The following is a 214765-nucleotide window of genomic DNA, read 5'->3' on the forward strand; positions in this document are numbered from 1 at the left end:
GATCACTGTTTTATCTGTACATACCGTATTGTATCTTTGACATGTATTGACCACAGTACACCCATACAATTTCTATATTTCTCTTCAGAGTTAACACTAGCATGTCTGAGAGGTCATTTTGACCGTTTTGTTGATTATCTTGGGCCATGAAGCTTTCAGAAGGTTCTCCTTCCATGACCATCATCATTCATCACCATTCTATCATCTCCGAAATTTTTGACATCTGAAACATTTTCTAAATATGAATTTTTGTCTTCAGTCCTGCTAGTGTGAATGTGGGTTATGGTTTGTTTTAGGCTGTGCTCAGTGGTGTAAAGTAAGTACATTTACTTAAAGGTGCAGTGCAACGGAAATGGTGGACATTTTATTTTGAAGCTTCAAACGGTTTCAAGTTGAAATACCGGTCTGAAGTTTCTGAACCAATCAGAGCGTCGCATCCATTCAGGCGGTGGGACGTTAGCTAGGGAGGGTTGCTATGCTATACGCAGCAGCATGCTGTGTGTGTTTGTTTACAAATCAGATAGACGGCCAGCTGTACCAGTTTACTGTTATGTGGCTTATTTCTACCCTATAATGTTTTCAGATACATATTTTAGCGTGATGATTAAGTTGAAACCGAGTAATACACTGTCTAATACAGCTGTGCTGCTATTGATTGTTTTATTGGCTTTTATCGATGTGGGCCTCGACACGTCATCACGCAGCACGTTTTCGTTTTCAGGAAGTAAACTTTTGATATAAAAACACACAAAAATTAGAATTTGCCCATTTTTTTGGCATCAATTGTTAGGTATGCCCATATGATGACCACGGATATGGTCTAAAAGTGTGAAAAACGTATTTTTAATACACCTTTAAGTACTGTACTTAGGTACAATTTTGATGTACTTTTCAAATTCCAATACTTTCACTTCTACTCCACTACATCTCTCTACTTTTAATCCACTACAATTATTTGAATTGTTTAGTTACTAGTTACTTTGAAATTTTAATTAGAAAAACATACATTTACCACTTCAACCCTACAGTATATAGTCTACATTTCGACCATTTGAAAATAGCCGATCTACAAGCTGACACTGCGTCGCATCATGACGCATTGTGAGCTTGTATACTTTAAGAACATTATAATGCCGATACTTTTACTCAAGTACATTTTTAATACAGGACGTCTACTTGTACATCTACATTGGTAAATTGTGCATTTATATAGCACTTTTATCCAAGGCGCTTGCGGCTTTACAGATTGTGCATTACATTCACCCATTCACGCACACATTCATACACCGATGGCGCCGGAAACCATGCAAGGCAATGATGGCAATTTGGGGTTCAGAGTCTTGCTCAAGGACACTTCGACACTAACTCTGAGGGAGCCCGGGTTTGAACTGGGAACCTTGTGGTTCCCATCCGGCCACTCTACCCCTGAGCCACCTCCGCCCCGCCACATTGCAGTATTAATACTTTCACTTAAGTAACATTTTTGAGTACCTTTTCCACCACTGGCTGTGCTGTAGCTGGAGTGCCAGGTGTGCCAGTAGATACTCACGCAATTTACGGGGTTGATTGGCTGCATAGTATCAGCCTCGTCTTTCTGTTCTTGTCTTTTACAGTGGGACTGGGGCTACACCACATGGCTGTGCGGCCTCGTCTTTCTGTTCTTGTCTTTTACAGTGGGACTGGGGCTACACCACATGGCTGTGTCTTCTACAGTGGGACTGGGGCTACACCACATGGCTGTGCCAAAGTTGTTTATTATACATACACATATACAATGCCGTTTGTTGCAGCACCATCTGTACTGTGTAGAGCCTTGCTTTGTACTGTGTTTTGAGCATCTTCCGTACTAGGCAGTAATGAGTTGCAAAGTATCCTGGAAGAAGAGCCATAGAGCTGCACAGTGTCGGAAGAGAAAATCCCATTCAACTTCTCCATAGAGAATCGTGTTATCATCTATAATGCTCTAATAATCCAATGTACAGTAGACTTACCAAAAGGGTCCTAGTTGTAAAACAAACAATTCTATATTCTCCTGTAGAAGCTATACGTCTCTATGCAATCAAGCTAATGTTTAATTCAGGTGTCAAATAATTCACTACACACAATCGCTATGTGTAGCTGCAGCGACGTCACCCCTGCGAATGTCACATGAGCTAGATCCCACAGCCCGGAGGTCACATGAGCTAGATCCCACAGCAGCTAGATCCCACAGCCCGGAGGTCACATGAGCTAGATCCCACAGCCCGGAGGTCACATGAGCTAGATCCCACAGCCCGGAGACGAACATATTATGTGAATCCAAGAACTTGTTGCGGCTTATACTCTCTCCACTTTGGTCTTACTATAGCTCCGTTTGAAACCTCACTCTACACTCTTATCTTGGAGAAGAGGTTCAGTATCAGGATAGATGGAAACCATCCAGGATATAAACCGATGGATTGTACAGTCCAAGTAGGGAATGAGACCCCAGGTGAATGAGTTTAAGTATCTCAGGGTCTTGTTCACAAGTGAGGGGAGGACTGAGAAGTACAAGTCAAGTCAAGTCAATTGTATTTATAAAGCACATTTAAAAACAGCCAAGGCTGACCAAAGTGCTGTACCCCAAGAGAAAAAACAAATAACTACACATTGCACAATATAAAAACTCAGTTCGCAAAAATAACACATATTGCACAACACATCATGGTTATAAAAAACATCAAAAAACCCAAAGAATAAGGGAAGCAAATACAATAAAAATGAAGGCATCAGGTAAGGCAGTAAAAAAGTGTACAACCAATTTCCAGATAAGGATGAAAAGGCCTGGGAGAACAGGTGTGTTTTCAGTCTGCTTTTAAACGTGTCTAGAGAGGGTGCAGATCTAATCGTTAATGGTAGGTTGTTCCACAGATTGGAGTGGCGACTGAAAAGGCTCGGTCACCTTTTGACTTGAGCTTAGTATGTGGAACCTTGAGGAGGAGGATCAGTTGACCTAAGTGGCCTATAGGGTTATCCGGGGGAGGAAGCAGCTCACAGGAGGAGGAGGATCAGTTGACCTAAGTGGCCTATAGGGTTATCCGGGGGAGGATCAGTTGACCTAAGTGGCCTATTATAGGGTTATCCGGGGGAGGATCAGTTGACCTAAGTGGCCTATAGGGTTATCCGGGGGAGGATCAGTTGACCTAAGTGGCCAATAGGGTTATCCGGGGGAGGAAGCGGCTCACAGGAGGAGGAGGATCAGTTGACCTAAGTGGCCTATAGGGTTATCCGGGGGAGGAAGCGGCTCACAGGAGGAGGAGGATCAGTTGACCTAAGTGGCCTATAGGGTTATCCGGAGGAGGAGGAAGCTCACAGATGTAAATGGTGCCAGCCAATGGTGGGCTTTATAAACAATTGTTTTTGTTGATTTGACTGAGAGCCTGCCATCACACAAATTCCAGCTTTTCACCAGAGAGTTATTTTTTGCAGTGTATTTAAACAGGACGGGAATCCGTCATTTTGTGATGAACTTGTGGCAGCAATGCCACAAGTTCATGCCAATTATAAGACAACACGTGTTCCTTGTGCCATTTTATACAGTCTTTTAGGATTGCATTGGACCTCTCCTCTTCCCTGAAATGCATTGACATTCTCTGATGTACAGTATTATGACAATATGAATTGTGATATAGCTTGCTTATATTACAATACAGGCGACATTGCATTGCATTGTAACAACAACACCCGTAGCCGTGATATGATCAGGATGTACCATAGCTTTTCATATGTGAAACAAATAGCTTAATAATTTGGAGAAAACAAATACAGTAGCGGGTCATAAACTCTCACAGAAGTAAACACATATTTTAAATTACTACGATGCTTCATATACAGTATTTTCAAGGCAAATATTCACAATCAAATATTGAATTATAGATTGAGTGTGCAAACAAGAGAGAGTGAAAATAAAGAGAGACATTACACACGCACACATATGTGCAAATGTATTGTGAATGTGGAACATAGAGCCTGCAGCAAAAGCTAACAGGAAGAAAGCCAGAACATCTAGAAGGACTGCTGTATGGATGAAATTATTTGCATAAGCTTCCTTTCATCTGAAAGCTTGGCTGGGGAGAAGTTTGTGTATTTACTAGTTTCCTGTGCCAAAGACCTCATTTTGTTCAAATACAATGGTTTCTGAAACTGAAAATTTACACTGCATTTGCAATTGCCAGCATTCAACATCTCTCCCTTGGATCAAATTACACGATAAAATCCTCAGTGTCTATTTATTCTTTTGTAGCTCTGAGAGTGTAATTTGGTTACATATGAGTTAAATTAACTCTCAGGATTTTAACGGGAGCGTCAACTTGATGTGCTTGTGGGAGAAAGGCCTGAGCCATAGAGAATTACCTTGACAACCCTGCTAACAATAATGATTACCGTAGCAACATAATGCAAATAGTCAGGTTTTCAATGACTCATACTCACATTCAGAGGGATTCCTGTTTTTAATGTATAGCAAATATTGGTTCCCATATATTGGTAATGATTACGTGGATGCCATGAAAGCCAAGCTCATTAAAAACATGCAGCACTGATAACAGTTTCATGAGCCGAAGCATACACTCATCATTCTTTTATTCCATTCAGAAACACACATTTCAAAAATTTCACATTTGTACCGCATTACATCATGTCTAAATAGCATTGTCTCAGTGTTACACAGTGTTTAATGAGCAGTGGACTGGAGGGTATACTAACAAGGGTGTAATAAAACAAGGGTTCACCCTTGTTTTATAAAATGAATAAATAATGCTATAGTATAAAGATAGGGTAAATACGGTAGATATGCAGGAAATAATAATGGTAATTGTGTACAATCATAACACAAGTTATTTTGCCTATAGGTTATGTGGCAAGCAATCAGGTGTGTGTGTGTGTGTGTGTGTGTGTGTGTGTGTGTGTGTGTGTGTGTGTGTGTGTGTGTGTGTGTGTGTGTGTGTGTGTGTGTGTGTGTGTGTGTGTGTGTGTGTGTGTGTGTGTGTGTGCGCGCGTGTGCATGTGCGTGCGCGTGTGTGTGCGTGCGTATGTTTGTACTAAAACATTAATATTCAAGATTCTAAATCAAAGATACAAAGTGGTATATTTGTCACTCACTATAAAGGTATACAAGCAGCAAGATGTTGGACTAGCAGTGCTCACAATGACAAGATATGGGTATCAAATGTACTGTACAGGTCAGTTTCAAAAGCATATTTTACCGCATTACATCATGTCTAAATAGCATTGTCTCAGTGTTACACAGTGTTTAATGAGCAGTGGACTGGAGGGTATACTAACAAGTGTGTAATAAAACAAGGGTGAAATAAAATGAATAAATCATGCTATAGTATAAAGATAGGGTAAATACGGTAGATATGCAGGAAATAATAATGGTAATTGTGTACAATCATAACAAGTTATTTTGCCTATAGGTTATGTGGCAAGCAATCAGGTGTGTGTGTGTGTGTGTGTGTGTGTGTGTGTGTGTGTGTGTGTGTGTGTGTGTGTGTGTGCGTGTGCGCGTGTGCGTGCATGCGCATGTTTGTACTAAAACATTAATATTCAAGATTCTAAATCAAACAAAGATACAAAGTGGTATATTTGTCACTCACTATAAAGGTATACAAGCAGCAAGATGTTGGACTAGCAGTGCTCACAATGACAAGATATGGGTATACAATTTACTGTACAGGTTAAAGATGTTAACATTACTCTAATAGACCACCAGGTGTGGTTATACTATTCAAATATGTCTTCCCTGTGTATTTTTGGTTTCTTCCTGAAAGCTGAAAGCCTTTGAGTCAAAAGACCCAATCGAAGTAACACAATTTTAGTGACATCTTAACCCTAACCCCTCCCACAACAAGCTCCAACAACAGCTGTGGGCGAGGCTTAAGTTCAGGTTGGTGGTGCTAAGGTGAAAACCAGGTATACTTAACACCAGGTATACTTACTGGTGGGTGCACCAGTTCAGGTGGGTGTGGCCACATAAAACATAATTTTAACACTTTCTGTACAGTTTTTTGAAAGAAATCCTCCTCATAGTACCTGATGATCATGCTTTAGGGGGAGGAAAAGACTCAGCAATGGAGAATGGGCAGAAATGAAGCCACCAAGATACCGAATATTATATTGTCAAACTAGGAAGGGTATGGCCTGGTCAGCCTGCAATGACATGCATAAGATCTGGTCATCCCAGCTTAGTAAGATGTTAAAAGTAAAAATATTTAGGACGACCGTTGAGCCGATTCTACTCTGTGGGCAGTATTATGCGTGTCTTAAGTACCAGGTCTTATGACTTAACTTAAGACCTGGAGGCGTGGTCAATGCTGTTTGGCCACTCAGAATAGCCAAATGGCATTGATCACGCCTCCAGGTCTTAAGTTAAGTAATAAGACCTGGTACTTAAGACACGCATATTACTGCCCTATGGCTCCGAGACATGGACACTTTCAAAGAAACTAGAGAAACGGCACTTGGATGGCCTTCTAATTAGAGCGCAAAATCTGTCTTGGAAGAGCCACCCATCGACTAATCTAATATACGGAAACCTTCCCCATGTTTCTTCCCTAGTCCGATCCAGAAGAACACAGTTTGCCGGCCACTGCTACAGAGCTGACAATGAGGTTATATCTTCCCTTCTTCTCTGGAGTCCTGCCTCAAACCAGACCAGAGGTAGAAAACTGTCGTTCCCTGATGTCATCGCTAGGGACACTTGCATCAGTAAGCAGGAACTGGGGATGGCAATGAAGAACCGGGAAGTCTGGCATGGCATTGTGAAATCCATGATCTCGACCGCGGTCGAAAAATGATGATGATGATTATATTGTCACTGTCGGCGGAAACTGTCATCCAAGGCACCTGAATTACATTGTTACTTTATAGAACCATATACATTTCCCCCCAAGATACACTATTTGTCACAAGTAACACTTGAGAGAATAGTAGTTTCCATTACAACAGATTGAAATTAACTTGACATTTAACCACTTGAACCCCAGCATCCTATATTCCGGGGGGAATGTCCACCAAAAATAGCAAATCTACAAGCTCGCAACGCAAACAAACTCAGTGGCCTTGTGGTTAGAGTGTCCGCCCTGAGACTGGGGATTCGATCCCCAGCCGGGTCATACCAAAGACTCTAAAAATGGGACCCAGTGCCTTGATACTGAGTGCTTGGCACTCAGCATCAAGGGTTGGATTGGGGGTTAGTCCCTGCGACATGCATGTTCAGGGGGTGTACTTGTACATCAAGCTGCCTCACGCTACAGATACAGGAGATAGACTCCTGAGCTATGGGCCTCATGTCTTGGCAAATTGCCTATTTTTGGCAAGGAGGTTTGGTGGTCCGTCTTATAGAGGGTTTCAGAGGTTAAACTGAAGTGATATTGATACATTCCAAATATTATCAAAGTAGTAAAAAAAATAGTATCAAAGCACCCACTTTGAGACACCCTGCAGTAAGGTAAGCTGTATGATTCACAAAATCATGGCATATGTCTTCATGACACAATTAGTGTTCACACATGCAAAGATACAGTCTACGATTCATTTTCAATGGAAGCCAGCGACGTGAAGCTACGAAGCAAAGCTGCCGCTTAGAATAGATATAGATACAAAGATGCAATGGCTCTTAATGGTATGACCAGTGTGTGGAAATCCAACCTCCCCCGACATATCAAGATCAGTTTCTTCTCTGCGACCGTGGAGTCTGTTCTCCTCTATGGCTGTGAATGCTGGACACTAACACAAGCCCTACAGAAATCCCTGGATGGATGCTACACCAGAATGTTACGTGTGGTACTGAACATCAACCAGGACGAGCACATCACCAACAAGCGTCTGTATGGAGCATTACCTAGTGTATCAGAGAAGATAGCAGTAAGGAGGATGAGACTAGCTGGCCACTGCCACCGACACCAAGAACTCCCGGCCAAAAATCTTGTACTGTGGGAACCAACACACAGGCATCGATCGAGAGGACGTCCCACTGACTCCCACACCTACCTATGTGGACGTACTAAAGAAAGATGCTGGTGCAGAAAGCACAAATGAGCTGGCCAGATGTATGGTGAACCGAGATGACTGGAGACGCCGATGGAGGGCTCGTCTGAGGACGACGTAGAGAGAGAGAATGGGAAGTTGAACTTCCAGATGCAAAGATACAAATTAACTATAGCTGCAATAACGCAGTGAAACGCGAACCAATCAAATTGATTTTGTTTTTTGTGCTTCAACCCATGCTTCAAACGAGCATAAAAATCAGCTGTGCTGATGAGACTGAGCAGAGCCGGCTGAGAGGCTAGGCTAGAACTTTGCATGGGACATTGTGGTCCTAGTAGCTAAATATGGGTTAACATGTTTTTTTGTAAGGGTAACTGTTGTATAATATTACACTCAAGGGTGAGCTTTACTGTGATTATTGGCATTTCAGTACACCTATAGCCTATAGCTCTGAGATGGTATGTTGGTGTAGTGGATATTTAATGATTTTGGTCATAAAGACTTCCTCTAGACTGGGGTTGAAGGCTATCTCTAATACAGACACTTCCCTGGACTCTTCATCAACCACAACATCAGGTGTATTAGCTGTCAAAGATGTTAAAATCCTGGGTTGTAACCTGTAGTGTTCCGCATCAGCACAACATCCACTGTTGTGCTGATGACACCCATGAGCTGTACATTAAAACTGCCTCCAGTCCCTCTGCAGTCATGTTATGTCTCACCACCTGTCTTGAGGAGATAAAGGCATGGATGAGCAACAACTTCCTTCAGTTAAACTGAAGCTCGCCTTAATCTTGGCACACCACACCAGGTTCAGTCATGCCCCATATCTCGATATCTCACCTTTGACAGTAGGGTCATCCCCTTCTCTTCCTCAGTCACAAACTTGGGTCTTAAGTTCAATCCTCACCTGACTTTCAATGACCAAAAGCATATCTGTGCAAAACCGCCTATCTCAAAAACGTCTCCAAACCTTCTAACCCTGTTGGATGCAGAGAAGCTTGTCCATGCCTTTACGGGCATTATTTTACTGTATCTCCTCTAGACTGGAGTAATGATAATGATAATGAACTTTATTTATATAGCGCCTTTCAGACAAGGTTAGAAAGTGCTGCACAGAGAAAGGTTAAAAAAAAAACATAACAAATCAAATCAAGAGTAATGCAACGCACTCTTCATTGGGATTCCTAGCTAGACTATTCAGAAGCTCAAAATGTAATATTATTAAAAAAGTAGATTAAATACTAGGTAAGGCAAGGCATAGAAAAAGGCCCAAGGATAAGTACGAAAATGCTTAGTTAAAAAGGTTTTAGTCCATTTTTAAAAGTGTCAGTGTTAATTAAGATGACACGCACGCACGCACGCACGCACGCACGCACGCACGCACGCACGCACGCACGCACGCACACACACACACACACACACACACACACACACATACACTATTTAATCTCAATCCTTGTCACCGTAATTGTTGCCTACATAGCAAAATCCTGTAATATTGACAATTCTGATCATCAGCGTATGATCTGCTTTGCTTTAATGCTATCGTACTGGAGGTGTTGCATTATGTATCCGATTTCTCAAACCGTCGATAACTTATCGTATTCAGCAATTTATCTCTCATCACTCAACTACAGCAATGGTTCAGGTTGCCACGGTGAAATGCTTGCTGCTGACACTTCATATCACCTTCATATCACTTGCAGTGCATCGGATGAGTGTCCAATTAATGCCTAATTTATGTTCTGTCACACTCCACCCATGTGACGTGGCGACTATTTTCGGTGTACAAGTATAAATCGGGAATAAGGGAGACAGAGTATAATGGTACGTGTGTTGTATTGTCCCCACAGCATACTGTGTCATGCTTCCTCTGCAAAGCCAGTTAAAATATAATAAAAATAAATATATAGCTGAAAACAGCGATAAGAAGGGACCAAGCAATAAGAAAAATCACACGCGTGTGAACTGAGCAGTGCAGGCTGCTCAACAACACCACTGGCTGGCTGCATGTTATACTGTAGTTATAGTGCTCAGTGTGAATGGCCCTTTTAGGTTGTGCCACTTTAGGTCACCCAGCGATACTGCTGCTGTTCGTATCCCAAACATATATACAGACAGTCGGACGGACGGACGGACGGACGGACGGACGGAGCATGAGTTATGTCTGTTCAAAGTGCCTGTTATCATCACTGGTCAAAGTGACAGATGTGTTCCGCATGAGTCAAAAGAAATGTGTAAACAAGATACATAGCATGACTTTCAGGCAAAGTCAGAACACGTTCGTGTTATGTGCCTGTGCGTATCGAAGTTTTATTGCTGAAGGTCAAACGGTTCACCTTTTGGCATAGCCCTCTGCCATATGGCCGCGTTTCGCGAAAACCGACTGCACGGTTAAGCCAGACCTCCTATTTTTGACGGAAGAAGAAGAAAAATCCAGGCAGGTTGGTGTCACAGGCTAGCTGTGCCATATGCAGTCACAAACTTTTGCAAGTCTGTAGTTGAGATCATAATGAGTTCGAAGATGGGTCTGTGCATGGCCAGAGCAAGGGCACCAGAAGTAGTTCCGCTAGGAAGTAGGGAAGGCAAGTACAAGTAGGCCTATACTGTAGGTAGTGTTGGAGTGGGTCAGTGGTGTGGCGACACAAATGGATGTGTTGACACAAGGCACTAGCTGAGTGGTGCGATAGTTACCCTGTCCTCTCAGGGCCGTCCGAGATGCATACCGATAGGGTGGAAACCAGTTATAATCTGTTTCAATATTGCACATTTAGAATGAAAGTAAATAATACTAAGCCAAGGCCTGGGCTGTGGCTCAGCGGTCCAGGCACCTTGGCCAGTAGCCCGAGCCTGGCAGTGTGCCGCGGGTTCGACTCCCGATCCCCGACGGCCCTTACTGCATGTCACTCCCCCATCTCTCTCCCCCATTTCCTGTCAGCCTACTGTCTGTCTCTCTATAAAAAATATAAAATAAAGCCGCAAAAAGAAAAACATTTAAAAAAATAAAATAATACTAAGCCATAGAGCGTCCCATTCCCGACCCCTTTCAGAACGACGAGAGGCCCAGGAAATAATTCCTCATTCATTTTCCCCATAGGCTTTTCAAAAAGTATTTATTTAAAGACGTTTACGCCTCAGACAAAGCCAACTCAAGTTGTGACAAATCATGACAATAAACACATGTATTGGGCCGATCAAATAATTAGAAAGAAGAAAATAATCAGAATCAGAATCACATTATTTGTCATTTTCCCATGTACTTGCATACATAAAGAACATGAAATACCGTTTCCCCTCAGTTATTGGCAGTGCAACATAAAACATAGAACATAATAAGCAAAAAACTAAAACAAAACATGGACAAACAGAGCCGCAGTATGTATGATGGCAATTCATATAGAAAAGTTAAAAGTTACCAACACCACGCACAGCCTATGAATAAAGAAAGTGGCATGGTGCAATCCTTAAAATAAACGTTACCAGCACAGTTTTATAAAGTGCTGTTTTACATTCCAAAGTGCAATTTTGTCCAGTTTAGTCAAACGCTTCATTCAGTTTGCTGGGGGGTGGATTGGCAGGGGGCGCAGTTCATTTACAAGCCTCACTGCGCTTGGGAAAAAACTGTTTTTCATCCTAGTTGTCCTTGCCCTAATGCTCAATGCTGTAAATAAAGGCAGGGTACAACACTTTTTGTTTGGTTTTCTTCTTACTAATTATTTGATCGGCCCAAAACATTGTGATTATTGTCATGATTTGTCACAACTCGATTTGGCTTTGTCCGCAGCGTAAACGCCTTTAAATAAATACTTTTTGAAAAGCCTATGGGGAAAATGAATGGGGAATTATTTCCTGGGCCTCTCATCGTTCTGAAAGGGGCAAATCGACTGCGACGCTCAGCGTTGGATCCTATACTATAAATGGTGGAAGTTCCATATGGAACAAAAATATCAGAACTGACCATTATTCATGAGTTTGGAATTGACCAGTCGCAGCTTTCTGTCAATCCTACTTGTAGACACGTCCTATTGTTCAAAGGGCGTGTGCCATGTTCGTCATGTTCGTGTGCCATGTTCGTGTGTCATGTTCGTGTGCCATGTTCGTCATGTTCGTGTGCCATGTTCGTCATGTTCGTGTGCCATGTTCGTCATGTTCGTGTGTCATGTTCGTCATGTTCGTGTGTCATGTTCGTCATGTTCGTGTGCCATGTTCGTCATGTTCGTGTGCCATGTTCGTCATGTTCGTGTGTCATGTTCGTCATGTTCGTGTGTCATGTTCGTCATGTTCGTGTGCCATGTTCGTCATGTTCGTGTGTCATGTTCGTCATGTTCGTGTGCCATGTTCGTCATGTTCGTGTGCCATGTTCGTCATGTTCGTGTGCCATGTTCGTCATGTTCGTGTGTCATGTTCGTCATGTTCGTGTGCCATGTTCGTCATGTTCGTGTGCCATGTTCGTCATGTTCGTGTGCCATGTTCGTCATGTTCGTCATGTTCGTGTGTCATGTTCGTCATGTTCGTGTGTCATGTTCGTCATGTTCGTGTGCCATGTTCGTCATGTTCGTGTGCCATGTTCGTCATGTTCGTGTGCCATGTTCGTCATGTTCGTGTGCCATGTTCGTCATGTTCGTGTGTCATGTTCGTCATGTTCGTGTGCCATGTTCGTCATGTTCGTGTGCCATGTTCGTCATGTTCGTGTGCCATGTTCGTCATGTTCGTGTGCCATGTTCGTCATGTTCGTGTGCCATGTTCGTCATGTTCGTGTGTCATGTTCGTCATGTTCGTGTGCCATGTTTGTCATGTTCGTGTGCCATGTTCGTCATGTTCGTGTGCCATGTTCGTGTGCCATGTTCGTCATGTTCGTGTGCCATGTTCGTCATGTTCGTGTGCCATGTTTGTCATGTTCGTGTGCCATGTTCGTCATGTTCGTGTGCCATGTTCGTCATGTTCGTGTGCCATGTTCGTCAGTAGTTATATCCATTACTCAGGGAATTGGGTCCATTGGGTCCATTGACCCTCTCAGTTTACACCCCTGACCCCTGAAGGGAGTAAATTAGACCCCGGCAACTACCGCCCTATTTCTATTCTTAGTTCCATCTCGAAAGTGATGGAAAAAATAGTCTATGAACAGGTTGAAAAGTATCTTACCACTAATAAATTATTGTACGAGTTCCAATCTGGCTTCAGAACATCCCACTCCACTGACACATGCCTCCTCTATTTGAGCGACCACATCAAACAAGAGGTGGACGCTGGCAAATACTGCGGCATGGTCATGCTGGACCTCCAAAAGGCTTTTGACACCGTGAACCACTCCATACTGGTTAACAAGCTAAAAGCAATTGGTTTCGATAGCACATCAGTGAGCTGGATGCAATCCTACCTGGAGGGGAGAGAACAGATGGTGGAAGTGAACGGAACACTGTCCCCCCCCCTCCCAGTGAGCTGTGGCGTTCCACAAGGAAGCATACTAGGGCCTCTACTGTTCCTAATATATGTAAACGACATGACTTCAGCCTGTGACTGCAACTTGTTCCTGTTCGCAGATGACTCAGCACTGCTGGTCTCGGACAGGGACAAACTGCAGGTTGAAAATGCCCTCAGCTCTGAACTCGGTAGAATCTGCACCTGGCTCGCTGATAACAAACTATCTTTACACCTGGGAAAAACTGAATCCATTCTCTTTGGCTCTATTAGTAATCTCAGCAAGGCAAATGGCTTCTTGGTTAGAGTGGGTGACAATGTTATCACACGTAAAGATGAAATTACCTACCTAGGTTCCATCCTGGAGGCTAATCTTTCCGGTGATAAAATGGCCACCAACGTAATCAAAAAAGTCAACCATAGAACAAGATTCCTCTACAGGATCTCCTCACTGGTCAACAAAAACACCTTGAAGACCTTAACAGGAGCCCTTGTACAGGGTTTCTTTGACTATGCATGCACCTCCTGGTACCACAGCACCTCAAAGGCCCTTAAAACCAGGCTCCAGACTTCCCAAAACAAACTGGTCAGGCTCCTACTTGATCTAGCCCCCCGAACCCACCTCACCCCTGCCCACTTCGACAGGCTGGAATGGCTTAGGGTCGACGACAGAGTACAGCATCTTGCAATGGGTCTGGTCCACAAGATTCGATACACCACCAAGATACCCATGTACCTGTCTAGATACTTCCTTAATGTTAACGAAGTCCACACCCACAACACCAGAGGGAGTGCAACGAACCATGTACAACCCAGATTCGGCACAAACAAGGGACTAAATTCTTTTCGCTCCTATGCCACCAAAATGTGGAACGCCCTACCAACTGTCATTAAGACATGCGAATCCCTTGACTCCTTCAAAACCGCTCTCAAAGGGCACCTACGGATGGCTGCAATTCGAAACTGGCCCCCGTAAAATCTGAATCCCCCCCCCCCCGCCCCCCCCTTTTTTTCCCCTCACTGTATATATTTCTTTTCCCTTTTTACCTCCTTTTTGATGAATTCTTTTTTGATGAATTCCTGTTCTGTCTATAGAAGTGTCTATTTGTACGTCTCTAAATGTTTTGATGATTTGAACATGGTGGACCCTGTTGGAAACAAGTGTAATGCTTAATTGGGTCGTCCACTCACAGTTAACAGCCTTTGTATTGAGTTTGTGCTTGAAATGTACTGTAATTCTGCAAACTGTTAATAAATTCTTCAATCAATCAATCAATCAATCAATGGTGTGAACCCCAGTTTGTTTTGAAGCAGCTTTTCAACATTGCCAAAGAAAAAGCAGCTCAAAGCAGCTCATGGAGCCCATAAACTGTACCACAAATACAGTAATCATTTACTGGGTATTCTCTGCTACAGTATATTTAAATAAATGTGCCAGAACAACTTCATTTTACACTGAAATAAAGCTGATAGTGGCTTCTTCTCTCTCTGATGTCAAACATGTTTTGGCTAAAAGTTAGATTGTCTGAAGCTTCCAAATCCTTTCAAGGCATTTATAAAGCAATGTACTGCTGCCACTGTCATTTTAGTTTGGTTCAAATGGGGTTATTAGTTTCACAAGGTCTAGTCACTTGACCATAGCTTCAAAGCTGCTTCTCAAACAACAACAACACAACGGCAACAAAAAGCATTACTGTAGGAGAGGTTATGCAACAATTAGCCATAATAGACAGAAAATCCTCTGTGTATATTAAAGTCTTAAAGTTCCTGTATATTGTCTGTATAGACTGCAGTGTGCACATTTCTAAAAGGATCAATAAATCATCAATCAGGAATTGTACTGTAGCAGAGGGATATCATATTGATGCAAATCATGCAATAAGTAATCAGGGATTTATATAGAATTTTTGTCAAGCAGAATCTTTGCATCTCTATATATTTTTTTTTAATTGATGGCCTTTGTCATTCTACAACCTCACAATGTGTCGCATCACGGTTGTGAGCTTGTAGATCTGCCATTAATTTGTGATGGTGAAAGTGGTTATGTGCGTGTGTGAGTTTCATAAATATTTAACCAATAAAAAGTATTACCACATGTGTGGGACTAACATTTTCTTAATAATAATATAATTGTATCCATTGGAACACCGGTTATTTTTTTCACCGGTTTTGGACATACATGGTTTCTATACCCAACAGCAACAACATATCCTTTTAAACAAAGTCCCATCTCTTGAGTCACTCTACATATTGTGTGTTACCTCATCCATATTATGTATTTATGCCTCCATGCTGGCGAAAGTGGCTGGAGACATGTTTTACTGTTGTCTCTCTTTGTCCCTCTTCAGTATGCCTGTACCATTCTCCTGAATGCAATATTTCAGGAACGCTTTGAGGAAATTTCTTCACATTTGGTACAAAGATTTCCACTTGGACTCAAGGAAGAAACTGATTACATTTTGGTGGTCAAAGGTCACTCTGACCTCACGTCCGTCCCATTCTCATGAAGGCAATTTGTCAGGAACACCTGGAGGGAATTTCATTGCATTTGTCCGCCCAGGGATGAACGTTTTTAGGTCAAGATCAAGGTCACTTTGATCTTTTCTCTCTAGGTCGTCCTCAGATGAGCCCTCCATAATGACTTCCAGTCATCCCGGTTCTCCATACATCTGGCCAGCTTGTTGGTGTTTTGCGCTAGTTGTTGGTGCTTTGAGCTTTTCTTGAGTACATGCACATAGTTATTGTGGGACGGCCTTGTGACCGATGTCCGTGTTGGTTCACAGCACCAATTTGCTGGCTGGCAGCTCAATTAAAGTACTGCACGCAACATCTGGTGTAGCACCCGTCTAAAGACTTTATCTGCAGGGTTGGTTTCAGGGTCCAGCATTCATATACAGTAGGAGAACTGACTCTACCGTTGCATAGAAGTAGCTGAGTTTGTCGGGGGAGGTTGGATTTCCGTACACTGGCCATGCCGTTCACATTAATATCTTGCTCGGTTGAGTTGAGCCTTGAACATTGATTGATTGATTGATTGAAGAATTTATTAACAGTTTGCAGAATTACAGTACATTTCAAGCACAAACTCAATACAAAGGCTGTTAACTGTGAGTGGACGACCCAATTAAGCATTACACTTGTTTCCAATAGGGTCCACCATGTTCAAATCATCAAAACATTTAGAGACGTACAAATAGACACTTCTATAGACAGAACAGGAATTCATCATAAAGGCGGTAAAAAGGGAAAAGAAACATATACAGTGAGGGAAAAAAAGGGGTGGGCGGTGGGGGGGATTCACGTTCAGCTCCGTTAATTTGTTTGTTTTCCTGGGAGGAGCTGCGTTGGGTCCCCAAGTCGGCTCCGTGGCCGTACCTTGAGTTGGCTGTGTGGCCGTGATACATTTCACGAATACACTAAAACCTTTTGTCAAAGTCTTCACTCTTCACTATCTTAGGTATATTACTCTCTGGACAGACGTGGATGTAAACTGCAACTGGTTGTCGGAGGCAAACAAACACAATGTGGTATTTATAGTTATTTATACTACAGCACTGGCCTGAGAGAGTAGTTACAGTCAGCTGGAACAGTTTACATAGCCTACCTACACAGTACATGCATTCACACCTGGGAGTTTCCCAGTGGAACCACTTGTTCTGCTTACTGTTGAGCAACTCCAGTGGACCAGGGGTTATGGGTTAGGCGCCTTGCTTGAGGGCACCTTGACAGCAGGTGCAGAGAGAGGGCTGAATGGGCACATACTCATTTTCATTCGGACACGCTTGTTTTTCTGTCAGAAAGTTCTTTTTTTTGGCCCCCACATACAAACAAAGACCACACACATGCACGCACCCACGCAGGCACGCACGCACGCACGTCGCACGCACGCACACACACACACACACACACACACACACACACACACACACACACACACACACACACACACACACACACACACACACACACACTCACAAGGTCATATAAAGAATAGCTGTTTTCTTCAGCGCAGCCAGTATAATGAGGAATGCAAATTAACAAAAAAAAATGTGTTATGGGTCTATTACTGTCACCAGCACTATAGAAAACATTGCTCACGGATAAACAAGTAGCCTAGGCTATAGCCTAGTTGGACTTTGGGCATCTGAGTCAGTAAATGAAAATGCCCGTAATAATTGCAGGAATTAGCAAACAAGTCTTTTTTTTGGTAAATGTTTGTTGTGAGTAGGGGAAATTATGGCTTCCACGTAGCCTATCGTGGAAACAGCTGGTCCCCAAAGCCTTGTTGCGACTGCAGGTTGCATTTACTATGAAATCGTACATTTCCCGTCAGTCAGTCACTCAAAATCCCCATACATGGAAATGCCCCCATATATGGTGCCCAGGTCTCGTGACATCACATGACATCATCAGGGATGGAGATCCCTGATTTCATAGTAAATGTGACGTGCTGTCACAATTATGCCCATACAGTATATGGAGATCCCTGATGTCATCAGTATTGGCCAGCAACTCTACATCTGATCTCAAACCTCAACCCTTAGATCTCCATATATGGATATATGTCAGAACCTGTTCTGACATTGCATATGTTGATCCTTCCCAGGATCCCCATCCATCCTTCCTCTTTGATGTCTCCCTTTTGACTGATTGATACCTGTCCATTCAAACTCTAGACGGGCCTGCCCCAAAGTTATTAGTGCAGCCGCGCCCGGCGAAAGCTAGAGTTCCCAACAGGCCCGAAAATTAAGGCCTGGCCCTCATCAAAGAGAGAGACACTCAAGAGAATGTCTCCACTACCACCCTTAGATCTCCATATATGGAGCTGACGACATTCCATATGTTGATCTGACCTCATCAAACCGTGTACACTTAAGACATGCTCCTTATATAGCCAGTACATAATTAATTCCATGTTGATCTGACCCCCCATGCCAAAGCGCCAGTGCTCTTCCAGCAGTATTCCGTCAACGAGGCAGATGCGTGCACGCGACCTCGCCCTTTAGGCGTCTTACATGGTTAATTGATTCATTCCATGAAACCGGTACGATTTGCAGTCCCTCTGACCTTTTCAGGTGCAATTGAGTCACCACAATCTTTAAAGCTTTTAAAAATTTGAAAAGCTTTTTTCATCAATTGAAATGTTCCCTTTAATATTGTGTACAAATTACATGGATTTTATCTTCATATCAGAAATTATCTTTCTTTCTTTCAGTAGGCCTATTTTGTCCATATTTTCATGTCTCCAATGGCCTAAGATGAAAGTGGACTTGAGATATGACTATTATCACCCGTGTGAAGTGAGGGGCACTAACATATTACAGTCTATCTCATGTTGATTAGGTGATGTAAAAGTGATGTAAAACAAACGGTGCAAACACAAACATTAAACGCCATTAACAATAAAGAGACAATATGACGTAAATGACACATGACTACATTTTTCCTTTATTGTCAATGTGTTTACAAAACAAACATTGAACTAAAGACAAACATTAAACCTGTGTATAGGAGGGGCTGGCGCCCCTCAAAAATGTACAAAAATGCATAAATTATGCCATTCACATTTACATTTATCTGTGCTTTATTGCTGGTCATGTTTAGTTTTTGAATAAATAGATGATTAATAATTAAAATAGCATTATATAGCTCTGTCCCGCAGTCGCACTCAACCCCGTTACACAAGTCATTCTCCCCTCCATAACAATAATGAACTGGCCCTTTTGTGACATCACCAACAGGAAGTGGCATTGGCATTCTACAAGTCTTCTGAACAACATGCTACAGAAAGGGGCAATTTCATACCTTATTGTCTCCACCAGGCCGAAGGCATGGGGAGAGAGTATGTTTTGCACTCCGTCCGTGTGTCCGTCCTTCCGTCCGTCTGTGAACAGCTAATCTCCGGCACCGTTAACCCAGTCGATACCAAACTTTGCACACACACTCCCTGGATGCCAACGATGAACCTCTGCCCCGCATTTTCCAGAACGGCCTGTTATAGCGCCACCATGAGGCAGCTTTTCACATTTTTTACCTAAAACTGCACCGATCTGCGTGAAACGTTGCATGCACACTCCCTAGAGGCCAAGGACAAACCTTTGACCTGCATTTTCCGCATCTGCCTTTTATAGCGCCACCAGGAGGCCGACTTTTGTAAAACACATCTTTTGATATTACTCCTCCAGATTCTGTCCAAAAATCTCACAAATCGTTACACAGTATCTCTATGGTCATGTGCTCAAGTCAGATCTTTCCGATATTTCATATTCCATCCTAATTGGCTATAATTGGCTTTTACAGTTTGCAAGATTGCCCCGTTTTGAACAAAAGCCTCAAATCAGGAACGCAGCATGCAATTTACGTGAAATCTTTCACACATTTTCTTACTAGGCTGAGGAATATATCCCACCCTTTTCACATTGGCCTGTTATAGCGCCACCAACAGGTTGATTTTTGCAAAACACATTTTTGGAACAAAATGCCTCAAATCATCCAATTGCCATCAAAGGCAAACATGTTTATATTACTCCTAAACATTTTGCCAAACATCTCACACAGTCCTATCCTCCTGGTGGAGACCTGTGCCCAGAAGGGCACTTTTTCTAGTTTTACAATGTTTTGGAGTAATTTATACTCTCACATGTGGTCTTAAATCATAACAGCTCAACTCCGTTACATGGAATAAAGATAGAAAACTATTATTTGTGAAAATTATGTTTGTTATTTCAACAATATATCAGATTTCTTAATATCATGCCATGTGGTCTCCTCTTAATCACCATAGGTAGGGTAGTGGCCATCTTGAGTAAAGAATCACAACCCCGTTAATAATGGGGTTGACACAACCCTGTTATCATTTACATTTTCAACCCTGTTATTATTTATTCTATAGGCTATAAAAATATATAAAAATATCAATTGAATGCCTGAGATGGGATTTTTTCTTCTTCTGATAGTTAAAGATGTCCTTAATATTGGGTATTCAGAAAAGTATAATCTTTCGGTAAAAAAAGAAAGAAAAAAAAGCCAAATGTACTGGTTTTGTGGAATGACTCAATTGTTCACTTAAATTAACATTCAGGTTTAGGTTTTTAGCCGTCCACTGTTTGTTTGTTCGTGCGTGTGTCACTGTGTGCGCGTGTGTGTGTGTGTGTGTGTCAGAGTGTGTATGTGTTGTGTGTGTGTGTGTGTGTGTGTGTGTGTGTGTGTGTGTGTGCGTGCGTGCGTGCGTGCGTTGACTTTGGGCCCGTCACCGTGCGACAGACGTCGGGGTTTTGAAATCTCTCCACCGCGTTTGCTTCTCCTGACCAGCACCAATCTGCGATGCTTAGAGCTAGGGGGCGGGAAGGTTATAGTTTGAAGAGGGCAGAGCTTTGCTGAGAAGACGCTGATCTCTGTCATTATAATCGCTGGGAATATTTATTCATGCCCAGTGGACAGGACAATATCGGCTAACTATCGGAAAGAAATCAAGCAGACGTCAAAAGCCGTCAGTATTAACTCCAAGGAAACCGAAAGTCGGAAGACATCAAGGCAACGCTTTCTGCTGGTGAGATTTTCTTTCTTTTTCTTTTCGTTTGTTCTAGTTAATATTGCATATAGACTAGCCTACAGCACCGATCAGGGATGTTTTACAAATGGTTTTATTGACTGTCGTGGGGGAAATGTTGTAAACGTGTTTGACTGCGGTGTTTCATTCATATGCAACAACTGCTGTTTGTGTATACCGCATAATTGATGGTTTAACAGGTCCCCTCGGTCTGTGAAGTGGCTTTAGGAACGCTGCATGTCACACGCTGCAATGATAAACATTTACCTGGATATTTAACTGGGCTAATGTGGACCGTGCCATCATACGCAGCATTACGCATGTATCTCACAAGGCAACACCAGACGATGGCGCGGTGTGAATGATTTCCTAGTATGAGTCGACTTGTCAGGACAGTTCTCGTCGAAAGGCAATGCGACACTACGGCTGAGGCGATAATTGTTACTTTTCCTTAATTGCTCATTTGGCAATAGCCTGTGCAATGTCTCTGTTAATATATGCGGGGCTCTGCTTAACTCTACTAGGCATGTGCTTTAATCTCCCCCTGGCTATAGCCTATTAGAAATTGGCTGCCGCAACCAGTGACAACACTGTTGAGCAGAGACAATTATATATGCTGCTAACTTAACCTTGGAAATGGAATATAAAAGCCCGTTATGGCCAGGTTAACCGCTGTCTGGTTTTACTACTCCCTAAAAACGGCCAAAATGAGAACCAAATCTGTATAGTTTTTTTTTGTTCTTTTTTTTCCCATTGTTGTTTTGTATAGGGCTGTTAGCTTTAGACTATCAAAACATGCAAATTATCAAGTCTATTGATGCCAATTAAACTATTGATGCCAATTAAACACTTCAATGTACGTAACCATAAAAACTTAGGCTAATCCAAATTGAGCTGTGGAAACTGTTTATTTTTATTTAGGATTTATTTTATTTCCCCTTACCATTATTTCCTATTATGTTGTTTTGGATTATTAGGCTACAGACTCGGGCTTGTTATGGCACAGGGCAGGGATAGCTATAGGGCACAATAAGTGCAGTTCATTCTCGCTATATAGGCCTGTTTTGTCTGCCTTTTTCTTGCTCACTGAGTGCGTGGCATGCTTGATGAAGCTTTCCAATGTCCACTAATTCGTAAACAATGACGTTTCAACGATGAACCCCAAAAACGAGTTTATTGAAATCTGCTCCATCCATTACAGAAGTACAGCAAGCCTACAACCCAACAAGTCAGGTAAAAATTGGATCAGATGGGATTACAGAAAGAGGTTTTCCAGGTAGGCCTACACCTTAGGTTTTATTTTTTGATGATAATAGTTTTCCATGGCAAACAAGCTATCCTGCTCAAAGGCAAAAGAAGCAGGTCGGTGGTCAACATGTTATTCAATTTAATGGATTGTGGTCCTATAGGCTACTTATTAAAAGTGTGCATGTCATGCATTTCTGTGTTGAGTTTAGAGCATCAAACATTTGTATTACTTTTGAGCATAACATTTAGCTATCATCCTATTAGTTTAGTAGGGCCGGGTGACAAAATCAAATATAACAATGTGTTTTTTATGAAAGACCTCATCACCTCAATATTGATATTGTGACGAATGATGACAATATCATATTGCAATGATATCAGTTTTTTCAAATTAGAAGCTCATGACACGTTGCATTGCACTGTGCTGTGAGCTTGTAGATCGGCTATTTTTGCCATTTTTGTGAAGGTATACTGTACAATAAGGCTGAATAGATTCAAGCAGGAGAATACAACCCTTATGCCATATGACGATATTACCATATGTAAAACACCAGACGGTCTAGTCTTATGTTGCCCATCCCCACATGTCAGTTCTGTCTGTAGGTTAAAGGTGACATTACAAAGAGGAGGAGAGTGGACAGTCAGCAAAATGGCATAGGAGAGGCACAGGTGGAGTATTTGATCCTGTGCTAGCAGGGGTACATGTGGATCTATTCTGTAGGCAATAAAAAAGACATGCCTGTTAAGGACAGGGTGTTGCTGTAAAAGAGCACAGTGAGTCATACAGTAGCCTACCTTATATCAGTCATTCTCAACGTTTTTGTGTCAAGGACTCTCAAATTATGTATTTGGCCACGGACCCCCATCTGAAAATAATGATTTGTGTTGACAAAAAAGAGATCTACAAGCCCTCAACATGTCACGATGTGAACTTGTAGATCTTCCCCTTTAACCCAAATTTGAGAACAAACCACTATGCACTACCATACTGTATAAATAAATGTTAAAGATGGAGTGCCGATATTTTTTCCACCCTAAAACATGATCATCAGGTATTATTATTATGTAAGGAAGAAGATTTTTTTCAAAAAGTGTACAGTATTTATTAAAATGTCTTTTTTTATGTGGACACGCCCACCAGTTCATTAAGTATGCCTGGTTTTCCTGGTGGGTGATGATGGGTGGTGATCCACCTGAACTGAAGCTGCACCCACAGCTGTTGTTGTATGATAAAGGGGGAGGCGTTAGCTGATATTGTGCTGTCACTATATCACTGTTTTTTTCTTTTTTATACATTTTTATCCCACGATTTTGCAACACATTTTTTCACCCAGTGTCAATCATCTAATGTAATCTACATGTAAACTACACTTTTGCCAACATGAGGAGAGCAGCGGACTGACCTCATGCTTCCTTCTATGCATGAGGAGTTCAACCTGCTTCTTTTCACCTGACAGGGGGGAGTTTTCCCCGGCCGGACGTAGTTTGTAAGGAACACGTTATTCCGACCAGTTCCTTTCCCCTCCATCAGGCGCCCAGGCGGGCCAGAGGGAGGTAGTTTAGAGACCAGGATTTCTGCATGTTTTTTGTATGTACCCTAGGGGACACAGGGAGAACATGCAAATTCCACACAGAAAGGCCCTTTCGCCAACCCCGCCTCGGGTATGGGCACGCCCCCAACACCCACAGCATCTCCAGTGGGAATCGAACCCAGGACCATCTAGCTTTGAGGCAACAGCACTAGTACCGGCTGTGCCCTAAATACAAAGGGAAGACATCCTTGCACATAACAACCACACCAAGAGGTCTATGAAGTACTGTCACCTCATAAAGACATGAAAAACTGGAGAAAATACAAAAATCACGGCACTTTAATAATAAATCATGCATATTAACCGTTTGCGTGTGTGTGTGTGTGTGTGTGTGTGTGTGTGTGTGTGTGTGTGTGTGTGTGTGTGTGTGTGTGTGTGTGTGTGTGTGTGTGTGTGTGTGTGTGTGTGTGTGTGTGTGTGTGTGTGTGTGTGTGTCGAGACACCAGGGACCTCATAATGATTTTGTTAATTTGTACACCAGCAATCGTTTGTAAGTGTGGACAAACTGGACATCAAGTTGCCATACAGTAAGAGTCAAATGATGGATGTCTTAGTCTGGTATGGAACTCATTGTCTCCTTTATCTGACAAAGCTGCATGTACTTTAGCCCATCTGCCTTTCAGATGTTTCACCCTTCATGCTGTAGCCTATGTCATCCAGTGGATGCTTTCATCCAAAACACCTACAAAACCACAAGTACATCCATTTTTAGCACATGCACGCAATGGGAGTGGAAACCCTTAACCACATTAACTCTGGCATCCCTATTTTGGTGAAAAAAAAAGAAAAGATAATAAAAAGCCTAGGCCTATTGCTTAATTTACACTGTAGTTTACCGATGTCGCATTTCAAACATGGCAGAAAGCTCACAACAGATCCACACATTGTATGACAAAATGTAAATCAGGCTTAAGTGGTTGTTAATGCTGGCAACATTAGTGCTGTGTTCTTCCCATTGAGCTCACCAGCCCTCTACCTCCACCACTCTTAGTTCATTGGACAGGCTGTATAGGCTCATCTGTAGTGCCACGCAGCTTTCTCCTCCTGCCATAATTCACTCCGCATGTAGCAGGTCTCATAATGCGATGGCGCCCTGGACTCGAGAGTGTGACCACAAGAAAATGACTTTCCTCAGCCAGTTTGTTCATCTGCTGAGACATATGGAACACAGATGCTGTCTCGCAATAAATGGCTGTGTGGTCGGGGATCAGGGAAATTCAGATTTATGTGTCCAGGGCCGAGAAATGTGGCAAGGAAACCAGGTTTTATTGAGGGAAAGAAATGCACCACAATATTTTGTCCAATATCTGTTTACTATCATGGTGTAAACATACTCTGTCTCCATGCATGCTCCATCATTTGTAGTTTCATGAGACTCATGAGGTCCACTACTTGAGGTCCTCATCAATGCGTATGCAGATGAAGATTGTTCTCCTGACACATTTTTGTTGCAATTTAGCATTTTCTTTCAACATATATTTTGCTGCTACTCCTGCAGTTTTAGTCCAAAAATAGTGGCAATGCATCCTAAAATGTTTGAGAAATCCCAAGAGGAAAGGTTATGCATTCGCTCATCATACAATAATTCCTTTTCTCGTTTAGTGTTATTTTTACTCGGCGAGAAAAATACTTTCCACTCTCAGAAAATGAATTTGACTGTGTTCTAGTCAGATGTCAGTATCGGACATGGGTCCCGCCACAGACGTAAAAGGAAGGCAAATAGCATGACGCATTGATAACGGTGATAGTGATTATAGCTGACAGGAAGTAATCTAGAAAGCCTTCTCAGGAGGTTGAAGCCTCACCTGTGATCATGTCAGGAGCAAAACCTTTGAAGGGGGAAATTACGTCTGGGGACCAGAGTGGAAAGAGGAAGAGGGTACTGGAGCCCAGGACTGGATAAGAGTGTTTGCTAAATGCCTATGGTGTAAATTGGGTGAGCCATGATACTTTACATGTGAACTTCTCATATCACTGTCATTGTGCTGTTATCTTAGTAAGTGGGTGTCAGTGTACTGCACCAGCCTTAACTAAAGGTGTCTACAGTCTGTATGATTTTGGCTGTCTTTTATGTTTATTATCTGTCAGAGCAGTCGATGAGACTGAGCTACAATCTAACTCATTATGAGCCATTTCTTTTTCACTGTCATATTGTGCGATCGTTTGAACAAGGTGTCAAGACAAATTCCTGTACAGCTGAGCTACCTGTACTTGGCAGATAGTACACTGGTTTTGCTACAGTAGAAGAAGCTACAGTAGTAGACACAACATCTTGTGAATTTCCAAAAAACAACTCAGCAGTTGCAATTGGAGGCAGACCTAATTATTGGATAGTCTGTCCTATTACAGAAAGGAAAATGTCCCAATCCCCACTCTGTCCTCACTGCAGTGAGTGAGCATCCATCAACAGCCACGTTGAAGTGTCCTTGAGCAAGACAGTGAAACCCCTCGCTGATTTCAAGTCACTCCAGATAAGAGCAATTTAAATGGCTGCAGTACATGTCTAAAATTAAACATGTGCGGTAAGTAACTTTCAAGGCACAATACACTAATTCAGTGGTTCTCAACCTTTTTCTGGCTCTGGAGGACCACTAGGATCATTCAAACTAGAAAAGTGCACTCCTCACTGCAGGTCACCGCCAGAGTGCTGCACGATTGTTGCTCAAATGTGAATCACACGATTCTCACATGATTCTCATTTTTTCCATGAAAATATTTATTAAAAAAACATAAGAGCAACTCAAATGAATTGGACAGCCAACTAGTGCTGCACGGTTTACAGAATAAGATTGCATAGGTGTCTGAATCTGTGGATCTCGATCTTTTTTCGATTAATTGTGCAGCACTACGGCCAGGCCAGGTTGCCTACTCGGGGCCAGCTAATTTTGGAGGGGAATTGTGGAATTGTGGACGAAATCTTATCCAACGATAAACAAAATACAAAATATATTCTACGTCTTGGTTCTGAGGCTAAATCTCATCAAATTGATATGAGATTTCATTGATATGAAAATGGTTGAAAACCAATGGTATACAGTAGGAGAAATCCAACCATTTCATTATATCAGCTTGATTGACAGCAAGCTGTGGCCAGTCAGATGAGACACCACCCCACATCTGTCTGAACAAGTGCCTATAGGACAGCAGGTGAAACGAATCCCAATCAATAACAGAGGAGCCACTTCAGAACCCTCTCCTTTTCTCTGGCGCCAGTAAATGTCAGCTTAACCCATTCAGGGCGGGAACCCCTTTTGGTGTTTTAACCATTATGTTACACTTTAGCTATTGAAAAATAGCAGATCTACAAGCTCATAGCGCCAAGTGCCACGCTACGAGCTTGTAGATCTGCTATTTTTGAAAATGTGGCGCAAATCTTTGCATATATATTCTTTCAGAGCGAACATTTTAAACTCAAATCTTTGCTTATAGGAGGTCCCTGGAACAACATGGAGATGGGGGTCGGCAGCCAATTACATAAAATGTTTGAGCACCACTGACATAGAAACATAGGTTTTTCAGAAAACTGTTAGGACTTAGAAGACTTTTTTTTTTAAGAATCTACCAACCATAGAATGACTTTAACCTGTTGTGTGGACTGGAGCAACATTGAGTCATCCAAGCAGTACGGATGTGCTGATTTCATTTGCAAGCCTTGGTGAGTGAGTTAGTTGCTAGGTGGCTAACATGTAACATGAAGTCAGCTAAAATCATTTTTGTACTAACGTGTATTATAATTTAATTTAGCAAAATAAAAAATGTGTTCCCAATCAATGTCACTCATTTTTGAGTGGCTCACAGCCTGAGGACTCAAAAGTCTAATATCTCCTCTGAGTCATAGGGATATCCCTTCGGCTTAGTGTTAAGATATTGGCTTTCCATGCAGGAGAACTGGGTTAGATTCCCAGGTGTTACAAAAACATTTTACAATGGACCACCTGTAATTATGCCATATGGACCACTAGTGATCCGTGGACCACTGTTTGAGAAACCTTAGCATTTAATTCTTCAAGCTGTGCTGGGGTGTCTAGTGTCTACATTGAAGGCTGCTTGAAAATCACTGTTCTGCTCACATCCACACCATAGAGCCTTCTCCTCATGTGGCCACTTGGCCTCAGCTATTATCAAAACGATATGCTGTAGCTAGAGCCATTAATCACTAATGCCCTGTTCACACAGGAATGGTATTAGCAGAGGACGTCCCGTGATTTGTTGGGATTGCTGAAGGTGTGGGTAATTCTAGTCTTCCATATACAGTAGGTACAGTCTGTGTAGTTTATCAAAAGTTCAAAACTAGTGCAGTTGTCAGAGTACAGTATCCCTTATCAGAGTACTTGTAGGGCAGTTTATGGTGTCAGTCATCTATGACAGTTTCTCAACATCAGGTTGGGTTCCAAAAAATGAGAAATCTCTGTTGGTGGACCAAGGAAATTGTTGCTTACCTTTGCTCCAAACCAGCTCAGTGGACTTGGTTGGAGTTTCTGCCCATGAGATTGGGAGGTCAGAGTTGTACGTGTCCCTGGCTGAGTCACACCAAAAACAATTAAAAAAAAAGCTTTAATCTCATGTTATTCGCGCTTCAGGTAGTGTAGTGCATTTGGTGTTGTTATTAATTCCTGTTTTTAATTCCCTTACCCATCATCCATTTTCAGCTTCACAGGACACTACTGTGAAAGAACATTTAGGTCATTTTGTAGACCTTGAGGCTGACATACACGTTTCTCAGAATAGCACGACAGGCAGCAGTCTTGTTAAAAGCCTCATTGTCATTGCATTTGGATTAGGGTAGGGGACATTTTACTTTGTTCATCAGTATTTAGCACTCGGATCACTCTCATTACCTATTTGTCATGTAACAGTCTATGTTGTGTTGGGTTTTCAAATTGTGCTCTGCTGCTTGGGGGAAAAAAACTGTGTGTGTGTGTGTGTGTGTGTGTGTGTGTGTGTGTGTGTGTGTGTGTGTGTGTGTGTGTGTGTGTGTGTGTGTGTGTGTGTGTGTGTGTGTGTGTGTGTGTGTGTGTGTGTGTGTGTGTGTGTGTGTGTGTGTGTGTGTGTGTGTGTGTGTGTGTGTGTGTGTGTGTGTGTGTGTGTGTGTGTGTGTGTGTGTGTGAGTGATATAATAGCACACACACAGAGAGAATATTGGCTGATATATTGATATCTGAATTTTCTTACTACCCTATATCAGTATCAGCCCCAAATATCCAGCATGGATTGGGCTTTACATGTCCTCCTCTTTTGAGCATCAGGGTGAAATGTAGCCTCTCCTGTATTTAGACAGACTATTGTTGCTGCTGAAGGCTAGGAGGTGAACTTTTTTAAGGTCACTGTTCATTTAATTAAGGCCCAAGGGATATTGTATAGAAATACAATAAGTTGCATGACTGACAGGGATTTCTACCGGACCATACTGCATGTCGTTGTCTATTCACAGCTTCTTATAATACTGAATACTTGCAATTCTTTTCCCGTAGGCTTTGAGGCTTTGCATTTGTTTATATTTTGTCCATAAAATGTCACTAAGCTTACCTTATTATTTGACTAAATGTTGGATAAACATCATTGCACATTCGTAGGGTCATGGATGTTTAAATTTACTTTGGGAATCAATAGTTGTTTTAATTTTCTTATTATTGTATGCTATTAATAAATGTTGCACAACATATTTCACAGTTCAGTGTCCAAGAGAATAACAACATTTATTCCAGAGACTATTACGAGTTGGATAAGTAATTATCTCAAGTCTCCTGGCAACTGTTTATAAGAGGAAAATCTGTTGCCTATATGTGCTTTGTTAGTTTGAGATGAATGAAAAATGAAAGTGATTAAAGTAAAAAACTGCATCGAAGACAGTGGATGCCAATTCAGCTGTCAGTCAAATATGTTAGGCCTAATATTTGTACTGCACTCTAATATATCTGCAACTGGATGAAGTTTAAATCATAATGCTGTTGACTTTCATCTGTCTAAAACTATAAACATGCATTGCAGATGAAGTTGATGAAAGATGAATTGATTGATGTGCAGAAACTATCTGCAAAGGGAACTTAAATTTGTATCAATAAAAAAGCAAAGCATGTTTAATCATCTTAATTATGTAATCTATACTTTATCGAAGTTTTTATCTTTTTCATTTTTTTGTGTTCAATCCCACTTGGTTGAGAAACGGTGATTTATCTTCTAATTTGTTACTGCCCTTCAGCATACCTGCATGTACGTGTATGCTACCAATATTCTATCCATCTTTGTTAAGGAGTCTCAGTAACTCTGATAAGCGATAGCACGGTTGCAAGAAGGTCAATTATTTTGACATTAATTGCCTAATCTAGATGCTTATCTATATTTCACCCCATGAGAAACCTTTTGGAAGATAATATACATTTTATTATATCATTATCTCCCAAAATGTGCATAAATTACACCTAATAGTCCTTCACAAATTAGAAAATTAGAAGTGGAACCTTTCAGTGGAGCTTTCTTCTCTAGTAGACTGACAAAATATAAGCCTATTGTCCTGGCTTCTTATGGTTTTGGATAAGACATGACACAATGCAGCACACTACTGGTGTTCTTGTTCATGACCCCCTAGTTTCAGGGTGTCAAATATGTATGAAATGTGTAGAAATGCTGACACTTGGATTTTATTCCCATGCACTCCAGCCATGTGTCACAGATGAAATATTATACACATACTATGTACTCTGTTTGTATGTATGTAATATATATACGCGCGCACGCGCACACACACGCACACGCACACGCACACACACATGCACTGTGTTATATTCATGTATTCCCAGTATTGGCTTTTCCAACTGTCACTAGTCATGCCACTGGTGCAGTTTCATTCTGATCTTAAAAAAAGAAGCTTGTGCTCAGCGTTAGCTTTTTTTTGCCTTACGTCAGTGTTCCAGAATTACATTTGCCCTTTTTAAAGAATGGATAAACAAAGTTCAGCAAACACCTCAGGGGTGATGAATGCATACTCAAGTGGAAGTTAATAGAGGTTAACTGCACTTGAAGTTATATCAAAGAATATGCATTAAAAGATGAACATCAGCACTGACATGGTGAAAAGGTGATTCTTGTCAAAACAAAGGCTTGTCATGGCTTAGAATACTGTAGGTTTAAGCTCTCAGACAAAGACGAGATTAAGGTTCAAAGACAACTGTAGTGTGTGTAGAGATGTAAGCATTACAAGCCAGAGTGCTTACAGATTGGGATGGTCAGGGTGCCCTGCATGAGGTAGCCATGATAATGAAGGATTATCGGATATGACTACAATTCTATGCTGTTGGACTGGAATGCAATACTGGCCTTTTCAGTACAGAAACCTCAGGTGGAATGCATACAATTTAATCATGACTAAGGAGTTCACAGTCCACAGGCTGTATGTCTATCTGATTGGTCAAAAGACATGTTCTGCCTCACATTATTGTTATATTTAACCAAATATCTTGGATGTAGTAGCCTATGAATGTTTTGTGATTTGACTGTGAATCATCACTTTTTAGGTGCTATGAGTAGTCTGTACATCAACGTTTTTTTTATTGAATAGTTTATTAGACAGAAAAGTAAAATCACACCCGTGTGAAGTGAGTGGTGCAAGAACGCACCCAGGGTGCCGGCCGATTCCGGCGAGCCACTCCGCGTCCGAAACGGTTGAGAAATGACGGTGTTACCGTGTGGGGGTCCCTCTACTGTACCCTCTACTGTACTGTACTGTACTGTCACTGTACTGACCCACAGGAATGCACCCAGGGTGCCGGCCCGATTCCGGCGAGCCGCCCCGCATCCGAAACGGTTGAGAAATGACGGTGTTACCGTGTGGGGGTCCCTCTACTGTACACTCTACTGTACTGTACTGTCACTGTACTGACCCACAGGAATGCACCCAGGGTGCCGGCCCGATTCCGGCGAGCCGCCCCGCATCCGAAACGGTTGAGAAATGACGGTGTTACCGCGTGGGGGTCCCTCTACTGTACACTCTACTGTACTGTACTGTACTGTCACTCTACTGTACTGGCACACCCAAAATCACCATATATACAGTTAATAAGTGCGTGTGTGTTTGTGTGTGTGTTAGGTTGCGCACAGGTGGTGAAAAACAACCATGCTGTTTTCGTGCTCAGACGCACCCACCCAGCCACCCAGCCAGCCACCCACCCACCCACACACATAGCTCCGTAAGGGAGTGGTTGCACCACTCAAAAACAGCAACAGAGTACAGTCACAGTCAAACACAACAGTCCTTGCGGTCTTGTTTCCATTTAGGCCCTATGCACTCAATTCATAGACATGGCATGAAGAATAACAACAAAATTCAATATCATCACAGGTAAAAAAAAATCACACCTGTGTGAAGTGAGCAGTACAACTGTACCGTGTGGGGGTCCACGGGGGTCCCCGCAACATCCAGACCCCCAGGAACGCGCCCAGGGGGGCAGCCCGGTTCCGGCGAGCCTTCCCGCGTCCAAAACGGTCGAGAAATGACAGTTACCGTGTTGCAGCTTTCCGTGCTCGGACATACAGGGACAGGGACAGACATACATACATACATTGCTACGTAATGGAGCGGTTAGGCACTGCTCAAAAATATAATAATTAAAATCAAATCAACATCATCACAGGAAAAATAAAACACTATGTACAGGGAGAGGACAAAAGGATGAGAGGGGGGTGATCATTTCCTCCATCTTGGGCTGAAAGGTGGAATTTCAGTCCTGTTTTAAAAGATGCAAGTGATCTGCATTTTTTGAGGGATGGAATTTACCCATATTTGTTTTGAACGTGGATGGTACCACCAGATTGTTGTTCTCGCTCCCTCTAGTATTGTGGCTGTCGCTCATGTTTTTGAGGTAGTCGGGTACTGTATTTATACATGTACAGTATACTGTATTTGTATGTACTGAGGGCGTTGAGGGCAAGGCTGCATTTACAATTTTGAAAAGGAGGGCTGAATTAGAGCACCCACAAGGGTCTTGAGAGCACTTTTGTTGACAAAAGAGGAAATTCTGCCCAGGAATCATGTTCTTTGATTTACTTTTTTGGATCACGTTTGTTGCCATGCTTTCACCTGTCAGCTTGTTGTCAAGAATACAGCCCAAATATGTAATCTCTTCTTTGATGGAGATTACTGTGTCATCAACTTTTACCTTGAAATCATTTATGTTGACTTTACTGAGGGAATGTTTGGATCTGAATAGAATAGATTCTGTTTTACCAAGGTGTCAAGTCTGTTTTGTCTCTTTGTAGTAGCTCTGTTATTGTTTATTGTCTTCACCAGGCAGACGGGTTCGGAGGAGAGCCAAAAGCAATTTCACTTACACCCATAGAGGCCTCCAACTGTTACGTTGGAGGTCTGGATGCTTTTCCGGTTGTTAAGCCACCATATCATACCATATAACCATGTAATAAACATGGGCTAATCAACGGGGTCATTGCTGAAAGGGTGATTTAGAGGCAGACGTGAACCACGTCCCCCTGAAGGGGTTTATTTCTCAGTGATGACCGGCTCCCTTGGATTGATTATCCTACTTGTTACACTGCTAATTAATAAAGAAATGTATATATTGACCCGAAAGTAACTGATTTTTAAAAGGATGTCATTGTTTGCGGTAATGCAAGTAGTCTATTCATTTCTGGCAGATGACAGTGCAGATGCCAGTGCAACACATCCGAATTGGAAATCACAAATATGAATCAATATTCTGTTATTGAAATGTCTATTTCTCTCCTCAAACATTCTTGAGTTACTGTTTAGCTGTACAGGTACAGTATATGACATTGTGTGTGTTTATATCTGGCTTCCATGGCAAAAATCAAGCACTGCAGAATGATATGAGCCAGTCTGTGATTGAACAGCGGTCTGTAAGTGCTATTGAGTGCTATTGAGTTCAGCAGTCATTATTGAAAATATCACACCCGTGTGAACTGAGGGGCGCTCTTATCATCGTACATCATCATGACATAACATGTCGATTTGCTCAGACACATATGTGACCGAGCCTGGCAAAATGGTCCTCATCTCGCCAATAATGAAAAGGCAGAAAATCGCTAAATAAACTAGATTTTTTTTTTGTGTGATTTTCGTTTTTTTCGTTTCGTTTCGTTTTTTTCATATTAACACAGTTTGAATGTTGAAGAAGGTTTTCAACAGATTATTGATTTGGGTAAATTAAATGTATACATTTATAAGTCCAAAGTATGCTTGTTTTTTCGGTAACTTTACCTCTGTTTTTGGGGCGGAGAAGAGCAGTTCCAAGATTTGCATGTAGCTTTCGATTGGCCTTTGGAATGTCTTTGTCCTCAGGTTTCAGGCTCTCAGCTCATTAGCGTGCTTGTGTGTTTGTAAACTTTAACATGGCTATAGTGCGAGGGGTTATACTTTACAGAAAATACTTACTTAATACTAGTACGCATGCATGGCACATGATGCGCTGTGTGTGTGTGTGTGTGTGTGTGTTGCTGTTGCTGCCCACTGCGCAGTGAACACAGGCTCGGCGCGCGGCTCAGCTCCAACACGAGCCATATCGGTCCCAGGCAATGGTTTCCCCCGCCGTCAGACTCCCCAGTCCCGACATATCATATTATATTATATTTCATTATATAGTGCTGTGATCTGTAACCAGCGGACAATATCTGTAGGCTACTGTACCTGGGGAGGAGGCGCCGCGTCGGGGTGGACTGACGTAAATTCTCCATTCATTGTCAATGAGAATGTAATCTTTGTGTAAGACGAAAATGGACGATTTGCTCGTCTACTTATGACGTTGTCGTAATTCTCCATTGATTGTCAATGGCATTTAATGTTTGTGTTAGGACAAAAATCTGCACTATAGCTGAATATAGGAGGGGCTAGCAGCCTAGCACCCCTCAAAAATAACAGAGAGATGAATTCAGTGGTTGACTAATCAGAATCAAGCTTTCAACCAAGCTGTGTAGTATGTAATGAATAGCCTATTTGTGATATATACCAGCTATATACCAAAAAAAAATCACACCACAGATGCTACAAATCAGTCAGTTTGTTGCAGGTGGTTTCACCAAATTCGGTATAAATCGTCTTGTGACTGAGTCATATAATAAGTATCAAAGACGATTTTCATATTCCATATTGTTTACCTGTAATTGCCTTCACTTACTAGTGGGCAGGGCCTATTTCTTATGAAAAATCAGACCAGTTTGAACTGAGCGGTGCAACTACTTTTTATGCGTGCGTGCGTGCGTGCGTGCGTGCGTGCGTGCGTGCGTGCGTGCGTGCGTGCGTGTGTTGGGGACACACACACATAGCTGTTAGTTGGAGTGGTTAGGCACCGCTCAAAAATGGCACAATATCATGAACGTAACCCTGAATATGGAATTACCTGTTAAGGGATCTCTATTAGAGTGCACCTCCAAAATAACTTTCACTTCTGCCCATAGGGGGTGAAACAAAATGTGAAAGAACCATATGTTATAGAAACTTGATTTCCCCCGAGCTTTCTCTTATCCTGCCAGCTGCAACCCACGACTGCCAGAACTCTGGGTCGGTCACCAGGCCTGGCGAATACCTGTGCTCCAAGGAGTGCCCTTTTCTTCTGTGAAGTTCTGCCACCTCAACACATTGGGCTACACTCATACACTACATTCTCAGTGGAGCATAGGTAGCTAGTCTGCATGGTAGTGCTGCCGGAATTGTCCAAAAATTACATTCGGATATTCGTTTTAAAAACCCACGTGGATTCGACCAATTCGACCCATTCGGATTTCGATTCTGATTCGGGGCCATTCGGATTTTTTAATAATTATATTTACACCAATACAACCTGAGACATAACATTTAAGATCGCATTGCTGGCGCAACTCTCTCTCTCCGCGCATTGGTGCTGCTGAAAACCGAGTTGGAACACAACGCATGCATTCTCCCTTCTCCCATAAAACTTCACGGCACGGAGGCAGTATTAATTCACAGAACAGAACACGGCATTGCTGCTGCTGCCGCATTTTATTTATCTTTTTATAATTTCCTGAAGGATAAAGTCGCTGATTGAAGATTGATGAGTGATAGATCTGTGTGTTGTCTAAAAATATACTCTCCCGTCCGTCCGAAACAACACAACACAACACAACACAACAAAATAAGTTTCGGTGTAGGCCAGGCCTGTCTCTGATTCTGATCACTAGGTACGCTGTTGACGGAAGATTTCACCCTTCTGAGCAGCGTACACTCACTGCGCAAATAACGTAAAAGGCCCCGCCCGCCCTGTGCTCACCGTTATTTGCGCACCGTCCGTACGCAAATAACGTAGTGCGCTCTTTGCCGACTTTGCGCAGGGCGGGAGGGGGCCTTTTGTGAATAGGAACTACGCAGCCTGCGTAGTCTGCGTTTAGGAAGAGTGCGAGGCAGCTGATTTATTCTTCAATGTATGCCGGTGTCGGCGTGTCGCGTGGCAAATATAACTAATCTACAAGCTCACAACGCTTACCCACGGAACCGTCTCGCGAAAACTTGCACAGCATTTTTTTTTTTTTATTCGAATCTTAATTTTATATATTCAGTTATTCATTTATTTTTTTGATTAGAAAATTCGTTCGAATATGGAATATTCGTTGGCAGCTCTACTGCATGGTTTTGTCAAAACTAGCACTTGAAATTTCTGTTTAATACTCAGACTCACTCATTTCAAGGCGTTCATTGGGCAAGCCGAGGGTCAAACCAGTGACCTTCCGTTTCTCAAACAGCCTCTCTTGATACGGCCACCCCAATCGAATATAAATGAAGCTTTAGAGCATCTGTTAAATGCTTAAACTCTCTGCGATCATCACAAGTGGAACCACCTTGTGATGATTGGTGGGCATGCTATAATTAAGTTATGCCAGTATCTTCTGGCTTTCATCAGAAACTAACATACTGTAGTACATTAAATCTGTATGAAATCCTGGTTCAGGCTTTCTCTGTTATTGGCTCTTGGTTTATCGTGTTGTGTTTATAACTTTGCGAGAAGAAGGTCGAACTCTCCGTTGGGAATATGACCTGAAATCCAATGTACATATTATCAAGGGTAGTGCTTCGAGCTCCATATAATAACAATCCTCTTTTATTGATCGTAAATATTTGCAGGCTGTTGAAGATGCAGTTGTGATTCTGCATAAAGTGGAGCACAAGGATTGCAGGAAACTGCTCAGTTCACTTTATACTTTACCACAGAGACCTGAGTTGCAACTGGAGTTGGACTACTTTTTGCCAAAAGACCTACAAGCTCACAGCATTGCGTTGTGACACGTTGTGACCTTGTGGATCTGCTATTTTTGGCCAGTGTTCCCCCCCAGAATAGGGATGCTGAGGTTCAAGTGGTGTAGCGTGTTAGTGTCACATACGTCTACAATGCTTTTTACACATTTCTATTGGTTTTCCACTATGCACTAGCTTTGTTTGCCAAGTAGGACATTCCCTTAGCATGGGATCCATGAGGTACTGGCTACTCTCCTCATGAGCACTCTAGTCACCCGTGGTGTTTAGCTAAACAGCACATGCGGCATGTGCACAAGCACACACGAGCACATGCACACATTGTGCACAGTGCACACACTCAATCAGCGGTTTCCTCCATCCAGGATGTACTTCGCTCCGCCTCTTTCTGATCCATGCCTGCATTACAAGGTCGTCAGTGACGCACCAACCTTGTGGAATGCTCACCAGACACAGTTAGCTAAAATCGCTTTCCTGCATAACACTCACCAGTGCAATTGGTTGGTTGTAATAAAATGTGACATACAGCCTAATGGTCTGTAATGCAATAGATACAATAAACTTAAAATGTATAGAAGCTTCCATGCATAGAATGGAAGGGCTTTATGCGAACCTCTGCAGGGGTCCATCCATACAGGTCAATTATCACTGTATAGGACAAACCCTGTGTAATCGGATTATGGTAATCTCTAATTGTACATGTAATTAGTTACAATCCATGTTGTAATCATATTACAGACATGAACAAATTAGAAAAAAAGTTGCAAGATTACTTAGGTTGTTTGATGTTTGAAGGAGCAATTTTATTATGACATAATGGCTGGGAGTGCAAAGTAATACACAATATTAAACGGTTTAATTTGTTTAGGATTGTAGTGAATCAGTTAATGTCGGTATAACCTGCAATAAGCTTAATATTCTGACAATCTTGAAGGCAATTCTTCCTGGAAGTAGGCAGAAGTAATCACAGAACTCATGCATGAAACATACAGCTATTTCAAATAAGGATAGATATTTTACAACTATATTTTGGTTCAACAGTCAAGGAAAAATAAAAAAAAGTCTGGCACTGCTGATGCCCGTTGCATGCAAGATAGATGCGTGAAAGGAGGGGGGATGTCGTGCTCAACCGTTACCACTGGATGCTTACCGGAGAGCTGTTCACATCAAGTACATCAGGCCCAACCAGCTGGCGCTGCCCAGAGAGATATTTCGCTTCAGCAGTAGCAACAGCAGCCAAAGCAACCCCCGTTATAGAGTCACTTTTGCCAGAGGCACCCTTACAGCTGTCATCATTCACACTTGCATGAATCTTACTAGCCACAGAGACAGCCCCAGTAAACATCTCTTCCTCCATAGATTCTGCCCACACCACACGGCAGGCAGCCCCGGCACATTTCCAGTCAGTGGCTGTCAGGATCTCATACTGTTGGCTCGGCTCGGCTCTGCCATTGTGTGAGCAGCTACAGCAGAGGGTCTGGAACAAACGTTGGTTCAGCACCCACTTTGCGGCCGTAGATGTATTTTTATGGGTCGTGAATACACCCATTTGTTTCACGTTTAGTGAAACTTTGTAGTAGTGAAACTATCGGATCTACAAGCTCACAACTTGTCGCATCAATAATTACTATTTTATATTTATAGAATGTGTTTTGTATTTTCCTCTGAGATGTAGCTGAGTAGAAGTATCAAAATATGGAAATACAATACTTGAGTAAATGTGCTTACTTACGTTCCACCACTGGTGTGTTTCCATCTCTTGCTGTGTGGGTGAGTGTTTATCTCTGCGTGCGGCCATTGTCCTCTTTGTGTGTGCACGTGTGAATGAGACATATAGTGCATATTTACAGTAGTATAATGGAACAGGGAAAGTATTTGCTGGTCCCCAGGGGCAAAGGAAAGTTGGGTTGAGTTGAGTTGGGTATGTCACCGTATACTGTCCAATCAGATGAGGACAAAGCGCACAAATGCTTTGCGAAGAGTTCCGAATCGCTGGCCAATCGGAGGAGAGAATAGTATAGTTATTGCACGATTTTAAACGATTTAAACGGTTTCAGCGATTTAAGCACTGGAGTGCAATAACAATAGTCTATCTGCAACCACACTAATTACCTTTACTGCTTCACCCAGTGGATGGCTGCTCAGACGGCTGTGAGCTGAGGGTCGTATCGGTACCGGGGACCATCCAATTCCCAGACACACTACACACTCGGCTACGGCCTCCCATATGTATTAGTACATGCATGCGTGTGTGTGCGCAGAAGAATTGCAATGCACATAGCGTCACAGCCGGGTCCAAAACCGTTACTTAAACAATTTATTTTTTTAAATAACCTGTGTTCTAATTAAATAGCTTAGTCACAAGCTCTTGTTAATACTTTTAAATGAAAAGTTTTCATTGGTTCAATATGTATAAAACCCACACATTTAACCACTTGCACTTTCATTTTATTATTATTATTTAATTGTGCCAATAGCTCTTTTCGCTACTTTTGTGAGACACTCATGATGTTGTTGGGCATTCATTTACAAAGTAGAGATACCTCTGTTGCTAAGATGTCACTGTCCACCTCGACAATAGTATTATAGCCATATCCAATTATTTATTGCAGAACACAATTTCAGGTACTGGCTAGGAATAATAATAACAGTGATGTATGGTGGCCTTAGACACGTTTACAATTTGCATAACAGAAACCTTGTATCTCCATATATATATATACATACACAGGAGTTCAATAATTCTTTTTTTAAAGTATTAACAAGTGCTTCTGAGTTGTGATTAAATACTGCAATATTTTTGGACATACAAGGTTTCTGCCCAACAGCGATGGTAAGTTATAATGCATCTCTGCATCTACAGGAAAACACTTTGGAGGAAACAACATGTTTTGCCTCTGGGTTTCATCAGGCGTCCTCATCAACTGTCAATAGATAACAAGTACAGGAGCCTGGATGTGAATTGAAACTGTAAATGCTGCAGGCTCCTATTAAGCCATGAGCTGGCATCATTTATCATATTGCTACATAGCCTTTAAGCTGTTTTGTATATCATTGGATAGCACACACAGGAAATGCAGCCAATACTATTTTTTGCCAAAGATATGCCAACAGTACTCAACAGTGAACAGTAGTTTGGGGCCGGAATATGATTTATGATTTCATTGATTTGGAATCATTCTGCCGGGATCATTCTGCTGGACCTGGTTCACGACGTTCAAGTTTTGCAGTACATGTCTTATATAAATTGTGCTTGTTAGCCATTTCTTTTCACACAGCAGTGTGCACTCGCGCATTCATTTATCATTATTTCTGGCTGAATTCTGCAGCTCTATTTTTATGGATATTTCCAGAGAGCCAAACCATGTGTTCCAGTTGAACTGTTGGCTATATAGGTGTCATTTATTTAAGTAATGGCTAGAGTTTCCTCAGGGTGGACTCCATTGCCAGTTTTGGAACCCAAGGCTGTCAGCATGATAAACAACTGCTCTTTTGATGGAGCTAATTCAAATATACACCGTTCGTACCGTCGAGGGATATTACCGCAGACTTTCTTCAACTTCATTACTGACAGACTCCTCCGGAGCCCAAGACCTGTTTGACTGTCACATGAAAAATTAAGCAGGCAGCGGACAGTCATGTCCTGTGGGCCTGCAAACAGCGTGACTCATGCAGACGTCCTTGTAACTAATGCAAATACGATACGCATGTTCAGAAAATGATGGTCCAAATTCGCTTTGAGGCACAGGCTAGTGTTTTACCACACAATAAGATACGGAGTGTTCATTTTAATTTTGAAAAGTGCTGAAAGCAACATTCAGAGTCCAGAAAAGAGAGAATTCCCATAAACAATTGTAGCTATTCATTTCAGTCCTTACCAGTTACTGTAAATTGTTCCTTTTCTAGATCAGGGGTTCTCAAGCCGTGGGTCGCGACCCCCCGGGGGGTCGCCAAATTATTTTGGGGGGTCCCCAAATTATTTTGGGGGGTCCCCAAATTATATATATATATTTTTTTTTTTTTGCAACTGAATGGCTGGAAAAGAGAAATGAAGAGTTTACATAGTACACATAGTACATGCATAAACTTTCCTTAATGATTATATCTGGTTTCAGTATTTATTCATGATGTATTTTCATTATTATTATGGTTATTGTAGCGGTCAATTTGTATTGGGGCGGGGGTCACGAGACACGGCCAAAGCATTTCTGGGGGTCCCCGGCCAAAAACGTTGAGAACCCCTGTTCTAGATCATAGCTCACTTGAAAATCTCAAAAGTGTTCACGGCCCAGCCACAGGGTGGCAGTGGCTCAGGAGGTGGAGGGGGGGGGGGGGGGGGACCAGGCTATGAATGTAATGCACATTGTAAAGTGGCCACGTGTATTTTCAGACTAGACTCGCGTGTTCCAACTTGTATCAATGGAACTATAGAAAGCGTGTGATGAGTTAAGTCTTTAAGTCATCACAATGAAAATATTTTTCAAGGTTTTAAAGAAGTGTTTTAGGGTTAGTGGGATGGCCACACAAGCAGCCACACATTAAGTTGGTAAACATGGTGGAAAACTGGAAACATATATATTTTTATTTTATTTGATGTGTTCTTTTTATTAATTCAGTTTATTGCAAGTTTGACAGAAAGGTTGCTTATTGGAGAGCACATACAATTGGTTAACCTTTGTTAGTGTCAATGTTGCTTTATTTGCTTTAAGTTCAATTTGTTTTCTTTGAGGTATCAGTTCTGAGGTTTGCAGCTGGAGTTGCTTTGGCTGGCCAAGGACAGTATAGGCATAGGGGGACCAGCTGCTCCAGATCTGCTTATATAGAGCTGATTCTTCTGCATTATGGGGAAGGGCAGGGGTGTATTAGTTTGAATTTAGTGTCAGGTTTTTGAACAAACACGATATTTCAGTTGCATTATGTTTTCATAAGTTAATATGACGTAGTGTTGTATTGGTTTATGTTGTTAGTTATTGTGTAGTCGTGTATCCCCCTTTGTGTTAGGAGTGGACTCTCACCCACTATATGTTCCCCTCATGTTTCATCTAGGTTAAGTCAGTCGTGCTGTGCAGTTGAGTTCTGTTTAGTTTGTTTAAGTTGACCTCATTTGTTTTGGGCCCAGTATTGTTTATTGCATTTTTGTTTAAACTGAAAAAAGAATACATACTTATTAAAGGGATTGTGACATTAAAAAAAAGTTTTTGTAATTTTTATTTCTAGGTTTTCTGAGCTCAATTGCACCCAACAAACCTGAACTTTTAAAATTCAGTAGATTTTCTGTGATCTGGGGTTTTCTGGCTCAAACAAGTGCAATTCCCATATATGACAATGGGATTTGCCAGCAGATGTCACTGTTTTCACTGTTTTGCCTGTTTTCATTGCAGCTCAAAAGGCTACACAGACACAGAAAAAATCCCACACCACAGAAAATCCACTGAATGTTCAAAGTTCAGGTTGTTTGGGTGTAATAAAACCTAAAAGTAAAAACGAAAATTCATGTACAAAAACCTGTCATGAAAATGTGGTCTCACTTAATTCTTCCTGGACTACAAAATCACACTCTCCACAAGGAGGGGAAGTGCACTAAAGCATTATGGGCATTGTAAGAATTCAGCAATGCAGTCAAACCCTAGTCAAACACACAGACTTTATTATTTTTCTGGCCATAGGGTGCACATTTCAAATTGTGCTACTGTTATCTACTACAAAATACTATTAACATTGAGTGACTGCAGTTTCTTCCAGCGGTGAAATGTCCCTTTAAGTCCCCCTATGTCTCTTTGCCAACCAACTGGGTTGCTGCATGCCTTCTTAGACCTTCATCAGGTCAGACAGACACTATACAACCTCCACAGTGTCAAATGTGAGGCATTGTTTCTTGCCAGTGGATATTTCCTCCTACGCACCTGTCTACAAGAAACTGAAGGTGTGATTGAGCCTTTGCAGTCAAATTAACACTCTTATTTTTACAGTGGAAAGCCACTTTCATTGAAAAAAACAAACAAACAAAAAATAAGCAAGCTTTGGTTCGGTTAAGCGGCTAAAGGTAGGAGTTGGGATAATCTTAGGTGGTGAATTGCATCAATGCCTCACTTTTTCAGTGTGATTACTAAGAGAAAGATTAGCAGCTGGCGATGCGGGCTCATGAAAAAGGCTTTGGAAAATTCTCATATGAATCGAAGCCTGCCAGTATTATACAGGAATGTGGGCCTTATCTTAGATGTATTATATATGACATTCAATATTATGCTTCTGGTATGTATGACATGCACGCAAAGGTGTTGCATTCTACTGTATAGAAACACACACACACACACACACACACACACACACACACACACACACACACACACACACACACACACACACACACACACACAGATTGTGTACAAAACAATCTGTGGATTTATATTTTGTCCTATGATAGTGTCGCATGCAGAAAATAGGCAATCTATAAGCTCTCAACGCACCATGGATGCATCACGTTGTGAGTTTGTAGATTGTCTATTTTCAGCATGCGACACCGTCGTACAACAGAGCATTATATTGGCCAATAGGGGCCAGTGAGGGCCAGTGCAGACGACAGTCCAGAGATTACCTGTCATGTTCGTGCACAGCGTGTGTTTGTCCCAGCATTAATGCAAAGTGACACATGGGCCACTTGAATGATGCCATGGCCAGGCTGGGTGTCTCAGCAGAGTAAAAAGCATCCACTGGTGTCTAGAAGATCGTGTGTGTGTGTGTGTGTGTGTGTGTGTGTGTGTGTGTGTGTGTGTGTGTGTGTGTGTGTGTGTGTGTGTGTGTGTGTGTGTGTGTGTGTGTGTGTGTGTGTGTGTGTGTGTGTGTGTGTGTGTGTGTGTGTGTGTGTGTGTGTGTGTGTGTGTGTGTGTGTGTGTGTGTGTGATACATACAGAGTACATACAGTATGTGTATAATATTTCATCTGTGACACATGGCTGGAGTGCATGGGAATAAAATCCCTTTTCTCCCCAATTTAGTTGTTGCAATTTCTCTCCCCACACACATTTGTGTGTTGTCACTGCTATTGTATCCTACTGATTCACCTGTCATCAAGGAGCCTCCACCGGGAGCATATAGACTTGTAGCATCTCTTCTCCATCCTACTCCTCCCGCCCAACACTCCCTGCTGACAGTCCCCTTTCTTTTCATCTTCTTTTTCCCCCTCTGGTTTGGACATCTGTCTCCGTTAGTCTTTCAGAGTCTCATTACAATAGTTTTCAATAAAGCCCATGAATTTTGTAAGCTTCCGTTTTAGCTATAAACTTGATTTGCAGCTCTCCCTGAATTAGGTTTACACCCCCGACAATACAATGATGCTGGTGTTTGGCTCTGTCTGTTGTTCAGTAAAAAGATCATAGTCACTTTGTCTGCTTATGCCCTCATAATTCCCCCTTGCTGTATATCTTTGGGTCAGACCTGACAGACTGAACAAGAGACCAAATCAAATCAAACTTTATTTATTTTATCAAATAAAATCAAATTATGGTCACTGTCAGGTGGAAACCTTGTACTGTATGTCCAAAACGTTACTTTCCAGGAAATGGAAAATGTAATTATTTAGTCACAAGCTATAGCTCTTGATAAGACCTTTGGTTGAAATATACTAGAGCGGTGTCCGTTGGGCACTGCCTACTTGCCTACTGCCCCACCATATATATATATATACACACACAGTATATAATTTTTTGTTCAATCGTTATAAAACCCACAGACAGACTTAACCACGACTTTCACTTTGTCAAAATAGCAGATCTAAGCTTCTTTTGTGTGACATGAGCATGACGAAGTAGGGCATCCGTTTTAAAGTTGGATAATGGAGATACAAGGTTTCTGCCTGACAGTGACGATATGCACATCGGCTGTTGACAGACCTTCATTTGACTTCTACACCTTCACAGCAGTTGTTCATTCAGTTGTTTATAAGGAGAAGGGACTCTTATTCATTGTTGATGTAGAGGAAAAGGTGAGAAGGAGGCACAGGCTAAAGGCTCTGCAGGGATTCAGGGGCAGTGTTTGATTTATAAAGTTGGCCGACAGTGAACTGGCATGTGTTGCCCATTGACTTTGCACCCGGGAGACATGACTGCCGCCCATTTCCTGAAGCATAAGCCTACTGTGGTTTTCACTTTCAGTTAATCCGTACAAAAAAAACAACATCTGTGCAGAGAAACAGAACAATGTATACTGTATGCCCATTGCCTTCCCATTCAGTGTGGAAGCTGCACATGTGTATGTTCATAAATAATGGCCCCAGGCCTTTACACTGTCTGTGGGAGTCCCAGACACTGGGAAGTGCTCTGCCAGTGTCCTTATCTCAGCATCCGCATACTCTGCAGAGTTCGTCCCAATCTGTCTGGGAGAGAACACACTGAAGAAAGACAAAACCTGTTTTGGAATAGTCTCTGTGTTAGTCAGCAACGGCTATACTGTACCTTCACCTGTAGAAGACTTGAACACATTTCAATAAATAAAATATAAATGTGTCTACATTAACTACTTGTTCATTAACTACTTTACTTCATGGGGACAGTTTCCATCCGGGACACCTTATTAAGAGTCTCCCTATAAGTCAGTTCCGTAGGGCCAGAAGAGTGTGTAGTACTGATGAGTTATCAGAGGCAATCAGCTCATTTGACCAATAGATTTGCAACACTACTTTAGTACTTACTATAAACCGGAGTGGATTGACATCGCAGCCACACGTTTTGAGTCAGTGAACGCCAGTTGGCGAGAAATCCATGATGCGGTCCAAATGTTTTTGTTTTTAAAATAAAAAACAAAACAAAAAAAACAGTCAAGCTCACAACGCGTCACTTTGTAAATCTGCTATTTTCACTGTTTGTCATACTACGAAGTATACTGTGTATAATAAGTCGCTACTAAAATGTAAAACCTTTTTTTTTAACCCTCTTCACAGAATATTACTGTACGTACAGTATACTACAATACTTCCAGTGTTCATGAACATCATCTCATTCCACAGTCTGGGGCTTCGGGCCAGCATCTGATTGGAGCCATGCCTGCCAGCGGTCCTTGACTTTGCTGCTCAGCTGTGTCAGGGATGTCTTCAGCGTTGTGACCTAAGGTCAAACATGACAGCCCCGCTAGGAATAGCATTCAATTAACACGAAAGCCAAGGACTGGTGGTATTGATCTCATACATCCTTTCTCCACTTGGGAGAAGAAAAGGTTTCACATTTTGGAAAAACCTAAAAAACTTCTCATCATGCTCAGGTTGCATTACAGGCACAGGGCAGGGAGAAGAACCCATTCTTTACAAAGGATTACAGTCCTTGAGCTGTCGGCTCATTCCAGGGTTGGAGCGAGAGGTCTGCAATGAGAGCAGACAGAATACAGAATGTAGGGCATCACATTTGGTGCTTCCTTATCTGACTCTCACTGGTGTTTCCTCCCTATTAGATAAATCAATGACAAAATGTAAATGTGAGAATAATCTGGTGCTGAATAATACTCTTAACCTGCAGTTTGATTTGGGGGAGTTGCAAAAAGCCTGTCCATTTCCTCAACCACTTGTACTCTCGCCTATACTTTGTTGTAGAGATGGACGATTATCTGGACGATATCGATATCTGAGATAATTAATTATAACCGATATCTATATAATATCAGTCTGTATTAAAAATAGAATCATAATTTTGTCCATTCTGAAAAATTGATATAAATACTGAATACGAAAAAGCAATGGCTCTTTATTCCAAAACTAGGGATGCACTGCATATCCACAACATAAACGGCTTGAATGTAGTATTTTTATTTATAGATGTTCCAACTTGTCAACCCGTTTGAAAGCTTCCCCAGAAAACACTGATAGAATCTGCAGCCTTCATCATCACATTTTTCAACATCATTATTATAAAATAACGACTATAACCGATATTTTGATATTTTTATTTTTGTTATCTGTTCGATACCGATATCTGTTGATACCGATTATGCAATTTAAGGCCAACATTGGTTGATTAATTGCCCATCCCTACTTTGTTGTAAGAAAAATGGAGAAAATAGCAGATCTACATTCTCACGATCTAAATCTACGTTATGATACGACACGTGAGATTATGGATGTGATATTTTTGCACATTTTGACATTTCAGAAAATAATTGCACATATTTATTCATACATTTATGTATTTGTGTAATCTTTGCATATGACCAAAATAGGATTGCCAGGTTGAAAGTGCTTAAGACTTCTGGCCCTGTAGCAGGAAGCCTTCTAGAACCAGAAGATTGTTCCAACAGCAGTCCTGGCATATTTTATGAGGTACATAATCTTGCATGTTACTCCCCTTTGCCCCAGTCTGACACGGACAGATTGAGGCCATGGGCCACACACACGCAGTGCATGCTTATCAGGCCAGGGAATGAGTCCTGGATTCTCTTTTCAATTGCAGTGTTTCTCCTTAAACAACTCCAAATGATCATGGACAATTTCATTAAATACCTAAACTAAATGTAAAAGCAAAAAAGACACCATCATTATTTGAATTAGGCCTATAGTGAAAATAGCCGATCTAGAAGCTTGTAAATCTGCAATTTTCACAATTATTTCAATTTTTTGAGTGGTGTAAACCACTCCTACAACTGGCTTTGTTAGTGCAGAAAAAATGAGCATGGTTGCTATGTTCACCCTGTTCACCCGGGTGTGATTTCATTACGTCAGACATGATTTTTGAGTGGTGTAAACCACTCCTACAACTGGCTTTGTTAGTCTGTGCAGAAAAAATGAGCATGGTTGCTATGTTCACCCTGTTCACCCGGGTGTGATTTCATTACGTCAGACATGATTTCACTACGTCAGACAGGCTATATTACACCACTCAGTTCACACGGGTGTGATTTTTTGGAAAACATGTGCTTTTTTTGGGGGGGGGGGGGGGGGGGGGGGGTGGTCTCCATTTTAATACAGTCCGTGGTCTTATCACCCATTAATGCCCCCACACTGGGAATTTGTGAATTCAACCACCAGCTGGTCATCCAGAATCTGGCCAATGGTCTCCCTGCACCATATCATCAATGATGTGACTGCTTGTATATGTGCTGTTGGCAGTTGGCACTGACCTACAGTAGGGACAGAAAAGTAATTAAGTTGGCCTACTTGACACTAATTATGTGGAGATGTTCAATTTACATAATTACAGTGGCTGCCAAAATCTCTCAGTAGGGGGCAAATGTTACGATGGCTGCTATTGCTCTTCTGGGCAGGTCTTTTCGAACTTTTTATATCAAGCCTGAAGCCTTATTCTCAGGCCTGAGGAAGGTCTCACGGCCGAAACGTTATATGAGTGAATATGAATATTCTGTCAATATCTGTGACTACTTAAATGTGAGTAAGAATACATGGACGTTAATTATGGCAGTATATTACTTACTTACTTACACCTTACACCCCTACTGGGGTATAGACCGTCGACAAGGGGCATTAAAGTAATCTCTTGAAACTGCAAGTGGCAGTGTGCAGGTCCAATCTGTCTAGATTCTTCCTATCTATACTGTCTTGTTGCCTATGCACCTCATAACCTGACTCCGCCAGATGGGGCAGCAGAGTGCTTGGAAAGGAACTGTGTGTGCGGAAGTCATGGACCCCACACTTGTTGCTGGATTTAGGAAAAGATAATCTCTCTGAACATGGAAGTCTATGAGAGCAGCCTGGGGCGATTTTCAACCTGACAGAAGTTGCCCTAAAGGTGCTGTACCCCTGACACTAATTGGACATTCAGTGGTGTGACTGTTTTAAACGGACTCAACTTTCTGTGTAACATTCTTGAACGACCAGACACAGCTTTTAGTCAGTCTGAAACTGTGATAGATCTTTTGTGATAGAAACTGTTTCTCGCTTCCACCCATTGGGGGGCCATCACCCTATAATGAACAAACTGCCACTGCATAATGAAATCTGTGCAGAACATTGAAACGCTCAAAAATAAGCGTAGCCCAATTTCTTGCATAAGCAAATAAAGAGCTCATAGCTGGTGTGGTGAATCCACTTTAGCTTGAGGCAGGCATATGTTATTTTGAAACCACATCACTCAAGAGTGTTTCATGTCCACTTGTGCAGCTATGGTAGACTGTATAGTGCCCCCCTAACCTGACTCTGCCAGAAGGCAGGACTGTGTATGCCTTGATCCCGCCTCTAGCTGCCGCTGATTGGCCAGGCCGTTTGGTGGCCGGAGCATCGAGTCTGCCTGAGAGTTCCCAGATGAGAGCAGGAGGGGGGGAACCCAGTGTACTCTCTGCTGCCCCATCTGGCGGAGTCAGGTTAGTGCCCCCCCCCCAGGTGGACAGGTACATAAAACTTGTTTTGGTTTGGCTTCCTTCAGACAGTGCAGCAGCATAGACGAGCTATACAGTTACAGCTAAGTTATACAGTCACAGCTGCACACTGGTTGCAGGCTGATAAATTCAGGTTGTGTATGGCCACCTGTTTTGTGCAGCCATCGCAGCCTAAAAAATGGAGTAGCTTGCCGTGCCCTGTCTTGACTGTTGCCAGGCCGTTATGCCTTCGACTCATCCGATTGGACAGAGGGGGAAAAGCAGCAACGGTCTCAAGCATTTATCTGCTTCAAAATGTTTCTCTATTTGAGGTGCCCTGGTCTATCATAGAACACATAAACGCAAGGTGTGTGCAACACACAGAAAGCTGTGCATTGAAAACCATTGCAAAAAGATGGCCACATACTGTATGCAGACACAAAGTTAGGTGTGAACGTGGCTTAAGGCTTAAGGGCTACCTTCTGTCTTTGTCCTTATTCTGCCGCTTTATGGATAGCCGTTTAAAGGTATCCAGGCTGTAGTTTACTAGTAGTTAGCAGTGTTGTCAAGTAAAAGTAATATATTACTTTCAGTAATATTATTACTTTTTTCCAGTAACTAGTAACGTAACTAGTTGCTTTCACATTTTGAGTAATAATATTACATTTACTTTTTTCCAAAAGTAACTAGTTACTATTTTCACGAGCCTTAGTGGTATTGTGGGCTTGAGTGTTTATTTATAATGGTAGACTGGGTTGGGGTCGAGTTGCAGGCTGCTGATCCGGTCTAGATCTAGTCTCTAGAGCAGATACGGAAATGATACTCGTCTGTGCGTGTTAACTATCAGATGCAGAAGGGCGGGCATTAAACATCTGTAATGTGGAACAAACTAGTGTGTGGCTCGTGTTAGACTGCAAGAGACGTAAACAAACTAAACATAGAGGAGGTGGAGGACTGGAGGAGACACCGGCACGACACAGCGTTAGACTTACGTTCACTACTTGGAAGTATTGTCATTATTTTGATTATGTCCGCAATAAAGACGAGAAGAACATTATTGTCTGCTGCAAGTTGTGTATAGGGAAGAAGGAACTTTCCACGGCGAAAAACTCAACTTCAAACCATGAAACACCTGGAAAAAAGTCTTAGTGTTCATTTAATTCAAATGAGTGTAAAAATGGAACCAAATGGACCCATCATGATGTGTACACTATACACTTTTCAGTGTTAAATAAACACTGAAAACATTGATTGATTTATTAACAGTTTGCAGAATTACAGTACATTTCAAGTACAACTCAATACAAAAACTGTTAACAGTGAGTGGACGACACCATAAAGCATTACACTTATGGCCCACCATTTTCAATTCATCAAAACATTTAGAGACGTACGAATATACACAACTAATTATAGTCAAAAGGAAATCATCATAGGAGGTAAAAGGGAAAAGAAACATATACAGTGAGGGGGAACAGGGGTGGGTGGGGGATTCAGATATTATGGGGGCCAGTTTTGAATTGCAGCCGTCCGTAGGTTCCCTTTGAGAGCCGTTTTGAAGGAGTCAAGGGATTTGCATTTCTTAATGACTTGGTAGGGCGTTCCACATTTTGGTGGCATAGGAGCAAAATTAATTTAGTCCCTCGTTTGTGCCGAATCTGGGTTGCACATGGTTTGTTGAACTCCCTCTGGTGTTGTGGGTGTGGACTTCGTTGACATTAAGGAAGTATTTAGACAGGTACATGGGTATCTTGGGGGTGTAGCGAATCTTGTGGACCAGACCCATTGCAAGGTGCTGTACTCTGTCGTCAACCCTAAGCCATTCCAGCCTGTCAAAGTGGGCAGGGGTGAGGTGGGTTCGGGGAGTGAGGCCAAGTAGTAGCCTGACCAGTTTGTTTTGGGAAGTCTGGAGCCTTGTTTTAAGGGCCTTAGAGGTGCTGTGGTAACAGGAGGTGCAAAGTCGAAGAAACCTTGTATGAGGGCTCCTGTTACGGTCTTCAAGGTGTTTTTGTTGACCAGTGAGGAGATCCTGTATAGGAATCTTGTTCTTTGGTTGACCTTTTTGATTACGTTGGTGGTCATTTTATCACCGGAAAGATTTGCCTCCAGGATGGAACCTAGGTAGGTAATTTCATCTTTTCGTGTGATAATATTGTCACCCACTCTAACCAAGAAGCCATCTGCCTTTCTGAGGTTACTATTTGATCCAAATAAAATGGATTCAGTTTTTCCCAGGTGTAAAGATAGTTTGTTATCAGTGAACACTGCAGACAAAGATGCAATTACTGGGGTCGAGGAATAGCCTAAGTAAAGTAATAAGTAACTAGTTACTTTTGGCATGGAGTATTAAGTAACGTAAGTATATTACTGTTTTTTAAAGTAATAAGTAATAATATTATTATTATTAACACTGGTATAGTGACCGCTGTCTCACAAAGCCAGCAGCCATGAAGCTGCATTTGTTCAGCCATTGTGGGTCTAAACCACTGTTTGGGAAATATTGGGAAGATTAATAAAAAGTTGCATTAAAATGATGTAAACATCAGCTTTTCATTAATACCCTCTTAATGACTTGGTAACTGAATACTCTCACCTGACTCCTCCCCTTGATCCTCCACTTCTACAAGTCCCTTCCACATGGCTGTGACACTACTTCAGACCTGACTCATTTACCACATCTCGTCAGTAACATAATTTATGACAATTTAACTGCCTGTAATAATTAGATGATGTCTGCACCGTTTCACCTGCCCTTGTGATTCTCCTCACAAACTCACCTTGTAAATTAATCGCTGATTTGATGAGCCATATCTGCAGTGATGAATGCATTACAATGGCGGGATTTAACGTTATTCTAAGAAACAGTTTCAGCAAATTGAACATGCTTGAATGCAAAAGAAACCATATTCATCTCTTTGAATAGCCACAAAATATCAGGGCCTGATAAACATACTCCTGCTGTAGGGGGGGGGGGAGAAAACAGTAGCTATTTTCTTTCTCTTTGGTAGTTTTAGCAGCGCCTTTCACTGCACTGTGCCGATTACAATTCTACCACCGTCACCGTATGGTGTAGGGTACGGTCACATCAAACTTTGATTCTGCCTATGTGGCCCGCCGGATTTTGTTGCCATTGCGCGGCTTTCTGTGTGAAAAAGCTCCGTTACCATCCAAAACAATTGCAAAAAACAGCCTTATGGGCAGACACAAAGTTAGGTGTCGTCGCCTGATGCTGCAATTGCAATTACAAATGACAGAAATATGCAACACAGGATAGTGTTTTCCATGAACACTCATCAGAGTTTTGACGAGAGCTAGAGGAGGCATGAAATGTGACAGAAGTGGCCGCCTTCACAGTTCACAGAGAAGATTGTGTGCACATCTCAATGCATCAAGGCAAACATCAAGGAAGAGGAAGAACATCCACACACCATTTTGTAGAGCTCTGAGACTTACTTTATTTTAAGGCAACAATTAAATGCAACGTTTCGACCGACTATGCAAATATTACAAATGACAGAAAAAAGAGCAAATATATACAAAAATCTTTGATTAATGATCATGCATAACACCTGGGAGTGGGAAGGAGCACAGCAACCTAGACCAATCCCAGGGCTAGAGCCTGTCAGTCCACCCATCAGAGGAGAATTTACCTGAGCAAAAAAACTTTACACACTTAAAACAATCAATAGAAAAATCAAGTTCATGAGAGCCTAGGGTTTCTGTTAGTGTGCCTGGTGAGCTTTGAACGAGGGATGTTCTGCACTGGGTAACAGGTAGGCTACCCCCTAGACCAGCGGTTCCCAAACCTTTTTGGCCATGCATTACCACACATTACCTCCTGACCTACACTAGCTGACGCACCCCCCCCACATGGAAATAACATTCTATCTATGTCCCAAAAAGGGAACAGAAAAACAATAAACTAATGAACCTTATTCTAAAGGAAAGGCTTTATATCAAATTCCTCATTTAGACCACCAGGAGACATGGTATTGAGGAAATAAATCCAATGAGTTTCACGTTGGAGAAGTAACCTTTCAAGATCACCACCTCTGGGTGGTTTTTCAAACTTCTCAATACCAACATAGCGCAAATTATTAAGATTAATATGCAGATGCCCTGCCTTTTTAAAATGAGCTGCAACAGAAGTGGCCGCCTTGGAATTCTCTATGCAGGAAAAACCCTGTTTTTTGTGCATGAGGAGTTGTGGATTTGACTACCTGACCAACTCCGGTGGGAAGTGTTGAACAAATATTAATTATTATGTTTCGGCATTGTCTATTTCTCACCTTTAGTGTAACTGTTTAGCTGTAAAATTACATTGTGTGTGTTGTTCACTTGCCTTGTTGAATTATGGTAAAAACCAAGCACCACAAATTGATTCATGTGTGTTGGCTGCAGTGGTCTGGTCTGTTATTGATTACAGTGGTCATTATTGATAAATAACAGACCACTGAATTCAGTGATTGACGAATCAGAAACACACATTCAACACACATTCAACACACATTCAACACACATTCAACCCTGTAGCATGAGCTGTGCTCATGCTACAGGGTTGACAGGTTACTCAATGCAAGGTAGAAATGTCATCCTCTACTGTAATTCTGGGTTTCAGGCCATTTTAAGTGTGTGTGTGTGTGTGTGTGTGTGTGTGTGTGTGTGTGTGTGTGTGTGTGTGTGTGTGTGTGTGTGTGTGTGTGTGTGTGTGTGTGTGTGTGTGTGTGTGTGTGTGTGTGTGTGTGTGTGTGTGTGTGTGTGTGTGTGTGTGTGTGTGTGTGTGTGTGTGTGTGTGTGTGTGTGTGTGTGTGTGTGTGTGTGTGTGTGTGGCGCGCAGTCATTCTCACCTGGCTTTGCACTGAGACCCACATTTTAAATTACATAACATACTTTACCTGCAACCCCGAGAGGACAATGTTCACCATAAGCCAGTTTTAGGTCTCAACATTGATATTAAACCACAGATATAAAGGGCCGTATTGGGGTGGCCACAGCTGAGTAGGTACAGCTGAGTAGGTACAGCTGAGTAGTTACAGGGGCCATCTGGGAATCAAAAGGTCACTGCTTTAACCCTCAGTCCAAGTGTCAGAGTGTACCTGAGAAACTCACTTAACCCTTTACTGGCCCTCCTGTGTGCAAGTCGAAGAAATTCCCCCTCCCCAGGGATCATAAAAGGTTCCATTTCCCCTTCTTTAACCTATTGTGCCCCCTTGAAAAGCTCTGAACATACTGAATAATTTCCCTTTCATGTCCTGCAATGTTCTGCCACAGTGGCTCTCAACACGTTATTCATAATAATAATAATAATAATAATAATAATAATAACAAATTATAACAAAGTGCCCGTCGGGGCACAGGTCTCCACCCTGCCAGGTCAGGTTATTGTGGCCTCCTGGTGGCGCTATAATAGGCCAATGTGAAAAGGGTGCGATTTCTTCTTGCGGCTTTGATAGCAATTAAATGATTTGAGGCATTTTGTTCCAAAAATGTGTTTTGCTAAAATCCCCCTGTTGGTGGCGCTATAACAGGCCAATGTGAAAATGGTGGGATTTATTCCTCAGCCTAGTAGGAAAGTGTGTGAAAAAGGTCATGTAAATTGCATGATGCGTTCATGATTTGAGGCTTTTTGTTCAAAACGGCCAATCCTGCAAACTTTGGAAGCCAATGTTAGCCAAGGATGAATATGAAATATCGGACAGATCGTCTTGAGCACATGAATATAGCACATACATGACTGTGTAACAATTTGTGGGATTTTTGGACAGAATCTGGAGGAGTAATATATATATATATATATTTTTTTACAAAAGTCGGCCTCCTGGTGGCACTATAAAAGGCATGTGAAAAATGCCTTGGCCTCTAGGGAGTGTGCATAGCTGGTAACAGACGGACGGACGGACGGACACACACACACACACACACGCGCGGGCGGACGGACGGACGGACGGACGTACGGACGGACAGGGTGCAAAATATACTCTCCCCATGCCTTCGGCCTGGTGGAGACAATAATAATAGTAAGTACAGAAAGTGGTGACGGTCCATGCAGTGTCTATGAGGAGCTACCACTGCCTTCCCTGCTGCAGCAGGAGGTGGAGTCAGCTAAAAGTGGTGCAGCAACTAAAAGTAAAACTTTTTGCTGCCACTGTGCAGCAAGACATAAGGGAAACACACGCAGAGTTTTGAGGTCGTTTGGTCAGACAGCGCCCGCGTAATGCATTGCCCGAGTTATTCAAGTCTCAGAGGCGGATGTTGTGGGTTCGGAGCTGACTTTGGGTATGAGTACCTCAGTTAACAGGAGTATTGCACAACTGGTGGAGTTATTCCCGACTTGCATCGTTCTCGACTTGCATGGTGCCGATGAGGCCTCCATATATCCAGAGATAATCAGATCAATAGAAACTGAACACTCAATGGTGTTATTCTATAATGACCAAAGAAAAATATTGTTGTATTTTCTCTTTTCTGTTGTGGGAGGCTGCATTTGAACCCAGAGGAAGATACAGAAATGCTAGTGGATGAGTAGGATCCATTGAACATCATTAGGCAACATCATTTTTCCCCAGCCTCTTTCCTCCCTTTGACTTGAGCAAGCAGTGTTACTCATTCCTGCTGTAAGCCCTGAGACTTGTCATTACAGTCTCTCAAGTTGTTTGTTGCTGCTTCCTGGGATGATGTTGGCGAACTTGCATGACCTTGACAATGAATTCCTATACACATGACTCATTCTTATATGTTTTTCATCCTTTTTCATTACAGTAAAGGTTCATTTTTACACTGAGTTAAATTTCCACTCAGGCTTTTACTGTGTAGCATCGACAGCACGTACAATACACACGTGTGTACTGTTTGTGCCTGAATGATGAAAAAAGCACTTTGTGCAGTTTACGGAGCATTGCCTGGTTCCCTCCGGATAGCACAAGGCACAGAGGTGCCCTGCTTAAATTGACCTCCTTTCACCCAAATCTCGCCTTATGAAGCTTATAGTTTATGTGAGATCTCTCGGGTCTGACCCAGGCCTTCTGGCAGCCCCGAAAGCTGGGTTATAAACTAAGGCTGAACAAGCCTTTGCAGTGGTTTTGTAGCCCCCATCCTCTAAAAAAAAAGAAAACAAAAAAACAAACAAATGCAGAGTCAGTGAATTGTTTTAAGACGTTGTTCTCTGGTTCTATAAGCACTTTGTTTTATGGTGGTTGTTTAGCCTTCTGTGTACTTTTTTTATTATGTTGTTTTGCTTTTAACACTTATTTATTTTCCATTTTTGCAATGTTTTTGTTCATTGTACCGCACACTGTAACACTTGTTTTGAATGTTGTTTTAATAAATACGAGTTAAGTTGACTTACTTATTTAAAGCGTCATGAAACTGCTCATCGGGGAAATCTAACAGGGAAATTAAACAATGCAAGTTTAAAAAGTTAAAGACTACGAGCCTGCCAGTGAGAAATAGTTCAAACATAGTGTAACAAAGCCTCAGGTGATACACGTACACAGGTGGTTTTTGGTCTTCACCAGGAGTAAAGCAAAAGCAAAGCAAAGTTACTATATTTACCCAGGGTAACTGGACTAAGCATCAGATACTTGTTTACAGCCAGGCCCTGCTCATAGAACATTTCATGGTAGTGGTGCAATGCCTTGCTCAAGGGCACTTCAGCGGTGGTAATTTTAACGTGCCGGTCCGGGGATACGAACTGGCGACCTTCCGGTATCAAGACCGCTCCGCAAACCGTTCGGCCACCGCTGCCAAAGTAGAGGCCTTAATGCGCTCTGACAGGTCTGGCCTACAAGGCAACCCATATCCTTAGTTAAACATCTGGCTTCCCTCTGGAAAAAAAATAGCATGTATAATTGATTGCTGCCAATGATTTCTTTTTTTGTTGCAGAATTGGAGTCAGTGTTCAGTGTTTTGCAGGTGTAATTACTGTAAATGATTAGAGACGATGGCCTTGTTGAGCCCAATTCATACTACAGCGCACCGAAAATAGCAGATCTACAAGCTCAGAGCACATCAGTTACGACGTGTTGTGAGCTTGTAGACGTACCGTACGACGGAGCACTTATTAGGCAGTAAAGCCATTAAAGCCATTTCATCCATCCTTCCATCCATCCATCCATCCATTCATCCATCCATCCATCCATCCCTGCTGCCTACAGTGTAATTCATTCTCCAGAAGAGGTTTCCACTAGAGTCACTAGTTCACTGCATTAAGTTGTAATGCTTTGTATTCAAGACAAATACAACATGCGTATGAAATAGGGCTGGGAAAAATCTAAAAGAAAAGGAAAATCTAATTTGAGGCATTGAAATTAATTAATCAAACTTAATCGCATATCAATATTTGACCTGATACGCATTATTATTATTTTTTTTTTCAAATTAAAACGGATTCTGGTATACGAGTTTTACATAAAGATTTCCAATCCACTGGGCCAAGCAAAGTGGTCTGATCGGCTTCTTCTCCCATTGATTGCGTGCACCGGTATGATCGGTACGCCTGAAATTCGTCCAGTGAGGAAGGTTCTGTGGTGCGAAAAGTAAGCATGAATAAAATGCGTTAATTCATTTAATCACGCTATTGTTTCTGTAATTAATTCATCAAAATGAATCAGTTTAAAGGCACAGCCCTAGTATAAAACAAAACAGGAACACTGCACATTCTCAATACTATGCTACAGTATACGATAGTGAGTGAGGTTGTGCAACATTTTCAGTGTAAAGATGGGTCCAAATGTATCTTTGGTGCAATTTCATGATGATTTTACTGTTCAGTTTTAGAATGATGTGAATGTGTGTTGAAGTAAGGCAAGACACGTTTATTTGCCGTAAGCAATTCTAAGTGCTGTAGTAGCCCTTTAAGTTTGCAGTTTTGTATAATTTTAACTTTTGGAATGACGACTTTGATTCCTAGTCTAGAATAGATTGCAGTACTGTAGTTTGTGAAACCAGTTAGAATTGTTTTGATCTGTTACAGTGCTACTGTATGCCTATGCACGGAAAACAGGAACAGATTGTGAGTCATCGTACACATTTCTGAAATGAGGCTGCCGTGGATGAGAGGCCGTCTCAGAATCGGAAGGTCAGCGGTGAGCGGTTTCACCCTCGGCTCACAGTCTACAGTACGTGTCCAAGTGTCCCTGAGCAAGACATTTAACCCCTTCACCATAATGAGCATATGAGCCATCTAAGCACTAAGCAGCCATCTGCAAGTTGAAGCAACCACCCCCCACTTCCATTCCCTTCCTCATATCACCCCGCCCCCTGCTGGGCCTGCTCTGTTTATGTAATGTCTCCACTGGGCCGAAGGCGTTTTTGATATTACTCTTCCAGATTCAGTCCAAAAATCCCGCAAATCGTTACGCCAGTATCTCTATAGTCATGTGTTCAAGACGGATCTGACCGATATTTCATATTCCATCCTAATTGGCTTTCAAAGTTTGCAGGATTGGCCTGTTTTGAACAAAAAGCCTCAAATCATGAACGCAGTGTGCAATTTACGTGAAATCTTAAATTGTGATTGAAATCACAGACTTTCCTACTAGGCTGAGGAACCTTTTCACATTGGCCTGTTATAGTACCACCAACAGGTAGATTTTTGCAAAACACATTTTTGTTACAAAATGCCTCAAATCATCCAATTGCCATCAAAGGCATCAGAACAAATGGCGCCCTTTTCACATTGGCCTATTATAGCGCCACCAGGAGGCCACTGACCTGCCCTGGTGGAGACCTGTGCCCCGAGGGGTACTTTTTCTAGTCTCTACAGTCATGTGATCAACAGGGATCTGTCCGATATTTCATATTCCATGCTGATTGGCCCAGATTCCATAGTTTGCAGGAGTGGCCCGTTTTGCCCATGACAATTTGCATACACATTCCGACTATGCCAAGAAAGGAATGCTTTCCAAAATCGGCTTCATGGTGGCACTATAACAGGCAGAATCTGATGTCTCTGAGCAGCTAATCTCTGGCACTGTTGGACTGATCGGTGTGAAACTCATTGGAGGCCAAGTAAAAACCTCTGCCTGAAATGTCTCACATCAGCCTGTTACAGTATATAGCGCTGCCAGGAGGCCGACTGTTGCTAAACCCATTTTCTTACAAACATCACGCACATTGGTACACAATTGGGCCAGATTCAGCAAGCAATTTACGCTCATATTTTGACTTTTGAGCGTACCGACATTTCCAACCATTTCTACATTACGTATGGAATTCATAATTTTTTTTGGCCGTGACTTTGGGTGTACAGTTCGCTCATATTCACGTCAGCTCCGAGGCTGACTTACAGGGATCCATGCTTGTGTACTGTATATGTATTTACAATGCTTTAGTCTTCAAGCTGCATCAATTAATAGTCCCCAAACCTCAAAATGAGTCAAACGATGTATTGCATTCAGAGCTGAATTATTAGGTCGCTTGCTCAGCGTGTTGACAGACTCAGCCAAAGTTTCACGTAATGATTAAAGGAACTATCATGCCTTAATGTCGCTGAGTACAAATCCTGCTCCATTGTGTCGTGGTATTAATTTACAATAATGTAGGCTATACTGTGTATTGATCACATGAACGCCACACACAGAATAGCCTAGTAATAAGCTTGGCTAAGATTGGCTTCCAAAGTTTGCAGGAGAGGCCGCTTTGAACAATATGCCTCATATCATGAACACACCTATCTGCCCTGGTGGAGACCTGTGCTCCGAGGAGCACATTTGTCTAGTTAATTTATTTATTGACTAAAACGAATCGCAGGCAGTTATTTCCCCCAGTTATTGTCTTCTTCCCTACAGTATTGACTGACATTTAAACTTACTGGAATACATGGAAGAAACGGATGAGAGGGCCTTAGTGCAGCGATTCCCAACTGAACCTGTGGGCTGGGGGGATATTGCAGGTGGGCCCCCAAATAATTGGCAAAACATATTAATGTTAATATGACACTAATACAAAATAATTATAATGTAAATAAATGTCTAGGATTTTTTTTCTTTACAACCTTTACAAATATGTTGTGATACCGACAGGAACTTACCATGTTAGTTCTATTGATCCAAGCCGTAACAAAATCGATTAAGATTTTCAAGTAAAGGTTTAGAATCCTAGTGGTATTCCATGTTTAGCATTGAATATGTTCTACTGTGTGTGGCTTTGGACCACTATGCGTTTACACTGTGCAATCAAGAGGCACATATGAGTTACTTAAAAAACAAGGGGAAAGAAGTCGATAGTGTTCATTTTGCCAATATATTTTTGTGGGAATCTCTATCTGCATACATATTAGTATTTCAGTGTCTACTTTGCAGATTTTGATAAATGGTATCTGATATTGCAGATGCAGCAATATATCTCAGGAGAAATTACCCGGTTGTGCTTTGTGCTTGAATACACCCATTGAGGTGAGTAAGCATTATAGATCGTTCTCATTTACAGTTTGACAGCTAAGGGACTGGTGATGTTTTAGATTTTCTCCCCCCCCCCCCCTTTTTTTTGTGGGGGGGGGGGTTATTCTGTGTTTGTCAAGATAGGCTTTAGTTAAACTCAAGCTGTCTGGTGTTGACTGATTTATAGTCTCCCTCTGTCTCTGTTCCTCTCGTTTTCTGTTGTTATAAGCTTTATTTAACCAGGTCCCTTTGAGATGAAAATATGTCTTTTACAATAGTCCAGCTGCAGCCAAGACAGGTAGCAACACAACAAATTAAAACGTCGTTGCAAACGGGCACAAAACAAGAAACCGATAATATCACAATAAATAACATCCCACAGAACAAAGTGCAGTACAAGCCATGTACTCTATCCAGAAATATCAGTTTATGCACTGACACACCAACTATTGGTCTTTCAAAATGAATCTACAGTAAAAGCATTCAAATAAATCAGATCAAGAATTATTTAAATTAAAAACTGCTTTGATGTACAGTAGGCAAAGCGAACAGCCATATCATATGCTCATGTGCATTTCTATAGAAGCCAAATGCTATACAGTACACCTATGTTTGTTTACAAACCAGGCAAAAAGGAATGAATTACAATGATAACTGCAGTTTTTCATCGCTGTTAGGGGGAAACCTTGTATTTACAAAACCGTTACTTTTCAGCAGGCACGTGCACACATACACATCAAAGGGGACTTCAGCTCCTGCCCTTTACCCGTCTGTAAAAAGGTGCCCTCTTCAGACCATGAATGCAGCATTTACTATAGTGAAAGAAATGCAAATGCCCCCTTTTCCATGCCATACCCGAAGGCAGCGTTCAGGAGAATTGCCTTTTTCCGAACTCTCCTGTACTTGAACGCAGCATTTTGCGTTGAAAGAATTTGTCCTCGTGTCCTTGTGTAGAAATCGATGTCCTATGCCGCATCTTCTGTAGCTAAAGAGTGTGCGGTCGGTCGCGCCCTGCAAATAGCTGATCTACAATTTCAGCAGGTTTGACTCCAGCATTCAAATACAGCATAATCAGGGTCAGACGTACAATAAGGAGTGAATTATTCATGTCAATAAATGAAACAAAATAAAACAGAAGTTATCATCAGGTATTAATTGAAGTCAGAAAATAATCTAGTGTGTGGTGGTAGGGGGGAAAGTTCAAGGTGTGTGTGTGTGTGTGTGTGTGTGTGTGTGTGTGTGTGTGTGTGTGTGTGTGTGTGTGTGTGTGTGTGTGTGTGTGTGTGTGTGTGTGTGTGTGTGTGTGTGTGTGTGTGTGTGTGTGTGTGTGTGTGTGTGTGTGTGTGTGTGTGTGTGTGTGTGTGTGTGTGTGTGTGTGTGTGTGTGTGTGTGTGTGTGGTCATTAAAGCAGCCATGGTGTTTGAGAAAGAGCTGTTTGTTAGCCTTGAGGGTAAAATAATTCATGAGTCGGTTACAGTAGTACTGCGTACAATTATACAAACTAACAGCTACTGCAGCATTTACCAGACGTTCAGGGGCACTTATATTCATATCTATGTACAGTGATACAGTATGTTGAGTAGAAGCCAGTGGTGGAAAGTAACTGGTACAAGTAACTCAATTACTGTAGTACTTTTACTTGACTTGAGTACGGTGTGTCATTTTGTCGGGGACAGAGTGGCTTTCCGACGCACTGCCATTCGGACTACAGTATGTGGCTTCCGCTTGCATTTAGGGTTGGGGACAGGGTTAGCAATGAGCGCGTTGGAATGGCGTTGCGGCGGAATAGCGGTCTTGGGAATGCCGGTGTGTAAACCAATTTTTCTATACTTTATAATTATACTCATACTACAGTACATCTCAGAGGCAAATATTTTACTTTTACTCCACTACAATTATTCAAAAACTGTAGTTTCTATTTACCTTGCATTATTGCAGTATTTCGACTATTTGAAAACTGCTGATTACGATGTGACTTGATTTTTGGTGGTTATAATGGGCAACATCACATCTGACCCCCTGACCCTAAGCACAGGAGCTCCCCATGGATGTGTGCTCATTGCTGAACCCTCTCATTTGCTTCCTGTACACACCCATGACTACATATGTAGGCACACACAGTTCCAATGTCATCATCAAGTACGTTGACGACGCGACAGTGATAAGCCAGATTCTCAACAATGATCAGTCTGCCTACAGGGATGAGGTCATATTACTGGCACTCTGGTGCATGGAGAACAACCTCAACGTCAACAAGACCAAAGAGCTGATCATGGACTTCAGAAAGTTGCAACGGAAAGGGTCTGCTAGTTCAAATACCTAGGACTACACATCAAGGAGGAGCTCAAGTGGGACACACACACCATGCATGTGAGGAAAAAAGCTCAGCTGCAACTATACTGGTTTCATGGCCTGAACAGGTTTGGAGTGGGCCCCTGCATCCTCAGGCTGTACTACAAGTCTACAACATCATCTTGTCAAGCTGCCTGGTACAGAAACACACAGACAGAAGAACATACAGCGGGTGGTGTGACCAGCAGAGTACATAATGAGACGGGAGCTTTCCTCCCCCCAGGAGCTGTACCAAAAAGACACAAAAGACCACCCCAGCCACAAACTGTTCACACCCATACTACGACCACGCCCAGGCAAGGAGGCCTACCATAGTGTCAAGGGTGTAAAGGCCACCAGAGTTTTGAACTGCTTCTATCCGGCTATCATCAGAATGCTGAACAAGGCCTGATTACCGACACTCACCACGCTGGCATGGACAGTTTTATTTTCTTCCTTTCATGTGGAAATGTTCCTCTGTGCAGACTTTACTTTCTCTGTAGACCTACTACACCTTATGCTCAATTACAAAACAAATGTTTAGTAGTTTTACGCAAGTAAAATCTTTACTTAAGTTACGAAATCTGAGTATGTCTTCCACCACTGCCCTTCATTAACAAACTAACAAGAAGTGATTATTGTGCCACCCCAGAAATACTATATAATAATTAATAATAATGCATATCATACTTGGATAAAAAATAAGAAAATTACTCTCGTCATAACTGCCAGGTGCAGCAAGCGCTGCTGCTCAGTGCTTGGCCGTCTCCGTTGTGCATCTTTTTTTATTTTTGAGTTGTGCAGAAACTCCAATGCACACCAATGTGTGTCCCTATATGTACATGTCTGTTTAGGCTCCCTATGTCTGTCTGTCTGTTTAGGGTACCAACAGGTGACAAAGTGGCGCTGTTGAGCTTCACACTGTGCGCAGGTGCATGATGGGAAGCTGAGTTTTTAGCAGCCATTACGTCTCACACACACACACACACACAGACACAGAGAAGCCAGGGAGGAGGGCTTGTTATTATGTTTTCCCCCAATGTTTTTTTAACCTGTTTCTCTGTCACAACCTCCCGACTGTTGTGGGCAGGTTACAACACTTTTTTTGTTGTTTTTCTTCTTTGTAATTATTTGTTTGGTCCAAAATATTGTTTGTGTTGTCATGACTTGTCACGACTCGAGTTGGCTTTGTCCGCGGTGTAACCGTCTTTAAATAAATACTTGTTGAAATGTCTATGGGAAAAATGCATTGGGATTCATTTCCTGGTCCCTTGTAGGTGGCGGGACTGCGACGCTCTATAGAGGTATAAATAGGGTCCAATGTCACTCGGCACTGGTGTTACCCCTTACACAGCAGCCAATAGGGCTTCACGTTGCGGTGTCCAGACTATGGGTTTTTATGGGTATGTCTCCCGTTGGCTTAAAGGCAGCCTAGAGGCAGCCAATCATAAAAAAGTGTCCACTAAGGTCGTGTTTACGGTCGCCTTTACAAGTGCTATCGAATGTTGTCCAGGCTGCTTTTCAAGCACCTGGCAAAAAGGTTGAGAATCACTGCTCTAGCGGTCTGTTGAAAGCAAAGTCATCTGTCTGATGATGATAAACTGTTGGGATCAACAATATCTGTATCAAGAAAGTGACAGTTTGCTTGGTCCCTGAAAATGCGATTGTGTGACATTTTCTGTAATAGACCGCTTGCAGCGACTTCATCAAAACACAGGCGCAGGACTCACACGTTTGATAAAGGAGGGCAAAATAATCATGATGTCAGTTACCGGAGCAGACAATAATAATATGTTTTCCTCCAGAATATTTCACAGACTTTGAATTAAAATAGTTAGAAACACTGCATTTAGAAAAAGTCTGCTTAATGATACTTTACAAGATTATTCTTTGCCCTTGTAGCTTTCACATTCAAAATGAGCACAGACATCCGTAAACTTTCACATACACTTCTTCATAAATTAGCTTGTCCTCTAAAATGAACTTCACCTTACGAGATCTACATTCTCAATGGTAACATTAAACCAGGTACTGTATCAAGGGCTTTATATTACTAGCAACCAAGCACAATTTAGGCTGTATTTGTACTTTATTTTCTTTTTTCTTCTTTTCTTTTCTTTTCTTTTCTTTTCTTTTCTTTTCTTTTTTTCTTACTAAGTGTGATTAATACCAAATCTTGCAAGTTATGTGTAAATCTGGCAATGTAGGGTAGGCTATACATATTCTGTTCAACTTTTTTGTACTGTTTACAAGTATTTTACCCTTTCAGAATTCCACATATTTTGAACGCATTATTTCAGTCGATAGTAAAGTTGGATAAATAAAAAACAGAACATTTCGAAAGCTGAACTGAATGCCACCAAGCACAATGGCCATACAATATTATGGAACACGTGTGGCCTCACCTTGTGTTCTCTCCGTTGATTTACACAGACTGTCAGGAACACTCAAGCTGCTTTATTGTACAGTTCCTTAAGTCAAAGCTGTCATATTATTTGTGACCTTTCAGTGCTTCTGAACAGTGGAATGAGGACAAAAAGTAGACAGCCAAGGCTTGGTACAGCATTATGAAAACGTCAAGATCTCTTCTGTACATAAAATGGCACCAGTGGCTGTAATATGCGAGGGTGTTTGCGGAAGAGCCATTGTATTGTTATTGTGTATTCGTGAGGAACAGATCATTTTCATTAATTCGATCTTGACAAATTATTTATGGCAAATAATTAAAAACATAAGCAGTAAACTTTCAATTCAGTTTTCTTTCACTTTGGGCCATTATTGATGAAGAAATTATGGATAATAAATTACAGACAGAATGATATTGACCCCACAAGAGCTGGAATTGACAAATCGCTGATTGAATGCCAGCTAGCGAGTCCATGATTACTGGCTTTTATTGATCAACAAATCATCACCGAAACATGTGACGAGTCACGGGAGGTGAAATGGAGGTGTCATTCGTAATGCTGTGATAAATATGATTTCTCACGGCATAAGACCATAGAATTGATTTCATTCATTCGTATCATTTTGTCTCCAATCAGGTGTCTTTTAGATCCAGTCAATAACTGTAGGTGATGGAAGAAGTACTCACATGTTTTACTTAAGTAAAAGTATCAATACTGCAATGTAGATATACTCTGTTCCAAGTAGAAGTCCCGTATTCAAAATGTACTTGAGTAAAAGTACAAAAGTATCGGCATCAAAATAGTCTATACTTAACGTACCAAATGTAATAGTACTCATTGCTCAGAATTCACAAGTTCGAAAAAATCTTTTGAAAATAGCCGATCTACAAGATCACAATGCAACAGCGCTTGTAGATCTTACTTACTTACTTAGGCCTTTAAATTCCCTGAGGATTATATTATTGATGAGGCTCCTCCATCCCCTTCGGCTTGTACATCTGCTATTTTCAAATGGCCGAAATATGGGGCTGAAGTCGTTAAATTACGTTTTAGAACACTTCCCTGGGGTTTTTAGATAAATGGTAAATGGTGCATTTATATACTGTAGCGCGTTTATCCAAGGCGCTTTACATAGATTGTGCATTACATTCACCCAGTCACACATTCATACACCAATGGCGGCAGAAACCATGCAAGGCAGCAACCAGCACATCAGGAGCAATTAGGGGTTCAGTGTCTTGCTCAAGGACACTTCGACACTAACTCTGGGGAAGCCTGGGTTCGAACTGGCAACCTTGTGGTTGCCATCCAGCCACTCTACCCCTGAGCCACTGCCGCCCTAGATATTTCAGTATTTCACAGTGCACTGGTCTCACTTCCTTCCTGGACTACATGTTGTCTCAATAATACAGCCCTCCCCCTCTCCACATAGTGGGGCAGTGCATCATGGTCATTGTAGGAATTCAGCAATCCAGTCAAACCCTAGTCAAACACCCAGACTACATTATTTTGTAGTGCAAATTTCAAATTGTGCTACTGTTATCTACTACGATTACAAATACTATTAACATTGAGTGACTAGTTGCTTCCAGCGGTGAAAGGTCCCTTTAAAGGTAGTGATAGTATTTTTTGTAATAATAATCAAAATAAGTAACTAGTAAGTTTTCATATAATTGTAGTTGAGTAAAAGTACAATACTTTCCTCTGAGATGTAGTGGGATAGAAAATTGTAACTACTGAAGAAAGTAAAAAAAACAAAAACATATACCTAGTTATTTTACACCACTGATAACTGTTGCCCTCTGGAAAAGGAGGTGGTGATTTTGCATGTTTGCATAAACTTTACATTGTGATTCAGATGTGATTCCCGTAGCTCCACAGAGAACAAAAAAATTGCTGACTTTATATCCCTGACAGGTATTCAGAAATTAGGTGCAGAATTGGTGACAGGTGCTGGTACTTTTCTCCCAGTGCGGTAATATTCTGTTCTTTCTTTCTTTTTCTTTTTTTGAGCCAGACATATTTTGATATTTTGTAGATGAGCAGTCAACCCTACAAGAGCACATTTGCTGAGTACTGTATTCTTGCCTTTTGGGCACTTTTTAGTGCAACCATTTTAAGTACAATGGACACGTGTTAAATAGAACCAAATCAAAATTCACACACTGAACCCTTAGAAATTGAATGAACGCCTTACATAAGACAATATGACATTACATGAGTCTGACTGACTGATGGAGAGAGATAATATATGCTGTCTTTTTACACAGTGCTTCGAGTCCACTGAGCAAATGACTGCTGTTCATTTCCTTCACTTGAGTTCATGACGTGATTGGTTTGCACTACGATCCGTCTCTTGCAGGCAAACTCAATCCGTTAAGTCTTAACTGCTACAAACGATAATCATTGTCAATGGAGTTATGACCTAACCTCAAGGCGATGACGCAGACCGTTTTTACCAAAGATAAATTTAGCCTGTGAATTTGCAGCCTTTAGAGATGACACAAATGTGATAACATCCATGTCAGTGGTGCCCATTTGAATAGGCAACAGTATATGTCAGGAAATTAGTGTTGCGATTTGCAGACAGGCATTATAGGCCAGTGAAATGTCACCTCTGGCTCTCCAAAGGGCCTCATGCTGCTTTTTATGGGTGATATAAAATATCTAATGGCTAACGATCCAGAATTCAGTATAATAAAGAGCCAATAATAAAAGAAGAATGTAGAGAAAGTGAGATTGTCCTTGAATCATATTAGGGGGAAGAAAAATAAGTGCTTTGTCTGTGTTTTTATTTTTCATTTTTCTTATTGGATAGGTTCCAGATTGTATTTTTTAACACGTTTGTTTAAAATGTATGCCTCCTGAAATGATATTTTGCAACATTTAATTACCTGAGAATGATCGATTTCACTGATTTGAAGTTATAAACGTGCCATACTTAATTAGAATAAATAGTAAACAAGACCTTAAAGCAGAATACAAATTACTGCACATTATGCAATATTAAGGCAATAGGTTTTCTAAATTTAGGCTTATTCTAAAATGTGCATGGTAAGTGGACATGTTCACCTCACAACATGCATTGTGAGCTTGTAGCTCTGCTATTTTCGGGGAATGCTCTCCCCAGAATAGGGATACTAGCATTCAAGTGGTTATAAATAACTGATTATTGACTATAGTTAGTTATTTAGTTATTTGTAAGTCACTGATAGTTTAATTTATTTCCCAAGTGCAGTTCTTACAGTCGCTGTCACTCACTCTGTAACATGAGCACTGACAACATGACCTTACATGACATATTCTTTTCACACATTCAGCAGAGAACATCAGCTCCTTTGAAGACGTTGGCCTTTGTTCTTTGTGGTGGCAAAATAGGAGCATGGTCCAACAATACAAAATGAGATCCTGTTAACCATGACACAGCTGCTATCTGCCTGCACGCTCTGCTGGCCATGAAACTGCTGTCCCAAAGTGATTTGCAGGCATTTAGGAACTGGCTTTTCCTAATGCTCCTCAAATTCCTAGACTGCCTCCAGTAATTGTATGTAGATTTGTAACTGTTTTAATTTGTTTAGTACCCCTTAAATTAACAGGATGTTAAATTACTTGTAATAATTACTGGCAATTGGTATGTAGGATACAAATGCTCTGACAACCAGTATAAAAGGACAATTGGTAACATTTCACTTTATAATGGCCTTACTCCAGTGCATTCAATTCTGTATTAACCTGGGGTTTGCTGGTCAAATTATGAGCAGTAGTACTTTGTCTAGAGTGCTGCTTCAAAAGCTAAGAGCTTGCTGCAGTCTGGTGAGCTGCACTCATGAATACACAAGGACCCGTGGGTGTACCCACATGGAGCATGTGTAGACGCGCAGGCACGCACACTCGCACAAGCTTGCTAGTATTATGTAACTATATCATTGTGTATTTATACAAATGTTTTCACAGTTCAGTTGAATTTGTGGGTAATTAGGTGGGATTGTCTATGTTTAATGTCTTGTGTCAGTTTTTATGACATACTGTAGGTCTGTGACTGTATTAGTGATGGCAGTGTGGCATAGGGACTTATTTCACAAAGGTTCTGGGTATGCACTGGACATTTGACTTTTCTGCTTAAGCTTGGAATCATTTCCATTTTGGAAGCTTCAACACTGTGGAGAATAATCCAAAAAGTATTGAATGTAACGTTTAAAACAATAGAAGGAAGCACAACATAGATTGCTTGATAAATAAAATCACACCCGTGTGAAGTGAGGGGCGCTCTTATCATCGTATCATCATGAACGTAAAATTGACACTGTCTATTTGCTCAGACACTATGACATAAAATTCTCAATTCATTGTCAATGGGAATTTAATGTTTGTGTAGGACGAAGTTTGTGGACAGACACCAAAAGCTGGATATAGGAGGGTTTCGTGCCCCTCAAAAAAAGGTGCAGATAAGCATGAAAAAAAATGATAGTCATAGGCCTTTATATCAGCTCACAGTAAGCGAAACCCCTTGAAAAGTACTGTCAACTACACTGTTTCAGAGACCTAGCGAATGTCTTTCTTATTAACACAATCAGCGCCGGGATTCCCCCCCCGTTCCGTACAAAAACCGGGATGCATAATGTTGCTTGCTTACCTCAGTCAATCAATGAGACCATGACGGTCGTTAACAGGCCATCAACACACTGCGAGTGTGAGTGACCAGAGAGAGAGAGAGAGAGAGAGAGAGAGAGAGAGAGAGAGAGAGAGTGTTCAGCGTCTCAACAATGGTGATTGACACCCCTAGGGAGGATTCATCTTTTTTTCTTTTATCACTTGGGGAAGGTCATTGATTTTTCTTCCCAGTCAGATGGATGAATTGGACAGTGTTTCAAATAAAGTCCATAAAACGTCCCATGTCCATCAAACATGGCTAGCATAGCATTATGACTAAACACTACTGTGCAATTCACGGAAAGTGTTTAATGCTTGCGGGTAATGCATGGGATACGATAGAGCCCATAAACTCTAAACTGTGTAGAACACAGAATCGCATCGACATGTTTAGATCCCATATGTTGCATATTGTCATGCCATATTCTGAGAGGACATGAGATGCCATTTGCAAGCCCTTATTGGCTGGCCTTTTATCAAGGTCAGCCAATGAGGAAATAGTGATGACTAGTTGCCTCTGACAATATGTCAATCGCACTTCTACTAAAGTAGATCAATCACACTTTAAAGTGGACATTAACAAGAAAGTTTACTTTTTGATTTAACTTTGAGATAACTTTGTATGGCCATTTTCTCTCCAGATAGTTTATTGAGTAATGCAGGCAGTATTAAAGTTACTGCTTCCTTGGCTGTAACTTCAAAATCACTTACTATCACTTGTAACCCTGGATCCTTCTTTAGTTTTGTATCAACTCTGTTGTGCTAAGATGGAGACACAACTTATTATCTTTCTGCATATTTCTGCATTAAGTCATTTTTCTACCTCTAATTTAGCATGATGAGAGACTTGGAGAGCTGAATCATCAGCAAAAAGGAACAGTTTCACAGACTGACTTCATGTCATTAACATAATAAAAAAGAAAAGAGGTTACCTAAAATGCTCCCTTAAGGGACCCCACATTTTAGTGGTACAGAGAAACATCTCATTGATGTTTTCTAAATCTTTTAGCTTGCAGTTGTTGTTAAGTACAAACCCTGTTGTTTGTGTGCCTAAGCAGTATTTTAGAATTAATTTGGGGAAAGGGAGTTGTTTCATACAAATGAGGCCTGTGAGCCTTTAGCAAGCTAATTAATTACTAAAGCATTTTCTCTAAATTGATCTATATAAATTTGTGAGTAGAATATTACAATTGACGCGATCATTAATTATTTCAGAGGTTTATTAACCCTCTTATGGCCAGCCTAATTAACAGTGGATTGTGCCTTCTACCTGCACTATTCATGTTTAATTCATCATTTTAATGCCAATAGAAACATCTGTGACATACACTAAGGCTGAACGATTAATCGTTTTCAAACCGAAATTGCGATTTGAAACCACGCGATTAGCAAATCGCAAAGGCTGCGATTTTTTTTTAATCATAATATTCAACCCGGAGCGCATCTGATCCAGTATTTACAACACGGCTGTACTGTGCTCTCTATTCTAACCAATCAGAAGTGTCCCTGCAGTGCATGTGACTGCAGTGCGTGTGTACACGCTCGCCCAGTGCCCAAAACAAAGTCATAATTTATGTCTACTCTGCTCTGTGTTCAGTGCGTTGATGCTAATGCTATCATGCTAGAAGTCAGCAGCAGCTGAGGAGCAGATGCAAGCATAGCGTCTGCGGAGCCCGAATAAACTTTCTTAAGTCCGCACAATTTAATCCCAAAGAGATCAGGCACTTCGGGGATATGGCATTATTTTGGTTTTGACGTTACAAACCAACAAGAGTTTTGTGCAAGACCTGTCATGGTACAGCGACAGTCAAAACATCCCGCGGCAACACCACAAACCTTCGCATGACACGGGCGCTGTCCTGCTGTTCTGTCCCCTGTTTATTTTAATGCTACATTGTCGTCATCGTCCCCGATTCTGGTGAACCGGTCCCCATTGTGGTGTGGTGCATGCACATTTTCAATGATTTGTCTGATCGAGGCAAAATTGTACCGAGATCCGAGTAGAGCCGTCATTAAAAAAGAGCTTACACCAGGACCCGTGGTGGGGAAATAGCCGGCCAACAAGCTCATAAACATTAAAGTTAAAGTTATGAGCTTGTCTTAAACCTCAGACAAAATTATCTCTAATGATTGATAGCCTAATTATGTCATCACATCTGTCAAAATGTAGCCTACACTTATGCAATGCATATGCTTTTATTTGGTTAAACAAATCCCACTCGTGTGAAGTGAGGGGCGCTCTTATCATCGTACATCATCATGACGTAAAATAGACACTAGGCCTATTTCTTTGCTCAGACACTGACATAAAATTGTCAATGGGAATTTAATGTTTGTGTAGGACGTTTGTGAACATACGTGCACTGGATTTAGGAGGGCCTAGTGCCCCTCAAAAACAAATAAATCAATTGAACATAATATCTAAATGTGAATATTAAATGAGAATCACAATATTGTGCTCTGATGATTAGATAACTGTAGCCTAATAGCAATTGCACTTAAATAGAAAGTCTGGAAATTACATTGCATTTATGGTCTGTATACAATTTTAACACACATTCTTATTGTAGTTAATTAAACACAGGTCAATTTGGTTAGTTAGCCTACATTATTTTGAGCTGTCTCACATCATGTGAATCCTGACATCACTGCCTGGTAAAGTAAATGAATGGTATGCCATTTGGTAATGTTTCATTACGTTTTAAATGGACACAGTGAATACTAAATTGAAGCTTTACTTTTTAAGTGGTGCAACCACTTCATTACGGAGCTTTGTGTGTCTGTGGGGGTGGGTGGCTGGCTGGTTGGCTGGCTGGCTGGCTGGGTCTGTCCGAGCACGAAAATAGCATTTGGTTGGTTTTCACAACCAAGTGTCACTGTTGCGCAGCCTAACACACACACATACTAACTGTATAGGCCCTATATCAGGGTTCCCCAATTAATTGTCCTCAAGGGCCATATTTTGACTAGGGAACCAGGCTGGGGGCCGAGTCCGCACGCGCAAAAAATTGGGTTTTTTATTTTTTCATTAATTAATTAAACATTGTTCTCAACCAGTGGTCCGGGGACCACCAGTGGTCCTTGAGGGGGTGCCCAGTTTGACATGCATAGGCTACTGACCCCCATTTAATGCCATTTATATCTGGGACACGCCCCCAAAACAAAACAAAACAAAACAAAACACTTTTCTTTTCTTTTTTTTCTTCCAGGGGCCACAAGGGGGCGCTCCGCGGGCCGCAAATGGCCAGCGGGCCGCCTATTGGGGAACCCTGCCCTATATGATGATTTCGGGTGTGACATTACAGTACAGTGACTGTACAGTAGAGTATAGGGACCCCCTGGTTACCACACGGTAACTCTGTCATTTCTCGACCGTTTCGGACGCTACATTAAGCCCCCGATTATAGGGAATAAAGCGATTTACGTAATTTACGTCAAGGGTAATGAGGGGGTTAAATTCAAATTCTGTCCAATTCTGTCCATGGTGGATATTTGTATTTGTTTTGTCCTATTTAGTGAGTCACAGTGTCTGTGTCCCTTTATATGGAGATCAATGATGTCATCAGCATATGCTCATACAGTATATGGGCATTTCCCTTTTGTGCCCATCTATGGAGCTGACTGATTTGTTTGCGGCTGATGCCATGACGACACATTGAGGTTAGACAACACACTCCATCTTTTCATATTTGGGTGTAGCTGCATTGGGAACTCCTCCATGGTTATGGCTGGGACAGAGTGAAGCCAGAGGTTTGCCCGCCAGCCGGCCCTCCCATTAGCCATTAACCTTGTTAACGCAGCGGCCAATTTGCTCTAACATCATATTTGTGGGTTGGGATTTGTTACCACAACATGGTGGCATTTCATTAAAGCTGGAGTGCCACCATTTTTGTATTTTTTCAGTTTTTCATGTGTCTATGAGGTAACAGTACTTCATTTTATGTGCAATGGTGTATTAACTTTGTATTTAGGGTTTCTTCCTGGAGGCTGAACCCTTGACAGTCAAACGGGCCAATGAAATAAACAGTAATATAGTGACACCACACTATCAGCCCCTCCCCTAACCCCTCCCCCTTTATCATACAACTACAGCTGTGGGTGCGGCTTCAGTTCAAGTGGATCACCACCCATCACCACCCACCAGGCAAACCAGGCATACTTAATGAACTGGTGGGCGTGCCCACATAAAAACAACATTTTAACAAATACTGTGCACTTTTTTGAAAAAATTATACCTCCTTATATAACAATCAGACCTGATGATCATGTTTTAGGATGGAAAAAAATCACAGCACTCCATCTTTAACTTAATAGCAAAATGGCCGCTGTGTTAACAAGGTTAATTGGCTAATGGGAGGGCTGGCCGGCCGGCTGGCGGGCGGACCTCTGACTTCACTCTGTCCCAGCCATCATATTTGTGGGTTGGGATTTGCTACCACAACGTGGTGGCATTTCATTAACTTAATAGCAAAATGGCCGCTGTGTGAATATAGTCTATTTTAATTAGATTGTTGTACTTTTTCCGTTTTGTATGTGTCTATATGGAGTTAACATATTACTCTAATAGACCCTCAGTTGTGGTTAGAATATTGAAATGTCTTTCCTGTGTATTTTTGGTTTCTTCCTGAAAGCCTTTGAGTCAAAAGGCCCAATCGAAATGACAGTGATATAGTGACATCACAATATCATCCCCTCCCCTCACGCCTCCCCCTTTATCATAAAACAACAGCGGCTTCAGTTCAGGCGGATCAACACCCACCAGGCAAACCAGGCATACTTATATGTGGAATATATGTGTCAAAGAGCTCTGACATGATTGACATATTGTTTGGTTACCTCGGTTGGTCTGCGTTACAACTATATAATTTCGCACAGACAGTACTTGTTTTCTTTGTCTCCTCAGGGGCCTGTCTACACAAAGCGTTTTTTGAGCTGTACTGGCAGCCCCTGTCTGCCTGTATAATAGTTTGTTTGGATGAGGTCTAGGTGTACAGAAATGACAAACAAAAGATTTCAATTATGCAGATTTATTTTTCTCCTTGCCAGGAATTGTTCAAAAATATAATGTTTAAAACATTCAATTCAAAAAATGAAAACAATAATGCTTAATCAAGCATATTATCTATATCTAGAGATATCCAACTGACTGTTTTTAAAGGCAGAGCTCTCCTCAGCGTTGTGCCCCCTCTTCACTCTCCCGTGCCTGAGACAAGACTAACTTGTATATTAAAACCTGGGTCTCTGTTTAGTGGCACCAACCAACTGTAATAAGGACGGGTTCACTCTCGCCAGTCAGCGGCGATCCTTCTGATTGTGTATGACAACCCGATAATGTAAGACCCAACGTTGATTCGTTACCACAACCATGAGATGTGAATTCTCATGTTGTTTCAGCTAAGCAGTTTGTGCGAATCACACGCAGGACATTTGAGCACAGAAGCGATTGATAGGTTCTAACATCTAACATCAATATTCAATATGTGCTGCGTGTGAGCATTCTGGTCGATATCCAAAGCGAACATGACCATTAATACTACTCGACCACTTTCCATGTTTGTTGACCTGGTTTTATTGCATGTTGCCTACTCTGACCTTCTACTTTGTAAGTCGCTCTGGATGAGTGTCTGCTATGACTGAATGAATTGTAAATGACTAGAGGTCTTCACGGCCCTTCACATCTAGTAGTGGATGCCCGCACATGTCATTATTGTCAAGTGCTCCAAGATCAGCAATAATAGTTACAATACATTAGAAAACATACAGTAAGTAACATAGGACCTAATAAGAACTTGTCAGAGTGTACTATACTATAGTACTTGTACTGTACTACTGTACTGTAACTGTTGCCACGACAACAGATAGCAGCGTGATGCCACAGCAGTGATGTCACACCAAGTATAAGGTCTACCCTATAACTGTGAGAATCAGAGCGTAGTAAGATACAGCAAGAGAGTAACTCTAGACACGTAGCACCGACAGCTTGTAGCACCAAGCATAAGAGCTTCTCCATCCCAGGGCTCAAGGTTACTTCGAGGACCTCAGCCTTCAGAAATAATCTATCTACACAGGTAGATTAGCATAGCTTCCTTCTACCTCCCATGTGACCAGGCTCTCAGGCTATTCTGAGAGATCCTTGGCTACAGTAACTGTACTATTACTCATACTGTATTGTACTGTGCTGTACTGTACTGCTCGTACTGTACTGACTGTACATTAATGTAATGTACTGTGCTGTGCTGTACTGTACTACTCATACTGTAATGTACTACCCGTACTGTTCTATACTTACTGTACTGTACTGCTCGTACTGTACTGACTGTACTTTAATGTAATGTACTGTGCTGTGCTGTACTGTACTGTACTACTCATACTGTACTACGCATACTACTGTACTGTACTGTACTGTACTGTACTGTACTGTACTGTACTGTACTGTACTGTACTGTACTGTACTGCTCATACTGTAATGTACTGTACTACAGTACTAGTACTGTACTGTACTGTACTGTACTGTACTGTACTGTACTGTACTGTACTGTACTGTACTGTACTGTACTGTACTGTACTGTACTGTAGTCCTCGTACTGTACTGTGCTTTAGTACTCGTACTGTGCAGTACTACTGGTACTGTACTAGTGTTACGTACTGTACTAGTAGTCTTGTACTGTACTGTACTGCTTGTACTGACTGTGCTGTAATGTACTGTACTGTGCTGTACTACTCGTACTGTATCGAGCGCCCAGACTTGTGACCTCAGCCGTGGGTCGACGGCGTGTCACGTGATCGTCCGTAGCCATTTGGATGCAGGGAACACGGAAACATACATAGAAAAACTCTGCTTCCCAGCATGCAACACGCGTGTCACGTGATCGGATGGGGCCAATCATTTCCAATTGTATAGACCAATTATTTGTTTACAAACATGTGTTAGCTAGTGAGGTGCACCCTAATATCGATTTATACTTCATTGCGCAACAGTATTGCGTGCAGCGAACAGCTGATATACAAGCTCACATCGCGTCGCGGATGCGACTGTTGTGAGCTTACAGGTCTGCGTGCGTGACACCATCGCGGGACGGAGCCTAAATTATACTTGATGGGCTGCAGGTGCGCGTGCAGCCGTGCACAAACAGCCTCTGCTGCCGTTATCATGAGCACTTCCTGCGTTCTTATGACAGTGACTGGAGGTGTGGTTTTGAGGACAACTGATTTGAATTGCTATTATTCTTCACACACAACAGAAATCTTATATGGATTTATATAGGATTTTATATTTCAAGGGAGAGAGATCCTAATAATTCTTCATCCACACTGGGAGGAAAACAGCATCTGAAAGTTTGATGGTGCATTTGTTTTACACGTGAGTGCAGTTAGAACTTATCCATTGCATCTTATGAGAGGTGGGGTTCATGTGCTGCCGACCTGCGTGCGCATGCATGCTGGTGCTTATCAGTGTGACGTTGACTGATAAGGCGTCTATAGGTTAGTAGGGAGGGCACTGGCGACTTTTGATTTTTGCAAGTCGACATTCACACAGGGGGATCCCACACATACAGTCTGCTGTCCAACAATGTATATTGTATTAAATATCACTGTAATTGTAATGTTAACAATGTACAGTTAAATCAGGATGATTACTGTCAAAATACAACATGGGTTCATTTATACCTTAAATTGTTTGATAAATGAATCTTGCCTGGAGTTTATAGAATTGCCTTAAAGCGATATTTTCTCCCTTAACGTAAAGAAAAATGAATAAATCACAAGCTCTCTTCCCTTCAACTCTCTTGTTTACACAGGGTTCCTGTGACTAAACTGATATGGCCGCCACTCCGGAGAAATGTACGTCTTTGAACTCTTACATGTGGATTTCCCTTCTGCTCCTCAACCTTATTCCTCAAGCCAGGTAAAATGATTAATCTCATTTATCTCTTTTGCTCTCTCTTTCTCATTCTTTCTTTTTCTGTTTCGTGGCATATTCCCTCCCTTCTCTGATTCATCGTCCTCCTTCTGTGCTATTTATCCTTGAAGTTCTTGTTTTGTGTGTTTTTTTTTGTTTTTTTTTTTATTTGCTCGCAGTGGAACAATGGAATAAAAGAAAAGAAAGGCTAAATTCTTGAGTCATTTGAAATAGATTGTAGCATAATTCTGGTTCAGCGTTTCGCAACTCAACTCCTGTAAACATCTGAAAACTGCTACCTTTCTAGTCTATCAGATAGGCTGTACTGTAGGTCAGTGGTTCTCAAAGTGGGGTCCGGGGACCCCCAGGGTTCCTTGAAGGGGGTTCCAGGGGTCCCCAGCAAAATGTGTTAATATAGCATCAAAATCAGTTTAACCAATTTAACCCTACATCGACTATTTCAAGCTCACAATGCATCGCAAAATTAGCAATTTTTAATATTTTTGAAACGTTTTAACGCATTGATTGCGGGAATCCGTTTTCTACGTGGTTCGAATCCCAACGGGCCGATGCGGGACACGTAGATCTCCGTTTAGCGCATGTTTTTATTGATACTTTTCAATCGCCTTTGTACACACCCGGACAATAGATCAAGCAGCCCCGATTCATCCCACAACACTCCTAGCCGAGTTGGAACGATACACAGTGACAGACACAGACACGTACATAGATGGATAAATAATGACAACGCGTCTTTGCATCGTTTCATCTGCCCGTCTAGCGTGTGCCTGATCTGTCATGATCATCATCATCATAAAAAATAAACAAAACAGTAGTAACGTAGCCCCAATATGTCCCCTCAGTCCCTATGCTCATTCTGTAGCTCAAACAAAAGCCAATTACAGACGAAGGGTAGATGGGATCAATGTGTACCTTTTTCCTCATAAAAGTAGACATTCAGGGCTTTCATTCGGTGTATAGTATGTATAGTATATATTTTGTGTTCATTTTTATAACTGCCTGTCAACGTCTGACATAAAACGGTCCCTAACTAGGCTTTCTGTTCAAGAAGAGCACGTTAGTACAAAAGCAGGTGTTACATAAAGGTAAATATCTCCAGAATGGAAGATGGTAAAATAAAAATAAATTGGAGTGGACAAATTAAGCTTTCTTTTGAGGTATGCGGTGTGCTTCTCGCTATAAGAGAACATTTGCTGTCGGCCTTGGGAAAGGTTGGTCGTCCAATGCTATCAGCGTTAGCGTCAGAGGTAACCAGGCTGAGGGAATCGTTCGCGTGCGGTGTGTTAACAACACAAATCTTGTATGGGGGTCCGTGGCCAAATACATTGAATTAATTTGGGGGTCCTTAGGTCCTGTGGTTAACTGCGTTCACCTTGTGTTCCAGCAGCTCTATTACTGTATCCTTGATTAGATAGAATGAAACCTGCCAGTACTCGGAGTCAGCATAGCTGTGAAGCAAGGGCATGTATTGTTTGTCCTTGTAACTTTGAGGACGTGCCTGCTTGCATTCATGAACGCTTTATACACTTGAGAATTAATAGTGTGGTTTGTTACTGTAGGCACGTTTGAACTGTTTGAAACTAACCTGTCTTTCCGCTTGGCTTCATGGAGAATTGCAGTGTCTCGGGCAGGCATGGATTGGAAGTCATTTTGGTCACATGCTCGTGCGCCCTCCAATCAAATCACATATGCCCCCGACCTGAATGGAACAACTAAACGGTCCATTTAATCATACCGGCACTTACGCTTATGTGTTCAGCATCACTTGCTGCTACAGCTACTGCCAACTCATCAGAGACCAAACTCCCATCATCTCCCCAGCCTCCCCTGTATTAGGATTTAGGTCTTCATTAATGACAGCATGTTCAGCCGATGTGGGTTAATTTGTACAATCTGTTGTCATGTAATAATTGTGTATATTTAGGCTCTGCCCTATGGAGGGAGGGATTCATGAGCTCTGAGTCCACTCAGTGCCATGCTTGTGCAGATTTGTACTGGAGTATCACAGGAGCAGAGCCACATCATCAAGTACATAGGTGTAATGTGGTTGTAATAATAACTAGAATTTCGCCGCCCTTCGGGCGGCTCATCCTAGTTCCGTTGCAGCGCAATGGGAAGAAGGAAATTGCGAGATTTGACAGACTCCACTTCATGTTTCAGCTGTGTTTTTAAACCCAGTATTGTGCCCTTCACATGTATTAACAGATGGGTATTATTATTATTTGTTGTATTTTATTTTCACATCAAAGCAAATTAAATTAATTTAAAATAAGCACACATGAAACTGCTTTTTACTGTTTTGGTTTACTTACAATAAGTTAGTGTTTTTGGAAACCAAAAGATGTTGAGAATGGAGCAGAACATACTGTAGTATGTTTTTGTGGGGACCTTGACTGCATTATAGTAGGCCTACAATATTTTGGATTGCAGTGACCCCACATTGTTTCTTCGGGAACAATATTTGTAGTTACAATGAGGGCTACATGAGCCGAAGGGAGAGAAACACGTCGCCTCTCTCCAGTCCGTGCGTATGTTGCTGCTGGTGGCTGAATAACAACGGATCGCAGCGGTGACTGACATAAACGCACAGTTACAAATCAGAGGCACTTCAATAAGAAAACTCAACTAATAACGCTGGTGTGTGTTAATCTGCCCGATGCTGACGTTAGTATATAATGTTTAGATTGTTTTCCTCTTGTACATGCGTTTGTGGGCACAGTGGCAGGGGGTGAAAAGGCGATTTGTCCCATGGTGTGCACTGCAAAACATGCTGAAATCAAACCCCACACACACACACACACACACACACACACACACACACACAGTCACTCAGTCACAAATCCTCCACAGTGTGATTACGTGTCTGCAGTGACACTGATGCGAGGTTACAATGAGTCCGTGGTGTGGTGAGACTGGGAAAGGAATACATCGCGGAAGAGCTTGGCATCCGACTGCGCGCGTTGTGTCGATGAGATGGGCGCGTTGGGAAATCCCGCGGCGAAGCACACTCGCCTATTAGTTTGCATTGCATTTGCACAGTGCGCTCAGTGCGATATTTGCGAACGTGGCCGTTGTGTGTGTGTGGCTGGCTGCGTGGGGATCGCCATGTGAGGGGGCTAGGCAATAAGGGGCCTGTGTTGCATGTGGAGAATTGTGTAGGTGAGTGTGTGTGGTGTAGCCGAAGGGGGTGCTGAGAACATGAGGGGGATGTAGCACAGCAATCGGTGACCCCTACATTAAGCTGTGTTGCTCCCATCATGCAGTGCAAATGCGTGTTGTAGCAACCGTAGCCAATGGGAAAACAGGATGCAGTGTTGCCAGGTCCGCGAATTGTAAGCGAGTTGTAAGTAGCGTGTTGAATGGCATTTTTTCTGGGCTAGTTTTCATAGACCTGGCAACAAATTAGGCGGGGGTGTCGGTGCTTGTGGCGTGTTTGTGTTTATTATTGATATTGATGTTGTTTGTGAGTGTGGACGGGAGGCGGCTTTAGTGAGAGTGCAATGACAGTGTTTACGCGGGTGTTGTTGAATGTGGTCGTGCGGCGCGACATGAGGAGATAGCCGTGGATCGACGCGGAGGGTAAGGCTGTGTCGTGTTAGTGTGTTGTTGCAGTGTGTGTTGCAACGTGTTGCAGTGTGTCAGTGACGTAGTAGCTGGTGCCTTTTGTTCCTGTGCGTGCGCTTGGGCACATGTTTTCAAATGTATAATAGATAGTGTCTTCATTACCAGGTCTTATGACTTAACTGAAGACAAACGGCATTGTCCACGCCTCCAGGTCTTAGTCTGTGTCCTGAGGTTCAAGCTTTAGTTTGGTCATAAAGCCTGCAATGCAATGGTTCCCACCCTGTAGATTGGCTATTTTCGCTATTCGTCTTACGAGGGGTATATAGGGCATAAGTGTTTAATATGTTGGAAAAACACAAGACTGTGCATGTGTCGGCTGTGGTCTCAGCTTTTGTCAGATGTAAGAAGGTGATGGGGCTCCAAGGGAAAAAAGGTTGGGAATGGTTATCATAAGGTGAAGTCTACCTATTCTATTGCTTCTACGTTAAGACTGAACTAAGACTGACCTATTTTGAGTCCAAATAAGAAAGGGAGCTACAGTATCAGCCCAACCGCCCCCATCCACTCCCCTCCCAACCTTCACCTTGTGTTGTTCAGATTTGCAGTGGTTGCCACGGCAACAACTAAAGGCAAACTGACTGAACTGACTGAAGAATAGACTCTCTGGGGAAAGGAGGATGTCAGATCCTTTTGTTTATGTCTTTAGAAAAGGGCTTTAAAGGGAGAGGGTGAGTTTTTAAACTTAAGAACAACCCACCGGAGATTTGCAGCAATCAAGAAATAGTGGTGCGACTGACATTTCCTCAAAGGAAGACATCATCCCCCCGCCCCCCCCCACTGCACCCACCCCGACTGGTGAATTAAAGGATGCCTCCAGGCCCTGCTGCAGGGGGGGACACCAGCCATAAGTGGGTGTTGTTGCCCTGAGGTTCTGTTTCGACAGGATGCTATTTGAACTCTGTTGGTGAGGATCATGGACATCACAGGTCCAAAATAATCTCACGTATTATCTACATTAGGAGTTGTGTATCAATTGGATAAACATGCACACACACACACACAAACACCCACACACGCACACGCACACGCGCACACACACACACACACACACACACACACACACATACACACACACACACACACACACACACACACACACACACACACACACACACACACACACACACACACACACACACACACACACACACACACACACACACACACACACACACACACACGTGCAGTGGCTCAGGAGGTAGAGAGGCCGTCTTAGAATCAGAAGGTTCCCGGTTTGATTCCCGGCTCCTCCTAGCTGAGTGCCAAAGTGTCCTTGAGCAAGACACTGACTGAACCCCTTACTGCTCCCGATGAGCAGGTACTTGCATGGTTTCCTTTGCCACACATCAGCATGTGAATGGGTAATCGCACACACACACCATCCACTGGTGTGAATTTGTACATCACAGAAAAGGGGGTACTATAGCATTACTGTCAAGAAAGTTTGTGATCCCAGCCTGAAATGTAGTACCAGTGGGAATTATCCAAGTCTATGACTGCTCCTGTGAAGACATTATCGTTTGCTCTATCTTCCACTTCCACTCTGCTTTACTCAAGTGATCCAACCTCACCCGTCCAACACTGTGGGACCGTGCCAATCTACTATCAATCAACCAAAACCTATTGTCAATTCACTTCATTCTTTTCACTTTGAGTCTTATTTTTTGGAGCGGTGCTAACCACTCCAACGTGTGGCTAGCAGGCCTAGCCCCTCCTATATCCAGCTTTTAGTGTATGTTCACAAACTTTGTCCTACACAAACAATAAATTCCCATTAAAAATGAATGGAGAATTTTATGTCATTGGTCCCTTATTGTTTTTGTCTCCTACTTCTCCTTCTGCCAAAAATAGCAGTTCTTGGTGGAAAAACAACAAAAAAAGTGCCGTTTTTTTCTTCTTTCTAATTATTTGTTCGGCCCAAAAAATTGTGTTTGTTGTCATGATTTGTCACGACTCGAGTTGGCTTTGTCCGCGGCGTAAACGTCTTTAAATAAATACTTTCTGAAATGTCTATGAGGAAAATGAACGGAGAATCATTTCCTGGTCCATGGTAGGGGGCGGGACTGCGACGCTCTATAGCACTCAATTGAAAATGCAAACTTTGAACGTGCATAGCTCATGAACCATTTGACCGTCGCCAATGAAACTTCGATACACACATGCCGAACAAGTATTGTGCTCTTACCTTTGACCTCTGACCTCTAGATCACCGCCATTTTGAATTAGATGAAAATCATTTAAAATGTATCTCCCAGGATCTTTGATCAAAATGCACGAAAAGTTCTACACGTGAACTTTAGACCTATACGGACAAGGGAATCTATAGTACATTTAAGTGAAAAAGGTTTTATGAGCCAATGAAAATTGCAGTTTACATACATGCAGCATCATATGCTTATGAAACTTTACAGTATGGTAGAGGGTCATGCTAAATAGCACTGAAACCAGCCTTACTCCAATTGGCCAAAGGGGGTGCTATAGCATTTTCTTTTTAAATGAAACCTTTTGAACAGGCATACTGTAACTCATGCCTCGTTTGGCCAAAAGTCATGGCACTTGTTTCCACATGTTCTTTGACTCATGGGGAACACATCTGTGACTTTGACCAGTAAGCTCCGCCCCCAGAGATTCCGCCATTTTGAGCAAAAATGCCTATACCTGATTTTCTGTCTGGATCTTTAAGCGATTTGCGTAAAACGTTCTACACACAATCTATGGACCATTACCTGAAATCCCAGTTGAAGATAAGTTTGTACGTGAAGAAATTGGTGGATATCGCTGCAAAAACTTTGGCAGAAGGTTTCTGTTAAACACATTTTTCACCCTGTATTCCCTAATTTGGGGAAAGTCACTATAGCTCAGGATTCTGCAAAAAATAGGCAACAAATGCATCAAATCTTGGTGGACATTTGTCACATATTTGGCAGAAAGTGAGCAAAAATAGCAGATTTACAAGCTCACGACTTTGGTGTGTCATGAATTTGTGAATTGTCTATTTTTTAACAGACATCAAAGTACTTAAAAGCCTATTGGATTTAATTGGTTCAAATGTTTGGAGTCATGACCTGAACTGGTTTAGTTTCCTGTCCTTGTAAACGGAACACTCAATTCCAATAAGGGCCTTTCTCAGCCCCACCCTTCTCCCATTGTTTATATTGTGTTTAGTTTCCAAGATGGCCCCAGCACTAGGAGGGGGTGGGGCGGAGGTGAGCGGGTGGGGTCGACATATGCCCTTACTGGGCTGCATTCACAAATTCACGAAAATCTCCCCTGCCTGAAAACGAAAATCTTAAAACGATCATAACTCCCGATCTAAATCATCCCGTCTAATTCTGAAAGAAGATCCTGTGATAGACGGCGCTCAGCGGTCCAGTCGCTCGTCGCGATAGATTTATTATTACCTCCCGTTGTTGTCGATCGACTCTAGAGTGGTGTGGCTATTGTTAGCTGCTACACAGACATGCACACCAGCTTCCGGTTTGCCGGTAAAAGTGGTCCGTGCGCTACAAATGACGGGCACCCTGGATGAAATGGATTAAATAGTTCCGGGCTAAGGTGTTAAATAAATGTGCTGTGTTGCTTTTATTCTATTACAGTGTTCATAGAACAATATCTAAATACAGTGCAGTATATGAATAATAATAATAATAATACAACTTTATTTGTATAGCACCTTGCATGACATGAAATGCAGCTCAAAGTGCTTTGAGTGAGCCTGAACAGTCTGCCAAACACATAATTAACACCTGTCCCCTGTGCAGACCATCTAAAAAACAATCTGTTTTGGGAGATGATACCCAAAACCAGGACACATGATTGTTATTAACACTTTCACTGTTCATTTGAAATGACCGCAGGGAGCCAGCTATATCCCCTATATAGGCGCCATTCTATTACCGTCAATACAGCCCAATACAACGAGAGGAGGGGTAAAAACCTTTTCGAGCAGCAGCCGACATGTGTTAGGTTTCACAACAAGCGGTAACATGGCTGGCGCGATGCGATCAGAAATCACTATTTACATCTGAACGCCGGGCGGTTTGGACTAAAACAACAACTTTGGAGTATTTTTCGGAGAAAACAAGCAACAAAGAAACGACAATGACTGGATCCTTATGGGAGGTGCGCACATTGTTCCTCACGATGGGAAGAACGTAGGCGCTGTCCAGCAGCCTGGGCAGCACGGAAGGTTAGTTTTGAGCTTCGGCTGCATGGTATTGATATAACCCTTACTACACGCCATCTGACGGGTTTGGCGACCTCCGGGGTTAAATCTTAACCCGTCATCTGACGGATTGCGAGGTGTTTTGGTGTGCATCATGTTAAAAACACTGAATGGTTTTGCTGTTTACAACTATAGACGAAAAAGTCCAAAATGTATTCTGACCACTCCACGAAAAGGTCTAGTTGTTCTGACCCCTTATCCATCATTTATGCATTATGGATAATTAGTGTGGACTTAGACTGTTATTCGTCTATAGTACTGCAGATAGCTCTAGCTCAGTTGGTAGAGCTCTTGCCTTTGGACCACAAGGTCATGGGTTCAAATCTGGGCACTGCCAACTCAGTGTATGAGTCTTCAAGACCCCCCCCCCCCCCTCCCCCCAATCAAAACCGACCCTGTCACAATTACATGGTCTTCTTTTTCTCAAGTTCAGTCTTCCATGTTTCTATGGATTTTTGTGCATATTGTTCTTATTGCTTATTGCCGTCATGCTTGGTCCCGCCTTATCGCTGCTTGCAGCTATATTTATCTTTTTTGTCCTACACAATAAATTCCCCTTAACAATGAATGGAGAATTTTACGTCAGTGTCTGAGCAAATCGGCATAGTGTCTATTTTTGTCCTACACAAACATTAAATTCCCATTGACAATGAATGGAGAATGAAAGTCTATAGTGTATTTTATGTCATGATGATGTACGAATCAGTACGATTATAAGATATTATAAGAAATATCTAAATACTGAATCAAGCAACTTAAAAACTGTCCGTGATGTTCACAAAAGCCTGAGTAGACGATGAAATTTTAATTTTAAAGTGAAATATCCCTTATGTACCATGCCTATGCGTGTAGTCGTGTACCACCATGCATATACAGTAGGCTCTGATGCAGCCTGACAGCGAGTCCTGAGTTAAATTCCTGCAAGCGTGATGAACCATTGCTTTGTGTCACTCCCCAACTCTCTCCCTGTGTCCTGTCAATCGTCATTGTACTATCAAAATAAAGCCAGACATATCAGATCTACAAGCTCACATTGCATTGCAGAGAGTACAGAGACACGATGCACAACCAAGTATAACTCTGGCTTATTTCAGGGCGACATGGCTGAGTGTAGATGTCTCATCCTGGAACAGCCTCAGTAAACACAAAATAAGTCAGACGTGTGCGTGTGCGTGTGCGTGCGTGCGTGCGTGCGTGCGTGCGTGCGCGCGCGCGCACTGGGGGTGTGTGTGTGTATGTGCGCACTGGGGGTGTGTGTGCACTGGGGGTGTGTGTGCGAGCGCACTGGGGGTGTAGGGCTGGGGACCATGAGACGGGGATTAGCCTAGATTGCTTTGTCATCATGCCACCTGCCGCTTGCTGCTTATTAGCAGCACAGAGTACTTGTGAATTACACATTTATTTAAGTAGAAAGGAACAACCAGGAAGAGGAGATGTCAAGGTTTGGCATGAGAGGAAGCCTAAGATTACTTACAGAAATCTGAAAGCCCTGGTCTTGTGAAATTAAATTATTAAATGTCACAGACATGTATGATTCACCTAGCCCATGATTTATATTTACAAAAATCACACCCGTGTGAAGTGAGGCGCAATCTTATCATCATACATCATCAGAATTTGCGTCCTCATCTTCGTCTTCAATGTTTGTGTTACGCAATGCTATCGCCCCTCATAAATGCCAAGCCATTGGTCTCCTCCTAATAACATTGCAATTCATGTGTTTCATCTGGCCACTCACACTTTAGAAGACATTTGGATAACATCTGAAGGAGTAATATCCATAAATGTGTTTTACATAAGTCAGCCTCCTGGTGGTGCTATGAAGCGCAGATGTGAAAAATGCAGGGCAAAGGTTTTCCCTTGACCTCTAGAAGTGTGCATACAAAGTTTTACACAGATCGGTGCAGTTATAGTTTTGCCTTGGACGTGTATACACGTCTTTTATATCAAAACCACGGGATGCTAAAGACGTGTATAGGTGTCTTTTGGTCTTTTTTATTAATATAAAAAAGACTCCTTGTACTCCTTGTTGATTCGCGCATGCGCACTGCTGTTCACTTCCTTGTTTGCGCCTCCGAAAGAATGGCTCGTATCTCCTAATCTAGGGAACTCTCCATGGTTTTGACCAGATGGGCAATGTTCTTAAGTCTTAATTTCTGACTTCAGCATGCCTCTCGTTTGGAATATTAATGCTTCTAGAGAGACTTTAGCGTTCCCCCCCAAAACCGGGAGGTTTTGGGGGGGAACGGAAGGCGGGGCTTTTCAGAGTAAAATCTGCCATATCTGCTGGCACTCTAGCGCCTATATTTTGAAAGATGCTGGCGCATCAACATATAGAATTGGCGCAATTCTATATGTGAATATAGAATTCTGGTGCAGCTTGATTATAAAATCAATCCTTCTTTAAAGTGAAATATATATTACATCAGGATTAAAATAAACTGGGGTTAGATTTAATCCATGCTTAAAATGTTGTGCAACATGATTATCAGATAAATTGTGATTTAACTGGTTTAGGACTTAATGCCTGTTGTTGCAACACAGCCTTTAGACTCATGTTAAATGTGACACCACTTCATACCACAGTTAGCTTAAATGACACAGAAAGAATGCTTGCACAGGTATCTAGTACTCAGTAAGTCTAATTCATTAAAGACCTATATTCACTGGGTCATGTGCCCAATTCTGCATCCCTGCTGATTTGCACATTTAAGTTCTATTCACAGCAATTTCATAGTAATCCTCTACAGACTTCACATCCCCTGCATGCTCATAGTACGTAGGCACAGTGCATCTTCACTTGAGCAGCTGGGCTGTTCGTCTCACTTCGTACAGCGACCTCCCAGATGCTCGCCGTTGCCGTTGCCGTTGCCAGCAGGCTCCAAATTGGCTTTGCTACGGTTGAGGCAGGGAGGCTATTCCTAATGGATTAAGGTGTAGCAAGACAAATCTCCTGTATAAGGTTCTGGCACTCTGCATATCACCCACATCCCCCTCATTGCACATGCACATACTGATAGACAGGGCTTGATGAAGCTATTATTACCCAACAATCGATCTATTAAATATGAATGAGCAGGCTGTGGTTTTTACATTCTGTGAATGTCCTCCAACCTATTTGGTTCGCTTCGCACCCGTCTCCCTCCCCCACGTTCCACTCTACAGTTGCCACCTAACAAGTGTGGACAATCACGCTGTCTTTGTTGTCCGTTGACTTCTGAATCTGCTTCAGTGCCACTGACTAAAGTGACACGTAATCAATAGCGATCAGTGTGCGGGTACTGTGGACTTTGGCTATGGATAGGGTCTGAATCCTCCGGCTTTATTTCCACTCTCACCCCATCTCACATGAATTATTCACAGGAGAGGAGGACAAGGGGGCGTCACTTTGAGATGTGTCCCAATCCACAGATAACATTCTGTTGTCAAGGTTAATGTGTCACAGGTCTGGGAAAGGGTAATGTATTCGTTGGTTGAGCCTCTTTGCTGATTGAATGACTAGCCAAGTATACAAGTCATATACATATACATACTGTATATTCTCTTTTGGCTGTGCCGAGAGAAAAAAGGCTACGATTTGTAGCTAATGGAAATTATGTTTAAATCATACTAGACACTTTACCCTTTGATAGATTGATGTGCTACTGTGGACTCATATTGAAATATTGTTATTGATTACATAATAGTGGTGAGAAGGCACTCTGTGGCCTCAATTGGTGGAAGAAGAATGTTTACTTAAGTAAAAGTAGTAGGCCTAAGTACAGTACTTGAGTAAATGTACTGATTACTTTGGTCTCCTGTATTTTAGTAGTATGTTTGCTAGTGGTGGGGCTCTGAGGATCAGTCGATCAATCAGTCTGTCCCATGTCCCCCACAAGATATCTACCTGCTGGATTGCCATGGAATTTGCTGTGCACTTTTGGCTTGCTCCTTAGAAGATGAATTCTAACCATTTGAGTGAGCTCATGACCTTTTCTCTAGTGCTACCATCAGGTCAAAATGTCAACTTTGTACATAAGAGATATCTCATAATCTAATAGGCTGATTTGGTCTCACGTGATGTACTTGGACACATATTATGGACAAACTCACACATGAACACAGAGATTACACACATTTATCGATAGACCAAGTGTAACGATATGGATAGAAAACTAATTAAAATTGTTAAATACAACGCACAAGTACTTAGTATCGATAAAATCTATTCATTGATTATTTGCATTGCAAATGACCCGGTACGATACAACGTCAAAAGATACAATATGTTGATGTTTACATATCGATGTAGTTATATCGTTGAAATTCAAAATCGATAGAATTACTGTATCGCATTACACCCCTAATGAACATACAGTATAGGCTATGTCTTACGATCTTGAAAAACCTTTTAAAATAGTTCAAATAGCCACTCTACAAGCTCACAACGTGTTGATGTAGATCGCCGGCTAGTTGAACTATTTTAAAATGTTTTTCAAAATAGTAAAAAATGGCAAATAAGTTTAGGTGGAGCAAGATAGGGCCCAATATCTTTTTTAAGATATCTATCTGGGTGCATCTATGCCAACTAAAGTGTGCCAGAAATAGCAATGGATGAGTGCACAGCTAACTATGGGTGCTGCCCATTAGTCTGTCCCCATAGTCAGAAAAATGTAATGCAAGTATGAGGTTAGGTTTAGGCTTTTTTATAATGCGACCAATGGTACTTCAGAACAATGGGCTGTCTGTCTATGGCACCCTAGCTATACAGTATGCCGGATCCAAGCAGGTGGACGCCAAAAATGGTACCACTGACTCCACCCACCCATGGCCAATCCCCCAAATGTCCCTTGAAACCACTGTACACTATAAGTTAATTTAACTCAGAGTGTACAAAATGTATGGATCCATTTGGTTATATCAGTTCACTCTTGAGTTACAAAAAGAAAACAGGATCTTACTGTGTAGAAAAACTCTCTAAACCTTACATGATGAGGAGCCATTTTTCTTCTCCCAGTATTACAACATATTTTCAAATATCATTGATCTGTACCATAGTTGCCTGAGTTTCAGACAAGATAATTAAGACCAAATGGTTTTGTACATAGTGACTAATTGATTAATCAACTTCAAAGTTACTAATTAGTGAACACCCCCAGCAGGCCCAAATCAAAGGGAAGCTGGAATGGATTCCCTTGAAGGTATTTGCAGAGCTAAGCATTCACCAACGCAAACTCAATACTGCTACAGTACAGTGAATCATTCAACTGAAGCCTAATTCTAATTCACTACAAAGGAGAACATCTGTCCCCATGAACAGCTATGAATAGTTTTTGTGTTTCAAAATTCATTGTATTCAAACTTTAACCTGTTTATAAAATTGAATTTCCATTTAACACGTCTTCAGATACTGTATGCCTCTGGACTCACCTATTCCTAGAGCCATTTGCTGGCCTGGGACACACACCATTTTCGGGTTTCTGATCCGGTCGGGCGGGGTCAATAACTTATGTTATGTTGTAGTCACTGGTTTGTAGTCATCAGGTCGAAACCACCAAACCGGAATCAGAATTGCCCAAAATAATTCCCTGTGATCAAGGGCATCATCATTTTAAGGCCTACCCAATAAAAGCCTTGATGCGGCTTATGAATCCGACATGTTAATTGTTTGTTTGGTATATCCATCTTTTATTTCAACTCCTAGCAACTAAGGTGAGACTAAAAACAATCAGCGGGGACCAAAACAAAGCGACACCGGAAAAACCGGAACCACCTTACTGGAATAAGTACAATTTATATATTTAAGTAATATTACACAAGAGGGGGTGGTTTATTAAAACCCATTTACCGCTACCATTATTTAATCCCTCCGTCGCGTCCTGCCAGGGTTTTATCGCGCGTGACACTTACTTTGAAGAGCCAAATATCCGTAATCGCATTTTACTATGAAACCATTCCGTGTGTGTTGACGAAGCTGGTGCTTGTTCTCTCGGTCGGTGGTGGAAAAAGTGGACCGCGAGTATCACAGCGCCTGCTACAGGCCGTTGAAAACGCTTGTCTGGGACAAAGCGACCCCTGCAATGTCGCTTCTGTGAGATAAAGCCGTCTGAAAACAGAGCAGGCAATGTAAGTGGATGCGCGCGCATCTTCAAAATGGCCGCGGCCATTGGCTCAGAAGCATAACAAGCTAACGAACGGTAGATTTCGATACGATCGTATTAAAACATGCATTAATGAATACATCGCTGTTAAAACGGCTTTTCCGGGTGTGGCAGGTTACAAGATTCTACGTGTTTAGATTCCTATGTTCCTGGCGGGCCTCGTATTAATGCACGCCTGTGATGCTGCAGAAAGTTCCGAAAGCAACGCAGCAGTGCATTAATGACGTTAAACCACCCCCTCGAGTGTAATATTGCAATATTACAACAGTTACCCTTAAAACTAAGAAAATCGCTGAAAAAACATAATTATTTAATGACAGATGTAGCCACTATGACCACAAATGTCTAGAAACTAGCTAGCCTAGCCATCGAGTATGCTGCGCTCTGGGAGAACAGAGCAGCTGAATTCTTTGTTTTGATTAGCCATTCCATAATGCTGGTTTGAAGCACGGCTAGAAGGCTGTTTCAACTAGAAGGCTGTTTTCAACCAGATTGCTTCCTCGAAACGACCTGTTGTATAAATATTTGTAATCATCTGGTCTAGACCACGCCTAGATCGGATCACACAGGCGGTTTTGGAACACAGACCAGCTAGGCTTTCCTCCAAGGTGGAAAGTCTGGTGATGTGAGGTATCTTGCCTATTTTTGAGGGGCGCTAGCCCCTCCTATGTCCACCTTTTGAGTGTTTGTGTGAACACAAACATTGTGTAAACACAAACAGTGAAGACCAAAGTGAGGTCGCAAATTGTGATTGGTCAGAATGAGATGATGTATGATGATAAGAGCGGGTGTGATTTCTTTTTTGGTTTTTTTAAAGCTTTATATTTTAGTTGGATTCTTCTCAGCATCTTTATTTGAGGTTTAACAACCTTCAACTATTTTCAAATATCAATGTGTGACAGCTGCAATCTGTACTTTAATCTGTAAAAAAGAAAGAAAAAGGAAGAAGAATGAAAAATGGCCATGCTTTATTTGCGGCACATTCTATCAGACCCTGTCACATTTGATCTAGCTTGGCTCAACAACATTTATTTGTCAGCTAAAATACGAGGCAGTCTTTCGTGGGTCATTTTTTATATCAAGCCTCTATAGTTGGAAGCAACACCAAGGTTGAAAGCTACTTCACTATTTTACAGTCATAGATTTTTGTCCATTCAGATTTTTTCTGGCCGACCAAAATGCTAACGTTTTATATTTCAGAGTCTCTCACAATACACATCAAAATGATATTCAGATGTAATTTGAGCTTTTTACACAGATCTAAGTGCACAGCATAACCTCTGATACCCTTTCCACGCCTCATTGCTCTCAGCATCGCTCTGGCCCTGACAGGTTTGCTGCCCCAGCAAAGACTTTTGTTTTTATTTGCCACCTTAAGGGAGTAATGTTCATTCATAGCATATTATAACAACAGCAGAAGAGTGACAGAGTAATATTTATTATACTGTTTGGATAGCTAGACCTGGGACTCCCAGGACTAAAAATAATTTATGTCGCAATATCATAACGCCAAAATGAGTAAAAAAAAACAAAAAGCGTAATGTAAATTAGTTATTTGTAAATTACAGATAAATATGCTTAATTCTTTTCAATATTGTGTTTTGTTAATACATAAAAATAATTTATGTTGTGTGACAGACTAAACTTGTCAATGTTTATTTTGTTAGTTATTTTGTACAATTACAATTAAAATGTAATCCCATTCATCCCAATCTATTACATTGTCTACACATTCTTAACAAAATCTGAAACTTAAAAAGGATCTATATGGAACTATTTGTTTCTAGAAAAGAAACCCTCTTCTGAATGAACAATTTAACCACCTAAGCCCTACCCTACAGTATATATGGCTCTCTATTCAACACCCTACAGTATATATGGCTCTCTATTCAACACCCTACAGTATATATGTCTCTCTATTCAACACCCTACAGTATATATGGCTCTCTATTCAACACCCTACAGTATATATGGCTCTCTATTCAACACCCTACAGTATATATGTCTCTCTATTCAACACCCTACAGTATATATGGCTCTCTATTCAACACCCTACAGTATATATGGCTCTCTATTCAACACCCTACAGTATATATGTCTCTCTATTCAACACCCTACAGTATAATATGGCTCTCTATTCAACACCCTACAGTATATATGGCTCTCTATTCAACACCCTACAGTATATATGGCTCTCTATTCAACACCCTACAGTATATATGGCTCTCTATTCAACACCCTACAGTATAATATGGCTCTCTATTCAACACCCTACAGTATATATGGCTCTCTATTCAACACCCTACAGTATATATGTCTCTCTATTCAACACCCTACAGTATATATGTCTCTCTATTCAACACCCTACAGTATATATGGCTCTCTATTCAACACCCTACAGTATAATATGGCTCTCTATTCAACACCCTACAGTATATATGGCTCTCTATTCAACACCCTACAGTATATATGGCTCTCTATTCAACACCCTACAGTATATATGTCTCTCTATTCAACACCCTACAGTATATATGTCTCTCTATTCAACACCCTACAGTATATATGGCTCTCTATTCAACACCCTACAGTATATATGGCTCTCTATTCAACACCCTACAGTATATACGGCTCTCTATTCAACACCCTACAGTATATATGGCTCTATTCAACACCCTACAGTATATATGGCTCTCTATTCAACACCCTACAGTATATATGGCTCTCTATTCAACACCCTACAGTATATATGGCTCTCTATTCAACACCCAGTATAATATACTTTGTTGTACAACGAATAGTGAAAATAGCCAATCTACAAGCTTACTGTATGTGTCGCTTACTGTATGTGTCGCATTGTGATTATTTTATTATTATGATTTTGTGTGTGTAAAATAGGGATATCAGTTTGAAAGTGGTTAAAATGGTTCCACGTACAGTAGAATCTGTTTAAAATAATAATAATAAAATAAATAAAAAACATGCAAGGTCATTGGAATGTCTTTGGCACTCAACAGAATCCCCACGATGGAGATTGGCTCGTGTTGCTGTACTTAACCTTGCTATGTTTGCATTCTGGTTACAGGCTCCTTATTACACTTCATATCTTATTTTATGTCATTAAAGAGCTCCCTGCCATTATCGTGGAGAACAGTTGAAGTCTCAGTTCAAACCTCCTGCCATTTAAATAATTAAACCTTCATCTCAGTATTCACATTAAGAAAGAATAACCGCACACTCGAACAAAAATGTGCACAGGGGACGGACTTGCAGTACTTGAATAATAACCTAATCCCAGTCATTTTACATAAAGACAAAGATTTATTTTTGGCATATTATGCTTTTTTTTTAGATGAACAGAGAAATGCTGTATAGGAAAGGCAGGAGAGAGAGAGAGATGAAGCACATGCAGTAAAGAGCCTGGGGTCTTATTCTCACGCAGGCCAGTTGTGAGATTATAGCCTTATTTATGTGGCATGTAGTATGCATGCTTTTTTTGGTGAGCCTTAAACAATCCATTTTCAAAGAGCGTTTCGTCAGATTTCAAGGCAGAAGGTTTCTTCAAACCTCCTGCCTTGGAGTAGCAGCCTGAATCAACTCATTATATATCCAGCTACCAGAATGGAGGAGGACACCCATGGAGACACCCATGGAGTCAGTGTTCACTAGGGTCTCACAGACGCATGCTCCAAATAACTCCACACTTTGCACAAATATTGCTCAATATTCTGGCTGTAATATAGCTGCTTTCCTCACCGTACTTGCACAGTGTGCATGAAACTCCATTCCTACGCAATAGTTTTGCAGGCTATAGCAACGGAAGTGGTCACAAACTTAATATATTTACAGAAATGTAAGCGACTTTACTCCTCACATAAATGGCACACGGAGCAACTCAGAGAAATAAATGTAATCATGCTATACCTATATCCTTGAATTTGACCATCCACTACCCTAACAAACACATCATAAAGACACAATTATTTTCAAATTATTATCTACTTTAATCTAAGTAATAATTTATACAAAACGTTGGCTTCTGTGGCCCAGTGCTCTCACATAACAAGATGACTCAAAACATAACTAATACAGAGAAACAATGGAATTGGTCAGGACGCGGACAGTCAACCCACCACTATTGCTGTGTTGACTACAAACAAAGTCATGCTACTTGCACTACAGCTACAGAAACGGGTCTCATTATGTCAACATGAGGGAATAGGAAACAGGGGAAACGGCTATTCCAGAGAGAGAGTCATGTGCCAAAATTGTTAACAAGCAGACAGGATTGTGACTTAATTTTGAACTCTGGTGGGGAGTAATTTCCACTTACAATAAATTAACTACATAGTGTACATACAGTATTCGACCAATTTTCTATTGATAATGTACACATATATTTGCCCCCTAAAACACACACTTGAAATGCATGCATTTAATGGTGATGCTGTTTCCCCATCATTCAGCATAATACTGCATGTACATGCTTAGCCCAGATGAGCAGGATGGTGCCTCGCATGGTCGCCTCCGCCATCGGTGTGTGAATGTGTGTGTGAATTGGTGAGTGTAATGCGCATCGTAAAGTGCTTTGCAGAAAGGCACCGTATAAATGCACCATTTCCAATTTGTATGCAGCAACAATCTAATGGAATAAGTAACCTTTGCAGTTTATTACAGGTTGGACATGTCGCACTTTACAATGATACAGTATTATCATCAGAAGGGAGGCCGGGGGGGGGGGGGGCATGACAAGACAATTCAATATGTTATGGAGATGGAAATAGATGAAAACTAAAATGATTTTAAAGGATGTATCAGATAGACGCTCCTATGGCAAAAGAGTACAATAAGACTCGAATTCCCATAATGCTTTGGTGCACTGCTCCTCCTTGTGGATAGGGAGAGGGCTGTCTGACTGAGACAACATGTAGTCCAGGAAGTAAGTGAGCCCAGTGTCCATGACTTGGAAATACTATAATATCTAAAAACACAAATTACCCACATAAAATCCCCAGGAAAGTGTTTTCTTGTCTCCCAAACATCAATAATGAACTGGTGGGCGTGTCCACATAAAAACGACATTTTAACAAATACTGTACAGTTTTTTAAAAACATTCTTCCTCCTTATATCACGGCACTCCATCTATAAGGGAAACAAAAAAAGTAGTAACATACACGCAGGCACGTGCGTTTCAGAAAACACAATGTTTTCATTGACTTAGTTGCTTGGGAAGCTAACCTGGCAGCCCGTGGTCATAGTTTCAGAGAACGCAATGTTTTCATAGACCCAGTTGCTTGGCTAACCTTGCAACCTGCAGTCATAGTTTCAGAAAACGCAATGTTTTCATAGACCCAGTTGCTTGGAAAGCAAACCTGGCAACCCGTGGTCGTAGTTTCACAAAAACGCTAATAAACATTGTTCAATTTGGTAAAATGAAAAAAGGACTTTGCAGTGCCTTATAAGCGAATGGTCAATGCCTGCAAATTCAGATCAATTGCTGCAGGCACTGAGGAGATATAGAACATTTCCATGACAGAATCTCTAAAATTATAGGTTGATATAAATAAGTAAACAGTGATTCTCGGGCAAATACATGGGCATTGTATTTATTTTGAACACATATGGACAAACCCGCACCTTGACGTAACCACAGAGAATACATACAGTACTTATCGATAGACCAAGTGTAGCGATATGGAATGGAAAAGTAATTAATGCTGTTTACTGTACATATCGATAATACTTAAAATTAAAATGTATGCATCGATGCAGTTACTGTATCGTTACACCCCTAGTTAAAGCTCTTGTTTTGCTTGCTGAGATATACAGATTGAATCCTGATGGATCCACACATCTATGCCTCCCTTACACCTGGTTTACGCTTAGTATAGTGATTGTCTCGCACCGAAAACAGCAGATCTACAAGCTCAGGATGCATCATGCTGTGAGCTTGTAGATCGACTATCTGTTGGTGCAACACATCGAAAACACGATGTGCAGCCATGTATAAATCAGGCTTTACACTGTCTTCCCATCCAAATGTCCCTTTGTCCCTCGACTGTACACTGCTTAAACAGATGGTTGACACAGATGTGGGCTATTAATCTGACTGACATATGTTAATCAGGGGTTTTACCTGTAGCCCACTCACAGTGCGACATCATTGTCACTACTAGGTGAAAGCTCTGCGGGCGATAGAAAATTAATTAGTGTAAATGAGCATGTATGAGTTGAATGTTGATGCAGTACATGTGGCTCTCAAACTTTTTCATGTCAAGGACCCCAAATGAATGTATTAAACCACAGACCCCCATCTGAATATATATTGTGATGTTGTGAGCTTGAAGATGGAGCTTGTATAAGGGTAGTGGGCACATGGGCAGTGGCTAAACTGATTGTATAAGGGTAGTGGGCACATGGGCAGTGGCTAAACAGCTTGTATAAGGGTAGTGGGCACATGGGCAGTGGCTAAACTGATTGTATAAGGGTAGTGGGCACATGGGCAGTGGCTAAACTGATTGTATAAGGGTAGTGGGCACATGGGCAGTGGCTAAACTGATTGTATAAGGGTAGTGGGCACATGGGCAGCTTGTATAAGGGTAGTGGGCACATGGGCAGCTTGTATAAGGGTAGTGGGCACATGGGCAGTGGCTAAACAGATTGTATAAGGGTAGTGGGCACATGGGCAGTGGCTAAACTGATTGTATAAGGGTAGTGGGCACATGGGCAGTGGCTAAACTGATTGTATAAGGGTAGTGGGCACATGGGCAGTGGCTAAACAGCTTGTATAAGGGTAGTGGGCACATGGGCAGTGGCTAAACAGATTGTATAAGGGTAGTGGGCACATGGGCAGTGGCTAAACAGATTGTATAAGGGTAGTGGGCACATGGGCAGTGGCTAAACAGCTTGTATAAGGGTAGTGGGCACATGGGCAGTGGCTAAACAGCTTGTATAAGGGTAGTGGGCACATGGGCAGTGGCTAAACAGATTGTATAAGGGTAGTGGACACATGGGCAGTGGCTAAACTGATTGTATAAGGGTAGTGGGCACATGGGCAGTGGCTACACTGATTGTATAAGGGTAGTGGACACATGGGCAGTGGCTAAACTGATTGTATAAGGGTAGTGGGCACATGGGCAGCTTGTATAAGGGTAGTGGGCACATGGGCAGTGGCTAAACTGATTGTATAAGGGTAGTGGGCACATGGGCAGCTTGTATAAGGGTAGTGGACACATGGGCAGTGGCTAAACTGATTGTATAAGGGTAGTGGGCACATGGGCAGCTTGTATAAGGGTAGTGGGCACATGGGCAGTGGCTAAACTGATTGTATAAGGGTAGTGGGCACATGGGCAGCTTGTATAAGGGTAGTGGACACATGGGCAGCTTGTATAAGGGTAGTGGGCACATGGGCAGTGGCTAAACTGATTGTATAAGGGTAGTGGGCACATGGGCAGTGGCTAAACAGATTGTATAAGGGTAGTGGGCACATGGGCAGCTTGTATAAGGGTAGTGGGCACATGGGCAGCTTGTATAAGGGTAGTGGGCACATGGGCAGTGGCTAAACAGATTGTATAAGGGTAGTGGGCACATGGGCAGCTTGTATAAGGGTAGTGGGCACATGGGCAGTGGCTAAACTGATTGTGATGCTATATTTAGTGTGGCAACCAGACTATACTGTAGTTATTGTCACACTTTAGTATTATTCTTCAGGAGTAACCTACCTAACTTCCGCTGTGATTGGCCGAGCTTTGCATAACGTTTGTAGTAGCTAATTGGCTGTTGTTCGTTACGTAGCCAATCTATGTTTTACATAAATTCCCTTGCAGGTGCAGAAGACCAAACTATTCAAGCGTTATAGACATTTTCATATGACTTTTCAAGAGAGTCAAGAGAGTCAAGTGGGAGGGGCCTATGTAAGCGACTGCAGCAACCACACTTTGCAATTTTTCAATATTGCGACTTTTCTAGTATCTCATGTTAACAGTAGACAAACCAAATAAAAGGTTTCTGTATTGGTTATGTTTAATGACAAATTCATGATTGTTTTACAGCAATGTCTACGATATGCAATGAGTTCCTTCTTGTCTTATTTTAACCCATTTAGAGCTGAGGCCGATTCTACAAATGCCTTCAAAATCCTGACAGTATTCTGAAAAAACGTATGTTTCTATGTCAGTGATTCTCAACCTATTTCATGTCAAGGACCCCCGGAATCACAGAATGATCTGTATTTGGCCGTGGACCCCCATCGGAAAATATGTTGTTACAGGGACCCCCCAGAAGCCAAGATTTGAGCTGAAAACATTCTCTCTGAAAGAATATATATTCAAAGATATAACATAATGCTTAAAACACCAAAAAAGCGTTCCTGTCCAGAATGGGTTAAAGGAACGCAAACCATTTACATTTTGGATATCCTTTCTTTACATAATTGAGTTCACACAGTGAAGTCCTTATAGTGTTCATATACATTTGTAAGAGTATATACACCCTCAGAGTTGAATTAAAACTGAGGATTTTAAAGAGGTAGACAATGACATTGTAGAGAAGGTGCACATGGGTCTCATAGCAGAGGTCCCAGCCATTCAACCATGCATAGTCCCAATTGTGATAAATATTGACGTTGTAACATGATAACAATTCATAGGCTACATTCACACAGCTGCATGCTTATTCAAAGAAGGTCCGTTCATTTGTTTAAAAACAGACACTGTGATTGCTCCCAATTATGAATGGGTTGTACTGGCTTCCCCACACAATAAGTGAATCTCTCTCTCTCTCACACACACACACACACACACACACACACACACACAGACACAGACACAGACACAGACAGACACACACGCACGTTCTACTATGCGCTTATTTTCCATAATAATCTTCTGTTTGCTGGGATACTGAGTTGTTTTATAGCTTGAGCTGCCTTGATATATTAGGATCCTACTATAATGGAATGTCTACTATAAGACTGCTATGCTTTTATATGGCATGGCCCTAGGCCAAGCCATCTACTAGAACAGAGTTTGTCTGTATGTCGTCGCTTTTGGGTGGAAACCTTGTATGTCCAAAAATGATACTTTTCTAATTTGGAAAAAAGAACGTGTGTTCCATTGGATTCAAGGTAATTCAGTATTTATTCACAAGGGTTTTTTAATACTTTTCATCGGTTTAATATAAATACAACCCACAGACAAGAATTGACCACTTTAACTTAAAAAAACAAACAAATCTAAACTAGCAACAAATTGCAGATCTGCGGTTGTAGTATGTAGGGCATTCATATTTTAACAGTACAAGTTTTAATATGGATATACACCGTTTCTGCCAGACGGAACAATATGAATGTATAAACGGTACTCTATGGCCCCTCAAAACAAGAGCAGTCACAGCTAATGCTGCTACGTTTCATGAGTGTTTGAAATGCTTGGTGAAGTTAAAGTGAAAGTGAACAGGGGCATCATTTTGGATCCTATCAGGGTATGGTAATTTGCCACCCCCTAGCGTTCACATTTAACCTCAAATTATGTTATTTTCTTCATGCTGATTTATCTGATTTTAGAATCGACATGTGACGCACGTTTTCTTGTCCTTCAACCTGGCCATCCCTAGGGTACAGGCTTTTGTTTAGAGTAGAGTCTAGACATACTATTGGTCGCAACTTTCAGTGTCACTGCCACCCGTCTGGCAGCGCACCCGACCCCACTGCTTCCTGACGCGGGTGGTGGGCCCACGTGGCGGAGAAGATGTGCCCACGTTGCTTTTTTGGGCTGTGCCCGGCTGAGCTCCGTGGTAAGCCCGGCCACCAGGCGCTCGCTGACGAGCCCTCCGTCCGGGCCTGGCTCCAGAGAGGGGCCCCATGGGTGCTTTTGGACCATACTACTCAAAGCTGGACATAGGAGGGGCTAGTGCCCTTCAAAAATAAAGTATTCCAAAAGTAATGGGGAAATCCCCAAATTAAAAGAGAGAATTGTCTGATTTACAGGCAGTGTGATACTTCAATAGTATACCCACTAATAGCTGAGTTAAAATGTCCACGCAGGACCTTTGAACAATGGTAGCAGTTTATACTGTATCTAGATATTAACTTCTACCCGCCACCATCTTGATAGTCACTTGAGCCAAGCTGGCCATTTTGCTGATCATTTTGAAAAGTATCTGACCGATTAACTAAATATGGAGATACGGGTATCCCTGAGGTCATCAGAAATTGCTGAAGTTGTGTTGATGAGATGACGTACATCATGAGTATATACGAATGGAGTTCCATTGTACACAACCTTCACACGGATGCCTTTCACTAACCTTTGGTGTGATCCTTTGTCGTCGTGTAATAAAACATTAATTTGAGGTCGCGCTAAGCATAATAGTCCGGTCGGCGCTACACAGCCTGGAGCGGACTGGCGTGGCAATAGAGGACACTTCCGGGTCAGCCGGAAGAGGGCTCTTCTTATGGTAACAGAAGGGAATGTGTTAATTGTGAAGTGCTCCAAGATCAGCTATAATAGTTACAATACATTATAAAACCTACAGTACAGTAAGTAGCACTGTAGGTATATCTAGGCGTGCCCTGGGATTTTTAGGCTATGAACAGTGTGCCCTGGCAGAAAAAAGGTTGGGAAACACTGCTGTAATCTACTGTACTGTACCCATACTGTGCTGTACTACTCATACTGTACTACCTTTACTGTACTGTTTTACTCGTACTGTATTGTACTGTACTGTAGTACTTGTACTGTGCTGTACTGTACTGTACTACTCATACTGTACTGTACTAACTGTACTACTTGTACTATACTGTACTACTTGTACTGTGCTGTACTACTCATACTGTACTTTACTGTACTGCTCGTACTCTACTTACTACTCGTACTGTACTGTACTGTACTGTACTGTACTGTACTGTACTGTACTGTACTGTACTGTACTGTACTGTACTACTCATATTGTGCTGTACTACCCGTACTGTACTGTGCTACCTGTTCTGTACTGTACTACTCGTACTGTACTGTATGTACTGTAGTACTTGTACTTTAATGTACTGCTCATACTGTACTGTATTGTACCATACTGTACTGTGCTGTACTACTCGTACTATACTGTACTACTTGTACTGTACTGCTCGTACTGTACTGACTGTACTGTCGTGTGCTGTACCTCTTGTATTGTACCGTACTCTACTGTACTGTGCCATACTATACTGTACTATGTGTACTGTGCTGTATCGAGACCAAGACTCGTGACCTCAGCCGTGTGTCGATGCCGTGTCTTGTGATCGGCCCTAGCCATTTGGAAGCAGGGTACACGGAAACATAACAAGAAAAACTCGGCTTCCCAGTATGCAATGTGCATGTCACATGATTGTCCAGAGCTAATTGGAAGGTTGCTGACAGACTTCTGCTGACGGGGAGCCAACTGGAAGGTTGCTCACAACTTCCATCATTTCCAATTGTATATATAGATGGTGTGGCGATACTAACGTGACGCAAAACTCGACCAATCTGTGAAGCTAAGAATGGGTCAAATTGCCAATCGGGAAAGCCGATGACTACCCCCCCCGGCGTAGATTCAGTGTGTCCTCCACAGAAACCGTTTGGTCCATTTGAATTCCCCTTTACACATCCGAGACAGACAGACAGAGTACAGCACATCTGCACATGTTGTTAATTATGTCACAATGTTATTTTATTTGTTTTTATGAATAGGCCTACTATGGCGCTGCAATAGTTAATTAAGTAACAGTATCATGTATTAATCAAATACTAAAACAAATTTCCAGAGCAGTTCCTCTAACAAATGTAAACTTAACAAGTACCTAACAGACACCTCATTAACTTCAAGTGGATAAAAGACATGAAATGGGAATTTATCCTCCCTGCTGAAGTAAAAATGTGGCAATTGTCCCTGGAGTCAATCAAAGCTGAATTTGCATCCATTGTTTTGCCTGTTGCCCTTTCTCTCTTGTGTATATTATCTGCTCAACACAGGCAACCAGAGCACACAGAAGAAAGGGGCAAACAAATAGAAATCAGTCATATTGTGGAGGCACTGAATGATACAAGGCACGTCTTTGCCGGAGATAATGTGCTGCATAACGGCCTGCACGTATCAATATCAAGAAGATTGGTGGTGAGCTTGCAGAGAATGTAAAGGGGAGGATCTGGTAAAAGAGATTAGCAGTGGTAAGGGTTAGCTCAATGAGGAGTTCAGCAATTATTAATTAAGATTGTACTGAAAGGGGGTCCCACCCACACGCCTTTGTCCCTGCCATCGGAGCTGCATGGCAGTTATATGGCACCCCCCCCCCCCCCCCCCCCCCCCCCCGTTTTGCAGAGAAAAGTCATCAGCCTTCCAGTAGATCCTTTTTCCACGAAGCTTCGAGCAAAGCAGCTCCACTAATCTCCGCCATTGGACTCGGCTAGCCCTCCATGCCCTGTAGCCAGCGAGGCAGCGAGCCTGTGCTGATCCACTTCTTGTATTGGCTGGATATTATGCACCTTATCAATGCTACCACAGTACAGTCAATTTCCATAGTGCTGGACATCCTTAACCACTTCAAACCAGTATACCCATTTGACCGGTGTCCCTCTACACCACATCTCTTCACCGAACATAGCAGATATTGTGATCGTGTAGATTGGCTATTCACAGAATGTTGACTGCCGTCTAACTAAGTGGTCAGATGGGTGGGCCATGAATACTTTCTATATTTTCAAGTGGGCCGTGATCCAGAAAGGTTGAGAACCGCTCTTCTAGACTGATAATACATTTGCACTGTGCAATTGTGCACATAAATCAGTTAAATGGTTATAATCAGAAGCCTGGTGGTCTATGTACATACCGGACCCGGTAGCTTACTGAAACCGTTTTTGGTTATTTGAGCTTTGGCACTTGATGCTAATCATTTTGGTGGTAATCAATAGCACTCAAATTAGTAAAAGAATATGACAAATACTATTTAGCAGCCACGTCAGCATAATACCATGTCCTTTCTACATTTCCAAACACATTTTAATTGTACCTCAATCTTATCATCATGCACGTTTCATGAATGAGGTTGAATGTGTGGGAATTGCTGCTCCGTTCATTAACACTCTCCACTTCTGCTGTCATTTTTGGTCTCTGTATCCAACTTTGAAACTGGTAACTTTGAAACTTGAAATTTGGTACAAATTAAATTCATAATTTCGCCGATTTCCTCATTCAAGGTGGCAAACATGAAAGTGCGTACCTGGATACACCAGTGAGTGATAGTCGGGGCCGGATCTTCCTACAGGCGATAAGCAGCCGCCTAGCGGCTATCCGAGGGAAGCGACAAAATTGAGGCCAGGAAATAAAATGTGTTCATTGTTTGTGGACACACAATTTGTGTTGGGCCGTAACAAGCTGGAACTGGCCCTGGTGGTGGTACGTAATTATATTGTAAGTAATAGGGGCCCTCAGGAATGTACAGAACTAGTACTCTGCTGGTAATACTGGCCCAATTCAATTACTGTTTGTAACAACTTCGTCATTAATGAATTGCCCAATTCCATGACCTGGTCTAATTAAAATAAATGTTTGAGCAGAGGGGCTCTGCTCAGTGGACTTGGCAGGGTAGGCTGTGTCCAATATTATTTTTGGCCAATGGTTGAGTTCCTTGTCTGTAATATATTTTTGAGTCTTTTGCTACAGTACCAGGCTCCACAAACTCTTCTGACAAATAAGCATCAGCACATTCCCAATTCAGCTTCATAATAATGTTAATAATAATGCATCCATCCATCTTCAACCGCTTATCCAGAATCGGTTCGCGGGGGTAACGGTTCCAACAGAGTCTTTGCTTTCCAGAGCAACATTAGCAACTTCCTCCTGGGGGATCCCGAGACATTCCCAGGCCAGTGTGGAGATATAATACCCCCATCTGGTCCTTGGTCTGCCACATGGTCTCTTTCTTCCCAGTGGGACGAGGACCTCCCTAGGGAGACACTTGGGAGGCATCTGTACTAGAGGCCCGAACCACCTAAGCTGGCAGTTGCAGTTCAAAGTGCCTTACATTCAATGAATCGTGTTGGTGCTTTTAGAGAAAGCAAGGAATGGCTTTGCTGTGTCTTTTAGTCGACTGTAAAAATGTCCTGCATGGTCCCTGATTCTCTCTGCCTCACAGCCTTCAGTGCATCGCTGGCATACAGGAGTGAAACGACATAATTGGAGCCCTCAAGGTAGGCGCGCTTACACATAGCGGGTGGTTACCTGCTTCCTCCATTGTTTTCGATGTTCACACTTCAGCAGCTTTGCCAACGAGGCAGCAACAAGGGGGAGAGAGCTGCTGCCACACACATAGATAACTGGATGTGAGTATTTAAATGAAAATTACGCTTTGGTTAATTTCCTTTTTACTCCCTCTCCCCCTCCACCATGATCATGTAGTGTTCCTTCATCAAGAATGATCATCAGTAATTGAATTTAATCTGTCGTGTCATTTCAAGCTACTCTATTGTAATAATGAGCTCCAGTTGTCTTATTACCTGAATGATAAGCATGTAACGATGCACTCAACTCACGATATGATACGTATCACGATATGAGGTTCACGATACGATTTTTCACGATATTTTCAACACAATTATTTTCCAGACAAATGACCGGAAAATCCCACAGGCAGTAGCATTACTTTTCATGTAAAAATACTTAATTTTCTAGGTGTAAACATGCTTTCATGTTTAAACCTAGCTCGAGTTTAACATGTAAAAAAAGTTTTCTTTGATGGCATCTTAGGATAGATGTAGACCTATTTGACAGTGCAGAAACATAATTGAAACATAAACGACCATCACCTGGGCACAGTCACAGACACACACAGCTCCCCTCTGCAGGCCTCTACTACTGAAAGTGACTGCATCTCATTTCTCTCCAAAAGCACGTGAATATGATGGAATATGATTACAGCTCACATTTCATATCACACACTAGCCACCCTAAAAAAAAATATTTGAAAATCGATACATATCGTCGGGATATAATATTGATATATATCGATATACGATATATCGTTACATGCCTACTGAATGACGATTCATATTTTTTGTGCATAATTCAAGTCAAGTTGTGTTCTTCACCGTGATCCAAGATACATGTTTTTTTTTTTTTTTTCACTCTATACTTTATATAGGGGAATGGACTAAAAAGAATAGATTTAAATTGTCAGTCACTAGTGGCAGACCTCTAAGCCTCTAAGGCCTCTAAGCCTCTAAGGCCTCTAAGCCCTCACAGTAGCCTCTGGCCTCTGTAGTGAGGGTTTAGTCTAAACTATAAGCCCTCACTAGCCTCTGGCCTCTAAACCATTACCATCCTCCAGTAGCCTCTGGCCTCTAAACCATTACCATCCTCCAGTAGCCTCTGGCCTCTAAACCATTACCATCCTCCAGTAGCCTCTGGCCTCTAAACCATTACCATCCTCCAGTAGCCTCTGGCCTCTAAACCATTACCATCCTCCAGTAGCCCCTGGCCTCTAAACCATTACCATCCTCCAGTAGCCCCTGGCCTCTAAACCATTACCATCCTCCAGTAGCCTCTGGCCTCTAAACCATTACCATCCTCCAGTAGCCCCTGGCCTCTAAACCATTACCATCCTCCAGTAGCCTCTGGCCTCTAAACCATTACCATCCTCCAGTAGCCCCTGGCCTCTAAACCATTACCATCCTCCAGTAGCCCCTGGCCTCTAAACCATTACCATCCTCCAGTAGCCTCTGGCCTCTAAACCATTACCATCCTCCAGTAGCCCCTGGCCTCTAAATAGGGATGGTACCGATCACGTGTTTTTTTCCCCGATCCGATTCAGATTATTTGATTTTGAGTATCTGCCGTTACAGATGTTTCCGATGGGATATTTATATTTTTTTATAGAACATTTATGGCATGTCACAATAGTACAATATCCAAAATAACAGACAATATCCAGTGTAATATTCATGATGGATATAACATTGATACTAGGGATGTCCCGAATCTCATTTTTGTTTTTGCTTCCGGTGGGATTTTGATCATTTGAAAATGATGTGATTGGCCCAGATTTCCGATCATGAGATCGGATCGGGAAAACCCTACCTCTAAACCCATTGGTTTTCAAAGTGGGGTCCAGGGACCCAGGGGGTCCCCAGCAAAAGTAGTTAAGGTAGCATCACAATTTTCATTTTAACCGCTTTATCCATCTATACCAGGGGTGCCCAAAAGGTAGATTGCCATCTAAAGGCTGTGCAGGTAGATCACATGACATGCCCCTAAAGAGTATTTCATTTAAATATATTGAAGAAAAAAAACGATTAAAAAAAAAAAATTCTCCCCCTCTATTTCCCATTCCAAGTGCATTTGTCTTATACTGTACAGAATGTAACACGAACTCTACTATTCCGAAGCCCCCTCAGGTACATATTTAAACTATTTTCAGCATTGTATAATAATTGATTTGGTGGGTAGATCTTGCCGAGCTGGTCATTTTGAAAGTAGCTCTCAAGTCAAAAAGTGTGGGATGGGTGACAAATTCCAAATGTACTTTGTCAATGAATTTAGCTTTCTCTCTCCATTCTGTCATAAACTATAGTAAAACCAAAACAGGGCGGCGGTGGCTCAGGGGGTAGAGTGGCTTGATGGTAACTGCAAGGTTGCCAGTTCGAACCCAGGCTCCCCCAGAGTTGGTGTCGAAGTGTCCTTGCACTATATATTTCTAAAACTATGAAACATTTCAAAGATTTTGACGTGCCAATATCTGCCATTGAGCTAGCCTGGCTAATAAGCCAGACTAATATCACACAACACTGTCGCGGTATATTAGTCTGGGCTGGCTCCACTTGGATTTCATTTCCCGGGGGGCGGGTTCAAACATTTTCTCTTTGACGCAATTGGTCAGAGCTACTGTCAGTCAAAAGTCTCAAGCATTGAACGTCACTGTACCAAAGCCCGCCCATATTGCATACCGTGTCCCGATTGGTCCGACCTGTTCTCGGTTGTAGGAAAGAGGCGTGCTACTGAGCCTCGCCAGACCGTAATCCGCTGGTAGGCAATTTTTTTTTGCCAACGGCTGATTCGGTCTGGTTTATTAACCAGGCTACCATTGAGCCCCATTGTGAATTTTTCAAATTTGAAAGCACTATATTTCTAAAACTATGAAACATTTCAAAGATTTATTTTCGGGCAAACATGTCCACCGTAAGATGAACCTAAATAGGTTTGAATGGGGTTTCTAGGTGTAAGTATGTAGGACTAGTAGCATGGCAAAGTTTGTGCTATTGCCATTGAGAATGAATTGGGCGTTTAAGTTAAATACGAGGGGGACATATTTTGACAGCAGAAACTGCCTGTCATAATTTCTCCTCCCTATTCCAAAGCCCCCCCAGGTACATTATATATTTAAACTATTTTCAGCAATGGTACACTTATTTTTTCAGTGGGTAGATCTTGTTGAGCTGGTCATTTTGAAAGTAGATCTCACGTCATAAATGTGTGGGCACCCCTGATGTAGGACTAGTAGCATGCCAAAGTTTGTGCTATTGCCATTGAGAATGCATTGGGCGTTTAAGTTAAATAACTCCGAAACTACAAATCATTTCAAAGTAAAAAGTTCCAGTATGTGTCTCCACAGTAAGCTGAATTATAAAAAGTGTGAATTTTCAGCAATGGTACACTTATTTTTTCAGTGGGTAGATCTTGTTGAGCTGGTCATTTTGAAAGTAGATCTCACGTCATAAATGTGTGGGCACCCCTGATCTATACATTGGCATTACAAAAAGTAGATCCATGTATAAGCTCACAGCACGTCAATTTGTGCCGCTCTGCGAGCTTGTATCTCTGCTGAAGATTTTGAAAAAATATTGAAAATGTTTGGAAACTTTTGAATAATTGTGCATTTTTAACATAAATCTTCTCTTCTGGGGTCCCTGGAACAGCACAATTCAGATGATTTTCAGACTGTCATATTCGAGTCTGGCCACACGAGGCTAGGGGTCTAAACTACTAAAGTTTAGAGGCGTACTCCAGGTCTACTGGAGAGTACTGAGGGTTTAGACTATTCTCTACTAGTCTACCAGTAGCCTCTGGCTTCTAAACACGCCACACTTTACATAGATTGTGCATTACATTCACGCACACACTCATACACCGATGGCGGAGGAAACCATGCAAAGCACCAACCTGCACATCAGGAACAATTAGGGGTTCAGTGTCTTGCTCAAGGACATTTCGACACCAACTATGAGGGAGCCCGGCTGCACCCAGGGCACCCCTCCATGGATTCGTCTAGGGAACCTCCATGGTAGTTAGCCAATAGCCACCCTGGAGCTAGCCTGCCCTGTGCCCCAGCCAGTGTGATTTCCTATTGGTTCACCGATCTGTGCGCCCGCCCGCCCCCCTCCTCCTCCCCTCCCTGGTAGGACACGATGGAGAACGCTGACGTAACCAACTTTTGAGCGACGCCCCTCTGCACTGTTATTGGTTAGCAGAATTCAAGGTTCACTCCCACTCCTATTAGTCCTATGTGTGATTTCGTGGCTCGTTTGCCAGGGCTTTTTTCTCTTCTTTTCCTTTGAAAACAAAACGTCTGCGGTCCCTGAGGCTACCCTGGAGCTGGAACCCTTGAAACTACCACTCCAATCAGAGCTGGCCAGCCTGGAAGTTTCCCCTCCAATCATCTCCATGGATTAGCACACCTGATTTACATGCACACAGGCACTCGCACAGACACACACCCATGCCACAATTCCATCATAGAAAACACCATAACCCAAAAAGATAACAAAAATACCATTATAGTCGTAACACTCTCCCTATCCATTATGTCCATCAATCTCAATACAGAAAAATGCAAAGGGCATTGTCTGCCCTCATTATTTTAATAGCCTGCCCTAAACTATGAAACATTTTGAAGCTGCCTGCAGCTTTATACTGTATCCATTTGTCATACAGTAAGATGACCTAGCCATACTGCCATATTCACACTAATGTAACCATTAAAACCTAAGCCTTTGGGGTATAGCCCTGTGTCTAAAAGTTACACATAAAATATATGGGAAATCTGTGTTTAGGCAAATTGGTACAAATTGCTCACATTGTTGTGGGAAAATAGATTAATTGCAATACTCAGGGGCCCATGGCTCATACCGCCCACATGATATAGGCTGCACTACATTCAGGCTGGCACCACTTAGAGTGAGAAAATAATTAGGAAGAAAAGAAATCCCTCCTCCATGTCAGATTAAAGCCAGCTGGACACAGCCTGCAACTAAGTCAAACAGACTTCAGCCAATACTTGTCATCCCACTGGAAACCACCTTATTCATTTTCAGGCTCCCAGCATGTGGTTTACAATACATCCCTGAGCTAACAGTGCCCCAGGAAGAGACCGTGGCTGGTGCACGGGTACAAAAGCCTGAGGTATGTCGACTTAGCAGCCTATTCAGGGCTGCGCAGCTGGAAAAGGAAGGTTTACCCAGTGGAAGCTCGCTATAGCGGCTTAATTGCAATGTCAACTACCAGGCTGCTAAAAGGCCAGGCCCGACGGAAACCCATTAAAGCTCTCTCCAAAGCCACTGAAAAAAATCTCCCATGGCTCTGGCTAAAGACAAAAGATCCCATCTGGGGTGCAAAGAACAAAGTAGCTATCAAAGCGGATGAACCTGGAATGCCAGATCTTATAGCTGCACCCTCGGGGGACTAATTACTTAAGCTTGAAGGAAGTAGAGTGCCCATTTGATAACCAGATGCTGACCCATGCCTCACTCAACCCCAAGGTCAATGTATTAGTCATTAGGGCATCAATTTAAAATGGTGATCAAATTTGCAGGTGTTATCTGTTCTTCGCTGCGCCCTATCTATTAAAGATGGCAACCTCCTTGTCAGTGTGTTTTTCCAACAAGGTCATTAGTGTGTCCTTATTTTATTCTCTTGTTTCAGTTCATACTTTACTGCACACATAAACATACTCCCACACATTCACACAATCTCTCTCTCTCTCTCTCTCTCTCTCTCTCTCTGAGGAATCCATGTACTATTATATCTTGTGTTTTTGTTGTAAATATTTCACATAACTGGGAAACATTATATTAGACATTCACAAACAGAAAAACAAACAAAAAAGTAGTAGTGTTGGGACATGAGGGAACGGTGATCGATGTTTGTTTTTTATGATTCAAAGTATTTTTTTCTTTCAGTTTTAACACAAAGGAATGCTTGAGAATGTAAATAAAATAATCATACAAACAATTAAGACAAATGAAACAAAACAAGACAAAGTAAATACAATACACTACAATACCCTTATCGATGTTTGTTTATTACCTGTGCACAGTACATTATCATGGCTTATTTAATCTCTCAAAACAGGGGCATGGTCAAAGACAATCTGGATAGTAGCGCTCCTAGGGGACCGGCTCTTGAGCTGGAAGCAAGCTGCGCTTTACCCAATCACAATGAGGTGGCCGTAATGGACCCATGTCCCATAAACCTCTACTGTGTGTGCTGTACATAAGGAACCACAGAAACATGTCAACATGGTGATCACTAGAACTAAACACTATCTAAAGTTGATTAGTTCTGTTTAGTTCCGTTTAGTTTGTAGCATTTGTGGAGAAACTGCTAGGGGTCAAACGATTTATTTCTCGGTTTTGATGATACCCTTAAGCTGAATAACGTGTATGCATTAGAAGATATACTGTAATGGGACCTGTAAGTATATGCAGCATGTGTCAGCCTGCAACACCACTGTTCAAAGAACTGCAAGTCTCATAAAAGACATGACCCACTTACTTACTTACTTACTACTAGAAAGAACAAGAGGATTGTCAAACCTCGTATGAAGTCCTGGAGCTAAAAGTATTTTAGAAGGGGTAAGTGCTAGCCAATTTATTAGGTCTAATCATCACTACTGTACAGCCTTATTGTGAGACATCGGTAGCCTTTAATTAACAGAGGCGTGTCTATTCTTAGGGGATTTGATGCTATGCACTGCACCACAGGGCTCTGAGGGGCTCCAAGATAGACAGACACAGTGATGGCAGTTTATGGGTTTTTACGGGGTTTTTACAATTTTACAATTGTATGAATTGTATGTGAAATGCAGTAACAGAAATACACAGGAATATTAGGAAAATGAATAAATGATGAATAAATGAATACAGCTGGGTTTATACTAACTGTAACAGAACAGTACATAGGTGACATGTCATGTCCATAGTTTTAAAACAACTGGTTTAATGACTAGATATTACTCAATGAAGTCCAATAATCTTTATCTTTCCGTGCAGGATGGAGAGGAGTCTGAGAAGTGAATGTGAGGCGGGCAAGGGTGGTTTTAGTAGTGCTACTACCATAGAGTTATAAAGGATAGAGCACAGCCCCGCCCACAGCTATTCATTTCAATGGAAGTTGCTCTGTGGCGTTTTGACCCGGAAGAACGCTCTACTTCCGCATTTGACCACCAACAGTTGGTGGTCAAATGCGGAAGTGCAAACGAGCGCTCAATGTTAAACATTGCAGGGTTTTCTCGTGCTAAATGCAGTTCCTGATTTGACCAGTAGGCTTGACGGCTTCAACGTTGGCCAACCATTCTGGGGGCGTGGCTACTACTGGATAAGCAGGGATATGGACTGAACTAGGAGTACCGAAACAGAAGCCTGCACTAAATAAATTGGGCGAAATGAATGTGGCTATAGGGAATTTTGTACACTTATATACAGTGTTTAGTTTATCTAGTCTATTCCTTATAAGCAACTGCTCAAAAATCCATATCCTAATATTGCACATTTTTGTTTATTTATTTGCCATTTGTTACTAACAAGTTATTTTGATCACTTTTGCGTCTCTTACATAATGTTCAAATACAAATAATTATACCATTACAGAATAGAAAAAGTACAATAGAAAAGTGCATAATGTAAAAACTAAAATATAAGCAATGTGTAGTCTATGCACTTAATTTGTATTGGGTAGTGTTGTGGGACGCACTGCTTTGGAAGACTACAGAGAGAGAGAGAGAGACAGAACGGGGGTTCACGTGCATAGGGTGGATTTTTAACGCCACCTGTTTTTTCTTAATCCTTGAAGGGTCTATTTTAAGATTCTGCCTGGTAACAAGAAAAAATAATGTCCCAGGAGATTCATTTTAACCCTTTCTTACACATACCCTAGCTAAATATGCAAATGAAGAGACAAGAAAAAACAGCATAACTATTGACATAAACAATCTACAGGGTCAAATGAACACATGTTTCCATACAATTAGGACCCAAGGAATTAAACAAAATGGTTATTATGAAGATTCTAGCACATCTTGACTCTATTTTGGTGCAAAAACAGCACAAAAATAGCTGAAAATGTTCTGATGACATCTCTCTGTTTACTAAATTCTTAGGTGGATTTTTATGTTCCAACAGCTATTTTCTGAATCCTTGAAGGGTGTATTTTAAGATTCTGCCAGGTAACCGGCAAGAAAAATGTCCCATGGGATTCATTTTTAACCCTTTCTTACACAATCCTACCCAAATCCGAAAAAGGAGAAACCAAACCAAAATGATGGTGGGACAGTCTCTGTCAAGAAGCATGGTATACTGTCATGGGTAACCTGTACACCTGGAAAAGGTACACCCCTTTTCCATCTCGCCCCACTAGTCCACTACTCTACCTAGCTGTAAATAACAAACATAATTCATGTTGGTGATTATTTAAAAGGTATTATCATATTCATTTATCATTGTTAAGTTCACTCTGTATATCCACGGGCATAATAGCATGATGATGCCATTACAAAACATGGGCTACATGGAAGAAATGGGATTAATAAAACTAAATTAACTTAATTAAGCAGTCACCGTCTCTGTGACATGTTGTTCTTTCTACATTTTAGGGGTATAGAGATCGACTACTATACAATCAAATAAATCTGTATACAAGATAATTTCAGATTTCAGAGAGGGAGGGAAATACTAAATTAACTGTTAACTACATTTAAAAAAATCGCGGGGGCGAGTTGGTAAAGGGGCGAGTCGTTTGGTATTCCTGTCAAGTAATGTCAAGTAATGTCAGGAAGCATTGGTGTACAGAAAGAGATGATGGGGCTAAGATTATACATATATTTATTTATAAAATATGCATACTGAATGTTAGCCCAAGTGCAGAGGTTGGACTATAGCTTAAGTCTCTCTTTAACCCTTAGAAGATGAAAGACGCCAATTGGCGTCTTCATCAGAATTCCGTAAATGATCAATGACGCCAATTGGCGTCTTCACAGTTTTTGATGAATCTAAACATATTAATATGCTCCGAAGCGCTGTTTAAATTCCTGAGCTTATATTCCAACTACATTACCCAGAAAACCCGTGTCACGTGACACACGTGTACGTGTTGCCATTGGAAGCTGGTCCCACCCCCTGTAAACAGTGGGGGCAGAGGGAGTCTTCATAGTTATCATTGTTTTGCCTGTTTGCCGTCTCGCCCGAGCGATTTTCTAGCAGAAAAAGTTGAAAGCAGTACTATTTATTTGAGCGAGTTTTGTGGTAGTAGTATTGATCCATACGCGTCCCAGTCGCCTTCTCCAGGCGGAGTAGCCCTGGTCCAGTGCTTACAGCGAGACTCGCTGCTCCCTCCCTCCTTTTTTCATTGTCTCCCCATCGTCGTCCGATGAGCTATACCGGGAAACCATTGAAGAAGACGATCAACCCGGAATGTTTTGAGGTAATCTTATTGTAGAAAATGCCCTTCTATAGTGATCAGAAATCATAAGATGATCGCTACAAATAGATGCTTGGATAATTACTACTACTAGTCAGATCATGACGCCAGAATGACTCACCACGATGGCCCCCAGCCATTAGCCAGCACCAAAGGTGCTGGCTAATGGTGGGGTTGGTGCATTGGTGCTGGCTAATGGTTGGTTGGTTGCAACCAACCGATCGGTTGGTTGGTGCAGTACAAATGTATCGTAGCAGGCATGCACGCATGGCAGTACAAGTATTTTATATTGTAGCGTGCCTTATAGGCGATCTGATCTTTAGAGTAATGTTCGCTCCTTTTATTTACTGTCTACAAAGACGGAGAACAAACATGCATCGTTTACTGAAGCAACGCGTGGTTATGATGACGTTGCTACAAGGATCGGAGGGGGGACGGGGAGTGAAGCTAACAGTAGCGTATTATATAAGATCTGTATGACGTTTCATTGACGTCTGAGCTTGCATGATAATTGCATTCATTGTATATTGTATACAATCATGATTGTACATTGTTTAGTGTGTCTCCGTGTGATGATGATGATGACGATGATGTCAGATAGCCTACGTCCCCCCCCCCCCAACTGGCTATTGGCCGGGCTGACTACAGCTAAATGTTTATTTTTTATATATTTAGAACTGGCATCAGATGAGGAGGAGGATGATGATGATGAAGACGAAGAGTCAAGACTGCGATGGAGTTCTCCGACACTGAACCGGATGCATTCATTCATTTCAGTTGTTGTTTTTTTTAAATTTAGCCTACACACACACACACCGTCAAGAACAACTGGAATGCAGTGGTTTGGGGACACTGGGGAGTTTGGGGACAACTGTTTTGTATGTAGGCCTATTTATTTTCTGTAATATTTATTATAATTGTATTATGTTAGTCATAAAAAATAAAAGACAAGCTTTTACAATGAGTTAGACCTGTCATGGCTATTTTGTTCACTAGTCTGAGGTTTATGGTTTGACTAAGCGAGTTTCAACTGTGATTTACTCTGTAACGGTAGATGGTAAGAACCCAATTTTTTTGTTATAATACAGTATACATTCAAGTCTATATTTTGATACATATCATGGGCACAAAGTCATATCAAAACAATGTCCTTGGATGAGTTTTTTATCAAAACTGTTTCTTCACAACAGGTTTTTGAGATACATGCATGAATAGACACGGTACTGGTAAGACTATGTAAACATGGTATATATCAAAATGTGCGTTAGAATGTCTAATTTTACCCCAAAAAAGAATTGAGTTTATATGATGTTCCATTTCAGAGCTAGGGGGACTTTTAGCTGGATAGGTCAGATTGATCATGACTGACCATGCTATTTATAGATGGCAAAATATCTACAGTGGTACATGTGAGAAACTTTTTATTTTATTTTAATTGAACTAGACAACTCACCCTTTAAAATGAGATATTGCATGGCTATGTACGCCCAGCAGAAAAAAAGTTATTTAGAAAATAAAACTTCAACCGGTCATAACTTTTTTTGTTGTCCTAGAAACACTACCCAGTGTAAATGCAGGCTCTTTTAAATGGCTTCCAACACCACAACTAAACATTTTATCAACTCAGTTCATTTTTTTCCTGGAAGCAGACAAGCCAAGCTTTCTCTGAAGGTCTTTCGTTGTCACACATTCACAGCAGAGAATTTTCAATAAATCATTCAAAAACGCCATTCTGCCATAGAGAAGTCTAAAAACTATATAGAAATCCATGAAACTCTCAAAGAGTTAATTGTTTATTTTCTCATTCTTATCTCGTTTCTCCTCCCTGCGCCCATTCTTTGACTCACTGCTGTTGCTGAACACCTGACGCCTGCATTTCCAGGGATCAATAAAGGTTTATCTTATCTTATTGACATACATGACCAAGCATTTATTCAGTGACAGTCAAAATGTGGCACATTTAACATAACAAGATCAAAATCACATATGCAGATAACTGTGATGCATCCGTTTTTCTATAAGAAGTGAGTGACCAACCTATAATATATCTCTGCAAAAACCCTGTTCTAACCTCTTGAAGACATAACCTCCTCTGAAGACATAACCAATGACAAAACCTTTGTTTTTTTCAATACATTAATCAGAATACAAGCTCATAGCCCTGGGCATGAAAAGTCTTAATCGCATCTTTTTGACTACCTCAATGCAGTCCTTCCTTTCCCAGTGCGTCTTTCTTTTGGCCAAGGATGCAGTAGCAGTTATGGCAAGAACAGGCACAGTTGCATTGATCTCAGCTCTCCCACAAGTGAACATCACTTTGGGAATAGAGCATCTGTGCCTTGTCGCTCACCTCTACAAAAAAATATAATAATAAAAAGGTTAAAATAACGAAATATGGTCAGCTAGGCAAATAAATTAGTTTAGCACAGCTTATTGTGTGGAGAGAGAGAGAGAGAGAGAGAGAGAGAGAGATTTTTTTCCAGAGGGAAATAAAGCTAAGTTTAATATAGCCTAGTTTATTAAATATGAAACTACTCAACCATGTTGCTTTCATCACTGATTGGAAACTAATTTTAAAGCTATTAATCAAATCCGATTGATTGATTGATTGATTGATTGTATGACTGACTGATTGACAGATAATGTGCTGATCCAGAGGGAAATTATTTGTACAAAACAACTCAAGCTCACTGTAGAAATACAGTACATTGTATAATACATCACTGCAGACGACTATCCAAAAAGTCATTCAGTTTTGACACTACACTTCATTTATCATTGAACAACCTTATGCACTACACAGTACGCACTACTCTTTGCTGATAAGTGTGGTTTTGGAGAATTTTGTTTTCCTACAAAGGTCTCCAGTCATAATAACTCGTATTTTCTATCACCATGCCTTTGCACATGCATGATATTTGTCCTCTACATTTACTCATCCTCCTAATTATTAGGAGCAGTGCTCGACACACAGACCAGGGCAGAGACACGAACCATGCAGGGACCTTCTGTTTCCCACATGGCCTCTCTACCCACTCAGCTATGGCCGCCCCTTGGTCGATATGGTTCCATTGGGGATGTCTTCATCTGCTTTGGCATTCTGACCAGTGTATGCTATGAGATTGCTCCCAGAGGAAAAAGATGATTTTGTGTGGCTCTGCAAGAGACTAGCCATCTGAGTGAGTGAGTGACCGTCTGTCTGTCTTTCTGTCCATAGCTAATCTCACAAAGCACTGGACAGACAGATCAGCGGCAAACTTCAAAAGCATGCTTGCTCATATGCATTGGAAATATTTAACTTTACTTTTATAATGGAGGTCAATGGGGCTGTGATCACGCTGAAATTGCCCAAATTTTGAGTCACATGTCATACATACAGTAGGTGGTAGGTGACTTAGATGACTGATGAATGACGCAAACTCACACCCAAGACGGCAAACGGGTGACAGCTTTGGACGGATTCGACCAAACGTCACATGTTGACTAGAGGGGGAGGAGGGTTCTGAGGTACGATTCTGTCTTTATAGAGCGTTGCAGTCCCGCCCCCTACCATGGCCCAGGAAATGATTCTCCGTTCATTTCCCTCATAGACATTTCAGAAAGTATTTATTTAAAGACGTTTACGCCGCGGACAAAGCCAACTCGAGTCGTGACAAATCATGACAACAAACACAATTTTTTGGGCCGAACAAATAATTAGAAAGAAGAAAAAAACGGCAGGTTACAACACTTTTTTTGTTGTTTTTCTTCTTTGTAATTATTTGTTTGGTCCAAAATATTGTTTGTGTTGTCATGAGTTGTCACGACTCGAGTTGGCGTAACCGTCTTTAAATAAAAACTTTTTGAAATGTCTATAGAGACACACGGGGACTACAAATTTCACGCCCCCAAATGAGACAGCGGCCCCACTTCTGGTCCGTTTCAACTGTGTACTGCAGCTGCCAATGCAATCCCTATGAGAGGCATCATAAAATACCCTAATTTCACTGGTTCATTACTGAGGCTATAGCGATTTTTTTTGTGTTCTAATAAAGTGTCCCATATGTTTGATTTGTCCTTTTCAATGTCACATACCTGCCATCTCAATATACATCCTACAATGTACTATAATATACTCCATCAGTTTGTGAAAAGTACTAGCATTGTAATTCTCAAGTCAAAGTGGTCGCACGGTATATACGTCACGGATGCATCCCTTGAGGTTTTCAATACCCAGATATATTTGTTGTAATTCGTTTCATATGCTATGTATTTGTTGAAAATGATCTAAACAGCATCTTGCAAGACTACTATTAATACTCATCTGGAGAATTCACTAGGTAGTTGAAAATGTCAGGATGTCACTCCTCCATTTATCTGGGTTATTTTCCCATGCAACTATTCAGCAAAGTTAATTATACAACAAGTTGACAGCGGTAAAACACACCGTCGGAGCTCCGTGGTAGGTAGAACATATATAGTGAGCCCGTGACATGTTCAAAATATAGACATGAATAACAAAGTCAGTCGGGATCGGGATGTATATTGAGAATTCCACTCTTCAAAGTCGGCGCTCGTAGCCTCGTAAAGGCAGTGACGTCCCTTAAAAGCGACAGGTTCTCTGTCTGCCGTCTCCCCTCTGCTCCGTTAACATTATGGGTAACTCATTCAAGTGGTAAATTAAATGTGAAATACATCCTCTATTGAGAAAACAACAATATATGTTGACAAAGACACTTCATACATTTGGAAACATATTTTTATTCAAATCAATATAGTCTTCAATTAATTTCGTATTATTTTAAAAGTAGGCTAACTACAGTTGAATTTCAACGGACTTCTATGGGCTGGCCTGCAGTATCCGTGCCAACAGACCAGAAGTGGGGACGCTGTCTCATTTGGGGGCGTGAAATTTGTAGTCCCCGTGTGTCTCTATGGGAAAAATGCATTGGGATTCATTTCCTGGGCCATGGTAGGGGGCGGGACTGCGACGCTCTATAGGTATCTTGAACACTGCATGCAGAGTCAGCTGAAGCAGACTTTGCATCGCTCTGCACGGCGACTTGCTCGCCGATGACTTGGCTCAAGTCCCGTTTACATGCCTCCGTCATTTTAACTGTTTTTTTACGGGAGCCGCAACCCTTTTATGTCTTGGGTTTGGGCACTTCCACATTCCTGGAGTGTGGAAGTGGCCGAGACGTTGTCGGATGACCCCGCAGAGTGTGTTGATGTCACAGGCTGGTCACATGAATTCAGAGATCCACATCCGGTTAAATAACTAGGCCTAGTCTGCAGTTCTGTGTATCCAAAGTAGGTTACTCATACTTCATTCCAACCAGGGAATTATTTATAATACAACTGACAATCTGGCAGAACTGACAGCTGCTGTAGCAGTTTGTCACGCGGGAGCGTACTTGAGAACCACTGATTCTGAACCACACATAGCAAATATCATACAGTGACAAGTCAAGCTAAGCTATACGCTAAGCTAATAAGATAAGACAAAAGGGGGGGTTATATGAGTGGGTGATTGACAATAATACTGTAGCTAAAGCTTGGGATACATTTTAAATTATTTTAAATACATTACCAGCCACTACTATGTCTATGTTAATTGGTTATACAGTAGTAGGCCTACATGTCTTCCAGTAAAGACAGCTACATGAAACGGTTTCCAATCAGGGATATTATAGGTTAGCTCCTGAGGGGATCCTGGTTTAATTAAAGACGTTACTCATTAGTTCATCAGTACTCTGTATGTCCAGTGGTGTCTCCGTCTCACCATCATCAGTGAAGAAATGTGGGTTGACTTATAAAGGAGCCTGTGGAATTGAATTCCCGATTGCTAAAGAGCCATCTTGGAAATAAATCTTTACTGAAATGCATTGCTCAATATCCATTATAAAGCTAGAAGCCTTCAGATACACAGTACACACTCAGTATATGAGACCTTTGTGGGTGCCTCTTTATATAGAATCCATTACTGGCTTTTATATAGAACCAAATGGACCACATAATACAGTGGTCCATTTATACTACATTTTTAGGAGCCAAGTTTACAGTGAGCGCTACAGTATAGTAAAATGTTCTAGCTGTTCCATGTAAAACCTTTCATTTGAGTGTGGCCTTCCTTCAAGTAGCACAATTTTATATTTGATATGCAGCTCTATTTTGAAGGAGAGCTCTTTATTTGCAGCATCCATTTGGATTGTATGCAGAGGGGAGAAATTGAACCACGGAATTCTCCTGGTTTGTCATTAGTGTTCTGACAAGCTTCGCAAATCCCTTTGGACACTCCACTGTGTGTGTGTGTGTGTGTGTGTGTGTGTGTGTGTGTGTGTGTGTGTGTGTGTGTGTGTGTGTGTGTGTGTGTGTGTGTGTGTGTGTGTGTGTGTGTGTGTGTGTGTGTGTGTGTGTGTGTGTGTGTGTGTGTGTGTGTGTGTGTGTGTGTGTGTGTGTGTGTGTGTGTGTGAAAACGCTGCACTGCCATACTGCACCTCAAATTAAGCCTGCAATATGACTCTTGATCAGTGCAATCACCATGACTGTGAGGAAAAGAAAATCCATTAATGTTGAAGCTCTGTGTTTTCACTCTTGGAAAACAACAGTGTTTCAAAGAAGCATATACTGCCATCTTCTTTCCAAATCAAAATGGCTTTGATTAGCAATTTGTCTTGGTGACATTGGAGCACAGAGATGGCTTTCTCTCCACACAAGCCCCCCGCTGCTGCATAACATGCTTCATCACACACTCCATGTGTTGCTGCAACAACATTCAAGCCTTATACTTGCGGCGGCTGTCACGCAACTAAGTCACTAGACGTGTCAATCGTACCAGCCTGAAGAGATCTTTGTCTACTTCAGGGGTTCTCAACCCGTGGGTCGCGACCCCTCGGGGGGTCGCCAAATTATTTTAGGGGGTCCCCAAATTATTAAAAAAAAAAAAAAAAAAGATTAAAAAAAAAAAAAAAAAATCACGATTTTTCAAAAATGGCAGACCTACAAGCTCGTAGCGCGCCACTCGGTGGCGCGCTACGAGCTTGTAGATCTGCTATTTTTAAATAGCTAAATTATAACAATGCTTAAAACACCAAAAGGGGTTCCCGCCCAAAATGGTTTAAGGTTATTGTAGCAGTCAATTTATATTGGGGGTCGGGAGGGGGCGGGGCGGGGGTCCCGAGACGTTGCCAAAGCATTTTCGGGGGTCCCCGGCCAAAAACGTTGAGAACCCCTGGTCTACTTGGAAATCTGCTATCTTCGACATGCAACACACACTTCTGAGGAAGCAAAATCCACATCAAAGTTGACCAAAGTTGTCAAATGTGGGGCACATCAGGCAAATTCTCTTTTACCACTGAAAGCTCCACACATTTGCTTGCATAGAATGGAAGCGAATGGGAGGCAAATATTGTATTCACCCTAATCACTCTTTCTTTGTGTCTGTCCATAGGTCAGTAGTCGGACACAGAGAGCCATTGCCTGATGACAGCCACGACAATATCACCATTTTCACCCGAATCCTGGACAGACTGCTGGATGGTTATGACAACCGGCTCCGTCCTGGACTGGGAGGTAGGCCAACAGATCAGCGACCCACAAACAACACTCATGACACGGGGAATCCGACCCAAAATATGCCTGGGGTGAATGTTGATGGTTGTGTGTGTGTGTGTGTGTGTGTGTGTGTGTGTGTGTGTGTGTGTGTGTGTGTGTGTGTGTGTGTGTGCGTGTGCGTGTGCGTGTGCGTGTGTGTGTGTGTGTGCATGCGTGCGTGCATGCTATAGTTGGCTACTAACAGTGATTGTGATTGTGCTCTCAGAGACTATAACAGAGGTGAGGACAAACATCTACGTGACCAGCTTTGGGCCTGTGTCAGATACAGACATGGTAAGTTTGTTGTCTCACTGCACTCTTTTGGTAATAATGAATCAAACCGTTCACTTTAGTGAACAAGCACCAACAGAAATGAAAGTACAGAGATTGCCTGCCAATCATTTAGGAAGTCTTTCTAACACAGGTCCTTTGGGGAGTAAAAACACTGCTTGTGCATTTCATCATAAACCCTAGTGTAGCTGCTGTCACAGTAGCAATTTCAAGCTCTGCATCATGATATTATAGACCATCTTCTCTCAACTTCATTTCTAGAGAGCCAGGGTACTGCTGTTTTAGTTTTTGCGAACGAAGTGATTGCGAACGAAGTGAGCACTAACTATAGAAGCTGGCCAAAACTGTCTGTCTGTCTGTGTGTCTGTCTGTCTGTCTGTGTGTCACGCTGTAACACCACCCGCCCGCCACCAGAGGGCAACTGAAATTGGAGGGGTGTGTGTGTGTGTGTGTGTGTGTGTGTGTGTGTGTGTGTGTGTGTGTGTGTGTGTGTGTGTGTGTGTGTGTGTGTGTGTGTGTGTGTGTGTGTGTGTGTGTGTGTGTGTGTGTGTGTGTGTGTGTGTGTGTGTGTGTGTGTGTGTGTGTCAGACTGCCACAACAGCTTAGTTCGCTTCCCGCGTTTACGCGTCTTACTTGTAGACCGCACGCATGCACACACACACACACACACACGCACACGCACGCATCTCATTTACCAGGTGTGAATTATACCCCGAAGATCATTGTCTCTTGTAATGTAATCTAAATTATTCAAGGATGAATTACTTGAAAACTAACACAGAACCAAACAAATGACAGTATTTACTGCTGTGATATCCAAATAGAAAGTCTATAACAGCATGAAGAGGTGCTGGAGACAGCCTCTTAAATAATGCATTCAAGGGCTGTGTTGGCAACTTTGAACAAGGTACATATCGATCAAAGATGTTCTTGTTTTATATTCACCAAGTCTTCAGCATTAGTGTCCTTACTCTGGCACATCATCTGCACAATGTCTCTTTCCACTGCTGGAAAGATGGGCAATTAAAACTGTTTTTCAAAAGGCTTATGTGAACCAGACTGCCGTATAGCCTTGACGCAAAATATGTCTCATACTGTAGATCATTGTTTGATTATTTGAACTCAGCAAAACAATAAATGCAGAATCCTTTCTTTCTAGTGTTCTCAACTCTTCAAAAAAAAAACCAGGGCGTTTGTTTTTTTGTTTAGTTTTTAGGCTTTTGTGCAGGACTGAATAACAGGATAACAGGAAAGGGCAACGAGGGGAGAAGATAGGTGGCAATACAAGTAATAGGTGTTGGGGTATTTGCCAAGTACATTTGACTTGGCAAATACCCAGAAATGCATCCTCTGCATTTACCCATCCTAACAATTGCGAGCAGTGGCCGACTTTGTTTAACATTGACCGGGGATCAGTTAGGGGTTAAGTGTCTTGCTCGATGACATTGGGACTGAGGATTGAACTGGCAACCTTCCGATTTCCAGATGGCCTCTCTGGTTCCTGAGCCACAGCCACCTTCAGATCATGGGATACAGTACCTTCAGATCATGGGATACAGTACCTTCAGATCATGGGATACAGTACCTTCAGATCATGGGATACAGTACCTTCAGATCATGGGATACAGTACCTTCAGATCATGGGATACAGTACGCAAATAGAATCACAATCAGTCACATCACAGTTTTAGAAGTAAAGTGTTTTTTTGTGAATAGTTCCCGACATGTCAAACTAAAAGGAGACCACACAACCAAACATTCTTTACTAGTATGTAAGTACGCTTACCCAATTCAATAATAATTATTTAACCCATAGATGCTTGCGTGTTAACTTACAGTTTTTATGCTTAATATGCTATGCACTGATGCAGAACATTTCTGGTTTACTGTGTGAGTGTTTGTTCAGTAACAGGGGTCTCCTGTCTCTCCGGCGCTTTAGTAAACAGGAATCACATGTTCAGGGCGGGATACAGATTCCCTCCAATCAGGAGGGAGAACTCATACAGGATATAGGATAAGCAAGTGAAATTGGAAGTTTAGAAGGCTATTGGTTTATTTAATGCCAGACGGGGAGGTGAAAGGATATCAAGGGTGTAGAGGCCAATTTTTAAGTGGGGGTGTGTCTGATTCGGGGGGGGGGGGGGGGGGGGGGAATCATAGATTTGTCGCGAATTTGGGGTATTTCCTTTTTCTATTTTTTTTATTTTATTTAACCTACATTTCCCTCCAAATATAAAGACTGGAGACGGGAGACAAAATTGACAGGTGTCTCAATATCACGGTATCGCTGATCGCCTCAAGGGAAAACACAGCTGCACAGCCAGACATCCTTACCTGATTCGGATGTGTGCTCTAGTAGAAACCCTCCTGACTGTAGCTTGAGGGTACAAGCAACTATGGTGTCTGCCTGCTTACTGCATACATGCTGAGACATCAGACATCGTCTTCTTAGAATTGATGAACAGACAGACTTGACAATATATAGGCTATTCGGCCTGGGCCATGGCTCAGTGGTCCAGGCACCTTGGCTGGTAATCCAGTCTGGCAGTGTGCCGCGGGCTCGACTCCCGATCTCGACGGCCTTTACTGCATCATGTCTTCCCCCCCATCTCTCTCCCCATTTCATGTCAGCCTACTGTCTGTCCCTCCATAAAGAAAGAAATAAAGGCGAAAGCCACAAAAAAGTTGTTTTTGTTTGCATCACCTGTGCGGATGTAACGAGAGTATTCAAGAAATGCCTATTTGTGAGCTGTAAGGTCTGTGATGTGGTCTAGTCCTATAGAATTTATAGAATGCATTTATCCATGTGTAATTGGGAGTGTACAAATGGCACAGGATATTTTAATGCATCAGACAAGCCATGTTGTTCCAACTTTGTTAAAACATTGTTCCAACGAATGCTTGCTATCTAGAAAGGGAAAATACAAAAATACATGTTATACTGTAGCCTATGTCTATTTGCCTTCCAGTATGTTTATTGGTGTGGAACCAATGTCGCAATGGTGACTAACTTGACCAAGCCAACGATTGTACTGTTGCCAATGTTGGTATGATGGTGGTTCAACGTTGTAATTCCACTGCCAACCAATACCAACTTTGGGCCAAAGCATGCCTGCTATCTTGGTTACTTGTTGTGCAGGCCTGTTAAAATAGCAACTGCGCCAAGCCCAGGTTGGGCATACACAATTAACCACTCAAACCGCTGCTGAACCGCTGCTTGCATCTTGTTTATTCTTCAGGTTTTTGCAGACTGATTCTGTATCCAGTGTTTTTTCACATCCATGCCCGTTGTAGTGTTGTAGTTGTAGTGTTGTAGTTGTAGTGTTGTAGTTGTAGTGTTGTAGTTGTAATGTTGTAGTTGTAGTGTTGTAGTTGTAGTGTTTTAGGTGCCTCGCTGCGAGGCGGGGTGTATACAGACAGACAGACAGACAGACAGACAGACAGACAGACAGACAGACAGACAGACAGACAGACAGACAGACAGACAGACAGACAGACAGACAGACAGACCGGTGTGCTTGTTTTCAGAATTGTGTTTCAAAGAATTGGATGCACCCAATGTTTCTGTTTTCAACAAGTGACAGAACCTTAAAATCAGCATCCTCACTGCTTGATGTCTCAATTTTGTTTAATTCAGCAACATTTTCACAAAAAATAGGATAATACTCAGTGTGCAAGGTTTCTGTGCATGACATTTCTTTATTGGATGATGGATTAAACTAATGGTTGCGAAAAATAGGGACTCGGTGTGCAAGAGCCTATATACTTAACCACATGAACCCAAGCATCTCTATTCTGAGAATGTCATCATAGATGAATATCTATCTATAAATGCACCAGGTCTCTGTGTGTATACGTACGTACGTACGTACGTACGTACGTGTGTACGGCTGTAATCCACGTAACTCGAGAACCGTTCCCCCCACCGACTTCAAATTTGACACACGTGCTCCACACCACTACAGGGAGTGCAGTGTCCGGCGTCGTGTCCGTCGGATAGCCAGTTGACCTGATCATCCCATATCTCCATATGGAGCTGGCCTGTTCTGACATCATTCTGACATATTTTGGCATGCCTGACAAAGAACTCCATATATGGGCATAAAAGGGACACAGACTTAAAAACTGAGTGGGGCATTCATTTCCAACTTGCATCGTTCCAAGTAGGGCAGGCCAGTGCCCAACGGGCCCCGCTTTAGAGCCTCTGGGCAGGGCCCCTGCCCATGCAGGCTCTAGACACAGCCCAAATTAGCCAATTGATCACACCTGATCACCCCTAGATCTCCATATATGGAGCTGGCCTGTTCTGACATCTGCATAAACTCCACATTTGGGCATGCGTGATAAAGAACTCCATATATGGGCATAAAAGGGACACAGACATAACTGGGTGGGGCATTCATTTCCAACTTGCATCGTTCCAATTAGGCCAGTGCCCAACGGGCACCACTCTAGTTCTGCAAAATTAGCAGATCAACTATATACCGGTAGGATAGTATATTTAAGTGCTATATTTAAGGGATATAAGACACCAAAAATCACTTCTTAGATAAAGTAAGTATAAAAGACTTGTGATAGGGAGCAATGATAGGCTTGTGGATACAGAGCTTTCTGCTGTTTCTGTAGCTATTTTCTGTACTTCCGGTTTCTGGGTGGAAAATAAATGTTTGGCGCCACTCATTACATAATTATATGGTACATCATACATGTGTTTGATTTCTGCAACGTGACCTGATTAATATATATTAGCCCCGCCTATATTCAGCTATTAGTACAGATTTTCGTCCTACACAAACATTAAATTCCCATTGACAATGAACGGAGAATTTTACGTCATAGTGTCTGAGCAAATAGGCACTATTTTACGCCATCATGATGTACGATGATAAGAGCGCCCCTCACTTCACACGGGTGTGATTTCTTTTTATATAGTTTTGATCAGCGGTCGTGGTTTCACTGTCCTCTCAATGCTGCCGTCGAGAGAGTGGAGACAGACTCGCCTCTGCTGAGCAGAGCAGAGTAGACCGGTGCTTTCGCTTCCATCCATGTTTACAATACTGGCTCTTCTTGTCTTGAAACCTGCTCGAAACAGACATTTCTCCACTAAAAGCAGCGTGCGTGCGTACGTGTGTGTGTACACGGTAACACACCGCAAACATCACACACACATTCCGGACTCCGGGGACACAGCTCCCAGTGCTATCCCAGCGGCTCAAACACAGCAGCCATGCCCGGAGAAAGTGCCCGGCAGGAGAATAATTACACACTATCTCTTGACGGCTTGTTTGTAAAGGGCTTATACGTTTAAGGCAACAGATTTTGCAACTTCATGGCATTTTAATATGCCATGAAGTTGCAAAATCTGTATTCTTTTTACAGCTGCAACAGCTGGTTTTAATTTTAGTTTTAAGAATTCACATTGTCAATGCGGTCAGATTGTTGTGGCGTTGATTCAGATTATAATGATATGCACGCTCAACTCCGCTCCCTCCCCACAATACAACGGATAACCATGCCTGCATTTTATGTTTCTTTTCATTTCTAAATTCTGATCAAATAAAAAGTATAAAGGAGTGATACCAGGATTTGTGTTATTCGTGTTACTTTATGCCTTACAATACAATATGTTAGGTTAGGTTCCCAAACTGTTTAGCTCGAGACCCAAAAGAAAAAGGTGATGTCTCACCAGGAGGACCCAAGGTAGTGAAAATAGCAGACTACCTCTTAAGCATTTGTTTTCTAATTTATGGAATTTCTTTGATTTGTTATTTATTCATTCATTGCCCCTAAATATTGCATGTAGATTAATGGAGGAGCTTTTATGGCCTCACATTTTATGACAGCCTACATTAAGGTCGATGGTGGTGTGTTAGTCTTTGGAATTATATATATTTTGATAATCTGTCTTTAACTTCACAAGTAGATGGTCCTCTTGTATGATGTTGAGTCACTCATAGATGATGTATTTAATAATGTATGTAAAATATCTCTTCTTCATCCGATTATACAATTGCGAATGGCTGCGCCTGTTCACACATTCCTTGTTCACACATTCCTGGTTCACATTCCTGGTTGACAGAAGGGTGTTCCCTGCTTGCAAATGGCTAGGGCCAATCACGTGACATGGCGTCGACATACGGCTGAGGTCATGAGTCTCGGAGCTCGATACAGCACAGTACGCGTAGTACAGTACAAATAGTACAGTACAGGTAGTACAGTACAGTACCAGTAGTACAGCATCTACGAGCAGTACAGCACAGTACGGTGTTTTTCTTTTGTGGGGTTGTATAACGATTGGTGTTCCTCTGTGTTCACAAGAGCCTTGTGCTCGAAACGTCACAGATAAACTTTGGTGCAATAAAAAGCATCTGTGATATTGCAGCCCTCCGTGTGCCAGCGTTTTATTTTTGTTCTTCCTTATACTGTCCCTCAGCACCTGCCCACACTTGGTGCATGTGTGCATGTCGTTGCTCTCTTTTCCTGTACACTTCGATACCATCATGTTGTCTCCCTCTCTGCTTTCTTGCCGTCTAGTGACTATAGTTTGACGAAGAAAACATACCAACGGGAATGAAAAGGGAGTATATTCTAGTCCCTGCAGGGGACATTTCTTTTATAGCTTCACCCAGCAGATGGCTACTCAGAGATGGTCTTGCTCAGGCGGACACTTCGACACATACTGTAGACTGAGTGAGCCGAGGGCCGAACCCAAAACTTTGCAGATATGTCGCTGGATCTTCATGTAATACAAATGACATTAATGTCATTAAACTCCCAGGAAAAAATGATGTATTAAGGATATTACATAATTTTCCCTGCAATAGAGGACATCTCACACTCCAGGCATATATCTCCACTTCATGTCTTGCATACCCAGTGGTCCAATTACACCGTTTCTCTATGACATCATGTAACCTAGAAATGTCTCCTCCCCCTTCCCCCCTACCCCAAGGGCCAGTTTCTTTGCCGTCACATGAGGACACCCCAATATGCCACATCTGTCCTCGCTGTCCCTCTAGTCTATAGTATAACAGAGTGAAACTCTCAGAAAGTTTCGGAGCTAAATTGACACTTGGGACTTTGCCGTCTACTGTACCGTGGTGGAACTGCTGTGGAGCAGGACCGTGCGTTCCTACATTAGCCTTGGAGGGACAGAGGAATTACAGACAGCATTCCAAAGAAACACCACACAAGGGCATTTCACTAATCAACACAGCTTTTAATCAGAGATTGCGATGGAAAGATAATTGGTTAAATTAGACAGTTTGCAATGTCAACCTTAATAAACTTGGACCACGATTGACCCACACTGCAAGCTGTATAGTGTATAGTATCTGACGATGGACTGTAAGGTCCTCCATAAGGGACTTTCAGCCCCCGTGTGCTCCCCTGTAAGAAGCTGCGTGAAGCTGACTACTTTAATTTCCCCTGTGGGATGAAATTGTTCCAATTACTTATTATTATTATCATTACTGAGAAATCTGTTGTCCAAATGTATTTAATGATTCTCAGAATGGCATTATCATGGTGTTCCGTGATTTGTTTTGTCACTTCGCTATACTGGCTCGTATTTCATAACGTGATCTGTTATGTAGCCACGTTGTTGCTGATACATCATCAGCCAGCGCCACTCTTTTGTCACTGTTGAAAACATTTGCGCCAGCTCAAGACTCGAGAATAAAACCTACGGTATAAAGTAAACACTATAGTCCACTATGTCAGATTCAGTTCAGAATGATAAGGGGATGTTTCAGGGCAACAGCAGTAGCCGCGTATTGATACAAATGATATGTAGCTTGCAGAGTTAGTTCAGTCAGATACTGTATACTATTACTCGAGGGGTTTCATGCTGTGCTCAAGGGCGCATACATATACTCAAGGGGTTAATATGCTGCATTACTATGTGGGTGTATTCAGTTTGTGCAAGACCCACATGTCATTCGCTGATGTGGCAGTCAGCTGACCAATTGGGTGGGGTATTTAAGCTCACTAGACTGCGTGCTTCTTCCTGCCTTCCTTCTGCATATGGTTCCTGGTTGCTAGTTTTTTATTCCTAGGGTGGCTCAGGTTTAGGAGCGCTCGTTTTACCGCTCCGCCACATCTTTTACTACCGCGGATTTTTTAATAGTTTTTGGATTAAGGTTGGTGAGGGGTACGTTAATAGTTTTTGGATTAAGGTTGGTGAGGGATGCGTTGCTCCCCTGCTTGCGGTTATGTTTAGGTTAGAGTTAGAGATAGGGTTAGTACTAGTCATAGAGTACTAGTAGGCATAAACACTTGTGTGCGGTCCAAAACACAGACCCAGCGCTTCCTACTCCACTGACAACCAATCACAGCGCTCCAAATTCCCTCCCATCATAGGAATAAAAAACTCGCTTCCTGGTTGTTGTTATGTGATGTTTACTCCCACCACCACCCCAGCACCACCGGTGGGCTCTGTTATTTATGTTCCCCATGGGGGGTTGTTATTGTATATCTATCTCCCTGCTCTTAATGTTTAATGATGGTGTTTAATAATTGTGCCGAGCAGAAAAATGTAGCAGAGCCGAACGCCAAGATAAAATATTATATGCACACTTGTATTCTCATTCTATAATAAATATTGGTTAAATCTATTCGTGAGTTATCTGACTGAACTGGTCTTTTTGTCCCAACCCGCACCACAGACCAATCACAAGCCTCAGGTCGATTCTCAGTTTTGGCATATCCCGCCTACCTTGGAGATATTAGACTTTCCAAGTGACAAAACAAATCACGGAACGCAGCGAATCAGGCTAGAAACTACGAGTGTGAGTTTGTTGTAGTACGAAACCATTCCGGTGAAAACAATAGTATAACCTATAATAACCTAAGCATAATCTTCTTATAAGAAGTCAAAGTGGTAATGTTTTTCTTTCTTTCGATGTGTGTGTGTGTGTTTGTACCTGTGTACTCCGTGTCTGACAATAACTCAATTGAACAGATTACCTCGTGGCCTGTCAGCCGCATCCACAGAATGTGGGTTACGGTGTTGATGGCGGTGCCTTGAAGGGAAGGAGAAGAGCGTACACACCTACTCTCTCTCTCTCTTACCTGTCTCTCTCTCTCTTCTCTCTCTCTCTCTCTCTCTCTCTCTCTCTCTCTCTCTCTCTCTTACCTGTCTCTCTCTCTCTTTCTCACTCTCTCTCTCTCTCTCTCTCTCTCTCTCTCTCTCTCTCTCTCTCTCTCTCTCTCGTTCTCTGTCACTCTCTTTTTCTCCTATCTCTGTGAAGAGAGTGTTACTTAGTATAACCCTGGTCTGCGTGACACGCTGTGTCTTGATGGTCTTGATGTGACAACAAGGTTAATCTGATGAAATGCCAGGGCTATTTGCTGCGTTACAGGTAGCATGCAGAACCTTGCTTTGACAAACGTGTCTATAAAATAGCTCAAAGCTCTATTGCTGGTTGCTTAGGTTAGAACCTGCCGCAGTGGTGTCCAACTAGACCTTAAACGAGGATGCTTAGCCTTCAGCCCATCACCTTGAGCAGACCCGTTATATATTATCTGACTATGCTTTGTCACGATGACTAAGCCATTCAGATCTATCCGTATATGGGTTCTACCACATCGATCTGCATGTCAGCACTAGGTCAGCCCGGAACAAATATAGGGATTATCATACTAGACATGTCATATGTCATATAACCCAAAGTGCTAGTCGGATATGTCATATAGCCCAACGTCCTAGTCGGATATCCCCATGTATGGAGACTAAATATCAAATGAGCAACTCTCCCAGATCCGATAATATGAATGGAAGTGAGAGTCTTCGTTACACTGTCAGTACTAGTCAAGGTACCTTGATCTCACTCACATTTCATGACATTGTGTTACCTATTTTCTTTTCTATCTATGAGAGCTCAACACTGTCTCGGATTAGCTTTCCCTACATTGATCTTCTATTTTACATTCATGTTTACATTATTATTATTATTATTATTATTATTATTATTATTATTATTATTATTATTATTATTATTATTATTATTATTATTTACATGTCAAGTCCTGGTTGAATTAATTGTTGCCTTATTATCACCACCATGAAATAGGAAGGTGTAGAGATGCAAGTTGTTAAGGCTACTGTAAGCATGTACAGTACAGAATGTCCTACCACATTAGTGGCACAACAATTCAAGAGAAATAACGTGATGCAAACACTGGAGTGGGGAAGCCTGGCATACTTGTCGTCCTCCTGAGCAGAGATATAATAGAATAGCTTTTTCTGTCATTCATATGTGGGGGGTTAGAGTCAGGATTCAACCTCAGTCATTTTGTTCTTGCTTGAGGGCTGGATGCACGCCAAATTAATCATTTTTCTATTGTTTTTTCCAGGACAAAAACAAAGCAGGCTGGACTATAGAGCTAAAATTAAAAGCATTGTTTTGGATTCCCCGTTCTGTCTCCGAGGCACACGTGATTCCCTGTGGAGAACAATAATGTGCTGCTCTCATAACACAGAACAATAATGTGCTGCTCTCATAACGCAGAACAATAATGTGCTGCTCTCATAACACAGAACAATAATGTGCTGCTCTCATAACACAGAACAATAATGTGCTGCTCTCATAACGCAGAACAATAATGTGCTGCTCTCATAACACAGAACAATAATGTGCTGCTCTCATAACACAGAACAATAATGTGCTGCTCTCATAACACAGCTCACAACTTTTCTCCCAGCCAACAGGCAGCAGTGGAAGATGTACTTAGATTTAGTAGCAGTACCACAGTCTACATTTACTCTGTAAAGTACCAGTAGCAGTACCAGTAGCAGTACCACAGTCTACATTTACTCTGTAAAGTACCAGTAGCAGTACCAGTAGCAGTACCAGTAGCAGTACCACAGTCTACATTTACTCTGTAAAGTACCAGTAGCAGTACCAGTAGCAGTACCAGTAGAAGTACCACAGTCTACATTTACTCTGTTACAAGTAAATGTTTTGTATTCAACATTTGACTTCTATTGGCATCAAAATACAGTGCCAAACTAATTGCCAAAGTATACATAGCCAACATAGTATACATACTGTAGTATACATAGCCAACATAGTATACATACTGTAGTATACATAGCCAACATAGTCCTTAAGTGGTTACTGTATGTTTTGCATTAATATTCTAAATCTAAAGTAACTACTAAAGCTGTGAAATAATTATAGTGGAGTAAGGAATACAATATGTGCCTCTGCGATGTTGTGAATTATAAAGTATAAAAGGGAAATGGAAATACTCAACTAAAGTACAGTACAAGTACCTAAACATTTTACAGCCTAAATTACTTTGTTACTTTCCACCCCTGCCCACCCAACAGGTCTTTGTGCACCTCACGCCGAACAGTGTGATTCATATTCAGGCGAGCAGCTATTTTAAATGTCGCATAGGGCACGGCCTCTTTGAAAAACAATTTGCATCTTACGCTTCTATATTGTGTTGCCATAGTTACGGATCATTAAGTCTGTCGTACAAATGTGTGCAGCTTGGCTGCAGTGTAACACTGGCTTGGCTTCCCAATGTATCTCACGGTATCTGTTTTCTTTGGCACGAAAAAGTTTTAGAACTACTGATTTCGAAGGCATTTGCAGAATCGGCCTCAGTCTTAATGGCCTAAACAAAACAAACCATACTGTATATGATTATTTTTATTTGTACTATTATACTAGTATTATAAATACTAGTATTGGTTTAGTTACATAAATAGACAGACAGAGAGTATCTTGTTTAGTTTTTGTTCATGATGCTTCTACGTATTCTGCTGGCATAATTGTATTGTTCTTTCGTGATATAATGAATAAAAACAATAACACAAAGATAGACATGTAGCGACAGATAGATGGATAGATGGATAGATGGATATATGGATAGATGGATAGATGGATAGATGGATAGATGGATAGATGGATGCGTCAACTCATCTCATTCCTCTTGCAATAAAAGTGAAACATAACTCAAGCAAGAGCACAATATTTTGCAAAGGAAGAGCAAGAAAGACTTCTAATTAAGGCATTCATCAAATCTGATGAATGCCTCAGTATAATGATCAACCATTACAGTGATCATTACAGTGCTCAGAGAGGGAAATTGTTCTCAAGAGCCAGGCTGTGCAATGAGAGATTGTAATACTTTAAGGCCCCAGGAGTCACTACTGGCTTCCTTTAACTCCCCAATTTGGTTTCCCTTTCAGGTCTCCTATTCTCTATTTCTATACAAGAGAAATGCTAGGAGCAGTGGAGGACAGCCTACTACTTTTACCATATTTTTCTTACATTTATAGTGTATGCTTTTAGGCAGCTGACATACTTCTCAAACCAATGACAAGACAGATAGACAGACAGACCACCATGTTTTGATCCCAAGGGAAATTCAGTATTCAATGACATTTCAATGTTAAAATCATACAGTAAGCTTTTATTATCCTGTGGTTGTATTCTGTGGTTGACCCTTGTGGTCACTATTGACTGCTTGTGAAACTGGTGGTGATCTACATCAACAGCTTCACAAGCAGCCAAATGTCAACGCAAGACACACAGGTCAGAAGGCTCTGGTGGCTGAATCAATACACAAAAATGTTCCATGTAATGATGTTGCATTGTTGGAGTGGTTCATGTTTACGCATAACGGCGGCATTCCAAACCTGAGGCTCAGGTATTCTTGGCCATAGCCACTCATTTTCCTACAAATGGAACTCCAAAACTGATCCCTCATTACAAGATGCTGTTGAATGGATGCTCTGCTCTGTGTCCTCCGCTGATGAGAAATCAATCACCCCATCCCTGGAGGAACACAGCTGCTGTCTGAAACAGACTGTTTGGCCTTGGGTGACGAATGGCTATGCTGATAAGAGAAGATTGCCGATGAGATAAGATACAATAATGTGAGATTAGATCAAATGCTTTCCCCCCTTTTTATTTATTTCCATTTTTTTGGGTCGAGAACATACATAAGAGTAAATTCACATTTTCTTCCATCAAACCACCAATACATAATGTTTTCTCAACAAGTCGTACGACACCTTTTCACCGAAGCCAAATCAGGCTTGAGATAACACAGCATAGCATAACAGCCAAATCATGTTACTGTACATGCACCATATGGCGTGTCGCCTAGCTTCCAATCCTCAACATGCTGCAGTACATGTACGATGCACATCAATCTTTCTGGGGACTATGGAGATTGCTTTGGTGTTTATGCGTGGCGTCTACTTCATTACTACCATCTGAGTGATATAATTAACATAGATGAATGACTTAAAAGGGACACGCTCAATTATTAACGGAGCAATGGAAAAGCTAATGGAAGTCAGGGAATAGTTCTGGAAAAGAGAGAGTGTAATTAAAATAAAGAATAGCTATACATGTACGCTGAATGAAAATGAAATGGAAGTGACTTAAACATGTACAGTACAATACTCCAAAGCAATGATTCTCAAGCTTTTTTTAATTTCAAGGACCCCCAGTTTGATATCCATTACTATGTACCCTTATCTTCACTGTAAAGTTCTCAGTGTTGAGTTAGCTCTGAATGTGTACAGTACAACTACAAATCCATTTGCTTCCTAATGTAGGCCATTTAGATGGGGATCTCCTATCCGGGTGTCCGTCTCTCCAACTGTGCAGCTAATCTTGGACACCGCTGGACCAATCTGTCACACTGTACATGCACCCTCCCAGTAGGCCACAGAACATTCCACCCCTAACCCAACATTCCACTTTGCATTTTGGCCTATAAGCCTTGAACCGTAGGTCATAAAATAAAATAAATAAAAAACATCCATGGATCAATTGTATATAGGTCACGCCCACTAGATTGTTCTCTATTTTTGCATTTTCTTCATAATACACTGTGCTCCTACTCAATTCATAGAAAACAGTATACATTATCTCTGGATGCATGTGATTTTTCATATTTCATTCCAATTGACTATATGATTGGATTCCACATTTTGTGGGAGGAGTCAAGTGATTTCACTACAAATGTTACAAATGTCTCTGTTTCTTGCAGACATTTATTATTATTATTATTATTAAGCCTGTAATTAACTTAAACAATTCAGTGTGAGGGGCGTATTCCTTACAAAAAATGTTGCAGATCAAGAACACAATATCCAACCCCAAAATGGAATGGCATGTTGAGGAGCCTCAGCCTGCACTCTGAGCAATGCACGTTTCTAGTAATAATTGTTGACATTTGCACATACCAGCAATTCCTCCACTGCATTTAACCATCTTAACTAATAGCTTTATTTCTACAGCTCCCGGGGTGCAAATAAGGGTTAAGTGACGTGCTCATGGATACTTCTCACATCAAAACAGTGCCCTCCCTACCCGTTCAGCACTAACACTAATGCATTTTTAGATTGAGAAACACAGAGACATTTCTTTGATGTGTTTGGTTGTTTGATTTGCCTGTTTTGCTAGACAGGTGATGGTGAGATTAATTAAAAAAGAAAATTCCATTGTATGTAGAATATTGTACAGCAATCTGAATGGTTTTGTTAACATTCCCTTTATTTACCTTAGCAACAGACTGATTATATCCTCCTTTCCCCCAGGAATATACCATTGATGTCTTCTTCCGTCAAAGTTGGAGGGACGAAAGGCTCAAATTTGACGGCCCCATGCAAGTCCTTCCTCTTAACAACCTCCTTGCCAGTAAGATTTGGACCCCCGACACCTTCTTTCACAACGGGAAGAAATCAGTAGCTCACAACATGACCACACCTAACAAGCTGCTACGTCTGGTTGACAATGGCACTCTTCTCTACACAATGAGGTGAGCTGTAGTTGGCAAATATTTTACGACTAACGCTTAATTTATATTCTGTCGTACGTGCAAGAAAGTACAGTATAAATCAGCCAATCCAAATCCATCCAAATTGACAGGGTGTCCAGCTATTCAACGTGATTACAGAACGTTAACATTAATCAATGTGGATGGTTCACATCCTTCTTGGCCATTATCGTTATCATTATAGTTATCGTTAAAGTTGACATTCGCGGTGTGGACTCAACCACTTTGAAATCAAACGGGACGAAATATTCAATGGAACTTTATAAGGGAAATGTTACTTTAGGTGTTGGTGTTGCAGTAGTAAGAGAAAAACAATAAAGGCTGCGTAATAAAGACTAGACGTTAATTTACCTCGTATTTTGTTTGATCACTCCACTATGACTTTTAAATGACTTTATTTGTTTGGTGCTGTCTGTTTGGTGCTGTCTGTTTGGTGCTGTCTGTTTGGTGCTGTCTGTTTGGTGCTGTCTGTTTGATGCTGTCTGTTTGGTGCTGTCTGTTTGGTGCTGTCTGTTTGGTGCTGTCTGTTTGGTGCTGTCTGTTTGGTGCTGTCTGTTTGGTGCTGTCTGTTTGGTGCTGTCTGTTTGATGCTGTCTGTTTGGTGCTGTCTGTTTGGTGCTGTCTGTTTGATGCTGTCTGTTTGGTGCTGTCTGTTTGGTGCTGTCTGTTTGGTGCTGTCTGTTTGGTGCTGTCTGTTTGGTGCTGTCTGTTTGATGCTGTCTGTTTGGTGCTGTCTGTTTGGTGCTGTCTGTTTGGTGCTGTCTGTTTGGTGCTGTCTGTTTGGTGCTGTCTGTTTGGTGCTGTCTGTTTGGTGCTGTCTGTTTGGTGCTGTCTGTTTGATGCTGTCTGTTTGGTGCTGTCTGTTTGGTGCTGTCTGTTTGGTGCTGTCTGTTTGGTGCTGTCTGTTTGGTGCTGTCTGTTTGGTGCTGTCTGTTTGGTGCTGTCTGTTTGGTGCTGTCTGTTTGGTGCTGTCTGTTTGGTGCTGTCTGTTTGGTGCTGTCTGTTTGGTGCTGTCTGTTTGGTGCTGTCTGTTTGATGCTGTCTGTTTGGTGCTGTCTGTTTGGTGCTGTCTGTTTGATGCTGTCTGTTTGGTGCTGTCTGTTTGGTGCTGTCTGTTTGGTGCTGTCTGTTTGGTGCTGTCTGTTTGATGCTGTCTGTTTGGTGCTGTCTGTTTGGTGCTGTCTGTTTGGTGCTGTCTGTTTGGTGCTGTCTGTTTGGTGCTGTCATTTTTGATGGAATACTTTATTAGCAGTAATAACAGAAACAAAAGGCAGTAGCCTACAGTAAAACAAAAGAAGAATACCGTACACAGGATAACACAAAATGGATGCCGCTCACATGGGTCTATTTTGATGCCTGTACTTTTGTACTTCAACTAAAGTGAAATTGTTTAATGTTTACTTGTAAGTTGTAACATTGAGTATTTCTACATTGCAGTACTGCTAGTTTTACTTTAAGAAAACGATAAAAGTCCCATTAGAGAATAGAGATACCCGTAATAGAGATAGAGATACCCGTATAGAGATAGAGATACCCGTAACTATATGATGTGCAAGAGAGAGATTGCCTAGGTATGCATCAGACTGAAAGCGTACTGTTACTATGGGTATATATGCTAGTTTGCATTCCCCATCAGTGATGCTTATACTGTATGTCTAATACTGAATGAGTCATATTTGCACCCAATTCAGCACTATGGTCAGTTATTAAATGAACGGTTTTATGGTAAAAGAAGTGTGCTGATGGGGGGGAGACAAGACATTTGCTGTGTGGGCTACTTTCACTCGCAATTAAATAACTGAAATAACACCCACTTTCCTTAAAAGAAACAAAAACAAAAAACCCCACCAGTTCTATTGTGTCAAGCCCACCCACTAAATGGCATTGGACCAGTCCTCAGGAGTCTGTCAGAACACCTCCCCATCTCACCCACGGGTTGAGAAACGCTGCACAGTATGCTGTCTCCCCACTCGGCTCTACTGCTGCTGGTCTAAGTGAGAAGAACACAGAGGGGAATGAGTCGTGCACACTCAAATAAAGAATGACTTTGTGAGCTCACTGTTTGATCTAACCTATATAATGAATTGTGGAATTGAACATGGTAGACAGCTCAAACCAGAGAGCTACCTGCAACATGTCTGACTGATCGACAGACAAGGCAAGGAGCCGGCTGTGGAATAGAACTCTGATTTAAGTAAAAGTGCTAGTACCACAATGTATAAATACTCTTGCAAGTAAACATACTGTATTCAAGATCTAACTATGAACAAAAGTATTGGCATGAAAATATACTTCCAAAGTAAAATACATTTTAAAAATGAATCTGAAAAATCAGACTTAAAAAATCAGATCTACAAGCCTACAGCAGTTTTCGATTAGCATGTTTTGTAATAATCTAAATTTGCAAATTAACTAAAGCTATCAATATTTTTGTCTGAGATGCGGTGGAGTAGAAGTATACAGTATTGCAAAATGAAAATACTCAAGTAAAGTACCTCAAAATTGTACTTGTACAGTATTTGAGTAAATGCCGTTATTTAAATAGGAGGGGGGTGGTGCTGATGTGATTTTTTTATTATTATTAATTCACGTGAGATTCAGTCTGGTTACGGTTTATAAATGTTTCATTCTTACTGTTACAATCAGTTTCTGTTTAGTTCCACTCACCATCAGTCATTCTCTCATGGTCACACAAATGGCATGCTCTTTCTCTCTCTCTGCCTCTGATCCAGTCATTTGAAGAATATTTCCAGGGCTTGAGAACTGAGAATGCATCCAGCCTATTAAGTCATAGGCTAACTGTTAGTCTGAAGATCCAAAACTACACGTCATTATGGTTTGAACTTTAAGGAGCACAGACCTGCTTGCTCCCTGCATGGATCAGTGACTTTTGCGTAACTGGCATGTAGGATAATTACTTTAATTGGGAGCATCTGTGTAAATGGTAAAACATTTTTAAAGGTTTTCATATACTCTAAATATTATTTTTCAAATGAGATTTGGCCTTTCTTACAGATGTGTAGAATGTATGTGCCCTCTTGGGGTGATTTATCTCTCTCTCTCTCTCTCTCTCTCTCTCTCTCTCTCTCTCTCTCTCTCTCTCTCTCTCTCTCTCTCTCTCTCTCTCTCTCTCTGCTGATGGAACAGATCTACAAGCTAACAATGTGTCATCATGCAATGCGTTAACTTGTAGATCTGGGGCTCCATCTTGCGCCACCCCTTACCCCTTATCCCTAAACTTATTTGCCATTTTTTACTATTCTAAAACATTTAAAAATAGTTCAACTAGCCAATCTACATCGACACGTTGTTAGCTTGTAGATCGGCTATTTGTACTATTTTATAAATTTTTAAAATAGTAAAAAATGGCAAATAAGTTTAGGGATAGGGGTGGCGCAAGATCTAGGGCCTGTTCTTTTTGCACTAAATAGTGCACTAAATAGTTAGACAATACATTGGTCGAATAAACGTAATCAAAACTAACATTGTAAACTTGACCGGACAAAGAAAATTCCAGTGTACACCCCGCAGATAATATTTTGGATGTGTGGAACATAGAACATTAGTTAATCTAAAGATCTCTTATGATCTCCTCCTGTCTGCCACACCCACTGTGATCAAGCGTCACCGCACACTAAAAGAAGCACACCTATCAACTGCTTTTCAGTACAGTAATGGGTGGGGCTACTTCAGATATAATGATCAAATACATTTTAATTCCCTTTGTCGCTCAAATACCAGCAGAAGTGGATGTCTGAGTGCATGAGTTGACACAGTTTTCTACCTGGGGTGATGATCTGACAGGATGCGTGTGAAATACTATTTGTGGTGGGATGTAAAAAAAATGGGAGATACCAAATCCAGTCACCATGAACTAGATAGGGGAAAAGCGCACGTGGGCTTCCTCATACAGGGTCTCAATGTGGGGTTGAGACCCCCCTCAAAGACCCTTGGGGGTCCCCAGCTAATTTCACAGAGCTCCATTGTGTATTGTACATCCTTACTTGAATCATTCACTGCCGCGCAGGGCAGGCACGCATGCTCTCTTCAAATGGTCCTCACTGCGGCGGCCTTCAGCCAGACGTCTTATTTTGAAATTCACCCCGGTGAACCGGAAGTAGTAATCGGCCATTATGGATCTGCCGCTGGACACTTTCATTTTCATCAGAAGAATCAATACAGTAACCGCGAGGTAGGGCAGGTTTTCTATTGAGCTCCTAACACCGACGTCCACCTCAATCACCTCAATCTGAAACATTTCATCGACCGACCACAGCGGAAGCAAGTGTTGTCTAGCGACGGGTAAGCTAAGGCAGAGGTACTAGTACCACTGGTGGTACTTGGGCCACCCTCTGGTTGTACAGAGGAGTCGCCCCAAAAAAGGAGAAAAAAGTGGAATGAAATAACCTGCATTTCCGTGTGTCACATCACACCTCCATAATATATGGTCACGCCTCGTGACATCACGCCTCCATATATGGTCACGCCTCATGACATCATGCGGCCACAACTCCATCTCCATAATGGAGCTTATCTTTTCTGACATTCCATATGTTGACCCTCCCCACCCGTCCTTCCTCGTCGATGTCTCCCTTTTGACCTGTCCATTCAAACTCTAGACGGGCCTACCCCAAAGTTGCAACCGTGCCCGGCAGCCAGTTATCAACAGGCCGAAACTTAAGGCCTGGCCCTACCTGAGCCCTCATCAAACCCTGTACACTCAAGACACTGTCCCCGCTGCCACCCTTAGATCTCATATATGGAGCTGACCTGTTCTGATGTTCCTTATGTTGATCTGACCTCATCAAACCCTGTACAGTCAAGACAAGCTTGATAGATACATATATGGCCACTGGCCAGTACAGAATTCATTCCATATGTTGATCTGACCCCCCCTTGCCAAAGCACCAGCGCTCGCCCAGCAGTCTGCCGTCACCCAGGCGGATGCGTGCACATAACCTCGCCCTTTTCTCCGTATTGTTTTTTTCGTAGTATTGTACAGTATTTCTGTTTTTGATATGTGATACCAATTGTTTTTTCATATGTTCTGTATAAATAACTTATTGTCAAGTCATTTATTTATTTTTTGGTAGTCTCAACTAGTTTCAAAGTTTCTAAATTGAATTGGTCTGATCATTGAATCTATCGATGTAACCAGTGATCCCTCTTTCATTGAGCTTCATGAGCTTCAGAATTAATAACTCCAAATGTTCTAATTCCTGTCTACAAGATCAACGCTGATTAATAAGATTGTTCTTGCCAAATTAATTTTCTTGCTATTTCTAATGAAAAGGTGATAGAATTTCAATCTTTTCCCGGCCGGGGTCTGGGCTCTCAAGAGTTTTATTTGGCAGCAGTACTCCCAGGGCTAAGAATAACATTTGAATTTCAATGGATTATTACAAGTCCTGTCGGTTTTCCATTTGCAAGGGAAGATAGCGTGTGGCAAGGGAAGTTGCTATCAAGGGCATTTTAAAAGCTATTTCTGACACAGCATAAAGCCAAACATGATAAGCCGCTTTCACACAGGAGGCAAAAGCTGTTTTGAAGCTGCCTTGTTGGTCGGTTCATGTTGTATGTGAAAGGGTCAGGTCAACATTTTTGAGACGAGAAATAAGTCATCTTATGAATCCTCCTGTAGTGTATCTGACTAGAGAGCACATTGAAAAGAGCTAATAGAAATCTGCATTACCTGCACTCCACATTCATACATGTGTTACATTTCATTCACATTGCTCAGGTACCAGCGTTAACAGGAAATGAAATGAAAAGAAAAGTTTGGTTCTCTATAGCCATTATTGAATCTATCTTCACATTATCCACAGCCATCTGGTTTGGCAATGCAATGCATCTGTACAAGCTAACACCAAACCAACTCCAGGAGCAAGAAGAGGTATACAATATCAAGACCAAACCGTCCTAGCCCAGACCACCATATTTAAAGTACCTTTTAGAGTTCCTAACATATCTTAAAGGGGGAAAAGAATCAACTTCATTCTCTTTATATGCTCACTATGGGATGGTCTGTCCTGCACGTTCTGTCTCAGAGGTGGTGTGTGTGTGTGTGTGTGTGTGTGTGTGTGTGTGTGTGTGTGTGTGTGTGTGTGTGTGTGTGTGTGTGTGTGTGTGTGTGTGTGTGTGTGTGTGTGTGTGTGTGTGTGTGTGTGTGTGTGTGTGTGTGTGTGTGTGTGTGTGTGTGTGTGTGTGTGTGTGTGTGCGCGCGCGCGTGCGAGAACACGCTCTTGTCTGTAAATTTGTGACATTTGCCATGGTGTGTTTATGTCACATAAGAAAATAATATTGATAGTATAGCCTATTGTATATTGAGGTCTATCCAAAGGTGTGTTGAAGTGTCAATCTCTCTCTTGTCTGTTTCACCATCTATCTTGTTCTCCTATATATGTCTGTTCTCAGGCTAACAATTCACGCTGAGTGCCCCATGCACCTGGAGGATTTTCCAATGGATGCACACGCCTGTCCTCTGAAGTTTGGAAGCTGTAAGTAAACGCAGATGATTAAAATAAAATAAAATCTAATCCTGTGGATTCCACGTGGGAATGGCATGTCTCCAATGTGGATCTCAGACTGTCAAAGATGACTATCAGTCTTCTTTGACATACCAGTGGCATACCGGCATGCCCTTTCAAAAACAGTAGTGGAGGTACTTCTGTGGCCTGCTGGCAGACCGTGTGCACAAGAAATGTGATGCTCAGTCCAGCACAGTTTGCGAGATTAGCTGAGTCCAGACACACAGAGAGACAGACAGATGATGACCCTATTATAGACTCCAACATTAAAGAGACGGCAAGTACATGATGCTGTACCATTGAAACTGGTCTAAGTTGTTTTTCTCCAGGCTAGAGCTCTTCACAAGTCCAAAATGACATTCCTGAACCCTAATGGACCTGTAAAATTTCTTCGAAGACCCGACTGGTTCTGAGTCTCCGACATTGTTTTATTTTTTATATATTTCGATTGTTCTGTATATTACATGGACATGACGAGCCGCCTAATGCCTTTCTACCTGTACATGCCTGTTATACTACTACTCCATAATGGAATCGCACACACACACACACACACACACACACACACACACACACACACACACACACACACACACACACACACACACACACACACACACACACACACACACACACGCGCACACACACACACACACACATGCACACACACACACACGCACACACACACACACACATGCACACACACACACACACACACACACACACACACACACACACACACCTAATAATTACTTCATAATTGCTAGTGAGAATGCCGTTCTACCAGTAGATGCCTGTGATAGGCTACTCCATAATGGAATCTTGCAGCTAATAGCAGCCCACAGTACAGAGACAATGAAATTAAATTGCATGTTTTCATCTGGCTGAAAAAGGAATCCATGGTCATGCACCTTTGATCTGCTATCTCAATTCAGCTGGCCTGATGCGCATGTGCAGCTCAACAGCACTTTATGATTTGTCCTCTACTGATCAGCACTAAGTGCAGGTCTTCTCTGATCCTCTTGGGGTTTACACAAAATGATAAACAGAACCGGGACCTGAGGAAATAGAATTTGAACCGACCCAGACCCAATTGACCATGATTAAATGCAGGCCTAAACCCTTAAGGGTTTTGGGTAATTTTTAATCAAGTGGAACCGTGAATACCACCCACACACACACACACACACACACACACACACACACACACGCACACACACACACACACACACACACACACACACACACACACACACACACACACACACACACACAAATATGCATAGGAAGTGTCCTCAGATAAACCACAGTGTTGTAGCTAAATGTATGTATATTCATTTCACTTGGGTGCGTAAATCTGCATAGGGATCACAAAGATGTTGAAGTAAATTGAAATGTGTTGGACCCTTTTTTTGGATGGATACAAATTGCTTGTCCTTCTGCCATAATTGTTTAGCAATGCGTATATAGCCCTGAATACATTGTCGCTCTCGTGACATCCACACAACCGCACCACATTTTTACAACCTCAACCCTATATATATATACACCCTTAGTTGGCTATAGTTCCCCATATACTAGGGTCCCTCTTGTTTTCAACAGAAATGGCTGCTTGCTTCACAAGTTCACAACACATCACAATGCAATGCGTTGTGAGCTAGAAAACCTGCTATTTTTGTAAAAGATGTCAGAGACTTTAAGTGTATTATTTTTTTAAAGATATTTTTTGGGGATTTTTTGGGCTTTTTATTGATAGGATGAAAATAGTCTGACAGGAAATTGGGAGAGAGATGGGTCGGAAGACACGCGGCAAAGGCCGTCGGGATCGGGAGTCGAATCCGTGGCATGCCGTCAGGCTGGCTCAGCAGCCTAGGTGCCCAGACAGTTGACCTAACCGTCTGGGCCTGTATTGTATAATTATCATTGTCTCCACCAGGCCGAAGGCATGGGGAGAGAGTATGTGTTGCACTCCGTGTGTGTATGTTTTGCACTGTGTGTGTGTGTGTGTGTGTGTGTGTGTGTGTGTGTGTGTGTGTGTGTGTGTGTGTGTGTGTGTGTGTGTGTGTGTGTGTGTGTGTGTGTGTGTGTGTGTGTGTGTGTGTGTGTGTGTGTGTGTGCGCGCGCATGCGCGCGCAACGTTATTTTAGGCTATACAGAAATATTATACACAGACTGCCTGGTTGGCGATTGGGCTGCAAGTCCTCTATGCTGTCCAGAGGCTGTCTTTCAATCATGCTGTCTGTTAAATAAATAGGCGTGTGTGTTGACAGGGTCTGGTTAGGTTTCGTTTCCAAGCACAGGGACAAGGGAGTCCCCTCTGACTTTTGTGTATTGGACGTGATGACTGGCCGCCGGTGAATTTACATTTTGACCGTGTTGACTACTAGTCCTGCAGACAGTGCAGAGGCTTCAAAAACAGCGCTGCTAGGACCTTGAATGAGAGTGTGATGTATCCACATCACACCTACCCTGGCCACGCACCCTCCGTTCACTCCACTGACTCCCCATTGCGTGTTTCTTTCTTTTTTCTTTTTCTTTTTCTCCAACTGTTCAAAAGCGATATAGGCCTAATGCGAGTCCAATGCTTTCTAATTAGAAACCTCTTCTGCAAGTGTTTACATACCCCATTTGCGCATTATTATTTTTTTACATAGCCCCAAAATCCACCCCCTTCAAGTGAAAAATTAAGACTTATTTGAAATTTGAGGTGTTTGCCCAAACAATCATTTGCCGCATGCTTCCATAATAATGGAGGAATGGGAAGCTTCACTCCACCTACTGTATGTGTATCAGCACCATTACTGGTGTTTTAGCCTGTGAATGGGAAGGGGAAAAAGAAAGAAAAAAGGTATTCAATCTATTGAATAATCTTGTCTTGAAAAATTAGTCTGGGGCTAATATTTATTAAAACAAATATCAATGCCAATATTTCTGTACACAAGTTACTTATTATTAAATGTTTTTCATGTTTTGTTTAATCTGGATGTCCCAGAACTGCTGCAGTCTGGGACATGGGCCGCTCCATTATTTATAAGAAAAGGTACAGCAAGTTCCATGTACAATGTATTCTCTGTCTTCCAATTGTCTCTGAATTCCGAGCATTCAAATTATATAATATGTTCCAGAACTTTATGACCCATATTCGCAACATCATAAAGACGAAAGAAAAAAAATATTGCCTGGCAAGTGATAGCTGGAGATAACTTCTCATCAATCCCATAATGTATGCCTTATCACACCTATCTTATAGAAAACAGTTAAACTTCCAGAAAAGATAAAGTGCTAACTCTCTATTATACTGTTGAATCTCTATAGTCACTACAGTGTATAGTGTGACACTAGAAGGGTGGCACTTGATGTGCATTATGACGTGTGCCGCTGTGCTGCCGTGAAAGGCCTTCATCTATATTTTTAGACACAGTGAAAGCATTGTAAAAGTCAATGGTGATTTTGTCCCTTATATTATATGTCTCTTGACATTTCACAAGGTAACCTGTAGTTCTTTGCAGAACAGTGTAAAAATAGACCAGCCTGATATGTATACTTATACGCGAGAACCCAACTGAGACCCATTGCACTCTTACCATAGCCTGGCTAATAAGCCAGACTAATATCACACAACACTGTCGCGGTATATCAGTCTGGGCTGGCTCCACTTGGATTTCATTTCCCGGGGAACATTTTCTCTTTGACGCAATTGGTCAGAGCTACTGTCAGTCAAAAGTCTCAAGCATTGAACGTCACTGTACCAAAGCCCGCCCATATTGCATACCGTGTCCCGATTGGTCCGACCTGTTCTCGATTGTAGGAAAGAGGCGTGCTACTGAGCCTCGCCAGACCGAAATCCGCTGGTAGGCAACTTTTTTTTGCCAACGGCTGATTCGGTCTGGTTTATTAACCAGGCTACTCTTACCACTCAAATATACAATACAAATAAAAATAGACTATCCAGTGGTTCCCAGAATCCCAACCTGTGGGTTGGGACTTTTAAGACCTTTTTAAAAAACCCTAAAAAGGAAGAAAATGAAAAGAGACCATTACTGCATCAAGGTTGGGAACTGCTGATCTATATGCTAATTAACTAACGATCTATAATTTAGTGAAATCATTATAGTAATAATAAATTCACACACCTCTGTCTCCACTGCTGCTTCCAGATGCTTACACCAATAATGAGGTGATTTACCTGTGGACACAGGGAGATGAGAAGTCTGTTGCTGTGGCTCCAGACGGCTCCAGACTAAACCAGTATGACTTACTGGGGCATGTCATTGGGAAAGAGACCATCAGCTCCAGCACAGGTACAGTATGCTGCCCACCGATCACACAAAGGTTCCTCTAGGCCAGGGGTTCTCAACCCGTGGGTCGCGACCCCTCGGGGGGTCGCCAAATTATTTTAGGGGGTCCCCAAATTATTTTCAAAAAAAAAAAAGGTTTATTTTTAAATTTTATTTTCAAAAATAGCAGACCTACAAGCTCGTAGCGCGCCACTCGGTGGCGCGCTATGAGCTTGTAGATCTGCTATTTTTCAATAGCTAAATTATAACAATGCTTAAAACACCAAAAGGGGTTCCCGCCCAAAATGGTTTAAGGTTATTGTAGCAGTCAATTTATATTGGGGTCGGGAGGGGGCGGGGCGGGGGTCCCGAGACATTGCCAAAGCATTTCCGGGGGTCCCCGGCCAAAAACGTTGAGAACCCCTGCTCTAGGCTGCAATACGCAATCACATTCACAGATCATCTGCAACACGGCAACATTTTATACATTTTATTTTATTCAATCTGTAGTTACTGTATTAGTACAACTTTATTTATCTGATAAAGGTGCAATAGAATCCGTGTGTTCCCTCAATAAGAAGACAAACAACTTTGAACATTTTAACGACTAGAGCCCTATAGGGCTGAACGACTTCAGCCCTGGCACGTCGCATAACCGATCCGGCTGTTATACACCATATATGGAAATCCCTGATGTCATCAGTATATGCACATATATGGGCATGCCCATATGGAGATCTCTGCATCTGCAACAGTATGTTCTCCTCTTTGCTCTGTTGAAATATCCTTGCCTTGTGACTTTTTGTCAATTCATTGATGCGGCGTGGTTTAGCAGGCAGCCGTCTCATTGATCGCATTCTGCTCATGTTATTAGAATCTGCAGGAGAGAAAATATATTCTGAAAAAACAAATTAATAATCAGCAGCTTCACAAACTGAATATCTGGAGGTGAAATAGAGTTGAAGCTTTCCTTTCTCGTTCGTCCAATATAGTGCAGAGTCAATATTAATAAGCACAACATTAATGGAAGAGATGCAAGCCTGTACTTTTGATTAGACATTCATTTGATCTTAAATTCTCATTGCCAACGCTTGTTGCTGAAACCTTGTAACGGTCGTAAAATATCAGCTCACCTTTTCTTCCATGTTCCTGGGCACAGCCAGAGGATATGGCCTTTTCTTTTTGGGCATCCTATAAAGCCCAAACCACACCAAAGGGTTGGGTTGGGACAAAACGTTTTTTAAGGTAGACCAAACCAATGCAACTCATTGCAACTCAATGAGCTGCATTGGTGTGGTTTACCTTAAAAACTGTTTTGTCTCCTATAACAAGGACCTGCTCTAGGGCTAACCCCACCCCTTTTGTTAAACGGTTAAATCACTATATTCTGATGGTAATCATTGCTCTAGAGTGCATGTTTGTTCAGTAACGGGTCTCCCTGTCTCTCCAGCTCTGTAATAAACAGAACATACATTGTCAGGTGACAACATTTCAGGGTATCAGGAAAAAGTAGCCATTATCATCTTAATTTGTATAGTGTTCCAGTTCCAAATGTATCTGCTCATTTATTTCTGTCATCATTTACAGTTCCACATGTTTAATCTGTATCCTCACCGAGTTCTCTATCCTGATTGGATAAAATTGGTATCCCGACCTGAAAATGCATTTTCAGTTTAATAAAAAGCTGGAGAGAAATGGAGGCTCCGGTTACTGAACAAACACACTACCACAATATAGAGCTTTTTAACACTTATTTTAGCCAAAGAAAATCACTTACCCTACCTTTTAAGTGGAGTGCTCAAACAGCAAGGTACGCCCAAATGCTATCAATAACCAGATAATCAGCAGCCATCACCTGAACATGGTACAGCTGGTAGCTATTATCCTGCTTCATGTATTCATCTTTCATCTCTTTGTCATTAATGTACTACAGCTACTACAGCTTTGATGGATGTTACACACTTATTACACAGTATTGTACATTAGTGTAAGAAAATGGCCATTGGAAGTTGTTATTAAGGGGCCAAGCCCGAAGGGCTTAGCCATTTTGAATTATTATGAAAAACAGTTCAAATCGATCTACTCCTTGGATTTTTGCGCAATTTTCACGAAACCTTCTACACACAAAGTTTGGACCAATATCTAAAAGCCCAGTATAAAATACGTTTTTAAGTGAAAAGATGAAGCTTTTATATTGCCGATTTATGAAAATTATACTTCTGCCTCTAATGCATACATGCAGAGTCATATGTTTATGCAATGATAACAGGCACTTTGAACAGGCAAATCTCATGCCTCATTTGGCCAAAATCCATGGAACTTGTTTAGCCTACAGAAGTGCATTGACTCACTTTGTACGTGAAGATATTTGTAAAAACAAAAAACTATATATAGGTGCCAGCAGCGATAAGAGGGGCCAAGGAATGCAGCAATAAAAAAAGACTATATGCAATATGCACAATAAGTGAGGCGCACTTCCAGGGCTGGGAGGGGGCTGTCGCTCGGCTACTCGACCCGACCAAAGGGCCACCCTTCTTGGGTACCAGATGGGATGAGTGACACCCTCCTAACCAAAGTATTAGCGAGCTCTGTCTCTAACGCCCTGCCAGGCCTCCTCTGTCTCTAACGCCCTGCCAGGCCTCCTCTGCTGCAAATGGAAAGAAAATTCCACTGCCATGCGTGGGCTCTCAAAAACATAGTTTTACTGAGGTCAGTATATTGCTTGGCCCCTGTTATCGCTTATTGCAGCTTCATTTAATTAAAATTGTTCTGCATAGAACATTTTTCCCAAATAATTTCTTGTTAGTTTGTACAGTATAGTTTAAACTGTATACAAGCACGTGCACACCCTTTCACCCGTCTATAAAAGGTTCCCTCTCCAGACCATGAATGCAGCTTTTACTATGGGGAAAGAAACACAAATGCTCCCATCTCCATGCAATGCTGCACACAAAGGCAGCATTCAAGAGATTCGCCTTTTTCGTGCTCTCCTGAACTTGAATGCAGCATTGTATAATCATATAGGGAGGGCGGGATGGCATGGGAGTTCCCAATGCAGCTACGTACCTACGCATTCTAACCTCTAACCTCAATGTGTCGTCGTGGCATCAGCCGCAAACAAATCAGCCAGCACAAAAGGCCCATACATGGGCATATACTGATGACATCAGCGATCTCCATATATAAATGGTCGGGACAAGGAACGACGGATACAGAGATCCGGTTGTCCAGAGCCACAGATCCAACCACTATTATGCCCATAATTATATGGGACCGACCATCTCATCTAATATATTGTAAAATATAAATAAATAAATAAATATACATAGCAAGTAAAATGTGTTCACCAAAATAGATACTGTAACTGCATAGAATAAATGTAGTTTAAATGTATCCCTCAATGTATTGATTCTACTTGTCTCGTAACATGAATAACAGAGGAAAGGGCCGTTTTGAGCTTCAGCAGATTATTTTATTTACCATTGATGATCTTTGTGCATCACAGCACCAGGGATGCTGATTGGCATTCCATCAGATCTGCATTGATGGTGAATATGTGGTGGAATGATTGTACTTAGTACTATAGTGCAGTGCTTTCCAAAGACCTTGAAGGTGGGCCGCGTGGACGACAGCTTGAAAGTGGCACTCGCAAACAGTCTTTGGCAGGCATATCGAGAAGCACTGTCGAATCAATCCAGGGGAGCAAACATTGTGGTGATGTGTAGAGTGAGCTCTAGGTGAATAGGGGCAGACACGTTGGCTCCTGGGCCCTGGCTGTGCTACACCGAGTTCCAGCCATGGCATTGACAGCTGATCCCCGGGGGATACTCAGGGCTTTGCCATTACAATGGTACGAGTGGAGAGACCTGCCTGGCTTCTCAAAGCGAGTCAATCTTCAGTTGACTGACAATACATCATTTTATGTGGTTGTGCAACAAAATGTAAATTAAAGTAGCAGCTATAAGCAATAATGTCAACATTTTTATGTCCTTTTAAAAAAGAATATATATTCAGACAGTCAGCAATAAGTAAAATGCTCTAAAAAATCACACCCGTGTGAACTGAGTGGTGCAATCTCCCCCTGCCCCTCTCTCTCTCTCTCTCTCTCTCTCTCTCTCTCTCTCTCATTAGCAGGCAACAGTGCAGCACTCTCTCTCTCTCTCTGTTTCTGGCACAACAGCGCCACTTTTGCCCCTACTGGTACTCTAAACATAGTAACATAGTCACATAGTCACGGACATTGCTGTTCCTTGGAGTGGTTGCACCACTCAAAAATGTAGTCCATGTGACACATCTAGGGGCCACAATCTGCATTCAAAGATCCTAGAAGCTTTGTCATTGGTCGGAAAAAAACCCAGTCGAAATGACTAGCCAATCAGGAAGTAGACAAGCAAATCGACCAATGACAAAGCTTCTAATCTAGGTCATTAAACTTTTGACATATTATTGCTTATAGCAGCTTTAAGCATTAGAACGAATGATTGGTACCGGAATACTAATTTAGGCTGATACAGGATTTGCTGGAAGTCAGGTGCTTAAAATTGAAGGTCTGACATCTGCTTGAACAGTGCAGGGAAAGTGCTTGCATCTTTAACTGGCGTTCTGAGCATATTTTACAAAATATGCAGGCAATTTCTCAAGGGAGGTACGTGTGGCTTTTAAGTTGGATGGTCCTGAATGTGTGAGGTGCTGGAATAACTGCACCTTGAAAGTGATTTTTATTTACCTCTAAATAAGGTACAAACCCTACAGATAATATTATCTTTCTCAACACCAGCTCACTCATTTCAACGTGTAGTACAACATTTCAACAACTACAGCTTTGTCTTCTTAAATCCCTGCAGAAAATGGTGTAAGTTAGATTATTATTTTTTTTTTTTTACATTCTGTGATACTGGTACAGCTCACATCACAACCTCTGCGTTATGCAGTGATCATGAATGTTTATGTATTAACTTCCATGAATCTAGTTTTGAATATTTCAAGTGTATTGTTTCATGACTGAGAACAGCCTGTTCTGATACTGATTATCCTCTCTCTCTCTCTCTCTCTCTCTCTCTCTCTCTCTCTCTCTCTCTCTCTCTCTCTCTCTCTCTCTCTCTCTCTCTCTCTCTCTCTCTCTGTGTGTGTCCCTCTCTCTCCTCCCTCAGGGGAATATGTAGTGATGACAACGTATTTCCATTTGAAAAGGAAAATTGGATACTTTGTGATTCAGACGTACCTCCCCTGCATTATGACTGTCATATTGTCTCAGGTCTCCTTCTGGCTCAACAGAGAATCAGTTCCAGCACGCACTGTATTTGGTGAGTCACCTCAGCTCTGCACTTAAAAGGGCAAGGTCCCTGACTTATAACCCCAATATTATCATTCTGTAGGACATGGCCCAAAGGCACTCAAAAAGCTGTTTTTGTTTGCTGGTCAAGGTAACATTTTGGTGAGTTTGCCCTTTAAATAAAAAAATCCAAATGTTAGTTGAATGATGTGTAACCCTGACATATTAGGAATTAATACAAATTTATAAAAACATTGTGTACGTATAGCACCTTAAGAATGGCAATGCAATATAAATACTATATTGGTCGCAACAAGGATGATTTTGGGTCATTGCTGAAAACGTGTGAACCACTGGGTTAGGGTATAAGAACACATTCCACCTTTTATTTACAACAATGCTTGGCGCAATTGGTCCCTGAGGGGGTGTGTTTTTTGTATTTGGATCATAAAGATCGACCTGTGATTACCTTGCCCACCATAAAACCATCTAATCATTTTCAGCTTAGTGAGAGGAAACTTGGAAAGGACGATGAGGCTGTCCACCTTGAGGGGGAGAATGATGAAACTTTTGGAGTTCCGTCTCTTGAAGGGGCTTTTGGATGGATTTGTGTTGACTAAGCCAGCCAAGACGTACTGTGACCGTTATTACTTAATGAACTCTAGCTAATTTTGGCAAGCAGTCTCACTTTTATCCACATAAAAAAAATTGGCTAGCAAAACGGCTTATACTGCCAAAAGAAGGCATGGAAGTGTCCTGTTTACGTTAGGGCAATAGTAGTCTCGCAGTAATCTATTTGATATAACATCTGGGGCCCAACTATTGAAAAGAGTTTTTTAGAAATGTGTGACATACATATTCCTAATCCTACCAGACTTATGTTACAGCCCAGCCATGGCTTGCCTGCCTTTTTCTGGCAAAACCCAGACATAATATTATGCACCTTAACCACAGGTCTAACCACATCAGACCAAATCAAACGTAAAGCATTAGACAATTAGGCTTGATCCCAATTCTCCCCTTCAAAGTAGGAAGTAGGCTATATGTTAATACATCGGATATTTCAGTACACGGTTTTTCATCTGAAATAGATCAACAAGCTCAACCCGTCGCATCTAGTTTTGCAGAACGATAGCATTGTACAACGAAGTAATGAATAAGCATTACTACTGTTCTTAAATTAGAGAGAGTGTACAAATGCAACCCCAATGGATCCTCACTTCCTCTGATATCATGAAGGGTGTGCAGAACATTGCTGCTAACTTAATACAGTAACATGGAATTAATGATCTGTCAGTCATCACACTGACTTCTATTGAAAATGCAATCGATTTTCTGAAATGCTTATTAAAACCGACACGACATCAGTTGATAGGCTGGAATGCCGACGAGGTCACTTCATTGGCACTCTGCTGTCAGGCTAAACAATATCTCCCTCTCAATGTCAACAAAACCAAGGAGTTATTCGTGGACTGCATGGGGCTGAGGAGAGAGCACGCACCTATCTTCATTGACGGCATTGCTGTGGAAAGGGTCAGGGTTCAAGTTTCTTGGTGTACACATCGATGAGGACCGCAAGTGGGCCACACTCACCACCGACATGGTATATAAAGGCGTGACAGCGGCTGTACTGGATCTGTCGTCTGAAGAAGTTCAGAGCAGACCCTCGCATCCACAGCCTCTTCTACAACAGCTCCATCGAAAGTGTTCCGACAGGCTGTGTCACGGCCTGGTATGCAAACTACACTGCCTGTGAATGGAAATACCTACAGCAGATGGTGTGGAAGGCCCAGCGTATCGTGGTAGGTGAGCGTCCCCCCTCCAGGAATTCTATGAGTTGGCATAATTCCACCAGCTCAGAGCGGTTCAGATCGGCAAGTCATCCACCGTGACGTCGGCAAAACTGCCGTCCCTGACTGTGCTTTCTCCTCCTACGTCACTGGCTTCCTCTCTGCATTGTTTGTCCTCTATCTCCACACACGACAGCGCTCTGCACTCCTCAGCGCCCCTCGTGCAACATTGATATGTCCTCTCCTCTAGCACTAACTTTGACTCCTTTCACAAGCTTCTATGTGCTTGCACTCTTTTATTTACTTTAATTGCACTAATAGTACCCCAACCCCCACCCCCTCTCCCTAGCATCACGCCTACTGCCGTTTCTTAAAGCCACCATTACACTCACCCCCTCCGTTGTCGCGTTTTAAACAGCTATTTCTCTTCACAAGTGTTAATATTGTTACCTCGACACAGCATAACAACAGAAATGACCCCAGAACGTCAAAACGGGCCTAAACCAAGAACTGGCAATTATTATTATTAATTTTAAATTAGATGTGAGCTTCTAGTCAAGGACAATTTCCACCCCAGCCACAATCTGTTCATGCCACTACTACGACATTGGCCGACATTAAGCTCTACCACAGTATCAAAAGCCATCCAATTTCTACCCGGCTACAATCAGAGATTTATAAGGTAAATCTACCTTATGCAGATTTACCTGGCGTGGTTTCACCTGGAGGTGGTTTTTAACCATGTGGAATATGAAGTTTTACCTTTCCAAATAGCACCTTAAGAACACTGTACCTGCTCTCATCCAGCCTCATGGCCTCTCTCTCCTCATGGAATACTCCAAAATGATGCAGAGCGCATGGAAACAATTATTCCACCCACTTCTTTATGCCTGCAAAGATGATGTGACAATGACAATGACAATGACAAATACACCTGATTCTGACCTCCATAAACATGGGCATAAATAATCCAGACATACAGACACACCCACAACTTCAACTTTATACAGAAGATTTACATGTTACACACACACACGCACGCGCAAAGGCCGCACACACACGCGCGCACTCTCTCTCTCTCTCTCTCTCTCTCTCTCTCTCTCTCTCTCTCTCTCTCTCTCTCTCTCTCTCTCTCTCTCTCTCTCTCTCTCTCTCTCTCTCTCTCTCTCTCTCTCTCTCTCTCTCTCTCTCTCTCTCTCTCTCTCTCTCTCTCTCTCTCTCACACACACACACACACACCTTTTCAAAAATATTCTCTGTTGCTGCTGTTGCATGACAGTTGATCATTGTATATGCATAATTATCTGGAAATAATATTATGAAAAATGACCCACTCATTGAGTAACAATGAATATCAATTGTGTTAATTATGTTAACAACACAACTAACACATTTTTCTTCTGATCAAAGGATCAGACTATACTGCCAGAACAAAAGCCCCTCTTCAATCATCCAAATGTTCTGTTTTAATGAGTGTCACTGCAAACCAAATTACCAGTTGTATATTGAAGGATGCAGGGAAATGTTAGGGAAATTCAAAGGGTACTGGACTGTCAGAGGCCCTCGAAGATGAAGTGATTTTTATATTTCATTGTTTAATAAATATTTGAAGTGATGTGTGATGTGTTGCCATGGGAGCCAACATTCCAAGCTGCTCTACTGTGCCTACTTGTTGAATAATTAGTACTTTGCATATTGCATATGAAATGAAGGCTGTGTGACTTGTTCTGCATAGGTAGATTGATGGATTGATGATGGCTATGAAAAATATATTTCCACCAAGAACCTCCACCCCAATTCTTTCAAATTGACCTGATGGTGGTGTTATACTAGTCCGCTTTACCTTTTTGCCTATAACTCTTGAACCAGGTTGTACAACAACATGCATCCATAATCACTTATCCAGAGTTGGGTCACCGAGATAGCAGTTACCTCCGCAACCCAGACATCCCTTTCCCTGACCACATTAGCCACCTCTGACTTGAGGCGTTCCCAGGCCAATGTGTAGATATAATCCTCCCAACTGGTAGATAGTCTGCCCCGTGACCTCCCAGCTGGACGTGCCTGGAAAACCTCCGACCTGGAGGCATCCTTATTGGATGCAGCACAAACCATTTCAACTGGCTTTTTGAGTGGTGCAGCCACTCCAAGGAACAGCAATGTCCGTCCCTCCCTATGTCTGTATGTCCCTATGTTTAGGGTACCAATAGGGGCAAAAGTGGCACTGTTGTGCTAGAAACAGAGAGAGATAGCGCTGTTGTTCTAGAAACAGAGAGAGATAGTGTTGCACTGTCGCCTGCTAATAGAGAGAGAGAGAGAGAGAGAGAGAGAGAGAGAGAGAGAGATGTCTGCTAATTCCCCCATACAGTAACTCTGTCATTTCTCGACCGGGCCAGCGAGTTCCTGTGGGTCTAGAAGTTCCGGGGACCCCCACGCGGAGTCGCACCACTCAGTTCACACGGGTGTGATTTTTCTATGCAAAGGAGCAGCAGCTCTACTCAAAGTCCCTCACGGATTACCTTATCCCCAAGGGAGATGTACAGTATTTGCATAAGCAAGACCTTCAGAATCAACTTTAAAGTCATATCACTGGTTTATACTTGCAAAGAAATGGGTGAAATGTTTTTTTTCGTAAGCTCCATCATGTTGTTGTTGGAGAAGAAAAAGAAGGGCCGGGGGAAGGGACAGGAAGAGCAGGGAGGAGGGAAAAAATCTAACATTAACTAAGCATGTCAAAGAGAACATAACAATATCAAGATATCTTCTTATGCATTAGCATAAGACCAGCAGATACAGTTTGGACTATACATGAGGTTAAGTATAAGGTGGTCCACACATAATGGCAGCATGACTAGACACAAGGTGCAAACAATAAATAAATGAATAAAGACAGGCTTTAACTTTTTACTGGGGCCTGTAAGTGTTCTTTGAGAGTGGTTTTGAAGGAGAGTCGGGCGTCAGTCACACTCCTTCATGACTATTGATAGGGCGTTCCACATTTTAGTGACATAGCAAGAGAACAATTTTAACCCATTGTTTGAGCCAAATCTGGATGTGATTTGTAGAGCTCACTCTGGTGTTGTGATTGTGTTATTGACATTAAAGAAGTCTTTTGACAGACATGGGTGTCTTTGTGGTGCAGCGTATCTTGTAGACCAGGCCCATTGCAAGATGCTGTGCTATGGCCTCTACCCTGAGCCGTCCCACCCTAGAGCAGGGCCTTGTTTGTAAGGCCTTTGTGCAAGATGTATCCGGCTGGTACAGTCTGTCTTGTCGTGGTTCAGCTTGTCCTTGTAGCAGCTACTATGGTCTGATTCCTGTGTTTGGTGGTAGAACTACTGTACCACAGACCTGAGTGTTATTGTACTTCTACCCCATGATTTCATGTACATTAAATCATATCCATCACTCACTACCTAGAATTTTGTCTCCAACTCTGCTTTCCTCATCAATTACGGTTTGATCCAGAATTGCACCACAGTGTAAACAGAAAGCATTTGCCTCAGATCCTACTCCTGCTTGGGCGTACCGGTCCACAAGGTGACCGGTACGCCCGACGCAACGGACCAACGCAACAGACCTAATAACGCGCCATATGCCCAACACTTGGATCTTGGCTGGGTCATTGTCGGTGGAGCTTGTATATGCGCAGCTCCCAAACCCAAGGATGCAAGTGTGTTCCTCAATCACATTATCGAGAACGGGTACCTTACTTCACGCCCTGCACAAACCATCTCACTGTGAAAGAGGTGCTCACTGTGAACAGTCAAAGGTCTCTCAGTCTCCACAACCTGCAAAGCCCACAGCTCACTCGTGTTCCAGCTCCATAGTGAAGATTACTCCTTATAGGATGTAATATCTTCCAACGTACAGAGGATGACAACAAGGTTGCTCCCTCTATCGAGGACAAGCAGTTCATCAAGCTAATGGATAGGGAGAAGTAGATGCTCATTGATGAAGGCAACAGGTGCAAGCCCCACTCCCGTTCCACACATCAAGATCACGTCTGCCTAACAACCAAGAGAAAGCATTGAGTCGTTTTAAGTCTTTGTCGTACCGACCTTAAAAGAAAGGCTGATGTCAAGCAGCAACACTTAATCAGCTTCATGCAACAGATCTTCGACCAAGAACACGCAGAACTGGCTCCATCATTGGCAGAGGGAGAAGAGTGCTGGTACCTTGCCTCATTTGGAGTGTATCACCCCCACAAACCAGGTCAATTCCGAGTCGTGTTTGACTTCATCGCAACACATCATGGTGTGTTTCTCAACGATGTGTTGCTGACCGGACCAGATCTGAACAATGGTTTGCTGGGAGTTCTGATGCGCTTTAGACGTGAACAGATTGCTGTTACCGCAGATATTGAGCAGATGACTTCATTGTGAGGGAGATCATAGGAACTTCTGGCTGTTCCTTCTTTACATAGCCTCCTCCAGCAGCTCCAGCAGCACTACAGCTAGTGCTCTCGGCCCAACAAGGTGGACCTAATGAAATGTACAGCCCCTCCACAAGAGCACTGGCTGTTATTGCATTTAATCTTGTCACACCTGAATCGACCTGGTGCGTATGAAATTGTTTTGATCAATTACTAATCTGATCAATTAGTGCTCTTCATCTGGAGCATTCCACTGAGGCTCTTGGCTGTAACCTGTCAGGTCTCAATGAACATACAGCGTCTAGTGTCAGTACAGGCATATTGTGCGTGTAGGCCATATTGTGCGTGTATAGGCCAGTATCTGTCTCTCCAAGCATCGTTTGCAACCACATTCATATTAATATGTGTACATATTAAAATAAAATATGAATAGAACATATATAACCCCCCCTGGACTCAAATTAAATGTCCCACCAACATTTTGCTGCTTGTACCTGTATGATCAGTGACATAAATTCGGGGTGACATAAATTCTTTTAGTAATTGGATAGTATTGGATATATGTCACTACTTCATTATTAGTCTTTCTGTGTGCCCCATCCAGTCTGTAGACTGTTTCGTGTCATATTTCTTAGATATGGCTGTCACGTATTGCTGACACTCATCAGGAGCACTCCATCCACGGCTTTGGTTTTGACTCTTGGGATACTCGATGCTGGTTGTGAGCTTTTGTTTCTGTGGAACTCGAAGAAACCGCTAGCGCTGGTAGTTCTCACCAGAAAGCGGCAGTTTAGTGCCCTCAAACTGGAGGTCAGGAGGTTATAAATTCACGTCAAATGAGCTAACCTCCTTGACAGCACAGATATAAATCTTTAAAGCCCTGTATGTATTTTATCAGCAGATAAGTCAGGTGGGAACAGATAAAATGATTGCTTTTATCTGCTCTGATGGCTGCCCATTTTGTTCACCTCATTTCCGCCCTTTAGACTCCCCTGCAACACTGAATACAATGGCCCAGTATGTTCTATGACCTAGAAGAGCCTAATTTGTATTTTGTATGTGGACAGAGGGTCGCACAGTCTAATCTAAGCTTGTAGATCGCTACACCATGTTGGACTTGGAATATACATTAACATTAAGTTGACACAGCAAAAGGTTAAATTGTGGCTGATTGTTGATAAACTATACAGCATGTATCAGATGTCAAAAAAATTATTTTCAAGTAGTGAAAATTTGGATTGCGTAAAGTCACTAAACTCCCCACGCCAGCCCCTTCCACATCTTCCTCTTAATTATTATAGTTGTCTTTTACAAAAAAAAAAGGGGTTGTCTGTTTTTCTATGACCAGAGACACCCTTTTAGCTTACATTCACAAACACTGTGATGCCAAGGTAATCTATCCGGAAGCAGTATAAAATGCAACGAAGCAGATAAGTAATTATATCATTATAATTCCAATGAATTGGTTTATTTCTTTGCAGTTGTTGAGTCAAAATGGTATATAATAGTATGTGTCTCACCACTCTCACAGGCTGCTTCTGTTCTTCCCCCTTCCATCCATCCACTTATACATGTATAATGCCACGCTGCTGAAGCAGTGGCTCCATGACACATGGCAGGGCCTGTGGCGTAGTTCACTGGGTCTCAATGTGGGGTCCCTGAGAGGGTTCCGGGGTGTCCCCAGCTAAATGATGGATTACAGGTCTGTTACAGTCTTAAGAGTGTACAAATGGAACCCAAATGGACCATTACTGTTGGAGCTCAAATGGACCCTGGCTGAAATGGAACCAAATGGACCCTTATGGGTCTATGGTTGTATTTTTACACAGAGCTCCATGTTTACACTCTTACAGCTTAAATTGATTTGTAGGGTCCATTGAACACTGATGTTTTGACTGTGTATGTATGGTCCCTTAATGATCTTTTCATCCTCAGGAGTCACCACTGTCCTGACCATGACTACACTGAGCATCAGTGCTAGAAACTCCCTCCCTAAGGTGGCCTATGCCACCGCCATGGACTGGTTCATGGCAGTGTGCTACGCCTTTGTCTTCTCGGCCCTGATTGAGTTTGCCACAGTCAACTACTTCACCAAGCGCAGCTGGGCTTGGGACGGAAAGAAAGAAGGCATGGAAATTAGGGTAAGTTCTGAATACAGCCTTGGATTAATGTAAAAAAAATGAAAGAAAAAGAAAATTATGAATGGCAGTATCTAGAAATAGATATTAAATGATGTGCCCTTATATCCAAGTTTTCTTTTCTCTCTCTTTACAGGATATTGAGCTAAAAAAGACACAAATACACAAAAATAAAACCATCCACATGCATCTTTTAAATCCTTGCATGCTCTATGCTGTTGCAGAAGTAATCCCAAAACACGTAATCGATTTCATCACACTCCGAGATAGTTTGCCGCGTCTGTGCTCCCCTCAGCGTTCCTTCCTCCCCGGTTTTGAAGAGGCTTTTTCTTCGCCTATTCGATTCTAGACTATTTACACTCTATCTTTTTCCCCTGATAACTTCCTGAAAAATGAGTGCGCTCAAAGCAAGATGGCTTAGAGAACCTCAGCATTGGGTGGGGGGGGGTGGGGGGGGTGGGGGGATGAGAAGGACTCTCATTTTAACACCGACGGAGCGGTGAGGACAAATTGAGCATCTGCAAATGCTGTGAGAAAGTCCCGCCTCAGCCTTCTTAAAAACGGCACTGAGCACTTCATGCCGACTGTAAGGAGTACCGTTTATTTATTCATTAACAGACGAATGGAACAGGGACAGCGGGGCAGAACGCAGAGAGAGGCGTTTAGTGGCGAACTCCCAGAGATAGTGGCCCTGATTTATGAAGCCAACATATGCTCCAGTCTAATCTTAAAATGAAAACGTAGGCTCTTTTCTCCTGCAACGCATGGGAATTAACATATAGAGCAAGATTACTTGCATGTCTGGTTCAAGTATAGCTTAATTTGTATTTCTTTGCTTGGCAGTGTCGCACATCGCAAATCTACAAGCTCACACCACCTCATAGTTGCGAGGCGTTGTGAGCTTGCATATTCGTTATTTTCAACGCGTGAAACTGTCTTACGACGGAGCATAAATTAGGCATGTGTATATGCTCATTCGATGCAGTTCTCTGCATGGTATAGGCATGCAGAATAACCAATAAGCGTGAATTATTCATCAGGATCTGACTCTTGAAACTGTTTGACTTTTTTCATTTACAGTACGTGTGAAAGTTGATAGATCATATAGCATGCAGAAATGAAGTACTGGAAATAGGTTGGCCTAATGTTTACTTCCTGTCGTAATCTTTCATGGGTTGCCACATTTTGTTTATGAATATACGGTACACTGCGGTAAATAACATAGTGCTGCAATGGAGTGAGAAAAGGTTAATGAAGTATAGACATTTCTTGTCAAGGTACTGTAGCATCATACGGAGCAGCTTCCATTACTCCATTTAAAACAACTGGAGGTTTATGCGGCTATTGGACAGCAGCTGTCGGCTGTGTTTTAGGGTTGGTTTGCCTTTCATACACTCTACTAAATACATGAAGCTGTGAAGCTGAACTAACATAAATAAATTGTGGTAGGTTTCTCATGATCGTACCAAAGCTTGATTTTGTGTTGATTTCTAGAAGCTTTATAAATGAGGACCTATTTACTGTTCTAACATAGTTTGTAGTAGCTCAGAGATGCCACAAAAACATCAAGGGAAAGACAGACATGGGAGAGAAATTAAAAAAGTTTAAGTATTCTCATGCTGTGAACAACAGCACAATATGATGAATTTAGGCACATTTTATTACGTTAATAAACAGGATTTTGCTGTTTAGCTGAATATTTAGCATGAAATGGAAATCCCCTTAAAGATTCCATGCCCTCATTCTTTGGACCCCATCTGTGAACCCCTGGTGCACTGGGGTTGAAATTAACCAGGGCACAGGTGTGAATAATTTATTCAGAATTAGTAGTGGTTAAATTTTAACAATATCTCTTTGGAGATTACCAGATAGATAAATAATCCTTTTGGTTTCAACTTATTGCACAGTACTTCAAAGCTTTTAATGGGGGAGGGGGGTCATGTTTTCATTCCACCGCAACAGACAGCATGGTGCTAAAGAAACAAACTACTTTCCACCATCACTGTGTGAACTGCTCCCAGCAATCAAGTCAACCATTTCCAGTCCTTTTTTATCGCTTGACAGCTGGTGTTCTGAATGATTGACAGGATTGCATATTGTTGCAGGAAAAGTTTTCAGCGGTATAGGGATAATTCTCACAGTTCGAGGGTTCTCTCTGTCTTTGATCCCACTTCTTAATGGCAACAGCCGTGGTCTTAGGGGTGTGAGGGAGATGTGTGTGGGGAGCTGAGCATGCAAAAAAATAGACGCCACAAAGGAACTCTCATCACAGCCCTCACTAGTGGAAGCTTCTAGAAAGCAGCAATGTGAACCTAGGTGCTTTATCCTTTATCTTAAGAGAATGGGAAACAATAATGGACCTCTGAAGAGAGTTTGCTGCATTGAAAAGTAAACCCAAATTCATACACTTAGGACAAATTCTATTTCAATTGTAAAGACAAAAAAAGAGAAAAATATATATATACACACCTCAAGATTAAGGCTATCATTTTTTCTTTGCCGCATGACACTTTCAACAAGTGTTCAACAAAAATGGCATAGGCCTATTTCCAACTGACACTAGTGACACTTTTGAAACCACCTCATTTTTGCTGAGTGACACTTGTCAAAAGGCTTGTGCAATGAAGTATAAACTGGCTTTATGTCCCGGTGAGAAGATGGCCCCTGGTTGACAGCGACACAGTTTCAGCCACCACCGTTGCTGTACAAAAATAATGACCGTATTAGCTCCGGGCTCCCCTTTCTTTTTTTTTTACTCTGGAAATTGTGAAACGAAGAGAGAGTCACTGTTCGCTAATTTACTTCAGTTGTTCTGGAAGTTCTCTGTTGTTTTGTGCTACATACAATACATCATGTTAAATGATACCTGCAGATCTCATCAGAGCCCAGTCCTATCTCCACGCAAGGTTTCTGGGGTGTAGGAACACAATACTGTAGAAGAGTTATAACAGTTAAACTTAAATAACACACTATCAAGTTGTAGACAATCCTATATAAAGGCTCATTCATAGTCTGGATTTTCGGTGGTGAGGTGACCACCGAACTACAACATGACGTCACGAGCCGCGGTGAAGAGCAAACCACCGCCACCGCCCCAGCCCTTCTCTCTGTTTTTACTCACCACCGCTCAACGTTATTTCAGCTCCGGTGGTCACCTCACCACCGAAAATCCAGACTATGAATGAGCCTTAAGTTCCCAACATGCTAAACGAAGCATAATACCATAAATCAACTGTTTTCTCTATTCCCTTTTGAGCAATCTTACAGACTCCACTGGTATACATCCTCTTAGAGCCTCATTCTTCCTTTGCCCCCATTAATGTGCACACAGAGGCATACGATCTAGGTGAATGTGCACCCGGGATGCTTTAAAGACCTATTCACCTCAACTATCTCCGGAGGAGGGCCCAGACACTGAAATAAATGTGGCATGTGTGTCTGACCAGAATGAAAAAAGGTGGAAGGGAACTAGGCAATTTCACAACCACCTAGCTGAGGATGTGATGAGCACTGCTGCCTGCATTTTGCATGAGAAATGTAATCCAGCTACATAACCTTTTAAACCTTAACCTTAAATTTGCTTGTTTGGCTTTTTGTATTTCTTTGGTTGAAGATTAACTTTCAAATCTACAATCTGGGATTTATTTTAATGAATAAAACATTATTTTAACCAATCTGTATGTAAATTAAATATAATTAACATGCTGCAAAACTTTTAAAGAAGACAGCACACCGGATTGGACTCGATTTGTTGCAGCACATTCGGTGTGCATACTCTTGGATTACCCAAATTCTGGAGGATGCATAACTCATAGGACATGCCTTTTTTCTGGTGACTCATACTGCCTGCTAATATGTGACGTGCCAGTGTTTTTTTTATATATATACTTTTTTCATTTATTTTTACATTTTTTGGGGGGGGGAAATGATTCAAATGATTCAAATGTATTACAAATAAATGAAAAAGGTTATTAAAAAAACACTGGCACCTCACGTATTAGAAGAAGAATACCAGTCACCAGAAAAAAAGGATGGGTGTTTTCGATGAATCTTTCATGATTAAAATGGAGTTTGAAGTTACAATGGGTTTGTATAAGAAGGGGGCGGGGCAGCTAAAATTAATATCAAATATCTAAATACTGAATGGAGCAACTTAAAAACTGGGGTGTTCACATAAGCCTGAGTAGACGATGAAATGACCAAAGGTTTTTTTTAAAGTGAAATATCCCTTTAACTAAGCTTCAGCACCATGGACAGCAAATGTAGAATAACATGTACAAATTGTACTGTAGCTTAAGCTTTAAAATAAATATTGTAGTATGCACCAAGATATTTCCCCCCCTCTCTGGCGGATAACATACTCGTCATACTGTATATTTTTAAGTATGCCATTGTTTTCAAGGTAACCGCCATTGAAGGAGACTTTAGCGCTACACACACCAATATGGTTACACGACAACTTTAATCCATTAAAACTGGGAAAGCCTCTGTGTCATTTTAGAGTTTTGCATTGACTATTCAAGTTTGGCTATTCAGATGTACAAGCTCACGGCATGTCAATACGTGCCACGTTGCGATCTTGCACATCTGATATTTTTTTACGTTTTTGAAAAATCGTGAAAGTCTCTTTGAATTACGAAATAGTTTGAGAACCACTGATTTGTAGGGAATCCCAGGCCTTAATGCATTAATGGTGATTTTGTCAATGATGGCTAAACACTGAGAGCCAATCAATATCCATGCATTCATTGTCATATTAATCCTATTTACAGAATGTTATCGTTCAGTAGTGAGGATGCATGCTCACTTCAACATTGTTATAGTCAGACTCAGATATTATTGTTCATCATTCTTCGTGTACTGTGGACAGCCTTTAAGAGGAAACAAAGGAGATAGAAAACAGAGGGAAGAAAGAAAGAGGAGCAAGTGGAAGGAAGCCGCATTTACCTTGATTAGACTTTCTCTTTTCTTTTTTTTCTCCTTTTTTCCAAAAGCATGTTTAATTAATGCTGTCTGACAGGTAGTCAGTAGTACATGCTCTGCTCTAATGAGACACAGTTCAGCTCAGGTGTGTGGAGAGCTCAGTCATCAGCAGCACTCCCAGTGAGCTAGTCGTACAGTGAGCCCACACACACACACACACACACACACACACACACACACACACACACACACACACACACACACACACTCTTACTTAAACACAGCAACATGCCTCAGGCTAGCCGAAAGGCGCAGACTGAAAGTGTCATACCAGTTTACAACCGACATACTTGTCATTTTCATGCCCAGTGCCCACAAAGTGTAAGCGAAGTACTTGCACCCATCTGTGTGTCCATGGGCGGATGAGGTGTGGTTAGGGAAATTGTTGGCGTGTTGCTATCTAGAGGGAGTGAGGAAAGTCAAAAAGTGATTGCGCCTTAGACCAGCTCTGACCTTGTCTAAAGTCTAGCATAGTCCCCCGGCGCAGAATTTCCCTGCTATTTAAAGAGCACATTAGATAGTAGATTGGCCTATATGCCAACATGCTCACACTGCACGGAATTAAAAACACATCTGAATTCAACACGTGACTCACATTCAACATGGTAGAGAGACTCAGATCTGAACCTGATTATCTATTCTATTGCATCAGGCAGTGAGTTTCCAATGGTTCCAATCAGTTTGCCATACTGGCAGGCGTACGTAAATAGTTTTTGTGGTCAGAAACAGAAGATGAACTATTTAGCTCTTGTCAATAAGAATATGAACGTGAAATACTTGGATGCCAAAGTATGACTTAAGAGCAAAATGGCAGCCGTGTGAATATGGTGAATTCCATATCACAGTATTTGGATAGGTGAGTCCTGTCCATGCTGAAGCTTAGTTATAGTGCTGCCCCCCGTAGGCTAGGCATGTCCGATTGGGGGGGGGGGGTCCTTGAAATTAAAAACGTTGAGAATTGAGGAGATTACACAACACCAATTCCAATTAGTGGATGTCAACTTTGTTCCCGTCTGAGGATCAAGACAGCTGCTGCTTCCCTATATTTCACCAGAAAGTCATTACATTCACACAGCATTCCAGGTCTGAATTAGTCTATGACTAGAATTACAACCAGCAGTATTGGACCCACCATATCAGCACCGGAGTTGAGAACCGCTGATGCAACTAAATTGGGGTTGGGGGGGTGGGGCGTGCCCTTCATTGGTGGGCAAATAACAAAGCTGCTGCAGGGGGGGATTAACAGGTTCACATTCCTCTGTGATGAGGGTCTACAGACACGTGTTCATTTTCTTCGTCTATCCATTGCTGTTAGATAGAGGTTTGCTCCCAGTGAAGTTGGATTTGAAGGAATCGATAGCCAGTGAAAGAGTCTGGTGCAGGCTCCAGTATCCAGTGAAAGAGTCTGGTGCAGGCTCCAGTATCCAGTGAAAGAGTCTGGTGCAGGCTCTGTACTGATAACCTGACTCCGCCAGATGGGGCAGCAGAGAGTACACTGGGTTCCCCCCTCCTGCTCCCATCCAAGGACAGTCTAAGAAGGATGAGACGCGAAGACCGTACGGGCGACGCCATGTTGCTTTGGAAGGAAAGAAACATGCGCAGTTGAGACCAAGGAAGCTGAACGCGGAAGTGTTGGCTGCATATAGCCCATTGCGCATGTTTCTTTCCTTCCAAAGCAACATGGCGTCGCCCGTACGGTCTTCGCGTCTCATCCTTCTTAGACTGTCCTTGCTCCCATCTGGGAACTCTCAGGCAGACTTGATGCTCCGGCCACAAAACGGCCTGGCCAATCAGCGGCAGCTAGAGGCGGGATCAAGGCATACACAGTGCTGCCTTGATCCCGCCTCTAGTTGCCGCTGAGGCGATGTACTCTCTGCTGCCCCATCTGGCGGAGTCAGGTTACTGACTCCGCCAGATGTCCCTGACAGCAGCCCAGAGACTTTTTTGTTAGATACATGCAAGACATCGCCCTTCCAGCCGGCCAGATTGTTGCATTATCCTGCATACAGGAGTCTATGGGCTGACATGACACCAGTATGAGACATAATAGCACTATGCTTAATTTAAACTCCATCATACTGTGGTGTTGCTCGCTGAAAATAGCAGGTTTAGATAGATCGGCGAGTGACTGTCAAATGAAATCAGACTTTGGTATGGTATGTGCCAAATATAGCTGCTGCCTGGCTAACACTTTCAATTGAGCTCTTCCAAATAATTCTGCATGCAGTAAAATGAGGAATTTCATAGGCCTAGTATTCACCATTACATATAGTTAGTAAACCCTAGTCTGTTTATCCTAAACTATGTCTGTAAGATTTTGTGAAAATCAAACTCCATGTGAAAATCTAAAGTCCATTATAGGGGTGCAACAGTTGAGTTAATTGAACTAATTAATCGATCATTTACCAAAACAATCTACTAGTAATAATCTATCCCTATTGTGGGCCCATTTTCACTAGTGATGAATTGATTTGTATAGTGTGTTCGATTGTTATATTGTTAAGTAATCTGTAGAATATTAGCTAAGAAAGTAGTTGCAGTAGTTCCATTACTCGGTCTAGCTGGTTTCATGTGGCCTTATTGCATTGTCACAGTATTTCTCCATTTCAGTGTGGTGTGTGTGTGTGTGCAGGCTGCCGACACTCATTTCATCTTGGCTCTGTCGAAACAAGCATGCTTGACATACATAGCAACAGTAACCAAGGGGGAGGGGCTCAAGGAGGGGGTGACAAGTGAGCTGGGGAAAACATTTCATACATACATAAAATTACCATATATAATAGCGTTCTAATGGGGGCCTGGTTTGATTGGCCTTGCAATCAAGCCTATGAGGGCTATGAGCCAAGAGACAATGGAGGTGTGCTGTTTAATCCAGCTAGAGTAAACCCCAGTGTGTTGTTATTATGCTAAAACATGCATGGGAAACTCTTATTAGCCATGATAGCGAGAAGCAGTAGCAACCAGTGCAACAGATGGTAACACATTGGCATTATTTAAGTATAATTACCCATGTAATGTAAACCTAGGTTAACACCTAGGTGTAGTAACAGGTAAAACCTGTTCACAACACGATGATTCACAATTCTGTTCCTACTCTACCTCAGGGAGAACTCATCCAACCACTGCAGGTCGATGGTCTAATTAAATTGCATTAACATAGTCTACCATACGGATTGGTTCAAATGTAATTGTATTCATAAAAATAAGTCCAGGGTTGTAGCTTTAAGACCTCTTAACTTTGACTTTAGCTATTGCATTACATTAATGCTAAAAATGTGCCACTGTAAAATGTTCCACTGTACACTGGTGATATGTTTTATCACCGGTGCTGAATATTCTAGTGAAATACTAGAGTAAACACATTGTATTTGCACATTGAAACTGGTGACACTGGTTTAACATCAGCATAAGCCTGCAGTTTCCAGGATGATCTCTCTCTCTCTCTCTCTCTCTCTCTCTCACACACACACACACACACACACACACACACACACACACACACACACACACACACACACACACACACACACGAAGGTTCTGCAGACCCTGAGCTGCCTCAGACATTTCATGCTGGTGCTGCTGGTAGAGTACATTAGCACAAGCCTGTAGGCTGCTTTTTACATCATGATTGATTTGCTCATTGGACACACAAGCTGGTTTGATGTATCCTCATTGCATGTGCACAATATTTCGTCATATGTTTAGTCATGAGGCCAGAGACCAGTGTTTCCCAAACAATGGAGAGGGACCCAAACCATTCTTTTCTAAATTATTTCCAAAATTAAGAAAATCCATATATTTTGAAATAGACGATCTATGAGCTCACAAATTGTCGCATAACGTTGCGTTGTGAGCATGTAGATCGTAATTTTCACTATTTCTGAAATTAATTCATAATGTATTCATGTATTATTGGGTCCCGGGGGCGGGGAGACACCACGTTTCTCTTTTGAGTCTCAAGTTGAAATGGTTTGTGAACCCCTGACATGGACTGCTGGCAGTGAGCAGCATGCAGGAGGAGACAAACAACACAGCACGTTGGAGAGGAGACAGGAGAGTAACTCATCTTTGGAAGATTACCTACATTAGGGACAGTGACTTAAACAAAGCTTGAAAGTAGAGAGAAAGTGTGACCATATTCAAGAGTGAAACCATGAACACTGAACACAGTGAATCATATTGCTTATTATACGTACTAGTTCTGTGACAAATATAGATGGTGCGTAATAACAAGGATTTGACGACTTACAACATTATCTTCCCTGTTCTATAGAAAGTGTAACCTTTAATCCCGTGTTTGTTTCGTAAGCCTCACATCATGCGACAGGCGCATTTCTTCTCATGACATACAGTACATTTACTGCACGTCTTAATTTTTTTGAGATGGGCTCATGCAAATCCTTTAAGAATAAAAAAAGAATCTGCTCCTTTATCTCAGCTAGTTCACAAACAACCAAACTCAATCTGGAACATCTCCATAGATGAGCTCGATACTTCATTATTTAGAATAAGAATGTTCCAGTTTTCCACACTGCATTTCCCAGTTTTGATTTATTTTAATTTTTTCACAAAGAGAACATTGAATTGTTTAGATTACAGAAACCTACGTATGCTGATGTATTACAGATTGCCGGTGTTAACAGTGCAAAATGCTACTGTATTATTGTACTTGTTTCCTAGCAGACAATGCTAACTGTAGTGTGCAAGTGGAGTAATTCTGATATCATTGGTAAACCCTTTTCCCTTTTTCTACTTTTCTTTTCAGGAACCCTTTCAGAGTAACATTGCCAGGATAAAAGATATGGTTAGGCTTCGTTTTGTTCTCTCAATGTGTCGTGTCGTGTGGCGTCTCGTGTTGCTTCTGTTTCCTCTTTATGAGTTCAAATGGAAGTGTTGTTCAGTATGACGCTTCGGCCTTCACGCCCCTTTACTCTGTTTTCTTCTTTATACATGTCCTTTTCAGAGAAGAGAGTCCTCTACATTGTCCAAAAAAGCCAACAACACATTCAACATTGTTGGAACTACCTACGCCCTCAATGTAGCCAAAGATCAAGGCTTAACCACCATCTCCAAGAGCGCCACTGCAGCCTCTGGCCAACACGATTTCCTCCACAGATTGGATGACCCGTACTTCGAAGCCAAAAAGTCCTACAACCGTGTCAGCAAAGTGGACAAGATATCTCGCATAATTTTCCCTGTTCTCTTCTTTATCTTCAACCTGGTCTACTGGGTGACGTATATCAACAGAAAGCCCGTCATGATGAAGTCCAACATCCAGAACTGAATTGGGAGTAAAACTGCAAGGGTTGATGGTTCCGTTTGCCGGTTTTGCGAGGGTTTGCAAGAGGCCAAGTCCATTACATCCTGTTTTTGCACGAGTGTGTGTGGGTGGGTGTGTTTTGTCTGTGCATATGGTACTTTCTTTAACCTTTGATATCTTGCACGTCTGTATAGATGGAAGGCAAATCTTAGCATAGAATCACAAGTAGTAGTGGAGCTTGGGGGGTGAATATTTTTCCATATCAAAATGTGTTTGTGTAGCATCTCTTTCTCTCTCCATACCAAACCTGGGCTCTGGCCCTGTTCCCTGTTGTCAATAGCCGAAAGGTATTTTGTTGTATCTCGATTGTTTGCTGTTCAGTATGGTAGTCAATTTTTTTTTTCCTGTGTGTTTAGACACGTTTTTCACTTCCTCGATAAGGTCTAGTCAGGACGAGTGAATAAACGCACGCACACACACGCACGCACGCACACACACACACGTGTGCACACACGCACACACACACACACGCGCGCACACATGCACGCACACAACACACACACGCACACTTAGGGACACCAGATTCGGTTTGTGTAAAGTTAAGAACAGTCTAAGGCCTATTGGCTGAAAGTGTCCATCAAAAGGTACAATAGTCATCGGTTTTATTGTTTTGCAAACATTGAAGGTCGATTGTGGTCCATTGTCATGTTGCCCAGATTTCCATGGAGCTTATGCCCACATATTGCACGCACGCACGCACGCACGCACGCACGCACGCAAGAGGATTCAACTGACTCTGAGCTGCCAAAGACTCAAAAAAGCCATGGTTTATAGTTTGACAGTTTCACAAATATTGACGGTTCAGTGTCATTAAGGTGTCATGCCCCCCCACCCCCCCATCCAATGGTCAGGCATCAGGTCAGTCATCGGAAGAATCATCGGCGTGCTGTTTACGTGACAGTATGCTCCTCTCTTAGCCAGCGGCTAAGCCTTGCGTAGCTCCATATAGGTACATCATTAATAATCGTCAGTGTCTGGCCTTCAGCTTGTCCTGCTACATCTCAGCAGAACCAACGCAATATCATCTGGAATTGCTTTTGTGTCCCACAGGCCTGCCTGTACATTTTCCAGTCCGGTGACTCTTATTGTTTTAACGGGAAGAGTATGTTCAATGAGAGAGAAGGAATGTGCCTTTGTGAATACACACCTGCTATGTAGACATTATTTTGTTTCTTTTTAATTTTTCTTTACATGCGCGTGCTGTGCATGTAAGAACACTGACATAGTAACAAATGCACACAAATTAATTAGTGCACATGTATACGCACACAGACACACAAATGTCAGTGTGCACATTACATGCAACCACATACTGGTAACCAGTAGTTCCATATGGTATGTGGCACTGTCGCCCCCAGTACGGTCACTGAGTGTGAAATTATCTATTAGTGTGGAAATTGAGCAGACCTCTGCATGTGAAGAAGATAAAGAAGTATAGATAGCTTCTTATTATCAAGGATGATGTCGGATTGCATTTATGTTCATAGTCATGGTGGCATGTCTCTGAGATAAACAGAAACTGGTATTGTTACTATTGTTCAAAATCTCATTTTGAATGATAGTTTATTATCGGCCAAGAGATCGTGTTTTCACTCTACATCTTGCAACCTACTAGGCCGATCATATATTTTGTGTAGGTTTACAGCAGCCAAAATACTATATATATATATATGAACCTAATACAGCACCATCTTGAAATCACAGACATGTATAGTTGATTAATGAGCATGCTAGGTTTGCTAAGTTGCTATGTTTTGGGTGATTTGATTAGGACATCCGTACAGAATTTAACGTTACATAATAATGTCATGCATATTGGATTGTGAGGCCAATGCCACACAGGTCTTAAGTCTCTTTCCTGAGACTACACTGCCTCCCTTCAGGTCTGCCACCTTTCAGATATACAGCAGTATTATCTCATCCTGTATGCCATGCCATTTAATTCACTGCCATGTACAATTGACTGCCAACGTGTGTAGCCACAATATCGGTGATCCTCTCACAAAGGACTCAAAAAGCAACTGTGGTGGAGCAGCAAAGACCTGACATACATTTCAAAAACGCATCCTTTGATTGGCTGGTGTTACAAGCATAATTGAAACAAGGAATTAACAATCATGCACACTTTGCAGATTACACAACATCGGATGACAAAAAAAGTGTTCACATTTACTGCAGTATGCGTGATGTTACTGACACAGAGCTGAGCTGACAGGGTTGTGGACATGTTGCAGTATTAGGATATAACATTGTAACATCCTATGACAACATGTCACACTACTTTCTGATGTGTTCAGTGTCCACAAAGTTGTTTCCATACAGCCTGTCTTTTCTGATTGCACTATAATGACTATAATGATATATAATTATATCCCTTTCCCCCATTGCCCCATGCCATTTTATACTCAAGCACAACCCCAAAACATTGTCATCACAGGCCCCAGACAGAGGGAAAGATGGAGGGAGGTAGGGCATGCCTTCCGGTGGAGATTTGCGCTCTGAGTGCCACTTTCTATAGTTACAAAGTTTCCTTTGAATGGGATGACATCTGCTACTATGTTTTATACTTAAACTCATGCCAGATACACTCATGCTTTTCTTTTCACACATATTTCTATGGAGGTTTTGCATCCCTGGTGCCTGTCCACATTCTTAATTTGACTGTTCTTTCTGTAGAGTCAGGTAAAACTTGTTAAGCTTTTCTTTGCTTGTGTCATTGTTATGATAAAGCCTGATTTATGCTCCAGTGTTGTGTGACATGTCGGCCGACAAGGATAACATATTTCTTTGTCACCAAACCATAATAAATCAGGCTTAATGCTTTCGATTTGCATTCCAATTGTGACTTTATAGTAGATTGTCACGCCACTGCAATAGGCTTGGTGTTGATATTATATGAACATATTCTTTGTGTTGTTGTTTTATGCTGAGTTATTGTGTTTGGCTATACACAACAAAACGTTTTATGTCATCTTGGAGACACTCGTCACACTGAAGACACTGCATTCTGTCGAGTCCTAATTTCCAAGTTATTAACCACATTAAACCTGGTGTGTCCCTATTTTGGGCATGTCATTATAGACACACACACACACACACGGAATGTGAAATGAAATTATCTCCAGTTTGACGACAACTGCCTCCAGTGTCACTCGTTGGTTTTGCTGAGTGATGAGCACATTTCCTTTTGAGTTAATTTACGCTTTGTATATGTGATTTGTTTGACTGTTGCCAAGTAAATTATTTCTTTGCCAGATGCATTCTGGTTATTTTCAACAGGTTAGATTTAATATTTTTGAAAGACCAATGTTATTTTTATTTTTATTTTAGCCCCCAACATGCATCTATACATAGAGATGGTGGTAAGCACTTTTGAATAGCATTTTTTATGATGCTACTCTTCTTATTTTCTTTTTTTCTTTTTTCTTTTAACCATTCATTTTAGCATAGCTACAGATCAGGTTTGTCTCAATGCAGTAGCCTATCATGCTTTCAACAAACTGACGATGGCCAGTGGGACTGTTAAGTTTATTCCAAAACAAGGGTAGCAGTGACCAGTGCATTATACCAGTTTCATGCAGTATTCTTGCCATATGGTAATTGTAAATTATTTCCCACCGTAGCCACTTGAACAAAATACTCAGTTTACCAGGTTCCCAAGGGCTCTATATTGTACTAGGCCACCTCTTGTTTTGCTGTAAAACAAAAAAGCTAAATATATTTCCTTGTCTTGAAAGTTTCCCCAGCCATTGCAGAAATAATGTGTTATTGTTCAGCTTTATGTCCATCAAAACAATAATGTGCCAGTTTAGAGTGAAATATATGTCTATAGCACTAAAAGTGGAGTCAGTTGGTGTCAGGTGGTGTTTGATAAATTCCACATGAGATGGCACATTTCTCTCATACATTGGATTGGACACATGGGAAGATATGATGTTTTTGGTCTTAGAAATATATATATATACTCATAGAGTATTCCCCTAATTATTGTGGACTATACGTAAAATAAAATATCTCTAGCCATGGTAATTTAGAATAATTTCTGTAAATTCATTCAAGAAAAGGGTTGAAGTTCATCATTCCACAAAAGATCAAATTTTGCATTAATAATGACTATAAATGTGCATTTTCAGAAAGAAAGTACATAGCCTGATAAGGTATGGTATCCACGCGTTGTAATTGAAGATGACATTCAGCAAGTCATTACATCTAGATTAAATTCATCATTTAAACCACTTGGTGGCAGTGTTTGCACAGTTGAATATATTAAACACTTGTTCAATGTCTCCCCCTCTAGGAGCCAGTTATTTTAACAGTATTAGCCACTGAAACATACAATGTAATGGCTGAATTACAGAAGATATTACATTCACAAAATAAAACGATATTCCTTTTCATGCATTGATACTCAGGTGACTTTACATTTGTGTATGTGTTTGAAGATAAAAACGCTATGTTGCAATACCTACCTCACATATTTATTACACCTGAAAATCCACCTTTTTGTGTATTGTTCAATATTCTTTCAGCTTCATTCTCCAGATGGCACACAAGCACATGGAATGATGAACTTTGAATCAGTACCCTTCAATGGATATACATTTTCTCTGCCTGTCAGTTTCTTTCATGTCATGATTGCAACCTATACTTTGAAACTTTGTTCAAGAGCCCAAAAGGTTTTACTTCACTGGTTATCAATGTTAGTCCGCAGGGACCCCCAGGCATCCATACGAGGGTTCTAAAGGGTCCCCAGCTAAATGAGTGCTATTTAGGAACCAAATTGGATCCTTACAGCTCTCTAACTCTGAGAACCAAGTGGACCCACAATGGTCCTGTTAGGGTATGGTCTTTTGTCCTCCTGCACAGTCTTTCAGGAGATTCTCGTGTCCAGGGCTGCTTGACAGGGACACGGTGCACTTTCTTGCTCCAGGCCACTCTGACACGAGCTGACAAAGTGACCCTGTTGCATTCTTAATGCTAATTTATACTTTGTCATTATGACCGTGGCGCTCTGTGAAAGTCTGTTATTTTCGGTGAGTAACGCAGTCATATGATGAAGTGTAAATTAGACTTTAATGTGTGCAAAGGACTATTGATCGGATGAAAGATAATGGTCAAACAAGAACACTTCCAGAACCACAATATTCTACATGACTGCCTTGCCTTTACTGCTGGACCACACTGCCCTACAAAGCACAACAACAGTAACTGCATGAGCACTGAGCAGTGGATGGAAGCCAAATGCCCCACCATTAGGTAATGCCAGCATAGAAGTTACAGAACTTTATCATTTAGTAGTTTTTGGTTGTTGTTGTTGTTTTATCCCCATATCATAGTTATGACCTTTGGCATTTCAAACGCACAAAAGTATTACTTTTGTTTGCCTTTGTCAGTAGAAGCTCATTAATCGCTTACTTCAAAACTGACCAGAATGGCCATAATGAACTAAATAGGCAGTGATGCAAAAAATAAAAGGAAAAGAACATTCCTTTAGTTATAGTTAATGAAGAACACATGATGAGATGCTGATGTAGATGGAATGCATGCATACACAGATCATGTTAGGGTATATGCATTAGGTGTGATGTTTTGATGTAGGCTACTTCACAAAATTTGGTTTTGATAAACAAGATTCGAGTGGATTGGGTTAGGATTTATTTCTATTTAGAGCTTGGCAAAGCCTTCCCTTACAGAGCAAAACAGAAACATGTCATATGTGCATATAGTATATGATATATATATATTAGGACTATATTAATATATGGATATATTTATTCTATTCAAAACATACAGCATTAAAGCTGATGTGTTTTATAAGACATTAACTCATTGTTGCAAATCTCAATGGTTAGAAAGCTATAGACAAATCACAGATTATGAATGCTCAGAGGCAACACTTCCTCTTGCTCAGAGTAGTGTTACTAAGTTGTGAAATGTGTAGATATTGTGAATTCAATTCTGCTAGTTCTTTTGTGAATATTGATATGTCAGGTTGTTTATTTTTACCTTTGATAAGTACTGCTCTTAAATCCAGCTCTATAACAGAGTGTTGTGTTTTTTTAATGTACAAATAATACTCATCAAATCTACTTTAGATCAGTACCATGTGTGCACTTTTTAAAACTTTTAACTGTGAATAAGCAGCTGTCCGCAAGCGATGTTGTACATGCTGCTCTCTCTCTCTCTCTCTCTCTCTCTCTCTCTCTCTCTCTCTCTCTCTCTCTCTCTGCATGTCACAAAGCATTGGGGAAGCACAGTGTTGTTTCTTGACAAACAGCTACAGGGGATTCTGATAGTTGTTGTCTTTTAGCTCTTTTTGACTACAAGGAGTAAGTGAACCGTGCTGGAATTTGGTTCTGGATTTGTTTCCATAAGTTATGGCTCAGAACCTAATATGGGCCCTGCTCAGGAGGTAAAATATGTTTCCATCAAGGGTGGTTCTGATCATAATGAAAACAAACAAAAATGCATCACATAATTTCACGGGTGCTGGCAGTTTTCAGGTTATGGAAGGTTCCCCGTTGTAGTTGAAAAGAGCCATTTGGTTTGGTTTGTCCCATATTGAGGATGTGCTCTCTAAAGCCCTGTCCCAAACTCATGTCTTCACTGTATAAGATATTGGAAATGGCAGTGGGGTTTAAAAGGATCTTGTACCAAGGTATTATTACTTTGCCATGGCGTTGCAAACAGAGGTGGAAAATAAGCCTGAAAAGCTAGAAGGATTCTGGGACCCTAAACTGACAGAGCCCTTAAAAAAGCTGTGATGTATAGATTTTCACATTGGGCATTCATGTGATTTGTTGTCATGGGGCCTGGAACTCTAATAAGCTCTCCTGATTGCAAGGTCTGACTTACAATACAGTGCCACGGTGGAAATCTATGACACTGGCAGAACGTAACTTCTGGTAGTCATTTGCTATGCCTTTTGGTGGTTTATTGACATATAAATCCTTTGTTTCATTGTGGTATTCTCTGTTGTGTGGGCTGTACTCTGGTGCATGCAGGTCATTTTGTTTGTGATGTGTGTTTACACTGTGACAGGAAAATGGAACCAATACAAAGCGAGGGTATATTCTGTATTGTAAGAGGGAGCCAAACACTCTACGTATAGTGTTTGTTCTAACACTTCAAATGAAGGTGCATAACATTATTGTGATTTGTAGCATTATTTCTGTAAAGTGCTGCATACAAACAATATCCAATCCAGATGCATATAATGATAATGAACCACTGTAATAGAGGTGAAAAGGGTCACATGCCACAAGGCAGTATATAACTAAAGATGTGTAAAATACTAAAATAAATTATCTTTCATGAGATTCCTGATTCAATATCTAATAGGGCTCTGCCAGTTAACCATCATCTCAGTTGGTATTGTTTATCATCATGCCATGTACTTTTTGGAATGAGAATAGAAATGATTGCCCTAGGGTACTCTGTCACTATTAAAAAGATAGAGGTCACAGGATGGTAAAACTCTGTCTAAAGAGACTTGGTGGTAAGATTCTACTGGTGATACGTGCAATTGCAAACAATTTGCAAAACTGATCATAACAGCATAAAATGAACACATGCATGGATATGAATGAACTGCACATAACCTTTGGTCAGGTATGCCGATACATTCAAGTATTCTTCTGAACATTTTCCTGAATTATATAAATATTCAATGAGTTCTCACAGGGTTCTAGTCTAGTGTAAAGAACTAGATAAAGGTAGATAAAGGTACTCTCAAACTTCATTTGAGCATGGACTGCCTAGTAGTATACTGTACACAGTGTTAATTAAATGAATTTGATTCCCATTTGAACACACTCAAAGTGTTAGTGTACCATATACTTTATATTATTCAGTCTATGATACTTGAAGCTATCGTAAATAAATAAAAGTTCTCAGCACAGAGCAGCACAGAGAAAAGGGGATTCTATCAAATGATATAGATATTTTAAATGAATTAAACATGTGGGACATGATAGGTTGTTTTTTGCTTGCTTGTGCTTGCTATGATAAATGGAAAATTATCATTTATGCCTTCAGTGCTTTTTTTCTTACCAGTTCTATGGTTGTGCTATGCTAATATTTTGTGCTTATATGCTTCACCGCTTTGATTGCACAAAAAAGCCAGAAATGTTAGAATTTCATCACAATGACGTGGTCAAAAAAGGCAAATATCTCCAAGTGCAAATTTAGCCCAGGTGAAAATGAAGCCATCTACTGTGGCTTTCATGTCTTTAGCCCTGTATCTTTACTGGCGTGGTGTAGGGACAATTCATTTAAGTGAGTCCAGCATAATCCCTTGTAGATGCAGTGGTTTATATAGCTTCTATTGTTAGATAAATAATGGGTACCGTGTCCACAGTCCATTGTGATGTGTTGTCAGTGGACCCCAAATTCCAAACAGCTCCCATGTTCACCAAAGGTATGTTCACGTTGGATAGGTTCACGACACTTGACTGACTTGCCTCCAGATATGCATGAATGCTTGATGTAAGACAGTAGTTCTCAAAGTACGGTCTGAGGACCCCCAGGGGTCCTTGAGCGGGTTCCAGGGGGTCCCCAGCAAAGTATAGCATAAAAACCAGTTTAAAGGACGACTTCACCACTTTTCAACCTATCTTCATATAATTGGTCCTCACTAATAGCAAAAGAACAAATGTACTCAGTCTGTGTCTCATAGGAGGGGTGTGGGCAGTTCAGAAACCCGTCTTTGAGTGACATCATCAATGGGGAATCCAAGTTAACTTGGAAACTACAGGCTTTCTATTCCTGAAAAGTTACAATGCAATAATGGTATGGTAATAATATGAGACACAGTCTGAGTAGATTTGTTTTATTTTTTATCATGAACATTAGTGAGGACCAATTATATGAAGATAGGTTGAAGGTGAAGTCGTCCTTTAACAACTTTAACCCTACATTTGGCAAAAGGATTTTTTTTTTTTTTTAAAGGTTTAGGTTTAAAAGGTTTGGCACATATCTTGTTGGGGGTCCCTGACACATGATGGGGGTCCGTAGCCAAATACACAGTTATTTGGGGGTCCATGCCATTAAAAGGTTTGATGTAAGAGACTGGAAATCAAGCTTGTTCTTTTGACGGCACTTCAGGCTCAATCATAACATCTGCATTGTCATTAGGCTTTATTGGTAGGATTTAAAAACTGCACAATTCAGTAATCAACATGACCATTTCAGTGGATGCCCCCCAGGCGATACTAAACCTGTGCAAATAGCGCTATTGATCTTTGCTATCCTGTTTTTGACAGGGTACACAAAAAAAGAAACTCACACATATAAGTGACCAGGAAGTTTTATGCTAGGCGGAGACCGATATCCTTTGACTGTATGATGGCTAAAGCCAAAAGTGCAAGGAAATCTCTTCTGTCAGAAATAAATATGTTATTTTAGTCCTTTGTCCTGTTATTTCATTATTTTTAACCTTTGTTATTTGCAAGTGTTCATCTTTGTGGAGATTTTGTTTGTGGGGATATTGACAAATGTTTTATTCATCCCTTTGTCCAGGATTATGCTGTTCTTTATAGTGAATAAAGATACAGTGCTTTCATGTGTCTTGCGATTGTGTTTGAATGTCCCAGGAGATCATGAGTCATGGCACAGCACTGTTGATCTCAGATGATAAGCATTTGATAGTAATGCCCAATATTCTGCAAAAGGCCCATTAGGGCCATTACTCTGGAATAGTCTCCATATTTGTTGTGGAGAGAAACTAGCATTGCAGTGTCTGTGCTGTTAAAATATACATTATTGTGTTGTTCTATTCCCGTACCTCATATCAGTTACAGCAATAGCCTTTTGAAGAAACTTGGACTGCATAATTATTTCTTTGAGGGGCACTGGCCCCTCCTATGTCCAGCTTTGAGGGTTTGTGTAAACACAAACATTGAAGACAAAAATATGTGTGAAGTGAGGGGCGCTAATATATTAAAGTCTAACTCATGTTGATTAGGTGATGTAATGGTGATGTAAAACAAACGGTGCCAACACAAACATTAAACGCAGACAATATGACATAATGAGGCACATTATAACGTAAAATTTCCCTTCATTGTCAATGGCGTTTACAAAACAAATATTGAACTAAAGACAAACATTAAACCTGTGTAGGCCTATAGGAGGGGCTGGCGCCCCTCAAAAGTGAGGACGCAAATTGTGATTGGCCAGAATGAGATGATGTATGATAAGAGCGCCCCTCACTTCACACAGGAGTGATATTTGAGGGGCGCTAGCCACTCCTAGCCTATATACAGCTTTTGTCCCCACAAAATGTCCGCAACACAAACATCAAATGCCATTGACAATGAAGGGAACATTTACGTCATCTTGTCCCCACACGTGATTGGCCAGTATGAGATGATGATGTACGATGATAAGAGCACCCCTCACTTCACACTGGTGAGTTTTTAAGTATAGCCAGTACAAAAGGGTTTTCTTGATCATCAAATAATAACTAATTATTTAGGCTGAAATCTGAAATAAGTCAATAAAACTACACTTGATCATGTGTATTTTGTGATTTAAAAATAAATAAAAACAAAATATAAAAATAAATAAAAAAACTACACGATCTTCACGACAGCCAGGTGGCACATTGTGGAATACTCGTTTAGATCTAAGTTGCATCACAACAACATCTTGTGAAGCATGCAGAACAAGGACAAATGCAGTATGAAAATAGTAGCCTATTTGTTGGTCTCTTGATTCCATATTTCTACGAAGGCCTGTTACAACCTCATTATTATTGCTGTTATTATCCCTTCCCAAGGGGTATAAGTCTAACCCATCCTATAGCTGTGTTTGAAGCAGGGAGAAGGAATGCAAATAATTATTTAGAAATTCTATTTGACCCATTCAGATGTGGACTATTTGTTTTGTTATTGATCTCATGATACTGTATGACAGAAAGCAGACTGTTTTTATTTGTGTTCTATATTTGTTGTTTTACACCATTTCCTTAAATTATTGTGAAGCTCACTTAAAGTTCCTCTTTCATCAGTTGACTGCTCAGCTATGTGTTATGATAGACGATACCTCTTTGTGATGCCCATTCAGTGCTGTACTGCTTCCTGTGTGTGTGTGTGTGTGTGTGTGTGTGTGTGTGTGTGTGTGTGTGTGTGTGTGTGTGTGTGTGTGTGTGTGTGTGTGTGTGTGTGTGTGTGTGTGTGTGTGTGTGTGTGTGTGTGTGTGTGAGTGACTGTGTGTGTGTGTGTGTGTGTGTTATTCAGACTGGACAGTAGTAAGAGAGATAAACCCATGGGCAAAGATGAGAGACAATGCAAATAATGTCAGCCTCCTGCAGGGCTTGGATTATGTCACGTCTCTGTGCTTATAGAGTCAGCCTACATTACCTCATCTCTTGGAATCACACTGTGACATGCACCCTGCCTGCCCCCCCCCCCCCCCTCTAGAGCCCCCTCTCTCCAACAAGAGATGCATGGATGAGCAAGGAAAGCACACTCCTCATGTGGTGCTTCCCATGCATGAATGATGTTCAGTTGAACACCCTTCACTAAGTCCTACTCTGCAGTGAAGAGGAATAGAGGATCCAGAGTACAATCCATTAATACTTTATACTCGTGGTGGATCGCTGTGGAGGGCAGCGAGGAGTCACGAGTTGCTGTTGGCTAGTCTGCACTCTTGCATCGCAAGTACATTTACTCGGGTACTGTGCTTCTTCACAATTTTGAAGGGTACTTTTACTTTAACATTTCCATTTTTGGATACTTCTAGTCCACTACATCTCAGACAAAAACTTTATTATTATACAAAACGTACATTCACCACTTAAGCCCTATTTTATACATAGGCTATTTGAAAATAGCTTTTTTGTATTTTTGGGGTATACTTCTTCTGCCACTGTGGATGAGCAAGTGTTGGGGTTTGGAAGCACTCGTTTTTATTAATGGGTCGGGTCCCGCTGCTGCCTCCTGCATTATGTGCAAATGCGAAACAGCCTAACAGGTGGTACGCAGGGCCGTTCAGTGACTTCGACGAGTGCTTCCAAACAAAAAATAATCACCTGCAGAGAATTTCTTGACAGAAAGTAGCTCATAAATCATAATATGTCTACGGTGGATTTTTATGAAACAAAATGCTTGGCAGATTGAAAGAGGATAATTCAAGCTTGGCCTAGAGCTGTAATGTTGGTGAGTTTAACGTTGACAATACTTGAGCAGATCGCAAAAGCAGATTGGATGAATGGGGAGTCAACTCTAGATTCATCCCATTATAAAAAAAAATCTAAAGTTGCAAATTGCGGCTAGACTATAGAAGAGTGTTGCTTTGGTTTGGTGCTTACCTAGATTCAGGATTTGAGTTTATTTGCCATTTATGTGGGCACAAATCATTCCAGTATTGATTTGAATGGGAGTCCAATGAGGTCCCAAACAAACACCTGGTGTCAGACCCCAACCAACAGGTCCCTGGCACCACCCTCCCAAGGAGACAGTGGTCTACACTCAATAGGTTCAGGACTGGACATGGCCCCTGCTTGGCCAGCCTTCACAAGTGGGGCAGTAGCTCAATCCCACTGTGTGCGTGTGGTGAGGTGCAAACTATGGAGCACATCATAGAAGTTTGTTCTCTCCAAAGACTGGAAGGAGGATTAATCACCCTCCATACAGCAGACCAGGAGGCAACCGCTAGGCTAAAGGACTTTGCATTCGCTAAATAAATAAATTCCAGTATTAGCCGACTCCTGGCTGCCAAGTTGCGACAGTCAAAACTCCAAAGCAAGGTCTTCTTGAATATGCTTCATGTCAATTTGGCATCGACTCCACTAGTCCACTTCCAGCCATCGATTGAGCACATACCGGTACACACTTTTACACAGGCTACCAGAGCCAGCTCTGTCTGCACACACCACTAGAGGGTGCGTTCTGGACGTGTATAACGGGACTGGAGCATTAGGTAACATGAGGAGTGTGTGAGTGAAACACTAGACTAGAGGGCAAGGAATGCTCCTAAATATGAGGCCCTTGTTTACTATGAAAATACATGAATACAACAACCGATTGAGGTTGGAAATATACCAGCTCACATTTCATTTTATGATTTTATCACACATTAGATTTAGATCTTCTCTCCGTCATCAGCACCGGGTACATCCCATAGCCCGGAGCGGCGCTGCCTGGCTGGCGCGCCATCGACCATAAATTAATCAATTGATTCTTGAAATTACCTTCCCAAAATGATGTTCACTTCAGTCAAGGGGTTGTTGGGTAGACTAAGTATTGTAAGATAACCTATAATAAATAAAATAAAAACATTATTTTGGTAGAATTGTCTGTTTTATATGGTTGGTTGGAATAAACCTGGAATAAACCTAGACTAGACCTTGACTTTCATTACGGCTGGAGAGATCAGATAAGAGGAAAGAATGTGTAGCCTCAGCCTGGCATCGGAGGTTGCTTAGAAACCAACTATAGCCAATCACGGGCCAGCCGTCCATCCATACACACTATGGGATCTATTCTACACTATCTATGTTTTGGGGTGCCTTCATGTTTTGTAGCTTAGCTAGCTCTGGTACTGACTATCTCTAGTCGTTGTTGCAAACTCGGTATTGTGACTTTAATGTGGGTAACTTGAAGCCCAGCTAAATTACATGCTAGCGTCACTGTGCTAACTGTACACTGTACACTGTACACTGGTCACAGGTCAGCCGCTGCCGCACTAACTTATGCGCTTTAGGGCATCTTGACACCGATTTGATGAGTGTTTATCTTTTAGCATGCCTGCTAATTGCGTCGGGGGGCTCACCGGAGGACTTTACTAGTTAAGGTAGACTTGGTAACTACTCCCAACTACCTGCTAGCAGAGCTGCTACACCAGGAGCAGGTCTGTAGGAGGAGATATAGCTTGTATTATTGCCGGGTGGTGGATCTACATGTCTGCCTCCCAGCCACACAGCGGATTGCAAAAGAGCAGAAACCTTGCAGTTCATGTTTCGACAAGAAGTCAATCCTGCGTCTTTTATTCCGTCTCGTTCTTATCTTTTCCCACAAGAGAAGAGGAACATGTCCAGGTATAACATCTACAGTCTTTTAGACTGGGTGTACGGCGGCGTGGACCCTAAGTTCGAGGGCAACGGGGGCCCCGAGTGTGCCGCCTTTCTCGCGCCTCAGCAGCGCATCAGTGAGACCCTGGTGATCGTTGTCATCTCTGTTGTGGAGATCGCCTTGGCACTGAGGAACATCAACGTCTCGAAAGAACTCAAAGTGAACGGAAAGGACTGTGCAAAGACGAAGGAGGACAGCCTAGGGAAGAACCTGTTGCTCGTTGCTCTGTGTATGACTTTTGGAGTAGAGGTCGGGTTCAAATTTGCGACCAAAACCGTGATCTACCTCCTGAACCCATGTCATGTTGTGACCATGGTACAGGTAAGCATTGCACACGTTTCTAGCCTTGTTGATTGAATTCCTTAGTGTTATATATATATAAGACATCATGTATTTGTATATGTGTGGTGCTGAAGTTCTACTCTAAAACGTTGAAGCATACATTTAGTTCTTAGCCTCATTATCATCAATGACAAGTTTGACAACATGGAACATACCATAGCTGTAGGCGCCTATAGTCGTTAGAAACTGTATAGTCAAATGAGAAGCAAAGAAACCCAGCACCAACAGTATTTGAACATGTAGGTAAGTCTACTAGAAATACTTTGCAAACATTTGTTTAGATGTCACAGAGCTGGGTTGTCAAACCACAATTATTTGCATATTCTTTTGTAGCTCATGCAATAAACGTTATGTCGAAATCAGTGATCATGTTAGAGCAGGACAGATTAATCAGTATTTATTAATATAAACATTAATTGGGAAATGGAAAAACAAGTCAATGACTGGTGAATAAACTTCTCCCAGCTCTGACCAAGTTGTGGAAACATTACAGCTCATGTTTAATTTTGTTGGACATTATGAAGTTCTGCATACATTTTGAACAATTCCTGCAAGAAAATGTATATTGATTACAAAAGTAAGAAGAATTGAGAAAATGTATATCGTGGTCCATTTTCTCAGTCTAATAATAATAATTTCCCCACATCCTACCTGTTGAGCTCTACTCTGAAAGGCATGGGAAGTGTACTTCCACTTATTCCAAGGGTATGTGACTGCAATGGAGAAAAACCTGTTCCGATGGTTAGTGTGAGCTGCTTTTGAGTCAAGTGAACATTTATGACTATGTAAGAGGTCAGTTATGTGTGGACTTTCTCAGTCGCTGAAAGGAAACCATTGCATTATTGTGTGATATCCTTTTATGAGCCATACTGTGAAATTAGCTCTGGTCCATAGCCTTCTACTGCTTCTACGATTCTGCCCTGCAGTATAAGGCTATGGGACTTTCGGTTTTAAATCTCAAGTCGAAATCAGACCAGCCTCTCCTCTTTAGCTTATTTTAAAATAACGTTTTTGCTATTCACCAAAACAAAGGCTGGTTGTGTCATTAGAAAGCCTACTTTCCTTAGTGGACGCACTCTGAGCCCCCCACCACACGTATAAACGGTACTTTTTGGCCAGAAAGGGATTTTCTTTCACCGGAGGAAAAATATTCTCTATGAGGCAGTTCTCTGGGCAATATCGGTAGAGGGCGCATTGGAGTAACTAAAAGTATTTTTTCCCCGGTGGAAACAAAATCCCTTTTTGCCCAAAAAGTACCGTTTATACGTGTGGTGGGGGGCTCAGAGTGCGTCCACTAAGGAAAGTAGGCTTTCTATTGACACAACCCGTCTTTGTATTGGTGAGTAGGTCAAACGTTTGTGAGATTTCCACTAAAGAGGAGAGGCTGGTCTGATTTCGATTTGAGATTTAAAACCGAAAGTCCCATAGCCTTATACTGCAGGGCAGAATCGTAGAAGCAGTAGAAGGCTATGGACCAGAGCTACTGCGAAATTAGAACCTGAAATTTAACTGCAAATTAAAGAATTGTTGTCCCCACCTCTACTCAGCAGAAGCTTCTGCTGAAATTTCTTTTGCATTTTGAAAGTATTGAGACACAGAGTCAGACCACATCTGCGTAATGAGGAACACAATGCAATGTAACGGTTTCCCATTTAAGCAATCAAAAGGTGTAATCAATCAGAGAGCCCTTTTAGCATGAGCCTAGAGAGAAGTTGTTGAGAGAGAGAGGGGAGCAAGCAAAGTTTGTACAAAGGGTAGACTGAATGTTTACTTTTGTAAAATAAGTATTTCCTTTGTGAGAGAATAAAGAAGTATCTCTAAATGCCTTATACAGGGCTTGACACTAACCTTTTGAGTCACTTGTCCAGGCACAAAAGTAATTTGTCCGGAGCATGAGCACACAAATAGGCCTACATTTTAAACTATCTGTAAGTTGCTTTTACTTGGTGAATAGATGTTTGAATATTAGGTGAATATATTTGCAAGCTAATAGCCCTAGATTAGAATGTCTATGATCTTATTATATTTCATGTATTCCAAATACACAGCCATAGATCGGTCCTATCCGCGCACGGTTACCAGACTGACCTCGTCGGCATTTAAACTTATAGCACTGCCTGTGCACCCACCCAATAATTAATTCCTAAGACTTGGAGTCGTTTTGGGGACTAGTTTCATATTAATTTGAAAGTTCTGTCAGAAAATGTGTATTTAGTCAAATTTTTCCACGAGCTGCACACGGACGACATTCTCTCCGGCGAGGGGCCCGGAATGAGTGCAGGACTGAACATATCAAAACTTTAGTATGGGGCACACAAAATAGGTTGTGTGATCAATTACCCAACACCAATCGCAACACACCTGTCAATTGTGTGCGCCGTAATGTTTGTGCTTCCCGAACATCGACTGTTCCCAAAGGAAGTTTTTATATTTTCAGTCTAGCTTTTCCTCATGTAAAAGTGGCGATATTTTAAATAACACATGTTTCAACACAACTTTCACAACTAGAGGACAATATCTGACTCAATTCTTAGGAATTAATTACTGGGTCAGACAATATTGTTGGCTTGTATGAGCGTCACAGAAAAAGCGAAACCAAGAGTCACTTGTCCAACGGACAAGTACAATTTTAATGCACTTGTCCGGGAAGATTTAATACATGTCCCGGACAAGCCTTAATGTCAAGCCCTGCTGCTTATAGCATATTTATTTGAAACCATCAATGATGAAGTATATACAAAAAAGCTGAAGTCAGTGACCTCGTGGAGTTCTGAGATACAAATCTAACTCAATGGATACAAAATGAATGTAAAATGGACCTGATTACAAAATAAGCAGGCGTCCTTTCTGTCTGTATAGTAGTCTCTGTTAGGACACCCCATTCAGAGTTATCCATAACAATGTGAGCTTATAATGGATAAGTCATCTGAAAATGAAAATGAATGAATAATAAAATGAACAACAATGTGATTCTGAATTGAGCACAATGAACCACAATGGAAAGCCCCCTCAGGGTTTTTTGTGTTATCCTTTTAGCATAACTTTTGACTGTACTACCTTATTATTACCTTACTTATTAAGTATTCAATCAATCAAACAAACAGGACTGAGTTGTCCACTTATTTAACAAATCGGTGAAGCAGACACAGGAAAGAGGGTTCTGGCTTTATTTGAAACTAATAGCCAAGGAAACAATTTGGGTCCAGATATTGTAAACAATTTGATCATTATACAGCACCACACATTTACATGGGAGTGGAAATAAGTGATGATTCAGGAGTATAAGAATTGAAAGCAGAGAAAGTACAATATTTTGAGGTAGTGGCCATTGGTCTGCTGTTGGTGTCAATGAGAGAGTTTGTGTAAAACAATGTTGTAAAGGAAATGGGGAAGTCGGAGGGCCCCTCCCCTTAGTTTTTCTGTTCTTACTGAAGGGAACAATAGGAAAGCAGATAGTACAGTACAGTACAGTACAGTGCTGGTATTTGGACCAACGGGGACAAATGTGGATCTTAAACACTTCCCCACAAGGCCATGCACACATTAACGTGCAGTCTAAAAGGTTTATCTGGCTAGATCAGATTTCATTGGAAACATTGTTAAATATTCTGACTGTGTACAAGTGCCCGAAATCCTTATAATAGAGGGTATGCACGTGACATCATCATCAAACCCGGAAGTTATGCAGGAACGCCTACTGAGTGGCAAAAAACTACTTTCTGGCCTTGACAGCCCATACATCCAAACAAAGAAGTCCTATCTGATTGCATTAAACAACGTTAAACAATGTTAAACTCACTTTGCATGTTGCTTTGCCACTCGATTTGCCACTCGATGTGCCATTCACTTTAAGCATGTGCATACCCTCTATAGCTGGATTGAGTATGCTATTATGTATTAGAAGTTTGAATAAAGTGCTGAAAAATGCTTTACTTTATTTAATTAGTGGAGAGAGATTATTGACACATCATCAAATGCTCTCACATGTATAGCATAATGTTATGACATTGTATATTAATAGCCTAGTTGTTATTTTATAGTATAATATTTCTGTACTGGAACAGACATTGAGGTACTTTGAATTGAATGTGCTTGACTTTGTCTTTGGAAAGCTTATAAAAACCTTAACAGCCTCATATAAACTCTGATACAGCCCGGCAGTTGGAAAGTGGCAGGAAACCAATCATTTCTCAAAATGAACCTCTACTTGAAGAGACACAACATGAGCCAGGAAGTACAGTTCTGCAATTCACTGACTAGCTTTGACTCTAGTTTGACTGGTGGGTGATAGCGGTGAAATGGAAAGTTCTTTCTGCAGATGGTGCTGCCATGTGGGAAGGCCCTCTAGCTACCAGGGACCAGCATGTAACGGTTTGTGCCGGTTAACTTGGCTTTTGAAGGCACTCCAATTAAAGAATGTTTTGATCTTACACTTTTCTTTATTGTAATGCTCATTGTGCTCCTTCACCTTATGTGACCTCATTTTGCGGGATTTGTTTATCCGATTCTGAATGAGAGAAATTGCGTGGAAACTCCCTGCTTACATAATTCTGACAACTCCCTGCATGACATATTTTGTTGTGTGATGTAACTCATAAGGCCTTTTTACCTTGTTTTACCTAGTGTAACTAGCTTAACAATTCCAATATGTATTGACCAATCTTTTGATTTACTGTAACAAAATGCAATTTGACATTTGGAGCTGTCCTTCACCTCACAGAATTGTATGCGTTTAACTATGATGACCTGTTTGAGGTAGAGTTAGTAGGTATAATCTTAGGGGAGTTGGTATCTTTAAAGGTATATTCAGTGATTTGACTTAATCTAAATATCACTTATTTTTTCTTTTTTTCTGGATAATCCTCCCTACTATAGAGTGTGCTGACCATATAAGGAGTTCCTCCCTGTCCCCAGTGAGCCCCTGGCGTCAAAAAACCCTAGTTTCAGTTTTGGTGGCAAAGCCTTCATCCAATCAGGATGAGAGGGGCCTTCCTCCAATCAATCGAGTGGGGGCGGGCCTTGGTGCACATGCTGTTGGCCTGTTGCACTTCCCCCCACTGTAGAGCGTGCATGTGCACATTTTGTTACCGGGGCGGACTGGGTGGTTTTCCAAATCACTCAAATCACTGAATGCTCCTTTAAGGGGACAAAGGCAAGAACAAACAAAAAAGGGAAATGTATAACTGTCAGAGGGGTGAATCTGTGGAACGGCCTGGACAATGTACTAAAAAAGTGCAGTTCAATCTATACATTTAAAAGAATGTATAAATCAAAAATAATATAAGTATAAAACATTAACAATATAGTTTGCCACCTTTAAATCATAACTTATTAAGTATATACTCATTAAGATATAGTAATGCTAAAACTGTAGAATAACCTTTATTTTCATGTGCATTTCAATTGTGAATTCTGAGTGATCAAATTTGTGTTCTCTTCTCTTTCTTCTTTTTCTCTTTCTTCTTTTTTTCTTTTTTTTTCCTGTATTTTGTGTGTTTGTATTTTTTTCCTCTGTTTGTCTGTTTTCCCCTGTTTGTTTACTGCCCCCCATGTGTGTTAGATGTATTGTATATATTATTATTTCTGTAGGTGTAAATAGGATAGGCAAAATAAGCCACTGGCTTCAGCCTATACCTTTTTGGTCTAAATACTAAGTTATAATGATCAAATGTAATCAATGCAATGTTCATTCTATGACCAAAATAAACTGAACTGAACTGATGAGACGACAACCATGTATACTAGTTGAGTGAGTTTTGGGTAATGTAGGATTGTTGGGCTGCTGGTGACTCAGACTTAATTGCAGGGCTGTGGTTTTAGACTAAGGCACACGACCTGACAGGGCCTGTGTTGCAGGTTATGTCATGTCCTGTCTCTCTGCATATCTTACATTTCTCAGCGATACCCTTTTCAAATAAACTTCATGGAAAAGGATTAGCATTGGCAGCTTCCGCCATCATACAGAGGAGTTGGCCTCTGTATGATTACATAGGGCGGCGGTGGCTCAGGGGTAGAGTGCCTGGATGGGAACCGCAAGGTTGCCAGTTCGAACCCGGGCTCCCCCAGAGTTACTGTCGAAGTGTCCTTGAGCAAGACGCTGAACCCCTAATTGCTCCCGATGTGCTAGTTGGTACCTTGCATGGTTTCCGCTGCCATCGGTGTATGAATGTGTGTGTGAATGGGTGAATGTAATGCACACTCTATGTAAAGTGCCTTGGATAAAGGCGCTATATAAATGCACCATTTACCATTTGGCCCTCCTTGACAAAGTGCTGTTTTTATTTAAAGTAGTATTTTGGATAAGCAAGCACATATGCAAATAGAGAGTCAATCCTGTCAGAGTTGAATTATGTGGGAGTTAATCTCTTGTTGTGCTGTTTAAGTGTTTTGAAATGCAACTGCATGCATGTTGCCAATTGGTACATTTGTTTTGAATACATAGAATGACATTGAGTTGTCCTGCTTAAGAGAACTATGCTTCTTAATTTGTTGGAACAGGAAATTGGAATAAACTTTCTGTGTATTTATACATGCATGTTCTGTACTGTTCTGTACTGTATTCTGTACTTAGAATTTGACTTGGTCTTTGTTTAAGGACAAGATGAAGGAGAGGTACTGTTTAAACACCCGGGCAGGTATACAAACACAGCTAGCATGCATAACCTTCAAATATCAAAGGGGTGTCAAAAGTGCAGCCCGCGGGCTAAAATGTGACCCTGGGACGAAATTCATATGGCCCGCGGCTTCATACCTGAATTGTATTATGAACAGACTAGTATGGGACATTTTTACATTGAAGATTTTTTTTACCTGGGGATTTCCCAGAGTATAATTTATTAATTTGTCAGTATTCCTTGTTCCTTGTATTTCTTTTGTTTATTTTTTACCTTGCATGCCTGGTTACATTTGGTAATGTGACATAAGGCTGATAAAAGGCTGAGTTACACTTTTTGTTCACAGCACACAAGACCATTGATATTAAATATTGATGATGATGATGATAGTTAAATAGAATCATTTAAATGTGATGCATATGTATTTATCTGTGTTCTGTGACTTTGTTATAGTCCGAAGCTACATTATGTCAGGAGATGTAGTTGGTATTGGGTGTTTTAATATTTTCTAATATGGCCCCCTTTGAAAAAAGCTTCCAGTTAAATTCACCATCACCTACAATTTTGCCTCTCTCCTCTTCACTTACAAATCTCTCTGCACCCTGCCTTGCTCCCATGTACATATCTGACCCACTCCACCAGTATACCCCCACAAGGAACTTCAGTCCTCAGACATGGGTCTCCTCTCCACCCCTCGCACAAGCTTGCAAACTATTGTGGACAGAGATTTCAGTGTGGCAACCCCCTCCCTCTGGATCCAGCTCCAGTCAGCAGTGATGGAAACATGACACTTGGGTACACACCCACATTTTTTCCCCTTTTCCAGTTCAGTGCTACTGTGAGAGAACTTCTCCTAATTTCAGGGGAAGAGGAAATAAGGAGACCAAGTGCCCTACAGTGCAAATAGTCTTATAGTGAGAACAGCGTAGGCCCACCAAATGCAGGGCCAGACTCAGACTGATGGTCCCGAGGATCTTGCATAGATTGAAAAAGAGAATCCTAGATTCCACAGAGATTAGTCCTTAATTCCTTCACTTGACAGTTAATATTCTGTATTCTGCAGACTTTCGAAAACATAAAATGACTTACTTCAGGAGAGGATGATCTATACATTTTGGTACATTGGTTGTTTGTGAATTAATGTTATGTTCCATTAACCAGAAATCATATCTTTCATGACACTTTGGCTCTGAGTGCTTGTCACATTTACTCTTCACCCATATTGCAGGGCACTCTGAACTCTAAACATTATCTCACTATCTTAGTTAGATAACATGTTTTCGTTTTCACAACCATTTGGCCTTGTGGTGTTCTTTTACTACAGATCCCTCCTAACATGCATTGCTCTCTTCAGTCTGAGTTTTGAACTACAAATGAATTATGACTACATCACCCAATATTCATGTTTCCTGGACTTTCAGGAAATGACAAGATCTCTAGGGAGTTGACACGCTTCTACTGTGAGCCTTTCTCATGGGCGGACATTGTCCCCATGACAACGGCAAATTGAGATAAACTATAACTATAAGACATTTTGTCATACGTGGACTTGTGGAGAGACTTTTACTGCAACTTGGCTGTATGTGAATTCCATTTCTCTCCGAATACACAGGTTATCTTAACAAATTAACTGCTCGTGACGGAACGTTCCGCCAATTAGAATCCAACCGGCAACCGCTATTGGCGGAACGTTACGTCAGATAAGCTTTATTATTGATATCAAACCGGATCGCTGATTTATCTTTTTATTTTTTATACAGCCGGACTAAAAGGCTGAATAACTCTAAATCTACGAAGCTCTCCATGGTTTTGATAAAAAACGTGCAATGTTCGGAGGTCTTTGCTGATTATCCGGTGATCCCGATTGGAACATTGGCGCTTTCTAGAGCAAGGATGGCTTCATTTTAGCTCGCTAGCATTGACGCTAATTATTTAGCATCTAAAATGGCTGCCCAAGCCGGACACGTATCTATCCTAAAGTTCTCATCTTTAAAGGTTTAATATCATACTAAACATTTTCATAAAATGTATTCCTGCTAAAGCTAATTCTAAACTTTACAACTAAAAGGTTTTATTACTATTTTGGGTGAATTACAATTGTAATCAGATTACTTCCAGGGATATTCTACATTTTGGCTGACCGCCAAAATGTAGAAATGCTCAACCCATGCTGTCACCTATACTTAGCCTGTCTCCAGCCCTGAATCAAAAATTCAGACTGAGTGTCAGGCTAACCTATACTAGCACAAACCTTTATTTTGGGAATATGGTTCACATTGAAAATTTACTTTTTGCTGGCTGAAATCACTATGATGACACACACAGGTGTAGGTCCAGAAAAGTCATAGAGGCAGAGAAAGAGATGTAATCATGCATTTAATTTGACATTTTCCCTGTCTTCCACAACAGATCTTCTTATTGGCTTGTCCGCCAGGTAAAACGGCGATGGTTGTTTTCAGGTGAGTACGACGAGACTAATGTACATAGTAGATACTGGTAGCAAAAATTGTCCTGAGACAAAATCTTTAAACCAAATTTAATCTCAGTCACTTGCTTTAACATTCCTAATAATATTAATAATGTAGTAAATGCATTTAAATGCAAATGTTTGTAGAGTGTGAGTCCAGAGTATGTTAATCCCCTGCAAAGCAGTGAGCACTTTATAACTGGGTTGTGAATAGTGCTGTATAAACAAATGTTGTTTTGGCTACATCCCACATGTCATTACTACATGCATGATCTGTAACCTCATACACCAACAGCCACATACGGAGAGTTTAAAGTGGAATTAAACCTTTAGCCAATATTGTGAGTTTTCTGCCAACGGTTAATCACTTACTTAAAGTTAAACACTCTTATTAAACAGTTCTGAGTTGGTTCTGTACTTGGACCACTTCTTTCTGTCTACATCAAATCTCATTGCCAAAGAATTTCCCAACTCGAAGCCTTGAGTTAGTTCAAACATCCAATTAAAATTGTCTTAATTGTATAACCAGATTTTCAGGACAAGATAATAAGGTAAGAGAGAATGATTTAATATATATTTTTCCATGTGTAATTTCAGGCTTCAGGTTCACATGTTGAACGGTGCTTTATTGGCTCTCATGTTCCCTGTGGTCAACACTAGACTGGTAAGTAGCCTACTATTAAATCTCAAAACTCTTCAAATATCTTGAACATCTTATGGTTGACATAAGCATTCCCAGCTCACTAATATCATTGTCTATTGTGCAAGGGTCCTGTCACCCAAAGCCAGTCATTGTGAATGCTGCAGCATGCTTGGTCTTCAACCAGCCAAAATTCTCACATGTCTCCCCACTTTTCCACTCCCTCAATTGGCTCCCGGTTGCTCCCCGTTGCTGTCTGCACAGAGTACAAAACTCTGATGCTGGCCAACAGGGTTCCCACGGTCAAAATATTCCTGAGAAAGTTTTGAAATTAGAAATAACTTTTTCCAGTACTGGAAAAGTTTTGAAATGGATCAAAGGTCCTGGAATTTTATTAAGGATCCTGGAAAAATATCTGGCTATGCATTTTTTGGGTAATTATTTTGTAAATAAACATTTCCAATACATCTTTACACGAAATATGTAACAAAAGTAGTTTTTTTTCTCCGAACGGGCTGCGTGATTGCAGCATAATGTATAGGATGTGACAAAAAGAACAGCTCTACAAGCTCACAGTTCGCTTCAGCGTGATGCGTAGTTCCTTTGTCATGTGACACCAACCTGTGCAGCTGCAGAGCATGAGCGGAACGGTGAGAGAATTGCGCTGACTTATTGTTATATAGTCCTGGCAATTGGGTTAAATATCCTGGAAACGTTTTGAAATTTCATTGGAAAAAATGTGTGATAACCCTCAACCAAAGGTTGGCACCCCCATATCTTCAAAGTCTGATCAGACCCTAGTACAACCCGCCTTGCGCGCTCAGATCAGCCAACACAGGGAGGCTGGCAGAACATTCACTAAAACAGCCAGGACAACGCTCCACATGTCCCAGACTCTTCTCCCTTCTGTCTCCAAAACTATGGAATGAACTTCCCTTTGCAATCAGAACTGCAGACTCACTCCCAATCTTCTACCACAGTCTGAAAACAGACCACTTCAGACTCCATTTTAGCCCGTAGCACTTGCACTAGCCTCGACAATCTTACAGGCGTATGCCAAGGCTAAACTTATGTAATTTACATAGCATTTTATGTAGACATGGCACTCTATAGTGTGTGTAAGTAAGTTTTTAACTTTTTATACTGTTAGACAGATGCTACGTTCTTAGCTTCTTTAATATTCTTGATGACTAATTTGCCTGAGAGAGCCCAGATGCAGGCAGGAGGAGGGAACTTGTGAACTCAATACTGCCGCAATCTGGCGGATTCAGGTTACAAATGTCCCACCCTGGCACCAATAACAATATATTATATATTATACTGTATCATTTCAGTGGACTAATCCCATTCAACAGCACCAGTTGCAGAGAGGAGCACATACACCTATTTTATGCCTCGTTGCATAGAGAGGAAATATTGGCCAAAATATCGTCCAAAATCGGGTTTTCCTCCGAATTACGATATCGGTGATATCGGTGCCGATAATCGTCTGTTGCCGATAATCGGTTGATCGCTAATATATAGACATGACTTTACAAACCCCAAAATTATTGAATCTGTGAACATATAGCTTGTAAACTTGGTTTCTTATTTCTTGTGTGCGCATGTTATGTGTATGTTATGTGTTTTGAGAGATCTCTCTCTCTGCTGTCTTGTCTTGTCTTTTATTCTGCTTTATTCTGTTATTTCTTCATTCCGTCTCCTTGCTGTTATTTAATCAGAATAAAGCTGAAATGCTGTATTTAAACAAACACATACACACTGTAATATGTCTTAATAGACATGTATTTCCATAAAGGCCATTCCAGCACACTTCTGCATTGATTTATTAAAACAGAGGTGGACATTTTTGTAACAAGGACTGCTGTCAATATGAATAATAGATATGTACTAAATATATATGCGTCTTGTAGCCTACATTTCAGGTAACAATGTTATTTGAGACAAAACAGAATTGAACCCTTGGACCCTTTATAGAGTAAGACGATTAAGTCATGTGTGAAACATGTAAAGAATGAAGTGAAAGGTTAGTAGTTTTAATAATAATAAAACTTTATCTGTATAGCACCTTTCATGACATGAAATGCAGTACAAGGTGCTTTACAGAGCAATGGTGAAAAAAGCAAGGCATAAAACAACATTAAAATAATAGCAGTAATGCAATACAGTGAGGACATGAATAACAACAAAGAATTTAAAAGATCAACTAAAAGCAATAGTGTAGAAGTAGGTCTTGAGCTGTGCTTTCAAAATGTCTACAGAGGCTTCCTGGTATAGTGGGAGTTCCACACCGTCAGCCTGTAGAAGCAGAAAGTTGCTTCACTGTGTGTTTTAGTTTTAGGCACATGGAGCAGGCCAGCAGTGGAGGACCTGAGGGGGTGGTTTTGGACATATCTAGGCAGGCAGTCATGTAGGTAGGACCGCTGAGAGCTTTATGAACAAGTAAAATAATTTTAAAATCAATCCTAAAAACAACCGGAAGCCAATGCAGTGAAGCTAAAACTGGATTAATATGTTCTCTCATCTTAGATTTAGTTAAAACTCTGGCTGCCGCATTTTGGACAAGTTGTAATCTGTCAGTTGTTTTCTTTGGCAGTCCAGAAAAACGTGCATTGCAGTAATCAAGCAGAGGGAAAAAAAAGGCGGTGGATCAGCGTTTTTGCATCGTCCAATGACAGACAGGCTCTGATTCGGGCAATATTTCTAAGGTGAAAAAAGGCAATCTTGGTAACATGATTAATTTGTGAATTAAAAAGGAAAAAATGATAAATTATGAATTAGAAGGTTGGATATAAGTGTTCTTTCGTTCCCTCAGCTTTGTTTTCTTTGTTCTCTTGTTGAGCTCTATGTTCTTTTGTCTTTGTTGTTTTCTCTCTTTTTTATTTGATCATGTAATCATGGTGAAAATTAATGGTTGGTAGCAGCATCAATTAGAAGTTTTTTTTAAATGATAGATAGGGGCAGGTGTCAATAAGATTTATCTTCTTCCTGCTCCTTTTCTTTTCTGTTATGGAATATGTAAAAAAAAAAAAAAAAGTACAACGTAAAATGAATATAATCGTAAAACCACAACTGAAATGAAATAAATAAATATGAAATTAAATTAAATGAAAATTATTCAGAATCAATAATGACCCTCAAGTTCTTTACTGTACTGTTACTGTCTACAGTCAGGTTGCCAAGTATGGTTGCCCTAAAAGAGCAACCAGACTATAGTAAAACACTTTATTATTATTTCTAGAGTAACTTATTATTATTACTAGTCCTTACCCGTTCTGAATATATGAACAGCAAATTATGTTCAGTGTGGGCGTGTGGGTCTGTTGCGCGGAAAAGTGTGTCCCAGTATTAATCTGTGTCCGTCCCAACATGCATTTCACTGGTGACACGTGATGGGTTTTTTTTGTCGCAAATTCATTTAATTAAGATGAATGTTAGAATGTTTGGCGTGTGTAATGCAGGGCCGATTGAGGTTGGAGGACAGGGCTGTGCGGCGCTAGGTTCCGTGAGGCGGTCCGTGCGTCGTGGCGTTGTGAGATGGCGCAGAAAGCGAGCAGCTGTCTTGCTCTATGCTAAGGAAGTACTCTGACTGACAGACAGCGACCGAGCGATTTAAACAGCGAGCGAGCGTCTGCTAAATTATTAGATAGATTATGGAGTAACTAGAGTAACTTATTTTGACGCACTACTCCTCCCACAGTTTTGACTGTACGCACTTGAGCCATATGTTAAATCGACCGGGAAAATCGGGAATCGTGTGCTTGCTCATTGCTAAGAGAAATGTATATTTTAATTATTCGTGCATTAAATTTCCCCATTGACATGAATGGGAAAATACGAAAACTCACATTCAAGTATTTTTTCCTCAGACCGTAAGTGCTATAGTTACAAAATTTGGAGGGGAGGTTCATTATAATTACTAAAATTAATTAACTTATCATTATATCGGTCGGCCTCATGGTGGCGCTATAACAGCCCACTTTATGTTTTGGCTTATAACTCTTGAACTGTAGGTCGTAATATCAAATGTCCTTTTTCCGTCAGGATAGAATTTTCTTCAAAACACACTTTTTGATCCTCCACCTACAGATTTTGTCCAAATCGCACAAAAATCGGTACACATGATCTCCGGACCTATCCGATTAAAACTGGCAGAGTTTTGATAGTGCGTATCGTTCGGCCGTAATCGGCTTCCGAAGTTAGTGGCAAGGGCCTATTTTACAAAAAATGCCACAAATCACGAACGGAATGTCCAATCCATCCCAAATTTGAATCACATGTCGCGGGTGGTTTAATCAACCGAGAGCCAAAAGCAATTCCATTTTCATCCATAGGGGGTGCCGCAAATGCAAAACATTTGACCGTTGACAAGCGAAATTTGTGGGAGGGGCCTATATAAGCAATTGCGGCAACCACACTTTGCAATTTTCTAAAATTGCGACATTTCTAGTTATTGATTCTTTCTGCTCACTAGAACCGATTATGAGAACTTCTGTCTTATCCTCATTTAGCTTGAGAAAGTTCTCACTCAACTTTGATGCTAGTCGCTAGATGCTAGACAGACAGGTCAACAACGGGTCTAAAGCACAGGGATCATCTGGTTTTGTCACTGTTTTTTGACAAATGGAGAACTTTAGTTTCAACTATGATTTATGCTTCATTCATCAAACAATGCTGTCGTGTGCTGAAAATAGCCTACTGTAGTGTACAAGCTCATGGCTGGCATCGCAATGCGCCGTGAGCTTGTAGATGTGTGTGTGTTGACTCCAAAAGTATGACAGAGTATAAAGTTTTACACTGGGTAAATTAACTGAGGTGGTTCATTTCTGCTATACTCAGCTTCCGTTTGAGAAGGAGGTCTACTACATCCAACATTCCATGCTCTACCTGGTGCCTGTTTACCTGTTCAGGAAAGGTGGTGAGTTTCATTCTTGTAACAACTTGTCGTCATATTCCGTTTTAATTTGAACTTGAACCCTAGCACCCTCTATTCTGGGGGCAACAGTCTCTGCAACAAGCTCACAACTTGGTTTGGTGTAGATGGAAACAAGTACACCGTAAAAAAAAAGAAAAACATTTGGGTTAAATTTATTTGTACACTCCAGAGTTAAAGGGACATTTCACCGTTGGAAGAAACTCCAGTCACTCAATGTTAATAGTATTTGTAGTAGATAACAGTAGCACAATTTGACATTTGCACTCTATGGCGCGACCAAAATGCACCGCACAACCCAGGGGGGCCCTGAAATTTTGTCTAGCCTGGGGGCCCTTGGGAGGGTAAATCCGGCCCTGGTCATCATATGGGCATACCTAACAATGGATGCCAAAACAATGGGAAAATTTCCACTTTTGTTGTATAAAGTCCAATATCAATTACTTCCTTTAAAAGAAAACGTGATGCGTGATAGACTGGTAGTGATGACGTGTCGAGTCCCGCATGAATAAAAATTAATCTTGATTTCAGTCACCTGGTTTATTCCCATCGCTACGCGTTCCTCCAACACAGCTGATGATGATTACAGAAATACTCAGTTTTCTCATTCAAGATGACATCCAGACAGTGTATTACTCATTTTAAACTTAATCAGCACACTAAAATATGTATCTGAAAACATTATAGGTTAGAATTAAGCCACATAGTAGCTGCATGCTCTGTATGACTTGTAAACAACTCCAGCATCGCAGAGCTACGATCCATAGCCTGAAGGGGAGCGTATGTTCCCCAGGTTCTATGTTCCCCACCATGCAAAAAAGGTTCTTTGTTCCCCACTTAGAATAAACCTAAACCAGAAACCTAACCTAGTAATTTTAGTAATTCTAGTAACACTAAAAGTATTTTAGCAACTTAGTCCTAGTGTTACTTTTAGTAGCAAATTCTGATTTAAACTCAGTCTTTGAACAATCCATTGAACTTTAGGCCTGCCTAGGCGTCTTAGCCAACTAAAAATTAACACTGGCATAAAATAAACTAAAACATAATTGCTCGGACTCTTCAACAAAGATGGCAAAAACAAACATTCTTTGTTCTGTACTTATACATACAATTGTATAGTACAAAACACTGAAGTCCTTAAACCAGAAACCTATAACGCTAACCCTAAACCCTAAGGTAAGTGGGGAACATAGAACCTGGGGAACATAGGGATGACCCCGCCTGAAGGGATGTGACGCTCTGATTGGTTCAGAAGCACACAGCCTTCCGTTTTAGACTGAAACTTCAAAATAAAATTCCCCAAAAGCCCTTCTTTAAAGGTTTCATGACATTAATTTTCATTTATTTTTATTCTTCATTTTGCTTTTAGGTTTTATGACCTCAATTACACCCAAAAAAACCCCGGAACTTTGAACATTCAGTGGATTTTCTGTGGTCACTGGTCTGGGATCATGGGCGTAGTTTGAACTTGACCCCCAGGGGGGCGATACGTCGGGAAGGAATCTTTTTACCTTTTATTTTATTATTTTTGCGTTTTTTACAATGCCCTAACCCCTAAAAATGAGTTATTTAGGTAGTAGGCCTACAGCAGCACACATACACACACAAGCCTGCTTCCAGCACTACGGGGGTTTCATGTTTTTTAACTGACAGTTTGCTGTTATTCTGGAAGTGTTGGCATGCAAAACAAAATACTTTTGAAACTGAATATTCCATCCATGCATGCTTCTTGTAATAAAAGGTGGAAAACGAACGTTTGGTTTTTCCAAATGACTTTGTGGGGAATTCCTGTAAAATAGTCTGCTTTGGACAACCGTGTTTTCCCCCAAGATCATGATCCACCCGGGGGGCTGGGTTTGTTGTAAACTGCCTTTTACTTTTGCCAAGTTGACTACACAGGTAGGAAGACGGAAGAGGTCAGAGGTGGGTTGGTACCTGCGTGTCTGACTGACTGACTGACTGACTGACTGACTGACTGACTGACTGACTGACTGACTGACTGACTCACTTCCGTCGCAGGTCATTATGAAAATATAATAATGACTACTAAAATCAATTTATTGTAAAACAAAACATAAAACAAAATAGAATTCAGATTTATTTCTGTTTGAGCCAGAAAACCCCAGACCACTGAAAATCTACTGAATGTTAAAAGTTCAGGGGTTTTTTTGGTGCAATTGAGCTCAGAAAACCTACATTTCTTTTTTTTTACAAAAACTTTTTTTTCATGTCACAATCCCTTTAAAATTATCCAGAAATCCAGATTTTTTTTTAGTGAATAAAACATTATTTTTAACAAATCTCTATGGTAGAGTGTGTTAAAGGATAATTCCAGACCAACCGTTTTCTTACCTTACACAACTCCATTTCCAGCCCACCGCAGCCCTGTGCGTGTGCAATGGGTTTAACGGCAGATCACCCACTACGGCAGCCCATTTGGGACAAAAAACACTGGATAGTAATGCGACATTATGAAAGACAGATAGACAGATAGACAGACAAAATAAGTCTAATAATCTGGCGTTAAACCCATTGCACTCTTGCTGATGGGTTTCCAGATTGGCACTGCAGTGGTTGGAGAGTTGGTCTCTCCACTCTTCTATTGAGAAATGTACAGTAGGACAAGAGATTGGTGGACAAGATATATCTCCTTGAAGCTCAAAGCGCAATATCTCGGGGGGACCTAGAACTTGGGGTCATATGATCAGGGACATAGGGAAGGTGTATTCTGCAAGCCAAATAGTACACCTTCTGTATGTCACTTATCACATGACCCCGAGTTTTAGACCTCAACTCTAGGCAACTCAAAACAACTGTAAGGTATATTAATGACATACCGGTAGATCAATGTTGAAAATGAGTGGTATTCCCCTTCAAGTCGGTGGTTCTCAAAGTGGGGACCCACAGGGGTCCTTGAGGGGGTTCCAGGAGAAATATATATATATATATATATATATATATATATATATATATATATAAAAAGAAGAAAAAAAAACTTAATTTGAGGGTCCTTGACATGGAAGAAGTTTGAGAGACTGGTTTAAGTGGTGTTGTGTGTATCCCTGGCACATGCTCGTTGTTCTCATTCCTTCCATCTGCAAAATGTTACCAGACGGACAAATCACACACCACCCTTCTCAATAACACTTTCTTTCCATAGGCAGTCATTTTGCACCCATATGCACCGCATGTTGTTGTTTGTAATGTCACCGTGGAACATGGAATACACAATGTTGCTGTGGGCCAGAAACCTTGTATGGCCACATTTCATCTTTTGTCATAAATTAAAGTTATTGTAAGTCATGTTTTATGTTTATTTTTGTTTCTTTTGTGTGAAAGGTTTAAAGCTCTATATTCAGATAGTAATCATTACTGTATATAGATAAAGTGTTTGTTCAATAACGGGGGTCTCCACTTCTCTCCAGCTCTTTAATAATCAGAAAATATATTATCAGGTGGGTTGCAAATTTCACCTAATCAGGAGATTAGGGATGTTAACAATTCATCAAAAATCAATTAATCATTGTTAAGAAATTCTTCAATTAAACGTAACAGTTAACAATTAATTGAATTCTTTGGTTCTATCATTGGGCGGTTTTCTGTGAATGTAATGCTGTCTGCGACTGCGTGCATGCGGCCAAAGAACGCACATGTGGGCCGGTTAAAAAAAAGTCCCCCCCCCCCCTCCACCTTGCTAGCCACAGAATTTCTTTGTGATGTGATGTGACAGACAAAGATGTCATAAAAGATGCCATTGCCTGGCCCTGTTTCTCAAATGGTCATATAAATATTTGATTAAGGAATATAATATGCAAAATGATGATTTTTATGTTACACATTATTGAGGTTAAAAGATCCATAAGGTTAGAAATTATCAATTAATTAATTTTAAAGGAGATTTATCAGCTTCAATTTGATTGTCTTCCATTCCGATGTTGTCTTCTCAATTCTTTGTATCATCACTTCCAATCTCACTTGTTTATCCTGTATCCTGAGTTCTCTCTCCTGAAATTTGGTATACCATGTACCCCATTAGAGTGCCGTGCTACGAGCTTGTAGGTCCGCTATTTTTGAAAAATCGTGAAATGTGGCGCAAATCTTTGCTTCTGGGGAAGTCCCTGGAACAACATATTTTCAAATGGGGGTCGGCGGCCAAATACATATATTTTTGGGGGTCCTTGACATGAAAATGTTTGAGAACGCCTGACATAGAAACACAGGGTGTTTCAGAAAACTGTCAGGATTTAGAAGACATTTTATAGAATCGAGCTCAGGTCTAAATGGGTTAAAATGCATTTTCTGTTGGAAGACCTCTGTTACTGAAGAAACACTACTACTGCAATGATTACTATCAGAATATAGAGCTACTTAACATTATTTTAACAAAAAAAGCACTTACTGCACCTTTATTCCCTTACTGCATTTTATACCTTGTCATATGACAGTGTCACGCACAAGTAGTGCTATGAGCTTGTAGATCGTCTATTTTCACTATTTTTGCCCTAAATGGGGACACCAGGTCAAAATACTAACAAGAGCTTGAGTTAGAGCTTGTGATTAAATTATAGCTAACACGTTATTTTTCCCCTCTATTTACTGAAAATGATCGATTTGGGTTTTGGCCATGATTTTCGACCAACAGCAACAATATAATGTATACGTTATGAGTGCTTTGTGTATGCAGTCCATCCATGTAGGTGTTCTTTGTTGTATTTGGGATGGTGTGTCCTTTGTGTGAAGGCAGAGCGAGCCAGAGAACAAGAATGTCATTGTATTATTATGCACATGTTAATGAACTTGAACTTAAACACCTCATCCTGGTGCTAGGAGAGAGTAATAAAGAAGCTGTGTCTATCATGGAACCATAACACTTTCTCCATGTGAAGTGTGGATTTAATTGGAAACAGCCACACTGGATATCAGGATGGAATATCTGAGTCATTGTTGCCTCTACAATGTAGAAGCAACAAAACTCCTTTTTACTCCTCCCTTGTAACATGACATGGCAGCACAACAAAAGGAAATATTCAACTTGTCCCAGTTAGGCTCACAGTCATGCAGAAATAAGGAGTGTCTTTGTGTCCGGGTGTCTGTAATGGTTTGTTTTCTATTACCATGGCAAAGCATTTCTCTATTGTTGGGGAGGGATGCATGAATGGTATGCTTAGCTTTGATGTCTGTTGTACAGTAGGCTATGTCTCTGTTTTGTTGCCTCTGCTACCAGTTAAATCTGCTCCTTTTATATAATATATGAAGGAAAAGTGAGTGGAAATGCAGAACATTTTAGTTTCTCCGCTGTCTAAGAAGGCAACAGTGGGCAGAGATTGAATTTAGGATAGACTTTGTGCTTAACAAGAAATCTCTAAGAAGAGAATACCAGCACTCACGGACATGTCATTTAAGGCACTTTTAATATTTTATGGTTGGCATAGTATGCTGCAGACAGCACAGCGTATGCGTTTCGGCTTGGAGCCTTCGTCAGCGTTGCATGCTATAAATAACAGGAAGTGTCACTTTTATAATGTCGGGGGGGTACGACACCTTCCCTTGTCCGTGTCGATATAAACAACATTCAGCCAAAACCCAAAAGTGCAATCATAATACAGCAAAATACACAGTATTAATATGAGAAACTATGAACATTAATGGAGCATTTCATGCCTGTCTCTGAGTCCTTTAGCCAATAATTATGCAGGTACACTGCACATATTGAAAGATTCAATGTGCAAAATGGGACTTATAACATTGCAGGTAGTAGAAAATGCAAAATTAGCTGCAAAGTTTTTTTCTTTTTTTGACAAGACAGGTTGAGCAACAAACCACATGTCCGTGAGTGCTGGTATTCTCTTAGAGATTTCTTATCTTAAGTTAACTTTCCCCGACCGCGCACCCGGTAAATATGTATAGAGACAGTGAGACGAATTTGTTGTGCGGGCTTCCTTGCTTCATAGACTTTGTGCTTGCCTACTCTACAGGCTTTTCAATCAATTACATTGTTTTAAACTTGTCAGTGTGAGAATTGAATTGAGTCTACCTGTGCACTGTGAGGAAACTACAACTTAATGTCATTGTCAACCGACATACATTATGTGCTTGTCCACTGATTTACCTTGAGAAACAGACTACAAAAAAAGGAAAGGAGGACAATTTGGAACCAGACTTGACTTTGTAGAAGAGGACAACATGGGTCAACTCATTCCAAATGTGTGGGGCCAATACTGATATTAGGGAGCAAATAAAACTGTGCATCCCCTATGCCAGTTCCCTCTTAACCATCAACACCGGCGTAGGGTCCATTGGGCCACGCGGGCCAGTCAGTTTAGAGTCTAAACTGACAAAGCTTTAGACAGAGCTTGCCCAGTCTAACTTCGAGGAAACCACTGAGGCGAGCCCACTTTGAACAGATTTTATTGTGTATACTTTGTATCACCTGCACTGTACTAAAGAACACCTGTCATATGAGCCGTCAGAACCATGCTTTAACGGTTAAGGCATAGTTTGTTTTACAGGTTTGCATGATGCTTGTTTTACAGGTTAGGTTAAGGCTTAACCTAACCTGTAAAACAAGGAGCCCATCAGCGGCCATCGACCCCAGGCTCTGCGAAAAAGGTAGCCCCGTTGACTACTGAGAAAATGAAAAGGGATGTGGGGTGGGGTTCTCAATCTCCTAAAAGATGTGCACTGTGCAAGTATGACCTCTGACAAACACTGACAGACAAATAATAGTTGTTGTGATTGTGTCTTTCTGCAGGTGTGTACAAACCCGAGCCACTGGGTGACATGTGGTGGGCTCTTCTATCCACTGGCATTCTCTTCCTGTACCATTTCCTCTTCCTGCAGGGTCTAGGCCTGGTAAGATGGAGCCATCTACTGGATACACATAATAGTCCATCATGAAAATATTATGTTTAATTCGGGGGTTTGGGGAAATTCTGTTGTTTTAGGCCAATCGGTAATGACAAGTGTACAGTGAATTAAATGTTATCAAATGCCACTGTCAAATCTGATGGATTTGTTATTTTTTTAATAATTTATTTTCTGTGAAAAGGTTTAACAATTTAATTATCTTTTATCAGAAATTATTATTAAACCTCGTTTAATGTACTTAATAAAACATGTAAATCACTCCTTTCTCTCCCTATCGCATTTTCTTTCTCTTCCAGGTTACTGAGGTCAATCTCAACAACATGCTGTGCCCGGCTGTGTCGGACCCATTCTACGGCCCCTGGTATCGGGTTTGGGCTGCAGGGCACCAGACCCTATTGACACTGATTCACGGGAAGGCTCTCACCATCCTATCCCAGCATACTGGTCCTGTGTGCAGACACTTGGCAGATTCTGTCAGACTACGCAACAAGAAGGTTGACTGAACATTCCTGAAGATGCTCCCAGATGATAACCTGACTCCGCCAGATGGGGCAGCAGAGAGTACACTGGGTTAGCAGGAGGGGGGAACCCAGTGTACTCTCTGCTGCCCCATCTGGCGGAGTCAGGTTACCCAGATGAAGCCTTTCACTCCAATCGCCTGTTTTCTTTTCTGTTTTTTATGAATCCTTTAACACACTTCAGTTTTTACTGTAACAAATGAGCATTTCAGGGTCAGTGAATAAATGTCATTCCTTTTTAGTATTATAGCTGGCTTGCCCGCATACTTGCATGCACAAACACAATAGGAAGGGACTAACGGTAAACATTGTGGAGTTGACCATATTTAGCCTTTATCGTCTTTTGAGGGACAGAATTTGTCCAGGACGAGTAAGTGAAATTGTAAGAGAAAACGTCTTCACGCTGCCTTTTTGTCAATGCAATCGTCTAAGGAAAGAACATGGGGATATCTCCATTTTGTCACTCCTAAAACTGTAATTGTTAAACTTCAATTATCTGCGATAACTACACCAGTTAGTATGTATATTAGTGGGTGAAGTTGCCGGTTCATTTATATTAAGTTACATTTTCAGTATATGTAAAATATTGATATATAAATGTTATAAGTTGTTTATAGATCGTCTTAAGCGTCACGGTCCATGATCCAAGTAGCATTCTATTGGCCATTTATGTCCACCTCTTCGTCTGTGCTGTCATGACTAAAAATAGAAGCTCACATGGTTAAATATGTTTTATGGTGTGTACAAGTGATATGCATCTGTCCCCACTTGACCTACTCAATGGTTGAGGTTAAATAGGAAGGAATAAGCCAGGTTAATGAACAGGAGAGAAGTTTGCAGATTCTACTGCTCCTCAGTCTTTTCGGTTATGATCATAATGATCACTGGCACTTGGGTTCTTTTTCTTTCTTTTTTGTATTGACATTCAAAGGGATATGTAAGAGAAGAACAGTGCAGTATAGAGTACACTGCTTATTTTTCAAGTCAGTGTCTTGTAACTTTCCAAAAAATATGACTGTGTGCCAAGCCAAGGTTGATCTCTGACTAGACTAGTCGAAACTGGTGTTGCTGCTGCTTAACCAATTGAAACCTAGTGTTCCTATTTTGGGCATGCCAATGCCATTATAGGCAAAGGTCCCCCCCCCCCCCCCCCAAAAAAAAAAGAAAAAGGTTTACAAGCCCACAACACCTCGCATCGTGATGTGAAATTGTGATCATAGTTGTGAGCTTGTAGATCTGCTATTTTCGCCTTGACAAAGTAGAAAATAGGGCTGGTTAACAAGTGGTTAACATTGCTGGTTAGCCTACCATAAAGGGCAGCCTAATTTAAGTTTAACATGTTCAATGTTAACAAGTTACAGTTACAGTTTTTATGCCTGAAAAAGAAAACCTGCCGATACTGTGCATGGAGCCTTTTCTGAATATATTTATTTAAAATCCCTGTTCTAAAATAAGTATGCAATTGAAAATAGGAAAACTTTATTCATTGTGTCCCAATTCTATGTATGAGGAATGTGTGTATTGTAACGCATATTTAACTGTATACAAACTAATATTCAACTTTAAAGAAAAAAGGGATAAAATAAACTTTTGTATTTTTATGTGTACTGTGTTGTATTGAACAATAAAAGTGATTTCAGCACTCATGCTCTCAATCATTTTTATTAATTTATTATAGGACATTACGTCTGCATGTGTGAATGGAAGTTAGGCCTATTCCTGGTTTTGAACCAACATCACTTTAAGGGTGTAGATTAATTGTACCCTTGCCTGAACACTTAAGTAATTTAAGTTAATTGGAATGGTACGATGTTAAGTATAGCTACGGAATGATACCACTAAGTTCTACAACTGACTCTAGCTAGCCACTAGCCCACTACTAGGCACTAAAATCAGTTTCTCTTTAAAATAAATCTGTTTTAGTGCCTCAATCCACCCAACGATGGGCAGTATATATATTTTTGAGCGGTGCCTCCGCCATTACGCACCTATGTGTGTCCCTGTGTCTGTCCGAGCACGGAATGCTGCAACACGGTAACTGTCATTTCTCAACCGTTTCGGACACGGGAAGGCTCGCCGGAACCGGGCCGGCTCCCTGGGCGCGTTCCTGGGGGTCTGGATGTTCCGGGGACCCCCACAACTGTCATTTCTCAAAAATGTTTTCCAAAAATAAAGTAGGCTACAGTACAGACTATAGAGCACAGTACGTACACTACAATACAGTACAGAGCACGGTACAGTAGCTATAACAATAACATTACATTGGACGACACTGTGTAGCATGCCATTTTTGTATGTTTATTACATTGGATTTTTTTAATGATTTGTCAAAGGGACCCGACCCGGTGCCCCCCACACCGGAAAACGGGCACCCTGTTCCCTTATTCTTGAATTCACTCGTTTGTCAATTTCACTGTTTGGAGTATATTACCCCCTCATCACTACAACATGGATAGCGACGGCTCCAGATGTCGGCAAACCAACCGAACATGCTCGGTTCTTCGTCAATGAGTTCTGACGCGTTGGGAAGGCGATATCAACGGCAAGCGACGGGAGCTTGACAAGCTCCCAACGCTTTCAAACTGTCCGACAGCCGACCGTCTGTGCTGTCTGGAGCTGCCTTACTACACTACAGAATACACTATGAAGTACACTATGAATAAAGAATCTCACCCGAACAATTGTAATTAAGTGCATTTTCATAATGTTGCTGATGTCTGAGGTGGGTGGTGGGTCCTCCTCCTTTGGGTACCTTCAGGATGCTCACTGATGTAGTAGAAGGTGTTTGTTTCCCTCCCTTGTAGGCCTAGTTCAGAAAGTGGGGATAGTAGGAGGAAATTTGATTTTAAGCATCAGTTTGCATGGACCACTCAAAGCTTCAGTTATAGGAATCAATGATTTAAAGGGTTGTACAAATATTTATTAATTTATTTTTTATTTTTAAAAATCACACCCGTGTGAAGTGAGTGGTGCAACTCCGTGTGGGGGTCTCCGGAACTTCCAGACCCATAGGAACACGCCCAGGGTGCCGGCCCGGTTCCGGCGAGCCGCCCCAACGGTCGAGAAATTACAGAGTTACCGTGTGGGGGTCCCCGGGGGGTCCCGACCCCCAGGAGCTTGCCCAGGGGGCCAGCCCAGTTCCAGCGAGGCTGCACAACAAAGAGACTTGGTGGTGTGTTAGGCTGTGCAACAGTGACACATGGACACAGCTATCCAGGGACACAGCCACACACATAGCTGTCTATAGGAGTGGTTGCACCGCTCAAAAAAACCCAATTGAATATAAATAAATAAAAAGACAACGAATAGGATTAGACTCTGGAATTATCTTATTTTTTTTCCTACTAGAAAAAAATCCAGATAACTTTATTTGATCAAATAAAGGACAGAACAGAGAAGAAAAAAACAATATGTTTGCAGTTTACGTAGAATCGCCTGTGCTTTTCCCTGTCAAATCTCTCAGAGGTCTGACCATGCCACGATCAAACCATGTCTCATTGTAAATCATTGATGGTTGTTGTTTTTTTCTTATTTTTTTTCTCTTTATTGTTGTTTATTTTTCTGTATTATTCTATACTTTCAAATACTGGCCAGTACGATTATGGACTAGGTCACTTACAATATACTGTACTTCTGTGAACGCGTACTGGCAACATGGCATTGACTACAGATCCTCTATAAAAAGAAAAAATCACACCCGTGTGAACTGAGTGGTGTGAGGTATAGCCTGTCTGACGTAATGAAATCATGTCTGACGTAATGAAATCACACCCGGGTGAACAGGGTGAACATAGCAACCATGCTCATTTTTTCTGCACTAACAAAGCCAGTTGTAGGAAATCACACCCGGGTGAACAGGGTGAACATAGCAACCATGCTCATTTTTTCTGCACAACAAAGCCAGTTGTAGGAGTGGTTTACACCACTCAAAAAAGCCACACAAAAAAAAGAAAAGGTTGACTATGTTGACTATATTGCTGAATGTCATGAAATGCTATTCAATAAACAGAAATTAAAATTAAAAATAAAGATCACACCCATGTGAAGTGAGGGGCGCTTTAGACGTACATCATCATGAAGGGAAATAGACACTATGTCTATTTGCTCAGACACTATGACGTAAAATTATCCATTAGTCAATGGGAATTTAATATTTGTGTAGGACAAAGTTTGTGGACAGACACCAAAAGCTGGATATACAGTAGGAGGGGCTAGTGCCCCTCAAAAATAGAACAGCCAATACCAATGACTTGAATGACCCCACAGCATGTGAGCCAAAACTAAAGTTAGACCTATATTAAATGTTGTGTTGCATAAGAGCAGGCCTATGTAATCAGAGCCATTAAAGGCCCATCCAAATTCTGACTGAAGCAATGTATGACCCATTTAAGTGATCATCTCATGGTTGCATGCACTACCAAGACCCCCTAAGTGGGACGACTGGGGTCCTCCCCAGATACGTTTTAACATACCAGTAGTAGATGTAAGTTCCTGCATGTTCTGGTAAATTTTGCGACTTCAATACCACATCCAGGAGAAATGCAGGACAATGCAGGAGATTCCTGAGTGTTGGCAGCCCTGGTACAAAGATGAACCACAACATTAGGCCAATGTGACCATAGTAGACCTAACTAGTAACTACTAGAGTAAAAGAATGTAATTTTACTCAACTCTTAAGCACTGGTTCTCAATGTGGGGTCCTGGGAGTGGGAAGCCAGGGGTCCTTGAGCGAATTACTGGTGTGCAGGTCCCCTAGAATTTGTTGAGGGTGCCAGCCCCTCCTATATTCAGCTAGTGTAGATTTTTGTCTTACACAAACATTAAATTCCCATCGACAATGAATGGAGAATTTATGTCATGTGGACAAGGCGACGAGCAAATCAGCTATTTTTGTCCTACATAAAGAATAATAATTTTAAAAAATCCCATTGACAATGAATGGATAATTTACGTCATATATGTCTGGGCAAATCTGTATTTTTGTCCTATTAAATTCCCATTGGCAATGAATGGATAATTTACTACATATGTGAACGAGCAAATCTGTATTTTTGTCCTACACAAAAGATTACATTCCCATTGACAATGAATGGAGAATTTAGTCTGAGCAAATCGACATATGTTACGTCATGATGATGTACGATGATAAGAGCACCCCTCACTTTACACGGGTGTGATTTTTTATAAACCAAAATGTGTACACTGATCATTGTACAAATGGAACAATTCCTACAATCTCAGTTAAAAGATG

At 41.5% G+C, this 214765-nt stretch overlaps 2 protein-coding genes across 3 annotated transcripts; both read left to right on the forward strand.

Moving 5' to 3' along the window:
• The first annotated feature begins 20778 nt into the window (after positions 1-20778).
• gabra3 (gamma-aminobutyric acid type A receptor subunit alpha3) lies at positions 20779-176413 on the forward strand. 2 transcript variants are annotated; one of them, XM_079508824.1, is made up of 11 exons: positions 20779-20977; positions 77900-78006; positions 123132-123253; positions 123501-123568; positions 138138-138358; positions 144791-144873; positions 149061-149204; positions 154331-154483; positions 162553-162758; positions 172504-172542; positions 172702-176413. In XM_079508824.1, the coding sequence occupies exons 2-11, from the start codon at positions 77921-77923 to the stop codon at positions 173020-173022; spliced, it is 1443 nt and encodes a 480-aa protein (XP_079364950.1). In that variant the 5' UTR covers positions 20779-20977; positions 77900-77920; the 3' UTR covers positions 173023-176413. The 2 variants fall into 2 exon arrangements, with proteins under 2 accessions (XP_079364950.1, XP_079364949.1); XM_079508823.1 differs by lacking the exon at positions 172504-172542.
• Positions 176414-186508: 10095 nt separating this feature from the next.
• Positions 186509-211156, forward strand: tmem164 (transmembrane protein 164). The gene is made up of 7 exons (XM_079507430.1): positions 186509-187454; positions 196499-196548; positions 197154-197220; positions 202036-202114; positions 208881-208981; positions 209293-209516; positions 209627-211156. Exons 1-6 carry the CDS (start codon positions 187017-187019, stop codon positions 209497-209499), a joined length of 942 nt encoding a protein of 313 aa, XP_079363556.1. The 5' UTR covers positions 186509-187016; the 3' UTR covers positions 209500-209516; positions 209627-211156.
• Positions 211157-214765: the final 3609 nt, after the last annotated feature.

This window comes from Electrona antarctica (assembly GCF_951216825.1).
Source record: "Electrona antarctica genome assembly, chromosome: 8".
Classification (NCBI taxonomy): domain Eukaryota; kingdom Metazoa; phylum Chordata; class Actinopteri; order Myctophiformes; family Myctophidae; genus Electrona; species Electrona antarctica.

Coding starts and splice junctions, on each gene's coding strand:
- tmem164 (XM_079507430.1), top strand. CDS start 187,017: ATGTTTCGACAAGAAGTCAATCCTGCGTCTTTTATTCCGTCTCGTTCT. Junction 196,549..197,153: donor ACGGCGATGGTTGTTTTCAG/GTGAGTACGACG, acceptor GTGTAATTTCAG/GCTTCAGGTTCACATGTTGA. Junction 202,115..208,880: donor TTACCTGTTCAGGAAAGGTG/GTGAGTTTCATT, acceptor GTCTTTCTGCAG/GTGTGTACAAACCCGAGCCA.
- gabra3 (XM_079508824.1), top strand. CDS start 77,921: ATGGCCGCCACTCCGGAGAAATGTACGTCTTTGAACTCTTACATGTGG. Junction 78,007..123,131: donor AACCTTATTCCTCAAGCCAG/GTAAAATGATTA, acceptor GTCTGTCCATAG/GTCAGTAGTCGGACACAGAG. Junction 123,569..138,137: donor CTGTGTCAGATACAGACATG/GTAAGTTTGTTG, acceptor CCTTTCCCCCAG/GAATATACCATTGATGTCTT.